The 288,358-nt window shown below is 43.1% G+C and overlaps 3 protein-coding genes, 1 non-coding gene and 2 pseudogenes across 6 annotated transcripts in view; 1 reads left to right on the plus strand and 5 right to left on the minus strand.

Annotated features, from left to right (window-relative positions):
- Positions 1 to 4,185: 4,185 nt before the first annotated feature.
- On the minus strand, positions 4,186 to 225,898 carry VPS53 (VPS53 subunit of GARP complex). Its single transcript, XM_077482250.1, has 22 exons — positions 225,740 to 225,898; positions 223,431 to 223,511; positions 205,532 to 205,581; positions 201,302 to 201,368; positions 176,845 to 176,931; positions 174,593 to 174,708; positions 169,521 to 169,640; positions 151,445 to 151,523; positions 149,424 to 149,567; positions 145,878 to 146,020; positions 139,414 to 139,555; positions 125,775 to 125,876; positions 111,670 to 111,764; positions 95,817 to 96,059; positions 89,264 to 89,411; positions 86,672 to 86,754; positions 80,757 to 80,835; positions 61,582 to 61,730; positions 52,517 to 52,586; positions 41,048 to 41,185; positions 25,054 to 25,158; positions 4,186 to 9,273 (listed from the first exon to the last, which is right to left on the minus strand). The coding sequence occupies exons 1-22, from the start codon at positions 225,821 to 225,823 to the stop codon at positions 9,106 to 9,108; spliced, it is 2,493 nt and encodes an 830-aa protein (XP_077338376.1). The 5' UTR covers positions 225,824 to 225,898; the 3' UTR covers positions 4,186 to 9,105.
- A 2,532-nt stretch (positions 225,899 to 228,430) lies between these two features.
- LOC143986418 (small nucleolar RNA U3) lies at positions 228,431 to 228,647 on the minus strand. The gene has a single exon (XR_013276513.1). It is a non-coding gene; the product is annotated as a small nucleolar RNA U3 (small nucleolar RNA).
- Positions 228,648 to 229,537: 890 nt separating this feature from the next.
- On the plus strand, positions 229,538 to 241,075 carry LOC143984163 (dol-P-Glc:Glc(2)Man(9)GlcNAc(2)-PP-Dol alpha-1,2-glucosyltransferase pseudogene; annotated as a pseudogene).
- A 23,780-nt stretch (positions 241,076 to 264,855) lies between these two features.
- The window catches only part of LOC143983028 (multidrug and toxin extrusion protein 2-like), a 76,200-nt gene continuing 52,697 nt past the window's right edge, over positions 264,856 to 288,358 (minus strand). For all 3 annotated transcript variants that reach the window (XM_077482256.1, XM_077482255.1, XM_077482254.1), the window contains 6 exons: positions 288,005 to 288,080; positions 287,178 to 287,247; positions 285,266 to 285,398; positions 284,552 to 284,646; positions 268,945 to 268,990; positions 264,856 to 265,113 (listed from right to left, as the gene is read on the minus strand). In XM_077482256.1, the coding sequence (XP_077338382.1) occupies positions 264,905 to 265,113; positions 268,945 to 268,990; positions 284,552 to 284,646; positions 285,266 to 285,398; positions 287,178 to 287,247; positions 288,005 to 288,080 (629 nt within the window). In that variant the 3' untranslated portion in view covers positions 264,856 to 264,904. The remainder of the gene's footprint in view (positions 265,114 to 268,944; positions 268,991 to 284,551; positions 284,647 to 285,265; positions 285,399 to 287,177; positions 287,248 to 288,004; positions 288,081 to 288,358) is intronic.
- Positions 275,252 to 276,698, minus strand: LOC143981476 (uncharacterized). Its single transcript, XM_077479352.1, is given in 2 exon segments — positions 275,252 to 276,107; positions 276,109 to 276,698. Coding segments are annotated over 2 exon segments (1,446 nt in total).
- Positions 276,919 to 277,070, minus strand: LOC143986403 (U2 spliceosomal RNA; annotated as a pseudogene).

The following is a 288,358-nucleotide window of genomic DNA, read 5'->3' on the forward strand; positions in this document are numbered from 1 at the left end:
ACTGGCAGTTTATGTTCTCCACGCTGGAGCACATTGGACTGGGGGACAGGATGATGCGCTGGATTTCGGCGGTGTATTCCAATCCGACGGCCAGGGTGAGAGCCAACGGTGTTCTCTCGGACATCTTTGAGATTACCAATGGGACAAGGCAGGGGTGTCTGCTCTCCCCCCTGCTGTTTGCCCTGACCCTGGAGCCTTTCCTTTGTCATATTAGGAGAAACCCAGATATTGTAGGGATCGGGGTCGCGAATACACAATACAAAGTCTCGGCTTACGCCGATGACTTACTGTTTACTCTGGCTGATCCGTCCTTATCACTACCTACCCTACTTAGTGAATTTGAAACTTATGGCAAACTCTCCAACTTCCGTATAAATTTTAGTAAATCGGAGGCCATGGGAGTAGGCATGTCTGCTCCCCAGCTGACTAATCTACAAACTCGTTTTAACCTGAAATGGACGACAGTAGCCTTGAAATATCTGGGCACACTTATACCCCCGAAACTATCTCAACTTTTTCAGCTCAACTTTCCACCCTTGCTTCATAAAGTGCGAGCTTTGTTATGCAAATGGAACAGCGGCCTCTATTCTTGGTTTGGCCGCTGTAACATCCTGAAAATGATGATTCTTCCCAAATTTCTCTACCTCCTTCAAGCCCTCCCAATCCACATCCCTCTATCCTACTTCGCACAAATCCGGTCAGTATTTCTGAACTTTCTGTGGGCGGGGAAAAGGTCTAGGTTACAGGGGAGGATTTTGTCCCTACCCAAATGATCTGGGGGTCTGGCGATGCCGGACGTGCACACGTACTACAAAGCAGCACAGCTGGTTAGACTAATTGACTGGTGTCGTCATGGGAAGGTGAAGCTGTGGACGCAGGTGGAACAAGCCCAGAGCGGAATACTCCTGAATGTCATTCCATGGTGCTACAATGATGTGCCGCTGGCCCTCAAGCGCCACCCGCTCATAGGCAATACTGTGGTAGTCTGCACGCGTCTGGCCTCCCGGGTCCCCCTGTCTTCCGATAACTCACCCCTCCGCCCGATTTTAGACGACCCACGTTTCCCCCCCGGGCACATCTGATGCAGCATTCCGAACCCTGGGGGATTCGGGGTGTTACCTAGCCTCACATTTTAGTGTAGCGGGACGTTGGAGAACGACTGCAGAACTGACAGACCCGACTGGCTCTTACCGCCTGGACTTTGAGAACAGCAACTGCGACACTTTTTAGACACCCTAACGCCGCATAGGGCCGCGTCTTCTTCTCCCACACCAGAGAAGATCTATGCTCTGGAACGGGGTTGGTGGCTCACACTCTGTCCTTAACATATACAATACTTAATGTTCCGCCGGAAGGCTATCAGCTCCCAAGTCTCATTAAATGGGAAAGGGAACTGAATTGCACATTCACAGATCTACAGAAGCAGAAAATTGTGCTGTTTACGCACAAATCGTCAATCTGCACTAAGGTGCAGGAGACGAATTACAAACTCCTCACGAGATGGTATAGGACGCCGGTAGTTTTGCGTAAATTTTTCCCGGCGGTGTCGGATGAATGCTGGCGCTGCCGGGAGGGGACGGGGACTCTGTTGCATATTTTTTGGTCCTGCCCTAGACTTAGATGTTTTTGGGAGGGGGTCCGTCGGATCGTGCAGGGATTCACTGATTATGTGATCCCGGATGATCCGGCGTTCTTCCTGCTTCATGTTAACGACATACCCACACGCTTGTATAAGAAGTCTTTGATCAGACATTTTGTAGATGCGGCAAAGGCATGCATTCCCCTTGCCTGGAAATCCCCGCTCCCGCCTACTCTGAATACTTGGGTCAGGAAAGTCGAAGACGTTAATAAGATGGAAGACCTTGTCCTGACGAGTCAACACAGACAGGAGTTATATACTAAGACATGGCAGCTTTGGAATATATTTAAATTCTCACAAGAGGGGCAGGCCCTACGGATGCCCCTAGATCACCCACCATGAAGTGGATGATATCGTGACCATTCGTTCGAATGTTTACCTAATCTGAGTATTCTGGACACCCATGCTCGTGAGTACCCCCCCTCCCATGCCCCGCCCCCCAATCTCCTTCCTCCTCTGTTGGAGTTCCTGGGCTTTCTTACATCCTTCTACAACTAACGGGAAAAAAGAAAAAGGGGGGGGGAGACCTGGCCGGACCTAAACGGCATGATGTTACATGTTACTATCAGGAGATACCTGTGTTGCAGTTGTACTATGTCATGTATTCAGAATGTCGCTACTTTATATTGCACTGTGAATGTTTGGATTTTGTACATGTTGTGGCCGGTTTGGTCCTTCCGCCCAAATACAAATAAAAAAAAAAAAAAAAAAAAAAGCATTGCAATTTGTTAGCAAGGTGCATTGGGGTGCCATTAAGAATTAATGGCACTGTCATGTGGTTGCAAAAGGGAGGCACTGTTTTGTGCGCATGTTCCCACAATGCACAAAAGTGAAACTAGCTTTAAAAAGAGGCAATTTCATTCCCAAATTTTTGTTTAATGAACATCTTTTCAATTTTCTAACTGATAGTGGTGTCAAATCGTCATGTTTGGGAACGTGTTTTTGCTCCAAAACAAAAAATATTTTTGAGACACTTTCAAACGACCTTCAATATGTCATTGAATGTACTGATTAGAATTTTTATAGGAATGTTTGTACAAACGTTTGTTTGAAAATCTACTTGTATATGGCCAGCTTAATCATATCTTATTTGCTGGAAAGCTTATAAATCCATAAAACGTTGTAATATAGTGTATCTATTCTTGCATTCCATGGATAATCTGCTGCTGTAGCCTTGCTGCAATGTGATTTGGAGCTTATCCTATACTGAGCACTTATATTATAAGGACTGTACAGGGCTGGTTTTGATAAACTGCTAATACTGACTGAAATACCCATAGCAAGAGGTTTTGTGGTTTAGGGTGTGTTCACACAAGGTGCGTGTTGTTGCGTTTATCAATGCAACCTCAATGCAAGGACACAGAGAAAAAACAGTTTTCTATGTGACTTATTCACACGATGCAGGTGTGCTGGTGTTTGTTAAAGTGTTACTAAACCCACAACAGTAAAATTAGTCTATATATGCAGTAAAGCATGCTTGTTATACTCTGTGGAACCTAAGGGGTTAATACTCTGCATTGTGTAAAAAGGCAGTTTGATTCTGTCTTCTCTGATCCTGCCCTTCTTCCGCTGTCCCCAATCCATCTGCTGATAGTACAGAGCATTGGGGGCACTCTGCACATGCTCAGTTTGGGGTTTACTGCTAGAGAGGTTTTTATTTTATTTTTTGGGGGAGGGTGCATGTGATCAGCACAGGGCCAAATCAGCACTGCCCAGACAGAGGGTCAGGGGTCATGCAGCCTCATGGGTCAATCAGAGGAGAGTGAAAACTCCTCCTACAAGTTTTAACCAGTGCTCGGACAGACAGTTTGAGAAAACGCAAGTCTTCTGACATTAAACTCAATGATGATTTCCCCCAAAGTGCCTAAGGCTGGGTTCACACTATTGCGAATTGGATGCAGTTCTCCACATTCAATTCGCAATAGCCGGAAATTTTGACCGGCTCTCTATGGCGCCGGCTCACATATCTCCTCTGGGGCCTCATCCCTTTAAACGCAAACACATATTAATTACACAGATAAGTTTAAGGTGGTAATTAAACTCACTTGGTGCATTATCTGCATTAAACTAGCCTCAGAACCTGTGTAATTCATAGGTGTTCGGGTTTAAAGGGATGAGGTGACAACTCTAGCTGGGGCTCCGGAGTGAATTTGCTCAGAAGCCCTGTACGTCTTTTGGTCCATTTCTGGTCCAAAATTTAGCCACAAATTCGGGCTGAAATCGGACCTGAAACAATGAAGAGGGACACACCGGACCCCTACTGTGAGCCGCATCTGAAGACAGCGTGAACCCAGCCTAAAGCTGTAGAGGTCAGTGAGGGTTTGGATTAAAGTTCATTTATTTATTTTTGTTAGGAATATGCAAATACCTGAATATTCAAAGCCTTGGCACGGGTTTTACTTTAACAAGCACCTTCAGAGCAAAGCCGCCCCAATGCATTTGAAAATGCCAGTGGAAACCCATATAAAAGACCCTATGAAAGCTGCACAACTATGAGTATGATTCAGGCAGCACATCATCAAAAAAAAGTAATCACCACTCTGGAATAAAATTCAATAGATTTTATTAGGCAAATAACTGAACATTGTCTGCAATTCTACATTAATCCTTCCAATAGCTCTGCCAAATAAAATGTACATCTAAGGCATCCATTTACAGGTTTGCAGCAGCTAGAGAACATGGTGTACCATTGTAGTGCTTGTGGGGCAGTGGCACACTTATGTACAAAGAAATTAATATAGTACACAGCCAAGAGAGTTTACATTATTCAATAAAACAGACAGAGCCAAACCTAAAACAATTCATTAAATAGAGGCATTTAATTACTTTTTAATAGAAGAAAAGTGAACTGATAATAGTTGCATGCCTCACACACCAGATTTAAGACCATAACCACGCGTAAAAAGGGCATCTTTAGATTTTTCACAGACTTCTAAAACTGGACCTATTAGTCTGCATGAATAAACCACTGACCAATATGCTGAAACATTTTCAATTTCAAAACCATACTTTTTATTGTTATAAAGTAGTTTTGGAGCTCCGGTCTACTGAATGAGCCCTGGGTCTGACTCCCAGATTCTGCCTGGGAGAGGCCATCCTGGAGCATAAATCTACTTCAGTTTACAGATTTCTCCGTTATGTCCTGTTTTGCTTTCTCTTTACCAACACCAAAAAAAAAAAAAAAAAGTCTACATCTTGGTAGCAGCACAGATATAAATAATCCTTCTCAGATTATCACTGAATGTCCTCTAAACAAAAACGGAAAGACCTTTTTAGTCCACCTGAGGATGGTATTTTACTTATGAATGGAATCTGGAAGGCAAAGTCATTCTTTTGCCGCGTACACACGATCAAATTAGTCCGCTGGACCGCATTTCACCGGACAATCCGATCGTGTGTGGGCTTTAGCGGACTTTTTCAGCGTAAAGTCCGGCGGATTTAGAAAGTAGTTTTGCAGCCCAATCTTTCCGCCGTTTCAGCGGACAATACGTTCGTGAGTATGCTAGTCTGCCGGACTAAGAATGACGCATGCTCAGAAGCAAGTACGAAAAGGAAGCTATTGGCTACTGGCTATTGAACTTCCTTTTTCTAGTCCCGTCGTACGTGCTGTACGTCATCGCGCTAGCAATCGACTTTCCGTGTGTGGCCAAGTCCGTTCGGTAGAAAGTCCGCCGGATTTGGCTTCAGCAAAGCAGGCTCTATCTGAAGTCCTGGCTTTACCGCCCCTACTCTGGATTGATAACCTCCCCCAGAGTGAGGAGTTCTTATTCTTCTTGTTGTATTCCCAATATTATAGGCCTGTGAACTTTCTTAAGAATCCTTGGGCAAATGAACTCTGGAGCATCTACTGAAAACTGAAATATCAATTTTCACCGACCCAATTGCTTTGAACATGAAAACACACCTTTATGATGTGCAGTTTATGAGCAAAATCTAGAAGGATTAGTTTCATCTATGATAATAAATGGGATTATTGTGCAAAAATGTATCCCACATTCCTGCATAATAATCCCTAAATAAATACAGCCCCATTTTATATTCCTCTTAAATAAAAGAATTCCTAGTTACCCAAAAAGATAATACAAAAGTATGCACCCTATTTTACCCATGTAGGAAAACCATCTATTCAGGAGTTTATGATTAATTACCTGCAACAAACAGGCAAACTATCTAGTGTAAAGAGTAATGATTATCTAGTGTAACGCCCAACACCCGGATTTCAGGTTACAGAATACTGTACTGTACACACTAAGCTCAGCCCCAGTGGGCTGAACAAGGAGAACAAACTGACAGATCGTTGTACTAACACAAGCCACATTAGTACAGTGATCTCCCCGCTATAGTGTTCTGACAGGACTGCCCCCCTGCCAGGACAAGAGCGCTGATTGGATGCCATTTGGCTGCTGGTTTTCCAGCATATCCATTCGCCAGAAGCCGGACGTTAGGCTGAGATCTGTCAGACAGGGTACTGTACACAATGGCTAAATTTCGGCTGGTTTCTGTTGAACCGGTCAATACCATTCGATATTCAGCCCGCGTGTACCAAGCTTTAGATTAATAGATGATTTTCTATAAATTGAACAGCAAATCTTTAGTGAATTTTTTATAATATTCTGTTACAATACTACTACTGCTTGGTGGTGTGCCAGTTAAAATAGAACTGTAAAACTAACAAGTCAAGCAACATTGGTAATAACACATAAAAAGGATATATAGCAATGTATGATGGAACTGTGTATTGCATATGCTACTAGCAAAGGAGAAGACAAAGCTAGGTTTGAAAAAGTGGCATTTTAAAACTTTAATTTGGAGTGTCACATACTTCATAATCTGCTTGTTGGCCATGCATGCTTTTTATCAAGATGTCAACATATTTGGGAACGGCTTGGAATAATATGGTTGTGCACGATTTAGTGATAATAGAGTTAATGTATGTTTGGAAACACTAATTGGTAACATTTGTCATACTGAAAAATGTATAGTGCATGTTACTTTTTTTTTTAAAACAGCAAAAAGAAATACATTAAAATTGTACAATTTGATTTGTGGCTGCAGCAGCTGATCAATCATTGTGCAGCACAGTGGTGTAGTGGTTAGCACTCTCACCTAGCAGTAAGAAGGGTCGCTGGTTTGAATCCCAACCACAACACCACCTGCCTGGAATTTGCATGTTCTCCCTGTGCCTGTGTGGGTTTCCTCCGGGTACTCCGGTTTCCTCCCACAATCCAAAGACATGCAGGTAGGTTAATTGGCTTCTGTCCAAAATTGGCCCTAGTATATGAATGGGGACCTTGGATTGTGGGCTCCTTGAAGGTAGGGACCGACATGAGTGTGCAATGTACAGGGATAGGAACAACTGTAGACACTCACTCAGGTTGAACTGGATGGACTGGTGTCTTTATTCAACCTAACTAACTATGAAACTATTGTGATGAGAACAGGTAATTCAGAGATGTTAAAATTAACAGGTTGATGCTCTGCCTGGTCATTGTGAACTTTTATCTGGTCATGGACGGTTCTTTTCTATATGATCATAAGCAATCGCTCAATCATCAAAAATGTACATATACTATTCAGAGTATTCCATGCAGTGACGATCCTTGAACAGTATATGTTCATGTGGTATAGCAGCATAGTGTTGCACCAAATTGGCTCCCCTGAATTAACTGAGATTAGTACCCATAAAATCTCCATAGGTTATGCACTGTTAAAGTAGAAGTATAGCCAAAGCTTGTTTGACTGTACTTCCCCTGTGGATCACAGGAGTTCAGTTCGCTCTGCACTCCTGTGACCCATTTTCAGCAGACAACAGGTTGAAGCCCTCTGTTGACTGAGATCACAGAGCCGGTCCAGGCTTGGGCAAGATCGGGACAATAAAGCCAGGATCCGCCCACAACCCTCTACACCCAGTCAGCCGCTCCCGACCCCTCCACAGCCTAGTGCTCCAGTATGTGAGGGGGGCAGTGTAGAGAGCGGTAACCAACATTCGCCAGCTCTCTCCTCACGAAGCTCTGAGAACCAAGCGATCAGCGGTCTTTGATCGTTAAGTTCTTAGTCTTAGAGCCGACGGGGAACTGATGCTGCATCCACCTAGGTAAGTGTGATTTTGAAGAAAAAAAAACAAACCCAAATGTCACTTTTAATCATATCCCAGAGATGGAGAGATTGTTGTATAATTACACTGGAACAGTCTCATCTTGTGTATAGCTACTTTTATAATGCCTCAACATACATGCGAAGAATATCGAACGAATGGCCGTCCGTTTTTTTTCTTTTGCATGCTAGTCCCATATTGAAAACAAATTAATAGAGTGAAGAAAATTCTCGTACGACAGAATACAACCCCGGAAGTGATGTAATGTATTTTATATTCTTTTATTTCCGAGCATGTGTAGTCTTGGTCACACAATTTTTTTCATACAAATACCACACTTATTACACAAAATGTGTTGGTTCTATTATCATATTGGAAAATGTGTTTATGTTAGGCCCTTCAGGTATTTTCGAATGAACGGTGGTGATCGGTTCTTGAAAGCCGTGCACTAATGCACAGATGATCGGAGGATCGCTCTGAAAGTGGTATTTTTCCTATGATTTTCTTATCATGTGTACTAGGCATAACAAAGCACCATAATCTCACAAATCTAACACTATCATTTGTCTCAGGAGTTTGTACTACAATATAAAACAAGGAAGGGGATGGGGGAGGATGTATAGTGCCAGTACACACACAATGTCTGTGTCTAATCTTAAAGTTTCATGGCTGCAAAGAGACAAAATATGATTATGCATGTTAAGTATCTAGCTTTCATCTAACTTCATCAATTAACTAAGAGCTATTTAAGTTTAAACAGGCAGGCCAAGATTCTTTCTGAACAATTCACCCAATGTATTGGTCTAAGCAAAGCTCCATTATTTGTGCAGCATAAAACTGTTAACACTTAATGAAACTTGCTGGCATTGAGCAGAATCAGGTGTCAAGGCTGTCACATTGTTTTCATGTAACAGCTGGATGTAGAACGGAAAGCAATACCACTTTAACATAAGCTGCTAGAACCTGCTATGTTTGCAATGTGTTTCAGTGGTTAGACACAGCGGGAACAGAAGTGTCTCCCTAAATAGACTGGATGCAAAGCTATGTACTTGCATACAAGCCTTGGGCAAAACCAAACCGAAAAAGCAGTAGGAACAATCCTGCATGACCGCATACTCCCTCGCAGTGTTTTTACCATGCTTGAGGGAAAGACTGATCTAGATATGTTCTGTCTAGACAGAGACAAAGTCATACTGTTTAGTCAGTTCCAATCGGCATACTCTGGCTAAAATCCTACTCCAGTGACACTTAAAATGATCAATTAGAAGGGATGTGACAGCATAATAGGGTGGCTGTCAGAGTGTTTACAGCAGATTTGCTAGCAATACAGCTAAACCGGCCACTGTGGAGTCCACAGGTCACGGCTCTTGGTTTAAAGCCGCTTCTTGATGAGTTTTTCCAGTTTTCGGATGCGTGACGACTCTTGCTCAGGTGTCGGAGTCTGCAGACCGACAGAACTGTTTTCAGAACCAGAAGGAGGTGTTGGAAGTCGCTGTCGAAACAGCTCAAGCATTGCACTCTGTTCACTTCTTTTCAGGCCCTAAACAAGAAATGAAAAAAAAAGTGTTATCAAACAAATGTAAAAAACAGAACAGCATGTAACATGTATTAATCTGTTTTACATGCTTTAGTATGTCAGAAATTGTGGCCTGCAAAATATTAATTTTGAAACCATCTGTAATTTCTAAGTATAATTCAATAGTTTTCAGGATTATTAATATTATTTTTACACAGAGTTTATATAGCGCCGACAGTTTGCGCAGTGCTTTACAACATGAGGGCAGACAGTACAGTTACAATACAATACAGGAGGAATCAGAGGGCCCTGCTCGTTAGAGGTTACAATCTAGAAGGGAGGGTCAAGTGAAACAAAAGGGAATAACTGTGGGGGATGAGCTGATGGAGAAAATGAAAATACAGTTGTTAGGTGTGGGCAGGGTAGGCTGCTCTGAAGAGGAGAGTTTTCAGGGATCGTCTAAAAGCTAATAGAGTAGGAGATAATCGGACAGATTGGGGTAAGGAGTTCCATAGGATTGGAAAGGCTCTAAAAAAGTCCTGAAGGCGAGCATGGGAGGAGGTGACGAGGGAGCTAGAGAGCAGGAGATCTTCAGAGAAACGAAGAGAATGATCAGGTTGGTATTTTGAGACTAGGCTAGTGATGTAGCTGGGGGCTAAATTGTGGATGGCTTTGTACATTGTTAGTATTTTGAATTTAATTTGTTGGGTAAGCGGAAGCCAGTGAAGGGATTGACAAAGAGGAGTAGCAGGCACAGAGCGATTGGTAAGGTAGACAAGTCTGGCAGCAGCATTTATGATGGATTGAAGGGAGGGATAGACTGTGTAGAGGATGTCAAATAATTTAGTAACCTAAGCAAAATGTGTCACTAATAAAGCAATCTCCCATTGTTGCAGAATTGTCCTGAGAGGCTTGATGTGTTAAAGTGTAAACCTTATCTGCTGCTTTTTGGTCTGGTAAATAAAACATTGAGGTCCCATTCACACTTCCATGTTCCCTTACAGTACGTTAATGCAAATGTGTCAACAAGCATTCTGGCATGCATTAACATGTATTGCGTTAAGGCAGTCCATTTATTATAAATGTGCTGCCAATGCACCACAACCAATAAAAAATGGGTGTTGTATGCTTTCTGGTGCACTGTGGGCATTGGGCTCTACTGTACAGTATGTTGGGGTGCCATTCACAATGAACTGTGGTACCGTGTTTTAAAGCATGGGTTGCCACAACTTTTAATTATGAATGAGATGCAGCTGCTGATCAGTGTATTCTGACAGCTGCAGGTGCCACTGTCAGAATACAATGTACCAGTGGGGGGGAGGGGATTTCTTCCTTCCACACAAAGGAGGTGGATGAAGGATCTGTTACGATGGCCATAGATGGTTCAAAATTGCACTGGTTCAGAAGGCGCCAGTCAAATCCCAATTCACATGTGCCCTAGGGTTGCCACCTCATCCCTTTAAACCTGAACACATAAATTACACATGTCCTGAGGCTAATTTAATGCAGATAAGGCACCAAGTGAGTTTAATTACCACCTTAATCAGCCACAGAACTTGTGTAATTAATATGTGTTCTGTTTTAAAGGGATGAGGTGGCAACCCTAGTGTGCCCATGTCTTTTTGACAGCTGTCAATTGAACAGGCTTGTTGGGGAATATTTCTCAATCAGCCAGCTGGAGGCAATGATCAGTATATTCTGACAGCGGAGAGTCCCACTATAAGGTATATATGTCCTGGCCAAGCCGATTCCTCTCCTCAGCCCAATGACTAATTGAAAAAAAAAACAAAAAAAAAAACATCCATGACCAGCTTTAGGATTTTTTTTCTATGGTTCCACCAATACCATTTTTTTTTTTTACTGGTGAGTATGCGTACCAAAACTTTCTGTAAAGTACTCGCCGATACTGAGTACTAATACCTTTGCATGCAATTTGAGCCCATACAAAATGAATGGGCTGAAATCACACTGCAAAGAAACGCATGTGATTAGAACAGGAATGCGATGTGATTCTTTTCCAAATTGCATTCGGTTTTTCACACGAGTGGTTCGGGAAACTACAAGCGATTCGGACAGGAATTTCATTGCATTCCTGTTCAAATCACATGTTTTTTTGCAGCGTGATTTGAGCCCATTCATTTGGTATGGGCTCAATTGCGCCACAAAAGGTATTGGTTTTCGGGTATCAGAGCAATTTTACGAGTACTTGTGAAAATACTCAGCATCGGCACAACCCTCTTTTAGTCTTGCTATTTCAGTTCTTAAAAAAGCATGTGGTGTCATAATATTGCACTACATCATTAGTCTGGACATTGACACACATTGAAGAAATAATTCTAAAGACCCGTACACATAATCAGGCTTTTTGACAACAAACATGCAAATTAGCTGTTTTAAGGCAACATCCGTTCGTGTGTACGCTCCATCGGACAAACTTTTTCGGTTTTCATCGGACAAATGTTGGCTATGCAAACAGACAAACTTTTCGAAAACATAAGTCCGATGGAGCAAAGTCCGATCGTGTGTACAGAAAACCATCGGACTTTTGTACAAAGTACAAACACGCATGCTCAGAACCAATGCAAAAGATCAGACAATACAGAAGTTGACCAAAGGTGGCGGTAAAGAGCAGAAAAACCATGTGATTTGGTGAAAGTTGGCTGAAAAAGTCAGATCATGTGTATGCTTAATAAGTTCCCAGGCAACACCCTTTGTACAAACTTTCCCGTGGATTTCTGTACAAAGTCCGATCGTGTGTATGAGGTTTAAGGCTGGATTCACACTGCCCATGGATGCGGCTCACAGCATGGGTCCGGTGAGTCCCTGTTCTGTTTCGTGGGCAAATTTATGCCTGATATCGGCCCTGTAACAGAGCGAAAGACACTAGCCACTCCGCAGCCGTCACAAAGATATGTGGACCATCTCCATAGAGAGCCGGTCATAACCTCCTGTCATGTGATTTGCATGCAGGGAAACCCATATCCAATTCACACGAGTGTGAACCCAGCCTAACTGGTACATTTTTGCATGTCCCAATACTAATGAAAACCATTCCACGTAAACAGTAAATGTTGCTAAGCTGACCATGAATATACACGAGTGAACAGAGATGTAAAAAAAATAAAAAAAAATAAATAGACAGACTAGATAAATTAAGCAGACAGATATACTTTTATATTACTTTGTAGTTTGCTTAATTAAAGCAAAAGTTTTTCTATTTTACGGTGTATGTATAAAATAGAAAATGTTGCAATCAAAGGATTGCTTCCTTTTTTAGCTTACATAATTTCCTAAAGCTCTTCATTGTAAAGTCTTCTGATTAAATGTAAAATCTACACAGGATGCTTTATGAAAGCAAGCTGTACTTCATGCACACATGTAAAAAGCGATCAATGTATGCACTCTTTATGGCCTCGTAACATGTTTAAAGTAATTCTACATTTGACTTTGAAGCCCAGTGCTGACCAGCAGAAAATGTACACTATATAAAGCAATGTAGAAATTCTGAGAAACCAACAGAGAAGCAAGCAGATGTTCGAAAAAGCAGGTTTCCTACAACAGTGCCGAGAGCCCATCAGGGAAACATCTGAAAGCAGACTTCCACTAATTACTTGCAGTCTATGGAGGAGATTCTTTCCTGTGGTCATTTCCATCATGGCACTGATCATGAACATGAATGCTATTAGCATATTTGCTTTAATAGCAGCAGTAGCATTAAATGGTGATCAGCAGTTCTCTCTGGTATGACCAAAATCTGGACATACCACTCACTCTAATAGCCCATTGTTTTATGATCTCATTTTGAAAAATATGAGAGTTGTGTATAGTACCCATTAGACATAATTGTGTATCTGCCAAAAATGCTGCTAATGTACAGATGCATGATCAATGCTAACAGTGCTGAATGTAGAGCCATGGGCATCCAGTAAAGTGCACCATTTACTTTGAGCTCTGGGGTGCTGTATTACAGAAAAAATATGGTAACTGTGTAATCTTTTCTGTCCTCCTCACCTCCCCATTGGCCAATAAGGATGCCCATCACACTCGCTCATACTCTGTGGGAGACTTCACAAGGTGGCTATACCATCAACCCCATATTTATCTAAAGCCAGAATGGTCACAGATGCACTTTATATAAAACCTGTATGGATTACCACTAATTTATTAGATTGTAAGCTCTTCTGAGCAGGGCCCTCTTAATCCTTTATTGTATTGTAACTGTATTGTCTCCTTTTTATATTGTAAAGCGCTGCTTAAAACGTTGGCACTATATAAATCATGTAAAATAATAATAACTATATTTGCAGAATTCTATTTGCCGGACTGTCATGCAAATTAAAATGCTTCAATTCTTTCTAGAAATGGCAGCCTGCATGCTTCACAGGTGAAATCATTTTCTTCCCACAAACAGAGCTTTTATTTGGTGGTATTTGATCACCACTGGGGTTTTTAATTTTTTGCTTAACAAACTAAAAAAGACTGACAAGTTTTTCTTTGTTTCTGTTATAAAAGTTATTCACTGATGGACACTGATTAGGCCGCACTGATGGGCACTGATGAGGAGACACTAATATGTGGAATTGATGGGCCACCGGTATGCAGCACTGATGGGCACCTATGGGCGGCACGGATATGCATCACTGACAGGCATTATTGATGGGCACTGACAGGCGTTACTGATGGGCACTTTGATGGTCCCTGACTGGCAGCGATTGGCACCTCTGATGGGGGCTGAGCTGATAATCAATACATTGATTATTAGTGCACCCCCCCCCCCCCCCGACAGGAGAGCCGCTGATTGACTTTCCTCTCAGCATGAACCGGGGGGGGGGGGGGGAAAGCAGGTGTCCCAATACTTTTGACAATATAGTGTATGTGGGGCTGTGGGACTCACAAGCTAAAGAAGCATTATTAAAATCAATGAAGAGTGTTAAAAGTATGGACAAACCCAGAGGTTTTAAACAAAGAGCAAATAGTAATATACACTCTCCATTATAAATAAAGAAAACATGTGCTGCCTTAACCACATCCATACCAGTGAGTGTGTGTGAGAGTGTGTGTGAGAGTGTGTGTGAGAGTGTGTGTGAGTGTGTGTGTGAGTGTGTGAGAGTGTGTGAGAGTGTGTGAGAGTGTGTGAGAGTGTGTGAGAGTGTGTGAGAGTGTGTGAGAGTGTGTGAGAGTGTGTGAGAGTGTGTGAGAGTGTGTGAGAGTGTGTGAGAGTGTGTGAGAGTGTGTGAGAGTGTGTGAGAGTGTGTGAGAGTGTGTGAGAGTGTGTGAGAGTGTGTGAGAGTGTGTGAGAGTGTGTGAGAGTGTGTGAGAGTGTGTGTGTGTGTGTGGCCTGGTATTGAGGCGGTTATACTGGGATCATGGTTGAGGCTACAAATGTGATCCCGGTATAATTTTTTACATTGACCAATTACCTACACCATAAAAGTAATCCTAGTGGCTATACAGCTGCTGGACCACTTTCATAGGCAGCACAAGAGGGTCCCACCACCACCATTAAGGACTCGGGACCTCAGTTGAGGATGCAACCAGCAGCATCAGCTCCCCAGGAAACAATAAGAACCAATGTTGTTCCTCTCAATATTCGATGCCAAAACCCAGGAGAGACAAGAATTTCATCACTTCCATTTTCAATTTGTTTGTGAAGCAGGAGATCAAAGCGATCTTGGTTTGATCTGCTACTTTGGTGGTCAAAGAAAAGCCCCAGATCTCTCCATAAAGAGGACCTGTCACTATCTATGCTATCGCAACATCCCTTGTGAAAGCTATAAAGGTGAACAAAAAAATAAATAAATTAAAAGGTACACTGTAAAAATAAGAAAGTGCCCTGTCCCCCCCCCCCCCACCATACTTATGCGCAAGGGTGAACGTACAGGTCCCTGCCACACGAAAATGTAAACAGAGATCGCACCACATATGTGAGGTATCACCGTAAATGTCCAAGTGAGAGCTATGGTCTAACACCAGATCTCTTGTGTAACTCTAAACGGGTAACCTGTAAAGGCTTTAAAAGCTTTGCCTATGGATAATTTGAAGTAGTTTGTCACCGTTTCACGGGCATGCACAATTTTAAAGCCTGAAATGTTTGGTATCTATTTCCTCAGTGTAACATCATCTTTTATATTGGACCAAAATATTGGGTATTGTATTGTGTTTGTTTTCAATACAATTCGTTAAAATGTATTTTTCCAAAAAGTTTGCGCTTGAAAAACCACACCGCAACTACTGTGTGACATATAAAATTGCAACACCCACCATTTTATTCTCTATGACTTCTGCTTAAAAAAATATATATATAATGTTTGGGGGCTCCAAGTAATTCTCTAGCAAAAAAATAAAAAATACAGATTTTTATATGTATAACAGAATAGTCAGAATTGGCTTGGGAAGCTAGTGGTTAAACATCACAGTAGGAATGTTTTCTTTATCTATAGTAAATTTAATCATTTACCCAGGAAATTATTGTCTTTAAGCCTACACAAGTATAGTAACAAGATCGCACTTTCATAACATGCCAACATTGGTGCGGATCACTGCTGCTAACTGGATATTATTTTGCCAACAGTGACAGAAAAATATTTTAAGAAGACCAGCAGAACAGTAAATCTAAAATAAACCTATTTTCCAGTCATGTCTAACAGAATGATTTCTCCAAAGAATACTCAAATTCTTTAGAAATATTTTACTGGAAATCCGAGAAAAGTGTAGACGCTTTTTCACTTGCTAGCCATACATACAAATAAAGTGTATTAATAGGCCAAAGGGGATTATTATTATTTCTGTGCCCTTACTGGGAAGATTGAAATTCTTCATTTGTGCTGGTGACCAATGTCCCCAAGACAGAAAGTGATGGGAAATCTAATTTTTTACAGTTATCAGAAGTGAAGGTAAATCCTCCAAATGGGATACCTGTACTAGGGACAACTGTCAGAGTGAATTCTCCTAACGTCCTCTAAATTCCCATTGTGCCTTTGGGACAGGAATGAAAGGACATCTCTCTGGCTGGACAGATCATGAGAAATAAACAGATGGCACAAACCGAAACAGTTCCCTACATTACCATAATTATCACATGCCAATTATTGAAAAATTTGAGTTGCATGAATTCTGGGTTTAAAATAAAAGTGCTATTTTTAAAGGCAAAAATCAAGGAAAATATTGACATTTAATGTAGATATTAGAGACATCTTTTTAAAACTATTCTTATTATAGCGATTTCCTAGTCTCAAAGTGAAAATAAGGCTAACAATAAGAAAAAAACAAAACAAAACAAAAAATAAAATAAACGCTCCCTACCCCCTTTTCCTACCTAGCCTGCATAACCTGTAAGCTCAGTGTACTTACCTATTTTTAAATTAGAACCCGTGTCAGTGAGGGGTGGCTGCTGCCGGAGAAAGGAGGGAATGCAGACAGCAGAGGGGCAATGGAAGCCTACAGGTGATCTAATGGCTCCAGGAACTCAAAGCCGTTGTCAAGAGCTGATAGGTACACCATAGGGGAACATGTAGCCTTTCCTTGTGATATCTCTCTAATACAGCTTGGGGTATGAGGATGGTTTTAGAACAATTTTAGACGAGCATGATTGGGATCTTATAGCTCCAATTTCTCTGTAAGCCCTTGTACACACAGTCGGAGATTCCGACAACCAAATCCGTCGGAGATTCCGACAACCAAATCAGTCGGATTTTGTCTGAAACTGTTGCATACACACGGTCGGACAAAGTTGTTGGAAAATCCAACGTGATGACGTTATTTCGTTACAACAAGACTACGTTCACACTAGTAGCCAATAGCTTTGGTGTAGGAATTTGATCTGAGAATGCGTGGCACTTTGTCCGATCGGAATTCTCTACATATGATCGGAGTATGTCCGATCGGAGCATTTTGTCGGAAAATGTTACCAACAAGTTGGAAAACTTGGTCCGTCGGATACACCGACGGAAACAGTCCGATGTAGACCACACACAGTCGGAATATCCAACAAATCGGTCCGATCGGACACATTCCGTCTGAATCTCAGACCGTGTGTACAAGGGCTAAGACTTTCCTTGAGGTGGTGCTATGTACAATGGTGTCAGTTTAGGATTATTGATACATGGCTTTGATAGCACCCCTAGAATATTGAAATTACAGATAATTCATCTTCTGTGGTCCTACTATTTTATACCTTCTTTGGTTCCCCCTAAATATGGTGTCCTTGGATGCCATACACTGCTCTGCTGCAAAAAAGGAAGCTTCTTTTTCTATAGGCCTACTTTGTAACACAAATATTACCATCATCTATATTCTCCTGATGAATGCATGCATCTTTTGCCCTGTACACACAAGCGGATTTTCCGTCTGAAAAAACTTGGATGGTTTTTCCGACGGAATTCCGCTCAAGCTTGGCTTGCATACACACGGTCACACAAAAGTTCTCTGAACTTTCGACTGTCAAAAACGCGAAGACATACAACACTACAAGGAGACGAGAAAATGAAGTTCAATACTTCTGAGCATGCGTCGGAATTTTGCGTGTCGGAATTTGTACAGATGATTTTGCTGCACCGCACCTTCAGTGTCACTTACAACTCTACTTCCTTCCTCCTCTCCAACACATCTTACCGTTGGGGTCCCCCAAGGTTCTGTCCTTGGACCTTTACTATTCTCGATCTACACATCCTCCCTGGGTCAGCTGATAGCCTCCCATGGCTTCCACTACCATTTATATGTCCACACCCAATCCCTGTCCAAATCATGCCACCTTCGCCTCCGCAATAGAATATGCTCCGCATAGAATATGCCCCTTTTTAACCAGACACCACCAAGCTTCTAATTCACTCCCTGGTTATCTGTCACCTCGACTACTGCAACTCACTCCTCATTGGATTACATTTACATACACTATCCCCCCTTCAGTCCATAATGAATACAGCTGCAAGACTCATCCAGCTTACCAACCATTCAGTGTCCTCCACCCTTCTCTGCCAATCCCTGCATTGGCTTCCACTCACCCAACAAATAAAATTCAAAGTACTAACAATAATGTACATAGCCATCCACAACTCTGCCCCCAACTAAATCACTAACCTAGTCTCAAAACACCAACCAAGCCGCTCTCCTCTTTGGCCCTCCCAAGACCTCCTGCTCTCTAGCTCCCTTGTCACCTCCTCCCATGCTCACCTACAGGATTTCTCCAGAGCTTCTCCCATCCTTTGGAACTCTCTATACCAATCTGTCCAACTGTCCCCTGATCTATCCATCTTTAGATGATCCCTGAAAACCCTTCTCTTTAAAGAAGCTTATCCTGCTTCTAATACGCTTTACTTTCTCCATTAGCTCATCCCCCACAGCTATTACCTTTTGTATCAATTGACCCTCCCTCCTAGATTGTAAGCTTTAGTGAGCAAGGTCCTCAGATTCCTCTTGTACCAAATTGTAATGTAACTGTAATGTCTGCCTTAATTTTGTTAAGCGCTGCGCAAACTGTTGCCACTATATAATATAACTATATAACTAACCAATATAACTATGTGGGATGTCCCATAGCAATGGAAACAGGAGGCCAGATGACTCATACTGCAGCCTGCTGTGTATGCTGTGCCCAAAGGAAATATCCTCATGACCTTTAATATCAATTTGATAAAATCGGATAAACGTCTGCACCAAAAGCCAAGTTGCGGTCTTACAGATCTGAGCCATAGAGGCCTGATGATGCACCACCCAAGAGGCACTAATTGCCCTGGATGAGTGTGCTCTAAATACGAGAAGGAAGAATTTTCTTCTTTATGCTGAAGCTTGATCAAATCACTTGACAAACCCATTTGGAAAATAGTGGATCTCGACTGCCTGTCCATATCTTGGACCCTCTGGCAGTACAAACAAAACCTGTGTTTTGCGAACCTGAGCGGTCGCCTTTAAATAGATTCTGATCGCTCTTACTACATCAAGAGACCGTAGTGATTTCTCTTCCCCAGATTAAGGCTTCTGGGGTGAAAGAAGGAAGAATGATATCTTGGTTTAAATGAAAACATGTTACCACTTTTGGTAAGAATTCAGGCTGAGGACATCAAACCACCTCATCCTTATGCATGATGAAATATGGCTCTTACAAGACAGAACCGTTAGTTCCGATACTATTCAAGCAGAAGAAATGGCAAGCAAGAAAGATTATCTTTTATCTATTATAAGAACCAAGAGAATTTCTCGTAAGGTTTAAACGGCTGATTCAGCAAAGCCAAAAAGACTCATTTTAAATCCTAAGGATTTAAAGGTGCCTTGATAGGGGGATAAACCGTGTTACCCCCTGAATAAGCTATGCACCAAGAGTGGGATGCAAGATGCCATAGGAAAAGACATTGACGCAACCTGGATCTGGCTCTTGATAAAAGTCAAGGCCAGCTTCATTTCAGATCCTATATGCAGGAATCCTGCCTATTGACATACTTCCTGGGGTGCCAACCCCTGGATCCATACCAAGAAACCTATGCCTTCCAGATTCTATAGTAAGTGATTCTGGAAGCCGGCTTCCTGGCATTAGTCAAAGTAGACACTACTGAAGGAGATCACCCACAATCTTTTATAGAGTGGGATTCAACAGTCAAACCTGTTAACTCCTTGTCCGTAAAGTAGGATGAAATACCAGACCTTATGCAAGAAGGTCTGGCTATAATGGCAGAGTCCAAAGGACTTCTACTGCCCTCTCTATGAGCTTGATAAATTAAGATCTTCTGGGACCCGGCCACCAGAATTACCTCCTTCTGTTCCTGCTTAATCCTGCGGAGAAGGCGCGGAGGTAGCAGAGCTGGAGGAAATGCATAAATCAGTGAGAACTGATCCCCTGGGAAGACTAATGCGTCTGTTCTGCCTGCTAGTGGACCCCTTGTTTGACATAAAGTTGTCAACCTTATTAATGAATCTGGACGCGAATAGGTCCATGTCCGGAATACCCCATCTGACATATTGCTAGGAAGATGTCAGGGTGAAGAGATCATTCTCCCAGAAATAATTGTTGGCATCTCAAGTAGTACGCCTGAAATATTAAAATTTCTGATAGGCAAGGAGTGTTGTGTTCTGCTAAAGCTAGAACATTATTTACCTCTTTTTGGGCTGCACGACTTCTCATGTCTCCCCTGGTGATTGATGTAAGCCACCACTGTGGCTCCGTCAGACTAAATCCTGTCAGGACAGTCCCGTAATCTGACCGCCAAGATTCTATGGCCAGATGTACTGCCTGAAACTTCCAAAAAAGCTGATAGGCAATTGTCAATCTCCCCTGGACAGAATCTTCTTTCAGGGCTGCTCCCCAGCCTAGAAGGCTGGCATCTGTTGTTAACACCTTGCTGCTGGATAACCACCAACTTAGGCTCTGACCTATGTTGGGAGCCAAGCGTATTGGAAACAAACAAGGCCTGAATCCTCTTTATTCCTGACCGACAAGATGGTGTCTTGAAGCAGTCTTTGAATAAAACTGCGTGAAGGAGGCTACCATTTCCCCTAAAAATATCCTGCAACCGAATGAAGGAATTTTCCTTTAGCCTGATAAGTTGAATCAGTCCTACAATGTAACGGATTCATGTCTGGGGTAAGAAAACCTTCTTCTGTATGGTATCTATAACCAGCCCCCAAGTAACCTCCTTGATGGTTTTAAGGAGAATCTTGCTGGGCTGAGAATCCAACCTAGAGATTTCAGATGTCTACAGCTGAGATCAGACTCTGTTTTTTAGACCTGAGACTGAATGATCTATTAAAAGTAGATCCTTTTAATAGGCTAGGACCGTTATGCCTTGAGCCCTTAACCTGGCTAAAGGAGGTGCCAGAATGCTGTGGCTAAGCCAGATGGCCACGATTGAATTTTTTTTTATATTTCAAACTGCAGAAATTTCTGGTAAGCAGGAAACTTTGGCACATGGAGATATGCAACTCCCCTCCTTGCAGGATGGACACAGCCGATCGAATTATGAAAGGATCAGATGTTCAAGTGCCGATTCAGATCTCCGAGATCTAGAATGGGTCTTACCTCTCTGTTTGGCTCTGAGACCTTAAAAAGGTTTGCGTCAAAATAAAAAAACCCTGTCCCACTAAGGGAATCTCTGATATCACCGACTGGGATAACAGCTGATCCAGAGGCCAGAAAGAGAGACTTCTCTTCTTTCCTTTTCTGTCTTTTTTTTTTCTGAAACCTTAGGAGCATTCTTTCAGGAGACGGACACTCTTGCATAAAGACTGCCGTGTCAGCAGCCCCAAGGACCCCACAGGCAGCACCCAAATAGGACCCGAACTAAATAGGACCCGAATTGAAAGCCGACTGGGCCATCTGGGCTCTTGAAACTCTAGATGTAACCTAGAGAAGAAAATCGCATTGTTCCTGCCAGACTTTGAAAATCGCAGGACCTTTCCCCTAACCCGAACGAGTGGGGGTGCTCCTTCCTGAGAAGGCCTTAGCATTCTGCTTTATGGGCTTTCTGACCCAAGATCCTGGTGCTGCTTCTGGAACTAAGGCATAGGAGAGGCTGCACGATTAAAGGAGAACTGTTTGAACCTCTGTTTACTAGTAAAGAGAGCTTTACCTCTTTTGGATGTACTTATCCACTCTAAATAGTCGGAACCCAGGAAGGGACGCAGACTGGCTAAGGGTTTTCACCTGGTGCTACGGCTAATCAATATTTCAGCCACGGACCTCTGCAAAAATGCACTAGTCCAAGTATAAGCCATAGGGCTTAAATGATCGAGTCCTTCATAGCATCTGTGAGACACAGTGCGTCAAATACACCAGCCCCTTGCCGGGCCTGCTGATCAGGCAGAACTTTCAGGTACCTCACACCTGTTCCTTAACCCCTTAAGAGTCCATATTCCAATGCATTGGCGTGAATCAAAATGTGCTCCACCAAAATAGTGGAGCAGACGTTAACGGGTTAATGAACTGAGCTACTCCAATTGCAGCCAGAACTGCAAAAGACATCTTGTCTTTAAAAGGAAAATCCAACCTTAACTTGCTGGATCCTTTAACAGAGACTCTGCTCACTAAGGTGATTGCGGCATTAATAGCTGGAACCCCCCATTTCTTTCATAGAAATGTACCCATTCAGAATACATAGCTTTGCATGAATAGGAAACACATCCCCAGGTGGGGGAGGTTTAAATGAACCCTATTAGGGGTAGATACCTCAAGATCCTGTGATGCAGGCAACAAAAGGGTTAAGTAAGGGAGTAGACAAACACCTGACTTGTGCGGCTACTCCCTCCCTGTTAGGATCCTTCAAAGAGGAAAGATAAGTATCTTCCAATATTTGGGAAGATCTACCTGATACCCAGCCTCCTGGACCTCAACAAAAGGGCCCAGAGGACTAGATGGGAATCTGCTATGTTTAGTCCTACTATGGAGAGACATCATAGCAATAATCTTTTAAATGGTAGAAGAAAAAACCTGTTTGTATGAAATACACAGGGACAGAAGTGTTCTACCCTTGACGGCTCATCTGACTGGCCGTATTTTTCTTTTTACCTCTCAGGGAAGGATGACATTCTTTTGCAAGGGTTTTTAGTTTGTTGTATACCATTAACCCCTTAGAACCCTTAGAGGATTCCCTGATCCCTTTGTCACTCATAGCTTAAGGTACAAAGCAGAGGCAGTACCAGCAAAAGAATGTTATACTTGCTAGGCTATAGTCCAGTACAAAAGTTGCTATTAGTCCTAGCTATACAGTACAATGTTTTCAACAAAAGGCCAATGTCTGTGTCACCAAATCTGACCAGCAACCACTCGGCTCTGTTCCTCCACCGCCAGACTGCAGCTTTTCCTGTATAGCTTAAATTTCTTCCTCCACGTGTGTCCGTTGTCTGACGCGTTTGGCCACACCCCCTCCTCTTTCAACAGGTATGTGTGTGAGCGCTGTTGTCCTGTCAAATACTCTCCCCCGTCGGATAGTGTCCGCTGTGTACTGTGCATGCTCAGTACACATGACAAGCAGATTCCAAAAATATCCGAGATGAACGGCTGCGCCGTGAGTCCAGGTTCAAGCCCCACCATCCAAGTGGACGTAGAGTTAGAATAAAAAGAGTCGAGCGAAGCGAGCCCGCAAGGGGTCCTCTATGTGCAGCCCACTTGGATGTTGGGGCTTGCACCAGGACTCACAGCGCAGGCGCCGTTCATCTTCGGTGATTTTCCAAATCTCCTTGTGCTCCGTACTGCACATGTACCGAGCGGACAGTATTCGATAGGCGGACATTTTTGGACAGAACACCGGCATCATGGCAGGCGACGGTGGGGGGTGGGGGGGTGGGGGGGGTGGGACGGGGGGGGGGTTAATCCTTCACCTGATGAGCCGCCGTGACCTGCCAAAAAAAGTTTTTCTTTTTTTTTTAAGAAAAAGAGGCACCTGGCTGGCATTAAAAGGATCAAAAAATGCCAATCTGGGGGCCCAGGAAGTGATCATAACTCCCCTTCATACCTGAGGGTCTGAGCTGGCTTGAACGGAGAGGAGAGTGGAGCTTCTGCCGTTTCCAGCATCAGAATTATGAGTGCTCAATACAGCCTCCAGTGGTGACACATAGACATGACAACACAATACATGGAAGGAAAGATTCCTGAGAAAATCTCCCCTACATTTCATCGCAGCAGGGTTTATCAGAGATAAAAAAACCAAACTTCGCCCTTCACGGTAGGCTCCAAAACCTTGAAAGGAAACCTTCAGGAACAGGGGTACACTTAGGTAATCCCACAATCCTGGACATGCGAGAAGACCCTGCCAGTAAACTTTGATTGGCTTTACTACCAAAAAGTACTGGATCCCAGGGCCCAGCTTTAAAAGCATTCGCAAGCAAAACCTTGTGTCTTCAGGTGACGAGGCCCGGGTACCATTCATTTAGTCCATTACGGAGACATCAGAATGGATTCGGTCAGGATGGTTGGCTCTCATCAAAGGATTACTGCCCGTGGAGCTCAATACAACACATCCTTACACGTGCCCAACACCTTAGACACTGGCGAAAAAACTGAGGACTCCCAGTAATGGGAGGGGTTATATGGGGGAAGTTCACGCCTTAAGGTGTATGCCAGTGTCCAGCACCTGATACGCTGATATAACCCACATAGTTATTACTATGGCTCTGTGTCCCCTGATGTAATAAAAGAAAAAAAACGTTTTGCATTAGTTATACTTTAAGGCCCAACACTAACCAAATGGATTAAAAAAAAAAAACTCATAACTTTTTAATTACTGTTGGTGTTCCACTGGGCAGATCTACCAAAACATTCTTTTCCAGTGACCATAACAAAAGCAAGTCTTTAATATAGTGTGGAGGGGTACAACATCTGTCAGACGTGACAACTCCAACAACATCTAATTTCTTGTTCTAATGTGACCAGGCCTGGAAGCGAGGGTAAACTACTCCACTAGGGGCACAGACAAAAACAAAACCTGGAAAAATGTTCTGACAATGTGTTTAGGAAAATTACAAAACATTTAGTCTGTAGTAATTATTTTTTAGCAGGTAATACCCTTCAAAGAAAAATATTTTGCATATGTTTTGTTCATATTTGTGCATTCTTATAACTATAGGATTTGTGGTGGCAATACTACATCTGAAGCTATGTATTTATCTTGTATGTATAGACCCTTCAATAAGGAGGAATAGATTTCTATAAGAGGATGTAAGGATGTTTTCAGTAACAAGTACAAGTCAAGTCAGTGGCAGAGATCTAGTCTTGTTATTCTCAGATGAAAATTATGTGTTATGAAATGGTATACTGTTCTCTGACACATGACAAGAGGAAGCTCTGCTACCAAACAGTGTAATTCTACCTTGTGCTCTCCTTACCTTCATTTCCAATATCTTCTGGAATGTTTCCGTGCTGCAGTCAGCAAGCAGTTTGATATAATTATCCACAAATACAACAGAGGGTTCATGTGGCGCCATCACAACCTAAGGAATCAGGAAAGAAACAGGGGTATGGTTACATGTGTTCATGTACATGTGTTTGCATTCCAACTATCAAATACAAGACAGGATGAGATTAACCAAGGCATTAACACCGATTATCACATTTCTGAAATACTCTAATGTGACTCTTCGTTTGAATGCTGTTCTCAGGACTCCGTGTCATCAAGCCTGCGTTTATGGTCAGCGTGGTACAATGGTAAAGCACACTGACCTTTCAGAAGATTACATCACATTTCATTGTACAACTACAGGTGGGGAAATTCTCACTCCTGTAAACTCTATAGAAACTCAACTAGGGGGAAATGTTCCCAACTAGTCAAGCTGCCTACAAATGCAGCTGCCCATTTACCCACTGTTCTGTACATGTTTCTCACCATAGTACCCCAATCACTTTAGAATCACTTTCTTTGATGTTACTAGAATCACTTGACCCAATCCCTTACCACAGCCCTAAAACAGTTAAATGTGAAAAGTGAGAATGGATGACTTTACAGCAGTCAACCTTTTTGAGACCAGGGCCGGGTAAATTCTTCAAAAACCTTTCATGCCCCAACAGTAAAAAATAAAGTTGATGGCTTTTAAAGTTCACTGCTTGCTAGGGGCCCTAAAAATAGCAGGCCACAGCCTAGTGGTTGAGAATCATTGGTTTACAGGGTTCCCACTACTGGGATACTCTTCTACTTCCATGACTGATCTCCTATTCTCTGAACACTGGCTACATGGAAAGCATGTCCAATCCGGCTGCTGACATTTTTTCCACCAACTGGGAATTGAAAATCAGCTGCATATTGGTTGGGTGCCATCATGCTGAAGCACTGCCTGCAAAAAATAGATTTTTAGGGGATTTATAAAGCGCCAAAAGTTTGCACAATGATTTACAATATAAAGGGTGACAATTCCGCAACAATTGTATTCAATACAAGAGGGTTAGGAGGGCCCTGCTCCTGGGAACTTACAATCTTATTTGGAGGGGCTGGTGGAAAAAAAAAGGTAATAATTGTGAGGGATGAACTGATGGGAAAAATTAAAGATTTGGTTATTAGCTGAAGGCAGTATAGGTTTCCCTGGAGGAAAGCCTAAAAGCGAACAGAGTAGGAAATAGCCGGACAGACTGCGGTAGGGGATTGTCCTGGTGACTGGAGAAGTCCTGGAGACAATCATATGAGGAAGAGACAAGGGAACTTGACAGCAGGAGGTCTTGGGAGTATCGGAGAGGATACTTTGGGTGATATTTGGATACAAGATTGGTGGTGAAGCTTGAGGGCAGAGTTGTGAATGGCTTTGTATGTTGTTAATGTTTTGACTTTTAATTAGTTGAGTAATGGGAAGAACGTGAAGGGATTGGCAGAGAGGAGTGGCGGACACTGAGCGGTTGGTAAGGTGGATGAATCTGGCAGTAGCATTCATTAAAGACTGAAGAGGGGATAGCCTGCAAAGAGGTAGGCAAATGATGAGGGGAGATACAATAGTCAAGGCAAGAGATAACTAGGGAGTGAATAGGTTGCTTAGTGGTTTCAACGGTTAAAAAGGGGCATATTTTGGAGATATTACGGAGGTGAAGTCTACAAGATTTGGACAGTGATTGGATTTGGGCCTGAAAGGACAGGTCAGTCTCCAGTATTTCATCTAGTACCTTGCCATGAGAATGTAGAATGTATTATTGATCTTGATGGCGAAGCTAGAAGAGGGGGCATAAGTATGGGGGAATATTATGAGTTCAGTTTTAGAAAGATTGAGATTGAGGAAATGGTGCGACATCCATGATGATATGTCAGTTAGTAATGCAGGAGGAGACTGAAGGAGTGAAATGAGCAGTAGAGAGATAGATTTGTGTGCTATCAGCATAGAGATGGTATTGGCTGGCATGTTTATTTTTAAGTGACCAAGGGAGGAGGTGTTGATGGAGAAGAGGAGGGACCCCTACAGAAAGAGGAAGTCGAGAGGAGTAATAAAGACCAGTGTCTGCTACTCTCTCTCCTGGTAAAAGTTACTGGTTTTGCATCCCACATTACCATTCTGTTTTCTGTGGACAGTCTGTAGTGGATAGACCTGCTGGGTCCCTCCCACAGTTCTGCTCTCTGCATAGGCTATGTACAGCATACTGATGATGTCACTAAGATTTTACATAGTAAAAGCTAGGTTTGGAAAAGGTGTTTGGTGTTGAAAAAATTTACTTGTATCCTTTAAGGCCATTGATGAATATTTTTGTATACATATCTTGTGCCCCGGGTTCAGCTTTAGGAATGCTGTAATAGAGCATAATATTTTATAATCTGTTTAGGGGATGACTTTATCTACTATGTGCAGTGTGCCACTTTAAATGTGGTTGTCTGGATGATCAGAATGCTTAGAACCAACTTCACGTCTGGGCTTAGGGCCCAACCTAAACTTGGAATGTACAGTGGAGCGGCTGCCAGCAGACTGAAAACTTCCAAAACCCAAAGCGCATTCCACTTCCCCAGGGATATCTTGTGGTCTCTGGAAGGACACAAAAACACTACACAGCATTTTCTGTGCCCTCACAATATGCTTAATATGAACTGCAGTAACATAGCAAACACTTCATAAGTAAAAACAGAATTCTACTGATTGGAAACAAATACTGACCAACACATTATAACCACAGCAAGAGCTATTGTAAGCATTTTATCAGGCATGTTACATGGATGGAATGGTAACATCTTGTTGTGATGCAATTAGTCCGTTTGGTCTAAGACATGGCTCTATATTATATTTTTTCACTAGGAGTAATATATGTATGTATACTCTAAGCCCCTGTACACACGGTCGGAGATTTCAACCACCAAATCCGTCGGATTTTGCCCGTCGGATTTTGTCCGAAACTGTTGCATACACACGGTCGGACAAAGTTGTCGAAAAATCCGATCTTACAGAATGTGATGACGTAATTTCGTTACGATGGGACTACGTTCAGGCTAGTAGCCAATAGCTTTGATGTAGGAATTTGATCTGAGCATGCCTGGCACTTGGTCCGATCAAAATTCTCTACACATGATCGGAGTATGTCCGATCGGCCCAGTTGGTCGGGTTATATTTCCAACAAGTTGGAAAATTGGGTCCGACGGATATTCAGACGGAATCAGTCCGATGCATACCACACACAGTCGGATTATCCGACAACACGGTCCGATAGGACACATTCTGACGGATTCTCCGACCGTGTGTACAAGGGCTAAGGCAGAGGTAGTCAATCCTTTGAGCACAGTGTGCCTAAAAATGTTTTAGAAGAAATTGAGAGTGGCAGTTATATTAAAAATTTTTTTTCACATTTGAGTGTGTGAATTGACTTATTTTTACACAATAAACGCTGTAAATTATTTGAATAATAGTAAGAAATGAACACTGAGTCTTCAAAGATGGTAAATGGTAACTTATCATTGTTTCAGAATGCATGTGCTGCGACATTAGTACAGTAAAGTTAAAGGAATGTGTCAGCCGAGGACTTCTACGAAATATACATGTGTAAGTAAAGTGTGAGACGATTGTGGTCACCCTAACAAAGCTCACTCAGATCATAGCCAATACGTGCAACTTAAGACCATAAATCAGCTACAATTCCTACACCTTCGCTGCTCAGATCAGCCCAATGCCTGTACTTTAATATCTCAGATCAACCCAGATTCCTGCACCTTCACCTGTCAGATCATCACAATGTTGGTACTTTCACACCCCAGATCACTTTAAGGCCACTTTCACACTGAGGCGCTTCTAAACTGCAAGTAAAAACACTGAGCGCTTTTGAAGAGCTTTTCAGTCGCTTTTGAAGAGCTTTCCATTCATTTCAATGGAGAGGGGAGTTTTGCACCGCCCTGCCAGCACACTGTCCCAGTGTGAAAGCATTAATTGATTTTAATGGAAATACGTTTTCGTGAGCTTTTTAGGTGCTGTTTTTAGCGTGAAAAGCGCCTCAGCGTGAAAGTGGTCTAATACCTGCACTTTCACATACCAGATCAGCCCCAATTCCTGTTCCTTCAAGCCTTAGATCAGCCTAAATGCTTAAACCCCCAGACTTTAGATCACATTTCCTGCACCTTCACACTTCAGATCAGCCCCAATTCCTGCACCTTCACACCTCAGGTCACCCCAGGTTACTGCACATTCATGCCTCAGATCATCCAAATTCCTGCATATCCAGGCCTTGGATCACCCCCAATCCCTGCCCCTTCACACCTCAAATCACCTTAATTTCTGCACCTTCACACTTCAGCTTACTCCAATTTCTACACTTTCAAACCTCAGATCAGCCCAAATGCATGTACCTTCCTACCTCAGATCAGCCCAAATACATGTACCTTCATACCTCAGATCAGCCCAAATGCATGTACCTTCATACCTCAGATCAGCCCAAATGCAAGCACCTTCATACCTCAGATCAGTTCTATTTCCTACACCGTCATACCTCAGATCAGTTCTATTTCCTACACCGTCATACCTCAGATCAGTTCTATTTCCTACACCGTCATACCTCAGATCAGTCCCATTTCCTACACCGTCATACCTCAGATCAGTCCCATTTCCTACACCGTCAAACCTGAGATCAGTCAATTCCTGCACCTTCACATTTTAGCCTAATTCACGCACCATCTGGCATAAATCGACCAGACTGGCATAAATGGACCACGCTGTTTCAACATAGATACTCCAGAAATTAACCCTAGCCAATGCCCCATCCACGACAGTGCTGTCTGCATCATGCAGTAAAAATGGAGAACAATGGAGTCCCAAAATCCTGCATTTCTAAATTCCTTTGATAAGTTGGTAGTTACCAATAGCTGTTCTGAAGTTGTAGTTCCAATCAGAAGTTCTAAATTAGTAGATACCAAACCTTGTTTTAATATAGTAGTTCATTTTACTGGGAACTCCTACTTTAGAACAGGGTTTGGTAACTACTACTTTATAACAAGGTTTGTAACACCCACTTTATAACTTTTAAAGGGAGCTACTACTTTAGAACAGGGTTGTGGTAACTACTACTTTAGAACTTCTGTTTGTTCTAAATTACTAGTTATCAAAACTCTTTTCTAAAGTACCGTAGTAGCTCCCAAACTCTGTTCTAAGGCTACATTTGCATGGATGTTTAGCAACGGTGTGCATGGCAGCGGCAAGACTCAGCTGATTCTTGCCGTTTTTGATACCATTGAGCAGGCCTCACTTCATCCCCAGTAGCGCCAATTCCTGCACCTTCACACTCCACATTAGCGCCAATTCCTGCACCTTCACACTCCACATTAGCGCCAATTCCTGCACCTTCACACTCCACATTAGCGCCAATTCCTGCACCTTCACACTCCACATTAGCGCCAATTCCTGCACCTTCACACTCCACATTAGCGCCAATTCCTGCACCTTCACACTCCACATCAGCTCCAATTCCTGCATCTTCACACTCCACATTAGCTCCACCTTCACTTTTCAGATTAGCCCCAATCCCTGTTTTTTCAGGCCTCAGATCCATTTCAATGCCCCAACCCCCCCACCCCCTCCCTCCCAATTCCTGCTCCTTCACACTCTAGATTAGTTACAAATCAAGCACCTAGATTATCTACAATTCCTGCACCTTCACACGCTAGATTAGCTCCAGTTCCTGTACCTTCACATTTCAGATTAGCTCCAATTCCTGTACCTTCACATTTTAGATCAGCCCCAATCCCTGTTTTTTCAGGCCTCAGATCCGTTTCAATGCCCCAAACCCTCCCCCCCCCCAACCCCCCCCCCCAATCCTGCTACATTTGCATAGATGTTGGGCCACGTTGTGAATGGCAGTGGCAAGATTCGGATTCCTGCTGCTGTTTTTGACACCAGTGTAGCTGTGGCTACTGAGCCTGAACAGTACACTTTTCATGACAAGTTGCCGACGGCCGTAGCTATTCATGGTTGTTCACACAACCAGCAATTACCTGTGGCGATTGCTGCTGGACTGTGCATCCAGCAACCATCTCTGCTGGTAATCACTGGCTGTGCAGACAATCAAGAACAGCTGCAGCCCCTAGCAACATGTCATTATAGTGTACTATACAGGCTCGGTGGCTGCAGCTAGTTGCTCGCTGGTGTCAAAAACAGCAGCAGGAATCAGTCATGCCATAGCCATTCACACCATGGCTAAACATCCATGCAAATGTAGCCTAAATGAATACTTGTCATTAGCCGTTATGTCAAAAAAGCCTTTAAAACCCTCCTCTCTCCACATTAAATCCTCCATTACAAAGAGGTACTCAAAAAGATAGTTTTGAAAGAGGTTAAAAGCCATTTGTATGCTCTCCAAGTTGTGCCAGGCACATGGCTGCTGAGGGACGAAAATGTTCAGAGGGAGGGCAGGCACACTGATAGTAAAAGCCTGGCCATGAGCCAGCTCAGGCTAAATGAGGATAAAAAAACACTGTATATAATTAGTTCTCTGAAGTGAGAACAAGCAGCCTGGGAAATGTCACCGATCCGGTCTAGTCCGTTCTTTGGTGTGGAAAGAAGGCAGGAACCGGCCCTTGCGGGGAAAAGAGGAGGGTGGGAATAGAGATTGGTGGGCACAAGCCGCAGTGGCTCAGGAACAGACACTTGTGGGAAAAGAGGTGGGTGAGAATAGAGATGGGCGGTCACAAGCTGCTCTTAACCCAGTTGCACTGCATCCTATATATGCAGCTGTGGCTGATGTCGGCTGGTTACAATGAGTGGGAAGTGGGTCTCCTAGGATTCGCCTTGCATGCCACCTGTGGCACGCGTGGCGGAGGTTGCTCACACTTGCTCAAAATACAGATGCTTATCAAACATGCCTATAGTGTTAATATTGGTGTTTGATAAGCGTTTTAACCACTTAAGGACCAGAAGGATTTACCCCCTTAATGAAAAGGCCATTTTTTTGTGTAGCTTAAACTGACAATTGCACGGTCGTGCGACACTGTACCCAAACAAAATTGACGTCTTTTTTTGCCACAAATTGAGCATTCTTTTGGTGGTATTTTAGCACCTCTGCGGTTTTTATTTTTTTTGTTATAAACAAAGAGCAACAATTAAAAAAAATATAGTATTTAATTTTGGTTATGTATTATAGCAAAAAATAAATAAAAATAATATTTTATATATATATATAATACATAACCTAAATAAAAATTTATTCATCAGTTGATATATAGGTTGATATATATTCTTCTACATATTTTTGGTAAAAAATAAAAACTGCAATAGGCGTATATTGATTGCTTTTGCGCAAAAGCAATTGCGTCTACAAACTAGGGCATAGATTTATGGACTTTTACTTTTTTTTTATTTTATTGTTTTTACTAGTAATGGTGGCGATCTGCAATTTTTTGCGGACTCCGACATTGCGGCATACAAATCTGACCCCAAATGACACTTTTTGGGGACCAGTTACATTAGTACATTGGTCAGTCCTATAAAAATGCACTGATCAAAGTAAAAATGACACCGGCAGTTAAGGTGTTAACACTAGGGTGCGATCAAGGGGTTAAGTGTGTTCCCTAGGTGTGTTCTAACTGTAGGATGGGCTACCTGGGATATGACAAAGATCACTGTTGCTGATCACTGGGAACAGAAGAGCTCTGTCACGTCTCCTGTCAGAACGGGGATCCGCTTGCTTACACTGGCAGATCCCCATTCTGTCTCTGTACTAGGCGATCTCGGGTCTGCCCAACCCAGCAGGCATGCCCCCGCCTGCAACTGCGCCTGCGTGAGCTGCCGTACAGCTATGGCGATTCACGCAGGAGAGCCGACCTGCCACCGTATAACGTCGGCGGCTGGTCGGCAATTGGTTATTGAGCGTTAAACACACTCTACCAAACGCATGTTTGTGGCGCTGTTGACATGTATTTTTTGGCATGTTAAAACCACACCACAAACAGCTGTTAACTGTAATGAACGAACATGCCGCAAGCACATGTCGACTCGTTACTATAGGCTTGAATTGAAGGAGTTGAGATACTTCAGCTCCTTTCAAACTCAACATGAAGCTGAGCGACACTAATTTTGAAGCAAAGTGATGCTAATGCTTCAAGTTTTGATAACGTGAACAGCACTGTGCGCTGTCCATATTATTAACTGCATAGGCGTTTGAGCAGCATTTGCCCCTCAATTCCCTACTTCCAATGTCAGTGTAAACTAGGCCTTAGGGTCAGTAAATTATAACATACACATAACAAAGGTATCAATGTTTAAGGTGGTATTAAACCCAAAAGCAATTATTTATTATATTGCAGCTTACCAACCCTTAGATGTGATGGCTGCAATCATTTTATTTTTAAGGCTTTCTTCCTTCTATTTTCCTCTGGTGATCCAGATAGTAAGTCTGTTGTCAAAAGAACACACTTCACAGTAGAATGTACCAGTTACAGCGATGATACCAACCATTTAACACCAGCAGGGTTGCTTACAATGTTTGGCTTTTATTTATTGATGTAAAACCTTTATCCCAAAAGGAAAAATAAAATAAAAAATATTCCCTGCATATAAAGTAACTGCATATAAAGTACTAGCTGGAGTTTGGTTTCAATCTGTTAGTGTATTTAAATCTGCAAGTACTTCTATCAGACTGAAAATGCTGCTCTCCAAAGGGGCTCTGTGCTCCTTCATCCGGAGTGCAGGCAATCTATTACAAGAGGTGTGTCACTCGCCAGATCACCAGGTTAAAACAGAGGGGAAAAAAGGCTAAAAAAGAAAGTTGATGCAGCCACCGGATCTAATTATTGGTAAACTGCAATACATTAAATTTTGGTTCTAGGTTTAATACCACTTTAATACTGCCACTCAGAAAATAAATCATATAAAAAAAACATATTAATTCACTGAAATCCAGGCACAGGAAAATGATGCTGTAACACAACATGAGAAGTCTGACTTTGTACAGTAAGTGGATATATATATATATATATATATATATATATATATATATATATATATATATATATATATATATATATATATATATATATATATATATACACACACACACACACACACATATACACACACATACATATCTATCATCTGCACACACTATATATACATATATACACATACACACACAATATGCATGTTTTTTTTTTAAAGTCTGCCATAAGACTCGGTTCACACTGAGGCAGCACGACTTGCAGTGCGACTGCCTCAGACGACCTGCATCCGACTTCAGCTACAGCTTGTAAAAGGACTTCTGTATACAAGTCAATGTAAGTCGCCTGAAGTCGCCCCAAAAGTAGTAAGGAACCTTTTTCTAAGTCGGAGCGACTTGTGTCACTCCTATTAGAATGATTCCATTGTACAGAATGGAGCGCGACTTGTCAGGCGCCTGACAAGTTGCCCCTGTGTGAACCGCGTCTTAGACCTATATTTTATTTAAACTTTAGAAGCAGGTTTAAATGTAGCCCTTTTTGGTCTAGCAGGGAGGAAACTGGCAACGTATGTCCTTTCTGTGAACTGCTCCTCCTGCGTGCACAGCCCTAGGTACTAAGAAGCTACATATTTTTGTATTTTCTCAAAAAGCAACAATCTAGTAGTATAATGTATTTCCAAAGTGTGAAAGAGCAGGCCACCCCCAAGAAAAGCAACACACACATGGACCAGCTCCTCATACAGTTACTGCATGGACTGAAACGAGTGTCCAAACCGTGGCACATAAGACATCAAAAATGATAAAAGGCCTAAAGGAAAGGTATTATGATCAATCCATGGGGAGGAGGTGCCATTACTGATCTTCTGGTTTCAGTGTTTCTCAGGCAGACCATAGATAGTGATTTCTTTCCACGGGTTGCAGGAAAGAAAATCACTTGATTCTCTCCCGCAGAGCTATTGTGTTCTCCCGGTGGGGGTGCTCGAGGAGCCGTTCCTACCAGGAGAACACTGTGATTACTGCTAGCTGCTAAAGCCATTGGCAATCACATGCTATAAAGCTACCCAAGTCAATCAATGGATCAAACTTGGGTACAACAAAGCCTGCCCAAAGATCGATCAAATCTCAGCCAGGCCCTGCTGAACTATGGCCTGCTGATCTATGGCCAGCTTAAGTCACTGATTTACATATTAGTTCAAGTGCTACATACTTGTTCGGGGTCATTGACTCAAAATACTAGCTAGAGGTGAAGAAAAGAACACTCTCAGACAGAAGTTAGTTGCCCATGCATTTTCTATGTAAAGGACCAGTGTCTGAGCCAGGGTACTAGTAGAAATGGCAGCCTACACATTTCACTCAGTACAGGTTTTCTACACTGTACTTCCTGTCTAGGCATAAAGGCAGTATGCTTATTCTGATGGCTTTTTCTTCAACACAAAATAATAGACAGCAAACAACAAATTCTCACCAAACAAGCAAGGATGCTACCTGCACGTCTACCTTTGATTGGCTAAAAAACATTTATATAGAATACCATAGCTACTGATCAATTTAAAATGACAAGCTTGAAAAATGGTGAAAACGATGTCAAAGGTTTTCTAGCAATTATTGCAACAGCACAAAATAATAAAAATACACAACAGCTTCCATTTAAAGAAGCATTTATAAGTCTGCAAAAAGGTTTCTAAATGCCTTTTCCTGATTAAGCTAGGTAAACATTTTGTTATTGTCCCTTTACTAACAGGAGGATGCATTTTTTCTGTCCGTGTCACCAGTCATGGTCACGGTTGGAAGTAATGGGGAATGTCACAGAAGGGGTATGACCAATTCTGAAACAGGCAATCATTTTGGATACCTTATAAGTGTTGAGTCAGAAAGAGGTAATGATTCATTATGCTGCTATGTCTCTCCTGCAGAAGAACCCCCCCATCCTCTCCAACCATAAATAGCCCCAGCAATGATTTACACAGCAAACAACATACTTACACCTTCAAAATATATTTCAGATAACTGCTACTTTTCAGTGGTATACTACTAATAAGGTTGCGACAAAAGACAAGAGAGTCATACAGAAAAAAAAAAGAAAAAACGACAAGTAAATTGGGCTCAGATCCTGGAAGCTTTGGAAATTAACTCCTTCAAGCAGCTGGTTTACGGATCAGGGACAAGACAGTAAGATTTATTTACGTGCCTACACTCCATACAACCCGTTTAATATATTTTTTGAAGCGGCTTATGCCGCGTACACACGATCGGAATTCTCATCAGAAAAAGCTCTGATGGTTTTCCCGACGGAATCCGGCTCAAGCTGTCTTGCCTACACACTGTCACATCAACTTCCGATCGTTTATAATGCGGTGACGTACAACACGTATGACGGGACTAGAAAAAGGAAGTTCAATAGCCAATAGCTTCTGTCTCGTAGTTGAATCTGAGCATGCGTGATTTTTGGCGTGTCGGAATTGCATACACACGATCGGAATTACCGAACATGCTATCAATTTTTGGCTGGCGGAAATTCGGACAGCTAAATTCCGATGGAGCATACACACGGTCGCATTTTCCGATGAAAAGCTCTCATCTGTCTTTTTTTGTCCGGAATTCCGATCGTGTGTACACTGCATTATTGTTCTACAAGTCCCAGAGACACTGCAAGTGGAATCACCAATGGATCCATGGGGAAATAGCAATAAGTCACAAGAAGGTGAGTGGTGTTCAAATTAGGCAAAGGTTTCCTGAGGTGGGAAAGCTGCATGCTCTACAATCTTAGTGGTTAACTGCTACTATGGACCTTTTCAACAGTTCGTTAAGCAATCTGTCCCAAGTAAAGTGCAGATCAGAGTGAACCTGCTTTGTACATACACAGGATATGCTCTGTGTTTTGCAGTGCTAAACAACCTTGCTACACCTTCCCACTATGCATGCCTATGAGTCTGCCAACTCACTGGAAACAATGCACTCTTTCTGGGAGGTTCATATCCTCTAACACAGTGTTTCTCAACTCCAGTCCTCAAGGCACCCCAACAGGTCATGTTTTCAGGCTTTCCATTATTTTTCACAGGTGATTTGATCCGTTTCACTGCCTTAGTAATTACCCCAGCTGTTTTTATCTGAGGGAAATCTTGAAAACATGACCTGTTGGGGTGCCTTGAGGCCTGGAGCTGAGAAACCCTGCTCTATCATTTACTAGGGCAACCACACTAAGCCATTGAGAGTTCCCTCTATTGGTCATCTATCATCTCGACTACTGCAACTCCCTCCTCATTGGATTACCTTTACATAGGCTATCCCCCTTCAGTCCATCATGAATGCTGCTGCCAAGCTTATCCAGCTCACCAACTGCTCAGCGTCTGCTACTGCTCTGTCCATCTCTCCACTGGCTTCCACTCACCCAACAAATTAAATTCAAAATACTAACTTACAAAGCCAACCGCCACAACTCAGCCCCCAGCTTCATCACTAGCCTAGTCTCAAAATTCCAACCTAATAGTTCTCTTCATTCTTCCCAAGGCCTCCTGCTCTCTAGCTCACCTGTCACCTCCTCCCATGCTGGCCTCCAGCGCATTTTCTGAGTTTCTACCATCCTACGGAACTCACTTCCCCAATCAGTCCAATTAACGCCTACTTTGTTTGCTTTTAGACGATCCCTGAAAACCCTATTCTGCCCCCACCTAACTGTACTTTTATTTTCTCTATCAGCTCATTCCTCACAGCAATTAAAGCGTTTGAAAACCGCTGAAGGTTTTTTTGGTTCTTAGGATCCATCGCATACTAGCACATTATATGAAACGTACATGAAAACAAAGCAGTGATGCAATGCCATTGCTGAAGCCTGCTTCCATCTTCACCTGCCTTGCTTCCAGGTTCGTGGACTCCAGATCTGGGATTGGTCGAGCCGTGATGTCGTCACTCCTGCGCATGCCTGCGGAAGCCGCTGTTCACGGCACAGGGCTCTGAAGGAATGGCACAGGTGGCCGTTACTTCAGAGTGCATGCACAGTGATGTCAATGACTGCATGTACAGTAAATATCTCCTAAACGGTGCACATTTAGGAGATATTTAACCTACCTATAGGTAAGCCTTATTATAGGCTTACCTATTAGGTAAAATTTAGTTTACTTCCACTTTAACCCCCCTAGCGGTAATCCCGAGTCTGGCTCGGGTTGGGATTTTACTGACAGGAGCAGTAACCCCGAGCCAGACTGGGAATCGCATCGCTGGATACAGGGAGGACACAGGGAGAGTTACTTACCTTGTCCCCTGGATCCAGCGATGTCCTCCGCGCTGTGTGAGCGAGCTGTCCTCTGCTCGATTCACACAGTGCTGAATGCCGCCGAGCTCCGTTCCCTGCGACGTTACAGCGCACGGGATCGGAGAACGGCGGCAAATTCAAAAAAGTAAAAACACACAAAACACACACAGCACTGTAATCTTACAGATTACAGTACTGTATAAAAAAAAATACACACCCCCTTTGTCCCTAGTGGTCTGTGCAGCGCCCAGCATTCACTTTTATATTATAAATACTGTTTTTTCTGCCTGAAATTTGGAGATTGTCCATAGCAACCAAAAAGTGTCCCTTTTTCAGTGTTTTAGGATTTGATTACATTATTGAATAATTTTTATTATTCTTTATTATATTATATATATTATAAACTTTATCATACCCGGGATGTCTGCTAGACTCTGGTTTGAACAGATTTAAGAGAGTTATTCCTAAGAATTACAGGACTACAATATAAAACGCCAAATTTCCATGCAAAATAATTGTACCAATTTCAGCACCTAAAACCAGAATGAATCATACCGCCAGGGAGGTTAACTCTTGTATCACTTGACATTCCCTCTTAGATTGTAAACTCTAATGAACAGGGCCCTCCTGTACAATTCCTCCTGTATTAAATCTGTACTATCTGCCCTCATGTTGTAAAGCGCTGTGCAAACTGTTGCCGATTATATATATATATATATATATATATATATATATATATATATATATATATATAAATATAATAATCATAAAAAAAATTATGATTTCAGTTATAATGTATTTATGATAAATAAGTAAATGGGATGACAAAATAAAACAGAAGCTGGGAAATGAAACATTCTCTAGCACATATTATATAGAGCAGCTTGCTAGGTATTACAAAATGTATTTAAAAAAAACAGTTCTTTCTATAAATGTCCAAATACTTGCGTTGGTAAATGGGGAAAGAACGATGAATCAATCCCATATGTCCTCTTCTGCCTAATTGTAGCGTAAGCTGAAAATTCTGTTTTTTCTTCCACTGCAATATAGTTGTCAAAGTGTTGTCCCATGGACAGTATATTTAAGCTGGTTTGAAGCATAAAACTGTCTTGGATTGTGTTTATTTTTCTAAACTTGGCAATGGTAGGATAAACTACTTAATTTTCTATGGTAATTTCAACATAGAATCCATGAAACAAAAAGATTTAAGAAGATTTTATCAGCTGAGTCAGCACCAAAAAGTATTTTTTTACACCTCCCCAAACCATATCTCAAAAGCTTCCCCCCAAACCAAATATACTCATTTATTTAGGAAGGGGTGGACTAAATGTTCCACTGCAAGGTTTTCAAGAAAGAGTCGCTGCTTTTTAGAAGCCAGGAAGATCGTTTAGGTTTGGTTTACACATGTTTCAGTCTGTACATGCAAGAACATACAAATATAATTGCTGGTGGTTGCTTTAGAGCAGCCATTCTCAACCTTTTCAACACAGAGGAACCCTTGAAATAGTTCTCCAGTCTCGAGGAACCCCTGCTAAAAATTAGAACTCTACAACTCTTGATACATTAGTGTGATGGTCAGTGAGAAGAATGGTCCTTACACTTGTGGTCACTGGGAAGAATTACCTCTTTACAGACAGCTAAAATGATCAATGGTGTCGATGGGAACTTATCTGAGAGGCAGAAATTGTCCAATGCTGAAGGAACCCCTAGTAACCTCTGGAGGAACCCTAGGGTTCAAGGGAACCCTGGTTGAGAATTACTGCTTTAGAGTTTTAAAGGATACATTCACCTTTAGGCCCCTTTTACACATGCAGACTGCCCATTTCATCAGTTCAGTCACGTCAAAACAAATGAAGTATTCATCAGTTTTTCCTTAGCTGCTCATCAGTTTCTCATCAGTTTTGTTTTACATCCACTACTAATGCAAAAACAGATGAAAAATGGATAGTTTGTCAGTTTACATCAGTTTTTTCATCGGAAACAATGGGATGCATGGTTTGTCCGTTTTCACCCATCAACAGATGGATGAAAAATGGGCAAAAGGTTTGCATGTTTGAAAGGGGCCTTAGTTACATGTTACACCCATATTTAGGGTGTAACATGTTACTGAGCAGCAACCCCCACCCCTAAATCATGGTACCCGCTCTCACAGTTAAGTGAATGGGAGAACCATAGTGGCTGACGTGTAGCTTTCAATGAACTACCAGTTCATTTATGCTTCCCGTCATTCAGTAACTACCTTCCCCTATGAGGTACGGGAAGACAGCTAGACTGAAATTCTGCAGAAGCCTGAGTTTGCACTTGTGTTCAAGCTCTCATGTAATGCAGATGCCCGCTAAGTATAAAGTGCAGCCAGAGGCCCTTCTGGTATGGCAGAACCTGAGAAAAAGTGTCAAAGCTTGCCCCTACTTTCTGCCCCTACAAGTTCCTAATGACCCATCATTGTGATGGGCTACCTCATTGGCCAGCAGTAATTAGCAGGAGGCAAGGCAGGGGCAGCAATCTTCATTGCTATTAGGAAATGCTAAAGCTTTGCCAGTGAAACGAGCCTGGTTTTGCAGGATGGCGGCACCTTGGTCAAGTACCTGGCCCCAATTACAGTGGATTAAGTAACAGCAAAGTGAACCTTCTCACAAGCACAAAAGACCTTTAAAATGTTTAACCAAATGTTTAGTCTACTTCTTTTTTTTTGGCACAAATCTGGACACAACACATAGACTGAGTAAATTGCCCATCTTACAGAGAAATAATGCTGAACGATAGCTCACCTTTAGGATCATCTCAGCCCGGGTCATGCCTTTCACTACAATCTTTGTGTAACTGGCTGGAGCTTTCCTTATTACTTGAGAACCAATGGATGGCAGATCCAGAAGAACAGTTTTCAATGAATGAGTATCAAGTAGAAGCTGTAAACAACACAGATAAACATTAGCTTATACCTGTAAATAGATAATTTCTATAATGGTTGGGAATACTGCATGCAGTTACCGTTGGATCAATAGTAATGGTAAAACACTGCCAACATTAAAACATATAGTTACAATATAATCTGACAAAAAGTTCCACTTGTTTTTTTCGGTTAAATATTTTTCACATACAAAGCAATTACAATGTACTCATATTAATGTTTAAAAAAAAAACAGTATCGTCTTATAGAAATGATCTATAAAAAAACAAGAACAAAAACAAACAAGATAAAATGTATTATCCCAAATCCATATCAATCTTCCAGGGATCCCATGAGAAGGTCCAGTGGGGACCTACAGGAAGAAGATGGAAGATGGATTTCTCCTACTAACACCAAGGATTAGACGCAATTCTCCTCCATGGAAACCAAGGGTGAGGCACCTTTTCTCCCACTGACATCAAGGATGGCGCACTATTCCTGCCACCGTCACCAAGGATGGCACGCTATTTCTTCCAGTGACATTGAGGATGGGGAACTATTCCACTGACCCTGGGGCATTTTGACTTTTGGTAACCTTTTGCCACAGTCTGGGCTCCAAACAGTCTGAATGACAATGAACTGGTCCTTCATTTAAAAAGTTTGTAGATCCCTGTACTAGACAAAGCAAAAACCTCCAGTAACTAAAAGCTTGCCAAGTATACCTCACAGCACACTACATTAAGGGTCACTTTTCTTCTGCTGGACAACCTAGAATTCATATAACTAGATTATTTTTTTTTTTTAAGTAAACCATATTTCTACTCTTATACCACAGTCCCTTTGTATTTAGACACTGCAGGCGCTGCTCTGTCTTGGTCACTATTTTTTTCAGCAGAATACTGTACCGATTAAATGAAAATTGTTAGTTTTGGTATCATATAAGAATATTTTTCATCCCTTCGGATAATTTCACATGAACTGTAGTGATCAGCTCCCAAAAGCTGTATACCAACGATCAGATTATCGTACGATCGCTTTTGATTTTCTCATTGTGCGACTAGGCATTAGGACAACACTTAAAAAGACCTAACACAAGAGAAGGTTCTCTGTGAATAACAATTACCTGAAAAAAAAAATGTGCGCAAAAAACAAAGGTAAAGGTACTGTCAACGCAATACCCATTTAATAAATTTAGGAAATCTTTGGTAAAAAAAAGAAAAAAAAGAAAAAAAAGGGGGGCCTCTTTACTCTAAAATTTTAATTTCTTCCTCGGTAATTACAAGACATTACTTCAGCAATTCTTTCACTTTTTTTTACCATTCTAAATTACTGGATTTATTGTCATATAACATGCACTTTTAGCCTCTTAAAATCAGGGGAAAATCGTGGGTGCGTGTTATACACCGATCCCTGCTGTCTGAGGGAAGAGGAGCGAGCGCCGCTGAATTACACAGAGCCATGATCTCCTGTGTACCTGGAACTCTGTCACTCACAGCCAAGCCTCCTGACCCTGTATTGGACCACTGTTCGCTCTATCATATTGCAGGGCCATGAGGCGAGGCTGTGAGTGACGGAGCGCCGGGTACACAGGAAATCGCGGCTCTGTGTAATTCAGTGATGCTCGCTCCTCCTCTTCCCTCGGAGACAGCAGGGATAATCCAACACTGGCAAGGCTGCAATGATGGGAAATGTGAGGCAGCAGATGGACACTGAACAGGCTGCATTGTTGGTCAAAATTATAGGCTGCAGATGGGCACTGAGCAGGGTGCATTGTTGGGCAACTTAATGGCTGAAGATGGGCACTGAGCACGGTGCATTGATAGGCAATTTAGAGGCTGCAGATGGGCACTGAGCAGGGTGCATTGATAGGCAATTTAGAGGTTGCAGATGGGCACTGAGCAGGGTGCATTGATGAGCTGTGACCCTAATTTTGCTTCATTTAAAATGTACGTTTTTTCTCCTTAAACTTCCCTCCTAAAACTGGGGTGCGTGTTATATGCTGATAAATACAGTACTTATTAAGGAGCGCTCAGTTTCAGTAAACCATAAAATAAAAAAAAAAGACTACAGAGAAAATACACATCAATGGATTTACAGCGTCCACCAACTCCGACATCCTTTATGATCATAATATAAGTCTTGTAAGGCAACTTTGTACAGCGAAGGTCATAGTTTTCTGACTTGGTGCCTGCTTTCATTATTTTACTTCAGTTTCTGATAAATGTTATAAAGCGTTTGTGTTTGCTTGGCTCAGTCACCAAGTACAAAAATGAAGTATAAATAGAACTGCCGGTCAGGAAGCATGGATTAAAATACATGGCGTGTTCCAAACCTCCTGAATGACATGTATTTGGCTGCTTCTACAAGAAAGCAACAGACAAACAGAGTGAGTTTAGGAAGGCAGAATGATTGATGGCAAATAGAGATGGTAATGTGGTTTTGCTTATATAGCCTGATTTGCAATATACTAAATACTTCCTAATGCACTCTAAAGTAAACAGTCAAGACAATAAAGTTCATTATTGAATTGTTTTCCTTTATTCACTTGAACATCTGCTTTTCTCTAATATATTTATATCTATATATATATATATATATATATATATGTGTGTGTGTGTGTTGTAAAGCGCTGAGCAAACTGTTGGTGCTATATAAAACCTGAATAATAATTATATATATATACACACACACACACACTATATTATATATATATATATATATATATATATATATATATACACACCTTCTCACACAAAAGGGAGTACATCCCTCACATTTTTGTAAATGGGTTTACTTCCTCTTTATCTTTCTGCAAAGGTAAAGCATAATGGGCTACTATGCATCGCGATGTCACCGCTGTCCCCTGTAGTCCGGAGCATCCATCTTCTTCCCGGTATCGCTGCTCCGGCCGCTCACAGCGCCGGAGCAGCGATGACGTCACTCCCGCGCATGCGCACGGGAGCCGCCACCAACGGCATATCACAGTTAGCAGCGGCATGCTGCTAACGGCGATAATGCGCCTGCGTGCCGTTGTCTGTGGTGCAATGCGCCGTAGACAGCTGTCACTGTCTTTTAGTAAATATCTCCTAAACCATGTAGGTTTAGGAGATATTTCTTGGACCTACAGGTAAGCCTTAATCTAGGCTTACCTGTAGGTCAAAGTGGTTTGTAAGGGTTTACAACCACTTTAAGAAATTACACTTTGCTACAATGTAAAGTAACGAGTGCACAGCTTGTATAACAGTGCAAATTTGCCGCCCCCCCCCCAAAAAATAACTCAAACAGCCATTAATGTCTAAACCACTGGCAACAAAAGTAAGTACACCCCATAAGTGAAAATGTCCAAATTGGGCCCAATTAGCCATTTTCCCTGCCCGGTGTCATGCGACTCGTTAGTTTTACAAGGTTTCAGGCGTGAATGGGGGGCAGGTATGTTAAATTTGGTGTTATCACGCTCTCTCTCTCATACTGGTCACTGGAAGTTTAACATGGCACCTCATGGCAAAGAGTTCTGAGGATCTGAAAAAAAGAATTGTTGCTCTACATAAAGATGGCCTAGGCTATACGATTGCCAAGAGCCTGAAACTGAGCTGCAACATGGTGGCCAAGACCATACAGTGGTTTAACAGGACAGGTTCCACTTAGAACAAGCCTCGCCATGGTCGACCAAAGTAGTTGAGTACATGTGCTCAGCGTCATATCCAGAGGTTGTCTTTGGGAAATGGATGTATGAGTGCTGCCAGCATTGCTGCAGAGGTTGAAGGGGTCAGCCTGTCAGTGCTCAGACCATACGCCACACGCTGCATCAAATTGGTCTGCATGGCTGCCATCCCAGAAAGAAGCCTCTTCTAAGGATGATGCACAAGAAAGCACGCAAATAGTTTGCTGAAGACAAGCAGACTAAGGACATGGATTACAGGAAACCTTGTCCTGTGGTCTGATGAGACCAAGATAACCTTATTTGGTTCAGAGGGTGTCAAGCGTATGGGTTGGCAACCAGGTTAGGAGTACAAAGACAAGTGTGTCTTGCATATAATCAAGCATGGTGGTGGGAGTGTCATGGTCTGGGGCTGCATGAGTACGGTCGGCACTGGGGAGCTACAGTTGATTGAGGGAACCATGAATGCCAACATGCACTGTGACATACTGAAACAAGGCATGATCCCCTCCCTTCAGAGACAGGGCCGCAGGGCAGTATTACAACATGATAATGACCCCAAATACACCTCAAAGATGACCACTGCCTTGCTAAAGAAGCTGTGGGTAAAGGTGATTGACTGGCCAAACACGTCTCCAGACCTAAAACCTATTGAGCATCTGTGGGGCATCCTCAAACAGAAGGTGGAGGAGCGCAAAGGCTCTAACATCCACCAGCTCTGTAATATTGTCATGGAGGAGTGGAAGAGGAATCCAGGGGAAACCTGTGAAGCTCTGGTGAACTCCATGCCCAAGTGGGTTAAGGCGTTGCTGGGAAATAAATGTGGCCACACAAAATATTGACACTTTGGGCCCAATTGACATTTTCACTTAGGGGTGTACTCACTTTTGTTGCCAGTGGTTTAGACCTTAATGGCTGCGTTTTGAGTATATTTTTAGGGGACAGCAAATTGACACTGCTCTACAAGCAGTAATTTCTTCAGTGTTGTCACAAGAAAAGTATAATAAAATATTTACAAAAATATGAGATACTGTATTTTATATATATACCGTATATACTCGAGTATAGGCCGACCCGAATATAAGCCGAGGCCCCCAATTTACCCCCAAAAAAACTGGCAAACTTATTGACTCGTGTATAAGCCGAGGGTGAGACATGCCTGTCCATCCCTGTGTGTGTGTCCGTCCATCCCTGTGTGTCCGTCCATCCCTGTGTGTCCGTCCATCCCTGTGTGTCCGTCCATCCCTGTGTGTGTGTCCGTCCATCCCTGTGTGTCCGTCCATCCCTGTGTGTCCGTCCATCCATCCCTGTGTGTGTGTCCATCCATCCATCCATCCCTGTGTGTGTGTGTGTCCATCCATCCATCCATCCCTGTGTGTGTGTGTGTCCATCCATCCATCCATCCCTGTGTGTGTGTGTCTTCATCCATCCATCCCTGTGTGTGTGTGTCTCCATCCATCCATCCCTGTGTGTGTGTGTCTCCATCCATCCATCCATCCCTGTGTGTGTGTGTATCCATCCATCCCTGTGTGTGTGTGTGTGTGTGTGTGTGTGTGTGTGTGTGTGTGTGTGTGTGTGTGTGTGTGTGTGTGTGTGTGTGTGTGTGTGTCCAGCCTACCTGTGTCCCGAGCCTGTGTCCCGTGCCTTGCCTCCTTGCCTCCGTCCCGTGCCTTGCCTCCTTGCCTCTGTCCCGTGCCGTGCCTTGCCTCCGTCCCGTGTCGTGTCGTGCCTTGCCTCCGTCCCGTGTCGTGCCTCCGTCCCGTGCCGTGCCTTGCCTTGCCTCCGTCCCGTGCCTTGCCAGGATCGCCGCTCTTCGTCGGCGCCTCGGCGGACATTCTACCATTCAAACGCCGCGCCTCCGCCTTCGCCTGTGATAGGCGGAACACTGAATTTCCCAGCAGCCTGTGTTCCGCCTATCACGGACATCGTCTCATCCTCGTCCGTAGTACGAGGATGAGACGATGTCCGTGATAGGCGGAACACAGGCTGCTGGGAAATTCAGTGTTCCGCCTATCACAGGCGAAGGCGGAGGCGCGGCGTTTGAATGGTAGAATGTCCGCTGTCTGTCTGCTCGACACGCTGATCGAGCAGGCAGACAGCGATGACTCGAGTATAAGCCGAGGGGGGCACTTTCAGCCTCAAAAAAGAGGCTGAAAATCTCGGCTTATACTCGAGTATATACGGTATATATATATATATATATATATATATATATATATATATATATATATATATATATATATATATATATATATATATATATATATAATTCACCTAGGGCAGTGATGGCGAACCTTGGCACCCCAGATGTTTTGGAACTACAATTCCCATGATGCTTAACTGCACTGCAGAGTGCATGAGCATCATGGGAAATGTATTTCCAAAACATCTGGGGTGCCAAGGGGCGCCATCACTGACCTAGGGAAAAATAATCCACTGAGAGAGTACAACATTGTGGGTACAGTGTTAGCCAGTACTATAGAAGAAAAAAAAGATTTGGGGGTACTTATTTCAGATAATTGCAAAATGAGCAAACAGTGTGACCAGGCAGTGGGGAAAGTGAATATAATTCTAGGATGCATTACTAGAGGGATCGCCAGCAGCAGGAAGGAGGTCCAGATTCCCCTATATAGATGTTTAGTAAGACTTCATTTTGAATATTGTGTCCAGTTCTGGAGACCTCACTTACAGAAAGATATTGATAAAATATGAGTCTAGAGATGGGTAACAAAAAGGGTGAAAGGTTTGGTGGATAAAACATATCAAGAGTGACTTCAGAAACTTAATATGTACAGTCTGGAGGAAAGAAGGGAAAGGGGAGACCTGACTGAAACCTTTAAAAACATCAATGGGATGAATAAGGTTCAGGAGGGCAGTTTTTTCAATATGAAACCAAAATCAAGAACACGGGGACATGACCTCAAACTAACAGGAGGAAAGTTCAAAACTAATCTTAGAAAGTATTATTTTACTGAAAGTGTAGTTGATGCTTGGAATAAACTACCAGCAGAAGTAATGCAACAGTCAACAGTAAATGGCTTCAAACATGCTTGAGACAAATGCAGATAGCTAGTCAGACAATAAAATCAACGAAACCCCCCACTCCAAAAAATAAAATAAAAAAATTGGCAGACTCAATGGACTACTCTGTCTTTTTCTGCTGTTACTTTTCTATGTGTATATACATACATATACACACACACACACACACACACACTTGTGCTCATAAGTTTACATACCCTGGCTGAATTTATGATTTCTTGGCCATTTTTCAGAGAATATGAATGATAACACAAAAGCATTTCTTTCACTCATGGTTAGTGTTTGGCTGAAGCCATTTATTATCATTCAACTGTGTTTACTCTATTTAAATCATAATGGACATTATGTCCATTAATCGCTCACGATATCATTAATACTCTTGGCTAAACGTAGGAAAGAGATAACCACGAAATTAGACAGGGTAAGAGTATATCATAGCCCAGAAGTAAATTATGTAGGTAAGAAAAGGGAAAACAGAGCCATAGAATCACGACACTAGGGAGAACGAGAAAGATGTATAAAAGAAGGGAAGGAAACAAGCAGGAGAGAAAGAAGAAAACAGGGTGGAGGGGTGCATGGAGAGAGATAAAATGTGAGGTTGCGGTCCAAGCATACTGTACATTGTTCGGATTGTGAATTTGGTATCTCCGCAATAGCAAATATATTCAGAATCATAATAGGGTAAGTTTAGTCAACAGAATTATTGTTAAAAGGGAGATTTTTTTCTTTTTCTTTTTATGGCAGGTCAAGCCCATGCCACTGGTTAAAATGGCAGTTTGGGCAGATTTTGCAGGAAACAGGCACATTAATGATGCAGGTGTATGTTACAGACAGAGTTAGAGGTCAGTGGCCCCACCCACCCACCAAGGTCAGTGTGTGAAGGGAGCTGTGAGGTGCACATTGCGCTGTACTGTCCAGGTCAGGACAAAGGCCCGAGCCTGAGGATGTAGCAGCTGGGAGCTGCAGGAGTAAAAAATAAAGCTGAAAGAGGCACAGCGGTTTGTGTATAAGCACTGGGACTGTGTGTTTGAGGGTCTGGAGGATCAAGGCATGAGACCTGAGCAGTGAAGTTGCATAAAGAGAGAAATGTGGCTGAATTTTATATTTTGATGCATTGATGGTGAGAACTCCCTGCGTGGGAAAAGATTCAATAGTGAACATTTTGCTTTGTTTTAAATGCAAGTAAGTGGGCAGAAAGTCCTGAAACTTACTTCTGGCGTGGTGTAAACTCACTGTTTGGCGCTGTTTTGTCTCTCACACACACACACACACACACACACACACACACACACACACACACACACACACACACACACACACACACACACACACATAAAATCTTTACAACTTGAATTAAATTGCAGATGCTGAAATAGCAGTAAAAGAAGCATTAGAAATGGTTTATTAACCAGAGACAGCTTTGACATAAGGACTCCAGCCATATTTTATGATAAGCCTTCAGAAGTTCACTTATATCTATTGCAGGTTATAAACCTGAAACATGAGTCCAAATATTAAAAAAATACTTTTCCTGTCTAAAGGCACTTCCATTTTATGCTACATTAAAGGGCTGAATCAGTAATAAAAAATAAAAAAAACAAACAAAAAAAAAAGCTGGTGGCCGTGACTCAAAGAACACACATTCACATAAATATACTGATCAGCCAGAACATTAAGATCACTGACAGGTAAAGTGAATAACATTGATTATCTCGTTACAATGGCATCTGATAGTTGATGGGATATATTAGGCAGCAAGTAAAAATGTTAGAAACATAGAAAACAGATGGCAGAAGAAAGACCAAGTGGTCCATCAAGTCTGCCCATTTTTTTTAAATGTATACATGTTTTTGTATTTTTGTTTTAGTTGGCTATGAAGGTGATGTTTTGAAAGCCGTAAAAATGGGCATCACAGCTAGTTGTATATGAGGCTGCATAGTCAGGGTGCCCATGCTGACTGCTGTCCACAGCCAAAAGCACCAACAATGGGCACATTTGCATCAGAACTGGACCACAGGGCAATGGAAGAAGATGGCTTGGTCTGATGACTCATGTTTTCTTTTACATCATTAAAAAGAAGGATTTTAGAACTTTATATGAAGCAGTGACCTGGTAAGGTCGTATGCCTCTATCCCTGTCTATATGAAATAGGAAAAAGGGGGGTGGGAATTTGAATGAAGCACACAGTTGAATAAAAAGGGTCAAATGTATTGTATGTTTGAATGTAAAATGATAATACATAGTAATAATGATAATAATGATACTAATGGTCAATACCAATACAATTCATAAAACGGTATTGTATGTTATTTGCCATTTTGCAAGCACAGTTTTGAACCTAGAGATATACGATACTTCTAAACTCAACACAGTCTCCCCTTTTTTTTTATTTTATGCAAAATTTAAAAACCATGTCAATAACAAAACATAGCTGGCATAAAAATGTGTTTAAGTTCATTCTCTCTGCGACTTCACACTTTGAACTTTTCTTTTATGCACTCAAAGATATTTATATGTACTTCAAAACATTTCTAGGCTAGGATGTTACCGCTTTAACATATGTACGGCTCATCTTTATATTCAATTATTTTTTTAACTCATGACACATTCATACTAGGTAAATCAGACCTAACAACGTTTGACAGACTGAAAGTAGTAGAGGCACAGATACCAGACTCTTGTGTCACAGCACATCAAAACTGAAACAGAGCCTTCTTCAGTCTGGTGGATAAAGCAGAATTGCAAGCTCTTAATCAAAATTGACTACATTTAATCCTTGTGCTGCTAGCATTAGTTAATAGATTGGAAAGTATATTATATTTACTTGCTTTAATCTTCCGCTACTTCCCGTTTTCCAGGTCTAGGCAAATGATGTTGTACATCCCAGTAGCCTAGAGGAGGGGAGGAGGCGGTCTCTCAGCTAAACATACCCTCCTGTCTGCAGGCCTGAGCTAAGGGCAGATGCATTTTGGGAAAAAAAAAGCTGCATATATCATCTGCCCTTATTCAAGATAGATGCAGCCAGAAATGCTAGGGGGTGTTTTTCAAAGTGATTTCTTAACAACATAAAGCATGGAGACATGGATAGATGGGAGAGTTTGCTTTGAATATTAGAAATGAATTAAATGGCGTTTTTGGTTTGTGGTGCTCAGATGTAGTTTTACTTTAAGATTTCCATATGTGCGCCTTTAGGCCATACTGTACATTGAAAGCAAGAAAATACAACTATTACGGGATTCTCTGTGAATGAACAAACATGAACATGTAAATAAGTGAAATAAACAGACTTTTGGAGCATTTCTCTTTGATAAACACTGATAAAATATGATGGCTTGTGTTAAAGGTGCTTTTTTCATTTTTTTTTGAAGGGTTAGACCCCATGTCAAATTTATATTGTAGTCTGCCTCTCCAATGGTGAGATTCTCCCCTCCAATGGTGGGATACTAATTCCTGTGACAGCTCTCCAAGACAGGAATTGTTTTCACTGGGGAAGATTTCCTCTAATTTACAGTTTTGTCTCCAGGGCAGGAAGTGAAGGGAAATCTTCAACCAGATACAACAAAAAATGTATCAGTAGCTTTACCCTTCCATACTCCATCCCAGTGATGGCAAACCTTGGCACCTCAGATGTTTTGGAACTACATGATGCTTAACTAAACTGCAGAGTGCATGAGTATCATGGGAATTGTAGTTCCAAAACATCTGGGGTGCCAAGGTTCACCATCACTGCTCTATTCAAAACAAAACAAAAAAAAGTTTCGGCTTTTTTCACACATTTTGTATTTAAGGGGTAACAATTGAAAAGGAATGACATCTGAGTCAAAGATCTGTAATATTTAGGTAGATCTAGGTAACCTTCGACTAAACTTTCCATTGCATTTCCAGTACATTTATAAGAACCCTGTAGTTCCTTGATCCAGGTAGTATCTGAGGGTCTTAGAGGATAAAGAACAAATGTCCCTTTGTGAGCAAAATAGGATAAGTTATGAATAAAGGTTTTTAATTCACAATCCTCTTTTGGTAGAACTTGAGATGAACATGCCCTGACCTGTAAGAGGACCCTCTTTAAATTCACAAATTCAAAATCTACACACAATTCGTTAAATCAGATATGATGAAGCTAGTAACAATTATACAATGTATATCTGAACATGGAAGAAAATGCTGAATGGTTTAGTGTTAAACACAACTAGGGTATCATATACATGAGCCAGAGTGGATGAATTTCACCACCTGTGTGACTTGGCTATTTATGGTAAACAATATTTAGACTCTATGGAACGTCCATTGCAATAATGTGCGTTACCAGATCATGACATGGTACAAAAAATAATAATGCATTCAGACTTTATCTGAAGGAATGGCAGCTACATGATCATAAATATTTTGACATTCTCTTGGCCTCTCTTCAGACCTCCTAATTGGTTTAGGTAATTTCTGTCATCACCTTCTTCAAGCACCAGAAAAGGTGGCTGCATTAGCAGTCTGGAACTCTGCTTTACCATCAAGTGAATAACATCAGTCATTCTTTTTTATGAGCTAGAGCCAACACGTTGGTAATCTCACTCCCTTATATTTTGTATTCCAATCCCAAAGCATGGGTGTCTTTAAAGAAGTAATATATTTCAGTAATTTATTAGGCCTGCTTACCTGTTCAGCTCCCAGCATACTGATGGGTTTACATTTAAAAAGGTGGTTGATGAATTTTGGTATGAAAGAGCTGAAAGAAAAAGAGAATTCTATTTAAGAGAGTAAAACAAGACAATAATGTACCAAATGTGTAGACAGCTAAAAGAAAAATGTAATAAAATTAACATCTAAAAGAAGAAGAAAGCCCATGTCAAACTTTGCAAATAAATACCACATTAACATCTGCAGAATATTTACAGTTACAGAAGTTACAGATGAGAACCATACAAGTGAGGCTTTGAAAGTCTTGATGGGTGTCTATGACATCTAAGCTGAATAAACACCGTAACAGTAGTGTATCTGTAAATTGTAGTCCATTAGCTGATATAGCTACATATAAAAGTAAACAATCATTTTATTCTTTTAGAAGAGAATCTTGCATTTTTCTTATGCATATAAACATATTTTAAGATAAATATTTGCTGCTGAACAAGCAGATTTAAAAACACCAGCTTGTAATCTAGTTATTCCTACAGTTAGTATCTGACTCCGAAGGCAAGTTCTCCTTCTCAGGAAGAATTTCACTTTTCATAATAAACAGAAGTTTTTTCTAATGTCTATTAAAGTCGATTTGTTTGATGTGTGTTTTTTTTTACTTATAGGAAGCTGGAAACAGAGATACCTCAATTTACCATTGAACTCTATCTCCTCTTAGTGGCTCTGTCTGTACTGTACTGCAGTCAACTGACTGACTGTACTGCAGTCAACAACTAAAGGAAGTACAAAAAGGAAGCCTAGAGGTTCTAATTAACTGATAGAAATAACCCTATTCTATTCTCCTAAATTCTATTACTTCCATTCTTCCTGGTCTTAAAAAAAAACATCCTGGCTGCAATAATTGACATGCCATTTGGTGGTTACAGCACTTTTCATTTTGAGCACTTATTTTATTTTGTACCCCCCCCAGTCCTTTCTTAAATTTAAACAAGTAGGGGATTTTGCTTTTTGGTGGTGAATTTGGGTGCACAATCACATTTAGATATGGTATTTTGGTTGGTGGGGAGGGAATTTATATCACTTAATTATCAGTGACCAAGAGTCAGTATTTTATTGCAGTCAGGACGCTTTTTAAGTCCAGGAAGAATGGAAGTAATGGACTGAATTTAGGAGCATAGAGTAGGGCGATTTCTATCAGTTGATTAGAACACCCATGCTTCCTTTTTGTACTTCCTTTAGTTATTTACTGCAGTATAAACAGAGGCACTAAGAGGAGATAGAGTTTAATGGTAAATTGAGGTAGAGAGGTTTCTCTCAGAACACACAAACAAATCTACTTTAATAAAGTACTAATCATTTTTAGGCGTCGTTCTTAGGTTACTTGGTGTGTGGGCAGGCGCCCCTGAGAATGAATTGATTAATATCATTAGGAGGGACTTTTTTCTATGTCATAAGAGGCCACTGTTATTTAAAACTTTTCTAATGTCTGTTTTGCCTATTCCCATTTTCATTGTACATATCTCTCACTGACCTAGTCCATGGCAGCCTTCAATCTGCACCCTCTCTTTTCAAAATTTTAAAAGATGCATTCTGAGTCCTGACTTCCTGTAACATCATGTGACCAGCCAGGAAACTTTATATCCCATCATGCGGACCTTTCTGCATCACAGAATAGGGTATGTCTTAACTCTCTGGACTTCACCTCCCTCATTATTGGTTTTAGAAACCACTGTAGCTAGACTGAAATAAGGTAGTGAAGAAGTGGAAGGAAGCAATCTCCTGGAGGAGGGGGGCAAGAGCAGAGTGTATTTTAATGAGGTCAGCAGCTGAAGAACTACCTCATGCCACTAAAGGCCCTGCTGTCCTTTAGGACAGATACCAGGAAGTAATGGAGGCGTTTTTATAGAAGAAAGCAGAGGCTGAGGTGAGGCCTGCTCCAGAACACTGGGACAGCTTTTTCCTTTCTGCAACAGAGGTACATTAATGGTATTTTGGTGCATTGGAAGCTGTACTTTATAAAAGAAAAAAAAAAGTGAACTTAGCCTTTAATACCCTGTATAACAAGAACTGTGAACTGATCTGGCTCTACTGAACTGCACTGTCACACTGAGAACTTGTTGACAAAAGAGGAAGCTTTGGCAATTGTCTCATTGTGGTAAAACGTCATCACTGTCCAAACAGCAGGTTGGAGTCAGCTCAGTGACCAAGCTGTATTGCTTGGTTACTGACCCAGTTGTGCTTTCTGACCGTTGTTGCCTGGATTACAAAAGTGGCTAGTAATGATTCCAAATTCTTTGCAAGGTAAAACCATTCACATATATGTAGCCATTTGCTTGGTGGTTCAGATTTGAGGTCTGGTTTATGCCAAAAGAATAAAGTGTCAAAACCAGTGCAGTGGTAAAACTATATGTGCTGCAGTTTTGTTGCACTGCTCATGAGAAATAATAAAAAGAAAGCAGTTATTGGGACAGTTGAAAATCATACAAAGGCTTAATCTTAGGGATGTAATCATAAGTATAAAAAAAAGTAGACCTTTTTTTTTTTTTGTGGCATGGACATGTATACCCCTTCCTCAGAGCTAGGCTAGTCTGGTATATCATGGACAATAGCTTTTATAGGGAATGGTCTAATTGAAAATTGTGTGTCAAAAAGAGCCATGCACTCAAAGGGGTGGGAAATCAAAAAAAAATCTAAAATAAATTGTTGATAAGAAATTATTTATAAAAAACCATGTCAAAAACCTATAATCAAAACAAAAAAAAACTCCATCATAAGTACACAAATAAATTAATAACGATGATTCATTCAAATCCACAATAAACTGCACATTCATTTATATTTAGGCAGATGAATACAGGTGTAGAAACACATACGGGGGAAAAACCCAACAGGTGTAGAAACACATACGGGGGGAAAAACCCAACAGACGGCATCCCCGATCACCTGACCCCAGGGAACTAGCGCAGTGCCAGGGGCAATCCACTTCCTGGAAACACAGGAAAACACCTGATGACAACAAGCGACAACAAGTGACATTTCTGGGGTGGGAGCAGTACAACGGTGTCCCCATGGACATGAATGAGCAAAGATAGATGGAAGAAAAAAAAAAATGTCCAAGAATTTTTTTCTAAAATTATATAAAAAAATTCAAAAGATAACAAAAAAAAACAATCTGACAAAACTGGACCACAAAAAATAATAAATTGAAAAAAATCTATATATTTCGGAAATAAAAATAAAAATATTGAAACTTTTATTGCGATTAATTTTGCACAGCGATAATAACGATTCCCCAATGTGTAGCAATTAATGAAAAGAGCCCCAGAGAACGTGAAAGCCAACCCTTGAAAAAAATCTATAAACTATAAAAGTTTGTTGCTATAGTAATTGGTAATTAATAGCAACTAGTCATTAAGAACAATGGTAATAATAATATATAATATAAGTATGAATATGAAAATAAAATGAAAAATAAATATAAAAACGTACACAAATACTTTTAGAAGAAGAAAAAAAAAAGAAGAAAAAAAGAAACCAAAGAGACAGGACATGTTGGTATAATGAGCTCCTGACGGGACACCCACATGAAGCTAAAAACACAAAACAGAAGGGGGACGGTCACATAAGAGTCTGAACATCCAACCCCACATTAAGGCCCCTAGGTGATGAGGCTCCTAAACTACGTAGCCAAAAGGTTTCTCTTCTACAAAGTCTCTGAAAGTGCTTGCCAGTATTGGCATCCTCACCCATAACTTCCAAGCCAAGTAGCCCAAGACCTGGTAGTGAATGGTTATCAACACTTGAGTATATTCCTTTTATGCTCCCAAAACTGTGTGAGTAAAGCCTGGATGGTGCGGCCCACGTAAAGAAGGCCACAGGGGCATATCAGGCAATATACTACAAATTGTGAACCACAATTGATGAATGGCATGGGTTTGGCCATAACTACCTGTAACCTCTTTCTTCCTATGCAACATGTATTGGCATACTCTACAGTTGGGAACACCACACTTAAAGCTACTCTTTTGGTCAAATAAACTGCTCCAACATTGGTTGGCCACAGTATTGGGTCTATAGACTCTACTTGGAGCAATATGTTCCCTTGAGTTCTTGGGTCCATGGAAATGACATTCGGGCATTCTGGAATAACATTGGTCAAACAAGGATCTCGGTCGAGAATACTCCAATATTTTTCTATGATCCGCTTAATAGGGAAGGCCTTGTTTGTGTACTAAGTGTTAAAGATTACATCAGAATGGCTGCAAGTACCAGTATTTTTCTTGACTGAGCCATTCCCATCATATTTGGTACGCCCCACCTAATGCTGGGAATTCCCCTTCCCGGCAAACTCTGGGTATATTTGGTGATGTTCTATGGACTAATGAATCAAAGACAGAGTTGTTTGGCCAGAGCAAATGCAGAAATGGAACAAACCAAAGACAGCATTTCAAGAGAAGAACCTCATACCAACTGCAAAGCATGGTGCTTGAAATATTATAGTTTTAGGCTTCTTTCTGATCCTGGGCAGCTTGCAGTCAACTATGAATTCTGCATCATATCTAACTGTGCTTGATGAGAATGAGGGGTTATCTTCCAGAAAATAAGGCTGAACAAGAAATGATAAATCAGATGCATATTAGCAAGTCCATGAAGGAATGGCTCAAAAGAGAAAGAAAAAGTGGTGGATTATGACTGGCCTAGTCAAATCCCCTTATCTTATTTTAAACCCACTGAAATGTTGCGGGGAGATTTAAAATGGGGATTTTCTCCAAGGAAACCAACAAACATCTTGTAGCTGAAGGAATTTTGCACGGAAGAGTTGTCCGTAACAGACTGGTAGGCAGCTATGCACAACTGACAAGAAATTTCTGCTAAAGAAGCAACGTCAACTTCTGAGGCCAAAGGTGTATATAAATGAATCTACAATACACTACACGTATAGATATTTTTGTTGAATAAATTGTGTAAAATAGATTTTTCCTGATGTGTTTGATGTGTTTTTTTATTGGTCTATAAAGTATATCACCGTTGCATCTTACTGTTTGAATGAAGATCTAATGTCTGCCTGTTCATTTATGTTTTTAAAAAGTTATCAATTTTCATACTTATTTTTTCACAGTACTGTATAAGTTGAAGTGGACCTGTGCCCATACAATGCATATTTATGTATTCTAAGCAACTATTTAAAGCATTTTCACCTATTTAGCTATAGGAATTGTAGATAAATTTATCTTTCAAAATTACAACAGACTGAAATCACACCTTCTTTCCCCTTACTTTATGGAAGGTGTTTCTACGCAATTGTAAACAGTTTCTGTTATGATCTCTGAGGATGAATTACTTCATGAATCCTGCAGCTAGAGTGGTCATTGAGGGCTTGCTTTCTGCTTATTGGGAATATGTAAAATGTTAATGTCCATTGACTAGGTGCAGTGCAAATAAAAAAACAAACACCTTTTATCGTGGGTCTTGAAAAAGTTCTAAAAGAACTTAAATACAGCCTGCCACTGTATGTTAGAACATCCTGTAATCCATGATAGTTTAGACCCACCATGGCACAATAAAAAATAAGGGGTTAAAAAGGCTCTTAAGTGACTTTTAATAGTTCTGTTTTTGAAGTAACTTTTCCTGGAGAGCGATGTAAACCACTTCAAACTGCATCAAAAGTAGACTGCCAGGAAACTAAAGTTGTAACAACATATATAAACATAATAACGGAGAGAAACAAAAATCTCTCATTTCTATTATAACAGCTTCCAAAAGAGTAACTATCTACATATATTTAAAATACCAAAGGTTTTTTTGGCATTACACTTGAACCACTTATGTTATTCATTGATGCTGTGTACAAAAGCAATTCATGGGAACACTTAAGTCTACATGCCAGCACTCTATGTTTACTAAAGATTTTTTTCTACCGTAAAAAAATGCTACAGACCACGGAGAAATCACTTTAAGTGAATTTGCTAGAGGGCAAAAATAAAATTACTTGGTTGTTTATTCCATGAAACCCACAAAATTGTAAGTAACGGACACAACAAAGTTTGGAGCAAGCACAATTCTTCCTTTGAGCGCACTGTTAATATACATTTTTTCACCTATTTTTAAGAGTATTTGAGTGATTTTCCATTATATGTTTGCAGAGTCTACCCGTATCAATTTCAAGTGGCAAATGCTCTGCAAATTTTGAGTCAACTGTACATAAACACATCTCTACCAACGATATCTCAATATGACTATAAGCCATTTGACCACACACTTGAGCACAACGGCACTTTCCCTTACTTTAAGTGCATAAAAAGTTGTGAAGCGTTTTTATCATTTTGCCTTTACTTTGTAAAGACAGATGTACCTGGAAGGACAGTGACTGTTCGTATTGCCGATAGGACATGAAGAAAGGGTCTGCTCACACTAAAATAGTGTGAAAGTCCATAACTACTGTACCATATACACGTTAGTGTATTGTGGTGTTGTCCATTTTGAATGGCACCCTACGCACCTCTAGGATGCAGCTGCATTGCAGCGCACAGCTGAGCACCACAACTTGAGGTGTGCTAAAGCCCATTCATTTATAATGAGCTGTTTAGACAAATCACTTCAATGTACAAAAACATGTGTGCTGTACTTCTGAGCTCTTATGCAGCTCTGAATTCATTAATAAAGTATTAAGTTTATTTTATAAAATGCAAGCAGTGCAAGTACCTGACATGGGCCTGCTATCAGCTTCTTGAAGATAGGTAAATTCAGCACAAGAAGCCAATCATTTATGCTGCAGTGCATGTTAAAACAGAACATACTGATAGAAGAAGAGATCAGAGTGACAGAGAAGGAAGCTTATTGGTGTCTTGTTTCTACTTTTACTATCCAGTCATATGCCGGGGGAGACTCAAGACCTGTGTTTTATAACTACAGCAAAGAAAAATCCTGCTAGAGAGCTGCTGTGCAACAGAGCTGTGTAAACTTCAGGAATGGACAGGAATATAAACCCATAGACAGAATAAATAGCTCCCATATACACTATATATTGTCAAAAGTATTAGGACGCCTGCCTTTACACATACATGAACTTTGATGGCATCCCAGTCTTAGCACGCAGGGTTCAATATTCAGTTTGCCCACCCATTGCAGCTATAACAGCTGCAACTCTTCTGGGAGGGCTGTCCACAAGGTTTAGGAGTGTCTATGGGAATGTTCGACCATTCTTCCATGTTTTTATGAACCTTGCTTTGTGTACTGGTCCAAATCATTTGGTGGAGGGGGGATAATGGTGCGGGGTTGGGCTTGGCCCCTTAGTTTCAGAAAAGGGAACTCTTAAGGCGTCAACATACCAAGACATTTTGGAAAAGTTTATGCTTCCAACTTTGTGGAAACAATTTGGGGATGGCTCCTTCCTGTTCCAACATGACCAATGCATAAATAAGTTCCATGAAGACATGGATGAGTGAGTGTGGGGTGGTGGAACTTGACTGGCCTGCGCAGAGTCCTGGCCTCAACACCGTTGGGATGAATTAGAGCAGAGATTGCAATCCAGGCCTTCGCGTCCACATCAGTACTTGACCTAACAAATGCGCTTCTGGAAGAATGGTCAAACATTCCCATGGACACACTCCTTAACCTTGTAGACAGTCTTCCCAGAAGGGTTGAAGCTGTTATAGCTGCAAAGGGTGGGCCAACTCAATATTGACCCCTACGGACTAAGACTTGGATGCTATTAAAGTTCATGTAAAGGCCGGCATCTCAATACTTTTGACAATATAGCGTATGTATTTCTCTGGTTATCTAGTAGCTGGCTTGGAGTTCATCTTTAATTATACTAGACGTCTCATCTCAGACACTGACTAAAGAGCTGTACACATTTTTTCCTAGCAGCCAGTTAGTTTTTCTGTTTCCTTTTGCTAGGACTGGTAAATGTGAAAAAAGTCAAAAGTAATGGAGAAGGAGAAAGGCTGTGTAAGTGGTGGCGTTCTTTAGTCAGTTACTTCATACATGAGACAGTCCCCAGGTTACAAACAAGACAGGGTCTGTAGGCTTGTTCTTAAGTTGAATCGGTTTGTAAGTCGGAACAGGAACATTTTTTTACATGTAGCTCCAGCCAAAAAAAGATTTTTAAGATTTTTGGGTAGCATAGGGAAGAGTTAACACCCCTGTAATATTTGTTTTGCTGTCTGTGCCCCTGTTCAGAAGATTTCACCTCATTTTCTGTCCCAATGTCAATTGGATTTTGAAAATGTTGGGTTGTTGTGGAAACAAGCTTTGGTGACAAAGCATCAGTGGAGGTACCTTTTTCCCATAATAACTCTTAAGCCCTTGTACACACGGTCGGACATTCCAACAACAAAATCTGTTGGATTCTGTCCGACGGATTTTGTTCGAAACTGATGTTGCATACACACGGTTGGACAAAGTTGTAGGAAAATCCGATCGTTCAGAACGTGATGACGTTATTTCCTTACGATGGGACTACATTCAGGCTAGTAGCCAATAGCTTTGGTCTTGTAATTTGATCTGAGCATGCGTGGAACTTTGTCCGATCGGAATTCTCTACTAACGATCGGACAAAGTCCGATCGGACCATGTTGCCGGAAAATTTTATAGCCCAGCTCTAAAACTTTGCCGGTCGGATATTCTGATGGAAACAGTCCGATGGAGCCCACACGCGGTTGGATTATCCGACAACACGGTCCGATCGGACATTTTCCGTCGGAATGTCCGACCGTGTGTACAAGGGCTTACAGAAGTGAATTTCCCTTCCTAGGGGTAGCTTTCCTCTCAGTTTCTGCTGTCTCCCTCCGTTTGTAAGTAGGAGTCTTATGTAAGTCGGATGTTTGTAAATAGGGGATCGCCTGTATATGAAGGAATGACTCTTGTCTGTCTTTAAAATATGAGGCATTATGGGATCTCATGCAGTGATCTACTATATCAGGTCACTTTTTCAAATAAGCAACACAGCATGGGCTATGAAACTATTAAAAAATGTTTATCTTTGTAAATGACAAAAAATATGCCAATTAAGGGGCATGAAGAGGAAAAGGATGTAAAATAGGGTTAAAATAATGGGATTTCCTTTAAGTAAAAGTGTGGATACTTACTTAGCAAACTTGATACAGAACTGTGTGAAGTACTTTCTTGTAGATGCCAGGTTATCTCGAATAATGGGAACATTCTGCTTGATGTGTAGAATGATCGATGTAACATATGGGCTTTGATCCCCAACATGTTCCACGTTCTGCCACTGCATCTACAAATGGATCCCAACAAAAGATTACCAGTAAATTGAATGCAAGAGCCAACAATTAAAGGATGTACCGTAGTTAAACATGAAAACCGGACAAAGCATTAAATAGAATCAGTAGTGGGAAAAACGTTAAATGACTTGCCACAAAAGAGGTTCAGTAAAGCATATTATTCTTGTCAACACATTTCTGAAATGGTTTTCATTATGAACAAAAACAAATCAACAGAGTAGGGAAAGTAGGGATAAGAAGTGATAAGAAAGGCGAAAAGGCAATGAAAATGCTAGGAGGCTAAAGGGATCCTATAACTAAATGAAATGATGCTAAAAGCACAGAAAAGCCTAAGATTGTAACCACGAACGTGCAGCATATTTTTTTCCCATAAATTTAAAAAAAAATTTGTTGACGTACAATATGCCTCTGACTGAACTTGCTTAGGAACGGACACTTCAGAAAGTAGACTCTCTCTTTTTTTTTTACCAAAAATATGTAGAAGAATACGCATCAGCCTAAACTGAGGGAAACATTTTTTTAATATATTTTTTGGGGATATTTATTATAGCAAAAAGTAAAAAATAATGCTTTTTTTTTTCAAAATTGTCGCTATTCTTTTTGTTTATAGCGCAAAAAATAAAAACTGCAGAGTTGATCAAATACCACCAAAAGAAAGCTCTATTTGTGGGGAAAAAAAAGGACGTCAATTTTGTTTGGGAGCCACGTCGCACGACTGCACAATTGTCAGTTAAAACGACGCAGTGCTGAATCGCAAAAAGTGGTCTGGTCTAGTGGGCAGCCAAATGGTCCGGGGTTTAAGTGGTTAAAGATGGTGGCACCCAGCAGCAGTCTGGGTTTTTGGATCTCTACACAAGGATTTTTTTTTTACAGAAAAGTAGCACGCCTAAAATATGTTAAATGCACATAATCTTTTGAGATTTTTTTTGCAATCAATGGCCTGGTTACAGGGATTTGTTAAGTGTATGCCCAACCTTTTCTTCTGTGTTTTAGAGAGAGTAGGGAAGGATTAAATTCCCTGTCAAGTTTTCACTTTCAAGGGTTGTCTATTTTAGGCCTGACAATTGCTTAAACCCCCCCAAACAATTATATATTTTCTGAAAACAGAGAATAAAATTGGGGTAGATGCAATTTTTGTTTTTATGCCATACAATAATTGCACTACTGTTTATCAAATCCATGATTTTCAGCAAAAAAAAAACAAAAAAACCCTCAAATGAATGTTAGAGCAACAAACTACATGAAATACCCATTTTTTTTTGTTAAAAAGATGATGCTGCATTGAGTAAATAGATATCAAATATGTCAAGCCTCATAATTTCATGTGATCATGACAAAATTATTCATAAGCAAAATCTTAAAGCTCAACAATTTAGAGTTAAAGGAGAAGTCCAGCCTGGCTGGACGTTTCCCATGAGTCACAGAAGTGCAATTCGTCTTTCACTCCTGTGACCTGTTTTCAGCAGAGAGTGGACTGAAGTGCGCTCTTTGCTGTCGTCACCAATTTCAGTCCAGGCACCGCATGATCCCGACCACGGAGTCTGGATCTGCCAGGTGCCTGGACTGACACCCATCTCAGCCTCTCAGTGAGCCTCTGAGATGGCCGCTCCGCCCCCTCCACAGATCAGAGCTCCAGTGAGAGTCGAGGAACAGAGAGGTGTTCGATCGCTTGGTTCTCAGTGCAGAGACGCCAGGGGACAGATGCAGCATCGGACCCATGCTGCATCCACCTAGGTAAGTATAAAAGGGAGAAAAACAAAACAAAAAACATACTTCTCTTTTAAAGTGTATCTGTGGTCGAAATGTAAAATCATATATTCATTTCAGCATTGTATTTCAATTATTTCTAGCCTGCTCGTATTACTCTGAAGAATCTGACAGGGGAAGGAGGCGTGTCTTGCCTCTGAAACGTGTTCTGACTGGCTCTTTCCTTCCGAGGTTTGACAGCTTGCTCCCAAACATCCTCTGACATTTTTCCACACCTGTGAGTGTAACTTTTTATGTGCTTTGTTTGCTTACAAATAAACTGTGCTACCACAAGTGGTTGCTTGGCGCCTCTCTCCCACTTCCCCTTCCCTCTTATTACTCTGAACAATCTTGAAGTTTGTAAACTTTATGAAGATTCCTCCCCCCTGACGTGTATTCATTGTGCCCTGTGGGTAGGCACTGCTATGTCACACACTTCACAGGGCCTGCCTTCTGAACTACAAAGGTGCCTAAGAACACGGCCATGAATAAAAAATGTTACAAAAGCATCCTCCAAGAGCCACTTCTCCCAAGCATCCAAGAACAGTTTGGTGATGAACAATGCCTTTTCCAGCACGATGGAGGACTTTGCCATAAGGCAAAGGTGATAACCAAGTGGCACGGGAAACAAAACCTAGAAATTTTGAGTCTCTGGCCAGGAAACTCCCCAGACCTTAATCCCATAGAGAACTTGTGGTCAATCCACAAGAAGTGGGTGAACAAAAACAAAACAACAAATTCTGACAAACTCCAAGCACTGATTATGCAAGAATGAGCTGCCATCGGTCAGGATGTTGCCCAGAAGTTGATTGACAGCATGCCAGGGCGAATTGCAGAGGTTGTTAAAAGTAAGGGTCCACACTACAAATATTGACTCTTTGCATAAACTTATTGTAATTGTCAATAAAAGCCTTAGACACTTATGAAATGTTTGTAATACTTCAGTATACCATAGTAATATCTGACAAAAAGATCTAAAACACTGAAGCAACAGACTTTGTGAAAAATAATATTTGTGCTATTCTGAAAACTTTTGGCCACAGCTATATACAGAACTACCACTGGAAAATATGTTTACTTTAGTGATAGTTTCTAGGTACTAAAGGGAACATGTTATTTTCACACAGACCACAGGGGCTCATCTCTCTTAAAGAGACGTTGACTATGTGGACAAATGGCAGTAGGGTACTGTTAAATTGGTACTAATCCCATAGATTTAGCGTTCTAAAAAACAGTTACATTCTCGGCATGTTGGGATGCTGTCAGATTTGCTTGGGCTCTTAACTAAACTATCAAACCATCAAATGGCTGGAGTCATAACTGATCACTTGTGCAACACGTGACAGTTGCAGATCAAAGAGGGGCTAAGATGTTGCTTTTGGTTGAAAGGATATGAGCCATTAGTTTTGCGTTAAATCTGGACTAAACCCATCAGTTTAAGGGCACTTTCACACGGGGGGGGGGGATGGTGTGTCGGTGGTAAATCGCTAATTTTAGTGGCGCTTTGCCGTAGTTTTAGTGATTTTAACCCCCGATAGTGGCCAAAAAACGGTTAAAAGTGCCCGCAAAGCACCACTGCCAATTGGCAGCGCTGGACATTGATTTCAATGGCATGGGCATTTTAGGAGCAGTGTATTCACGCCTCCAGCAACGCCCCAAAGATTCTGCTTGCAGGACTTTTTTTCTCGTCCTGAAAGCGCACCGATCCAATGTGAAAGCACTCGGGCTCTCACCCTGGTGCTGAAGGGGGGTTGGGGCATTTTTCAGGCGATATTTTTTATCCCAAAAGCGCCTGAAAAATGCCCCAGTGTGAAAGTGGCCTAATAGTTTAAAAAAAAACAGTTACATTCCTGGCATGCTGGGAATGAGAGCTTGTGCGCTTGACCAAACTGTCAAACCATGAGATGGCTGGTGTCATAACTGATCACATGTGCAGCACAATGGCAGTTGCAGATCAGAGGCTAAAATGGCAGTTTCCTCAGCTGAAAAGGATAGGAGGGTTCAGCTCTGCTATAAGTCTGTGAGGCTGGTAATTGATCAAGATTTAAATAAACACTGCATTACGAGAAAACAGAGTGCTTCCTGTCCAACCAAAGAGGCAATTGTCCCCATTATACGTGTAAAAATAACAAATCTAAATTTAAATGTTCATCAAACAGTCACTTACTTAAAAGAAGCGATGAAGCAAGATAACATTAACAGTAAATAATTTCAGGCCTCTGCAGCACAGAGGGATTATTTACAGTGTCAGTACAGTGTCAGTAATTACAATACCACAATTTATGTCACTTTCCTTTCCAGTTTTCTTAATACCAAATGCTTTTTTTTTTTTTTAACTGAACAAAGCGGTTGGAAAATAGCGGTGTAGCTAACATCCAGTTTATCATCATTTTCTACTGCTTACAGAAGAAGCAGCATGAAAATCCATTAAGGGAAAGCAGAACTTTTCTGTGGCTGTTTTGTCCGTGTCAGAATACATTCTCTCATCAGACCTCAAACGATCTCCCCCTTGTGTTTTGCTTGGGTGCATTCCAGATAGTTTTCAAATGGATAGAACTAACATGTATAACAAGAAGTCAGCAACTGCAATTGCTACCTGCTGATTGCAATTTGTCTCTACAAATGTAGCTTCCTGCCTTAGCAGAGACTATCAGATAGGGTGACTTTATCCAAGGAGTGGAAAGTGCAGTGGTTCCATGTTCCACAAGTACCAGGAGGCCAACTAGGGCACTTCTGTGATGTTGCTATCCTTTCCAAATATACCATTAATAAAGTAAAGTGATAGGCAGATAAATGAAAGGAGTGATCAGGTTATGAGTAGAGTAAGAGACGCAAGATCCTGTTTGCACACTCTTTATCTTGTTCCTTCCTTTCATGAACTTTAAAACTGGCAGGCAGAAGTCAGACTCAACTTGGTGTATTTGCAGATGATCTGTACCACCCCTCGCAAACGAAGGCAGCCTTTCTCAACCTTTTCAACACAGAGGAACCGTTGAAATAGTTCTCCAGTCTTGGGGAACCCCTGCTGAAAATTAGAAACCTACAAATCATGATAAATTAGTGTGATGGTCAGTGGGAAGAATGGTCCTTACACTAGAGGTCATTGGGAAGAATTACCTCCTTACAGATAACTAAAAAGATCAATGGTGTCGGTGGGAACTTATTCAAGAGGCAGAAATGGCCCAATGCTGAAGGAACCCCTAGCAACCTCTGGAGGAACCTTAGGGTTCCACGGAACCCTGGCTGAGAATTGCTGTACTAAGGTGTAAGATCATTTGTTCACAGTTGGAAAGCGGAAAAGAAAGTAGGTGCTAAAAATGACTGTAGCACTGAGAAAGTAATAACCATGTAATCTTTAACTGGCAGAAAGAATATTAGAAGCCAAGCCCAACCCCTGAAAAACACCACCACACCATAACCCCCCTCCACGAAATGATTTGGACCAGTGCACAAATCAAGGTTCATAAAGACACGGATGAGCGCTGAGTCCTGACCTCAAACCGATCAAACGCCTTTGGGATGAATTAGAGTGGAGACTGCAAGCCAGGCCTTCTTGTCCAACATCAGTGCCTAACCTCACAAATGTGCTTCTGGAAGATTGGACAAACATTCCCATAGAAACACTCCTAAACCTTGTGGACAGCCTTGCCAGAAGAGTTGAAGCTGTTTTAGCTGCAAAGGGTTGGCCAACTCAATATTGAAATATTGTTCATGTGTGTATAAAGGCAGGTGTCCCAATATTTTTGGTTGATGCCCCTGGAAGCTGGAATTTACAGAGGTAGACACTGCTACCCCAGTGACCTCCACTTGCTTCCAAGTCCTGTGCGAGTGGGCAGCCTGATGCATTGTGAACGGTTTATGGTCGTCCTCAACCTTTTCTCAAGTACAGCTTCTGCTTGAGAAAGAATCAAAAATGGAACAAAAACACTCTATGGAAACAGGGTGCACATTGTTTAGGATTGTGATTGCGTGGCTGACAGGCTATCTGTGCTAAGACTTCAGAAACAGAGTTTATATACTTGATCTGAGGCGGAACTAAAGTGCTGAATTTTGCACATCTATACGAGACTTTGCTAGGTAATGTCAAACACAACATGATCTTAATGCAGGGTCAATGCATAGTAGCAGTTTTTCTTTTTTTCCCCCCCTAACATTTTCTAGCTCTTCATAACCTGTCAACAGGCACAAATTTAACAACAACAAAAAAAAGAAGAAGTGGTGGTATATATCTTAATATGGGCTGTTACTGTATTTATGCACTCCCTAATATTTGAATTATGCACATCCATTTAGGCAGAAAGACTTCTTTACAATAGTGTAATTCTCAGGAAAGGGAAGTAGCACTATGCAGAATGACAAAACCATGTAGTCCCAGTGAATCACAATCTCAAATGCCTGCCTGCAAGGGATCATGGGCAAAATCTATCAAAATAAAATTAAAGGTAGTTATAATGTGTTCTTGATAACAGGTTGCAATGAAGTACTTGTTGCGCGATTCTCTCTTCCTGCATTCACAGGTGTTACTGAGAGCAGCAGGAGCTGTAGGCAAATTCTTTGAGTCTATGGATGCACACAGCCCGTCTTTGAAACGCAACCACACGAGTTCGCCATTCAGCAGTTGGCTTGTCGAGGGGGCACTCTGAAAACAGGAGGAGCCAAGACTGCCAGTGGGGAGCTCCAGAAAAGGATGTAAGGGACCGATCTTTGCATTACCATCACACAGAACAGGTAACCATAACAGGTTTATTATTTTAAAGTAAATTTTTATTTTATATTTCAAAGAGTTTTATTTTCATAAAATAAGAAAAAGGGTATTACACATACAGTGCGCATACATATTGCGCATGGAATCAATAACAAGTACAGAAAGGCTTATGAAATCTGAGAACACTGCATAGGTAGAGCCTCAATAGTCAGCATAACCGCAAGTTGGTATATACACGACATTCAGCAATTCCTCTGAGGGCTGAGACAGGGACAGAATGAGATATGCCTAACCCGGCACCCCAAATGGGAGCAAGCTGTGCCGGGCCAACATACCCCACCCTACACCAGAAAAACCATCTCCCCCCAGGGAAAATCTTACTAGTGCAACTGATCTGAATCCACTTTAGTGGCATAGTACCAAACGTAAAACAGACCTAAACGGCTTTACTTAAACATATAACCATAAACCTCTAGGTTAGAGGAGCCTCGAAGGCAAAAGGAAAGAGAGAGAGAAAGAAAAGAAAAGAAAAGAAAGGAAAGTTCAGAGAGAGAGAGGAAAAAGAAGGGAGAGGAGAGCAACACCTAATGTTCTATAGGTAAATTAACCTGGCCTTGAGAGAGGCCCCGAGGTAAGACCCATCAGATGGGCCCAGGGTTCCCAGATCTTGTCGAACTTATCGGATGTGTTTAAAAGTATGCTTGAGAGTTTTTCCTGTGCCATTATCCATGATATTTTCCTTTTGGCCGCAGAGAAGGACACCGTCTGTTGTTTCCAAGCTCTGGCTATAGTGAGCTTGGCTCCTAGAAGGATGAAGTGGATTAATCTCCTGAGGGGTTTGGTCACCAAAGGGATTTGATCATTCAAAAGGGCCACCATAGGAGTTCTGGGAATCTGACCTTCCACCAGCTTGTCAATTAAATTAAAAATAAGTTTCCAGAAGGAACAGATTCTTGGGCATTCCCACCAGATGTGGACCATCGTTCCTACGTGTTTACAGCCCCTAAAACAGAGGGGGTCAGCCTTTGGGTAGATTACGGCAAGTCTGGAGGGGGTGTAGTACCACCTTGAGATTACCTTCAAGCTGGCTTCAGTTAGAGTAGTATTCAGAATACCACTGAAAGATTTGAAGGAGGCTGACTGCCACTTATCTAGGTCCCACTGGAATTGAAGGTCAGATTCCCATGCGCACATATATGCCTCTTTGGAGGACGCTGAGGTCAGGGACGAATAGATCACAGAAATGCCCCCCCCGCTGGACCATGGCTTGTCCACACCATAACTCATATTCAGTGAATTTCGCGGGGAGGGTTGTATCCCTCCCAAGGGATTTAAGGAAGTGGGTAATTTGCTGAAACTGGAATAGCTCCGAGTCTGGCATGTCTAGTTTTTTGATACAATACTGAAGAGTGAGGGGACCAGCTGCAGTAAAGAAGTGTCCAATTCGGTACAGTCCCTTCTCCAGCCACCATTTAAAAGCTGATATCTCCAACCCATGGTAAAATTTCGGGTTGTGAAAGAGGTGGGATAAGGGTCTACATTCCGAGACCAACTCCAGAGAGGAGCGTAGTTTATCCCATAGAGCGAAAGAGTGGGAAAGGGTAGGTGCTAAAATCGAGGGCCGCTCTTTCTGAGGGGTCCATAATAGGAAATCTAGTGTATGTTTTGGGGTGGCTAATTTTTCTATGTATACCCAGTCAGGTTTTTCATACTTGGAGTATATAATGGATAATTGTGCCAACCTGGTAGTATTTGTAGAGGTGGGGAAGCCCCAGGCCTCCTCGTCTCCTATGGAGGTATAGCATTCTTTGTGGTATTCTGTAGCCTGCGTTCCCCCAAGTAAATTTCAGCACCCTACTTTGAAATGATTTCAAATGGTCGTACCGTACTGAGGTGGGTAAAGCCCTGAAGAGATAAGAGCCTAGGGAGCAAGGCCATTTTTATTGAGTTAACCCTCCCCAACCAAGATAAATTGTTCTTAGACCATGAGGTCATGTCGTAAATTTTTATTTTATTTCCAATTCACAACAAAATGCAAAACACACAGAACATTCCCACCAACCAACCCCAAACAACAGCAGCAACAAAAAAAAAAAAAAAAAAAAAGTATATATATATATATATATATACATACATATATACACACACACACACACACACACACACACACACACACACACACACATATATATATATATATATACACACACCGTATCTCACAAAAGTGAGTACACCTCTCACATTTTTGTAACTATTTTAGTATATATCTTTTCATGTGACAACACTGAAGAAATTAAATTTTGATACAATGTAAAGTAGTGAGTGTACAGCTTGTATAACAGTATGAATTTGCTGTCCCCTCAAAATAACTCAACACACAGCCATATCTAAACTGCTGGCAACAAAAGTGAGTACACCCCCCTAAGTGAAAATGTCCAGACTGGGCCCAATTAGTAATTTTCCCTCCCCGGTGTCATGTGACTCGTTAGTGTTACAAGGTCTCAGGTGTGAATAGGGAGCAGGCATGCTAAACTTGGTGTTTTTCGCTCTCAATCGCTCATACTGGTCACTGGAACATTGCACCTCATGGCAAAGAACTCTCTGAGGATCTAAAAAAAGAATTGTCGCTCTACATCAGGTGTGCCCAACCTTTTGAAGAGCGAGGGCCACTTAAACGACTTTGTAAACAGTTGTGGGCCACAATGAGTAGAGTGGGCAGATGACAGCTCCGCGTCCACTCTGCCTATGCAAAGCGGACACAGACACAGCCCAGGGCTTTAAGGCAGGGCAAAAGGGGCCCTGTCATTGTTGTGGGGCCCAAAGCAGCTGCCTCATACTTGCCAACTATCCCAGTTTGCATTCCCTTGTCCCTTGAAGTTTGAGTCCTGTGCTGTGTCCTGATATCTCAGTGTGAAGTGCTGCTGCTACTAATGCTGCCCAGCTCTGCCCTATTGTTGTGTACAGATGACTCACCTGCAGACCCTGTGTTTACATGTAAATAAGCGACATTCATATGTAAATAGCAGTGACATGCATATGTAAATAGCTGAGGCCAATGGAATTGATATGTAAATAAAGGCAGTATTCATATGTATATCATGCCCCGCTGCAGTGAGGAGATTATGTGCTGTAGCCTATAGCAACCAGTGAGCAGTATTACTGTACAGTAATCTCTAGCAGCCAATCAAAAAGCAGAAATCATGTGCTGTAAGCTTTAGCAACTAATCAGTGAGCCTTAAGGAGTGCTGTAACCTCTAGCCACTAGTTAGTGAGCGGTAATGATATGCTGTAACCTCTGGCAACCAATCACAATCGCTGCCTGATCTGATAAGGTAAACTGGTTTTAAGTCTGGCTGCTATTTATTTTATGTCTCAGAGAAGGTGGAGAGTGAAATTGCATGGGGAGAGGGGGCCCTAAGAAAATTTTTGCCCAGGGCCCAAGCAATATTAAAGATGGCCCTGACACAGCCCACTCTTCTCTATGGGCCCACTGATCTGATCAAATAGAAGGGAACGGATCCACTGCTGTTTTTTTAGCAGATCTGATTAGAGGTAGGCGGGTATGAATGGACACAAGTCTGTTTACATCTGCCGCTCCAGAGAGGTGAATGGAGGGTCCGATTAGGTCAGACACTGATGGTCGGCGGTCTACCCCCACCATGGGTGTAACGCAGTGCACCTGTGTCTTTCCTGCGGGTTAGCTGTACTTTGCCATAGAATTCTATATTATTTCCTGCAGGTGCGGTGCACTTTCTGAAAGTGCACCAAACCCACAGGTAAAACCAGAAGTCTATGGCTCAGTGCAGGTAAGCCACAGGTGCTCTGCACTACACTCGCAGATCAGTTTGAAAGCAGGCCAGTAACCACTGCAGAACAGATATGTCCCTATATACACTGTGATCTTAGTAATAAACTTGCTGTCCCAGGCAGAGTGCATTTGGTATCACTCCGCCTATGACAGTAGCCGGTGCTATACAGTAAGCATTGGCTTATGCAGCTCTGTTCTGCAGCTGCTTGCTTTCTCTACCGCTGGTTTCATTCACAACACTGATGCTCTGGCATGGCGGGTAGGCAACCTGCAATCTGGGCTTGCGAACCCGCCATCCTAGAGCAGGAGGTCGTGGGCCACATCAGGAGGCTCCACAGGCCACATGTGGCCCCCGGGCCACTGGTTGGGCACCCCTGCTCTACATAAAGATGGCCTAGGCTATAAGAAGATTGCCAAGACCCTGAAACTGAGCTGCAGCGCAGTGGTCAAGACCATACAGCTGTTTACCAGGACAGGTTCCACTGAGAATAGGCCTCTCCATGGCCGACCAAAGAAGTTGAGTGCACGTGCTCGGCATTACAGCATCATATCCAGAGGTTGTCTTTGGGAAATAGATATATGAGTGCAGCCAGCATTGCTGCAGAGGTTGAAGGGGTGGGGGGTCAGCCTGTCAGTGCTTAGACCATACGCCGTACACTGCGTCAAATTGGTCATCATGGAGGAGTTGGAAGAGGACTCTAGTGGCAACCTGTGAAGCTCTGGTGAACTCCATGCCCAAGAGGGTTAAGACAGTGCTGGAAAATCATGGTGGCCACACAAAATATTGACACTTTGGTCCCAATTTGGACATTTTCACTTAGGGGTGTACTCACTTTTGTTGCCAGCGGTTTAGACATTAATGGCTGTGTGTCGAGTTATTTTGAGTGGACAGCACATTTACTGTTATACAAAGTGTACTCTCACTACTTTACATTGTAGCAAACTATCATTTCTTCAGGGTTGTTACATGAAAAGATATAATAAAAATAGTTCCAAAAATGTGAGGGGTGTACTCACTTTTGTAAGATACTGTATAACAGGATTTTTTCGTCATACTTACCTGTAAAAGCCTTTTATTTGAGTACATCATGGGACACAGGGTTAGGCAAATATTCATTACCTACTGGGATGTCCCAGAGCAATAACCTTGAGGGGAGGGAGACACCCTGCCAAACAATAGCCATCGGAACTTGCAAGGCAGCATGCAGTACACTGCGGCCGAAAGCTGAATCCTCAGCTGCTCGAACATCCACTTGATAACATTTTGTGAACATATGCACTGAAGACCAGGTAGCAGCCTTACAAATCTGAGCCACAGATACCTGATGGCGAAGAGCCCAGGAGTTTCCTATACCCCTGGTAAAATGAGCACTCACCCTAAAAGGGAGGAGCTTTAAGTTTCAGACCATAGGCCTGAATGACCAATTGACGGACCCAATTGGCAATGGAAGCCATGGAAGCCTTGGAAGCTGCCTGCCCCTCCTTGGGTCCTTTTGGTAAAGGAGTCTGATCCCCGGATCTCCGCAGATCTAGACAAAAACCTTGCCTGCCAGGACAATGTCCAAGGAATGGTGTCGTGTCTCTTCTGCTGAACGAGGCTGAGAGAAAAAAAAGAAGGCAAAATAATGTCCTGATTTAAATAAAAGGCTGACATCACTTTTGACAAACAGGATGGAACAGGTCATAACACGACCCTGTCTTGCTGAAGGATCAAGTATGGTTCCCTGCATGAAAGGGCCGCCAACTCTAACACCCTTCTAGCCGAGGTGATGACAGTAAGTCTAATGAAATTTCATTGATCGGTTCAAATGGTTGTTTCTGTAACACAGACAGCACCAAGTTCCAGTCCCAAGGACACACAGGTGACCTAATGGGGGAAACAAGCGAGTTGGCCCTTGCATAAAGGTTTGGACCAGCGAATGGGAGGCTAAAGGCCTTTGGAAGAATACTGACAGGGCTGAAATCTGACCTCTGATTCTACTCAAAGCCAATCTGATTTCCACACCTGACTGTAGAAAAGGAGAGAATTCTCCCAATCACGTATTTCCGAGGATGCCATTTTGTGGCTTCACACCAAGCAATAAATGACACTTCAAGGATTACAGTGTTGCCAGCTCTTCTTACTACACTCCTAAGACCATTGTTACAGACCCATTTGGAAGGTTTGTGGTGGTGGTCCTCCTTATTGATTTGCCATATGCCTTTGTGACAGTATACATTCATCCACCATTTACCCTGGCGGTGTGGGAGGCTGTGTTGACGAGGGTACTGCAGGTGACAGAAGGCCCAATTAATCTGGCCGGTGATCTGAACACTGTGCTTTCTCCTGAAAAAGATAGACTGAATGCCAAATCCAGCTTCAGCTCTCCACTAGTGGCCTGTATGTCAGAAAATAGCATGGTGGAGGCCTGGAGATGGAAAAATCCAAATCCATATGTCGCCTTGGGTGTCACCTGGGCTGCACTTAAAGCTACCCTTAGGGGCTCTACTTCTGGTGTCATTAAGAAAATTAGAATGGATAGGGAATGGAAATGTAAGGAATTTGAACAAACAGCCATGGATATTGAGGTTGAATATGTTAGAAATCCATCCTCCTCTAACTTCAGGGTGTGGCAGGATTTTGCTCAACAATTAGAGCTGGTATTGGTGGAAAAAAAACTCAGAAAAAAATGCTTTAGCAATCTCAGCTAATTTTTAAATTCGGAGACAAGAATAGTAAATTGCAAGCTTATTTAGCTTATTTGCAACATGCACCTGCTTCTATTCCTCAAATTTATGACGAACACCAACTTTTAGGTACCTCCCCGGAGGATATAGCTAGTGCATTCCTCCAATTCTACTCTACTCATCCTCCGTGTGTTATGATATGCCAGAGGTGCAGAGTTTTTTTTAGATCAGATTCTGCATATTCAGAAAAAATATTCCTGCGCCAGAATGGGAAAGGATATTATATTATTGGGCTAGGGTACTGCTGCACTCACTGAGGGGAAATGTCTGAACCTACTAAGAGATATGTAGATTCACAATAGTGGTGTACCTTAACAAAGTTAAAAAAATTAAAAATTAAATTACAGCAAAAGTGGCCAAGAAAAATTGAATATATAGTCAAAGTGTGTGTGAAGGTAAGTAGATATCAGCTACTAACACATCTATATATACCAACTATATAACAAAGTAAAATGTATCGTGATAATTATCATAGGGTCTCATATATCAATAAAGTAAAAACCAACATAAAACAAACCAAATGAATGATAAAAGTAATAGTAAAAAATTGGTGATAATTTGTGGTGATAAATATACGTGCAAAATAAAACGGTAGTATCAAGTGAAAGAATATGGGATTATTTAAAAAGTAGAAAAAGTGCTATGAGCCGAGTCCAAGTAAAAATAACAATTTCATATATCTATACAATCATCTAAGCAGACGGATAAATATCAATTTCAAATGTCCATATAAAGGTACAATAAGTGCAATAGGGTGGTGATTATACAAAATCGCATAAGGTGCTGAGAAACCGTGTAGCGATTATGTCTAAGAATCGCATAACATCCAGTATATGCTGTAACCTTACAGCAGTAAGGTAAGGGGACACCCATAAAAAGACCATCTAGGACCACACAGGAAAGTAACGCCACTCCATTGAACTTCGTTGGATCACCCAAATTATCACCTATTATTCTGATAACACCAGCACTTTACTTAAACCTAGAGTTTACTCAGATTATATGCGATTCCTAGATATAATCGCATCTAGAGTCTACTCAAATTTTATGCGATTCTTGGACATATTCGCTACACGGTTTCTCAGCACCTTATGTGATTTTACTTGGACTCGGCTCATAGCACTATTGCACTTTTTCTACTTTTACCCACTTGATACTACCGTTTTATTTTGCACGTATATTTATCACCACAAATTATCACCAATTTTTTACTATTATTTTTATCATTCATTTGTTTTGTTGTTTATGTTGGTTTTTACTTTATTGATATATGAGACCATATGATAATTATCGCAATACATTTTACTTTGTTATATAGTTGGTATATATAGATGTGTTAGTAGCTGATATCTACTTACCTTCACACACACTTTGACTATATATTCCATTTTTCTTGGCCACTTTTGCTGGCTTTGCTGTAATTTTTTTTTTTTTTTTTTTTACTTTGTTAAGGTACACCACTATTGTGAATCTACATATATGTCTTAGTATAGCGCACCACTATTCTTGTACCAGATTCTGCATATTGCTCTAGCTTCAGAGGCAGCGGTGGAGCTGGATCTCCCCATCTCTGTCCCGGAGATAGGGGAGGCGATGCGCGCTCTCCATCCTAACAAAACACCGGGTTTGGACGGAAAACTGTTTAAGTGGTACTGTACGTTAGTATTTCTTCGCACAAAAATGACTGGAGGTGTACAATGATGCCTTTGAGAAAGGTATACTTCCAGACTCACTCAGAGAGGCTTTAATTGTCCTTTTACTCAAGCCACACAAAGATCATAATTTATGCGAGTCATATCGCCCTAGCTCATTAATAAATGTTAAAGTGGATGTAAACCCACTCTCATCAATTCTAAACTACTGTCATAGTGGTGATCTATAAGGATATACATGCCACCTGCATGTATGCTTACCTGTCAAATGTCCCCGCTTTAGCTGTTTGAAACCCCCAAAAAAGTCCAGATTCAGTGGGCGGGTCTGTTGTTTGGCACTCGGTGGGCGGAGTCATGTCAGCAGACTCCCCGCCCACCTCTACACTCCCCTTGGCCAGAGCGTGCAAGAGAGGAAGAGCACGCTCACGGCCCCCTCTCATTTCAGTAAACATACATGACAGTGGGCAATGATCGGTGCGATGGGACAACTGTGAGCACCGACCCCCCCCCCCCCCCTTCATGCTTTTTATCATCTGCTTCTCCTCCTCCCTCCTGCGGCTTTCACCTGAAAAGCCATGCGGGGGGGGATCAGTGCTCACAGCTGTCCCCATCGCACCGACCATCCCCCACTGTCTTTCTGCTCCTCCTTCACCCTGTTTTCCTCCTCCCCGATGTCATTACCCCCTGCTGTGTCTTCATCCTCTGCCCCCCCTCCCTCGCCATGTATTCATCCTCTGCCCCCCCTCGTCCCCCTCCCGCTGTGTCTTTATCCTCTGCCTCCCGCTCATTCCCCCCACCGCGTATTCATCCTCTGCCCCCCGCCGTGTATTCATCATTTGCTCCCTCCTCGTTCCCTGCAGCTGTGTCTTCATCCTCTGCCCCCCCTCTTTCCCCTGCAGCCATGTTACTCTGCTCAGTGTATGAATGGAGAGGAGCCGCTGTCTCCCCTCCATTCAACTTCTGTGTAGAGAAAGGACTGGGGAATCTGTATCCTCTGTTCTTTCTCTGTCTCAAATGGGAGATGTCAGGGGACTCTGTTTGGACCGCTAACATGTCACCAAAGGCCCCAACAGGGCTGATAAAAAAAAAATAAAAATTCCAAAATAAAATTGTAAAAAATAAATAAAACATTTAATTGAAAAATAAAAAACAACTGACACCACAACCGCCCCCCATACTGACACGGTCCAGAGCCCCAGGACCACTGACACGACCACTCCTTTTCACCCTCATTCCCCGCAGCCGTGTTACTCTGATCAGTGTATGAATGGAGAGGAGCCGCTGTCTCCCCTCCATTCACCTTCTGTGTAGAGAAAGGACTGGGGAATCTGTATCCTCTGTCCTTTCCGTCTCAAATGGGAGATGTCAGGGGCCTCTGTTTGGACCCCTGACATGTCACCAAAGGCCCCAATAGGCAGAGGCACACGGCAGGGGTGCCCTTTGTCACCCCTGTTATTTGCCATAGCGATAGAGCCACTGGCGACCATGATTAGAGCAGATAGCACGGTTAAGGGTTGTCGGCTGAAGGACCTGGAAGAACAAAAATGCCCTTGTAAGCGGATGACAAGCTGCTGTACCTGGCAAATGCTCAGGGTTCTCTCTCTCTCTCAAGCGCTGCATATAATATCTAGTTTTGGTACATATTCTGGGTTTAAGGTCAATTGGAGTAAATACATTGTCTTCCCGGTGGAGCCCCTCTTTATCCCCACTATACCCCAGGATGCTCCTTTGCAGGTGGTGACTAAGTTTCTTTACCTGGGAGTGGAGGTAAAAACGTATATCCCAATAATCTTATCCCCCTTACACAGCACCAGAAAACTAATTTGCAGACTTGGTCCAAATTGCCTCTCAATTTATTATAATAAATAAATATCTTTAAAATGATCTACCTACCTAGATTTCTTTATATATTATGGCATGCCCTGATCTATATCCCCAAAAAATTATTTATTGAAATCAATGGGACAATCACCTTGTTCTTGTGGGGCTTGAGACAGCCCTGGGTATCTCTGGAAACCTTACACTTACCTATCTGGGAAGGGGGCTTAGCCTTGCCAAGTCTTCAATGCCATTACTTAGCGGCTCAACTGACATATCCACTGGTGTTTTTTTTTCGGACCTTGACATTGCCTCGGTAGCCGCTCAAGCTGTCTTTTTTCACTCCTATGAGGCGTTGAGAAATGTAACATATAGAAATGGCCCACATCCCATTGCTGGAGCAGGTATCCCTATATTTTCGCACAAAATCTTTCACCTATGTAACAAGAAGATCGGGGCTCATCTTTGAATATATTGCCCAATGCCTCTCTCTGGCTTAATCCCCAATTAACCAAAGTATACAAAATACCTGATGGAATACGACAGACTAATTATGGCATTAAATATATACATCAACTGTTCTCTGAAGGGGTCTTTAAAATGTTTTAGGACCTTCAGTTAGGGTCCGAAACGTTTCGCAAGTTTCTCCACTTGCGGAGAAAGTCTGCTAGCATTTTAAATGGGAGCTGTGGCATTGGACACCCCCTGTCCCTCTTTCTGCCAAGTCTCAAAAAACAAAAACAAAAATAGATTTCCTCTCCATTTCCTCCTCCTCTCCTATCCACTTTCCTTTATTTTTGTTTTCCTTCCTTCCTCCCCTCTTCCTTTTAAAAGTTTTCTTTTTTTAGAATTTTTATGTTTTATGGTTTTATTTCCATTTCTTTCTTTTGTTTCCCTTTTCCTTTTGTAATTACCTCTTATTTAAAATAGTATTCATTTAATGCTACACAGTTCTGCTTCTTTACAGTTTTGTTCTCCCCAGCTCTCAAACTGCTGATTATTGCTGACTATAGTCACCAGTCGGCCACAACTTCCGACAGCTCCCGGCAACTGCGAGTCACAGAGAGAGCGCCAGCATCATGCCTCGAGTCTCGCCGACCTCTCCCGAGGTTCACCTGAATGTTCCCGATTCCAGCCAGCGTCAGCCAAGCTCCAGCCGAGGATTGTCAACACTCCTAAATCCATAGCCCTGGGCACAATCAGCAGACAGACGGGGGACAGAAAGCATCCAGCCACAGTGTCCGTCAAAGCCTCGCCGGGCTACCACCCGGAGAGAACAGTAAGCAGCGATGGATAGAGGGAGGCAGGGGAAGGTGGCGGGGGGGGGGGGGGAGTAGATAATATGCAGATGGTATGCATCCGCATACAACGGGCGTAGTTCTTGGAAGTCATTCAGATCAATCATGATAATCAGCAAAGTGGAAGAGCCAGAGCTTGCCCAACACACGTCCACTCACATCACTGGCTCACTAAGATTTTAGTTTATTATTTTAATGTAAAAAAGGAAGCTTTAAAGCCACTTTAAAGAATTGTTTCCAATGCATTGCAAAGAAATAAAAACCAAAATAAAAGAATGTATGGTTTAGTTTTAATTTATACGAATGTATTGCAAACAGTTAAAATGCAGGGCAAATATTATGATTATCTTAAATAATAATTATAATATTGTTTATCATGGATATCTACAACCGTTATCAAAAGCCTAAATGCTTGAAATGTGCCCCCAACTGTCTTACGATATAAATCAGTGATCTTCAAGCTGCAGACCGAGAGCCAGATGTGGCCCTTTGCTTGCCTTTGTCCGGCCCTTGAGGCACTATTCCTTCTATTGATAAACCATGAGGACCACTCCTTTCACTGACACCAACAGTGGGGCATTATCCCCCCCCCCCCACCAACAATGGGGCACTGTTCCTTCCACAGACACTAGGGCATAATTCCTCCCACTGACACAAAGGTTGGGGAATCATTGCTCTGACACCAAAGATGGTGCACTGTTCCTACCACTGATACCAATGATGGGACATTATTCCTCCTCCTACTGACCACATTTTTTAAGTCCCACTGACAACCAAGCCTGACTCCCATTGATGCTGGGGCATTTTCTACTCTGACTAGCCCCAGTTTGACCCCTCTAAAATCTGAAAAACAGTAAAGTGGCCCTTTGTTTAGGAAGTATGGAGACCCCTGATATAAATAAAATAATCTATAGGATTGACCCCCTTCATAATTAATGACAAGCATTACTGGGGTGGCTACCACGTAGTTAGACAAAGAAAATAAATCTGCATAATTGGCTTAAACAAAGGTAAGGAGAATGCGCTCCAGATAGGCAAAACAAGTTAAGGTCAGTGCAAAGGTGTGACCAAGGCTGAAAAAAAAGGGGAGAATCTCTCAGTGGGGACAGACACCTTGATTGGCTAGGTAATCCACCCACTTTCTAGCCAGAATGAAATAAAAAAATTTATTCTTCAGGACACCAAGCATACCTTTGTCACTTCTAAATATAACTAAGCTTATTGAACCTAAGCAGCAAGGGTAAATGAGCCATACTTGTACATACCTTGCTCATTGCAGTAAGTGCAGGATCACAAGCAGAATCTAAATCTTGCACAAGCAACTGAATACTATTTGAAATTACACTGGAAAAGAAAGAAAGACAGTACATTTTATTTTTTCACCAATAAATCTTACATAATACTGAAAACACAAATAAAAAATAGCTCGTTAGTTGCCACATTATGTATACATTTTAAACTCATGCAGACCTATGTTTAAATGAGGTCTGTAAGGATACATCGACATATCTTTCATGATCAACTTATTGCACGTAAACCACAAAGGCTAAAAAAATAATGATCCCATCCTGTTTGAAACCATATGATCCATGAGTACCTTCACTATTCATTAAACATGACATTAGTTATTCTGAGAAAATGAGTCATGCAAAACTAGAGTTGATTATAATGCACCTCAAAAACAGTGTAAAATAGAAAGCTGGTGTTTGGCTATGTTAGGTGGATTTGCATTTTAACAATTCTGACAAACAAACTAATTTTCGGCAATATAATAGAATTGGAAATACAAAGAATGGACACTTTACATTGTACCCTAAATTACACATTCAACAATGCTTTTGTACGCATGGCAATGATCTGTTGATCAATTGTGTCCATTCAAGAAATAAACAATGATTTAGGGCCATAGCTGTTTTCCTACTAATATAATGATATGTGAAGAAGGGTTTTTATATATTTATACACTTCCAGAAAGTAAGATATACAGAACAAAAACATTTTGGTACCTATTGTTGCAAGCTCACCTCTTTCCATGTAGGAACTACATCTAGAACCCATGCTGGATGTGTTACAAGCATCAACATACCAGATGAACAAAAATGTACCAACAGCTGTTAGATTTGTAAGAATGCTATATAAGGCCCATCAATTATTAATACCTGACCTATGCAATCATGATGGAAAGATGATACCATCTTTGATGGAACTCCTCATGATCTATTCAGGTATAGTTCAGATCTTTAAGGTTTTATTCTTAAAGTGGTAATAAAGTTGTTATTTAAGTCTCTTCTGCCATAGACTGTTCTCCTTGTGTGTCAGCACTTCTGTTTTGTAAGTGTACACCGACCCCTTCATGCTCAGTGTACAATCATCGTATAACTCTGTCCAATGGTAAATTAACTCCTGTGCACATGTTTGGTAGTTGCATTATCCAGACCAGGCTAATTTAGCAGCTCGAAAAGTCAGAACTGGGAAGAAAATGATCAGAAGAAAATGGACGTGCTGGTGACAGAGGGGATCGCTGACACTTCAGCACTGGGGGGGATCGCTTTGATAGGTAATTTTGCCATAAGGTGCATTAGGTCTGCAACTGATTAATTTCATAATCGATTAGTTGGCCGATTATTCGGATATTATGCTACAAAATAATATGGTGTATAATTTAGCTAATATGTGAAGTGAAAAAGGCAATTTATCCTTAAATATCTTTATGCAGTGGTAAATATAAAAAAAACAACTATATGGTTAGGGAAAAAAATCTCTAATCCACTCTGAGAATAACACTGCTGTCACTTACGCTGATAATACAAAAATAATGTCTTCCTTCAAAAAATATTTAATTCTAAGAACATTCGTTCGATTTTCCAATCGTTAGTGAGGTCAAATGGACATTAGTTTTTGACCACAGTGATGGGAAAATTCAAAGGGGCAGAATGGAAAACTTATTGGTCAAAGAAATTTTCAGACAATTAGGAATGAGCCGAACACCCCCTGGTTCGGTTCACAGCAGAACATGCAAACAGGCAAAAAATGTATTCGAACATGCGAACACCATTGAAGTCTATGGGACACAAACGTGAAAAATCAAAAGTGCTCATTTTAAAGGTTAACATACAAGGTATTGTCATAAAAAGTGTTTGGGGACCTGGGTCCTGCCCCAGGGGACATGTATCAATGCAAAAAAAAAAAAGTTATAAAAAAACAACCGTTTTTTCGGGAGCAGTGACTTTAATAATACTTAAAGTTGTTTCACTTAAAAGTGAAATATTCCTTTAAATTTCATACCTGGGGGTGTCTATAGTATGCCTGTAAAGTGGCGCATTTTTCCTGTGTTTAGAAAAGTGCCACAAAATGACATTTCTGAAGGAAAAAAAAAGTAATTTAAAACTACTCGCAGATATAATGAATTGTCTGGTCGTGGCAATACAGATAAAAGTCATTGAAAAAAAGAGCATGAGATCCCCCCAGTCCCATTACCAGGCCTTTTGGGTCTGGTATGAATATTAAAGGGAACCTCGAACCAAAATTTAAAAAAATAATTGTGCGGGGGTCCCCCAAAATTCCATACCAGGCCCTTCAGGTCTGGTATGGATATTAAGGGGAACCCTGTGCCAAATTGTTTTAAAAAAAATAGCATAAGGGCTCCCCTCAAAAGCCATACCGAAGGCTGAAAAAATGGCTTGGGGGTCCCCCAAAAATCCATACCAGACTCTTATCCGAGCACGCAACCTGGCAGGCCACAGGAAAATAGGGGGGAACAAGAGACCGACCCCCTCCTGAACTGTACCAGGCCACATGCCCTCAACATGGGGAGGGTGCTTTAATCCCGCCCCCCTGACACATGGGGACTTCCCAATTGATTCACTGTGGCGTCAGAGGGGGGGTCAGGAGTAGTTTTAAGTGACTTTTTCCTTTAGAAATGTAATTTTGTGCCAGGACTGTTCTAAACACGGCAAAATTGCACCACTTTATAGGCATACTATAGACACCCCTCAGGCACAAAACTTAAAAGGAATATTTCACTTTTATTGTTTCACTTTAAGCATTATTAAAATCACTGTTCCTGAAAAAACATCCATTTTTAAAACTTTTTTTTGTATTGATACATGTCCCCTGGGTCCCCAAACACTTTTTATGACAATAACATGCATATAACCCTTTAAAATTAGAACTTTTGATTTCTCCCACAGACTTTTAAAGGGTGTTCTGCGGCTTTTGAATTTGCCGCGAACACCTCAAATTGTTCGCTATTCAGCAGACAAACACCCGATGTTCGAATCAAACTTGCGTTCCACTTGAACATCGGGCTCATCCCTACAGACAATGTATACTGTTTTTGTTCAGACATTACATTCATTTTAAAACTGAATGTTAAAAAGCATGTGAAATTTTCAAACGACATTATTTCATTCAGCGAATGTACAAAGATTTTCCGTAATGAATATTCTCATCTGAAAATCATTACATGTATGGCCAGCATAAGGCTTGGTTCACATCTATGCAGTTTGCTTTTGATCCGTTTCTGCAGTGCTTTTTGCTGTGTGCAATTTTGCTGCAATTTGCGTTTTTTATGCTTTTTATGGACAGATTTAAAAATCTAAATCATGTCTTTCTGCAGCTTCTCCATTAAAGTCTATTGAACCAAACAAGCAAAAAAAGCACCATTTTGTGTTGAAAAAAGTCCCAGTTTCCAAATACGCAACGGCTGATAAAAAAAAAAAAAAAAAAAAAAAAAAGCATAGATGTGAACGTGTCCCATAGGAAAACATGTTAAATTAACTGCAGTGCGTTTCTGCAAAAAGCACCAAAAACCGCATAGGTGTAAACCAGGCCTAAGACATTGAGTAGCAGTGGCATGCTTTTTTTTTTGTATCACCTGTCGTCATGGGGTTAAAAAAAACTCAAATGAGTTCTTTATAGTACAAAAAGAGCAGATAATCGCTACTATAAGGTGTTCATTTATACTGTGAAACAGTGAAAGTAATATTATATATTACTTATATATATAATAATAAATACACCCAGAAGTAGCATATATGGGCATTTTAACTAGGAGTCAGACATGAATCTTTATAAAGGGTAGAAGGGAGACATAAATCCTTTATATTAAAGTACCGTAGTACTAAAACAGACTTTTTCATGGATATAATTATTTTAAATAGAATGCACTATACTGGTAAAAGTTTACTTTAAATGTAATTGTAATGCCTTCTATTACCTCCAGTCTATCAGCAGCCACCTTCTCTGGGTTCAGATGCTGATCTTCCCTGCACAGAGTCTTTAAAGAGGAAGTAAACCCTAATATGGATTTACTTCCTCTTTCATTCCCTGCAAAGGCAAAGCATAATGGACTACTATGCATCGCATAGTAGTCCATTATGTGTCACTTACCTGACACAGGAGCCAGCGAAGTCACTGCTGTCCCCTGTAGTCCGGCGCATCCATCTTCTCGGTGGGGTCTTGCAGCTCCGCCACTGTCATTCGGCGAAGCCGCGATGACGTCACTCCCGCGCATGCGCATGGGAGCCGACACGACATCTCGGTTGTTGAAGTTGCAGCGGTGCCGGTCTTCGGGCAAATATCTCCTAAACCGTATAGGTTTAGGAGATATTTCTTGGACCTACAGGTAAGCCTTAATCTAGGCTTACCTGTAGGTCAAAGTGTGTTGTAAGGGTTTACAACCACTTTAAAGTGATTTTTTTTTTTTTTAAACAACATGTTATACTTACCAGTTCTGTGCAATGGTTTTGCACAGAACTGCCCTGATTCTCCTCTTCTAGGGACCCCCAGTGATGCTTCTGGCTCCTCCTGCCTTCAGAATGCCCCAATAGGAAGCTGCAAAGTATAGTATAGAGTGCCCCTAGGACTACAAGTCCCATGAGGCATTGCTCCTCCCACGTTCACAAGTTCTCAGGCACTTACTGACATGTATGGACGGTGTACTGAGCTGTATGTGTGCTGCACTATATTTCCGGGTATGTAAACAAATAATGTATTCTCATAGCTCCCAACTGTCCCTGATTTCGAGGAACTGTCCCTGATTTGGAGCAATGTCCCTCTGTCCCCCATTTTGGTCTGATCTATATAGATGTTTTTAAAATGCACTTTTTATCTATCAAAAAGTGTTTTCCAGCACTAAAACTTTTATCTGATTTCTAAATTGCTGCATTTGTAAATTCCAAAAGCTAATATCAAGGAATAGTAGTGGTAAAAAAAAAAGCATTTTTGGGTTTAACCAATCTTGTTTTTTTTGGTACAATTCTCCTTTAAGGGGGCGTGGCAAGGGGTGTGTCCTATGCCTGCATGCTTTTGATGATAGGTGTCCCTCATTCCCATCTCAAAAAGTTGGGAGGTATGTGTATTCTGTATGCAGGTCAACTAATCGGCTGACCGATTAATCGATCATGAAAATGGACAACTATTTTCACGATCAAGTAAGCAATTGTTTCAGCCCTACTATGCTACAGTGCTCTGCACATGTCACACTGCTCCTTTCTGAATACTGTGTATTATATTATCTTAGTGGTACAAATTTCTATGTTATATTAGCGAGTCTTTCGAATTTCAAACAGTTTCTGTGTATAGTTTGTAAAACAGTACAGTATGTACACTGAGGCAGCCATTGTTATGTACATACTGCATGTAGGCAGTATTGGACTGCCGTGTGCCATCCCTTTGTTGACCAGGAAAAAGCATGCAAATGAGTGTGTATTGTGTAGCACAACTATAAAATGAATCATTGATTTATTACAAGGACTTATATAGCACCATCAATTTATGCAGCGCTTTACATTTATATTGTACATTCACATCAGTCCCTGCCCTCAAGGAGCTTAGAATCTACAGTACCTAACTCACATTCATACAAATACTAGAGCCAATTTTGATTTAACCTACCAGCATGCCCTTTGAGTGTGGGTGGAATCTATAGTACCTGGAGAAAAACCATGCAGGCATAGCGATTTTCCAATATTTTGGCAGCCTCAGTAAAATATAACTAACACTTCAGCCAGGTAGTGCCATGGTTGGGATTCGAACTGATGACCCTAGTGCTGCTAGGTGGAGGTACTAACCACTTAGCCACTGTGCTGCCCACACACTGCTCATCATATAGTGATTTCCAATAATTTGGAAGCCTCAGTAAAAATAGAACTAACAAACAGAATATGTGCAAGCTTACGTGCTGAAAGTATCCATCTCTGCGGTCAGGTTTATCCTGTCTGTCAGTGTAACATCTACTTTTTCTTTTAGCTTCTCTTCCAGCTGTCAAAAAAAGGGAAGTATAATGGTTTTAAACCAAATATGTAAATAAATATAAACTGATTTTATATCACATTTGATAATCTTCTATAGAGCATTAAATGAAATAGTCATTATACATATAAACAATAAAAAAAGTGGTGCATCCACAACATCTAGTTTACAAACCCTGCCGGGCTTTCTAGTAAAGAAAGCCCAGTATTGCCAGTAAACTTGGAAGAACTGTGAGCGATGAGATTAATAAATTGGTAAGGATGAGTAAAGCAGACAAAAAGCTTCAATAAATACAAAATTGAATGCATCATTATCATTTATCTTTACACTTTTACCTACACAAAAATGTGCAACTTTGTGATCTTAAAGCTGGCTATACACAAGTAAAACGTTTGTTCAATATTCTATTAGTTAGAGGAGTCAGCGACAATCGTTCCAACCGCTGTGACAAGAAATGTACAGTATAAGAGCAGGATGAAAAATTAGATTTAATTCATTCCAAAATCAAATGTTAAAAGCAAACCAAATCAAGTACCGTATTTATTGGTGTATAATACGCACCCCTGTGCCAGTCCGCCGCACTTTTGTCCCTAGCCGCCGGAAGGCATCGGATTGTTGATCGGACCTCCCGGTAGAACGTGAGGCCCGATAAGAGCGGCGGGAGGCGGTATATCAGCCAAGCGGCTTTTAGCTGCATCAGTTGTTATCACTGGAAAGCCGATCGCCGGCTCTAAAAAACAGTACCGGGATGATCTCTGCAGTCACGGGCAGCATCCCGGTATAATCCCCAAAAGCCAAGTATGCACATCTGCGTAAGCTCGGCGGCAAGGGGTTAAAAGGGAAGTTTCAGGAAAAAAAATGCTTTTTTTTAAATGAACCACTTTAAGAGCAAATTAATGGTTGGTGAGCATCAATGCAGCCTGATTAGTGCACATCTGCAGCTTCAGTGTGGGCCCGATCTGCGCCCATCTGCAGCTTCAGTGTGGGCCCGATCTGCGCCTATCTGCAGCTTCAGTGTGGGCCCGATCTGCGCCCATCTGCAGCTTCAGTGTGGGCCCGATCTGCGCCCATCTGCAGCTTCAGTGTGGGCCCGATCTGCGCCCATCTGCAGCTTCAGTGTGGGCCCGATCTGCGCCCATCTGCAGCTTCAGTGTGGGCCCGATCTGCGCCCATCTGCAGCTTCAGTGCGGGCCCGATCTGCGCCCATCTGCAGCTTCAGTGCGGGCCCGATCTGCGCCCATCTGCAGCTTCAGTGCGGGCCCGATCTGCGCCCATCTGCAGCTTCAGTGCGGGCCGATCTGCGCCCATCTGCTGCTTCAGTGCGGGCCGATCTGCGCCCATCTGCAGCTTCAGTGCGGGCCGACCTGCGCCCGTCTGCAGCTTCAGTGCGGGCCGATCTGCGCCCATCTGCAGCTTCAGTGCGGGCCGATCTGCGCCCATCTGCAGCTTCAGTGCGGGCCGATCTGCGCCCATCTGCAGCTTCAGTGCGGGCCGATCTGCGCCCATCTGCAGCTTCAGTGCGGGCCGCTCTGCGCCCATCTGCAGCTTCAGTGCGGGCCGATCTGCGCCCATCTGCAGCTTCAGTGCAGCCTGATCTGTGCCCACCCGCAGCTTCAGTAAAGCCTATTCTGTGCCCACCTGCAGCTTCAGTAAAGCCTATTCTGTGCCCATCTGCAGCTTCAGTGCAGCCTGATCTGTGTCCATCTGCAGCCTGATCAGTGCCCATCTGCAGCCTGATCTGTGCCCATCTGCAGCCTGATCTGTGCCCATCTGCAGCCTGATCTGTGCCCATCTGCAGCCTGATCTGTACCGCCTGATCTGTGCACATCTGCAGCCTGATCTGTGCCCATCTACCCCATCAATGCAGCTCACCATCTCTCTCACGAAATCACAGATTTTGGCTCTCAGTCGGCAGTCACATACACAGTCCCACCTCCGCCATTGGCATTGGACCAGCTCCTGTGATAGACAGAACACTGGTCCAATGCCGGTGGCAGAGGTGGCATTGTGTGTGTGATGTACGAGCCGAGTGAGATCCGAGTGGAGCGGAGATGATGGCTCTGAATTCCTGTGGCACTTGTCCCCATCCTTCCCCTGAAAGGTACGCTGTCAGTGTATAACACGCGCCCGCGATTTTCCCCTTATTTTCAGGGGAAAAAAAGTGCTCGATATACACCGATAAATACGTTACTTTCAAATAACATTCATCAAGTATCTACCAAACACTGGAATATCAATTTTGTGTGAAATTACAATTTACCAGCAGCCTGGAGAAGTCTGCTGTTCTAGTTTAGATTTTTTCACCTACTGCAAGTGGTAAATACAAAATATATGTATAATTTTGAATTTAGCAGATTAAAAATATATACTTTCTTAGAAATAAACAGTATATGTAGAGAGAAAACATTTTACAAAGTGATCCCTCCCTTTGAGATAAATACAAAACGAAAGAAATGATCTCAAGAAGGTGAAAGGCTAGACCAACTTGATAAGAAGTCAATTAAAGTCTGCCACTCACTTGCTGTGTTGTAGCCAGGCAGTACTCTGCTGTACTTAGTATACTGCATATCAGGCACAGCTCTTCGGTTGTGAATTTGGCAACTTCTGAGCCTTCTTTTTCCTTCAGAAGACTGGTGATAGTAAGGCCTGTGCTGCTGCTACTTGTTCTGAACAAATGCACAAAAATAAAATACAACATAAATAAATCATAAACAGAAAAAAAGGTGTTATACAAGAACAATATAGGCAAAAGGAAAACAAAACAGTGTACTAGTAATACATTCCAGCACACTGCAGAATGTCCACTCAATTTATCCTAATCAGAGTTCTTGGTAATCAACTGAAGCCAAGGCACACAGACCTCACAGCGTCAGGAGGGCACTTCCTCCATGTAACAACCGCCACCACCAAGCACATGCAGACTTTGAAGGCAGAACTGAATGTGACTGGTGACATTACAAGTAGGCACCTGATTACTCATTTAAAGGTCTGAGCTGGACTGATGCTTTATAGCAATATCTGGATGGAAAGATGCAAGGTACATAGCAATGAATAAGAGTGAATGTATCCACTGACGTGGCTCAAAAGATCACAATTGGCTTTGTAGCATGGTTGTTTCTATCTCACTGGATCAGGGGCAGGTGAGGTGGCAGAGGGTAGTAGAGGCACAACAAGCTACAAAACAAGTGTGATTTCATAAAATGTGTACTCATATTTTAAAGCATGACTCCAATTTCAATTTTCTGCATTTCAGACCATTTCATATTAGGATAAAGATAACTTAAAGTCGTCCAGCCTTAGCTCGTTTGGCTGGGCTTCTCCTATTGATCACAGGCGTGCAATCCCTTTTCCACTCCTGTGACCCGTTTTCAGCAGAGAGTGGACTGAAGTCTGCTCTCTGCTGACACAGGGTTGGCACCTCATCCCTTTAAACCCGAACACATATTAATCACACAGGTTCTGTGGCTGATTAAGGTGGTAACAAAAAAACAATTGGTGCCATATCTGCATTAAATTAGTACAATTGTGCAAGTTCTCCCACTTAAGATGAGAGAGAGAGGCCTGTAATTGTCATCATAGGTATACCTCAACTATGAGAGGCAAAATGTGGAAACAAATCCAGACAATCACATTGTCTGATTTTTGAAAGAATTTCCAAATTATGGTGAAAAATAAGTATTTTGTCAATATCAAAAGTTAATCTCAATACTTTGTTATATATTCTTTGTTGACAATGACAGAGGTCAAACGTTTTCTGTAAGTCTTCACAAGGTTGTCACACACTGTTCCTGGTATGTTTCCCCATTCCGCCATGCAGATCTCCTCTAGAGCAGTAATGTTTTGGGGCTGTCGCTGGGCAACACGGACTTTCAACTCCCTCCAAAGGTTTTCTATGGGGTTGAGATCTGGAGAATGGCTAGGCCACTCCAGGACCTTGAAATGCTTCTTACAAAGCCACTCCATTGCCTGGGTGGTATGTTTGGGATCATTGTCATGCTCAAAGACCCAGCCATATTTCATCTTCAATGCCCTTGCTGATGGGAGCAGGTTTGCACACAAAATCACACGGTCGTCCTGTTCCCTTTGCAGAGAAACAGCCCCAAAGAATGTTGTTGCCCCCCCATGTTTCCCAGTAGGTAAGGTGTTCTTTGGTTGCAACTCAGCATTCTCTCTCCTCCAAACACGGTGAGTTGTGTTTCTACCAAACAGTTCTACTTTGGTGTCATCTGACCATATGACATTCTCCCAATCGTCTTCTGGATCACCCAAATGCTCTCTAGCAAACCTCAGATGGGCCCGGACATGTACTGGCTTAAGCAGGAGGACATGTCTGGCACTGCAGGATCTGACTCCCTGGCGGCGTTGTGTGTTACTGTTGGTAGCCTTTTTTATGTTGGTCCCAGCTCTCTGCAGGTGATTCACTAGGTCCCCCCGTGTGGTTCTGGGATTTTTGCTCACCGTTCTTGTGATCATTTTGACCCCATGGGGTGAGATCTTGTGTGGAGCCCCAGATGGAGGGAGATCATCAGTGGTCTTGCATGTCTTTCATTTTTTAATTATTGCTCCCACAGTTGATTTCTTCACAGCAAGCTGCTTGCCTATTGCAGATTCAGTCTTCCCAGCCTGGTGTAGGTCTACAATTTTGTTTCTGGTGTCCTTCAACAGCTCTTTGGTCTTCACCATAGTGGAGTTTGGAGTGTGACTGTTTGAGGTTGTGGACAGGTGTCTTTTATACTGATAACAAGTTCAAACAGGTGCCATTAATACAGGTAATGAGTGGAGGATAGAGGAGCCTCTTAAAAGAAGTAGATACAGGTCTGTGAAAGCCAGAAATCTTGCTCATTTGTAGGTGACCAAATACTTATTTTCCACCATAATTTGCAAATAAATTCTATGTGATTGTCTGGATTTGTTTCCACATATTGTCTCCCATAGTTGAGGTATACCTATGATGACAATTACAGGCCTCTCTCATCTTTTTAAGTGGGAGAACTTGCACAATTGGTGGCTGACTAAATACTTTTTTGCCTCACTGTATATTTTATAAGGTAAAGATCAAGAAACCAAGTTCAATATAGCAGAGCAACCAATAGGATATAAACTTTCAGCAATCTTAATACACGCTCATCATTAAATATAAATTACAGTAAAACTGACAATCTGATAAACAAAAGTACATAACCTAAGGAGACAAGTTAACCTTCCACTTTCCTGTTGTGCATACTTGCACCAGGCCAGTGAGAAAGTATTAAAGCCCAAGAGTCAACATTACGTGCAAAAATGGGGAGTACAAACCAGAGAGGACAATCACTAAGCTGGAGCATGGTCATGTGAAGGGTTCCCGGATGTCATCCCGTCTAAGTTACTACAACAGCAGACAACAACCAACACTGGAGCCATAGTGGGCAGACATCAGGGGAGTGAGGGCTAATTAGCCCTCGCCCCTTTGAGTATTTTTGCACATACTCCATGCAATACATGGCTTGTTTTTGCTTGGATTAGGGTATTGACACATCCCTCTGGAACTCTAGTATACCATTCTGAGCCATCTTTCTATTCACATTGGATAGATTTGTGGGTGCCTTCAATTTTTGATCCTTACTAAAGCCGGCCACAGATGGGCAGGTTGATTGTACTCAAGTCGATTCATTAAACAATTTGTGTACAACCAGCTTGCCAAATTTTTACATGAGTGTATTGCCAGTGGCTGTAGCCATTAGCGATAATCACTGTGTTCACCTGGCAGGGACTGCTCTCTGAAAATTGCATCCTCTGTTGCCAGCTTTAGAAAGGGCTTTAGCAGTCTCTATGTATATTTGTCCCAAATTCTGCAAAGAACACTAAGAATATATTGCCTTATGAAACTCCAAGACTACATAAAATAAAAAAAATGTAGACCTGTAGTTTAAGATGGACAAGTGCAAGGCATTTTTTTTTTACATTTGTAGATCAACCTACAGGTCTCCAGAGTGCACATAGCAGCTTTGTCCAGCTCTGAGATCTCTGACAGTCCCATAGACATGCATAGGGAAATAACCAACTCAGAGCTTTCAGAGCAAGAAGCTGCAGGAGAAAAAAAAAAAGTATTAAATGCGAGTTTGAATATGTTAATCTATGAAATGGCGCAACTTTGTAGGATTGTCAGAATTATAAACATAGTGTACAAAGCACAAGCCATAGATGGGAGAAATGAAACAGAAAAAAAAAACTTTTAGCAAGTAAAATTAGGTCAGTGGATGTCACTGTATGCCAGAAGAACACCACGAAACCTGTTTTGGAAGATGGTTTACATTTTAGGAAAGCGATCCCATCTATTCATTTCCTCAAACTTGTAAACAAGTGAACCTTATTTTTAGAGAAGAAAGAGTATCTTTCCTTCTTTGTGTCCAGCACATTTGTTTTGGAAGCAGCTGCCGTTATTAAAAGACTAAAGAAAGCATAGGCCAGGTATGCCTTTCTCAGTGTGCAAGAAGGAAAATTGGTTTCAGGACTTTCTCAGCAGAAAGGAATCCAATGGTGTCTTGTTGCAGGCAGAAAAGAAATATACACCTTTCCAAGCGGCACAATAATCCTTACATTCCCTCCTCCTCCCCGACAGGAATAAAGATTTATTGGGCTGCAGGGCTACTGCTACTACTACATTTAGCAACATACACCATGTGTGCACATGAAAACAGCAATTCATATGTAGGAAACCCAGCTGAAAAGATGACTTCCTTAATGGGCTGTACACATGTGGGGAATTTACAAGCCAGCTGAGCAATGAGACATTAATAAAGTGGCACGCAGCTAAGACTTTGCTAGTCAAGAAATTCACACACCACTGCTAATCTACTGCTTAGTTTCCACTCTCGGACCCTTCCATGTAGACGTTCCAAGTCTGAAACCAACCGACTATTGCAATGATTGTTTATGCAGGCACCAACCTGGATAGGCAAGATGACAGGTTTTAATGTACAGAAGGTAGTTCTCCCCTCTTTCACCAAAAAGTGAACCCTTGCTTCCATCTCCCACTGAACCCTTTTGCTGTTGATCAACATGTTGCCAGCAATGTTGTGTGGTTTCATTTGCTATATCTACAATTGCTATTGTTGTGTGCTGTATTAAAAAGGAGTACAGCAGTGCAGGACGACAGATCTGTGTGTTGTTCCAGGCAGCCCATCCCCCCACACAGAAACACACTGAGGGAACACATTATCCCTTTGATCGCCCCTGATGTTAACCCCTTCCCTGCCAGTGTCATTAGTACAATGTCAGTGCATATTTTTAGTACTGATCACTCTAATAATGTCACTGGTTCCCAAAAAGTGTCAAAAATGTCAGTTGGGTGTCCGATCTGTCCGCTGCAATGTCGCAGTCCAGATAAAAAAAAAACACTGATCACCGCCATTACTAGTAAAAAAAAAAAAAATAGAAAAAAATTCCATAAATCTTTCCTCTATTTTGCAGATGCTGTAACTTTTACGCAAACCAATCAATATATTCTTATTGTTTGTTTTTTACCAAAAATATGTAGCAGAATACATACTGGCCCAAATTTATGAAGAAATTAGATTTTTTTAAAATTTTATTGGGTATGTTTAATAGCAGAAAGTAAAAAAATTTTTTTTTGTTTTTTTTAATTGTCGTTCTATTTTTGTTTATAGCAAAAAAAAAAAAATGCAGAGGTGATCAAATGCCACCAAAAGAAAGTTCTATTTGTGGGGAAAAAAAAGGACATCAATTTTATCTGGATACAGCATCGCACGGCCACGCAATTGTCAGTTAAAGTGACGTAGTGCCGTATAGCAAAAAATGGCCTGGTCAGGAAGGGGGTAAATCCTTCCGGGGCTGAAGTGGTGAAGTAGTTTAACCCTGGTGTTCCCTTATATACACTTTTTAAGAAACCTTTATCAAGTAGGTACATAGAAGAATACATTGCATCAGTGTTGTACTATTCCATAATCCTTAACACTGAACAAAAGACGTCCATCTTCCTAGGACGCTAGCAAAAAAACAGAGGCAGACTGATAGTAGGAAAGGATTATGTTGGGTTGGTCCACATATTTTTATTGCCAGTAAACATTACTCCTGTACAGGGTGGTATAACCCAAAGGTAAGGCTTCCTGTGTCCTTCAAAAAATGAGGAAGGAAATATATTTCCCTCAGGAAATAATTGCATTTTTGTAGACAAGCTTCAGTCTAGAAAGCTATTCCGACAAAAGCAGGGCAGGTCTTTGTTCAGGTCTATGAAGAGATTTACATTCTTACAAGTCTTACTTGTTCAATTTTTAAATGTCTATCAGTCAACCATTGCAGCAGCAGCTCCTACACTGTCACTCCTTTGGTTACAAACATGGATCCTGCTAAGACCATTTACATCTATTAGGAGTCCAACCTTTAGTGTCCTCTAAGGAAGAAAATGTGTAGCCTATTTCAGACCTTTTATTAAAGCATTTACTGTACTGATTCAAGTCCCATGAATGGTCCATTTCCTTACCTATAACCGAGCATGATCATCTCATCACAAGCACTGGAGGAGATGAAGTTGAAAATGGATCAGATGAACAAACTAGAAGGTTTATTAAAATCAGCCCCCTGAAATTTAATTGAATGAAACCTATGAAATACTATATGCCAAACGCTATATGAAAGATGACCCCAGGCAAATAATAAAATATGCTTTACTTTGCTGATTTATTCCTATCAATGTAAAGAAATAACGACACACTGACCATGAAATTACCTGTAATATATCTTTACACTGACTTGAGATATTCAACATGAAAGTTGATATAATGCTTGCAGTGGATGTGGCATCCAGTAAGATGATAGGCAAAAAAAAAAAAGGGGGGGGGGGGGCATTGTTATTTTAGTACTTAATTTTTTATTTTTTGTTGGAGCTAGTGCAAGAGCAAACAATATTGCCCAACTGTACTCGTCCAATACAGACTGGTGTTACAATAAAATGGTCATATTTGTAGGTAAAACTGCCAGTTGCTTTTTAAAGCTCAAATCTTTGAAGATTTTTGTTCTCTGAACCAAACAGACAATACTACACTAAATTAAGAATAGTAAAATTCGACACTTACTTGGGGAGATTACCAGAAAGAATTTTCAGGGCATATTCCCGCAGGTACTTCTGGAAAATAGTGGAAAGGGCAATCATTGGCTCCCCCGTGCTAAGCTGGGAACACTGCACCATACACTTTTTGTAGTACACAAACAAGTCTGCACAGCTTGGTAACACAGCTCCAGCATCCTCGGATGTAGATTTTGGTGGACCTTGGGCCTTGAAATCCCCAGCAAACCGGTCAATTAACTCACCGAGATTCCTAGAGTAAAAAACAAGTGCCACAATTTAGCTGATGGGAAACATAATACAACCAATATAAAATACAAGCTTGGTTATTGTGTCAATATAGCTTTTATCTCAGGGTCCCCACGCTAAAAAATTGGCTCCAAAAGCCTAGTACTCACAGGCAGAATGTTGGGGCGGCATCAGCCCATTCAATAGAAACTGGGCAGCTTCTGTCGAAAGGGCTGATCAAAGCAGGACTGCTGGTTGTCATCCGATCAGTGCTCTCAGCCAATGGCCGGCCCCTTTCAGCGGGGGTGATTGTTGTACTAACATTGCATAGTTAGTACAGCAGCTCCTCCCACGTGCCTCAGTTTTTTTTTGTTTAGCCCGCTGGGTTGAACGAAAAAAGAAGAAAAAAAAAAGTGTGTACCAGGCTTTAGGATACAGGAAATCCAATCAGCAGAGGAAAGGCGGTATCAACGTGAAGATAAATACTCTCAGGTTTACTTGATTTGTGCATTGTGGCTTGATTTTACCACCTTTGACAGATGCAAGCAGCTGATGGTGTAAGTTTCTTGAATATGAATATGGATATGCACACTTTATTTTCTAAGGTAGATTCTCATGATACTTCACTAGGGACAATCTGAAATGTTTTAACCGCTTCCTACCCGCCCTATAGCCGAATGCCGGCCTTAGGGCGGGCGGCTTCCCGTGCCTGGCCGTCCCTGGACGGCCTGGTGTTTACTTCCGCAATGCGCGCCGCCGCGGGCGCGCATCGCGGAAGTTCTGTGTTTGCCGTGTCCCCCGGGGACAGGCAAACACAGATCGCTGTAAACGGCCAATCACAGCGGCCATTTACAGCGTGATCGGCGTGTCCAATGGGAGATGATCTCATATGTAAACATATGAGATCATCTCTCAGCGCCGCTCTCCCTCCTCACACAGACAGCGTGTGAGAGGGGAGAGAAGAACGGCTGCAGCAGCCGTCAGTGTAAAAAAGAAAAAAAAAAAAAAAAAAAGTAAAAAAAAAGTTTAATAAAAAGTGCCATCCTCCCCCAGAGCCATCCTCCCCCAGTGCCACCCCCCCCCAGTGCCATGCCCCCCCCCCCAGTGCCATCCTGCCCCAGTGCCATCCTGCCCCAGTGCCATCCGCCCCAGTGCCATCCGCCCCAGTGCCATCCTGCCCCAGTGCCATCCGCCCCAGTGCCATCCGCCCCAGTGCCATCCACCCCAGTGCAATCCACCCCACCCCAGTGCCACCTGCCCGCAGTGCTATCTGTCCCCAGTGCCACCTGTTGTCAGTGCCATTTGTCCCCAGTGCCATCTGTCATCAGTGCCACGTATAAGTGGCATCTGTCATCAGTGCCACGTGTTATTAGTGCCATCTGTCATCAGTGCCACGTATTAGTGCCATCTGTCATCAGTGCCACGTATCAGTGCCATTTGTCATCAGTGCCACCTGTCAGTGTCACGTGCCATCTGTTGTCAGTGTCACCAATGCCACTTATCAGTGCCATCTGTCATCAGTGTCACGTGTCATTGGTGCCACGTATTAGTGCCATCTGTCACCGGTGGCACGTATTAGTGCCACATGTCATCAGTGCCACGTATTAGTGCCACGTGTCATCAGTGCCACATATTAGTGCCACGTGTCATCAGTGCCACGTATTAGTGCCACGTGTCATCAGTGCCACATATTAGTGTCATCTGTCATCAGTGCCACGTGTCATCAGTGCCACGTATAAGTGTCATCATTGCCACGTATCAGTGCCATCTGTCATCAGTGTCACGTGTCATTGTCCTGGTATTTCAAAAGTGTAATAAGTAGTCAACAAGTTAGATGTGTAATTTATGCTCCTAGAACACGTGATGGCGCTCCCTGCATGTTGGGCCTCTCTATGTGGCCAGGCTGCGAAAAAGTCCCACACATGTGGTATTGTAATACTCAGGAGGAGTAGCAGAATTTTTTGGGGGGTGTCATTTGTGGTATACACATGCCACGTGAGAGAAATAACCTATTACAATGACAATTTTGTGGAGAAAAATAAAGAAAATGAAAAATCTTCATTTTGCAAAGAATTGTGGGAAAAAAATGACAACATCAAAAAGCTCACCATGCCTCTTACTAAATACCTTGGAATGTCTACTTTCCAAAAAGGGGTCATTTGGGGGGTATTTGTACTTTCCTGACTTGTTTGGGTCACAAGAAGCGAGATAGGCCACCAGTACATCAGATGTGATCAATTTTGTGCGATTCGCACCACAGCTTGTAGACTCTCTAACTTTCACAAAGACCAAATAATATCCACTAATTTGGGTTATTTTTACCAAAGATATGTAGCAGTATAAATTGTGGCCAAAATTTATGAAGAAAAATTAATAATTTGCATAATTCTGTCACAGAAACAAAGAAATATGCGTTTTTTTTCAAAATTTTCGGTCTTTTTTCATTTATAGCGCAAAAAATAAAAACCCCAGAGGTGATCAAATACCACCAAAAGAAAGCTCTATTTGTGGGAAAAAAAGGACACAAAATTCATTTGGGTACAGTGTTGCATGACTGAGTAATTGTCATTCAAAGTGTGAGAGCACCGAAAGCTGAAAATTGGTCTGGGCAGGAAGGGTGTTTAAGTGCCCAGTAAGCAAGTGGTTAAATGTATTATTTGCTGCGCTGAAATACCTAGGCGGTAGGAGGGACTTTCTATGTTCTTTCCTTCTTTGTTCCACTTCATGCACAGATATTTGAGATTATTGCTCTATGATCTTACTTGCATTTGTTTATCATTTTGTTGCATTTTTTGACTGTGTGTTTTTGTGTTTCCAGATATTTTGGGCTTTGTGGCAATTTCCTATGGGTATTTCCTATTGTTGTCATAATTTTAACTACATAGTGGGATTTTTTAGGATGAGGGTGTCATGTAAATAGGACTTATTATTATGTATTGTGTGTTTCAATAAACTTTGGATATTTTTGCATTTATCCCTGATTAACAATGCTTGTATTTTTTACTGTTTATTTGGTTTAGGATACTTGCATTTACACACATGAACAAATTACACTTTGCATACATATTGGTAGGAATTCAGTAAAGCTGCTGTGCCACTTTTCTGGTGTTAATGTTGTTGATGTATTGTGCCAAATTAATGACATTGAAGCCCTCATCGGCTGCTTGGAGGAGACTTACTGCCTGGAACTGCAGAAAGTAAAAAAGGACATGCAGGCCCTATCGGACTGGCTCACAGCGGGGGGATGACCTTAGAGAAATGGGCAACTACCCTGAAGTCTTTACAGAATTCCCATGTGGACGCTGCGGTGACGTTACAATTGCACATGGAAGATATGGAGGTCCAGAGCCGGCGTAATAATTTGTGGCTTCGGGGGCTACCACAGGCAACTGGAACGGAGGATCTCTCAGAAACAGCGACTGCCATCTTCCGCAACATCTTGTGCGACTCCCTCCTGGCGCACTTGGAATTCAACCGGATTCACAGGGTTTTGGGCCCCTGCTCTAACGACCCCAACTGACCACAAGACGTGGTTTTAGGGTGCATCACTGTATCCACAAGGAGACTATTCTGCGCAAGGCATGGGAAGCTGGAAAACTTTTATGGGGCATCAGTTCGGATTCTCCCGGATCTACCCAGGACTACACTACAGTGCAAGCCCTGCTTTGCCTGGTCTTGGATCTAGCCCATCAGCTGGGCATTAGTTACAGATAAGGCTTTCCTCTTTCTGCCACATTCCACAGGGACCAGAGGTCATTCACTCTCCGCACGCCCGAGGACCTCTCGGCTCTCTTTGCATTCATGGAATCCAATCTTGTGCCCATCCAGAATTGGTTGCTTTGTCTCTCATGGGTGGCAAGCCGCCTGGGCTCCTTGGGATCCTAGAGAATCCCCCCGCCTAGACCACAGAGGACCCAGCGACATTCCCTGGTGTCTTCCCATGAGGGATCATGTCAGTATTGACCAGCTTTGAAGGAAAAAAGCACATGCTTTCTTCAATGTTCACACATTCCATGATATATCAATCTAAACTGTCTCCTCACCCTATTGTAGCTCTATGGCAGTATCCCATCTGGACTACTTCTTCTACCCCTTCATTTACCTGTACCGAATGTCCCTGAAGTTGAAGTGTATGCACAAGCCTCCTACCTTAAAAGGGCTTTGCTCCTTAATGTTTTTCTCTTCCTGTACAAATGACTAGCTTCATCACCACCAGAGGGATCTCTTCTCTGGCAGGTTCTCATATAAGCTACTTCTGCTCCCCTTTCATTTGTCTGCATCGAATGGCTATAGAGTTTTAGTAAACTCAAACTCACCCCCACTCTGAAGAACTTTGCTCCTTGAAGTTTGTTTTCTCCCTGCAAAGATAGCTGGCATACCCATCTGCTTTTATGCGAGGAGATCTGTATTCTAGCTACCCCATATACTGCCTGGATACCGATCCTCTGTTCCTGCCTATTATGGATTGAAAGTCTTAGCCCTTGTACACACGGTCGGACATTCCGACAACCAAATCCATCTGATGTTATTTCGTTACGACGGGACTACGTTCAGGCTAGTAGCCAATAGCTTTGGTCTAGGAATTTGATCTGAGCATGCGTGGCACTTTGTCTGATCGGAATTCTCCACACATGATCGGACAAAGTCCGATCGGATCATGTTGTCGGAAAATTTTATAGACAAGTTGGAAAAGTTGGTCTGTGCTGCATTACCGTAATGCTTACAAGTATTCCTATACTGGATGGTAAAAGGAGAAGCAGCACACCAGTGAGATCTGTCACACTGCTCTATCCTCCTATCAACATGCTTCTAGCACAAATGATTGGCTATTTATGTTGCATCTTTCTACATAGTCTAAGCTCTGATGTATAAGGAACGTAATAGACTAATAACAAACCAAACTGCGGCCCTTGCACTGCCAGCAATTAAAAAAAACAAAAAAAAAAAACACAAAACACACATTTAAGGATGTAATAGTGAATACAGATCAGCATTAATCATTAATCACATCATTAATGTATGTTATATTTGCCTGTAGTTCAGCTTTAACTTCAGAGAAAAAAAGTCAGGTAACCGAATTGGGTCTCTGGCAGGGTTTGGTAAATCTCAGTAATGGATAGACAAGAATATTAAACCTTAGGCAGAGAAAATAGTAGCTATCCAATTGCATATAACAATTAGCCATTTGCCTGCAGCTGAACTTTAGGGCTATATTAATTATCATATTGCTATTGATATATTCACAGCAAATACTCAAAGTACTTGAGTGATCTGAAACCACTGTGAACAATAATCCTTTTTTGTAGGCATAGCTGTAGCAAATAGGCTGATCGTAATTTATTCTAGATTGTTTTTATCAGGTGTAAACACTGAAGACTGTTAAAATTATCGATAATTTCATATACATTTTTAAACCCTTTTTCAATAAAGGTGGTACCTAGTAATCTGTCCCAGTAGGAATAAAAGTGTTGCAAATGAAACGTATAAATAATCACTTTGATTTTCTTTTTAAAACTTACTAGACTTCCCTGCTGCCATAAAAAAGAAAGACTCAATAATAATGGGGCCAGTCATTTTCCACATCGCAGAGCAAGCATGAACTTAACGCATTCATTTTCCATAGATGTCAAAAAACAACTTTGTGGAAAAGAATCAGTCTTCCCATCTGTGATTAAAAAACATGCCTAGATTAAGGTTTACATTTAGATTTTCTATTCAAAGATTCTGAATTGTGAGGAAAATATTTGGCTGCTGCCTATCACACATCTCAAATTTGAGAAAAAATAGAATTTTGTACTCCTCATAAAAAGCCATCTCTGAGTCCACTGGAGCACTTTAACCTTCAGGTTATATTGCCACCTACAGTGTAGTTTGACACTGGCAAACAAAAAAAAACTATTGGCTAGCACAAGATAACTCCTCCCTGTTACCATGCCTCAGTTTCATAACAAAGCAGTGCTGAGAGCATGATCATGAACAAGAGGAGTGTACTCCGCAATAGACTTCAAGAAAAGGATTTTACAAAGAGTACAATAATTCTATTTTATTTCTCATCCACTGAGGGACATCAGAAGTTTTTCATATTTTGGACCTCCAAAAGTAGTCCAGCGGAGGGGTGAGCAACACAACAAACAGAAGCTGGAACCAGATGGGGCTTAACATCCACCTGGTAGAACTTAGAGAAACCTTGAGTAGAAGACCAAGTGACAGCTTTGCAGATATGGGGAATAGTTTCTCGATTCCAAAAAGCCCAAGAAACGCTCACAGGTCTGGTAGAATGTGCCTTAATGGCAAAGAGTGGAACCTGATCATGAGTCCAAAAGCTTGAAAGATGGTCTGTCTGAGCCACCTAGAGATGGTGGAACATGAAGCATGTGCACCCTTTTTAGGGTCCATCTGAAATGATAAAAAGTAAATAAAAGTGTATTTCTGAAAGAAGCAGTGGCTAAGATAGATTTGCACAGCTCCAACCACAAAAAAAAGTTTAGGGAAATGTCCTTGAGGTGAACTGAAGTCTTACAGAAGAGAGTTCTATTTCAATGGTCTCAAACTATGACCTGGGGATGGGATGTGGCCCTTTGATTGCCTTCATCCAGCCCTTGGGGCACTATTTTTCCCACCTACAGTAGCTCACAAAAGTGAGTACACCCCTCGAATATTTGTAAATAATTTTATTATATCTTTTCATGTGACAATACTGAAGAAATTACACGTTGCTACAATGTAAAATAGTGAGTGTACAGCTTGTATAACAGTGTAAATGTTTGCTGTCCCCTCAAAATAACTCCACACACAAACATTAATGTCTAAACCGCCGGCAACAAAAGTGAGTACACCCCTAAGTAAAAATGTCCAAATTGGACCCAATTAGCCATTTTCCCTCCCTCCTGTTTACATAAATTAATTGGTGGGATCTTGCCCCCAATAATAGGTGGTCAAAACACACAATAAATTAACAGTGAGAATTTCTAAGTAACTTCTGCTGATATAAAATTCAGAATTGCAACTACTTTATGGAGACTTGAAAAATATAAAAACCTGAAAATGAAAAGTACTAGTGTGCCTGTTAGCCTTGTTACAATTTCAGCCTTATTACCTTGTTAAAATGTCAACTGCAAACTACCTAATATACAGTATATAGCAGGTTAACAGTATATAACAGGTTAACTTTCTGGGAAACTGCATACTTTCTCGTCTTGAAACCTATCTCAAATTCCTTTCAGATTTAAGGTGCCTGCAAGGGAAACATTTTAATGGAAAACATTTCTGATTGAGTGGAAAAAAGTAAAAGTAAAAATGAATTTCAATGTAAAGTCAGGACAGGGTGTGTCTGGGTTACTTAGAGCTGGGATTACACGGGCTATAGAGGTACAAAGACAGACCCTCAATGCTTCTGGCTGCACTTATTAACTTATTGTGAAAAATATATTTGCGATCACCAAGCCTAGAGAGGAATAATAGAAGCAATGGACCAATACAGGTGGAATCTTCAGTAGCAGTATATTTAGTCTCTTTAGTTAGTATATGCTCCTGTTTGATAAAGCAAATCATGTTGAAGGCATCCAGATATGTTCAGGATGTTAAGTTACAGGCCACGCAGAAGATGTAGAAGAAGCACGATTTAAATAACAATAATAATAAAGTAATAAGTTAAATTGGTGCTGCCAGACGTGGTAATTATCCAATGTGCAGCATCTTAAAACTTTTTGGGAATTTTTTTTACACATTATAGTTGGTAGAGTTTACTAAGATGTCATATGAACTGGGCTGTCAACGCACCTCAGCACAAAAAAACGGATTTTTGCACTTATCAAAAAATCCTTTTCTTGGCGCTCAAGGGAACACAAGATGAGTATTAATTCTGAAACAAGTGGGTTATGCTGCTGCTTACAGGTAATTGGTTACAAGCAAACAAAGTGGTTAGTCAACCAGATAAATTCTCCCACATTAATCATGCTCTAGTTTTGAGTTAAAGCAGAAGTAGAAGTGAATCATGAAGATAGTGGTGAGTAGGAGTGTGTTTTTCCCATCTGTGTCCTATTGGGAAGATTTACCTTTATGTCCTATCCCATAGCCACCCACAGGAAGTAAAAATTAATCCCGCTAAAGTGATTGAATTTCTTGGTAGTCACCAAAACTTGTGTCCTCATTGGAAGTTATTCCTATTCTGATGACCAAGCAAAATGTGGAATTCTATATCTTTTGGTAATAATGATCCCCGGGATAAAGAGAGAGGGTAAAAAAGGGTAGCTTGCAGCTTAGGGACTGCTTGAAGGACCTTATGTCTGAAGCTGGCACCAGAAGAGGTCTGCACATTCACCTGGAGACCAGGTGGCAGCCTGATAAATCTGAGAAACATAAGCCAGATGCTGAAGCCCAAGAGGCACTCACTGATCTAGTGGAGTGCACCTAGACAGGAAAAAGGAGTAACTTTGTCCTAAGTCGGTAAGTTTGAATGATGAGATGGATGCCTAAGGCAGGCTATAGATGATGAGGTTTTCTTTCCTGCAACTACAGGTTGCAGGAATGAGAAAAATGGGGGTAATCTGTCAGAAAGAAATTGCAACGGAGAGAAACTTGAAAAGCTCGCACCACATTAAAAAAATGGAGGAATATCTCCATGGGATGTATCAGCACAGGGCAGAGAAATTTAAACAAGATTTCCTAGTTAAGGTGAAAGGGAGAACAACCTTATGGAGAAAGGAGACTTTGGAGGAGCCCATAGAAGCGTCAAAGCTAAATGCTTAGAATGAGTAAACATTTCAGGGTTAGGCCAGTCACCATACAAAATAGATTTCAGTCATGAGTGTACAAGGAAATTTTTAACAGGCTGGGGACCTTTTCAGGCTGTTCAGACTGGTGACCATAAATAATTCAAATGTAGTTTGAAACCTTAAGTCTAAAAGCAAGAGACTGAGACTCTTCAGCCACAAACTTGTTCAAAAGAGATGGGTTACACTCTTGTTGAATGCACAGAGATAGCTCCAGCAACAGGCAAAACAAAGAGAGACTCTGGAGGAGTATGTGAAGGATGTGTATGCTCCTCTGCTTTCTAAGTGGACTATCATGGAAATTATTTTAGCCATGAAATGACATGGCTGCCAAAAATCAATCTCTAATTAACGCAGAAGGGGTGTCATGGTTGGGGGCATCAGGGAAGTCTCCAGGGAGCTTGATGACTTTAGCAGGGGAAAACTCTGCAGGCTAATGGTGTTAGGCCCATGGGCAGGGGCGCTTCAAGTTGTCCCTGTTAGTGGATCGCATACCAGAAGGACCCGCAGGACTGCTTCCTCTGTCCACAACTTTATCCCAGAGATCTTTTGACAGTTTGCCTCCCATAGTTGACTGTTTGTTTCAGCTGCACTACCAGAGACTGAAATGCTCCAGGAAAGCTCTTTTCATGCTGAGCTAATCAAAATTACCACAGCTGATCACAGTTGAAAGTCAAATGGCTTTGTGTGCCATTGATAAGGTGATCATAGTTACATAGTAGGCGAGGATAGATAGATTCCATAGATTGGAGGATCCTTGCTGTGGTATTTGGGAGGAATCCCCTGTTGGATGCAGTTTTTAATTATTGCTTTGCATTGGTAAGGTTTTTTTTTTTTACATTTACATATATGTGGACATGGGGGGGAACGTTCCTTTCTCCCCATGTCGACAAAGATTTCATGATTTATTGCCCCCTTTTTTTTTTATGTGTTTTATATATACCTTAGGGGGGCCTCTTCTCTATCTATTGCCTTGGGCATTTTTGGGACTACTTTTTCGTAGCAGATCCCCGATTGGGTCAAAATATCTGCATCGGGACAAACCTACATATTAGTCTCTGCTCCAGCTGAAAGAATTGTGTAATTTTTTACTTTTTTTTTTTTCTTTTTAGTCTTATTGCCTGCTCCCCTTATTGGATCTGAGATCCTTGGATTCCTTTGTATGCTTGGAGGGCTATAATAGATTTATGGGTTGGCTTTTGACATCAACAGAGCTGTATTGTGCTTGTCCACATTCTTTGACATGTAAATTTTTTAGTTTTTTTGATATATATTGTATATGTAATATTAATATATCTTCTTTCTACGTATATATTGTTTGTGTTGTAATCCATGTTCATAGGTTGATGATACTCATTTCTGTATTCTTCATTTTTTAAAAGTGGCAAAATTATCCCTGATGAAGATTATTGTTGTTCATAAATTATCGAAACGCGTTGAATATTCACTCATGGATGTTCTTCATTTATGTAGTGAAAAATTATTTTACCACATCTGTTTTTGTATGGATATACAATTTATGTTCCTTTCAATTATTTATCTGTGTATGAATAAATTGAATTTTTATTTTATTTTACTACTCTTTTTCTATATTTTTGTTATCAATTGCCTTAAAAATCCCATTTTCAAGGTTTACTCTTTTAAACATAGTAGGTGAGGTTGAAAAAGAGACACAAAGTTCATCAAGTCCAACCTATGTGTGTGATTAAATGTCAGTATTACATTGTATATCCCTGTATGTTGTGGTCATTCAGGTGCTTATCTAATAGTTTCTTGAAACTATCAATGCCCCCCACTGAGACCACCGGCTGTGGAAGGGAATTCCACATCCTTACCACTCTTACAGTAAAGAACCCTCTACACAGTTTAAGGTTAAACCTCTTTTCTAATTTTAATGAGTGGCCACTAGTCTTGTTAAACTCCCTTTTGCAAAAAAAAGTTTTATCCCTATTGTGGGGTCACCAATTTGGTATTTGTATATTGAAATCATATCTCCTCTCAAGCGTCTCAGATACGCCTGATTAAGTGTATAAATAATTTTAAGAAGGGGGTGATCCTTTTTCCAACTCAGTGATTTGGTTTTTGAATTCGTTTTATTTTTTTCTGACGTATTGGTGTTATATCTTTCACTTGGATGTTATAAGCTGAACTGAGTAAATGCAGCTGGATGAAACAAAAACTGTCTGTCTTCATTTCAGGCTGTAAAGCATGATTCTTTCCTATACGCACTGTATAACCACTAAAGTGACTAACTTCTGGTCATACGCAAAGATGAAACAAATCCTTCTACATAAGTTGTACTGTTTATCTGCAGCTCTCTCCTTCACAACCCTTTAACCACTTCCCGACCAGCGCACGACGATGTACGTCGACAAAATGGCACAGGCAGGCATATTGGGGTACAGGTACGTCCAATATTCAATGCCGCCCTGCCATTGGGAGCGCGCCGCCGGCGGCGCGCTCCCGCGCTGGTCGGGACCCCCGTGAGTCCGGTTGCGGGACCCCCGGACTCGATCGCCGCGGGCATCCCCGCGATCGTCTCACGGAGCGGCCGAATGGAGGAAATGCTGTGTAAACAACATTTCTCCATTCTGCCTAGCAACTAGTGACGCTGATCTCTGCTCCATGTGATTGGAGCAGCGATCAGTGTTCACTAAATGAAAGCCCAACCCCCCCACAGTTAGTAACACACCCCTAGGAACACTTAACCCCTACACTGCCACCCACTGGTTAACCCTTTCACTGCCAGTGTCATTTACACAGGAATCACTGCATTTATATAGCAGTGATTACTGTATAAATGACAATGGTCCCAAAAATGTCCGATGGGTCCCCCACAATGTCGCAGTCACAATAAAAATCGCTGATCGCCGCCATTACTAGTAAAAAAAAAATAATAATAAAAAATGATTAATAAAAATGCTATAAAACTATCCCTATTTTGTAAACGCTATAACTTTTGCGCAAACCAATCAATAATCGCTTATTGCGATTTTTTTTACCAAAAATATGTAGACGAATACGTATCGGTCTAAACTGAGGGAAAAAAATGTTTTTTTATATATTTTTGGGGGATATTTATTATAACAAAAAGTAAAAAATAATGCGTTTTTTTCAAAATTGTCGCTCTATTTTTGGTTATAGCGCAAAAAATAAAAACCGCAGGGGCGATCAAATATCACCAAAAGAAAGCTCTATTTATGGGAAAAAAAGGACGTCAATTTTGTTTGGGAGCCACGTCGCACGACCGCGCAATTGTCAGTTAAAGCGACGCAGTGCCGAATCGCAAAAAGGGGTCTGGTCTTTGACCAGCAAATTGGTCCGGTCTGCAAGTGGTTAAAATACACAGATCAAAGGCTTTTTCTCAGCTCCAAAAGGCAGAATGGCAGGGATCGGACATTACACAGTGCACAACAGTAAGGCTCGGTGTAACCCGAGACCTGAATGGAGGGAATGGGAACACCCCTTCTACACATACACACTCACAGGAAAACCTGCAAAGCTGAGGCTGCCAATCACCAGTTGATACTGCCAATCACCTGGGGTGGGAGGGGGTTGTCTCCTGGGATTGCTTGGTGTCAAGTTAGACTGTTAGAAGTGCTTCGTGCAAATAGCAGAGGGAGGATAGATCAGATAGGAACCACACTAGGTGTTTTGGATTGAGGCTAGTACACACTACCGAAGGATATACTTTATTTTTATTTCAGGGGTTTACAGCCACTTTAAAGAACACAGCACCTGCACTGTTTTTGGCAACTTAGTGCACCACAACCCAACAAATATTCACATTTGTGCACTGTGGTGCGATGAGTACATTTTTTAATTGTATATCTGCTATTCACAAGTATATACCCCTGTGTTAAAGTGAAAAGAATCCCTCTATCTGATGAGGACAGTGCCATCTTAGCCTCTATTTAGATCTGCAGTTGCCATGCTGCCTACCCTGAACACTACACTAATGTACTCTACACATGGAAGGGTGTGCATGAAAACACTGCAGAAAACAGTGTTGGACAGTGTTCAACAACAGCGTGGAATGTTGGTGCGCTCCTCAGGTTGTCTGTTCAAAAGGGCTTCGCAGGGGGTTTTGTGAAACAATGGCATTTTAAACTGGTTTGTAGAACAGGGTAACCCTATTATGTACACATTGACAATACATGAAAGCTACAGCAAGTATGGCATCACAGGAAAAAAAAAAAAAAAACACAGCCTATTCCTTGTCATGGAAAATAAAATAAAATAAAGTCTAGGAACAAAGGGGGGTGGGGGGTAGAACATAAGAGAACAAATTGTAGTTCTTGGTCTTCCTCCACCCTGGGTCCCACTCATGGCCTAAATAGAATGGAGGCTAGAAAGTTGAACAAGGAAAGGGAAGGTAGAGGGGAAAAAAGAAGGAAAAAAAAAAAAAACTAACTTAAGTTGGGTGTTAGTGTACTTCTCAGGTCGTCTGTTCAATATGGCTGTGTAGGGGTTTTTCTGAAACAATCTGCCCTTAAGCATTTTTATCATTTGACAAATCCTGATCCAGAACCATTTCACTTTCAGACAGTCCCAACAAATATGCCCAAAAGAGCCATCTGTTTGGCAAACCTAGAAACACGTGAATGGGTGAATCACACGAAAAATCCTCAAAAGGGACCAAGTACCATTGAAGTAGAACCTTATAGTTTGACTCTACAGTCAGCACTTAAGTGGAGCTCCTGGCAGTATTGGTCCACATTCGAGTCCAGTCATCCTCCATCGTGAGATCTTCCAAATAATTATCCTATTTAACAGCATAAGAGTGAAGGGTGTCTGTAGTTTATGTAGACAAGAGGGAGTATATAAGTATAAGACCTAAGCCCCCTGGTTTATTGAGGAAGGTTCCCTCAAAGGCCTTGGTTGAAGAGATGTTTTTTTTTTCGAGAGTTCAAAGCTGTAAGAAATGTTTAGTTTGCAAGAACTGGAAAATGTCACTGGGGTCAGGTGTGCATTTGTCCTTAAAAGTTTCAAACAGGATAATAGTTGGTCAAAAAGTGAGTAGTCCAGTATAGGCCCCATGAGATCCAAGTGTTCAAAGTTTGCTGAGCAGCCAAGCCTGGAGGAGATTTAGGATTACCCAATACTGAGAGCAGAGGAGTATGTGATGAGATCAGATTATGTGCATATTTTAGACAGTCCCAAAGCCATAGAGAGTGCTTGGTAATAAGGTGTGCAGGGGACCGCCTTCTTTACAGACATCCACAAAATATTTTTTTATTGAGAGAGGGCCACAGGGATATGCTTCTTAGGAGACCCACAAGAAAACTCTTTTGGGTGATTGTTATTACACCAGCTGGGCTCCTTGATAACATGACTTTGATTAAAAAATGTATTGAACATTCCTGACTTGAGATTTCTTTCCGAAAATAATGAAATTGATGGGTTTAGTTCTGCTTTAATGTGCATTCCACAGTAAAATGAAATCTACAGTAGTTTGACAGCAACCTAAGGATGCTTTATTGAATTCATGCCAAGAAATCAGACTGCAATGAAGGCAAATGTAAAAACGATATTTCCCAACAGACTAGAATGTTAATCTGCCACGAATAACAACATCGTAAAACTTTAAAGTATGTGTATTCCCAGCTGGTTGGTGTGACTTTAAATAAGAATATCTTCATGTGAAATGCATTATGAATTTTTATTTCATGACCAACTAGATACTCTTGTTCAATCTTAAATTAATATCCTAGAACCTGGCATTCCTTTGAGTTGGTCATGATCATCGTTGAACATGTAAGTTTGCAGGCATTGATCTAGCACTGGGGTCCAGCACATGGTGGCCTGCTTCTTGTTTAGCAGTAAAGATTTAATACGATGGATTAAAGTATATATATTTTTTTAAATTAAACAATAAAATGAGTTACCATTCTACGAAGGCAGTATACACATAGTAGAGTATATCCTAGGTTTCTCTAGGTTTAGGCAGAGAGGTTGTTTTGATGTGTAAATATGGCTGTCATCAAACCGCCACTGCACATTTGTTTTTTTGTGGCTCAGATCGCTACGGCAAAACCAGGTACACTCTCTTTCTCCCAAAAAGTGCCAAATGTGGCAATGGAAGGGGGGGGTGCAAACAAGAGGGGCTTCCCCTTTTGGGTGGAGCTCTGCTTTAACACTGCCACAAGCCACCAATAGGGAGGGTAGATTGAAAGAAGAATTCCATCTTGAACTAGCCTTAAAACTGCCCCCGCCCCCTTAACCCTAACACCTATGCGGATTCACCTATTTTCAGACTGTTCCAATCTGGACATGTTATTGCACTCGTGTGATCCAACAGCATATGCAGGAGAGAGGAGGGAGAACCAATAACAATTGTGACATGGGAACCTATGGGTGACATCACCTCATCAGGCTTTAGAAGGCTGAGCTAAGTGCTTTCTCCCCTGCAGCCGCTGTTGACTGACACAGGTAAGATCACACAACCTTAAAATTATGCCTTCAAACCCCTTTGTGTCAACTTGTGTGCATGTTATTAAGCCAAAATCACCAGGGTATGTAAACTTTTGATCAGGGTCATTTGGGTAGTTTATGTTGTGATTATGATTTAAAAAGATTCAGCCAAACACTAACCATGAGTGAAAGAAATGTTTGTGTTATCATTCATATTCTCTGAAAAATGGGCAAGAAATCAAATTCTGCCAGGGTATGTAAACTTATGTTTTATATATATATATATATATATATATATATATATATATATATATATATATATATATATATATATATATATATATATATATATATATATATATATATATATATATATATAGACACATACACTCAACTAAGTAGAATGGAGAGAAATACATAGCAGCAAAACTGGAAAATAAGACCACTCACCTGTCTTGTGACTCGATATACACATATAGATGGGGCTCAAAACACTTAGAAATTATGCCATGAAAGGGATTCTCTGGTACTTTCGGCTTCTTTGGCTGCAAAGAATACATAGTGGCTTCAAACAAAAACTTCAGTCACTGACTCTATAAATATATTTCTTTAGTGCACGGACTGTAATTCTTCCATTCCCCTGACCTGCTTGTGACCATGTTGGATTCACTACTAAATAAGTACTCCTAATATTTAGAGCTTTGGGGCTAGGTTCACACTGCCACACAGAGGGTCTCCTAAAAGATTTCTATTCAACTTTGCACATCATAGATGGCGTATCTGTATATTCTGTGTATGAACATGCTTTAAACAGTATCCTTGGTGAGCCTGGTATGCTGGTCTATGCCCCAATATATCACACACATATATACACACACATATCACACACATATATTCATACCCCCAAAATTTTTCACATTTTGTCATGTTACAACCAAAAAACGTATGTTGTTGGCATATTATGTGATAGACTAACACAAAGTGTCAGATAATTGTGAAGTGAAGGGAAAACGGTTTTCAATTTTTTTTTACAAATAAATATCTGAAAAGTGTGGCATACATTTGTATTCAGCCCCCTTTACTCTGATACCCCTAACTGAAATCCAGTGGAACCAATTGCCTTCAGAAGTTACCATAATAGTAAATAGTGTCCACCTGCATGCAATTTAATCTTAGTATTAATACAGCTGTTCTGTGAAGCCTTCAGAGGTTTGTTAGAAAACCTTAGTGAACAAACAGCATCACAAAGGCCAAGGAACACACCAGACAAGTAATGCCGCGTACACACGTAGCAGACTATCCGGCGGACTTAGTCTGGCGGACTTTCCGAACGAGCTACCTGCCCACACACAGTACTTTTGCGGCGGACTAATACTATGTACTAAGTCCGCCGGACTATACGCTGTACTTTTGAAATTAACGGACTAGCCCACACACGCGGAGGAAAGTCCGCTTATTTTGAGTGCGTCTCCAGGTAGCCGGGGCCAGCGAAGGAGGCGTTGATGGCCCCGTCACCTGGTATGGACTTAAAGGGGAATCCCTACGCCGAAAAATCGGCTTGGCGGTCCCCCCCTAGGTCCATATCAGACCCTTATCCGAGCACGCTACCCGGCTGGCCAGGAAAGGGGGTGGGGACGAGCGAGCGCCCCCCCTCTCCTGAGCCGTACCAGGCCACGTGCCCTCAACATGGGGGGTGCCTTGGGGAAGGGGGGGCCGCGCCCCACCCCAAAGCACCTTGTCCCCATGTTGATGAGGACAAGGGCCTCTTCCCGACAACCCTGGCCGTTGGTTGTCGGGGTCTGCGGGCAGGGGGCTTATCAGAATCCGTGAGCCCCCTTTAATAAGCGGAGGAGCCCCCACTAGCGGAGGAGCCTGGCTTTCTTCTTCGCCGCTGCCGCCCTCTTCTTCTGACTTCGGGGGTCTTGTCCCCCTCTTCGGTTCTTCTTGCCGGGCCACCGCTCCTTCTTCTAGCTCTTTTACAAGCGGTGGCCCGGTCTTCTGTCACCGCCGCCGTCTTCTGTTCTTCCCCCTTCCCCAAGGCACCCCCCCATGTTGAGTGCACACGGCCTGGTACGGCTCAGGAGGGGGGGGGGCGCTCGCTCATCCCCACCCCCTTTCCTGGCCGGCCGGGTAGCGTGCTCGGATAAGGGTCTGATATGGACCTGGGGGGGACCGCCAAGCCGATTTTTCGGCGTAGGGATTCCCCTTTAAGTCCATAGCAGGTGACGGGGCCAGCAACGCCTCCTTCACTGGCCCCGGCTACCTGGAGACGCGCTCAAAATGAGCGGACTTTTCTCCGGGCGGGAAAAGTCCGTTCATTTCAAAAGTATGGCGGACTGGCACACACACGGCCATACTGTCCGCCGGACTCGCATTTCGGCGGACAGTATGGCCGTGTGTGTGCCAGTCCGCCGTACTTTTGAAATGAAAGACTTTTCCCGCCCGGAGAAAAGTCCGCTCATTTTGAGCGCGTCTCCAGGTAGCCGGGGCCAGCGAAGGAGGCGTCGCTGGCCCCGTCACCTGGTATGGACTTAAAGGGGAATCCTTACGCAGAAAAATCGGCGTGGGGGTTCCGGCTACCTGGAGATGCGCTCAAAATGAGTGGACTTTTCTCCGGAGGGAAAAGTCCGTTCATTTCAAAAGTATGGCGGACTGGTACACACACGGCCATACTGTCCGCCGAATGCGAGTCCGGCCGACAGATTGGAGTGCAAAATTACTTTGAGTCCGCCGGAAGACTTTTCCACCGGATTGTTTGATCGTGTGTATGAGGCATTAGGGATAAAGTTGTGGAGAAGTTTAAAGCCTAACTCCACTTTTGTTGAGAAAACTGAGGAAATCTGCTGGACCTGCATTGTATTGAAAGTAGCTCTCAAAAAATGAAATTTTTGTTGCAAGGGATGCCTGAAATCTGATTTGTATCTTAGGCAGACTTCTAGGAAAATTGGTGAGCCAATCATAGAAGCAGGAAATTATGTTTTTGGGGAGTGGTCAGTACACACTCTGTGTATAGAACAGCTCCAGGTAGCCATATTGCAATGTATTCTCAGAAAATTACATTGACTGCAGATTGAAAAGGAAAGGTCATTTTTAATAAAATTCAATTACAATATGATCAGTCAGTGTCGCATTTAGACCCCTTTCACACTGAGCCGCCCCGGGTGTCAGCGGTAAAGCTGCGCTATTTTTAGCGCTGCTTTACCAGCGTTTTAGTGGCACTATTCGGCTGCTAGTGGGGTGGGTTTAACCCCTTTTCGGCCACTATCGGGGGGGGGGGGGGTTAAATCCGCCGGCAAAACGCAGCTGCCTATCCCAAGCTTTGAACATCTCACAGAGCACTGTTCAATCCATCATCCACAAATGGAAAGAGTATGGTACAACTGCACCCCTACCAAGAGGCCCATGGCAACTCTAGAGGAGCTGCAGAGATCTACAGCTCAGGGGGGAGAATCTGTTAACAGGAAAACTATTAGTTGTGCACTCCACAAATCTGGCCTTTATGGAAGAGTGGCAAGAAGAAAGCCATAAGAAGTCCCGTTTGCAGTTTGCGAAAAAACATGTGGGGGACACTGCAAACATGTGGAAGAAGGTGCTCTGGTCAGATGAGACCAAAATTGAACTTTTTTGCCTAAAAGCAAAACGCTATGGGTGGTGGAAAACAAACACTGCACATCACCCTGAACACACGAGAGTATCACCTCAATCGGTAGAGTGAGAGCAATAATTCTAGCCCTAGACCTCCTCTGCAACTCAAAAATTGCAACCTGTGGATTTTTTTTTTTTAACGTCGCCTATGAAGCTTTTTAAGGGTAAAAGTTTGTTGCCATTCCACGAGCGGGAGCAATTTTTAAGTGTGACATGTTGGGCATTAATTTACTCGATGTAACACTATCTTTCACAATATATAAAAAAAAAAATGGGGTTACTTACCGGTAAATTGCTTTTCCAGGCGTCTTTCAGGACAGCCACCATAAAGAGACCCCGGCTCCTCCCCTTCTAGGAAGCACCACCGTTCCGACACAGATTTAAGCCTCAACCTCCCCTCAGTTCTTTGCGAGTACCTCTGGCCTACAGGGGAGACACAAGAACACGTCAAAACAAACATCAAGTCTTACCTGACGGTCCCATGCGATGAGTTCAACAAAAAAGCTCCCATCTGGGTGGGTATCGGTGCTGTCCTGAAAGATTCCTGGAAAAGGATGTTACCGGTAAGTAACTCAATTTTTCCCAAGGCCGTCTTTCAGGACAGCCACCATAGAGAGGATAAGCGAGTACCTTACCTCAGGGTGGGAAAACTGCCTGCAGCACCTTACGACCAAAAGCTTGGTCCTTAGCAGACAGCAGATCCAATCTGCAGTGCTTCGCAAATGTAGAGAAGCTGGACCACGTTGCAGCCCTAGAAATCTGCTCTGGCAAAGCACCAGCCCACTCAGCCTGCAAAGTTGCCACAGACCTAGTTGATTGTGCCTTAATACCCACTGGAGGTTCCACCCCCCTTATCACATATACCTGACTAATTGCCATCCTCAGCCATCTGGCAATTGTCCGCCTGGATGCTCTGGATCCTTTCTTGGACCCTGAGAATAAAACAAAAAAGGAGTCAGACTTCCTGAACTGACTTGTACAGTCTATATATTGTAGGACGCAACTCCTAACGTCCAAACTATGAAAAATAAGTTCCTGTTCCCTCATAGGATTTGAGCAAAAGGTGGGTAACACAATCTCCTGAACCCTGTGAAATTCAGAGGCTACCTTTGTCAAAAACGCCGGATCAGTTTTAAAAACTACACGGTATAGGAAAACATTAAAAAAAAGGAGCTCTCACTGAGAGAGCTTCGAGTTCACTCACTCTCCGTAGTGATCGCTACCAAAAACACAGTTTTGAGGGTGATCCATTTCAACGTGCAGGCTTCCAACGGCTCAAAGGGCTCCCCTGTGAGTGCCTGCAAAACTAAAGAAAGATCCCACACCAGGAACGGAGAGACTCTGACAGGCCTTTGTCTACTCAAAGCCTTGAAAAACCAACTTATCCATGGATCAAACGGCAGTTGTTTTTCTAGGAAGACGCTTAAAGCGGACACCTGCCCTTTCAGGGTACTAAGGGCTAAGCCTTTATCTGCTCCTGAATGCGGAAATTCTAAGGCCGCGTACACACGGGCGGACTGTTCGCCCAACTTTGTACGCTGAACAGTGTTTCAGCGGACAGTCCGCTCGTGTGTGGGCTTCAGCGGACAGTTTCAGTGGACAGTCTGACGAACAAAGTTTTTCGGAATTCCCGTAAGACAGTCCGCTGAAACTTGGTTTGAGCGGACAGTCCGCTCGTGTGTAGGCTTGTTCGTCAAACTAAGTTCCGCGCATGCTCAGAAAGGATTTACACGCCGAAGGTTGCATTGCAGTGTATAGGACGTCGTTTTTCTAGTTCCCGTCGTACGTGCCGTTCATGTCATCGCGCACGCTTTCAGCGGACTGTTCGTTCATCGTGTGTGGTCAAGTCCGCTCATGCAAATTTTGAGCGGACTGTTTGTCGGATTGTTTGACAAACTAAGTTGGGCGAACAGTCCGCCCGTGTGTACGCGGCCTGACACTGCTATGGAGCTGCGTACATCAAAGGAGCGCTCCAAGCACCAACTATTAAAACGCTTCCACACCTTCCGGTAAATGGCCTGCATTTCCTTCTTTCTACAGTTTAAAAGGGGGGCCACCAAGCGATCCGAGAACCCTTTTCCCTTTAGTAACTCTTCCTCAGAAGCCAGGCTGCGGGGTTCCACCGTTCTACCTGAGGACAGACGACTGGTCCCTGGAACAGGAGATCCTCCAGGACCGGGAGAATCCAGGGAGGTTCTACGGCCAAGCCCTTCAGAACGGAGAACCATGGCCTCCTGGGCCAGTGCGGGGCAATCAGGATGAGAACCGTGTTCTCCACCTGAAATTTTCTCAACACTGCCGGATTTAACACCGGAGGGGGGAAGGCATAACACCTGGAAAACTCCCAATTCTGAGCCAAGGCATGTACTATACTACTAACGCCCCGTCCCACCTGCTTAGGGAAAAGAAAAGACACGCTTTTGTGTTTTCCCTTGAGGCAAACAGATCTATTGATGGGACCCCCCACCTTCTGGTGACCATCTCGAAGACCTCCTACTTCAATACCCAGTTGCCCTCCCTCAGTCTTTCTGCTGAGGAAGTCCGCTATTTCATTCTGTTCTCCCTACAAATGAATTGCCGAAAGAGACAGATCATTGGCCTTGGCCCATTTGAGGATTGATTCTGACAGAACCCAAACTGTTCCGCTCCTGGTGTCCCCGTTTGTTGACATAGGCCACCACCGAGGATTTGTCTGAACATACCCTCATGTGTTGTCCCCGAAGTTCTTCCTGAAAGGCATTGAGAGCCAGATCCACCGCTCTCAACTCCCTCCAGTTCGAGGACCGCACTACCTCCATTTTCTCCCAGGAACCCTGCACCACCCGGGTGCCCAGATGAGCTCCCCAACCTGAACCGCTCGCATATGTTATGTTCCTGGATACCGGGAGGACCCACTCCAGACCCTGTTACCTCCTTTCTCCACCACCAGAGGGACCCCTTGACCTGAGGAGGAACTGAAACCAATGAATCCCACGACCCCTGGCTGTGGTCCCAGATCCTCAAAATGAACAGTTGCAGAGGACGAAAATGTAGCCCCGCCCACTGCACTGCTGGAAGTGTGGATGACAGTAAGCCTAGGGCCGACATTATCCCCCTTACCGAAACCTGAGAACTGCCCTGGAGGAATAACATTGCATTGTCTATCTTCTGAATCTTTTCCAAGGGCAGAAAGACCCTTTGCTCTGTCGAATCCAACACATAGCCCAGAAAGGTGACCCTTTGGGCCGGGATTAAATTGGATTTCTCCAGGTTTACGAGCCAACCCAAGTTCTCTAAGATGTCTTTTGTAACCTGCAGATCTCGAACCAGTTGCTTTGGGGACAGTGCAAACAAAAGAAGATCGTTTAGATAAGCAATTATCGAGATGCCTCTGAGCCTTAAGAATGCCAGTACCTCCACCATCACCTTGGTGAAGATACGGGGGGAAGAGGACAGACCAAAAGGAAGGGCCCTGAATTGGAGACTAAGAACCCCTTTCACTGTTCTTACTGCCAGCCTGAGAAATTTTTGATGGCTTTCTGCGATGGGAATGTGCAGATATGCATCTTTCAAATCTATTGATGCCATTAAACAGTTTGGTAGAAGCAGTGCCTTCACCGAATACACCAAATCCATCTGCAATCTCCTGTATGTGACAGAGATTCAGAGGCTTTAAATTCAGAATCAGCCTGAAATTTCCCGAAGGCTTGCGGACCACAAAGATGTGGGAATAAAAGCCTCTGCCTCTCTCGCCCACTGGCACCCTTGCTACCACCTCCTGCTGTTCTAGCTCCTGTAGTGAGGACAGCAGGGCACATGACATTTTCACACACTTTAGCAACTCGGTGGCCAGAAGCCTGAGTGGGGGGGGGATTCGAGAACTCCAATCGATATTATCGACTTATAATCCCCAGCATGAACTGATTGGAGGTGATCCTTTCCCACTGTGGGAGGAAAGCCCCCAACCTTCCTCCCACCATGATCCTGTCATTGCCTCTTTTTGGGCTGTTCAGGAGGGCGAAAAATTGCTCCCCCAACTTTTGGAGCCTCCACCTTCTTTTGAAGTTGAGCCTTTCTTTTAGCCTGAACCCCATATTTCCTCTTAATGGGGAAGGGTTTCTTCTTATCGGCTGCCTGATCTAGCACAGCCTCCAGCACTGGTCCAAATAATAGATCACCCATGAGAGGTATTCCACAAAGTTTAATTTTGGACACACTATCCCCACCATGTTTTCAGCCATAAGGCTCTCCTGGCTGAATTAGTCAGGGCCGTGGATCTTGCAGACATGCGGACAGATTATGCCGAAGCATCTGCAATATAAGCCGCTCCCTTGAGTAACATGGAGAAGGAAGAGAGAATAGTCTCCTTTGCTGTTACTGCTTCTATATGGGCTTTGATCTGAGTAAGCCAGTATTCCATATTCCTGGCTACCACAGTGGCCGCCATGGCTGGTTTCAGGTTCCCCTGACCAGAGTCCCAAGCATTCTTTAAAAGCAAATTCATCCTTCGATCCATGGGATCTGACAGAACCCCCATGTCCTCAAAGTCCAGATCTGTATGCCTGGACACTTGAGAAAATGCCGCATCTAACCTAGGGGACTTGTTCCATACCAGAGACTCCTCCTCTGCAAATGGAAACCTTCATTTCAAGGCTCTTGAGAAAAAAGGTTTCCTCTCTCTGGATCCTGCCATTCTTTCTTGATGGCATTCACCAGGACCTCGTGAACTGGGAACACCCTCTTCTTCTCTTCCCCCAAGCCCCTGTACATTTGATCATGCAGGGGCAAGGTCTTCCTTTACTCTTGAATGCCTAAATTGGTGAGAATGGCTCCTAAGAGATTCTCCACTTCTTCAAGAGAAAGTTTATAACAGGAGGGCCTTTTGGATTCCCCATCCAGAGTATCCTCATCTGACTCCCCCTGGGAGTCAGAGACGGCACTATCCACGTAGTCGCCATCACTGGAGCCCTCTGGCTTATCCCCCACTGGGACCATAACCTCAGGGATAGGTGGACCACTCTGCTGTGCTGGTGGAAGGTTACTCTGGGTCTGAGGTAACTGAAAACTGGAGAATAAATGACCTAAAGGTGCTAGAGAGTTCCCTTACTGATACCGCAAGGTCCACACCCTGCTCCGCTGTCTGCTCCCTCACCAGCCCCTCTATACACTCCCTACAAAGTGCTTTAGACCAAGACTCCCCCATAGAAGCCCTACACAAAGGACACTTCTTAGACCCATGGGGCGATTTGCTGGTGGCTTTCTGAAACATAAAAGCAGACAAAAGGAGTAATAAGCACCACCAATCACCAGCACTGACCAGAGGAACACCAGGAGTGCCCCCCCCAGGACCAACCACCACCAGGGTACCAGATGCTCCCCCTCTTCCCCCCCCCCCGACCACCAGGGAGGGGAGGGAATACACCGGTGGAGCTACCGATACAATAGGAAGGGAACACCACCCCAGGGTTCACATTACCTTAGAGTGGCTGGTGCTGCTGTCTCCTGGGCCAGTTCTTGAAGCCTCTGCTTCTGACATGCCAGACACTAGTGGTCATAGTCCTGTCTCCCAGCCGCTGTCTGTACAGGGTGAAAAGGAAGACCTCATCAGCCAGAAAGCGCCATCCGTTTGAATTTACCGCGTCTGGAACCAGAAGACGCGTGTGCAGAAACAAGGAAGCCCGCCCCCACCGGAAATGACGTCGCCCGTCATCCGGCCCGGCACACTGCTCCAGTGCCGCCTGCACAAGGGGATACGTAGCCTCCTCCTGTCGCGCCACACTATGCGCCATCAAACGGCCCTCCCCAGATCTCCACCTTCCCCAAGGGTGGCTGGAGCGCACAACGGTGAAAACCGCAATGGTCACCAGGGAGCCGTTCGGCCATCCTGACCTCCAACGGCCGCCCAGGACCACCATAGAGAGACCCGTCTCCCCCAGGTAAAAGCCTCCCCAGCTGACTAGCTTCGGCTCCCATGGGGTGTCTCCCCTCTGGAGGAAACACCATAACTGAGGAGCTGAGGGGAGGTTGAGGCTTAAATCTGTGTTGAAGGCGGTGTTTTCTAGAAGGGGAGGAGCCAGGGTCTCCCTATGGTGGCTGTCCTGAAATACGGTCTTGGGAAAAATTGGACTAACTTTACTGTGGTCTTATTTTTTAATTCAAAATTCCCCAAAAAAACTGCGCTTGCAATGACCGCCATTTTATTCTCCAAGGTGTTTTTATAACGTCTTGTCTGTAAAATCCTTTTCTTAGAGTACATCATGGGACACAGAGCACCATAGTAATCACTATGTGGGTATATAGGCATCTTGAGGTGATGGACACTGGTATAACCAATAGAGGAAGTTTACTCCCTAAATAACCCCTTCTCCTACCAGGAGTACCTCAGTTTTTGTAGCAAAGCAATATACTTAAACCCCAGAAAGAGAGGCAGGACTTCTATATCCCCTGATGTACTCCAAGAAACGGATTTTACAGGTAAGCTGTTATAAAAATCCTATTTTCTTTATCGTACATCATGGGACACAGAGCACCATGGTAATCACTATGTGGGATGTCCCATAGCAATGCTATTTGAGGGGAGGGAGATACAACCAGTAGGGCACCCCCAGACTTGAGGACCTATACTGCTGCCTGCACCACACTGCGCCTAAAGGCGATATCCTCATGCCTTCTTACATCCACCTGACAGAACTTGGTGAATGTATGCACTGAAGACCAAATTGCGGCCTTACAGATCTGAACCATGGAGGCCTGGTGATGCACTGCCCAAGAAGCACTAACTGCCCTGGTAGAGTGTGCTTTGACTTGAAAAGAATCTTACCCCTTAAATCATAAGTCTGAATTATAACTTGCGTATCCACTTAGCGACAGTGGTTTTTGATGCTGCCTGTCCTTTCTTCTTAGGACCTTCTGGCAGTACAAATAAGACATCAGTCTTCCGGATCTGAGCAGTCTTTTACCACTTCCTGACAGCCTCACACAGATATACTGCGGCAGAAGAGCGCATACAGGCAGAATCACGTACCTGTACGTTGCCCTTTAAGAGGAGGGTTGTGGGTGCGCGTGCGCATGATCTCGGGTCCCGCATACTATGTCCGCGGGGATACCCGCAATCGTCTCACGTAGAGGAAGAACGGGGAAATGCTAATGTAAACAAGCATTTCCCCGTTCTGCCTAGTGACACTGTCACTGATCACAGCTCCCTGTAATTGGGAGCGGTGATCAGTGTTGTGTCACACACAGCCCCTCCCCCCCCCCCACAGTTAGAATCACTCCCTAGGACACACTTAACTCTTTCACTGCCAGTCACATTTACACAGTAATCAATGCATTTTTAAATGCACTGATCGCTGTATAAATGTGAATGGTCCCAAAATCGCAAGAAAAGTGTCCAATTTGTCCGCCATAATGTATCAGTCACAAAAAAAAAAAAAAAAAAAAAAAAAAAAAAAAAGACGCTGATCGCCATTACTAATAAAAAAAATATATAAATAAAAATGCCATAAAACTATCCCCTATTTTGTAAACGCTATAACTTTTGCGCAAACCAATCAATCGGATTAGATACTGACAGGACAATCCCGTAGCCTGAAAGTCCAAGCCTTCAAAACCAGACGCACTGCCTGAATCTCTAGGATTTTGATGGCAAGGCTCTTTGGTTCTTGACCACTGTCCTTGGACAGTTGTCTTCTCTAGTACTGCTCCCCAGCCTGAAAGGCTGCCATCTGTTACCACTTTCCAGATAACTGGTCTGAAGGATTTTCCTTTCAGCAGATTCTGTGTTAGTAACCACCAACTGAGGCTTTGGGAAACCCTTGGGGACAGCCGCATTGGCAAGTCTAAAGCTTGAATCCTTTTGTTCCAAGCAGACAGGTTACTGTTTTGCAACAGTCTCAAGTGGAACTGGGCTTAGGGAACCGCTTCGAATGAAGCCACCATCTTTCCTAACAACCTCATGCAAGGGCGAATGGAGGGATCTCCTTTTGACCTGACCATCCGCACCAGCTCTCTTATAGAGTTGATCTTTGCCTGAGGCAAGAACGCCTTTTTCTGGGCTGTGTATGATCAGACCCAAGTACTCCAGCCTTTTAGCGTCTTGAAAGGAAAACTTCTCTAGGTAACTTCCCAGGTAACTGGTTGTAATGCGCACGCTTTGCTCCAAACGAGCCACGACTGGTCTATTAGCAATAGATCATCTAGGTACGCCAAGACTGTTATGCCCTGTGCCCTTAACCTGGCTAGAGGTGGGGCCAGCACTTAAACACCCGGGGTGCTGTAGCTAGCCTGAAGGGCAAGGCTACAAACTGAAAATGCTGCTGTTTTACCTCAAACCACAGAAAATATATATATATATATATATATATAAATAAATATAGGGACATGCAGATATGCATGCCTGATGTCGATAGACGCCAGAAGTTCTCCACCTTGTAGGTTAGAAAACCAATGACCTGATCGACACCATGTGAAAGGAGCGGATTTTCAGGAACTGATTTAGAATCTTTAGATCTAGAATAGGTTTGGCATCACCATTCGGTTTTGGTACCATAAAGAGGTTTGAATAAAACTCCAAACCTTGCTCTTCTGTGGGAATTTGTATGATCACCCCCTGAGCAAGTAATCGGTCTAGTGCCCGAAACAAAGATTGCCTTTTCCCTGGATCTTTGGGAATGTTTGACCTCAGAAAAAGATGGTGGAAACTCCTGAAATTCTAGTTTGTGTCCTAGAGACACCGTGGAGATGACCCATCTGTACTGAATTTCCTCTTGCCAGACTTCTGAGTATTGCAGAAGTCTTCCTCTCACTCTGGCGGGGGGGGAACCCCTCATAATGAGGCTTTAGAATTCTACTTTGCAGGTTTCTGGCCCCAGGACTTCCTTTTTGTGCCTGACCTTGAGGCTTTCCTCTATAGTCTGACAGTGGAGGCTGTTGCCACTGCCTAAAGGCGGATGCCCCTGGCGCAGGAGAAGGAGTCTGCTTAAATGAAGGGTGTTTATACTTTCCCCACTAGAAATCATTTGGATATATGTGTCCAAATCATCCCCAAATAGCCGATCCCCATGAAAACGACAACCAGTCAGGAGCCTCTTGCATGGTGCTTCGGTTGACCAATTTTTTAACCACAGGATCCTACGCATGTGTACTAGCGCAAAGCACAAGGCAGGACACCTGGTGAATAGAATCTTTCATGGGGTCTATGGCAAAACATAATGCTTTTGGTAGTTTGGCCAAATCCTGGGCTTGTTGTGCAGGAATCTCCTTAAGGGTCTGTCTAAACTGGTCCTTTAGGGACTGACAGATGCCTACTGAAGTGACTGCAGGCTGAGTAACAGCTCCTGTCAAGGAAAAAGAGGATTTTAACAGAAATTCCAACCTTTTATCTGTTGGATCCTTAAGCATCTGAGCATTGTCTACTGGACAATTTAGACTTTTATTCACACTTGAAATCGCAGCGTCAACTGCTGGTACATTCCATTTTTTGGTGAATTTCTCCTCCATGGAATAGAGTGCTGTGAAACCATTCAGCATAAATAAGCTGTTCTAGTAATGCATGGACAGGAAATGCATGCAAAGGCTGTGAAGGTTTAAAGTAACCTAAAGAAGAAACAGAACTTTCAGCTGACTCCATTAGGGGTAGCTTGAAAGTGTAACGAACCATCTCTATAAGATTGCGAGGCTGAAAAAGGTTCATCCAACGTTGTCTCCTCCACAGAGGAGTAATTGGTTTGCCTTTGCTCCTGATTGCCTGAGGGTAACACCTCATCCTGTACCCACTGTTCCCTTGGTAATGGGTCTGAGGTAGGGGAGGGGGATCTAACACGCTTCCTATCCTTTTGGATGGAGGATACAATTAAAGGCACTAATCTTTCTTCTAGGCCCTGCAGGGCAGAGGAAAATGCATCTTCAGTCATGTATACAGGGGCTGACATGTGAGAAGCAGCTGCACCACCAATTGGATCCACTTTGGCTGTATACGTCTATGGAGGCTGTTTAAATCCAGCAAGGATCCCTCCAGTGGAGCTCTTCAGAGCACATCTTCACTCGTGACCAACACCTTAGACACTGGCAAAAAAAATGGAGGTACTCCTGGTAGGAGGAGGGGTTATTTAGGGAGTGAACTTCCTGTATTGAGTATACCAGTGTCTATCACCTGAAGGTGCCTATATACCCACATAGTGATTACTAAGGTGCCCTGTGTCCCGTGATGTACGATAAAGAAAAAATGTTTTTAACTTGTAAACACCAAATCTCAGAAAGAGGCTCAGTCCTTAAGTGAATAAAACTGGGGCGAAGGTTCACCTTCCAGCAAGACATTGACCCTAAACATACAGCCAGAGCTACGATTTAGATCAAACATATGCATGTGTTAGAATGGCCCAGTCAAAGTCCAGACCTAAATACAATTGAGAATCTGTGGCAAGACTTGAAAATTTCTGTTCACAGACACTCTCCATCCAATATGACAGAGCTTGAGCTATTTTGCAAAGAAGAATTGGCAAAAAACGTACTCTAGATGTGCAAAGCTGGTAGAGACATACCCAAAAAGACTTGCAGCTGTAATTGCAGTGAAAGGTGGTTCTACAACGTATTGAATCAGGGGGGCTGAATACAAATGCACCCCACACTTTTCACATATTTATTTGTAATAAAAAGTTGAAAGCATTTATAAAATTTTCATTCCACTTCACAATTATGTGCCACTTTGTGTTGGTCTATCACATAAAATCCCAATATAATACATTTACATTTTTGGTTGTAACATGACAAAATCTGATATGCTGAACATCATGATGAACATCTAGTTTGGAAGAACACAAGAAGTGATTGTTTTACATATGCTGATTTAAGAAACAGAACAGAAGCTGGAGTATGTCAAATTTTGAAGCGATGCCTCCTCTAACTTAAACAGTGAACAAAGCCACAGAACTCACCTTATCAAGGTCACCATCTCTTTCCAGAGTTGACTCATCTCCTATGTTGTCGTCATCTAGGAAGGGATTGGTAGAAACTGGAGCTTGAGGCTCTGGCTTTTTCTGAAAAGCAAAAAATAAATAAAAATATATCTATATCTAATTATATATATATATAATTATTATTATACAAGATTTATATAGTGCCAACAGTTTACGCAGCGCTTTACAATGTATGGGGGGGGACAACACAATAAAGGTACAGGAGGCCACTGCTTGCAGAGCTTACATTCTAAAGGGAGGGGGTGGTGGTACAAAAGGTAATAGCTGCAGAGAATGATCTGATCGGGGTGGCTCGGGGTCAGTTGTTAGGTGGGTGTGGGATAGGCTTCCCTGAATAAATGAGTTTTCAGGGATCTCCTAAAGGTGGACAGGATAGGGGCTGCTCGGACAGACTGGGGCAGGGAGTTCCAGAGGATGGGAGAGGCTCTGGAGAAGTCTTGAAGGCAAGCATGAGAGAAGGTAACAAGGGAGCTAGAAAGCAGGAGCGGAGGGGACAATTTGGGTGATATCTGCAGATGAGGATGGTGATGTAGATGGGGGTGATGTTGTGGATGGCTTTGTATGTTATGGTTAGCATTTTGAATTTTACACGATGGGGTAGGGGAAGCCAGTGAAGGGATTGGCAGAGAGGGGCGGAATTCATGGATCGATCAGTGAGGTGTATTAGTCCAGCAGCAGAATTCATAATAGACTGAAGGGGAATAGCCTGCTTAAGGGTAGGCCATTAAGGACAGAGTTGCAGTAGTCAAGGCGGGAAATAATCAAGGAGTTGCTATGAAGTGTCATTAATCAGGAAGGATCGAATTCTGGAGATATTGCAGAAGTGAAGACGGCAGGATTTAGCCAGTGATTGGATATGAGGGCTGAAGGAGAGCTCAGAGTCAAGGATTACACCCAGGACCCTAGCATGTGTGGAGGGACCAATGGTTGTGTTGTTGATATTAATGGTGATGTCACTTGGGGGCAATGGGGGTAGTGAAGGAGGAAATAGAACAAGCTCAGTTTTAGAAAGATTGAGTTTGAGGAAGTGGTGTGACATCCATACTGATATGTCATTCAGTAAGTTTGAGATCTGTGAGGAGATCGAGGGGGTGAGCTGAGGAGTGGAGAGATAGACCTGGGTGTCGTCGGCATAGAGGTGGTATTGGAAACCATGGGAGGTTATCAAATGGCCCAGGAAGGGGTATAGAGCGAGAATAGGAGGGGCCCAAGGACAGAACCTTGGGGTACCCCAACAGAAAGAGGAAGGGTGGAGCAGAGGAGATGGAGTTGTAAGTGACACTGAAAGTGCGCTGAAATAGGTAGGAGGAAAACCAGGATAAAGCAGAATTGCGGAGGCCAAGGGAGTGTAATTTGCTGAGGAGTAGGTGGTTAACTGTGTCAAAGGCAGCAGAGAGGTCTAAAAGTATGAGTATGGAGTAGTGCCCATTGGTTTTACCAGTTAGTAGGTCATTGGTGAGTTTAAGTAGGGCAGTTTGAGTAGAATGTTGTGGGCGGAAGCCAGACTATAGGGTGGTCGAGAAGGTTGTTGTCCATGAGGTAGCGACTCAGATCTGTCCAAAGCCTTCTTTCAATCTAATCAATTCAATATGCAATGTTTGGGAATAAGGCAGAAATACTGTATCTGGACACAATAATCAAGTATATTGTGGTGCTACACTTACACATAGGCATTGCTGTTTTTCCTCTTCTGGGCTTATACGCAATTTTATAATGACCCTAAACAGACACCTCATACACATGCTGGCTAAGATTATCCTGCATTCTTCCCAGGTGCTTCAGCAGATTGGGGCCTGTTTTGGTGGTTACTTTAAGTGTACATAAGGGAAAATGTGCATTTTTGCCCTTCGCCATTCAGTAGCAGTTTCCTATAACCATTCCCATCTATTTTTTATCGAAATAATGTAAAACAATTTTTTTTACCAGGACACATCTAGAATCATCTAGCCATTGGTCTGCCTTCTATTTGGGAGGATATAGTAGCTTAGCTTGGCTCACATTCCCACCACTGCCGATTTTTCTCAGATTGCAGCTAAATTGTCTCTATACCATGAGGGTTGTTACTGTAAAGCATAACCTGTATTAATGTTGCTCCTATAATACCTCTAAAATGTACACAATGTAATGTTTCCTAATATTCGATTATACATATTTTAAAATAAAAAATGCATACAAAGTGAGGCAAAAACCATCATTTCAGCTGTCACTATAGCAGGAGGTGAAGGGAAATCTTCCAATGGGGACACCTATCTTGGTAACAACCGTGTTAGTGGAGTTTTTCCTCTTACTCCCTGTCATGTCTCTGGAGTACAGTAGTTCATGGTTTAGTTTATTTCCTGTGTTTTTTCTCACTTTTTTCCTTTCCTGCTGATCTGTTTTCTGTATTTTTTATTTTCCCTCTGGTCCTTTAAAATGAATCTTAATAAGGAAAACATCAAATGTGGCAGTCATTTTTAAGAGGGCTTTAGAGAGCACAAAAGTGAAGGCATTCATTTGTAAATGGGCTTTAATAGCAGTGATCACTAGCAGACTCATGTAATGTGTCTCCAAACTTTATCTGTCTCCTGAATCATGTCCTCCACGTCTCCCAAGAAATGCTATGGCATGTGTGCAGTCTCTGACCATCTCCTGTTGTACAGCATGTCTTTAGTCTTTAAAAGCTTTGTGTAGCATTACATTCACTGATTATTATGTGATTCTTTGATGATATCAAGGGTCACACTCTAAGGCCCTCTCTTTCAAGTAGGTTTACTACCACTCGTACATTAGAAATAAAAAAAAAAAAAAATACCAAATTTTTATACCGAATATTTATACTTGTTATACAGTATTATTAAAGTGTCACTAAACCCACATCATCAAAAAAAAAAAACTATCAATAAATGGTGTTGCTCATACTATGAGATTCATTTTCTGTATTCTGCAAAAAACCTGATTGATCCTGCCGTTCTCTATCTGTTCTCTATCTCCCCCTTCTGTCCATGTCCCCAATTCAGCTAGGTATTTTGCAGAGCAGTGTTAGCAGCTCTGTCCATGCTCAGTTTTCAGTGAGTTTCTATGCTGACCACTTCCTCCCTATCACATTTGAGCACTGCGTGTGACTATAGAGTGTATAGTAGGTGAGTACACAGTGGTAAATGACAGCCAACTCCCTCCCTCCCTCCTTTATGCCCACTAACCAGCTAAACCCGATGGCGGATATTACATGTAGATTAATGGTGGCTTCACCTCCCTGTTATTCTAAGACACAGGCTGGAGGGGTGTGACACAGCCTGTGACTGGCAGAAATGCGTCCACACTATGTCATTGCCGAAAAAAAAATAGATTTGATTTCAAATACATACTTGTATGCCAATATAAAACGTTTATTGATATTATTTATTTTTACTCTGTATTCCAAAGGCTGTCTTTTTTTTTTAACATGTGAACAACAGCAGAGGACTAGAAGCTCCTCCTGCCTATGTATCACTGCAGACAGGCTGGGAAAGATCTGGGTCATGTGACAGGTGTATATCGATTAGGAAAAAGGTACTCAGTTGTATTCTTTGAAATTAAAATAATCACAGTGCCATCATCCACATAAATAGTATGTCAATTAAACTGTGTGTTTAGTATCACTTTAAGAAAAAGTTTATTAGTCTTCGTAGATTCATGTTTTTACACTTGTGTATGATGTTGGCTTCAGAGAAGTGTTCACTGTCCTACTTTGCTCTTGCTCGGGTACTGACAAAATGTCCTTGTATGCACTGTGAACTTCTAGTCTGCTCTTTACTAACATATTTCATTTTGAGCATAGTTTTTTGGGAAAGAAAATACTAGGGAGGCAGGATTATACAGCTGTTGTTTCTCATTTAGGAGATGTATGAAATCCACACAACTCTGCAAGTCAGCTTTTACTGATGCTTTATTACAGTTTTCAGCATTGAATGTTCTACAAAAGTGTTATAATACATTAGTAGTGATAAAATGAAAATATTTTAACACAATGCCATAGATTTAATAAACGACATAAGTTCCCATGAAGCAAGATACTCCAAAGCTGAGCAGTGAATAACATGCTGGTTAAGCAACACTGGAGAGCTCTCAAGTGACTGGTTGTTGCATATTGCTTTATGGCATGATTAATTGCTACTGCCATCACATTCTTCAACGCAACTGCAGTCCACAAAGCGCAGTCATGCACACATTAAAGTATAGTTATATTTTCTCTATAAAATCCCTCAGTCCACTACCCCCCCCCCCCCCCCCAGCCCCTTCAGCTAAATTAACCTAGCACCTCCATGCACTGCATACTTACCTGTTGAATGGCAAGCGGGAGAACCCCACGCTATTTACATCTTGGATGTGGAAATCTTGTCTGGTGCTAGGCAAATCTGTGCAAAAATTTCATACACATAAACAGAGGTGTATTTCTACAGTAGAGAGGCTAGGAGTAGGGCACCATTCGTGTTCATAGGGGATGAACATGCAGGAATGGCTGGGTACAGTGAAGATTTCTGCAATCAGGATGTGAACGTCACAAGATGCCATCACTCAAGAGATGTAGATACACTGGGGTGAAGATTATAAGATATATTAGCTTAGGGGGGCCTTTAAAGAGAATGTGAAGCTGTCCTTGAACATTGTAGGTACATTAACATAATTGAGAAGAAAATATTAAAAAGGCCGCTCCAAGGTTCTCAAATTGGCTGCTGCCCCCTACACATCCACAGTCCCCCAAAGAGGAGATCGTGGATAGACCGGAATTTTGAAAGGGTATAACTGTAGGGTCTACGGCTCTGCCACCAAGAATGATTTGTTATTACTCACGCCCAATCGGTAATGGACGAGATTCCCAAAAGCCTCTCTATTCTCCAGAAAGCAAGGAAGACAGTTTGATATATTATATATCGTGGAGCTTCCTGTTGAAATATAAACTCCAATGGAAACTCCCATTGGAGTTTATATTTCAACAGGAAGCTCCACGATATATAATATATCAAACTGTCTTCCTTGCTTTCTGGAGAATAGAGAGGCTTTTGGGAATCTCGTCCATTACCGATTGGGCGTGAGTAATAACAAATCATTCTAGGTGGCAGCGCCGTAGACCCTACAGTTATACCCTTTCAACATTAACATAATTGTTGCGAACACTGGAATTAAAGGAAACCTGTGCTGAGATAATGATGTTTGCCTGATTGTTACATAGTTGGATAGGTTGAATAAAGACATTAGTCCATCCAGTTCAACTTGTGTTGAGGTGTGTGAGCATGTAGAAAATCATTTCCCATATCCCCGTATATTGTTTTTCACTAAGATACACATTCAAGAGTCTTTTAAAACTATCCATACTTCCTGCCGACACCACCGATTGTGGAAGAGAGTTCCACATCCTTACCACTCTGACAGTGAAAAACCTCCAATGCAGCTTAAGGTTAAACGGTTTCTCTTGCAGTCTCATCATATGGCCCAGTGTCCTCTTACACTCCCTGGGACTGAAAAGTTTCATACTTACGCTGGGATCACCATTGAGATTCTCGTACATTGCTATCATACCTCCTCTCAAGAGTCTCTTCTCCACTGAGAAAAAATTGAGCGCTTGTAGTCCTTCCTCATATTTGAGGTCCTCATATTAATTTAGGTGCCCTTCTGTGGACTCTCCCCAGCTCCAGCACATCCTTTCTGAGGATAGGTGACCAGAACTGGATGCAGTACTCCAGATGCGGCCAAACCAGAATTTTATAAAATGTCAGGATTATCGTTTTATCCCTGGAGTAAATTCCCTTTTAATGCATACTAATATTCTGCCAACTTTGGTAGCTGCAGCTTGACACTGCCTGCTATTGTTCAGTCTGTCTTATACTAGAACACCTAGATCCTTCATCCTGGAATCCCCTAGAGCAGGGGTGGCCAACCAGACAAAGACCAAGAGCCACATTTTTTACCAAGTTACCGCAAAGAGCCACATCATACGCATGGGCACACATGAACATCACCCCATCCCTTCCTCATACACACATACGTTTGCTCAGCTGGATTTATTGTAAATGTCACACACTGTTTTAACACTACAAAGACCACAGGCCAGTCATTTTCAACAATGAACACTGTGTGCACTCTCACACAGACAAACTCTGTTTAACCAAATCCATAACAAGAATAATAGAACAATTTACAAAACATTTTTCCTTTTATTATGCGCATTATATGTGTTATTTAGTGGGACTTCTGGCAATCCTTGTCTTGAACAATCCTGTTCAAATCTGGCTTGTACTCCGTTGTTGTAACTCGAAGCAATTCTTTCACATGGGTGTCGGTCAGAACAGACCGATGCTTCGATTTCACGTGTTTCAGGGTGGAAAACACAGACTCGCAGACATATGTTGACCCAAACATTGACAGTATCTTAAGTGCAGCTCGTTTGACATTGGGGTATTTTTCCATAGGCACAAGTTTCCAAAACTCAATGGTCCCTTCCTTTAAAGCAGGTTTCAGTTTGTCCTCTTCACGAAGATCAATCATCTCCATCTCAGCTGCACCCTCATCTATGACTAGCGGGGCTTTCAAACAGTCCGTCTCAGCGTTAAATGGGTCGACAAGGAACGTAATCTGTGGCCTTTTCAGTTGTAGATCACGGAACCGGGCCACAAAACTTTCGTGCAGCTTTTCAACCAGTGTTGCATATCTGGCTCTTTGCTTGTTCAGGACGGCGCTGGTGACCTGCCCACTGGCTTTTAGTAGAGTGGGAAAATGTGTTAAATCTCCCTTTTGAATATGCGCCTTGAACAAATTCAGTTTGTTGACAAATGCAAACACACTTTGCACCAGATCAGGCAGCATTTTTAACTTACCCTGCAAGGTCAGGTTCAGTTTGTCCAAGTGACACAGCATGTCAACCAAAAAGGCCAGATCCATAACCCACTCGAGGTCCGAGAGCTGTGGATAGTCCTTGTTCTTCTCTTCCATGAACAGTTTCACAGCATCCAAAAGCTGGAAGAAGCGAGAGAGTACCTGGCCTTTTTTGACAGCCACCTTACAGTGCAGTGTTGCGGCAGGTCACCTGGAAGCCCTTGGTCCAGCTCAGCGATGAGATTCTTGAATTGCCGGTGGTGAAGCGCATGTCTATGGATGTAGTTGACGATTGCCATCACAGGCTTCATGACACTGTCCAAATTCAATGTTTTAGACACAAGTTGCTCGCTGTGTATGATGCAGTGGAAATTCCAAAACTCTGGAAATGTTTGGTCAGCTTTGCACAGCCCCACAAGCCCATTCACAGTTCCAATCATGGCTGGCGCTCCATCTGTGGCTATTGCAGTTAGTTTCCCTATGGGCAGATTTGCTTTCACAAATGCATCCATCATTGTATCTTTCACATCTATGCCACGGTTCTGTCTTTTAAAGGCATAATATCGAGGAGTTCCTCTTTGATCAAACAATCGTTTGACACAGACCGTACAAATATTGCCAATTGAGCCTTGTCTTGTATGTCACAACTCTCATCTAATGCGACACTAAAATACTCACAAGCTTGAAGATCAGAGTGCAACTTTGACTGAATAGACGTGTTAATGTCTGATATTCTGTGCTCAACAGTGTGGCGGGACAGTTGGCGGTCTGATACCATTCGTTTTAGTTTGTCTTTTCAGGAGACAAGATTTCAACAATGTCAGAGGCATTTTTTAATGAACTCCCCTTCATTGTATGGCTTTTTGGCCCGTGCAATGTTCCAAGCCAGTTGATACGATGCAAGCGTTACAGTCTCTGTGTGCTTTGTACGTTTTTTGAAAAACTTTGCTTGCTTTTCTGTCTGACTTTTCAAAGTAACCAACTTGTGCTTGCGAAGTTCAGTCCCTTTTGGAAATTCCTGGTCGATGTTAGCATGGAGTGAGCTGAAGTGGCGCTGAAGGTTTGAAGCTTTGAAATGCGACAAGGACACCTGACATAAGGCAGAATGGCTTTCCATTACGTTCAACAAAAAAATATAAACTCTCCCACTTTGTTAAAAACGTCCTGTGTTCTTCTTCATATTTTCGTTTTGCTGTGCATTTTTTCCCTGCCATTTTGCTCTTACTGAAAAACTGCCCACGTGTGCATTTGACGTAAATACAGAGCAAGGGGGTGGGGTAGTGAGAGTGAGGGGTGAGCGGAGGTGTGTATGAGAGCGGATGGCGAACGGCAGAGTTCTGGCCGAAAAATTTGAAGCATGTTTTGCAATTCTGACGGACTTTCCGAATGAGCGGACTTGGCCACACAATCACACCAAACTCCGACGGATTCGAACGTGATGACGTACGACTCGACTCGAATAAGGAAGTTCATAGCCAGGAGTAGCCAATAGCTGCACTAACGTCGGTTTTAGTCCGTCGGAATAGCACACACATGAGCGAATTTCTCGGTAGGAACTGGGTCCGGCAGAGTTCTGGCCGAAAAATTTGACGGATTCGAACATGATGACGTACGACTCGACTCGAATAAGGAAGTTCATAGCCAGTAGCGTAAGTAACGTAAGAGCCGCACGGAACCAGGCAAAGAGCCGCATGCGGCTCGGGAGCCGCGGGTTGGCCACCCCTGCCCTAAAGGTTCTCCCCCCAATGAGTAACTTGTGTTTATATTTTTAACCCCCAAGTGTATTACCTTACATTTACCAATGTTAAAAACTTAAATTTGCCATCTAGTAGCCCATTCCAATCATTTATTCAGGTCCTCCTGTAAAGTTTCTATATCCTTCTGTGATGTTATTGCACTACATATTTTTGTGTCGTCAGCAAACAAAGATTGAGCTATTTATCCCATCCTCTACATCATTTATAAATAAGTTAAACAGGATTGGTCCCAGGACAGAGCCTTGGGGTACCCCATTAACAACTCTAGACCATTCCGAGTACACGTTATTAACACCACCCTTTGGACTTGCCCCCGCAGCCAGTTTTCTATCCAAGAACAAACCCTATAGTCTATACTAACCAACCTAAGTTTGTAGATTAAGAGTTTGTGGGGCACTATATCAAATGCTTAGACACATAGATACGATGTATGGCACTTTCGTAAGCTTTATTTCTGAACTCTCACACAAGCTTTATATTTTAGCACTTTGAACGGATGTAGAGAAGACTGCAGACGATAGATACAAATTATGTAGGACTGGTTTCCTCTCGGTTTCACCTGAGGCCTATCACTTCAATGGGTATATGTGAGGGTTTACAACCACTTTAAGTGTCTTGTAGTTGCCTGTAGAGCAGTACAAAGACTGGTAGAGAGATGGGTAGTATATAGGGCTAATCGGGTGTCCTGATTTTACATGTGAGGTGAGAGAGCAAAGAGAACACCTCAACAGCCTGTTGCTGCTCTTTCACTGTCCAATCACAAGCTGGGAACAAGAAGGTAACCCTTGTTGCGTTGCTTAACTGCTAAAGAGTAATGTCAGGTCACCAGGCTGGTTGTGCTGTTTGACACATGAGTAAATCTCAAGACTGAATGGACATACATAAAGCACCATTGACAGGTGAGGCAGCTCTGATATAGGTATTTATTGGTTTCCCTTGAATTTATAATATGCCATTGGATCAGTACAACAGCCGAGGAACTCAAATTTTTATAAGGAAAAGAGACCAATGACAATCTTCTTATGTTCTATACAAAGGTTTGTTTTAAACAATAATTATGATTTGGTAAAATATTTATTGTGCAAATAATGTTATATCTAACAGAAAGGGGACTACAACATAAGATAATATAATAAAAATACTATATTGTATATCTATCTATCTCTATAGCTGTGCTCATAAGTTTACATACAGTGCCTTGAGGCGATTCAGACCGCACAGCATTATAATTATGTATGTAAATTGTTTTACGATGTGTTAGCAATTGTAGATATATTTTTTCTGATTTTGCTATGTTTTTTTCAGCAAGTTCGTCTCTATGAAGCTCCTGAAGAAGCGCAAGTCGCGTAACATGTAGAGCTCCACCAGTCGTAATATTCAGTTGCAAGTGTATACCTTAATTTAATGGCTTGATGAATTACCGTACTGTTACAATTGGTGTGGTCAACACTGTATTTGTCATAAATATTATATGGTTTACTTATTTTTAGGCCTTGCATACTGTTGTATATAATTCTGTGTTTTTAATATTGTTCTATGTATAATAAATTGATCTTTAGTAGAATATAATGTCTCTGTACCTATGAAGTCTAAGCCCTCCTTTTGTTTTTGTTTTCTTTATCCCTGACCTGTCCAGTGTGTTCCTTGGCCTTCACGATGCCGTTTGTTCACAAAGGTTCTCTCACAAACCTCTGAGGGCTTCAAAGAACAGCCGTACTTATACTGAGATTAAAATTACACACAGGTGGACTCCATTTGCTAATTAGGTGACTTCTGAAGGCAATTGGTTCCTCTAGATTTTAGTTGGGGATATTTGTAAAAAAAAATTGAAAACCATTTATCATTTTCCTTCCACTTCCCGATTATGTGCCATTTTGTGTTTGTCTATCACATAAAATCCCAATAAAATACATTTACGTTTTTGGTTGTAATATAACACAATGTGGAAAATGTTAAGGGGTATGAATACTTTTTCAAGGCAATAAATATATAAGTAGAATAAAAAATAGGCCTGGAACTCCACCACACACCATATAAAATGTATATTAAGGAGAGCTTGATGACATTTTGGTTAAATATGACTGAATAGGTCTTGTTATTAAATAGGCGTTCCATTAATAAAAATTAATAGTCTGCCTTTTTTTGTAGAAGAATTATGTCGGCTGTGTTTTGACCCTTTTTAATGTCCTTGGGTGAACCAGCATTCTCTGCACTGAGATAATGAAAAGCACACGTGAATATATTGCATTCTGTAAATTAGAAGCGTATTTGTATGCTGAATAAAATACAACAATGATAATATGTAAACTGATGTCTTGCCAAAAGACATTAACTCAGTGTAGTTATGGGTTACTTAGTTGTACTAGTTTATTAACGAAGCCAGCTTGTTAGAACAAAATAATGTTTAAGAACACAGAAACAAAGGTTCTCCACAATCCTATTTAGGTATTGTTGAACACTCTGGCCCATGCAGTAGGCCACTTTACACAGAAGTCTGCAAGGTCCACCCTCTGAGGCTACTAGGAAAGGACATCTCTACTTTCTGACACACTGGTACCCAAGCAGCTTTTGCAGGTTCTTTGACCCGCTTCAACACTAGCACAGTAGAATAAGGCTATCAAAGTAGAAGTGCCATTTACCACTATTATTCTGAATCTGAACAATTCTATATGGCACTACAACTGCCAGCCTGATACAGAATTTCATCTAGTGCAAAGTGATCATAGTAATTCAAAATGAAGAAGGGTTTCAGATAACTATATTAAATAGTTCAATTACTTGTATAATTGCATTGCATTCATACAGGCAAAATTTAAGTCTTACCCCTGCTGCTTGGAGTTACGGCAGGCATATACAATAATATTAATCCCTATCTGAACTAAATGAATTTATGAGTTGGATACCCTAACCTCAAAGGGCCTTAATGCTGAAATCAATATCAACTGTTTTATTAGTGATTTTTAGGTTTTTGCAGTTCCTGGTTTTATTTATTTCTAACTTTAAAAATAAAAATAATATTTGTTTGATAATTTTTAAACCGTATTTTAATTTGTATTTATTTTATCATTATGTGGATTTTATGTATTATGGATTTTTGGGTAGTTTATATCACTTAAGATATTTTATGGAATGAAATCTGATACTTATTTATGTAAAAGACGTCTGAATTAATGATGCAATAATTAAGTCTAAATAAATTCAATTTCTTATAGATTTGGGAATGCACATATGATTTTTCTATGATGGTGCATTGTAACGTGTATAGTGATTGAATCGCCTAGTTTTACATATGTTGTACTTATGTACAACATATGTAGTTGGTGGTGGAATACTTCAAGCTTTTTGAATTAGGTTTAAGCTTTATGAAATTGATGTACATTATATAGTAATTTGTTTTTAGTGGGGTATCAGTCCCTGTTATTTAAATACATTTTAGGTGGTACCAAATTGATGTATTGTGGGACTGGGGTTATGGTCTGGAAAGAGTTAATACAGTCAGCTAATGCATGTAAAAAGTTGGTTAGTCTTCACCACTGTCCTATCCTCTTTTCGAATGTCTGTATGACAGAACGTGTCAAAAGGTGCAGCTAGCAGTGATCAAGTCTGTAAATCAGTCTGTCCTATGTGCCAATTAAAAGGCTGGGCTGTGTAGCAGCTTGTGTGAGCGGCCATGCTTCAGCATGGCCCCTCATTCATTCATACTGTAGCTGAAAACTTTCAAGCTCTGTCACTTAGTAAAATGACTGCAAGGAAATTTTTCTTGCAGACAACACATTCTGCGTAAGTCATCCCATGACCTCCAAAAATGAACCAACTATCAGTAGAATTTGCATCAGGGGGAATTGGGTAGTATATAAAATGCCTTTAGCAAAAAAAAATAAAAGAAACCAATAAGAAAAAGGAACATTCCTAAGAGCCTGAGCTAAAGGTGGTTTTATCTTATCTGTACTCTGAGAACGCATATTTTGTTCACAAACCTTAGGAGAGACATAACCAATTTCCTACGTCAACCCAATCAAACAACACAGAAGTAACAATCGCATCATAAGAGTCATTGATCCATAACTTTGATGTTCCAGTGTTTATGCATGTAGGTTTGTCTGGTCTTAGGAAAATTAGGCAGTTTATGAATCTAGCCATGTGATTTGTGATTAATAAATTGTGTAATTCTATGCAGATTGGATACATATGTGAATATATTATTCTATATATTATATATAATATACTATATTATAGAAAAAAAAAAAAAAAAAAGAAGTGCAATGCCCGATTAACTCCTCTCCTACAGTGGCCGTTCTGCTTTCATGGGTTCACACTATTTTGCAGAGCGGCTCACAGCAGAGGGATCCAGTGCGTCTCTTGTTCACCGTTTCAGGGGCAAATCAGGTCCAAATTTTTGCCTGAATTCAGACCTGAAACTGAGCCAAAGACACACAGTACCCTTCTGCAGTGCGCTCCACAGCCGCCCCCACATCCAATTTGCATAATTGTACACCCAGCCTCAAACACCGTTTTGTTCAAACTTTTCACAACAGATGAAATAGACATTTTCCAGCATCCAGAGAGCTGCAGTAATGCAAACTACCAAACCCAAAGTCCCCTTTCACACTGGCAGAGTCCACCAATTGATCCGCCTGCATAGCACGGGATATCTCCACTGAGCAAGCGGATGACAGGTCATTGTCCATTCTGCATCAGCGTTGATGCAGAGCAGACATGGACACAGCCCGCTGTCCTATTTGGGCTGTCGGATGGAAATGGACCACCTGTCCATTTCCAGCCAACTGCCATCCGATCACCAGACGGATGGGGATAGGATTCCAATCCATCTGTTTTTAGCAGAGCAATGTTGCTCCATTTCATAGAGAGCAATGGATAGTCCGATCAAGTCCGCCTAAAAAAAACTGACAGTTGGACCCAATCAGTCCATCCCTGTGAAAAGGGCCTTAGAGTATATTACTGGCAATGCGCACACATACTACTTTTGACTACTAAATCATTTCTCATCTTACCACAACAGTGTCCGTCAAGGTACAGCCTGAAAACTTTTTTGCTAGGAGACCCTCAAAGTTAGTGGTTCTCTGAATAGCAAAGAGCAGAAGCTTCACCTCAATTTCCTTTGCTCTCGTCCTCATGACTTTTGCAAGATCATTTCTGCAGAAAATAGCAACATGAATTAAACATTAAAAAATGAACGCTATAAAACTAAATTCATTCTTCCACCACTATACTGAAGCAGTACTTTATATTTAAAATACATAAAAGTGAACTATGTCACCTGCCAAAGTATTTTTTTAAGCCTGTTAAGCCAGTCTTGTGTTCCACACAACCCTATCACTATAACCGCCTGGTTCAGCTTAATAGCCCAATGATGAAAACGCTATTTATATTTATTAAAAATGCTTAAGTCTCACACTACCACTTTCATTCTTTATTACTTCAGATACTCTCTGCACTACTGAAAACTCCTGGTACAGGGGGAGCGGCACTTCCCGCATTCCACTTCATCAGAATGAAGTCTATGAACAAAACTATTTACAGTGATTTGCCTCCATTCCCCCCATTCTGCTGTGTGATTCACAAAACACAGCACAAATGTTACTGTAGTGCTGTGCTTTGTCAATGGCACAGCAAAGTGAGGAAGACAGAGGCAGAACACCAGAAAATGCTCATAGACACCGTCCAATGCAGAGGGGAGCTGGAAGTGCAGCACCCCCTGTACATATCAGGAGCTCTCAGTGGAGATAAGTATAATAAGAAAATAAAAGACTTCAAAAGTGTCTGGAGTTCTCCTTTAAAACTGCTCATTGAACAGCGAATTATCACTGTGACCTTGCTAATCAACCATCCAATAAGGGAACTGGACAGTTACACCAGGATGTAGGAGTGTTATCTGCCTGGCAGTACTATATTTTGGGAGGTGGGAACAAGGCTGCCCAATACACAATTATAAAAAATTTAAAAAATAATTAAAAATTCACGATAAAATGCATAATTAATACTGCTTAATAATGGTGAACAAGGAAAAAAACACCTGTTGATTCTGCCAAAAATTCAGTGCTATCCTGTGTACTCTGCAGTCATATAAAATAGTGTTATCAGCTTTGCTCCAGACCACCTCTTTACATTACAGAACACCCCATGTCCCCCATGTTATGGTGATAGAGGTTGAGGCATTCTGTAGCTCGGACACGTTTTTGGTCCTAAAGTCAAAACGATGCTGCTAAATAGATACAATACAGAGAGAGTGATATTTGTCACCTTAGGACAGGAAGTCCTGAGGTGACAACTCTCACTATCAGAATCGCCAGGCAAAAACAGGTGAAAAAACCCCTGAACTAAACAATAATGCAGACACCACATCTATGGACTGGTGTGCTGCAATGTATTACATGTTGTACTTGGTCTTTCAGTGGTTGTAAACTTCACACATGAAATATAAGCAACGCTTATCCCTCTATAATGTGTACTCGTTTCAACTAGGAGCACAAAGTGTAATTTCTATCTACTGCTTTTTTCCTCTGCTATCAGCATGAATCATTTGCAACAAGTTTTCCTGATACCAAGAGAAAAATGGGGACAGGGGACGCACCTCCAGCTGATTGGACAGCCTCAGTTCTGTCCCTGCGTGCTGTGTGAAGGGGCGTGTGCCCCTTTCTCCAACCAGCTCTCAGAGCTCTCCCCACTGAACTCTGCAGAGTGTAGCTTCACTTTGATTGGCTGTAGAGAAGAGAAGACTGCAGATAGACAGACACAATGTATGTAGGAGGATTAGTCTCTGCGTATCACCTGAGGCCAGTCACTTCACCGGGTATATATATGTAAAGGTTTACAACTTCTTTGAATACTGTTTATTTAATCAAGACTAACAACAACTTTTTATGGCACGCAAAAAGGTATATTTATTATTAAACTTTTTGAAACCAATTATAAAATGTTTGTCAAAACATGAGGATAAAATGTAGTGGCAAGTTATATGTGGTTTCATAAAGTGCAGGTAAATGAAATGTAGAGCGCTTTTTTTTTTGACATATGATCAGACTAAAAAAGCCATGGGCCATTCCGAACAGAAATGACCCCAGTGACTTTTCCACATACTGTACGTTTCAGGCTTGTTCTTTTTTTGTTAGGACTGGGCAAGAAACATATTTGTGGAAAGGTGAGGAGTTCAGGGTACAACTCATAAGGGGTTTAAGCCAGCATGTGTAGTAGAAGAACAAAGCTTTGGCAGCAGATGCAGTTCTCATTAGAGAGAGAACAATGACAGGTATAAAGGGTATTATAAAAGCTCTGGTACTATGGATACTTTTCATCTCCAGGGGATTTCTTTTTTTTTTTCCTGGAGTCTACTCAGTACAGACTGAACCACTAAACTATTGAATCAAGTACTTGGGCAGCTCAAGGTCTTACATTTTGTACAAATTTCACAGAAAGCTCTCATTACAGCATAAAGAAAATGAATGTTGCCCTTAAATAACGAGTAAGGTTTGTACCGCTTCATCCAAGCTAAAAGCCTTAAAGATAGATTTTATTTCTGAAAAGGTGAACTCTAGGTTCAATTGTTGGCACCTAGGAAAATAAATTATGTAGAAAGGCACTATGCACCAAAAGACACATTGGATTGCTGTGCCATTATGCGTTGCAAAATAGGTTTACATTTATGTATAGAGGTCTGGAATCATTACAGAAAATCATATACATTATAATATATATATATATATATATATATATATATATATATATATATATATATATATATATATATATATATCGCAAAGAGTTCACAGACCGAACTGGAGCAATGACCATTATTGATGATTAAAATTGGAACAGCAGTAAATGCGCAAATCTGAGGTTAATGTGATGGAGAAATGCAATCACTACTATACTGCTCTTCCGTTAGTATTTTGTGAAGTTCTTCCTCAGCATCTGAAAGTAATAAAACTGCCATGTAATGACAGGCACCTACAGTCTATGCATAAACAGTATATAAAATTGATGTCAAAGCCAATAGATCACATCATTTCAGACATGCTGGTGGGTGTAGTTTCTCTTTGCTTGCCTGGGTTTCTACAGGTACTCCAGTTTCCATCCATTCTTCAAGGAGGTGGTAGGCTAATTGGCCCATGTAAGTGTATACAAAGTATGTATGTGTGTTAGGAACCTTAGACTGTAAGCTCACTGAGACTAGAGACTGATGTAAATGTACAACATTAAATAAAGTTCTGCATAAAATGTCAGTGCTATATAAATACCTGTAATAAATAAATAACTGTAACAATTCATGCATGTCTGCATGTTGGAAGAAGCCTATGAATTGGAGAATCCAGGTAGGAAAAAGCAGCAGCTTCATATACAAGGGCCGGTGTATGTTTAATGTATCACTAGAAGTCAAAATGCCTTCCAGCTTAGTTTGCACTTGGTGTGCAGACAAATGCAGCCATTTAAAAACTCATGCAATTACTTCTACATTTTGAAGGATATGTTAATTGTACTTAAAGCGGGAGTCCACCGGGACTCCGCGTTTTTTTTTTTTTTTTTTTAAAAGCCAGCAGCTACAAATACTGCAGCTGCTGACTTTTAAAATAGTGACACTTACCTGTCCAGCGCGCCCGCGATGTCGGCACCCGAAGCCGATCTGTAGATCGTATTTCGGGTGCTGCCGCCGCCATCTTGGGTATGGGAATCAGGAAATGGAGCCTTTCGGCTTCATTTCCCGGTTCCCTACTGCGCATGCGCAAATCGCGCTGCGCAATAAGGACGGTCCCCGCTGCCTCTGGGATCTGTGTGTTTCCCAGCAGGCAGCGGGGCACTTGCGGAAAGGGGCGGGCACTTGCGGAAAGGGGCGTAATATACGCCCCTTTCCGCAGAGAGCTATCCCGGAAGTGGGTGCAGAATACCTGTACTGTACAGGTATCTGCACCCCCCTCTCCCCTGAAAGGTGCCAATTGTGGCGCCGGAGGGGGGGAGGGTTCCGATGAGCGGAGGTCCACTTTAGGGTGGACCTCCGCTTTAATTTGCAAAACCTGGGTCAAGAGAACAAATATGCTCCCTCCACTACTTTTCTGTATCTAGCATTGGAACCAGGTGCCTAGAATAAACAAAGCCAAAAGTAGAGGTCGACCGATATTTGGCGTCTTTTAATTAATCGGCATCGGCCGATTGAGCTGATAAAAACGGCAGATTTAAAACTTCAGCTGGACTTGCAAATGACTTCTGTAATAGAAGTCAATGCAAGTTGCCTGAAGTCTTCCCCTAGAGAAGTTACTCCTTTCTCCTCTCTGGGCAGCCTGCCAAGTCTGAGAAAAGAATCTAAAGAGATACAATGTTTATTCTTATCAATGTTCTCAGTTTAACCATTTGAAGACTAAATCTTTTCCGACACTTGTTGCTTACAAGTAAAAATCCTGTATTTTCTGCAAGAAAAGAGAACCCCCCAAGCATAATTTTATATTATATATATATATATATATATATATATATATATATATATATATATATATATATATTATTTATTTTATTGATTTTTTTAGCAGAGACCCTGTGGAATAAAATATCGGTTTTTGCAATATTTTATGTCACACGGCAATTGCGCAGCGGTCTTTCAAACACAGTTTTTTTGGAAAAAATACACTAATAAATAAAAAAAAAAAAAACAGTAGTTAGCCCATTTTTTTTCATCCAAAAGTTTTGATTACCTCTTTTTGTGTATTTAATATTTAAGATATAGTTTAACTAAATTATACAAGTGAACTGATTGGAGGATTGTTTTGTTTAAATGTAAGAAATTTTCTGTAACACTTATTACTTAAGGCTGCTTACACACTGAGGCGGGCAGGCATTGATGGTAAAACGCTGCTAGTTTTAGCGGCGCTTTACTGTAATTTTAGCGGCACTATTCGGCTACTAGCAGGACGCTTATAACCCAGCTAGCAGCCGATGAAGGGGTTAAATGCACCCGTGTAGTGGTGGAGGAGCGGTATACACCACTCCAAAGATGCTGCTTACAGGACTTTATTTTTATTTTTTTTACATCCTCAGTCGCATCGCACTTGGTCTTTCACACTGAGATTGCTGGGGAGCAGTTTTGCAGGCACTTTTCAGGTGCTCTTTTTCGCCCCAAAAGCACCTGAATTATCTAAATATTGGCATCGGCCAGAGAAAAACCCATATTGGTCATCCTCTAGTCAAAAGTGTTCTGGTTTTTGTTTAATGAACTTCTCTTCGTGAAGTCAAGTGTAAAGGAATCCCTAAAGACCAGATCCATGCAAAAGTGATATTTTATATGTGGTTGCTGGCAATCTGAATTACTTTAATCTCTCAAGGGATGCACAGCAATTAGACACCAACTCGTGGAAATTCTTGGTTCTTCCCGACTGACAAAGCCACTGCAAAGGCAAACAGTGTCATACTTCCTACAATACATTCTCCATAATGAACATAGCAAATAATTGCAGGGTGAGACTCTCATTAAGACATTGCAAGAGGAAACGGAATCATAAATCAGTGTTGGGAATCCTAATACCAACGATCGCTTCTCAGCCTTTTGTCTAAGATCAAGTGTAGCAACTGCTATCAGTGTCCAGTATGGGGCGCTCCACAGCTCATTCTGGCCCTATGGTTGGGATGGCTGTTTGTATAGTGCTCCTGCTGGTATGATGGGGGGTCCCGAGGGATATTCCTGATAGGCAAGGAAACCGAATATAGCGTGCACCACGTAAGGTATGAAGGGGCCCAGTGCCTCCTGATATGAGCAGTGATGACTTGTTTGGTTTTTTTTCTCCACGTGTGTCACCTGCACTTACGTTTGTGTTCCCTTTCACTCAGGATGGAGAGTGTGAATCCTTGGGCCTACCCTGAATTCTATGAGGAACATACGTGGTTCCTTCCACCTCTGCCTTTACCTAGTACTTGGAGGTTGGCTTTAGCTGTCCATGAGAAGAAGGGTCTGCCAGGCCTTTTGGCTAGGTTAATTTGAGTCTTAAACCACCCCCATCAGGAGCCTTGCTCCCCATGGGATCAGGAAGGTGTCCTAATTCTTCAGGAGATGGACCAGTGACACACCCTATTTGCCCTTTGTTGGCTCACCTACTGGTGTTTAGCTTTTGTGCACCCACTGCAGATAAAAAAATAAAATACAGAAGATCCCTGAGTAATAAAAAGCTATGACATAATTCAGTTGATCAGTGCCAATGAACTAACTTGTTTTTCTAAAAGAACAAAGTGTTTTATTTTTGATATGGCATACATTAGATTTGTTGCACAAAGCAATTAAAGGCTTTTGGCTGATGGGCAAAAGCAGCTTGCTTTTAGGTGCATACTGTTTGCATTTGCGATCATTTTGAGACACTTCTGAGACCATTTATAGTTTATAAATAGGTGCTTTTGTCCTGCTATTGACCCACTAAACAGCATCAACCTGCTGCAAAACGAGTTTGCATTGCAATTTCAATGCATGGAAAGAAAAATATTTTACCTGGTTATATGGCAAAACTCAACAGCAATGCGCTCAGTCATGCACCAGTCCACAGGAAACATGCGCCCATACTTCTCTTCATAATCCACTAGTTGACGTTTAATCCAAGCATAACGTCTGTCAATTTTGTCAAGCCATGCCACCTGTCACATATAAAAAGGACAAACACCTAAACAGCATATAGACAGAAATATAGAAGATAAATACAAACTAAGCATTTAAAGTTTATGTAAAAGAAAACCATTAAGATGATTTCCCTTTGCTTCCTGTTCTGTAAAAACAACTAGAGCAAGTGTCCCAATTAGAAGGTTTCTCCTCTATTTCTTCTCTAGTTACAGCTTAAAAATAAAAAAAAAGTTGTATTTTCCTTTTCTTCCCAATGATGGTCACTAGGAAAGATTGAAAGGGTGAATTTCCCCAATGGGTACATAAATTCCCGTCCTCGCTCGGAAATAAAAATTAAAGACAATTTACATTTTAGATACATTTTAACAAATATTCTAGTAAATCAGATGATAAAATATTTATTAGAAAACACCTGGGGATGAAAAAAAATAGTATTGCATAGGGAGCTATACTGGAAACTAAGGATGAGCTGAACACTCCCCTGTTTGGTTCGCACCAGAACTTGCGAACAGACCTAAACTTCGTGTGAACTTTAGAACCCTATTAAAGTCCAGCGATGGCTGATCTGATCCAGCGCAGCGAATCAATCCATCTTCTGTCTCCACGGAGGAGACACTGCGGGGATCCCGACGGCCTGACATTTGTTATATGCAGAGGGCGGGGCCACTCGTCACCTGACCCCACCCCCTCTGACGCGACTGGGGAAGCCGGGTTTCCCCAATGATGTGTGGGTGACCCCGTCCCCCTCTGATGTAACGGAAACCTGCGTTACATCAGAGGGGGGCGAGGTCACCCATACGTCATTGGGGAAGCCCGGCTTTCCTCACTAGCATCAGAGGGGGGGCGGGGTCAGGTGACTGGGGGGGGTCAGGTGACTGGGCACGCCCTCCGCATATAACAAACGTCAGGCCGCCGGGATCCCCACAGTGTCTCCTCCGTGGAGACAGAAGATGGATGGATGCGCTGCGCTGGATCAGATCAGCCATCGCTGGACCCCGGAGAGATGATGGAAAGCAAAAATGGATTACCACCACTGGAATCTTTTTTTATATTTTTGTTATTTTTAATAAAGGAATTTTTCAAAAGTGTGTCTTATTTAACTATTTTTTACACTCTCTTTGTGAAATGGTAGGGGTACTTTTGTACCCCCTTACCATTTTAAACAGGGGGGCAGGGATCTGGGGGTCCCCTTGTTAAAGGGGGCTTCCAGATTCTGATAAGCACCCGCCCACAGACCCCCACAACCACCGGCCAGGGTTGTGGGGATGAGGCCCTTGTCACAGACCCCCAAAGCATCCTCCCAATGTTGAGGGCATGTGGCCTGGTACGGTTCGGGGGGGGGGCGCTCTCTCGTTCCCCCCTCTTTTCCTGTGGCCTGCCAGGTTGCGGGCTCGCATAAAGGGTCTGGTGTGGATTTTTAGGGGGACCCCCACGTCATTTTTTTGTTTTAAGTCGACGCGGGGCTTAATATCCATACCAGACCTGAAGGGCCTGGTAATTGAATTTGGGGGAACCCCACGCTTTATTTATTTTTATTTTTTTTAATCAATGACTTTCAATGAGTGTTCTCTTTATTACGGGAGCCAACAATTCATTATAGCCGCAAGTGATTTTACATGAATTTTTTTTCTGCAGAAATGACACTTTGTGCAGGGACAGTTCTAAGCACGGGAAACATGCGCCCCTTCACAGACATACTATAGACACCCCCCCCCCCCCTACGAAATTTAAAGGAATATTACACTTTTATTGTTTCACTTTAATCATTAATAAAATCACTGCTCCCGAAAAAACTGACGTTTTTAAAACTTTTTTTTGCATTGATCCGTGTCCCCTGGGGCAGGACCCAGGTCCCCAAACACTTTTTAGGACAGTAACTTGCATATTAGCCTTTAAAATTAGCATTTTAGATTTCTCCCATAGACTTGTACAGGGTGTTCCGCGGCTTTTCGAATTTGCTGTGAACACCCTAAATTGTTCACTGTTCCAGGAACAGGCAATGTTTGAGTTGAACACGAGTTCGACTCGAACTCAAAGCTCATCCCTACTGGAAACAGTTTGGGTCATTTTTAGGTCTACTACTACATAATGTTGATGTTGGAGCATTTTGTTGATCTGACACATCAATTCCATGGGTTGGCAATAAAATCTGTTGCACATTAAAGCAGGGTATACACATTCAGTTTTTTTCCCCCTCGTTTTTTCAACCGATTCAACAAGCGGGTTGAACAAACAAACTGGCAGATCCCCACATCAAACACAACCATGTGTGATGTGGGGATCACGGAGCATCCCCCCCCCCCCCATAGGGACTCCTCTTCCCCTGGCCAAAATACACTGAATACATCAAAATTCCTGCATGCTGCATCTTTGGTCCACTTTCAGAAAACACATCATAGATGCCTGATCTAATAGAAGAGAGACAGTGGTTCTTTAGGGGCACTATTCACACGGACAGCAAAAAACACTGTTTAGAGGTGCACCCTGCATAGTTTTGTGTGCGTCTAAATACAGCACTATAGCAATCAAGCCCATCCACATCTGCAGATTTTGTGCATAAACGTGTATGCTTGTAAATGTGTAGCCATTCATATGAATGAATAAAGAATTGTACAGGTCTAAACACTTTACGCATCTAAACACAAGTACTTTAAATGCATGTTTTCTGCAGGATCTTCTGCCAGAAAGAACCTGCACTCATGCAGAAAAACACACATATGCCTGTGTGAATGGACCCTAAAACTGCACTCTAGGCACACACCTATTAAGTCTTGTACACACAGTCAGATTTTCGGGCGACCGTTCATCCATTTTTTGTTGCATGCTAGTTTCATGTCGTTACTCACCATACGAAAATTCTCGTACGACAGAATACAACTTCAGACGTAATGTGTCGAATAGTTTTGTATGTGTGCTTTCGTTTCTGAGCATGCACTACACATTTCAATTTTTTTAACACATTTTTTGTCTGCACTTTTAGCTTTTGTCTGCCAAAAAAACGGAATCAGCTGTCGAAAAGAACCATGCCAATGATTCGAAAATCGTTAGATCGTTCGTGGGATGAAATTTTACTGTCGATTTTCATATAGTGTGTACGGGCCATTACACTGATGAAATAAAGAGTCATTTTGCCTGACAAAGGATTCCTATTTCTGTCCTTTCAAAGCTTTACATGGCTCTGCCACACAACACAGACCTGTCTGACAGGGCAGCAGACCCGTTTGTTTTATTGGCGGTGGTACATTAATTATAGGTCTGCTACACACCTCCATTTAGTTACTGGACATTGAACAGAAAAACAGTAGGCTGGTGGGCTCATCTCTCTGCTCTCTCTTACAACACAGCACAACTGACTGGCTCCATCTGCTGCTTCTCCCCAATAACAATCAAATTGAAGTAGTGATACTAAATTATTCTTACATCTTGGTTCTCTTGGAAAAGCACTGAGTACTCAGAGAGATGCTGCCTGATGAATTTCTTGATGATTTCTTGTTTAATCCGGACATCCAGGACATTCGCTACCAAGCAGGCATCACGCAGGACATTGCTGGGTCCTCCATGTCTCTGGTAAAAACATATGTGACCATTAGGATTTGCTTGCTTCCAGCAATCTATGAAAGTACATTCAGTAATACATGGAATACCAAGGCAGAGTGAACAAAGTGTGGTTGTGCCAAATCATCTTTCATGTTTAATAAATGGAATATATTTGTTAAACAAAATATTTCATTACAAGGATTAAAGAACGTAGAAGAAAGTATATAAATAAGATGACAGATGTAAAACAGTTTTAGTAAAAATTAATTAAATTGACAAACATGTCAAATTTCCTGGAACATATAATATATATTGACCTGGACTCCTGGTCAAATGTTAACTATGTTAGCAGCCTCACTGGGTTGGATAACTAGCACAGAAATGTTAACATTTTCTAGGGGAAAAAGCTGTGGCAGATTTTCCTAAAGTGATTGTAAAGTCTTGTTTAAACAAATAACAAACATGTTATACTTACCTGCTCTGTTGCAGTGGATTTGCACAGGGCAGCCTGGATTCTCCTCTTCTCAGGTCCCTCTTTGGCTCTCCTGGCCCCTCCCTCCTGTCGAGTGCCCCCAAAGCAAGCAGCTTCCTATGGGGGCACCTGAGTCGAGCTGCAGCTCTGTGTGTCCATTCAAACACGGAGCTGCCATTCGGCCCTGCCCCCTCTCTCTTCTGATTGGCTGACTTTGATTGACAGTCATGGGAGCCAATGGTGGCGCTCCTGTGTCTCAATCAGGAGGGAGAGTCGGGGATGGCCAAGGGACTTTGTGGACATCGCTGGACAGAGAGGAGGCTCAGATAAGAATTATGGGGACTGAGGAGGGCTGCTGCACACAGGAGGCTTTTTCTCTTAATGCATAGAATTCAAGATAAAAAACCTTCTGCCTTTACAACTCCTTTAAAGTTAACTGAGATCACTGGTGTCAAACACACGGGCCTTTCATGTGATCCTCACACCTTTCTGGCAGCTGCAGCACCCCCCTGGTCTCTGTTCCCACCTTGTCTAAGTAGTCAGCAGCAGAGAGGACGACAAAACTCCTCCACCAGATCCTGCACTTCTCTGTGCAGCTGCGTTGAGACTCGTCTCTACCCTCTCCATCTCAGAGGTGGCAGAAGAGGAGGAGAGAACCCCTCCTACAGATCCTGCACTTCTGTAGCACCCTCTCATCTCTGCCTTCCCTGGTCCCAGCATTCAGAAGACTTTGGCAGCGAACTCCAGCCCTTCTCTGGCCCTCCACCAGACCTTGCACTTTCTACTTCTCAGCTCCTCCACCAGCTTCTTCTCAGGAGCACCACAAGATGGTGGAGGGGGTGCACTGCGATGTAAAGGATGGTCAGGGACTCTTGACTTCTGATGGTAGGGAGGCTCTTGATATATGATATGGGGGGGGGGGGGGTGCCCTGGACATCTAGTTATATATATATCTGCTACTTTGAGGGCAACCATAATGCTGATGTGGCCAGTGATGAAATTTAGTTTAATGCCCTTGGCTAAAACAAACAAATAAAATTAAGCATTTGGTCACCATATAACTGCTAGTTATAAAATTATATTAAATAATATTACAGCTAGTGATTCGTCTTTGCAAATTCCATTTTACTACTGATGGAAGCCTACTGACTATTTCACGCATAAGTTCTACATTTTCTGACCACCATTGGCTAAACAATAATTACTGGATGTGTTAGCATGCATTGTGGCCAAGTAGTTGGCACATTTACTTTATGCGGTTAGGGTCTAGGTATAACCCTACCTGAATTTGTATGTTCTCCCCTTGTTTATAGGAGGAGTGCCAGTTTCCGCCCAAAGCCTCCTGTTAAAGTAACACTAAATATCCTTATCCACTAATAAATCAAGAAACATTCACTAAAAGAGGAAAAAAATAGGAGATAAATAAATTTACCTTTGTTCCCTGAGATGGAAATGCTTCCTCAAAGTCAGCTAGAATCTGCTGACCCAGTTCAGTCTGAGCAGCTTTAACTCTACAAAAGGACCAAAAAGGCAAATTTATATATAGTATATAATATCACAGGTCTATCTTTTAATAGTCACAAATATGTCTGGTGAGTTACGAACACAATCGCATTATACAACGTAACAGGTCTACAACGCATGTAAAGAGTATTTACAAAAACAATGATTGACAGAGATCAAGGACTGTTATTACCAGAATCTCTAAAGAATTTCTTAGTGTCATTTTTACAGTGTGTGTTTATACCTTTTTTGTTATTGTAATAAAAAGAAAATTAGCCTAGTTGCTTAAAGCTAAACGCTAGTTAGGAGTTTAGCCACTGCAACAGAGCTTAGGCTGGAAGAGGAAAAAGCAGCAAAAAGGAGACAGTAAGTTGTGCTCATGTGCAAACAAGGTACATGCTAATAGGAGGAGAGAGCAGAGTGATGGAGAGATGAGCTCATTAGTCTGCTGCTTCCCTTTCACTATCCAGTCACACTTTGGGGGAAGGACAAGACCCAGTTGTATTACTTTAAGCAAAAAAAGGGGAAGTTCCGCTTATTTGTACCACCCCCCCTCCACTGCGACATTTTTCACGGGGGGGGAGGGTACCTGGTTTTGACAGGTACCTACTCCCACTTCCGTTCAGATCACCACAGTTGTGTGAGGGCCGATTCACATAGGAACGGACTGCTGGGGCACTTTACCAGTCTGGCAGCTGTCTGTTACCAACTGTGGTGCACAATTCAGTGCACCACGCAGCTCTTTTTTTTTTTTTTTCTCGCTTAACTTTATTTGGCGTTTGCAAAAGTACACTTTTTTCATGCCACTGTACAGCAGCACGATGTACTGCGCTTCTGTACCACGATATGCCATCCTGTACAATATGCTGAGATAATATGCAGCATGTCCGCATTTTATCGCAGCTTTTTACTGCATTGCAGTGTGAATGGGACACACAGGAAACAATTGTTTTCTGTGTGTCCTGCAGTGACAGGCATTTTACAATGCAGTAAAATGCCTGTAACTACTTAAATGTGTAAAATTCACCCTAAATCTCAAAACTTTTTGGATGGAAATATAAATCAGCTTCCTTATATTTCACTTGCCTATACAGCTAATTGCCTGCAGTTTGGCTTTAACAGATGTTGAGATCAAATATCAGCCTTGCAGGGACTGCATGGTTTTCAATCAGTAAGCTGACTCAGACTTGCATTGTGAGAAAAAGCAGTAAAGTGCAATCACTGTGCAGAAAGGTAATAACCAAATAAGGTTGCTTCTGTATAAAATAACACACACACAAGCACACATACAGGTGACATGTACCTGAACACGATCATACATACAAGAATAAAAGTCCACAGACATTAAAGAGGAACTGCAGTCTGCTCACATCATTTGTAATAAAAACATCTTTGCCATTCAGAAGCTTCCCTCCAACCACTTTGCATATTATTTTACATATACTGTGATTCTGTACTTGCCAAATATGCTGCAGATATTTCCTGCCACAGAGCCTGGTTGCAACCATTTTAACTGTGGGCAGCTGAAGCTGCTGCCTGTTCACATCCTGGATTTACACACAGAGGCACACCTCCAGCTCTGCAGTTCTTATTGGCCCTCTTATGACTCACCCCCCGCCCTCCCTTCCTGGCAAACTCTCACAAGAGAGCTGTGCATGATGTCATAAGCCTAGGCTAATTACCAGACAAGAAAAAAACAGGAAGTGGGCTGTATAAGGTATTTACTGGAAGAAAAAAAAAAGTTTTACTATCCAAAGTTAAAACAACAAGAGCAGAGTACACATACATATATATATATATATATATATATATATACACACACATATATACACACACACACACACATTTACACTAATATGATTATATATGTTATATAAATAATAATATGATTATAGCGTTTCCTATAAAAATTATCACTGCCCTTATTATATATCACTTTGGGACAAATTGAATTAACATTATCATCCACTCTGCTAGAGGAATCCCTGAGCTTCCGCCCTGCCAATCAATTTTCCAAAGCAACAAATGTGTCTGTGTAGGGATCTAATAAAAGCACAAATACACATTTCCATCAGAACTTCTCATACTGTAATTGCAAGCAGAGTTTGGAACATTTTTCTCAGACTGACTGCAGAATGTTTTAATTTGAAAAGGGAAAAAGGCTTTACACTGCATGTGCATGAAGTCATGCCAGGTTCCTTTGGCACATTATTTAAGTGAACTCGGGCATCTCTCTGAAAAGGCTATAGCTCTTGGTGACAGATCTGCCAGTGGATGGTCACAATATGTTGCAAATGGGGCATCTGTCAACAGGAGATGTTTCAGCTGCTGCTAAGCATTCAAAAAAACATGCCATTATAGCTTAGTGCTCAAACCAATATGGTTTACATCAATGTCTGCTTTCTAGACAAGTCTTCAGAGATTAGCAGGTAGAGAGAATAGCCTGGATCTTACATTTTCTACTATGTTAAATTCAATAGAAGACCTTTAGTAACATTTGCAGCAACAAATATGTGCGTCAGTGGTGCTCAAATATAACGTGAAAGTTCAGTCAAAAACAAAATTATACTTAAAACTACTCCCACCCCCATTATACTGTATATGGCAGCTGGGAATTAAGTTCCATTCGCCCTGCTACTGCATATATCTGCCTTAAAGGGGTCAATCATACATACCAATGCTGTTTTCTGCAGTGTTTTTATTTACAATCTGCATGGTGTATACTAAAACTAGGGCAGGCTTCTGGTGGGAACTGTCACTGTTTGTCAGTTTGCTTATGTCAGCTCTCAACAAATCTTGCAAACCCACAAATGGTTGGTGGCATAGCAACTAATCATCTAAATAGAGCAGGGGTGCCCAACCTTTTGAAGAGTGAGGGCCACTTAAGCTACCTGGTAACCGGTCACGGGCCACAGCGAGTGGAGTGGTGTATGGCATGTCTGTGTCTACTCTGCATTTGCAGAGCGGACATGGACGCAGCCCATGATAATTTTTTGCGGATCGCATTGGAGGTAGAACACAAGTCGGTTTATATCTGCCACTACTTAGAGGTGAATGGATGGTCCAATTGGTCGGACTGTTGGACTGACCATGTGAAAGGAGTGCTTTCACACTGATGTGCTGCGGTTTACCCGAATCACATGTGCAACACAGTGTACCTTTGGCTTTCCTGCAGTTTGCAATCGTTTTCTATTATATTCTGCAGGTTTGATGCACTTTCAGAAAGCTCACCAAACTCGCAGGTAATAATAGAAGCCTACGGCTCAGTGCAGGTAACCCACAGGTAAACTGCTCTGCACCTGCGGATCAGTTTGAAAGCAGCCCATTAACCACTGCAGAAAAGATATGCCCATATATACACTGTGATTTTAGTAATAAACTGACTTTTAATAACAGTATTCTTTCTATTCTATCCCAGAGCAGGAGGTCGAGGGCCACATCAGAGGGCTCCGCGGGCCACATGTGGCCCCCTGGCCACTGGTTGGACACCCCTGAAATAGAGGCTAAGATGACACTGTCCTCAGCAAGGGAGGAGGCTATATTGGGAGACATGGGGCAGAAGTGAGAGCTAGTGGAGGGCAGGAGGATGAAAAACACAGGGGGGGGCACAGTACAGGGGGGTAGAGGTGTACAGTACATGAGGGCACAGTGCAGGGAGTTAGGAGGGCACAGTTCAGAAGGGGGTAGGAGAGCACAGTGCAGAGGGGGGTAGGAGGGCACAGTGCAGAGGAGGGTAGGAGGGCACAGTTCAGGGGGGTCACTGCTGGCATTTCCCATTCCGGCATTGTACACAGCCTGAACACAGGCAGAGCTCCTGCTCCACACACAGCACACACTGGAGCTGAAACCAGATTCCCTTACAGCTACAATGTGCACAGCGTATAGCTAGTTACTGGTTGCAGTTCCGACCTGTAAAAATTCCATGGTAGGAACAGAGTTGCAGTAGCTAGCTAGCTATGCACATCATAGCTGTAAGGGAATGGGATGGGGATGAGGAGCGGGGATGGGAGACTGCCACCAAGCATCAGGGGTGGTGAAGGGCTTGGAAGGGGTGAGCCCACCCCTCTCCAATACCCCCCTAGATCAGAGTATCTTACCTCTGCTACTTGTGCTGGAGTTGTACTGCTCTGATCCCCGCTGGCTCTCCTCTCCATGCCCTGTGATTGGAACACTACAGATCCCGCCCACACAGGCATGCCCAGGTTGGCTCATGCATTAAGATGGCCCTGGGCCAGAGGAGACAGCCAGTCAGAGGGTAGCAGGAAGTGTTCCATTCCGAAGCTGACATCACTTTGGGTATTTGAGCATTTTTTCAAAAATGCCTAGTATCGTCACTGATACCGATATTGGTGAAACCCTAGTTGAAACGCATCTATACGCAAGTTTTTTTTATTGGTTATTACGCAAGAATTTTTCTCTAGAAAACACATGTAAATAACATCAGTAAAATACAAGTGTGTTTTTTTTTTTATTACAATCTGCGAGCTTTACGTGCTTAGGGATTTAAACGCATGTATACTGGTTTTTAAGCACTTGAAAAGTCCTTTCTGTTCAGGTATAAAGTGATTCCAGACACCTTGATGGTTCTGTTGATGTACAACAAACAGAATTGTACAACCCTTATCTCCAACATTCAATGACCTGCTCTGCCTCTGCTTTGATCTTTGATTCTTAGCAAGTGCCAAACCTATTTTTCATCCTTGTTCTATGAATGAAGAAAGTCACTAGAGAGGGATTGTTCCAACAAGCTGACCTTATTCTTTTTTTGAGGCATTTATATTTATCTTAAGCCATTATTTTTTGTTGGCTCTGAACCATAGATCCCACTCTAAAAAAGGTTAGGACAAAACAAGCGACGCTCAGATAATAAAAATACAACAACATACCACCACATTTTACTTAGTTTAAAGTTCTTGTATGTCAGAGTCATAAGTTATCCATCACACACTGACAATATATTTTCCTCATTAATAAAGTATATTTATTTTCATGGTTCGCTAAGAAGTTCTGAATTTCAAAAAGATTTACCAGGATAGGTTTTTGTTTTCATGGTAAATCCTAGTTTTTGTCTTTATAGTATAACTAAGAGGCAATTTTTTTAATTTTTTTTGTTTGGATAAAGTGGAGACAGATTAGAACACCTGTAATTTTTTTATTACTGTCTATGGGGAGATTCCATCCGCAATTGCTCGTGACAGAGTGAGAACCGGGATCTGTGTGTGTAAACACTTGTCAGTATCTCATGGGTGCTGCCAATCAGTGTCACTAGTCAGTGCCATCTATCAGTGCCACCAGTCAGTGCCCATCAATTCTACATAACAGTGCCCGTCAGTGCCGCCCTTATCAGCACCCATCGGTGAAGGAGGAAACAACATTTTATGACAGAAACAAAGAAAAAAAATTTTCCCCCAAAATGTCGGTCTTTTTTAGTTTGTTTAGCAAAAAATAAAAACCCCAGAGGTGATCAAATACCACCAAAAGAAAGCTCCATTTGTGGGAAGAAAATGCTAAAAATGTAGTTTGGATACAGTATTGCACGACAGTGCAATTATCATTCAAGGTGCGAAAACGCTGAAAGCTGAAAACTGTCCTGGGCAGGAAGTGGTGAAAGTACCTGGTATTGAAGTGGTTAAATATTGATATTTGCACTGTTTAACACAAAAATTGCCATTTTAGGTACTTTTTTGCTGTGGCAGTAAAAAATTGGTGGCATCCTTCCAGTAAATATCATTTCGGGGGGGGGGGTGGCAACACCGCAAGAAGTAAAGATTAAATCTTAAGTTTTACGTTTACCAATTCACCAACCTTTATGAAACCTTCAGATGAAAATTAACCTAAAGTTGTCTAGGGAGAAGTCCGAAACAACTATTAATCAACGTATTAGCCAAAAATGTGCCAATTTGGCATCCAATGTTGAAATCAAGAAAGGGCTTATGTTCTTTTCTTTTGTTTCACATTTCCCTTCATTTTCAAATAGCTGTACAGCTTAGAAAAACCACAAACACTTTTTGCTTAGCCTACCAGAAATTTAAGACCAGGACTGGCAACGTGCAGCTTAAAAAGGGGCTGAGACAGCTGGTCTTTTTTGACTTGTGGTACAGTTGTTATATCTCAGTTAAAATATTTTCCAGTTCATTTTAAATATTTTAAATGTCCATTTAACCTTTTTAGGTTCCAGAAACAGCGCCAAAGTAATGAGGTATAGTTTCGTTAAAGAAGAAATAGAAGTATTTTCTAACTAGCAGGGCTAAGCTGGAGCACAGGCAATATCTGTTCCTGCAGCCTTACTCTGGTATCCAGTCCTGCTATACACATAAAAAGATTTGTAGGGTCCCGTTCACAACTGTGTATTTTATGTGCGTTTAATCCTGGTGCGTTGCCATCAAAATGCATGTTCTATAGAGTTTGATAGTAATGGACCTAAAACACAATGCATCAAAAATTGCTCTTCTCAGGCTAAATTTTGTTTACACTGTCAGCAATGACAAGAGGTAAATTATGTTGTAGAATTGCCAAAGGGATTTTTATGTTGAGCACAGGGCAGAGATGCATTCTATGCAAGACATAGAGGGTGAGAATTTCTTTCCTGCAACCACGGGTTGTAGGAAAGAAAACACAGGTTTTCTCCAGCCGGGAGAAGACAGTGATTAACGCTAGCGGCTATAGCAGCTGCTTGCTATTGGTTGTACCCAAGTTGATCGATCGATTAACATGGTACATTTAGCCTGCCTATTAATGGTTTGCATTTCGTCCCTTTTCTGCTGAACCAGCAGAGATTTGAACTGTGTATGGCTGGCTTTAGGTGTAGTGACAAAAACAAAAAGGAAAGTAGAGCTCACAATGCAGGCAGAAAATACTGTTCCCTTTTATTCTGTGCCATCTGTCCCACACCTAGGACCAACTTTCATCATTGCACTTGTGGACTAAACTACTGGAAATCAATCACCTATTACCACCTTTATGTGTTTCTTTGTATCCTATCATCAGCTTAATCTGTAAACCTAAGTCACTATTTTGTTAGCAGTCTACTGTATAGCATGTGTATTTAAAGTTTCCTATACACTATCTGAATGAACAACTATTCTCCTCTAGACCTGTTGCATTTCTGATGTTTATTAATGCTAGTGTCATGGCAATATAAAAAGCAAACCCGTCGCTGAAAAAACATTTGTTAAAAAATCTCCCTGACAAAAAAAGAAGAATCTTAATACTTACATCGGAGGGTGGCAAGTGTTGGATGCCTGTGTCACCCTCTATGCATTATGTTACCAACCAGAAGGAAGAACAACACACAACCAGCATGGGATCAGTCATCCAACACCCCCAAGACTCCTTTGCCATCAAAGCCCTTAAAGCGATACTAAAGTCTCATTTTCTTTCCTATAAAAATAACAAACATGTCATACTTACCTGCTCTGTGCAGTGGTTTTGCACAAAGCAGCCTGGATCGTCCTCTTCTCGAGTCCCTCGCTAGCGATCCTGGCCCCTCCCTCTTATCGAGTGCCTTCACAGCAAACAGTGTGCCCCCATGCCAAGGCTCTGTGTTTCCATTCAGACACAAAGCCACGATTCAGCCCCACCATGCCCTCCCCCCCTCCTAAATGGCTAACTAACTTTGATTGGCAGCAGCAGGAGCCAATGGCGCCGATGCAGTGTCTCAGCCAATCAGGAGGGAGGGTCCCGGATGGCCAAGGCACTCGTGCACATTGCTGGATAGAGATGGGGTTTAGTTAAGTATTAGGGGGGCTGATGCACACAGGTTTTTTTTTATCATAATGCATGGAATGCATTACGATAAAGAAACTGCCTTTACAGCCCCTTTAACCACTTGCTACATGTAGGACATCATATGACATCCAGCGTTAATTTCATTATCAAAAACTTGGCAGAATTTGTCAGTGGCATTTTTACGGTGACAAAAACGAAACTAAAAGTACAGCACATTTTCGTCCTCTGACCAAAACTATGATGAAAATCAATTCCGTTTTCGTTAACGAACGAAAACGAAATAGAAATGTGAGGCAGGGATGTTTACCCTCAGAACTTCTGGTTTCCACAAAGCTCCTACTTCCTCTGGATGGAGCTCGGCATTTGTAGATAGGAGGCTGTCCGCAGAAAGGTTAGACTATCAAGTCTCATGCACATGCATGTTTTTGGCTTCAGAGGTTTTTTTCTACAGTCAATAAACTCCCCATCATGTTATCCTATGTGTCCATGCACACATAGGCTGTAATCAGCAGTTTTTGGCTGGGGCGTTTTTTGGCATTAAAAAAATAAATTAAAATAAAACTAGTGGGTTCTGAGAGGAGTTTTTCAGCTGTTTTAATGAACGTTTGACGTTTTTGATCCATTGAAAAAATAAAATAAAATAAAATAAAAGAAGAAGAAACCGCTAATGTGGGAAAAACGCTAAAAAACTATTGAAAAAAAAACTCACTGCAAAGCTACTGCCATTTTTATAATGTTTTTTTAACGTCCAGTGTGCATGAGGCCTCAATGTCTACTATCTGCAGCCTGAAGAGGAGGATGTTCGATTAGGCTGGCATGGGTTTGGCTGTGTTAGTTAACCCTCTTACACGCTACCACACACTCACACTTCATACTGATATACAGAGGCCCCTTGAAGGAGACCCGCTCCATGTCAATAGGCTTCACACCTTGTCCACTACGGGAGAGCAGCACATTGATTTGTGCAGAATGAACCCTTTTGCTGCCAGAGCCATTTTTGCACCGATATATAAACAACCCCCCCCAAAAAATTATATATTTTCCTCAAGCAGACAAGTTCATGTAAATGTGCATATAGGCATCTTTTTTTTTTTTTTTTTTTTTAAGGGCTAGCGATTCTGATGTAAAAGCCAACAAAGCTGCTAAATACTTGCTGGATTGCTTTTACAGGTGGCAGGAGGGTGTTTGCCCCCGCCTCTCTGGGCTGTACCTGGGGAAGCCCGGCACTGAAGTCAGCAGTTTCCTCGGCTTAACATGGGGGGGGGGGGGGAATCAGGGACCAGAACTTCACTGATGATCTCCATTAGGGTTGCACCGATACTAGTATAGAGCATTTGCCCGATGCTTAATCCGATACCTGGCTGTCCCCCATATCCCATATCCTCCTCCAGTCCCCCTCAGTGCTCTTCAGTTACCCTGTGTCCTCAATCTGTCAGGATGGAGAGCGGAGGAAGGAGCTGGTTAATAGGTCATTTACTGGCTCCTTCCTTTTCCGAATGAACAGAGTCAGTGATCTGTTCATTCATAACTGTCACTAAGCATCATAAACTGTGCTTCAGTTTATGAATGGAGAGAAGCCGCTGTCTCCTCTCCATTCATCTTCAGTGCAGCTGAGGCTGCAGAGAAGGGGACTGGGAAGTCTCTGTCCTCAGCCCCTTTCCCTAAAGAAAGATGGCAGGGGTCTGTTAGGAACTGTTAGGAAAAATTGTAATATTGAAAAGGTTAAATTGTAAAAATAATAAAGATATAAACCAAAAAAATACACACCGACACTGTTCACTCTAAAAATTGTAAAAAATGATAAAAAAAAGAATTGTAAAAAAATTAAAATAATTAACTAATGACAGAGTCCACGTGTCATCAGTGTTGCATATTAGTGCCACTGTCACATGACATTTAAAAAAAAAAAAAAAAAAAGATCAGTAATAGATATCGGTGAGTACTTGGAAAAGAAAGGTATAGGTACTTGTATTCAACTTAAAAAAGTGGCATCATTGTCAAACCTAATCTCCATGGTATTAGAAACCGGAAGAAACAAGTATTTAGTCAGTTAGTAGTTAGCTGGTCAGTACAAGCATCGAATCAGACTGATCTTGGTCTGATTTGATGTTAAGGGCAGAGGAGACATCTGGGGTGTAATAGAAAAAAATATATAACCCCCAAAATAGGGGGGGGGGAATTGTGTTTTTTTTTTTTTTTATAACTATACTCAAATATTTTGCCTTTCATTTCTATTTTCAACGTAATGGGTTGTTTTACAAGGTGATGGTTTTCATACACTTTAATCAAACAAGTTTTAAATGCGATACAACAAGATAAAAAAATAAATAAAAAATGCATACCATATCACTTAGGCCCCTCCCTATGGGGCAGGCTCCGCTGGAGTCTACCTGCTCAGTGGTGAATCTGTCCACTGAACTCCGCTGAGCAGGGAGTTGGCTGATCCATGTCAGCTCCACTTATGAACAGCAGGCACAGACACAACCTGCTCTCCTCTATGGGCAGTCGGATGTAAACAGACCACCTGTCCGTTTACACATCACTGGCATCTGATCCGCCAGACAGATGGGGAAATGGATCCATCGGATATGATCGGATGCTGGTGGGTCTAAACTGGACGCATGTCTGTTTACACCCGCCGCTCTATAGAGGAGACTGGAGGGTCCTATCAGGTCCGTCTAAAAAAATAAAAAATAAATAAAACCTGACAGGCAGACCTAATCGGTCTGCTAGTATGAAAGGGACTTACTGTACTGTTAAAACATTAAGAAATGTTAATCTAAGAAATAAATCTGACATGCGTGGCAGGTTGGACCCTTGCTACCATTTAAAATGGTGGTCTGGGCCAGGTTTTCTGGGAAGCAGGCACACTAACGATGCAGGTGTATGCTGCATTCATGTTAGAGCCAGAGTTAGAAGTCAGTGGACCCACCCTCCTGAAGGGAGCTGTGAGGTGCACAGTGCACCATACTGTCCAGGTCAGGACAGACAATGGCCAGAGCCTGTGAGGATGTAGCAGCTGGAAGCTGCAGGAGAAACAGTCAAGCTGACAATAGTGCAACGTTTTGTGTATGAGCAATGGGACTTAACAGTATGTTTTACACTGTTTGACAGTTTAGAGGACCAAGGCATGAGGCCTAAGCAGTGAAGCTGCAAAGAGAGCCACAAGGCTGAATATCTATGTTTTGTTGTATCGATGGTGAGAACCCCTGCGTGGGAAGACTACCATGTGAACTTTTGTGTTACTTTTAACCCCTTCACACCGACGTAATGCAAAAATGCTCCCTTTGGCTTGAAGGGGTTGTATTGGGGTGATGCCGGCTGCCGGTACCGCTTCTTTTAGAGCCAGCAGTAATCTTTCTTGTGATCATAACCAATGTTACCGGCTGTTATTCTAAGCAGCATGAGGGGACACCCCTACCCCCCCCCCCCCCCCACGCCGCTACCTGTCACTGCCTAGGTTTACATTCCTTGTGACAGCAATAGAAGTATCAGAATTTTTTTTTAAAGGGATAGTGTAAAAAATAAATAGATAAAATAAATAAGAAAAAAAAAAGAAAAAATTTAAAAAAGCACCCCATCCCTTCATGGGGTAAGTTGAGACTGCAAATGTAAACAGTGTTCAAACCACACAAACCAAACTGCGATCCTTAGAGGGAGAGCAATAAATTCTAGCACAATACCTCCTCTAACTCTTAACTGCAACCCTGTGGAAATTTTTGAAGCGTCGCCTATGGAGATTTTGAAGTACCGTCGTTTGTTAACATTCCACGAGTGTGCGCAATTTAAACCACTTTCCGCCCCCCATATTGCAGAATGACGACCCAAATTGGTCTGAGAAGGGGGTGGCTTAGAGGGTGGGGAAGTGCCCAGTATTAAAGTGGTTAAAGCATGACATGTTAGGTATCTATTTACCCAACGTAACATCATCTTTCACATTATACAAAAAAAACTTTACTTGGTTTTTTGTTTGTTTTGTTTTTATTCAAAAAAGTGTATTTCTTCCAAAAATTTGCATCTGAAAGCCCGCTGCGCAAATACAATGTGACGTAAAATATTGCAACAATCGCCATTTTATTCTCTAGGGTCTCTGTTCAAAAATATATACATAATATTTGGGGGTTCTAAGTAATTTTCTAGCAAAAAATACGGATTTTAACTTGTAAGCCACAAGTGTCAGAAAAAGGCTGCTGCTTGAAGGGGTTAAATAAAAGTGGCCAGGTAAAGCCCTAAAAACGTACTTGTGGCATAAACACGCTGTTTGGCGATACCAATGAACAACAAATTCCCCAACTTGGTTTAGTGACTGATTTTAAAGTGGAACTTCACTCAATCAAGATGAACTATTTTTAATCCTTATGCTGCCAACATTAGTAAGTAGGAAAGTATACTGTATTTTTACATTTCTTCAGTTACTTCCTGGTTTTCATGCCTAGGCAAATTATGTCATACAGCCCAGGAGTCTTCAGGAGGGTAGAAGGGGAGGAGAGGTTTTCTCCGCCAAACACACCCTCCTGAATGCTGCCTAAGCTAACAGCAGATGAATTTCGGGAAGTAACTACTACATGAATCATCTTCCATTACTTAACCGATTGCCGACCGCCTCACGCCGATACGTGTCAGCAGAAGGGCTCGTGCAGGCAAACTAACGTACTTGTATGTTGCCCTTTAAGAGGAGGCCAGCAGGCGCTCGTTCCCGCGAGTCAGGTTGCGGGTCTGGTGGATAGGAGAGATAGGAAACTGGGAGATGCTAATGTAAACAAGCATCTCCCCGTTCTGCCTAGTGACAGTGTCACTGATCTCTGCTCCCTGTGATCGGGAGCAGAGACGCCCCCCCCCCCCCCCCCCAGTTATAAACACTCCCAAGGACACACTTAACCCCTACACTGCCAGTGTAATTTACACAAGAACCAGTGCATTTGTATAGCTCTGATTGCTGTATAAATGACAATGGTCCCAAAGATGTGTCAAAAATGTCCGATGTGTCCACCATAATGTCGCAGTCACAATAAAAATTGCTGATCGCCGCCATTACTAGTAAAAAAAAAATTCATAAAAATGCCATAAAACTATCCCCTATTTTGTAAACGCTATAACTTTTGTGGAAACCAATCAAACGCTTATTGTGATTTTTTTTTACCAAAAATATGTAGAAGAATACATATCGGCCTAAACTGAGGGAAACATTTATATATATATATATATATATATATATATATATATATATATATATATATATATATATATATATATATATATTTTTTTTTTTTGGGGGGGGATATTTATTATAGTAAAATGTAAAAAAATGTGTTTTTTTCAAAATTGTCCCTTTTTTTGTTTACAACGCAAAAAATAAACTGCAGGGGGGATCAAATGCCACCAAAAGAAAGCTTTATTTTTGGGGAAAAAAAGGACGTCAATTTTGTTTGGGAGCCACGTCGCATGACCGTGCAATTATCAGTTAAAGCGACACAGTGCAGAATCGCAAAAAGTGCTCTGGTCAGGAAGGGGGTAAATTCTTCAGGGGCTAAAGTGGTTAAGATGAGAAATTCTAAGGGGGGGGGGGGGGGGGGGTTCTAAGTGATTTCTCAGCAAAATAAAGCATGGATACATGGATGGATGGGTGAGTTTTCTTTAAATATTAAAAACGAATAAATAGCGTTTTCAGTTTGTGGCGCTCAGATGTAGTGTAGTTCCACTTTAGATATCACTCAGAAAACTTACTAAGGAATGATCCTGTGGTGCCTAAATATAGAAGGTTGCATTATCTCCATGACACAAAATATAGACTGTATACAGTACAGCATTTTAAGTCTCGGCACCATCGTCATGCTAAAGTGTAGGCCCAATGGGATTGCAGCTAGATAATGAAGTGTTAAACACATGTGACATTTAATGGGAGTGCATTAATAAACCGGACAATAATCAATTTTAGTTGTTGTCAGTGAGGGAAATGAGAAGCAACAGCCCAAAAGTCTATTTATTCTGGCTTTAACAAGATGTATTTCCTTATTGTGAATACTGGAGATGTAAGCAATGTGCAGGGTGTGCCTTTCATTTCCGTGCAAATCATGATTCTTATCACAACCAGATGGAGCGGTTATCAAAACATAAACATCAGGAAAAAGGCTTCACAAAGACACAACTAAAAATATCAGAGTTAAACAATCCATCATGGTCTCCATTGGCATTTGAAATAAGATGCCATCTGCATTCCCATCAATCCTCCATTGATCAGTGCCTGCTCCACTGTGCTGCGTCCCCAAATGTTTCCACAGATTACATGGTGACGCATAATGGAAATGTTCTATAAATGGACGATGAAAAATAATGGTGTTCGAGCAAAATTAAATCCAGCAAAGAGTCATTTTTTTCGAGAAATTAAACAGATGTAACCTAGAGAGAGAATGTACTTGCAAACTAAGCTAATTAAAAAGCGTTAGCATATCCAATGATTGTCACCGCATTGGAGGACGCAGCAATGTACACAGAGGGACATTTAAAAGTGATTGGATTACGAATAAATCCTTATAGATCCCTGCATAGCCATGTGTGTCTCTATCCTACAACTGTGCAGGTTTACATAATGATGCCATATTATTCTGAAATTACAGGCTATTGATTAAATCTACTAATATAGCATGTGGGCTCCAAAAGAACTCTGTGGGATATGACCAATAATCACACAGTCCTGTGGAAATCACCAGAGTATTTTTTTTTTTTATCAGATTGTTTTTGTGTTTGTTATCAATAAATAAAAACGAAAACAACCTATGCGACATGAAGCAGCAGCTTTACAAGTAGAGATACAGATCATAGCTTATTATGGTGAGGACATATGGGTATCGACATTACCTGACCTTATGGTCTCATATGCTATACCCAACAGTAATAAGCAGAGCAAAGTGTTTAAGCACAAATGTATTATCAAGCGGTAAGACTACTGTAATTGTAATCAATTGTATTCAACACTAACATTTTGTGTCCTCTATGTATCTGATTCTTTTCTACCCTTTCCTGTGTTACCTAGCAGAGAAGGGCAGCACTCTCCCCTAGCATTGGGAAGCAGTGTGTGCCATCTTTGTCTCCTAACCGTTGGGTAAAACAAACTATATGCAGATCAACCTCTGCAGGACTAGACGTTTGTATTTTAGTAGTAGTATTCCCCTTTACAGATCCTTATGGAGGTGGAGTGGTGTGGTACCTTTCCTCTCCTTTACCCATATCTAGTAATATCTTATTTTTATCATAGTTGCCCGTTGCAAGAATGGTGTAGCTGTTGTAGTGGTTCTGCCACCCAGGATTCTATTGTGAACCAGTCGTAATGGGGCCAGTCCAGGTGTGTCCAGCCAGGGATCCCATAGGGTATCAAATTTGTTCGGATTACCACCACGGTGCTTATCTGTGAGTTGTTCTCTAATAAGAGAATCATTCACAGATCCAATCCAATCTATTAATGTGGGCGCCGCCGTTGACAGACATTTTCTAGCTATATATGTTTCCTAGCTAGGAATAATACTCGTAGGATGGCGATGTATGTATAGGGTGTGTATTGTTCGTCATCTAACCATCCGAGTAAACATAGTTTAGGTTCAGTTTTAAGTTGTAGGTTCCAAATGCTGTTGATAGTGTTTACCACTGCTGCCCAATGTCTTTGTAGTTTAGGGCACCTCCACAGCATGTGTACCAGTGTTAACAAGGCAACGGGGACAGAGTGGATTGTCTCTCCTGTGCCATCTATGTAGTTTCTCCGGTGTGCAGTATGTGCCATGGATAATAAACAATTGGGTAAGTTTTTGAGGAGGAGGAGGAGGAGGATAGTGACACTTTAGGAACATTGTCCAGAATAGTGTTTCATTCCTCATCTTTAATGTGCCCTATGTCTTCTCCCCAATCCTCTCTGCAGTTCAGAGTCATTGCCTTAGATACTTGACTAAATAGTGAATTATATATAGAGGAAAGTGAGCACCCCGGTCCTGGTTAGCTCCCAATCATTTGTCACAGCTTGTGCAGCTAGTGCATGCCTAAGTTGTAGGAACTGGTAGAATGCAGTATTTGGCAGGTTGAATTCTATGGGTAGTGATTGGAAGTCCCAGAGTACACCCCCACAATATAATTGTGGGATATAGTTTACTCCGTTCCTTGACCAATTGGAAAATGTCTGTAATTTATACAATTACGGGTAGTTACGGTTATTCCATATACGTGACCAATTTGTGTACCCTGTATATTGTAGGTGTTGCTTGGTCTTATTCCATATTTTATCTATTGGTATTAGAGTAGGGTATTGATTCCAGGTTCCCAGCTCGCCTGCCTCTATGCAGTCCACAAGTCCCCCACCAGACACCTGTGCTTGCACAATGTTCCGAATTGGATCGTTGAACTCAGGGCAGAGCCAGCCCGTTAAGTGTTGCAGCTGGGCCGCCATAAAATAATAGCATGGGTTTGGCACCGCTAGTCCACCCAAATCTTTTGCTTCTTGTAACATTTCTAGTTTAATTCTTGGAACTTGTTTCCTCCAAATTAGTGTTTGATATATGGTATTACACTTTTTGAACACATGGATGGGAATCCATAAAGGGGCATTGTGGAGGGCATATAATAATTGTGGGTTCCAGACCATCTTTATCAAGTTGGATCGGCCAACAACCGAGAGCGGCAACCTAATCCAGCTGGTCGTTTTCCTGAAATTTTTTGAAAGTTGGATCTATATTTAGCTTTATATATTGGTTCAAGTTGGGGTTTATAACTATGCCTAGATATTTGAATTCATCCACCACTTTAAATTTGCTCGACTGTCCGAGGCAGGGGTCCAATCAGTGGATCTAGGGGTAGTAGTGTAGATTTATCCCAATTGATTGTAAATCCAGAAAAAGTTCCAAATGTGTGAATCAATACCATTAATTTAACCAATGAAGCGTGTCACCTAGAAATAGAAGTGCGTCATTGGCATATAATGCCAATTTGTCCTCTGTTTCATCCCTCCTAAATCCGACTATGTCTAGGCTCCCTCTTATAGCAGCTGCCAGGGGTTCTATGGCCAGGGCAAAAAGTAAAGGGGACAGGGGGTATCCCTGTCTAGTTCCCCTGTACAGAGCAAAGGAGAGAGACAAGGTGTTTATTCTAATGCAGGCTTTGGGTTCCTTGTACAGTAGTTTGATCCAAGAGATGATGTTTTCTCCCAGATTAAGTTTTTCCAGTACTCTCCATAAATATTCCCACTCAACGCTATCAAACGCCTTAGCGGCATCTAGCAAGAGGATGGCTCTTTGTACCAACAGAGTATTTAAATTAACTTTTAAATCAGTTAAATATATATATGTCAAGTACCAGGTTAAAAAAAAAAAAGATCCTGTTCCCTTATAGCAGGCTTGTACTGTCTAATCTGTCCCTCTCTATGCTGTAAAAAAAACCTGGTTGATCCTGTCCCTCTTAGTGTGCGGACCACATTAATTATAACTGCTGATCCACGTGGTGAGGTTATGTGCCTCCATCATACCGCTGCTTTCCTCTCTCCACTTCTCCCCCTCCCTGTCAGCTCCCATGTGTGCAAGCTGTCTCCTCTAGCCCCTTCCCTCCTGCCACTATTAGTAGCTGGCAGTAAAGTTAAATAAAGATTACTGCCAGCTCCTCTACTAAGCCATCATACACCATGTACATGTTCGTATAAAATTGTGCCTGTAAATACCTTATTTCAGATTGCTTCTAGCCAGTCACATGACCTCCAGCCACTTTCCTTCCAATTTAAGGGCTACAGTGGGAGGAGCTGAGCGGACAGCACAGAGTTCACGTGACCTCCCGGCTGATGTCAGAGGGGGATCTCTGCCCCTCCAGCTGTTGCCCTTAGATCGGGAGAGGAGATCGGCCGGAAGTCACGTGACAGGCCAGAAACGCTCTGAAAAAACGTATTTACAGGTACAATTTTATACAAAACTATAGACTAACCATTTGACCTGCAGTAAGGTTTTACTCCCTTCATGACCAGACCAAATTTTGCTATTCAGCACTGTGCTACTTTAACTGGCAATTGCGCTGTCATGCAACACTGTACACAAATAAAATTGATATTTTTTTCACACAAATAAAGTTTTCTTTTAATGCTATTGCTCATCACTGGGTTTTTGCTATATAAACAAAAAAAAAACTGTATTTTCTGTAATAAAACACTTTTTTTTATAAATTTAGGCCAAAATGTATTCCGCTGCATGTATTTGTTAAAAAAAAAAAAAAAAAAAAAAAAGAGTACATTTGAAGTGAGACACCAAGACCTTTCTCACCTTTCTGATAGCTGGCGAATCTGAGGAATACCCATATATTTCTGAAAGTGCTCCAAGACATTCACCACCCCTTGCAAGAGGTTGGCAACTTCCCCATACTGCCTTTTTCTTGTCATTGCTCTGCAAAACAATACAATAGGGTTTATTTTATTTTTATCATTACCTTTTTTATGCATTCAAAAATAAAAACATCACCCAAAGGCGGGATAAGTTATAACCAAATATGAGCATAACAAGAAGAAAAAAATAAGTACAGAAGAATGCAGCACGTTGGGACCGACTGATAAGGCAAGAGTAGAAAAAAAAAAAAGGTTCAAAGACTCAATCTTGTTTTGCCCACTGAGCCCATGGTTTCCATCCATTCTCAAAAACTGAGTATTTGTCTAGTCTAAGAGCCAACTATTTTTTTATTTTTTTGTATAAGAAACAGGTTCTTACGAGCTTAACCGCATCTGAAGGATTAGGTGCAAGGTTCCGTTTCCAATGCCTAGTAATCATAATCTTAGCCTGGATTAGGATATGGGTGACAACTGTACAAAACTGAAATGGAAAGTTTTCTATGCCTAGGTTTAGAATCCCAAGAACTGCCGATTGAAGGACTATACTGGTGACCTCAGAAATCTTTTGGAATATTTTCCTCCAGAAACTGCTGATGTAGTGACAATTCCACAAAATAGGCATCGGTGTTCCTATGAAATCACTACCTCACCAGCATAAAGAGGACTACGAGACATAAAATTTGGCTAGTCTATATGAGGTTAAGTACCCCCATTGGGTAATAATTTGTGTCAGTTTCCAATAGTCAATACAGTTGGTTGACTTATAAATGAAGTTGAATGCAAATGTCCATTGCGAATCGGTAAAGGAGGCAGAAAGATCTAGCTTCCATTGGTGAAAAGCAGTAGTCTTGGTGAAGCATGTGTTATTGTGAAGTGTATTATAAAAAAAAAAAAGTGCTGCTCTGATTGGTGCAATAAATAGTATCGCCAAGTTTTGGTGGGTATAAATACAGTTTTGAACCAGGAGTGACCATAAGAAATGTGTGATTTGTATATATTTGAAATGCTCAATGGATGGCAAGCCAAATTCTCTCGCAACTTTCCAAAAGCTTTTGAGGATGCCTTCTGAGTACAGATCCAGGTTTGTGAATTTTCAAGATTTAGTGGAGAAACAATATATGAGGACATCCAGAACACTTAGTGGAATAGAGATGGGACTAACTTGGGGGTAAGTCCTAGAGCAGGGGGTAGGCAAACTCGGCCCTCCAGCTGTGATGAAACTGCAAGTCCCATGAGACATTGTAAGACCCTGACATTTACAGGCAGAAGCATGATGGGATTTTTAATTTCACCACAGCTGGAGTGTAGAGGTTGCCTACCCCTGTCCTAGAGGTTGACTATAGGGATCTCCATACAATAAGGCATGACTGCACAGAGAGGGATAATAACTTGAGAGCTAGAGGTCACCAATAGGGTTTACTTTTAAAATCTAGGTAGCAATTCTGAATGCATATACAAAATTCAGCTGATTTTGTTTTTCATCCGTCTTCAAGTAGAAAATAGAACAAAGGTCTACAGGAAAACTACACTTCTATTTTATGTATTGACATTTTACAATGGGAAAGGAAAATCTATTAAGAGGAAGAATAATCATTTTGGCTGGAGTTATACTTTAACTAAAAAGTAGCTCTATGTTCCCTTTACCATGAGTTTAGCAATGCCGGTATTGACTTTTTAGTGAAGTTATCACCATTAAAAACGTTTGCGTTTTCACTCAGTTAAAATAATTTGTAGGTCAGATGTTAATTTATCTGTTTTATGCCAAACAAGGTAGTCCAAAGCAATAGCAGTGAAACCAATTAAAGCGACTGTTAGAATAGCCTTTAAAAAAAAAAAAACATACAACCCCTGCAAAGAAGACTTTCAATGCTTACCTCTTCCTTGACTGCACTGCTGATTCTAGCTAAACTGAAGCAATATGGCTACCTGAAGAATCTGACACTTCCAGAACTGTAAGATGCCTGGTCATCTACTATTTCACTAATAAAAATATTTTTTTTTTAAAAAGGCTGACCAGGCATGTGACACTCCGGGAAGTGTCAGATACTGAACAATTTCCAGAGTGTTGTCTCTCCAGTATAGCAAAGACTGGTAAGAGGTTAAAGTATGTCTTGGATAATGTGGAGGGAAATCACAAAGGTTTTTATTACTGTCTGTCCCTGCTAAGTAAATTTATTCTGTTCTGGTGACCACTCTCACTGGGAATATAAGTGAGGGAAAATGTAAAAATTTGAGTTGTCACCAAACCAGGAATAGATGGGAATTTTTTCAATGGAGACACCTGCTCCATGGACAACTAAGGCCGCGTACACACGCGGGGACTGTTCGCTGAAACTGTCCGCTGAAACCAAGTTTCAGCGGACAGTCCGCTCGTGTGTGGGCTTTCAGCGGACAGTTTCAGCGAACAGTCCGCTGAACAAGGTTTTTCGGAAATTCCGAAAAACTGTCCGCTGAAACCTTGTTTCAGCGGACAGTCCCCGCGTGTGTAGGCTTGTTCGTCAAACAAAGTTGCGCGCATGCTCAGAAAGGATTTTCACGCCGAAAGTTATAATGCAGTGTATAGGACGTCGTATTTTTCGTCCCGTCGTACGTGCCGTTCACGTCATCGCGCACGGTTTCAGCAAACTGTTCGTCCGTCGTGTGTGGCCATGTCCGTCCATGCTAATTTTGAGCGGACTGTTTGGCGAAACTGTTTGACGGACAAAGTTGGGCGAACAGTCCCCGCGTGTGTACGCGGCCTAAGAGGAGATTTACCTACTTTGGAAAGATTTGCCCACACTTCTTCTCGTGTTTACAGGAAAAGAAGTGAAGGGCTTTCCCTTAAAAGCACATAGATGAAAAACAAAACCTGACAGTCCATTCAAAATCAGAAAACATATTTGACTTTAGCTATATGTTAAATGCCTTTTTTGCATGGAGGTACTGTTTGAATTTGCCCGTTTTACACTACCTTGTATGCAACGTATCTGATGAATCTCAAAGAGGCTCCAGCAGTGCACCGCACAAGTCAGAAGTGTAATTTTGAGTTATTCTGTATGTCACGTGTGATGCTGCTATGTTTCCCTTTTTTTAACTAAAAGATTACAACCTGAGTCACAGAATAAGTCACAAATTCCTCATTACACTGCTTAAATGTAACGCGGTGACAATAGAACATCTGCCCCTGACCACCTAATAGTTGTGCTCATTTAGATGCTCAGTATTGCAGGCACAAATATTTTGTGAGGCAGCACGATTTGAAAAGGAAATACAGCTAATTTTGTTGCTAAATGTGGTATATAAACTGCTGTAGAGCCTATAGGTTTAAGCCCCACTGCATGGGTCTCTGGCATTTAGGTGTAGGTCATCCAGTTCCACTGCAGGCAGCCTGTCATACTCTATGAGAAGCTGACAGCTGCTGCAGCTGGATGGTGCACCAAGCGGTACTTACATTTAGTGCAGTTATATCCAAGCTTTCTGGTCATTTGTCTCTGGGTGCATACTGCTGTAAATGAAGCCATGTTGCACAGTGTCCTTGTTTTACAAAAATTATGACGTGTAATACTTTATTTCACAGTGCCTCTGTGCGGTCACGTGATATCCTGTTGCTCTCCTTCCTCAATCTGAGAACTACAGTGGGAGGGGCTGAGATTCCCCTTTCATCAGCTGGGAAGAGAGGAAGAGAGCGGCAGGAGGTCATGTAACTGCTCAGCAGCACTCGAAAATAAGGTATTGAGCTGCATAATTTTTATAAAACAAAGACACTGTGCAGCATAGCTTCAAATAACAGAGTATTTTAGTTACTAGGCACAGTTGCTTTACACCAGGGATATGCAATTAGCGGACCTCCAGCTGTTGCCAAACTACAATTCCCATGAGGCATAGCAAGACTCTGACAGCCACAAGCATGACACCCAGAGGCATGATGGGACTTGTAGTTTTGCAACAGCTGGAGGTCTGCTAATTGCATATCCCTGCTTTACACATAATAGCAGCAGGAGGCGTGGGGCAGGGAGCAGATCGACACTGATTCAATAACTGACGGGGAGAGGGAGAGCCTGTGGCCTGACGGAGGCACGTAAACTGACCACAGTATCATAGATCAGCAGCCATGATTACAGTGGTCAGCACACACACACAGGGGGACACAGGAACGGGCAGGATCAATCAGGTATTTTACTGCACAGAGAGGGATAAATTACACTGCTCAAGCACTATGTTGTATATTGTGCTTTAAAGGAACAGGATATATATATTTTTTTTTTCAGGTTTACAACTGCTTTAAAGCCTTCAACCCAAGCACATTAGGCCAACCTACATTGCAGATTGCACTTCCTCATCATGTCAAAACAAATTTCAAAAGTAGTGACCAGGAAATATAACAATGGCGTTTATCTTTGTTTAAACGAATCCTCATGACCTGCTGTGAAAATGTATTCTTCTAAAAAGTCAAACAAGGCACATTTTTATTCAACAAGTCAAATGGAAACAACTAAATACGTGAAACCGTATACCGGTACTTTCCAAATTGAAAATTAATATAGGAAAGCTTCCTATAGGTTTTAAAGGTTTAAATCTGCAGATGTGTATATATTTTGGTGGCCACACACAATCCTATAAAGCAATCAATGTGATGGAAAAAATACCTGCTTGCAACAGTAAGATTATTTAGGAGTTCACTAAAAAATAATAAATGTGGAAAGAAAACAACCATTATTGCAAAGCCTTCCTAACATGTTTTTATTCCCAGAAAAATTCTCTCCCTGTATATGTTTTGCATAGTAACAAAGACTGATGCTGTCTGTCTAATCTTGATAAGAGGTCAGGACATCCATGCTGCCTTTTAAAATTAAACAAAAAAATAATTTGCAGAATTCCATGACTAACCACAGGCTGCTAATTGTGAATGCACTTTTTTTTGGGTAAACGTGGCACCTTTTGGGGGGGTTCTTGCTGGCAATACAGACGACAATAAACTACATAATTTGTACTACCACCAATTATTAATGATGTTTTGAGAAGTGCCAGACTTACTCCAGAGAGTCAACTCCTCCAGCCAGCATGTGTAGATGGTTAAGGGTTGTAATTGATGTGGTCAGATGGCGCTTGGCATGGTCCAGCTGTTTAATATCCCGTGTGATTTCTTTCACCTTGATAGAATCATATAAGGAAGGTTAGTGATGGAATGTTTCAGGCAAAAGGATTTGAAAATCAATTTTTATTTCAATATGTCAAAGCAATCACCAATCATGGTATGCTGTATAAAATGGTGATAATGCTCCAGGGAAATATACACGTTCTTAAGGGGACATGACATACTACATTCCAAGCTGCACCTCAACTTTACATAATTGCTTCCATGCATATACGCCTTGGCAGACCATTATATCTGAAATAGGAAATAGAGTCATGGCAGTTCCTTTATGCTCCATAAAGCCAAGAATCCTATTGAAAAAAACCATTGGCAGACATTTCAAGCCCTCTTTTCGGGCTTTTTCTTTCTCACTTCTCCTCCATAGGTACAGAGTACAGCGAGTACAGTTGAGTGTCATCCTAGGACAGAAAGTGTGATACTGGCTGCATCGTCAGGTGAAGAAAAAGGGGGAAAAAAAGCCTAAAAAATAAAACAAATACAGCCTGGCAGGAGCTATGTAAACCAATATATACTTTATGTAAGCAAACTTTTAGCAGGGGGAGTTGTCCAGGGACAAGATTACTTGTGAGGATATGCTTAACCGCATTGCAAATCACTATTCAATCACTATTTAAATAACAAGCAATATAGGAGCCCTAACCCCAAGGGCTTTCACACTGGAGTGGTGCACTGGCAGGATGCTAAAAAAATCCTGCTAGCATCACCTTTGGAGCAGTGAAGATGCGGTGTATACACCTCTCGTTTACCGCTCCTGCCCATTGAAATCAATGGGGCAGCACGGCTATACCCCCGGCATAGCTCTGCTGCAGCAACGCCTTGTGGTGGTTTTAACCCTTTCTGGGCCACTAGCGGGGGGTAAAATCGCCCCGCTAGCGGCCGAATAGCTTCGCAAAATTGGCGGTAAAGTATCGCTAAAAATAGCGGCGATTTACTGCCAACACGCCCACCGCCCCAGTGTGAAAGGGGCCTGACATATAGAATCAGTCCAGCATGATCTACACCTATACTTCTTAATCAGGAGAGTCCCAGATAGCTAGGACACCCATGGACATTGCTGGAGAGAGATGGGGCTCAGGTAAGTAATTAGGGGGGTACTGGGGAGGCGGCTACATACAGGTTTTTTTTTATCTTAATGGATAGAATGAAACAAACCTTCTGCCTTTGCAGCTCCTTTAACTTATCAGTGTCTAACTTTATGAATTCTTTAACTTCAAGGCTGTATTTGGCTCGAGTCCTGTTTTAAAGAAGTTCATCTTTGGAACATGTTACACATTCCAACCATTTTTAGGGTGGAACATGTTCCAGCATTTGCAGCCTCCCCCACCCCACTGTGACAGTGGGCAGGGGATCTTCTCCTCACACCCACTGTCACAATTTTCAAAATAGTGTGGCTGTGCAGGGCTCCGCCCAAAAAGCCATGTCATTCATTCACAGTTTCCTGTGAATAAATGCCTACAAGCACAGTCAACCATTGCAGCTGACAGCTTGTAGTTCTCAATGAACTAAGAGGGTGCTGGTGAGCGCTCCTGAAGTCCATTGATCTTCCAGGTAATTGCAGACAGCTATCTGGAGAGTCTGCAGGAGCCTGAGCTTGCACCCGTGCTCTGACGATCGCGGGTGCAATGCTTTGCAGGCTCCTTAGAAAAAAATAACAAATGCACATTTTTTTTTTCCGCTGCAAATGTGCATTTATTATTCTCTTTTTCAAAAGGTGAACCTATCCTTTAAGCAGTCCATGGGATACATTAGATAACAGTCAGATGTAAAGTAATAAAGCAATTGCCTAAAGATCTTCATTTAAAAAAAAATTTACCAACTTAAACTAAACAAACATAAATTCTTCCAAGAGCATTGCATTTATGGTAACGTACAACAATCATTTGTATCTCACATACTGTAGGTGGCCTATTATTGTGGTCACACAACTGCCATCAGAATTTGTCAAAACCACAAGTATAGGCCATTCGACACCTTTATAGGTACCTAAACATTATTCAGGGTGCTGGACATGGAATAATTCCAAATCTGAAGACCTTCTGAATGAAATTCACTTTACAGTGATGGATAGACACATCAGAACTAGAAACTTTATTTGCCGTGAAGGCCACAGTGCAATGTGAAGTTTAGTTACCATTTGCTCAGACTTCTCAGCTTTGTCTTTGATGTCTTTGATCTTGCCAAAGAGTTGCTGTATGGCTTTCTGAGCCTCTTCCAAAGCCTGGGAGTAGGAAAGAACAGGGAAGACCGGCAATCCATCAATGCAATGTAAAGATGACAGTATTTATTATTTAACATGCAAATTCTGAGCAATGCATTCGCTCTAATCTGAACACACTTAAATCACGTTACTCATATTAATGTAAATAAATGCTATGTGTATATAACATTTCACATAAACACCGCAGATATACAATATTGTTTGATTCTAAACACTTTAATCTACAATGTATAATAATAAACAATTTAAAAAGCAGTACAGTGTGTCTTGCCAAATAATTTCCCTGACTCCTTTAAATACCATCTATATAAATACGTGCAATTTTGGCTTCTTGTGTTCAAACAAACAAAATAATCTTTCAAAGGATGAGCACTTTGTATTTTAATTAGGATATTTTATGTCTTTATATTTGGTTAAACATACATTTAACATGCTAGCAAAACCATTGCTGCATAATGTTTTACAGGGGATCAAAGCCTTAAAAGTGAGCGTGGCACCAAAAAAAATTTAGCCTCATACTGTATGACCAGAAAAAGATCAAGATTAACATCAACGTTTTTTTTTTTTTTTTTTATTCTGACCTCTAAACATTTATAGAAATGTTTGATTAAAGCGGAATTCTAGGAAGCTGCACAAACTGCATGCACTAGATAAATCCTGTATTATAATAATAATAATAATAATAATAATAATAACTAGTATAAATATTTGAATCTAAACATGGTAGAAAAGCAGAAATGTACCCTTAACAACTTAATAAAAATAAAGTTTTTTAGCAAGGAACAGTTTTCACATTAAAGTGGAACTTTAGTCAGAAAATGAAGTCCTGCTAGATCACTTCAGGCTGACCCCTTTTGCAGCTATAGCTGCTAAGAAACCCCCCCGGTCGGTCAGTCGGTGGTAACCCCCCCGCGCTTCCTGACTGACGGAGAGGCGATTCAGTTTTAGAATAGAGAATATACTTTTTCTATTCTAACACACCTGGGTGGGCTCCAAGAACAATGCCCACCTGGAGCCCACCCTATTTTAAAGCCTATTAGAGCTTCTGGCTCTAATCAGGTGCTTTAAAAAAAAAAAAGCCCCGCCACTGTAATTCATGAACCCGGGGTCCTGAAAGGGGCCAGACGCATGAATATGGGGTGGCAGCGGCGATGGAAAGGGGAGGCGGCGCCCGGGCACCTGGTAGCAACATCAACCTAACTGTGCTGTATGAGGGGCTGTGTAAATCTTAAAAATGGATGGACAGAACTACAATTATATTTGTAGGTAAAAGAGCTCTCATATGTCTTTCATCTGCGTATTTATGTTTGTCTGGAAGTTAGCATTAATAACATTTACTGGATTTCCGTCTGAGGAGATTGTTTAGCATCCTTTTACCTTTAAAAGGCCGACCCTTCTACAACTCTACAATTTCATTAAAAGAATGAATTTGAGTGGTATTGTTTCTATTTTAGAATGCAAGAGGTAAGATTGATGAACCACTCACATATGTAGTATCAAGTAATCCCCTTAACATACAAGCACTTTATCATAGGTACCCAGTTCTATGCAAAGACACACTATGGTATGCACAACAAAAGCTAAAATTCCACACTTCTCACTGTTCAGTAATTTTTACCAGTATTGTAAAATCAATCTAAATATGCAGACAGATAAAACATCATGGTACCAATGACCGATCAGTATTCCTTGGCAAGTGTATTTAAGATGGTGGAAGGATTGAAGGTTTGAGGGATCCACATTTGTGTATTCTACATCTTTACTTTACCAGTTTCATAAAGCTACAGGTTACCAAGTCACTAAGTACTATTCAAAAAGCTGGATTGTGTTATGACACAGATGGAGCAGGTCATTAATAAAAATCAGGAGAACAATAAAAAAGAAAAAAAGAAAAAAAGAAAAAGGCAGAAACTGACCAAAACTGAAAATGACTGTTTTTAAAACATATCTTTATATAAAAAAATATTTTTATATTTTAAATAAAACGTACACATTTTTATATAACACATTGCTAATAGTATTAGCAAAATTTCCATGCGGTGCACCTCTAGCAGATAAGATACAGGAGATGGTCAGAATGCAGACATAGTACAGGAGATGGTCAGAGACTGTAGATATAATACAGGAGATGGTCAGAGACTGTAGATATAATACAGGAGATGATCAGAGACTGCAGACGTGGTACAGGAGATGGTCAGAGACTGCAGACGTGGTACAGGAGATGGTCAGAGACTGCAGACGTGGTACAGGAGATGGTCAGAGACTGCAGACGTGGTACAGGATATCAATGCAGCTTCACCAGTGGCCATCAAATGCAGCCTGCCAGTGCTCAGCAGCTTACCAGTGCCCATGGTGCAGCCTGCCTGTACGTCACCAGTGCCCAGCAGCTTACCAGTGCCCATCATGCAGCCTGCCTGTGTCTCACCAGTGCCCAGCAGCTTACCAATGCCCATCATGCAGCCTGCCTGTGCCTCACCAGTGCCCATCATGCAGCCTGCCTGTGCCTCACCAGTGCCCATCATGCAGCCTGCCTTAGTATGTCAGACAGGATCAGGACAGGGCAGTGTTAGCAAGGCAACACCAAGTTCTCCATCTATGGAGGAAAGCTGTCAGCACACTGTGTTAAGGTGCGGCTTGTCGGTATGATCAGTGGGAGGAACATTATCCGTGTGCAGCGCGGGGTTAAGAGTGCAGGACTTGTTTGACATGCTGTTAGAAACAGTGAGCCCGCTTGGTGACGCTTACGTTACCTTGCCAATGCTCAAAAGTACATATTATCACTAATTAGAGAATTTCTATATGACTCAATTTTTACATTTTTGGCCTTCATCAGGCCTTGAATGGCCACAAGAAAATCTTAATAGGCTGCTACTAAAAGTAGACCTGTTCTAAAATTTCATAACACAAAAGAGAGCAGAAGGCCGCCCTAGTGCAAGTCTAGTCTTTAATATGGCAATGTTAAAAACACTACAATGGTCAAATTCGCATTGGGTGAAGATAAATACAGCAGAAGGATTCCACTGTAGCTGCACTCCTGAAACTACCTCAAGATCCTGACAGGGGAAGGGGGAGTCGTGGATGTTCAACCTAGCTGCCCGGATCCTGGCAGCACATCCGAGGCTATCCACCACCACTCTCGACATGCAGATCCTAATGCGCATGCGCCCGGTCCAGCCGAAGCTGCTCTCCGAGGACACATGAACCCACATGAGCAGGATACAGGGGGAAGAGAGTGAGGACGTCACACAGTTGCCCTGACGATGCAAACTTCAAGGCACTTCGCAGTATATTAGCTACAGGTACAGAGATATAAATTCTATTAAAAATCATTACAAGAGCTAATGCACGAAACTGTCACAACATACCATCATACAATTTCACTAGTTCTGCCAAATACAACAAACATTGTACTGAGCCCAGTCAAAGGGAAGACCTTTGCCCAGTTTAAGCCAATCATCAGCCCCATCCATCTTTTTAGCACATAATTCCAAGAGCTTGCCCAAACCTGTTTCATTAACTTGCAGGCTCATGTAATACAGGAGAGATTTCAATAATAAGACTAGTCAGCTATTCTGTTCCAGCAAGGCAGATAGTGATTTGCACTGGATTATTCTGGCAGATACTGGTGCAAATGTCAGCACAGGAGCATATTAAATTACCCATTTGTTTTCTATAGATTTCTTGGAGCATTTGCCAGTGGAATTATGCAGACTGTACAGCTAAGCCATCTATAAAGACCGCAGGGATCAGTGGACCCACTAAGAGACATCTGTTTAGTTCTTTTGTACTTGGCCATACAAAAAAATCTCTATATGCATAGCTGAGGCTAATGTAGTAAATCATAATGCTGCATATAACAGTCCACACTCCTGCCTTTATCCCTCATGACAAGTGTCTTTTCTAAAAGGACTATAGATCATAATCCTCCCACAGCAGCATTAAAGGAAACATATAGTCGTTTCAAAGATTTTGAAAATATACTGTATAAGTAAAAGATCAGCTTCAAATAAATAGTCCTAAAGCAGAACTAAAAGTTACATTTATACATTGTGAATTTTGTCTCGTTCCTGATAAACTGGCAGAAATTCATTTAATGGATGGCCTGATTGACCCCTTCTCAACCGAAATTCTTCCATTAAAGAACTGAAGGAGTGGGGCCGAAAATTAACAGCTATAGGCCCCTTTCACACATGCATGCCTTTTATTTCATCAGTTCACTCACGATAAAACAGAAGAAGTATTCACTAGTTTTTCCATTAGCTGGTCATCAGTTTTTCATCAACTGCTCTTCAGTTTTTTTTTTTTACATCCACTACCAATGCAAAAATGTCAGTTTACATCCATTTTTCCATAGAGATGCATTGATGTCCATTTTATTATCCATCAATGGATAAGTGGAAAAACAAGACAAACGGACCGCATGTGTGCAAATGGCCAAACAGTGGCTGCTTCCAATCAGGTGCAGCTGTTAGAGTAAAATATGCAGATTGGCTTCTTTCTCAAAGTGGCGGTATTTCTATAAGTGGAAGCACTTCTGACTCTGCACTCATAATCTGAATGTCTCATCTGAAAATATCATCTTTGTCCTCCCCACAATTCTAGTATGCTGCAACTCCAGCTAGAAACGCAATACTGAAAACTGCTTCCTATGTCCATTTTAACTCTGGAACCATCCAATCTCAACAACCTACGCCCCATCTCCTTGCTCCCTTTTTATCCAAACTCCTTGAACGTTTAGTCTACAACCGACTGAGCGTCCACCTTGCTGATAATAGCTTTCTTGGTCCTTCAATCTGGATTTCGTCCTCAACATTCCACAGAAACTGCTCTCCTAAAAACGAACAACTGATCTACTAATGGCCAAATCTAAAGCCCCGTACACACGAGAGGACTTATGTCAGACAGACTTCCGAAGGAGTTCTGTCAGAGTTCTGCCGGAGTTCCGACAGAGTTCTGACGGACTTTTCGGCTGAGCGGACTTGGCCACACACAATCACACTAAACTCCGACGGATTCGAACGTGATGACATGCGACTGGATTCGAATAAGGAAGTTCATAGCCAGTAGCCAATAGCTGCCCTAGCGTCGGTTTTAGTCCGTCGGAATAGCATACACACGAGCAAATTTTTCGAAGGGACCGGGTCCGGCGGAGTTCCTTCGGAAAAATTTGAAGCATGTTCCATATTCTAAAGTCCTTCAGACTTTGGCGAGTCAAAATTCCGTTGCAGCCCACACACGATCGAATAGTCTGACGGAATCAGTCCGTCGGACTTTGGATGTTGAAAAGTCCGCTCGTGTGTACGGGGCTTAAGGGACACCATTCTGTACTCCTACTCCCCGACCTCTCTGCTGCCTTCGATAAGGTTGACCACCCCCTCCTCCTCAAAAAACTCCATGCCTTTGGTCTCCGTGATTGTATCTTTGCTGGTTCTCTGCCTACTTATCCAACTGCACCTTTAGTGTTACTTACAATTCTACTACCTCCTCACCTCTTCCTTTCTCTGTTGGGGTCCCCCAAGTTTCTTGGACCTCTCCTATTTTCAATCTACACCTACTCCCTGGCTCAGCTGATAGCCTTCCATGGCTTCCAATACCATCTCTATGCTAACGACACTCAAATCTATTTCTCTACCCCTCAACTCACTCCTTCATTACTTATCATTTTACCTCCCCCATGTGCCTCTTCTGATCTCTGTCAAAAATCAATGGAAGCCCATCCCCACATGTCAAGGTCCTAAGAGTAGTCCGGGACTCTGAACTCTCCTTTAAAGCCCCATGCCCAATCACTGTCCAAATCTTGCCGCCTCAACCTCTGCAACATCCCAAAATACACCCCTTTCTAACCAATGACACAACAAAGCTCCTTATTCACTCCCTGGTCATCTCTAGCCTTGATTACTGCAACTCCCTCCTCATTGGCTTACGTCTGCATACTCTATCCCTCCCTCAGTCCATCATGAATGTTGCTGCCAGACTCATCCACTTTACCAACAGCTTTGTCTCTGCTACTCCTCTCTGTCAATCCCTCCACTGGTTTCCACTCACCCAACAAATTAAATTCAAAATACTAATAACTACCTACAAAGCCATCCACAACTCTGCCCCCAGCTACATAACTGACCTAGTCTCAAAATACCAACCTAATCGTTCTCTTTATTCTGCTCAAAACCTCCTGCGCACATCTGTCCGTCCATCTCCTACTCTATTGGTTTTTAGATGATCCCTGAAAACTCTCCTCTTCAGAGAAGCCTATCCTACCCACATGCAACAACTGTATTTTCATTTTGTCCATCTGATCATCCCCCACAGCTAATATACAAAAATGAAAATAAAAACAAAAAAAAGGACCCACTAACCAATAGTAATATGCAAATAGTTATCTCAACAAAGGACTTGTCAATTAGACAGGACCCCTTTACAACGACAGAGTAATTGCAAAAACAAGGACCTGAGACAAAAAGGGATGTCTCCCAAAAGATACAGTGCCTTGCGAAAGTATTCGGCCCCCTTGAACTTTTCAACCTTTTGCCACATTTCAGGCTTTTTTAACTAATAAAAAAATGAAAAGTGGGGCGTGCAAAATTATTCGGCCCCCTTGCGTTAATACTTTGTAGAGCCAACTTTTGCTGCGATTACAGCTGCAAGTCGCTTGGGGTATGTATCCATCAGTTTTGCACATCGAGAGACTGAAATTCTTGCCCATTCTTCCTTGCAAAACAGCTCGAGCTCAGTGAGGTTGGATGGAGAGCATTTGTGAACAGCAGTTTTCAGCTCTTTCCACAGATTCTCGATTGGATTCAGGTCTGGACTTTGACTTGGCCATTCTAACACCTGGATACATTTATTTGTGAACCATTCCTTTGTAGATTTTGCTGTATGTTTGGGATCATTGTCTTGTTGGAAGATAAACCTCCGTCCCAGTTTCAGGTCTTTTGCTCCAACAGGTTTTCATCCAGAATGGTCCTGTATTTGGCTGCATCCATCTTCCCCTCAATTTTAACCATCTTCCCTGCCCCTGCTGAAGAAAAGCAGGCCCAAACCATGATGCTGCCACCACCATGTTTGACAGTGGGGATGGTGTGTTGAGGGTGATGAGCTGTGTTGCTTTTACGCCAAACATATCATTTTGCATTGTGGGCAAAAAGTTTGATTTTGGTTTCATCTGACCAGAGCACCTTCTGCCACATGTTTGGTGTGTCTCCCATGTGGCTTGTGGCAAACTTTAGACAAGACTTTTTATGGATATCTTTGAGAAATGGCTTTCTTCTTGCCACTCTTCCATAAAGGCCAGATTTGTGCAGTGTACGACTGATTGTTGTCCTATGGACAGACTCTCCCACCTCAGCTGTAGTCCTCTGCAGTTCATCCAGAGTGATCATGGGCCTCTTAGATGCATCTCTGATCAGTCTTCTCCTTGTCTGAGCTGAAAGTTTAAAGGGACGGCCAGGTCTTGGTAGATTTGCAGTGGTCTGATACTCCTTCCATTTCAAAATGATCACTTGCACAGTGCTCCTTGGGATGTTTAAAGCTTGGGAAATCTTTTTGTATCCAAATCCGGCTTTAAACTTCTCCACAACAGTATTATGGACCTGCCTGGTGTGTTCCTTGGTCTTCATGATGCTCTCTGCACTTTCAACAGAACCCTAAGACTATCACAGAGCAGGTGCATTTATACAGAGACTTGATTACACACAGGTGGATTCTATTTATCACCATCAGTCATTTAGGACAACATTGGATCATTCAGAGATCCTCGCTGAACTTCTGGAGTGAGTTTGCTGCACTGAAAGTAAAGGGGCCGAATAATTTTGCACGCACCACTTTAGTTTTTTATTTGCTAAAAAAGTTTAAAATATCCAATAGATTTCGTTCCACTTCACAATTGTGTCCCACTTGTTGGTGATTCTTAACAAAAAATTAAAATTTGATATCTATGTTTGAAGCCTGAAATGTGGCAAAAGGTTGAAAAGTTCAAGGGGGCCGAATACTTTCGCAAGGCACTGTATAAGTAATATATAATATTAGGTTCACCGTTTCACAGTATAAATGAACACCTTATAGTAGCGATTATCTGCTCTTTTTGTACTATAAAGAACTCATTTGAGGTTTTTTTAACCCCATGACGACAGGCGATACAAAAAAAAGCATGCCACTGCTACTCAATGTCTTAGGCCTGTCTTAACCAACTGGAGATGATTGGAGTGATTTAAACAATAGGAGTAGTCCACACAAAGCATGTCCACCTCAGGACTCTTGCAGTAATTGTGTAGGGAAATTCAAATGAAAAGCTGTTTTAATCACTCAGTATAACATGGTACTGTTTTTGGGAACCTTGGACATAGACTACATAAATCAGCGCTTAGCTAAAAAGCGGAGGTAATATATATATATATATATATATATATATATATATTTTATACACACACACACATACATACACACACAAAGAACCATGCAATGACCGGAAAGATAAGTCCCTCAATATGTGGGGATAACACAATGTGATCATGTATAAACAGTGGAAGTCAATACAGCACAGCTACTACCCTTTGTTCCACTTAACCCTCCCTTCTAGATTGTAAGCTGTAATGAGTAGGGCCTCCCCAATTCCTCCTGTATTGACTTGTATTGTAATTGTACTTTCTTCCCAGATTTTGTAAAGCACTGCACAAACTGTTGGTGCTATATAAATCCTGTATAATAATAGCCAAGCAGGAGAATTCATCCATCCACACTATTTAGCATGGCTGAAGGAATCTATTTTTTTTTTTAGCTCACAGGCAAAAAAGAAAAAAAAAAAAGAAATCTAATAGTGTATAGCTAGCTTTACACAATAAAAATTGTTGGCGTGTAGAAATTTATAGCAAAATACATTTTACACTGAGTTAGACGCATGGAAGTGCAGTGTACAATACCAAAAATAGGAGGTAGGTGCAGAGAGGATATAATTTCCGTACGCACAGGAGCAAGTGATCTGTGGCAGACCAATGGTGAAAGGCAAAAGACTACAGAGTCTGAAGAAGATAGAGGCTGTGATGAGGGAAAGCACAGACTTTGCATCACAGAAGGGCACACGAGAAGCTAAGTGTGGCATAATGCTGTGCACATTTGTACATTATGGCAAAAGCTTGCGGGGTCCACAGCACATACAATCCCACTTTAAATCAACCTTGTCAAGATTATAAAAAGACTCCAAGAGGCACCCTGTAAATGAATAGGCTACTTGTCCAGCAGACAATGAGTTAAACTTTTATTCTCAGGCAAACCACTGCCATACGATGTACATGGTGTGTCAGATAGCATGTCTGCTGCTACATGGTTCCACCAACTGCCTACTACATCACTACAGCATACAGTAACATACTAGCCTGGAAGCATCAGATAATAGTGGCACTTGTAGCTCTGCAAGAGAGAAAATACTTTTTTTTTCAGTCTTTATTTTTTTTTAGCCTAGTGACAGGGTCGCTTTAATGCTAACCACAAGTGTAACAATTTTTAAAAGGAGAAGTATAACCAAAGATTTTTTTGGCCTTACTTCTATTGATCATGGGTTGCAATTTGTTCTGCACTCCTGTGACCCATTTTCAGCCAACAGCGGGGTAAAGCCCAATTTCAGCGGATACCACTCAGCTGGTTCAGGCTGGGGAAAGAGCCCAGCCTTTACTGTCCGGATACACCCACTTTCCTGGATCGGCACCTGGCTCAGCTTGTCAGCTCTGCCACTGGTAAACTGAGCCAGCCACTCCCTCCCCTCCCCAGCCCAGCGCTTCAGTAAGTGCTGGAGGGGCAGAGCCGAGAGCTGTTGACTGACAGCCCTGGCTCTCTGCTCAGAGCGGAGAGGAGAACTGAGTGATCAGCGGTGTTTGATCGGATTGATGCTGCATGCACCTAGGGTATAAGGTTTGTTTTTTTAAGAATCCCATACTGGTCTTTTAAAAAGTTTTTTTACTTGTGTGTTACAATATTTACTTTAAGAGAAATACTGTTGCTTCCTGTTTGATCCAAAACCCCAATCATAAAGATGACCAAAATTATGATATGTTTTTCTGAAAACTCAATTTATTAATTTGCAAGCTCTAAAAAGTCTAAAATGATAAGAAAATGTTCAATTATACCATACAATAAAACCTGACCAAAACTCAACCAAAAATGTCGAGCTTCTCCAATCAATTTTTTTCTCAATTTGTCCTTAAAAAGTGATCATTGTTTTCATATATTTTGTGGAGCTATCAAAATAGTCTGAGAAATGCATCTAAGTGCCTTTAGTGTTGCTCAAAGAACAAAACAGAATAAGATTTATATATATTTTTTTACATGCACCATTGTCACTTCAGCCCATGCTCTTCTCCAGGACCTCTCCCACTCTCTGGAATTCCTTATCCCAATCTTTCTAACTATCTACCACTCTATCCACCTTTAGGAGACCCCTGAAACCCATCTCTTAAGAGAGGCCCATCCAGTCTCTAACTAGTAAACAAAGTGTTTACTAAACCCATGACCCTGCATTCACCATATCTGATCTACCACAGTACACAGAATATGGAAATGCAATAGTTTTAGTAAATATAAACTGCTAAATACAATTTTTTCATCAGCAGTTAGAGCAGACTTGTTACTTCTATCAGTGTCCAGTTAAAGCTTGTAGTAGAAGCTTTCATTCTATTCTGACTGTCCTTATAAGGCTGCAGGACCCTGACCCTCTGTCTGGACAGTGCTGACTGTCCTTGTGCTGGTCACATCCAGTAAAAAAAAAAAAAAAAAACCCCTCTAGAAATACACACCAGACTAAGCATGTGCAGCTTTTGTCCCCTAGCCTGTGTCCTATCAGGAGGTGATTTGGTGACTGTGGAAGAAGGGGGGGGGGAACACAGAAGACAGGATCAAACAGTATTTTTACATAATGCAGAGGATTAACCCCTTAGGATCCACCGTGAGTAAAACAAGCATGCTTTATTGCATTTACAGACTGATTTTACTGTTGTGGGTTTAGTAACACTTGAACTACTTTCTCAGCTCATCCAACACAGTTGTGACCTACGGTACCAACTGACCCTGCCTTTTAGATTGTTCACTCTAACGAGCGGGGCCCTCGGATTTCTCTTAAATTGTATTGCAACTGTACTGTCTGCCTACATTTTGTAAAAATCTAACTGTTGGCATTACATAAATCCTATATAATAATACTAATATTGTTTCGCGCAGCAAGAAATGTACCCATACATTAGGGGAACGCACCGATTTGTAAAGGTGTTTGGGGGCTTCACTCAATAAATTGAGTAACACAATTCACTTCACTTATCTAGTTACGTGAAGAGAAAAATTCTTGTTTTTATTTCAACTGTACATGATTCAAAGTGAACCCAGCTACAATACATTGAGTAGGGATTTTCCAAACTCTTTGTAAATGAGCTTTATACTGTGATTTTTACTAGTCAATGATTTTATCAAAACAGACCATACTTGTATATCTCAAATTAAGTTTCTATTTGTCAAACTGATTTATATGCGCAAAATGATGGTTCTAAGTAAAACGCTTTTAAATCTACCAAGCAAGATGTCAAAGAGCTATTGCTTTCACAGTCTTCAATAAAGAGATCTTGCTTTTGGGTATTTAAACGGTCCCATGGAATGCTGACAGCTGTTGCCATCTGGCATTGGCATTTAACAGCCTTACAAGGTTAAGGACCTCCTTGAAAGTGAGGCTTAGACAATTCGGAACTACATCTCCTTTGAAGAGTTTTTCAACATGCGACCTCCAGCCGACACATTTAAAAGGTGGCATTTCAGTCATTATATAAAAACTTTCATTATAAAATAGCACTGTAACCCAAAGTAAAAACAATGGTAAGTTACAGGGAGACAGAAGCCACCTTGGCTAATTAGAGAAGGTTATTAAAGCTGTTTTAATTGAGCAGAATACCTTAGGCCCATTTTGTGTTCATATATAAATCGGTCAAATGTTATGCATGTTTTGCATGCATGTATGTATATATGTATGTAATAACCCACCAGGGCAATGCCATGGAAGACCACCACAGTTGCTGTAAAATTCCCTTTAGAACTGTTGAGAAAACAGACTAATCTCCAGAGACTTGTTGATTTGTTTCATTGATGTTTTACAAGAGAACATTTTAAACTAGTTAAATCTTCAAATGGGACAAAAATAAGCACTCCCTAAAATAAATACTAGAATGCGGAATGCGAAATTCAACAGTATGCTTAGAAAAAAATTTTATTTATTTATTTTTTTATTTTTTATTTTTTTAGATAGAATAGGGACGGCTTAGATCTCATCAGGTCACTAAGACCAAGAGGTCTAGACCAGACCAGAACAAAGATGAAATCTTCCAATGAGGACATTGGTTTTCATGACAACTGTCTAAAAGGGAATTGCATCACTTTGTAGAAATGTCTTCTCCCTTCCTGTTACATCTCAAAGATAGGGAATGAAGGCAAATCACTGAAATGGGGAAAAAAAAAAAAAAAAAACACAGGGATTTAAAATTTTCCCTATTGTATCCAAAAATAAAGTTAATAGTTTGGGCTATACTATATAATCCCCTCCAGATTTTCTACGTTTTCCCACTTATAAAGAAATGAAGGGTCTATAATGTTTTTTTTATCATAGATATATTTTAAATGATAGAGACAGAATATCCACCAAAAATCCAGAAAAAAAAAAACACATGATACAAATGTTATAAACTGAGTTGCAGTTCAGTAAGTAAAATAAGTATTTGCTCCACAAGCAAAACATGACTTAGTGGAGAAACCCCTGTTGGCAAGCACAGAGGTAAGACATTTCTTGTAGTTGGTCAGCTTCCTCCATCATTTTTCTATAGGATTAAGGTCTGGAAACTGACTAGGCCTATCCATGACCTTAATGTGCTTCTTCTTGAGCCACTCTTTTGCTGCCTCGGTGGTATGTTGTGGGTCATTGTCATGCTGGAAGACCCAACCACAACCCATGTTCAGTGTTCTGGCTGAGGGAAGAAGGGTCTCATCCAAGATTTTACAATATATGGCCCTGTCCATTGGCCCCTCAATGCAGTCTGTACTTTTAGCAGAGAAACAGCCCCAAAGCATGTTTCCACCTCCATGCTTGACTGTAGGGATGGTGTTCTTCAGGTCACAGTAAGCATTTTTCTTCTTCCAAACATGGAGAGTCAAGCTAATGCCATTAGCACTATTGCAATATATCATGATGTGTGTTTTGCACTAGACATTTTAGAACTATTACTGTTGGTGTCTATTAGTGTTTTGGCACAGTAATTTATACTACCGTAAGGTTTTGATACGGTCGAGTTTGATTACCTAGTGATTTTTTCTTCTTGACGGTCTTGTTTGTTGCACTGTAGTTTATTCGTTTGCACTAGTAGCACATTGCACTTTATCACAGGGTGGTTGATTGATCATAGTGCAGCACTATCACCTACTTTACATATTATCTCTGGCTACTGACCAAATTTTAAGTGTTGCAGCTGTTTTCATTTAAATTGTTTCACGTAGATTCCATTTTTTGCGATTTAGTAATTTTTGTCATATTTTCAATCCTAATGCCAAAATTTCACGATTTCTGCCAGGGTATAACATTTTGAACACAACTGTATATTTAAAACAGTATATGTAGCAGCCAAAACTTAGAGATATACATGTGCAAATAGTGAAAATAAATCCTACCCAATACATACCCACATATGGAGAAAGCAGACAGAACACAATGTTCTGCAAGCAATTTTTATGTCTACCTTAGACCGCTTTATATTCGAGACATGTTTATTTTTACATACAAATGTAAGTGTTGCAACCAGTCAGCTGGGGAAAGTAAAATATATCCTCTGAATTCACAGCACTGACAGAGAAAAATAACCAAACCTTTAGAATTAAGCTCCTTGAAGACGGGTTTCGGGATTTTGGCTGCAAATATATGTGTGCATTACCATAAAATAAAAAATACCCCAAATAAAATGTAGTGAGCGAAGGCAAAATAAACATGAACATTATCTGAATGAAATGGCGAGTCTGCTTCCTAGATTCTAATAAAGCTGGAAAAAGTTATATGGCTTGACTAGAATTCATGCCAGTGTTTCAGCGGTTATATGGCCATTCCACCGCTCTACAGTCACACATGAGAAATTAGCAGGGAAATACAGTCTTAAGCAGTTTAAACAAACATGGGTTTAAGAACCATTTTTCATTTCAGCTTATATAGTTACACTTTAACACAGACTGTAAAAAGGTTTAGCCACATCATTGTAGAATGATTTAACTCTACATTATAACCACAGAAAAAAAAAATGATAGATTAGCATATTGTAATTATAAATGATATAAAACGCACAGAACAGGCTTATTAAAAAAAAAAAACATAGTAAACTGTTTGCATTGATCAAAAAGGGAACTATGGCACTGGCACCACAATAATCAGTCAGCAAAGAAGCTGTTTTCCTCCAGTTTTTGGTGTTCAGCTCCTTATCACCAAGTGCAAGTATCCACTGACATGTACAGTAGGTACCCACACATACTAAAGCTGACCATGCACAGGTTGGGTGCTGTTGGAAAAAAAAAAAAACGGGACCTTTTGGCTCCGTTCACACTGATGTGATGTGTGAAAAAACACAGGAATCGCTGCGTTTCCCACATCACACTGCATAGCACAGCAATCGCACTGCATTCATGTGATCTGCTGCAGGTGCCAATTAACACGCCAAAAGCAGGTGGCAGAATGCAGTGCATCTGGAGAATCAGATTGCATAGGTATGAATACCCATGAGATCCGATTCCAGTGCTGCCTGCACCTTTTTCGTGCAGATGTGGTATGATTTCAGCCATACAAAGTGATGGGCTAAAATTGCAATGCACAGAATCGCATGTGATTTGCACAGAAATGCAGTGTGATCCCTGTGCAAATCACATGCGATGTGACTAATCGCATCAGTGTGAACCCAGTCTGAGTTTGAATTTCAAACAGTTAAAATTATTGTAAAGTCAAATTTTTTGTTCAATAAAATTACCAAACATGTTACACTTACCTGCTCTGTTGCAGTGGATTTGTACAGAGTGGCTCAGATCCTCCTCTTCTCGGGTCCCTGCCCCCCCCCCACCCTCCAGCCCTCCAGCTGAGTGTCCCCACAGCTCCATTCAGACACGGAGCCCCAAACCTGGCCCTGCCCCCTCTCTCACTTGATTTTATTTTTTTCTATTGAAAAAAGCCCATGGCGTGCAAAACACACCCAAAAACTTTCACCCGGTGCCCAAAAAAGTGGGCACACATCAAGAGTGACACACAAAAACGTGCAACGGGTGTCTCCTGTCCTCCACAAGGAAGGACCTTACCCTGATCCCCCGGGGCATTAGGCTCCAGACGGGGACTGAGGTACCAAATACATGGCCCATCCAGCCGAAGCCGGATGACCGCCTTTCTCCGAAAGGTCTGCCGAAACAGACCCACCCAGGTACTAGGGTAGGGGCTCCCCCGAAGGGAGACCCCCCAAAGAGAGGGCGAACCAAGCCAGAAGGCCTATGTCCACCCTCCCACAAGACGTTCAGGGTTGGCCCGAGGACAGACACCCTACTAGCCAAACGTGCAGGAGACAAACATAAAACGTGACACACAACACAAATAAAATAAATAAAAAGTGGGGAAAGGGATAGTGAAGAGGAGAGTGAAAAGGTGGCCATTGTGCAATACAATGGCCAGGCCTCTCTCCCTTTTTTTTTTTTTTAAAAGCCCAGGGTGTGCAAAACACACCCAAAAAACTTCCACCCGGTGCATAAAAAAAGTGCACACACATAAAGAGTGAAGCACTAAAAAGTGCAGACGGGTGTCTGATGTCCTCCACAAGGAAAGACCATACCCTGATCCCCCGGGGCGTTAGGCTCCAGACAGGGACTGAGGTACCAGACTCATCAGTGGCCGTCTAGCCGAAGCCAGACGACCTCCTTTCCCCGGGAGGACTGCCGAAACAGAACATCCTAGGTACTTGATACTATGGGGCTTCCCCAAAGGTAGGCCCCCCAATGGAGGTTGGACCAAGCCAGAAGGCCTATGTCCTCCCTCCCAAAGACTTTCAGGATAGGTCCGAGGACCGACACCCTACTCATCACACGTGCAGTGACAAAACGTGACAAACACACACAAATAAAAAGTGAGGAAGGGATAGTGGAGAGGAGAGTGAAAAAGGTGGCCATTGTGCAATAAAATGACCAGGCCCTCCGGCCAGGAATCAAAAATTCCTCTGGTCCTAGCCAAAAGGCCGGGCCCTAGAGGCAGGTGTGAAAATGCGTGTTAATAGTGACGTGACCTAGGTGCCGAACATCAAAGTGCATAGCACAGTGAATATAAGGCACCCCTGGACTGCCACTCCAGGGCCACATCACCATGGGCTTTCCAATAGAAGCATCCCCGACCCCCAACCCAGACCACGACAGCCCCCACCCCAGCCAGAAAGGCATGAAGATCCAGGAGCTTGGTGAGACCCTTTGCCATCAGGTCACACCCTCACTCCCATCACTCCTACCTAATTACATTCGGAAGGTACAGGCCGCCCCCCTGCTGGAACAGGAGAACAAACGTTCCCTCCCGAAAAACTGACTGGAGCTAAAGCTGCCACAATCCAAGCCAGAAAGCCAGGGTCCCCTCCCCTGGCGCCGACCAGTGGTTCTCCATCCCCATCAGAAGGCTTCCCTTTTGGCTACGAACCGCTACGGGTCACCTTTACACCAACAGGCTTTGCATAGCAACCGCCACCCCTGCTCCACCTCACCGTAGAACAGGGACGGAAGCAAGCGCCACCTACTGGTAACTGATGAGAACAGATACTACACTTGATCTTAGCCAAAAGGCCGAGGCCTCTCTCCCTTGATTTTCTTTCTTGTTGCCTGTAGCGTGCAAAACACACTCCAAAAAACTTCACCCGGTGCATAAAAAATGTGCACACACATAAAGAGTGACACAAAAAAGTGCAGACGGGTACACAAGTCCTCTAAAATCAGAGGACCTTGTCCTGAATCCCCCGGGGCGTTAGGTTCCTGACAGGGACAAGGACACTTAAAACTTGGTCTTCCTGGCTGAAACCAGTCAGACACCGTTCTTTGGAAGGTCTGCCGAAACAGACCCACCCAAATACTAGGTGAGGCTCCCCCGAAGGAAGACCCCAACCCTAAGGAAGAGGGCGAACTAAGCCAAAAGGCCATGTCCACCCCCTCACCAGACTTTCAGGACAGGCCCTCTCTCTCCCTTGATTTTTTTTTTTATTGAAAAAGCCCATGGCGTGCAAACACACCCAAAAAACTTCCACCCGGTGCATAAAAAAAGTGCACACACATAAAGAGTGACACACTAAAAAGTGCAGACGGGTGTCTGATGTCCTCCAAAAGAAGGACCATACCCTGATCCCCCGGGGCGTTAGGTTCCAGACAGGGACTGAGGTACCAGACTCAACACAGTGGTCCCCGGACGAAACCGAAAGACCTCCTTTCCCCGGGAGGACTGCCGAAACAGAACCTCCTAGGTACTTGGTACTATGGGGGCTTCCCCGAAGGTAGGCCCCCCTCATGGAGATTGGACCAAGCCAGAAGGCCTATGTCCGCTCTCCCAGAGACTTTCAGGATTGGTCCGAGGACCGACACCCTACTCATCAAACGTGCAGTGACAGACTGTGACAAAACACACACAAATAAAATAAAATAAATAAAAAGTGAGGAAGGGATAGTGAAGAGGAGAGTGAAAAGTGACCATTGTGCAATACAATGGCCAGCCCTCCGGCCAGGAATCAAAAATTCCTCTGGTCCTAGCCAAAAGGCCGGGCCCTAGAGGCAGGTGTAAAAAAGCCTCTCTCTCCCTTGATTGGCTAGCTGACTTTGATTGACAGCCATTGGCACCTCTCCTGTGTCTCAGACAAAAACAGGAGGGAGGGTCTCACACGGCCCGAAGCACTCGTGGAGATCGCTGTACAGAGATGGGGCTCACATAAGTGTTAGGGGGTCTGAGTGCAGCTGCTGCACACAGAAGGCTTTTTATTTTAATGTATACAAAAATATATAAAAAACCTTCTGACTTTACAACTCCTTTAATGGGATAAAACTGACAATCATTTTCAGACATATGAAAGCTGAAATGTTGTTAGCATTGGGCCCCGTACACACAGGGTATATTACAGCATATGCCCATGGGAGGGCCTTGTTTACCCACATGGGATGCAGAAGTGTTCTGTGCATCCCCCTGCAGTCAGTCCCATTGACATCACTTGGAATGCAGCTTTTGCATGGACATAGCGGCTTCTCCCAATTTGACATCTGTATGTGTGCACAGCCCCAAGCACACAACTGTCTGTGAGGCCTTAACAGTTCATCAGTAAAGATTTCACTGCCTAAGAATACCTAGCAATCATTTATTTCAAAATATTGGCATTGTAAGAATGAGGAATTATTTAAAAATGGTTAACGGTTTAGGTGAGCATCAGTTTAAAGCAAACATCCCAATGTACACTAACTAGAGTCTACATCTATAAATACACCACTATTCTGCAGAACAGTCAAGGAGGATCTGTCCAATCACTAGGTATTTTAAGCTATGTTTTATGGGGGGAAACACATCTGCCCAACTTATTAACATTGCAATGTTTTCTCCAGCTAGGGAAGTACACATCTTCAGGAAGCAGCTGCAAAAAGTGCCAAGTACAGTCTCGGTTTTACTACATTCTTATTCGGATAGCATGCCGACACTGATTAATGCAATGATGAAGTTATAAGAATGAATGAATGCAAGGTCTTTAGTCAGCAGATCAGAGTGCTGTGCTATAGAGCCAAGGCATGCAAAAGACCATGCTGTGTAGTGTCATCTTCTCTAAAGTGCATTTGTTTATCCTTTTACACATTCTGACGCTAAAGTATCACAATTCTCTGCCCCTCGTAGCCTATCAGGGTACAACAAATAACGGTGCTTCTAATTTGCATACCAGCAGCTCTCCCAGCAAAATTAGTTGACACATGGCTGTATTAAAAATCTGTGGGCTCATTTACACTTGTGGTTGGGGAGTAATAAAAACAGGCAGTTAAGTGGCATTTTTACCTAACCCCAACCACCCTCTTAATCTGTAGAGGCAGACAGGGAAAGGTGGGGTGTACAAACGCCACAGCTGCAAAGCTTTGCAGGCATGGCAAAAATTATATTCATGTAGCGTTTGGCGGGCAGTATCACCTCTAAAACATACTAATTCAACTAAATTGGGCCACGACGCAACTGTCCTGCAACCACGTACAATGTGTGTGGTTGCAGCGCAGTGGTACTAACCTTCCAGAGGTAAAACAGGCAATGAAGAGGATTCCTCGCTGACTGTCAAATGCAACAAGGTTTCCTTTAGTGCAAATTCACACTGCAACGTGCAGCGGTGCTGTGTTGCTGGCTGCGCTAGGGGGCAGTGTGATGTGCGACTCAGCGCATCACAAAGCTCTTTTTTTTTTTTTTTTTTAAACAACGTTTATGTGAAGTGTACAAGACATACACTTCATTCACTGCAATGTCGAGGCATTGCGAGGCCCAACTTTGCAGTGCGGTTCAACCTGTGCACTGTGATAAAATGCAGGCAAGATGCATTTTACCGCATCATGCTGCAGCGCTAGGCTGAGCTCCAGTGTAAAAGGAACACATAGGTTTCCTGTGTGTCCCTGTGGTGACAAACATTTTACAATGCAGTAAAAGGTCCGCTTCCAGCAGCTTTATGCAGACAGTAGTACAAGTGACTTTCTTTCTACTGCTGGATATAATTATTATTTAAGGTACTCTTATAGCGCCGTGAATTTATACAGCGCTTTACATATACATTGTACATTCACATTAGTCTCAACCTTCAAGGAGCTTACAGTCTAAGGACCCTAACTCACATTCATATACTAGGGCCAATTTAGGCAGAAGCCAATTAACCTACCAGCATGTCTTTGGAGTGTGGGAGGAAACCAGAGTGCCTGGAGGAAACCCACGCAGGCACAGGGAGAACATGCAAACTCCAGGCAGGTAGTGCCGTGGTTGGGATTCGAACCAGAAACCAGCAAGAGTGCTACCCACTACACCACTGTGCCGCCTGGATATAAAGAGTTGGCTGTACCGCAACGTCACCATTCAGGAGAAGCCTTTTTTTTTTTCTAATACAAGGCTCCCTCTGATTGGCCAAGGTAGAGATAGAGGCTATCCACTCACCTTGCCAACTCAGCCAGCCAGTAGAAGCCTTGTATTAATTCAGAAAAGTGCAAGGCATTCTGTGAGCGGTGTCAGTGCCAAGTAGGCGACTCCTTGTGTTGACTATGCAGCAGGACTTCATAATAAAAGGTAGGATTCTCTTAAATGAAGGGCCAGTATAATCAAGACTCTATATCTAGTAGTAGAAGGGAAAATTCCCGCAGTTCTGCTGGGATACAACACCATTTTCTATACCTAGCCCAAACTACTACAGTATATTGCAGCCAGTCCTTTCTGGCACGCAAATAATTTGTTTGCTTAAAACTGGGGCAAATGAATGATTGAAATGATTGAAAATTCTTTTTTAAAGCTGTAGCTAAAATAAATGTTTAAACTAAAATCCTCCCTTCCATAAATGTATTTACATTTTATCTCTTGCACTGCCAAACTCTCCTTTAATGAAGAAAAAACTTCAGAAATTCACACTTCCATGTCAGACGCCTGGTCCCCTGCTGTGCTTGGTGGTTCGATATGCTGACCCCCACATCAGTACTTTGTCCGATGCCACAAAGAATGCTGGGAGACCAGAAATCTGCAACTTGCTAAAGTGTCAAATTTTCAAGTTGCTCTTTGTTACTACAGCAAGGCAGCATGAAAGCGGAGTGTTAACTATCCTCTTTGCTGAGAACACTCTTGCTTCTCAGCACCTCCTACGTTTAGCAGACCTGAATGTAGAAAAAGGAAAACGTTCTATTATAGGCCTCTTGTATATGGGCAACGACAATGCTACGTTTGTAGCTTTAATGGACCTGAACACAGGTGCATTGTTTTGGGACAATGCACACAGAAGAATAAAGATCTGTAATGCAGCAATGCAATCAGAGCCACAAAAAAACAATTATTTTATTTTATGAGCGCATCAATTTACACATTGTTGTTTGTGTATTACAATTGTGTACTGTATCTGCAAGTATATAAGAGCATATATACAAAAATTGCAACACCGGCTGCTAGAATTGGATGAAGAAGAATTTTACCCAGCTGTACATGTGTATACTCAAGGTACTTAAGGTCTTTGCAGAACTTATATTTTTGTATTTTTAACTCAGGATCTTTCTGCCAGCAAGATCCTGCATATATACATAATCATTAAAATTTGTAGTCCATGTGCATCCAATAGCGCTTTCTTTAAGGTGCTTCATTTTGCAAAGGTGAGGCCAGAAACCAATAAAACATGGCTACCCTTGACTTCCAACAAGGCACACATGTACAACTGTATGTAAAAAAAAATAAAAAACTATTACATCTCTGCAATGTATTTGAATGTTTTAACTCCTCAAATCTCCTTAGTGCCACATTATATATAACATATAAAATGTCTTGCATGTTAAAATGCACATGCCTGAACCTTACCTAAAACCCCCAAAAAAAGGTAAATATTTTCTGAAGGCAGAGAATATAAAGAATAAAAAGATGGTAGCTGCTAATTTTTATGCTGCATCATATTTGCGCAGCTGCTTTTCAAACCCATATTTTAGGTGTATGGTTTTACAGTATGTTTGCTTCCTCTTCTTCATCTTCTGGGTTTTCCTTCCCCTGAGACAAGCATCGGCAACAAGAATTCAAGCATATAAGGAATATTGATAAGTGCAATAAACCTGCTTAATGAATAGAGTTCATTACCATCTGGTGAGTTTGTTTAAACACAGTGAGAAGGAAGGTCCAGATTGAAGCACTGACTGGAAGCTGTGTGATGTCTGAAGCAGAACACTTGGATCAAATTCAAGAGTTTTTGTTTTGTTTTTTGTTTTTTTAATAGTCATGTGATAGATGAACTGTGAATTAATTACTCCTTTATATTATGGACTATAACTTTACAATATGGACTGAATATATAAAAAAAAAACATTACACACTGTAGAACCTTAATAGAATATATATATATATATATATATAAAATATACATATACACACACACACACACACACATACAGAGAGAGAGAGAGAGAGAGAATATACACACACACACACACATATTATATATATAAAAATAAATCAAGCACAGAAAATACTTCATTTGTTTAGAATCCTCGATGCAGCAACAGAACACCTCTAGCTTCACAAAACAATTGGAGGATCCTGCAGATCCAACATCCTTGGCATTAGGCTCGGTACATAAGCATCCGGGTTAATGCTAAGGGTGTTAAAGACACTGCAAGGAAGAAAAAACATTCGATTTAAAAAGCATTTAGCTCCTTGGTCTTGTTGTTGGCCGACAACACACAGGAATTTTGTGTACCAAGTGGTATCAGCCCCGCCCTGTTCTCTTTTGCTAAACTACTCAATCCCCTTCCTCCGCCCAATCTTATTATAAAGACTGAGCATTCTGTAGTCCCAAGAGAACAGCCAAGAAGGTTATTTTACTGCTCTGCACTCATCGCTGTATTACTGATCTTTACTCAGCTGTGTGCATGGATCCATAGACACCAATGCATTTCAAATCTATAAAAAATGCATTATTTTTAATCCCATATGCAAGAGACCTAAAGGATAAGTTCGCCTTTGGAACATGTTACATGTTCCAGCTAATGCACTTTCTCCCCTCCCTGTGATAGTGGGCAGGGGATCTTCTTCCTACACCCGATGTCACAATTTAAAAACAGCGCAGCCATGTACAATAGACTACAAGTCCTGAAAGTACTACAAGGCTGGTGAGAGCTCTGGTAGTTCATTGATCTTCCTGCTCTTAAGTAACTGCCTGCCCATATAGGAGGTATAAGCAGCCAGCTATGGTGAGAGTCTGCAGGAGCCAGATATTGCACCCACGATCTGCTGAACATGGGTGCAATCCTCCGCAGGCTCCTTAATAAAAAATTGTGCATTTATTTTTTTCATTTATTTATTTTTTTCAAAAGGCGACTACAGCCTTTAATTTAACAGGTATATACACCTAAATACGTTCATATGCAACAGATGGAGTATCTTTGATCTACTTTATCATAGGACACAGAACTGAAAAAGTCTAAAACAAAACATTTAATCTGGCATGGCCAAAAAAAATAAAGAACAAAGAAAGGCAAGGTTCTTGGGAAATTACATTTCCGGTGTATGTGAAAGAACTACAGTACAGAAGCTTTTAAAGGAAACTTGTTACACCCTGTAGAGGAATTTTCACACTCAGCCCCTGCAATTTCCATGTATGAAAAGAGGTCATTATCAGGGTGTCTTATGGCAGCTAGATTCCAACCTTTAGGCTTTAATTAAAAATCGACATGACAGAAATATACCAATATCACCACTGGTGTGTATACAAATAATTTATATACAGTATAGATCTAGACACACACACACACATATATATATATATATATATATATATATATATATTGTTTACTGGTCAACAAAGACTATAGAAGGTAGTGACTTGTGCAATCACAGACCCAAATGACCTCAGGCATATCCGTCTTCTGACAGCTCTATAAAAATGCACGGTGGGATCACAGCATGCAGGTTTATGTTATGCAGTGCTGCTACTAAACACTCCCAAGTACATAACAATAAGTGATTATTTCAACAGGAAATGGGTGTATGATACCACCTTTAAGCCAGGTACACACGGGCCGAGTATCGTCAAGTATCTGTGTATTTCATTTGGCCCGTGCATACACCAGCCTGCCCAAACAGCTGGCTTCTGTTGAACGGGCATGCTGGGAAACCAGCATCCTATCAGAATCCAATCAGCACTGGCACCCAATGGCTGTGAGCACTGACCGGTGTGTTCTGGTGGTGGGTGGGGAAGCCCCCTTTCAGGACAAAATAGCGCATAACGGAGACTGCTGTACTACCATTGGATAGTTAGTAGAGCGAGCTCCTCCCAAGCTCCTCAGTATTTTTTTGTTCTAGTGTGTACTAATCTTTAGACAGGGGAAACCTGCCTGATCTGGCTGTTTCGTTTCTTAACCTTAACCTTCCTTAACGTTGAATGAGCCACTTATGGGTGGATGAAAATTTCAAGCAAGAGATTTGTCATATTAAATCCAGCCACAGACCCACCGAAATTTGCCAGGTTCAGCAGTATCAACTACAGTACAACCAGCCTTTCGGCTTTTTTTTTTTTTGGGCGATCACTGTCGTTGGCTATAGCCACCAACAGTGAAAAAAAAAGAAACTTGGTGTGGAAACATTTGTTTATACCTGTCTGCCATCTTGCCCGACATTCGTCTGGCCTCGTACGACACCTCGAATGCTGTCATCTAAACGCCTGGGGTGGGGAAAAAAAAGAAAATATATAAAAACAAAGTAATATGATGACCCACAGAAATGGTTTTCTATGTTTATACATCTAATCTATCCAATATACGAATCTACAGTATCTCACAAAAGTGAGTACACCCCTCACATTTTTATTTTATTATACCTTTTCATGTGACAACACTGAAGAAATTACACTTTGCTACAATGTAAAGTAGTGAGCGTACAGCTTGTATAACAGTGTAAATTTGCAAGTTGCCTCAAAATAACAACACACAGCCATTAACGTCTTAACCGCTGGCAGGGCCGCTGATAGAAATCATGGGGCCCCCTACAGCCTACCTGACGGGGCCCCCCTTTAGCTCCACCCTTGGTCCCTCCTTTAGCCCCATCCCTGGCCCTTCCCCAGATGCCATATTGTGCTGCAGACAGTGGCACCAATGCCATGCTGCCCATCAATGCCATATTGTGCTTCAGACAATGCCACCCATGCCGCCGATGGCAAAGTGCCATTGGCAGCATGGGTGGCACTGTCTGCAGCACAATATGGCTTTGGCGGCATGGGTGACACTGTCTGCTACACATTGCGGCATTTGCGGCATGGGTGGCACTGTCTACAACACAATATGGCATGCGCAGCATGGGTGGCACTGTCTGCAGCACAATATGGCATTGGCGGCATGGGTGACACTGTCTGCAGCACATTACGGCATTGGCGGCATGGGTGGCACGGTCTCTGCAGGCAGCACATGATACCTGCAGACAGTGCCACCCATGCCACTAATGCCATAATGTGCTGCAGACAGTGCCACCCATGCCATATTGTGCTGTAGACAGTGCCACTCATGCTGCCAATGGCATAATGGCATGGGTGGCACTGTCTCTGCAGGCAGCACATGCGTTATGGCATTAGCGTCATGGGTGGCACTGTCTGCAGCAGATTATGGCATTGGCGGCATGGGCGGCACTGTCTCTGCAGGCAGCACATGTGTTATGGCCCATAATGCATGTGCTGCCTGCAGAGACCGTGCCACCCATGACGCCAATGCCATATTCTGCTGTAACGGTGCCACCCATGCCGCATGCGTTATTGCCCATAACGCATGTGCTACCTGCAGACAGTGCCACCCATGTTGCCAATGGCATAATGTAAAGATGCTGCTGCAGTAGTAGTAGATCTTGAATCCACCCCCCCAAGCAAGCACACACCTGTGTTCTGTGTTAGCTGGGCCCCAGGAGTCACTTCCTCCTTCATCCTGTTGCTGGTTGCTGTCTGGACTGGAGTGCGAGTCAGATGCCAGATCAAGCCCTTTCTTTTTTTTCTTCCGCCACCGCTGCTCGTCTCTCTGCTTTTTCTCTGTCCGAGTGAAGAACAGAGCAGAAGGGGAGGAATCACTCCGCGCCAGGGAAGGCAATATAGAGGACGCGCTGGCCGGAACTTGAGCCAGCATGAGGAGCGGGTGCGGAGAGGACATTCTTCCGTGTCCGAAATAGAAAAAATAGTCCCTCCCCCTGCATATTGAGCTATCGGCATAAAAAAAAAAATGTAAAAAGAACGGCTAGTGTTCAGTTGGTTTGGTGTATGCAGACAGATAGTGTTCAGTCAAGGTGGCTGGGGGATTATTATTTTTTTTAACATTAATTAGGTCTCTGTTCAGGTTGCCCGGGCCCCCCTGCTGGCCGGGGCCCAGTACAACAGGGCCAGTCGTACTGGCCTATCAGCGGCCCTGACCGCTGGCAACAAACGTGAATACACCCCTAAGTAAAAATTTCCAAATTGGGCCCAAAGGGTCAACATTTTGTGTGGCCACCATTATTTTCCAGCACTGCCTTAACCCTCTTGGGCATGGAGTTCACCAGAGCTTCACAGGTTGCCACTGGAGTCCTCTTCCATTCCTCCATGACAACATCACGGAGCTGGTGGATGTTAGAGACCTTGCACTTCTCCACCTTCCATTTGAGGATGTCCAACAGATGCACAATAGGGTTTAGGTCTGGAGACATGCTTGGCCAGTCCATCACCTTTACCCTCAGCTTCTTTAGCAAGGCAGGGGTTATCTTGGAGGTGTGTTTTGGGGTTGTTAACACGTTCGAATACTGCCCTACGGCCCTGTCTCCGAAGGGAGGGGATTATGCTCTGCTTCAGTATGTCAGAGTACATGTTGGCATTCATGGTTCCCCTAATGAACTGTAGCTCCCCAGTTTTGGCAGCACTCATGGAGCCCCATGACACTCCCACCACCATGCTTGACTGTTGGCAAGACACACTTGTCTTTGTACTCCTCACCTGGATGCCACCACACACGCTTGACACCATCTGAACCAAATAAGTTTATCTTGGTCTTATCAGACCACAGGACATGGTTCCGGTAATCCATGTCCTTAGTCTGCTTGTCTTCAGCAAACTGTTTGTGCGCTTTCTTGTGCATCATGTTTATAAGACGCTTCCTTCTTTGATGACAGCCATGCAGACCAATTTGATGCAGTGTGCATCGTATGGTCTGAGCACTGACAGGCTGACCCCCCCACCTCTTCAAGCTCTGCAGCACTCATATGTCTATTTCCCAAAGACAAACTCTGGATACGACACTGAGCACATGCACTCAACTTCTTTGGTCGACCATGGCAAGGCCCTTTCTGAGTGGAACCTGTTCTGTTAAACCACTGTATCATCTTGGCCACCGTGCTGCAGCTCAGTTTCAGGGTCTTGGTAATCTTCTTAAAGCCTAGGCCATCTTTTTGTAGAGCAACAATTATTTTTTTCAGAGAGTTCTTTGCCATGAGGTGCCATGTTGAACTTCCAGTGACCAGTAAGGTCCGGTTCACATTGAGGCAGCACGACTTACAGCGTGACTGCCTCAGGTGACCTGGACGCGACCACTGCGGCGACTTGCAAAACGACTTCTGTATAGAAGTCAATGCAAGTCACCTCAAGTCGCCCCAAAAGTCGTACAGGAACCTTTTTCTAAGTCGGAGCGACTTGAGTCGGTCCGATTAGAATGGTTCCATTGCACAGAGCGCAACGCGACTTGTTAGGTGGCTAAGTCGCCCCTGTGTGAACCGGCTCTAAGAGAGTGAGAGCAATAACACCAAAATTTAACACCTGTTCCCCATTCACACCTGAGATCTTGTAACACTAACGAGTCACATGACACCGGGGAGGGAAAATGGCTATTTGGGCCCAAATTGGACATTTTCACTTAGTGGGCATACTCACTTTTGTGGCCAGCGGGTTTAGACACAATGGCTGTGTGTTGAGTTATTTCAAGGGAACAGCAAATTTGCACTGTTATACAAGCTTTACACTCACTACTTTACATCATAGCAAAGTGTAATTTCTTCAGTGTTGTCACATGAAAAGATATAATAAAATATTTACAAAAATGTGAGGGGTGTACTCACTTTTGTGAGATACTGTAGTATGGTACTGAATGCCATGTACCTTTCTATACAGCTATCAATGTAACAGAAGAGGTTTTTTTGTGGACTAGCATTATCAGTCCTGCCCAGTTTTCTCTTGCCAAACTACTCAAAGCCACCTATACAGCAATCCAACAGAATGACTAACCATTGTGTGCTCTTAAGGTAAGGCAGAGAAGTAGGTTGTTTTTTTGCACTTATCAAACAGATATAACAAAGTTTCCAATGATATATTCAACTAGCAATTGACAAACGTTCATTGTTAGGGTAGAATATTTAAAAGGAACCAACAAATAAAATTAAAATAAAAAAACACCACAAGAAAGGTCCCACGGGAGACTTGATTTTAGAGGTGCAGGCTTCAGGGCTGTCATCCAGATCCTAGATGTAATACCCGGTAAATCGCTGACCTAAAAAAAGGCATACAGGATGGGGCTTCTTATTAAGACCCTACTGGCTGAATATATGTTCCAAGTCAGCAGTAGCACTTTCCATATTTCCATTATCATTGGCTCACTTGAATGCCTTAGGCCTCGTGCACAATGGTCATTTAAAAAAAAAAAAAATGCAGCTTTTAAAGGGTGTTTGACTTTATTTTCTGCCTCTATACTCCCTCCATGTTAGCCTATGTGTCTATGCACACATAGGCGTTTACACCATCAGTGTAAAATGGGCCTCATAATTTAAAAAAAGGTGACATTTTAATGAGAAGCAGACATGTCATACAGATAAATTGAAACACTGATTACATACCTTATTTTCAACCGGATTTTGCTTACAACATCATCAATGTTTGACAAAGACTGAATAAAAAAGAAAAAAAAGAAAGGTTATAACTTATTTAAAATTATGGATGCTAACCTGATCAACAATTTAAACTTCATTCACCACATCTTATTAAAATGATCAGAGGTCAAGACACAACACATACAGTATGCTCTTTGAATATATATATATTTTTTTTAATAAAAGCCTAGTAGAATCTTCCCAAACTCCATGGCTAAACTAAGCTCAAATAACATATATATACATATAGACAGAGCCAATAGCCATTGAGGGTTGTCAGATGATAAAAAATTATTTTTGAACCAAAATAAATGTCTGAACAATATCCTTATTCTCCAAAACGAATCTATAGGCATCCACTACTTAATGGTCCTGTAATCGATACACACACACACACACATACAGATTTTATTCCACTGCCAATAGTACAAAGTACATGGACATCATTGACAAACCACTGCAGATTAAAGCGATAGTAAACCACAGACTTGAAAAAAAGATCCCCTGCAAGGCAATGGTATAATGTGCTAGTATACATTGCATACTAGCACATTATGAAATACTTACCTTAGGACAAAGCCCTCTAGCGGCACGCTGTCACCACTGACAGGGCATCCAACTTCACCCAGTCTTCCTTCCAGGTTGGTGGGCTCCAGCTGTGTGAATGTCTGGGTCCGCCTTGCCGTCACGCCCGCACATGGTATGCACAGTATGCCAGACCTTCAAAAGGTGGCTGCATGCAGTGTGAATATCTCCTAAACACTGCAAGTTTAGGAGATATTCACTGTACCTACAGGTAAGCCTTCTTTACAAATCTTTTGGTAGGTAAGCCTTGGTTCACACTGCTGTGACCACACTGTGGTGTGATTTCCAGTGTGACTTTGCAGTGCAACTTCCAGACGAGATTAGAGTCTATGGGACTCTAAGTAACATCGGGGTCGCAGGACTGGAGTACTGCAGGACTTGAGTTGCATTGATTGGAACGACCACCATTGAAATAAATGTGTTTTTACTTGTCTTGCAACTTTGTTTGTTGCAAGTCACAGCATTTCGAACCAGGGCTTAAGTTCACACTTGTGCGTCTCTGCAAGCCAGGTTTTGCGCAGGCATGGCAGCCCATTCATTTAAATGGGCTGCCATGCCTCCTGAAAATGCAGGGGAAAGTCCCTGCTCAATTTTTTTAAATTACAGCCTTGCAAGTGCAGTGCAGTTCTCAGTGCAGGAAGCGGCTGCTGAGATTTCCAGTGCAGTGAATGACACCCATTAGGATTAATGACACCCATACGTATCTCCTGTGTTTCTTTGTGTAGGTGGTTGTGGCCGCAGGAACGGGTGCAGACCCACAGCAGGAACCCCCCACACAAATGTGAATCAAGCCCAATGTTGGCCATACACGCACAGAATTTCAGGCAAAACTGGTCGTTTTTGGAAATATCGTTCGACAATTGGGTCATTAGTGGACCCAACTTTACTGGAGATTTCGACCATGGGCCCCGGCTAATGTCGATGGATCTGAAGTGAAAACTTTTACCGTTTCAATTATAATGTATACGTGTATGTTGTAATCAAATTGAAAATAATATTCTGTCTTGTATGATTTATATATGTTTTGAAAGAGTGTTTCAACCTTACATGTAGCTTTTTGACTAAGAAAGAACTTAAATGTTTGGATCATTATTAAAAAGGTTCCTACCTCAAGCAACTTTATACAAGCAAATAACAAGTGCACATGTATTGATCAAGCCAAGGAACTAAAGATTTACTGGGGTTTTTAAGCGCTTAGTAGACAATGGAAATTTTTATTTAGATGTCACATAAGGTTTCCTTTCCTTCAAATACTATAATAAAAATTTGTCATTCAAATAAAATTGATTTAAAGCCAAATTCTTCCAAGGGTAAAAGCTGCCATTTAGTGCAATAACCTATGTCAACCAAGATCTTTTTATATCAGTTTTACTAAACTACATCCGGACTGGCTGCCATTTGCTATACATCTTCATTCCCCCTTTTTTTTTTCTACATAGATAATAGATTATATTTTGATAGATGATAGACTAATGTTTTTTTTTGCTCATTATAAAACAGTAGGTGAGCTGGGATGCAATGGTGTCCTTGTAATGCTCAGCAAAAGAAGCATGAACAACTAAAGGATAAACAGTGACCCCTAGTGGATGTAACTAGGTCAGCTTTTCCTACTTTTTCAAACAACATGCAAAGATTTCTTACCACTTCTTTATGAAAGAATAGAAAAACGTACAATTGACTAAATTTTTATTTTGCATTATGAACTGCCAGCTAACTTTTTCAATTAAAAAATGTAAAAAGGAGCAAAGAGTTCAGTGCAAAGTACAGTTCCTATAGCAACCAATAAGAATTCATCTCGTGCTTTTAGAACGTAAAGCTGAATTCCAGGTATGGATATTTTTGCATAGTTACGCTGATCCAGCTTGGACCATGGCTTTGGTTGTCAGCTATCCCTCCTCTACACTAAAGCTGGTGCCCTCAGCATAGGTAAGTATACAGATCTTTCCTTTACAGGTATATTCCCCTGGTCCTAAACTGGGGCGATCGTGGCAATTTAGTTTTTGGTTGGGCTGTAGGCAGCTCAGACTGATTGTACAGTTTATCTGGTCTTTCCCTAACCTCAATTAGGTAGTGCATTCCTCACTGTGATAGTACAACTAGGTTGAGGTATGAATATTTTTTCTTCTTACAGCCAGCCCAGTAGAAAGTTCTTGGCCACTGGTGCATTTTGGGAGAGGATATTTACTTGGGCTGGGCCATGCGCTCGCTCTCGTCTCAGGCTCTCCTGGCCTGAGGACATGCTGCTGTAGGGAGCTCTGCAAGTAGGCCCAGAAGCCTGCCTGGGGCCTACTAATGATGAGGTGGTCCTTAGGCTGTCTTGCCTGGTGTAGAAGTCAAGCCGAATAGAGAAGATCCAGGGGAGGATCTTTGCAGGAGAGAGCCAGGGTGAAGGCTGGTCTCTAAGGGGGGCCTGGTGACTTGTTTGGAGGATACACCTACATCTAAAAACGTTCCTAGTGTTGCCAGGTCACCTTAATGGTTCTGACACTGCAAAGCTGGATCTTGTTCTACATCTAAAAACCAGTGGAGGCTGGTGCTCCATTTTTTTAGGGGGCGCAGATAAAACCCCAAACAACACCCTACCCCCCCCCCCCCCACGCCACTCGCCGCGATGGGGCCGATAGATAGATATGCAGATAGATAGATAGATAGATAGATAGATAGATAGATAGATATAGATACAACCTGGAATAAAAAACTCTGGTGCAACCAATTACCTTCAGAAGTCACAAAATTAGTGAAATGATGTCCACCTGTGTGTAATCTAAGTGTCACATGATCTGTCATTACATATACACACCTTTTTGAAAGGCCCCAGAGGGCCTGCAACATAAGCTAGAGGCACCACTAACCAAACACTGCCATGAAGACCAAGGACCTCTCCAAACAAGTAAGGGACAATGTTGTTGAGAAGTCAGGGATAGGTTATAAAAAAATATCCAAATCTTTGATGATCCCTAGGAGCACCATCAAATCTATCATAACCAAATGGAAAGAACATGGCTCAACAGCAAACCTGTCAAGAGACGGCCGCACAACAAAACTCACAGACCGGGCAAGGAGGGCATCAGGAGGCAGCACAGAGACCTAAGGTAAACCTAGAGGAGCTGCAGAGTTCCATAGCAGAGACTGGAGTATCTGTACATAGGATAACAATAAGTAGTACGCTCCATAGAGTTAGGTTTTATGGCAGAGTGGCCAGAAGAAAGCCATTACTTTCAGCAAAAAACAAAATGTCACATCTTGAGTTTGCAAAAAGGCATGTGGGAGACTCCCAAAATGTATGGGAGGAAGGTGCTCTGGTCTAATGAGACTAAAATTTAACTTTTTGGTCATCAGAGAGCTAGGTCCAGCGCAAACCCAACACATCACATCACCCAAAGAACACCATCCCCACAGTGAAACATGGTGGTGGCAGCATCATGCTGTGGGGAGATTTTTCAGCAGTTGGGACTGATAAAACTGGTTGAGTTGAGGGAAAGATGGGTGGTGCTAAATACAGGGATATTTTTGAGCAAAACCTTTACCACTCTGTGTGTGATTTGAGGCTAGGACCGAGGTTCACCTTCCAGCAGGACAATGACCCCAAGCACACTGCTAAAGCAACACTTTAGTGGTTTAAGGGGAACTTGTAAATGTGTTGGAATGGTCTAATCAAAGCCCAGACCTCAATCCAATAGAAAATATGTGGTCAGCCTTAAAGATCTGTTCACAAGCGCAAACCAACCAACTTGAAGGAGCTGGAGCAGTTTTGCAAGGAGGAATGGGAAAAAATCCCAGTGGTAAGATGTGGCAAGCTCATAGAGACTTTTCCAAAGCAACTTGGAGCTGTGATAGCCGCAAAAGGTGGCTCTACAAAGTATTGACTTGGGGGGGGGGTGAATAGTTATGCACATTGGCTTTTTTTGTTATTTTCTCCTATTTGTTGTTTGCTTCACAATAAATAAAAAAATCTTCAAAGTTGTGGGCATGTTCTGTAAATTAAATGATGTAAATCCTCAAACAATCCATGTTAATTCCAGGTTGTGAGGCAACAAAACACGAAAAAAGCCAAGGGGGTGAATACTTTTGCAAGGCACTGTAAATACTGAAACGTTCTGTTCACACTTCAGTAGATCAGAATTGTGGGCAGAATCGCACAATTCTGCCCATTATTTCAGATTGTGCTAAAATCCCCACAAAGCATGTGATGTATTAAGATTTATTGGCACCCCAAACACAGTTAGTAGGTGTGCGATGAAAAGACACGCTTTTTTCCACACACAGGAAGGTTCTGGATCTTCTTTGTCATGTTTGTCACGTATACAGAAGCTGATGCAAGTAAATGGTCTGCCCTATGCGCTACACGTGAAAAACATGCAAGCGGGTTCCCGCTATGTGAAGTGTGAGTGGGGTCTAAAGAATATGTTCCAATAACCTATTAGCCTATTAGGATAAAGTATGTCTAAAGCCAAAACTTTTTTTTTTAACATTTTGGATAGAGAAGGGGAGGGTTACAAACGCTGTCATTTTTACCTGTAGACTCAACAAGAATATCTTTCCAATGTGAGGGATATTCCCTCTTCCCCCTATATTTCTGTTCTGGAGACAACTCAAAATTTGGGGTTTACTTTCACTCAGGATAATTAACTGCTTCCCAGCTGCCGTATTGCAGAATGACAGTTGGACGGCACCGCACTTGTGCTGGGAGGACATCATATGACATCCTCCCATTCTTGGTGCATTGGCAAGCAGTGCTGCGATCAGTGATGCACTGTGTCCCTCAGACACAGCTGGTAATGTAGGCTCTTTACCATGTGATCAGCTATGTCCATTCACAGCAGATCACATGTAAACAAATGCCGATTATTGTCATTTGCTTTCCTCAGCGCTGTCAGTGTCTGAGGAAAGGAAAGCCAATAACTGGCTTTCCTGTGGCGGCAGGGGCATTTACACTGATAATCAGTGCAGCATATCAGTGCCGGTTAAAGAAAGTGAATCTTCCTAACAGGTACACAGACAGCAAAAAAAACTGACAGAAGTTCTAAGCCCTTACCATATAAATTGAAATAAATGCCTTGCTGGTTCACACCAGATGCTTTCCAGTGCATTTGCAAACTGCAACCAGAACGTATTCCCAGTGTTTACCATTCCAATGGCCCCAATTTACACCCATGTTCCAGTGCTTTCAACAAAAGTACAACCTGCTGCATTTTCTTTGTCCCAAATGCATCAAAATGCGCACACACACACACACACACACACACACACACACACACACACGTGTACTTGAAGGCAGAGCTCGATAAATTCCAGGTGCTAGGTCACCATGGCGACTAGAAATTATGTCCGGCTGGGGCTTTTTTCAACCCATTCAGTTGGCACCAGGCGTTTCTGCATTTCCGGGTAGAGGGCACGCACCCACCCACCTGGCTGCGGTCCCACTGGCACCCTTACATGTCAATCACCACTGGCCTTCAGAGCAAGTGATAGGAGAGGGATCTGTGTTGTAAACACAGATCTCTTTACTGACAATGGGAATGTGTGCAAAGCTGGGAGACAAAAACCAGCACATTCCGTAAAACAGTACAGAGTGCAGTTACATTACACTACCCAGACATACAATTAACTCTTTGATTGCCCCAGATGTTAAACCCTTCCTGCCCAGTGTCATTAGTACAGTGACAGTGCATTTTATTAGTATTGATTAGAGCTGCGCGATTAATCGTTATAAAATTGCGATCTCGATTCTCTCCTCTGACGATCTCTCCCACTGAGAATAGGCGATTCTTTCATATAAACAAGTGGAGAGATTATCTGCTCACTCAGCTGTCAAAATAAAGCATCCCTGGCAATCTGCCAAGTTTAGAACTTGCATGAAACATTGTAACTAACTTCTTAGATCAAAGGCATAGAACTTCTTGTGTAAACAAATAAGCTGGGCAGTCTGCCAAGCTTTCAACCACATGTAAATGCAGGAAGTTTAACCACTTAAAAAGTTTAAATCTTTTTCTGACACTTCTTTAAAGTGGTGTTGCCACCAAAAAATTAAAAGCTGCTTAAAATTCGTAAAAAAAATAAAAATAAAAATAATTGGCAAAAATAAAAAAAAAATTTTACTCACCTCTAAATACCGGTTGCTAGGGGGTCCCTCGTAATCTGCCTTCTTCATTGCCCGGGCTGGTGACATCACTTCCCCTCGCGCCGCACATTCACCTGGGACCTGTCATGTGTCCCAGGTGACTGTAGGGCGTATCACAGCGCCCTGAGCCGCTCGCGCATGCGCAGTGGGTGCCCGGCTGTGAAGCCACAACTGGGTGCCCACAGTATGCATGACGGCGCCGCGAGCGGAGCGGGGAGCTTCGTTCCCCCGCATCGCTGGACCCCGGGGCAGGTAAGTGTCCGATTATTAAAAGCCAGCAGCTGCAGTATTTGTAGCTGCCGACTTTTATTTTTATTTTTTTTTAGGGGGTACCCCACTTTAAGTTAAAATCAATATTTTTTGCTAGAAAATTACTTGGAAAACCCAAACATCAATAAATAAAAAATTATATATATATATATATATATATATATATATATATATATATATATATATATATATATATATATATATATAATTTTAGCAGAGACCCTGGGGAATAAAATGGCAATTGCTGCAATATTTTATGTCACACTGTGTTTGCCCAGCAGTCTTTCAAATGCAATTGTTTGGGAAAAAATACACTTCAATAATAAAAAAAAAAAAAAAAACACAGTAAAAGTTAGCTAATTTTTTTTTGTTTTATTGTGAAAGATGATGTTACGCCGAGAGAATCGTGATCTATCTTCTAAGCAAAGAATTGTGATTCTCATTTTAGCCAGAATCGTGCAGCTCTAGTATTGATCACTGTTAGTATCAGTTAACCAATGTCAGAATGCCTGTAGTACCATCACAGTCCCGCTATAATTCCAGCATCAAAAGTGATTTGTGATGGAACGATTATCAGAGGGCATTTGAGTGGCAGTGAAGAGGCGATATGTCTCCTTCAACTGCTTGTTTTAACCCTCTGCATTTGGGTCACCTTTGGCAGCAGTACCGCTTATCAAAAGTGGTATGCCATCAAATTTTTGCTGCAATGTGAAGTGAAGCATCACTGCTGTGGCATGTGTACAGCCCTGGTTGACTGCATGCTCCACCTTGGGTGGATAGTCAGTGGGGGGGGGGGCAGTAAAACCATGGCTCATTTAACTGCTTTTAAAGCCGTATGTGGGAATGAGCCCCCCCAAACAAGGGCATGCAACCACTCAGAGCTGTTGACATACTGCAGCTGTAATGCGTTGGTTTGTGGCCATGGTAAAATGTAAATGGCATGTTGCATATGGCATGTAGTACTGAAACTGAAGGCACTAAATAGCGCTGTGCTGTAGGCAATTGTGCAGCAGTGGGTTCACATTTTGAGGGTTACAGCAGGCGGTGATGTGACAACATATTGCCACCTGACTACCTGTCAAAAAGCCCTCTGAAAAGCAATCCACTGCTGATCATTTTTTTTCAGAGGGGTGGCAGTACTAGCCTCATGTGTGAACTAGTCTTAACAAAAGAGTTAAAGATCATCTCTGTTAGCATAGGTGTTGGAAAATACTTGTATGCTCACAACAGAATTGTATTATTGGCTCTTTACCATTGTATAACCTTAAAACAAAAAACAAAAAATATTGCTAAAACAAAAGATGAATCCAGTAAAAAAGGGCACTGTCATTTTTGAGGAGTAATGTTACCCAGTTGAAAATAAGTTTTATCAAGTCAGTCCTGTAGCTTTTTTCCCATGCATGCTATTTGTGGGTTAGCCTAAATGCTTTTCACTATTTATCCACTAGATGGCCCCAAAGGAGTGTTTTTTTAGCCAGATTGCAGAACCACACATTTCTTGTCCCAAGGGTAAGGGCCAATTCACACTGCAATCACAGAGCACCCAGAACCAGTCAGGGCCCCGACCACTCTGCGTTGCCAGCTGGCTAGGCTGCAGTGTGATGCATTATTCAGCGCACCGCACCACCATGATTTTTGTAAAGAGAAAGAAAAAAAAAAATCTGAATTTTTTTTTTTTTATCAAATGTATTTTAATAAAATGCTTTTGGAGTAAAAATCTAAGGATAGTTTTCTATTTAAAGAGGAACTGCAGTCTACTCACATAATTTGTAATAAAAACATCTTTGCCATTCTGAAGCTTCCCTCCAACCACTTTGCACATTTTATATATACTGTGATTCTGTACTTGCCAAATATGCTGCAGAAATCTCCCTCCACTGAGTCTGGCTGCATCTATTTTAACTGTGGGCAGCTAAAGCTGCTGCCTGTTCAGTTCCTGGATTTACAGAGGCACACCTGCAACTCTCATTGGCCCTCTTATGACTCACATCCCAAACCCCCGCAAACTCACATAAGAGTGGGAGAGAGAAAGCTGTGCATGATGTCATAAGCCTAGGCTTTTTACCAGACAAGAAACAGGAAGTGGGCTGTATAAGGTATTTAAAGGCAGAAAAAAAAAATGTTTTACTATCCAAAATTAAAACAAGGGCAGGAGATTTAATAGATGGAAAGTGCAAGCTGAGATAACATGCACTGCATTGATGCAGTCACACAATGTCACAGTAACCATGAGATAAAAACAAAGTTCAGGAATATTCCTTTATCTCATTGTTTTGAAAATCTATGTACACTACAAACTGTATGATTGAATCGGTTCTGATATTGCTGTTTTACTAACCTGATATCTTATTATTCTAGATAGAATCTTTAATATTTGCTAAGCAAAATGAAGGTTTAATAACTTCCAGAAAGAATGAGTCCTTACATTTAAAGAGCACCTGTTATTTCAGATCCATCATGGCAGCGCCTGTTAGTGGGCATCCACTCACCTGCTGTCACCACGTCCCTCACCTTGTTGTGTCACTGTCACATCACCAACCATCCCATTAAAGTGAATGGGACTGTCAGGGAGTCAACAGCGGGTCAGAGAAGGCGCCGCAGCAGGACAGAGATGACGGCTCTTTAAAAATTATTATTTACTGTAAATCAAGCCTTTTTACTAGGGATTTACATCAAATCCACCCTGCATCACTCTCTACAATGTCGGGCGGTGCAATGCTCTGCCTGACACTGCAGTGCGATTTGGGCCGTTGCGCTGCAATAAAATGCAGCATGTCCACATTTTAGCACAGCGCTAGTCTGCACTGCAGTGTGAATGAGGCACACAGGAAACAAATTGTGGTGACAGGCCTTTTACCATGCTGACATAGTGTAAATTGGCTCTAAAGAAAAAAAGCAATAACTGTACATTTCCCCATTATCAGTTTAACAGTCCCTTGTGCAAGTACAGAAACATGCCTGTTGATCTGCCAGAAATGCTAATTGTTTTCATTGTTAGCATTTACATACACTAAGTGGAATTAAATGGTTTTGGTTGAATGTTTTCTTCTTGCCAGTTTTGTCATTACTGTGTGATTGCTTGTTTGTAGCCCATTATTTCTAATAATCTCTCATGCGTTGCCCATGTATTGTCGACATTGCCATTTGCTTGCCTGCATTTTACCAGCACTTTGTTCCATAGGGCTCTAATTGAATCCTCTGCAGGCCTATCACTATTAAACTACCCAGGTTTCTGTGTGGTGCTGCTATACACACACACACACACACACCACTGCTCTCCCCTTAGGGCCCTTTCACATTCATACATTTCTCCTGCGTTTTTATCTTGCAAGCAAAACGTTTCCCTTCACACCATTGCATTACAGTGTGTTTTGAAAAGGCCTGCATGCTGCATCTCCAAAAACACAGCTTCGATGGAGAGCGCAGTAAAACCCTGGTAAAAACGCAACTGCAATTTGCGTTTCACTCACATGTCCATTTTCCACAGGTACAGGCAACTCAAATGTGCGCAGGACACACATATCTAAAACAGCAAAATCCCAGTAAAATTCGGTCTGGTATGGATTTTAAGGGGAACCCCCATGGCAAAAAAACAATTGGCCTGGGCCCCCCCCCCCCCAAAATCCATACCAGTCCTTATCCGAGCATGCAGCCCAGCAGGTCAGGAAACAAGCGAGCGCATGCCCCCCCCCCCCCCCGAATCATACCAGGCTACATGCCCTCAACATGTGTGGGTGGGTGCTTTGGGGCGGGGGCCTCTTTCCATCTTTCGACAACCCTGGCCAGTGGTTGTCTGTGTCTTCGGGTGGGGGACTTATGGGAATCTGGAAGCCCCCTTTAACAAGGGGGCCCCCAGATCCCAGCCCCCCAACCTATGTGAATGAGTACGGGGTACATTGTACCCCTACCCATTCACCTAAAAAAATTATAATAAAAAAGTCGAAAATAAGAACAGCACACAGGTTTTTGAAAAAGTAATTTATTAAAGCAGCTCCAGCATCTCTTCTCCTTCTGATGTCTTCATCCTCCGGTTCTTCTCCCTCTGCCGGTTCTCCTCTCTCCGCTTTCTTCTCTCTGCTGGGTCTCCTCTCTCCACTGTCTTCTTTTCTGTTCTTGCTCCAATGTTCTCTCAACTCTCTCTCCCTCTGTAATGCTGGGTCCGCCATGTGCCATTACTTACATAGGCATGGAGCGTGGCCAACCGATGAAGGCATCCAGAGGCTCTGCCCCCTTGGGATGTCACCTGATGAGGAGACCCGGCAGAGGGAGAAGAGGGAGAGGGAGAAGAGAGCAGAGAGAGGAGACCCGGCAGAGGGTTTAGACAGCGAAGAGAGGAGACCCGGCAGAGGGTTTAGACAGCGAAGAGAGGAGACCCGGCAGAGGGTTTAGACAGCGAAGAGAGGAGACCCGGCAGAGGGTTTAGACAGCGAAGAGAGGAGACCCGGCAGAGGGTTTAGACAGCGAAGAGAGGAGACCCGGCAGAGGGTTTAGACAGCGAAGAGAGGAGACCCGGCAGAGGGTTTAGACAGCGAAGAGAGGAGACCCGGCAGAGGGTTTAGACAGCGAAGAGAGGAGACCCGGCAGAGGGTTTAGACAGCGAAGAGAGGAGACCCGGCAGAGGGTTTAGACAGCGAAGAGAGGAGACCCGGCAGAGGGTTTAGACAGCGAAGAGAGGAGACCCGGCAGAGGGTTAGACAGCGAAGAGAGGAGACCCGGCAGAGGGTTTAGACAGCGAAGAGAGGAGACCCGGCAGAGGGTTTAGACAGCGAAGAGAGGAGACCCGGCAGAGGGTTTAGACAGCGAAGAGAGGAGACCCGGCAGAGGGCTTAGACAGCGAAGAGAGGAGACCCGGCAGAGGGATTAGACAGCGAAGAGAGGAGACCCGGTAGATATCAGCGGAGGAAAAAAAAAAAGAAAGAAAGGGGGATGAAGACATCACTAGAGGTAGAAAAACCAGAGGATGAAGACATCACCGGAGGGAGAAGAAAATTGGAAGGAGAAGAGACATTGGAGCTGCTTTAATAAATTACTTTGTCAAAAACGTGTGGTTTTTATTTTTGACTTTTTTTTTTTTTTTTTTAAGGTGAATGGGTAGGGGTACAATGTAACCGACATAGCTGTTGGGCTGAGTGCTCAGATAGGGGTTTGGTATGGATTTTGGGAGGAACCTACACTATTTTTTTGGGATGGGGGTTGGCTTAAAATCCATACCTTGGATCTTAGAGGGGGGAACTCTATGACATTTTTTTTTTATTTGGCGTGGAGTTCCTCTTCAAGATTCTCAGAGCACAAGTCACATGCTAAAGTCAGATCAGTTAAGACGATGATCCTACTTCAATGATATTCAATGGGCTAAAGTAAGATCAAAGTCGGACCAAAGTAGTGCAAGAACCTATTTCAAAGTTGGACTGACTTTTGTGGAACCAGTTAAGATGGATTTCATAGGGAACCATTGATTTATACACGTCATGCGACATGTGCTCCCAATGTTGGAGCTTTAGTCATACCAATGTGAACCCAGCCTTAGCCAAAAGAATTAAAATGCCCCTATAGTCAATGAAAACATACAACCAATAAAAACCAAATGGGACTATAGAGCAGTGGTGGCTGGTGGTAACAATGCACCCACAATCACCCCAACCCCTCCCCAATACGTATTTATCCAAAATATAGTATTAAAGTTCTTGGTATAAAATCACACACATCATTACCTTGTCAGTGAAGTCCATTATAGGATAAAAGAAAAAATAGATTTTCCATCTAATAAATATAGGCATTGTGTTTCTGGGATCAATGTATACATCTTCAGACACAGTGACCAATAAATGTCCTTAAAATGTTAAGTACTACAAAAAATGCATCTCTTTCCCTCCTTGTAGGCCCAATGCAGATCTATGCAACTTTCCAAGGGAAGAAGGCCAGGAAGGAGAACAACCCCCCCACCAGGCAGGTGGTCCATAGATGGTCACAGAGAGGGTGACAGGCTTATAACGATAAAATATACAAACACTTTATTTTAAGAGTCCAGCAATAGATCATGCCATGTAATAACCTTTAACTACTTCAGCCCCGGACCAATTGTCAGCCTAAGGACCAGAGGTCTTTTTACAATTTGGCACTGCACTGCTTTAACTGGTAATTGCGCGGTCATGCAATGTTGTACCCAAGCAAAATTTGCGTCCTTTTCTTCACACAAATAGAGCTTTCTTTTGATGGTATTTGATTGCCTCTGCGATTTTTATTTTTTACGATATAAAAGGAAAAAGACTGAAATTTTTTTTAAAAAATATATATTTTCTACTTTTAGGGCAAAATGTATTCAGCCACATGTCTTTAGTAAAAAAAAAACAATGTCAATAAGCGTATATTTTTTGGTTTGCGCAAAAGTTATAGCGTCTACAAACTAGAGTACATTTTCTGGAATTTACACAGCTTTTAATTTATGACTGCCTATCTCATTTCTTGAGGTGCTAAAATGGCAGGGCAGTACAAACCCCCCAAGTGACCCCATTTTGGAAAGTAGACACCCAAGGAAATTGCTGAGGAGCATGTTGAGCCCATTGAATATTTTTTTTTGTCCCAAGTGATTGAATAATGACAAAAAAAAAAAAAAAAAAGTTTACAAAAAGTTGTCACTAAATGATATATTGCTCACACATGCCATAGTTATAAGTGGAATTGCACCCCAAAATATATTCTGCTGCTTCTCCTGAGTATGGGGATACCACATATGTGGGACTTTTTGGGAGTCTAGCCGCATACGGAACCCCGAAAACCAATCACTGCCTTCAGGATTTGTAAGGGTGCAAATTTTTGATTTCACTCCTCACTACCTATCACAGTTTCGAAGGCCATAAAATGCCAAAATAACACAACCCCCCCCCCCCCCCCCCCCAAATGACCCCATTTTGGAAAGTAGACACCCCAAGGAAATTGCTGAGGGGCATGTTGAGCCCATTGAATATTTTTTTTTGTCCCAAGTGATTGAATAATGACACAAAAAATAAAAAATAAAGTTTACAAAAAGTTGTCACTAAAAAGCAACCTACATTTTTTTTCCATTTTGAATAGAGCACTGTTTTTCAACCTTTTTCCAGTCAAAGCACCCTTTAAAAGTATGGATAATCTTGAGGCACCCCATTCTAAAATGTAAAAAAACATAACTAAAAGTTTCACATAACACAGCAATATCCACACACGTAGGATACCCAACGTTAGAAGAGATTTTTCCTTCCAAAGCAAATACATCTTTGCACACTGGTACTGACTAGTATTCCAATGTTTCTCTTCTCCTTCAGCTTCCCCTCCTCACTCTGCTAATGTGACCCCACTGCTAATGGAGAGAGTAAACAAGGATTCTGTGCAGGTGCCTGACATCCTCCATATCAATCAATGATGTCATTGGTTGTTATGATACCAGTGGTTGGGAAATTATATTGGTACACAATGAAAACCTGAGGCTTTGTGTAACTAAAAGGGCAGGCTTATATCACATGCTTGTATACAATTTTGGGGCAATTTTGAAGGATTTTTCCAAGACACCCCTGAAGATACTTGAAGGCACCCTGGTTGAAAAAGGCTGAAATAGAGCAAGGGAGGCTTATAACCCGTCTGTTTTTTTGTTGCCATTGGAGAAATCTTCCTTAATTTCCTGTCCCATAGTTAAAACGGGAACTGAGGGGAATATTTCCCCTCCATTACGGTTTTGGGGTCAACCCAAAATTTCTGATTTACTTTTAATGGTAATGGTAAACAGGACAGATAGAATCTCTGCAACAGGGGCACAGACCGCAATAAAAACCTCACAGGTGTTCAAATCCAACTCCTTTTTATCCTAAAAAAAAAAAAAAAAAAGTTTTGCTGTCAGTTACACTTAAAGTGGTTGTAAACCCTTGCAAACCACTTTGACCTACAGGTAAGCCTAGATTAAGGGTAACCTGTAGGTCCAAGAAATATCTCCTAAACCTATATGGTTTAGGAGATATTTACCTGAAGACAGCCACCGCTGTGGGTAAGCCGCAGATCGCGGCGATATGCCGCGAGTGTCGGCTCCCGTGCGCTGTGATTCGCCGGAGCAGCGAGACCCACCAAGAAAATGGACGCTTGGAACTACAGGGGACAGCGGTGACTTCACTGGCTCCTGTGTCAGGTAAGTGACACATAATGGACTACTATGCGATGCATAGTAGTCCATTATGCTTTACCTTTGCAGGGAATCAAAGAGGAAGTAAACCCATCAGGGTTTACTTCCTCTTTAATCAAAGAAGTCCCTATAGTCTTATTTGGAATGATTAGTTCTTGTGGCACATCACAGAGCTCAAAAAGAAACACGGAAAGGCTTTCTCAAAGGCAGAGCTTAGCCATTTTAACCCAAACAGCATCATATGGAGAAATCAGTCTAATTTTGGAGACATTCCTCTCACCCCTAATTCTGTACACGGTAGTCTTCTTTTGGGAAAGCTAAAAGTGGAAAAAAAACATTATAGCTCCATCTGCTGGCTGATTAGAAGACTGCATAAAGCTAGTATAGTATATTCCATATTAAAGCGGTAGTAAACCCGCATTTTTTTTTTTTTTTTTTTTTAAAACCTGCAAAGCAAAAGGCATAATGAGCTAGTATGCACCGCATACTAGCTCATTATGAAATACTTACCTTAGAACGAGGCCCCGACATCTCGCCCGATCCACGCCGAGGAAGCCGACATGCTCCCTCGGCGTCTCTTCCGGGTATCGCGGCTCCGGCGCTGTGAGTGGCCGGAGCCGCGATATCGTCACTCCCGCGCATGCGCGCGGGAGATTTAAATCCGGCCGGACGAGCGCTGCCGGATTTTCGCGGAGAGAACCCCCTTGTGCGCATGCGCCGCTGCAGTCAGCGGCGCATACCGAGGGGAATATCTCCTAAACCGTACAGGTTTAGGAGATATTTTTTTTACCTACAGGTAAGCCTTATTATAGGCTTTCCTGTAGGTAAAAGTTAAAAAAGTGGGTTTATTCCACTTTAACTTGACAAAAAAAAGAAAAGAAAAAAATGTATCATTTTAGTCCTGACCATACTAAAGAAATGTGGGCTGTGGAGGTGTGGGGGCAGATCTGTGCTGAGATGGGGGGAGAGCAGTCGGTGCAGACTCAGAGGTCAAAAAACAGAAGGAGGGGTGGAAATGTTGCACACTGTGCATACTGCACTCCTGAACCCTGCACTGAGTAGAGAGTGCAGGGTTCAGAGGTGCAGTATGTACAGTGTGCAACATCTCATTTCCACCCCCCATCCGGGTTTTTGACCCAGCGCCCCGCACACAGCCCAGCACTGAACCCCGCAACACAGCCCAGCGCTGAACCCCGCACCCTGCACACAGCCCAGCCCTGAACCCCGTACACAGCCCATCACTGAACCCCGCACACAGCCCTGCACTCCGCACACAGCCCAGCGCTGAGCCCTGCGCCCCGCACACAGCCCAGCGCTGAGCCCTGCGCCCCGCACACAGCCCAGCGCTGAGCCCTGCGCCCCGCACACAGCCCAGCGCTGAGCCCTGCGCCCCGCACACAGCCCAGCGCTGAGCCCTGCGCCCCGCACACAGCCCAGCGCTGAGCCCTGCGCCCCGCAAACCCTGAACCCTACACTCTCTATGTAGCACACTCTTGAACTCTCCATTCGGTACATAGTGCAGCTCCCAAACCCTGCCTATTGTACACAGCACATGCCTGTACTCTGAGCTAGTTATTACTTACATTTAAAACCAGTAAGAATTAAATGCAGAGGCAATTATTTAATATGATAAAAAGTAGATAGTTTTAGATATACAACTGGCTCCTGTGCTTAGAGCACAACCCCGAATACGGCACCCTGTGCGTAAAGCGCAAACCCCAAACACTGCACTTTATACACAGCACATCCCTGAACCCTGCACTCTCTAGTGCACTCTTGAACTCTGCATTCAGTATGTAGCGCAGCTCCCAACCCCTGCCTTCTGTACACAGCACACCCCTGAACTCTGAGCTAGTTATTAATGAGTTTAAAACCAGTAAGAATTAAATGCAAAGGCAATTATTTAATATGATAAAGAGTAGATACATAGTTTTAGATATACCACTGGCCCCTTGTGGACAACCATATTTATGATACAGCCCCTGATCTAAGGTCTCTGCTAATAAAATTTAATTAACGTTTGGGGGTTCTAAGTAATTTGCTAGCAAAAGAAAAAAAAATTAGATTTTTACTTGTAGAAGAGAAGTGTCAGAATTGACCCGGTTGACAAGGTGTTAAAAGCAGGGGTCTTCAAACTATGGCCCTCTAGTTGTTCAGGAACTACAATTCCCATCATGCCTAGTCATGTCTGTGAATGTCAGAGTTTTACAATGCCTCATGGGATGTGTATTTCTACAACAGCTGGAGGGCCGTAGTTTGAGGATCCCTGGGTTTAAGGAATTGTGAGAGGCGAATACCAAGGCATATTTAAGTATTTACACTGCTTGCTTTAATAAATATACCCAAGGGTGTATATGAATACAGAGGTACATTAACTTGTGTCTTTTATATCTTCCGGTAGTTCACCTTTAAAATGTGAGAGGGAGTTGATCTCTCACTTCCCGTTGCACCTTCAGGGGAAAAAAAAAAAAATGTACAGAGACAGTTCAGTATGACATGCATTTTCTGATGCTTCAAGAAAGCTTTTATTTGGGATGGATTTGGTATGGACTTGCAGTAGCACAGCCCCTTCCAGTTACTTCCTACGTGTAAGTGTAAACTGTTGGCAAAATATAACTCCTGTATAGTAAAAATAAGAGGGTACTGAGCCTGCCTGCCCCCTCTGCTCTTGTCCTGTGCATGGAATTGAATAAAGTTAAAGCTGAAATTCGCATTCACTCTCTAGACATTTGACCATTATCACTCACCTGTTCAGTTGGAAACAGAGTGTTAATATATTCAACAGCATTAAAGTCTGCACGATCCAAGGGGTCCAGACCTGGGAAAACCTGTAAATGAGGAACACAAACACTGTAAAACCTTTGCAATCAATGCTTTACTTATCTAATAAATCTTGATATTATTCCCCCTGATGTCATCCTCTGTCCAAACAATGCCGTATTCTGCTACATATTTTAAAAAAAAAATCCCAAGAAGTGTATTTTGATTGGTTTGCACAAGTTATTGTGTCTACAAACTATGAGATTTATGGCATTTTTATTTATTGATTGTTTTTACTAGTAATGGCAGCGACTGTGACATTGCTGCGGACAAATCGGACACCTGACACTTTTTTGGGAACCAGTGACATTATTACAGTGATAAAAACACTGTTACTGTTCTAATGACACTGGCAAGGAGGGGCTTAACGTCAGGGTGATCAAAGGGTTAAGTGTGTCCCTAGGAGGTGCTTACTAATTGTGTAGGGGGTGGTCTGACTGGGTGAAGACAGAGATTGGTGTTCCTGCTAAGCAGTAACACAAGATCTCCATCTTATTGCCTCTCAGAACGGCAATCTGCCTTGTTTACATAGGCAGATCGACATTTTGCCTCTCTGGGGAACGATCGTGGGTGACTGGCAGATTGGCTCCCCCATTGTCTAAACAATGCACCCCCAGTGACTGTTGCAGAAAATTACGTACAAGTACATAATTTCACGCAATAGAGCTGACCTGCCACAGTATATCTGCAGTAGGCGGTTGGCAAGTGGTTAAAGAGAAGTATTGGATTTTTTTATTTTATTTTAGAATCATACTTACCTAGATGGATGCTACATATGTCCCTTGCTGGCTCTAATAAAGAGAACCGAGCGATCAAACACCGCTGACTACTCGGTTCCCAGAGCTCCCCGAGCAGAGAGCTGCTGACTGTCAGTCAGAGCTCTCTGCTCTGCCTCCTCCTGCTGAGCTGTGGAAGGGGTAGAAGCAGCCAGCTCAGGCTCTCAGCAGATCACTGGAAGGCGGAGCCAGGTGCTGGTCCAGTCATGTGGGCGGATCCAGACTTCATTGTCATGGTTTTGCCTGAGCCTGGACTGGCTTTGTGATGTCAAACAATTTTCTTTAGCTGAAAATGGATTACCAGAGTGCAGAACGAACTTCACTTCTATGATCCACAGAAGTACAGCCATACAAGCTTTGGTTGTACTTCTCTAACTACTTCTCGCCCCGGCCTATAGCAGATTGATGGCTGGGAAGCGGTTTTGTTATCCTGAATGGAGGTATGATGCCTTTCAGGATAAAATGCGGGCGCGCAGTATGGCGTGTCAGTCTGACACACCGCATCTTTGATCGTGGTAAGGAGCCTCTGACCAATCACAGCTGATTACAGGGTGAACCAGGAAGTGCCGGTAAACAGCTTTCTGCTGTTCACGCTGACAGGGAGAGCTGATTGGTGGCTCTCCCTGTCAGGGGCGGGGGGTCTGTGCTGATAATCAGCACATTGATTATCAGCACAGCCCCATCAGATGTGCCACCAACTATACCAATCAGTGACCCATCAGAAATGCCTGTCAGTGTACATCAAAGTGTCAACCAGTGCCCACCACAGTGTCAATCAGTAACGCCTGTCAATACATCATACAATCAGTGCTGCCCATCAGTGCCATCTATTAGTGTTCATCCGTGCCGCCTATCAGTGCCCATCAACGAAGGAGAAAACAACATTTTAGAACAGAAAAAAAGAAACACTTTTTTTTCTTCACAAATTTCGGTCTTTTTTTAGCAAAAAATAAAAACCGCAGAGGTGATAAAATACCACCAAAAGAAAGGAAAATGTAGTATGAGTACAGTGTTGTATGACCGCACAATTGTGTGACAGCTCTGAAAGCTGAAAAGTGTCTTGGGCAGGAGGGGGATTGCGGTTGAATAACACTAGAAGATGAGGGTGCAATGTGCATCCAGCCTGATTTCCTTCCCCCATTATCCGGTCATAGACACCCATGGGACCCCTGTAGACACTGTGAATGGAATTTACTAAGACTGCAGTGGGCAGACTCTGGAGCAGCTTTGCATGGCAACCAACCGGCTTCCAGCTTTCATTTTCAAAGCTTACTTGAAGCAGCTGAAGGTGGAAGCTGACTGGTTGCCATAGTTTTAGGGGTCTGCCATGCCTCTAGTCTGTGTGAGATGACAGGTGAGCTCGTACATCTCAGCAATGAAGACTGTACATGGTGCGTTGGGTGTAGGAAGGTTGGTGCTCAATATACAGATCATCCCCCGGGTACAACATCCGCCCTCACCTGCTCTATGGCTTGCTGCACCTCTGGGGACAGATGAAGCACAGCCTCCAGCTCCTCCACCACTTCCAGCTCTTCTTCCTCCATCCTGCTCAGCTGCTTCCCTTACTCACACAGCTCGAACCTCTTCCTGGAGCGCGGGGCACCCTGGGAGGAAGTGTTCTACCCCCTCACACACCGGGCGCCATCTTTGATGTGGGTTTGCCAATATTCCTGAACCTGAACACGTGAAAAGCTCCTGTTTGTGAATAAGAGCGTCTCCTCTGTCCGTGTCTGGCGTGGAGGCAGGCTATGTTATTATTCAATTTAAGAAAGGTCTATTGGCATTTTAGGGTTTGAGGAAAAGGTGCTTTACAACGAATGTTTACATTTTATTAATTAAAAAAAAGCCAGACCTGAACACTACTATCCCGGTGTAGTGTCACAGTTTGATGCCTATCACAGGATGGTGCGGAAGTGACGTTGTTGCGTACTGCGCATGCGCGATGCGCTCCAAACGCTCGCGCCGTGCGTTCCAACATAGTTTCGGCAATACAGTTCAGCGAAACCATCACATAATGTTACGGAAGTGATGTTACACACAACACAAACACGGGCCACGTTGTTGCGTACTGCGCATGCGCGATGCGTTCCAAACACTTGCGCCGTGCGTTCCAACATAGTTTCGGCAATACAGTTCAGCGAAACCATCACATAATGTTACGGAAGTGAAGTTACACACAACACAAACACTGGGCCGTTCGTTACAACACTAATACTTCCCTTGTTACCTAGTAGGTTTTGCATTGCTGGGACTTGTAGTGCCTATCCTGAGCTACATGCTTCAATGTTCAGTGTCCTCATCCCTATCCCCATGCTTCAATGTTCAGTGTCCATCCTTATCCCCGTGCTTCAATGTTCAGTGTCCTCATCCTTATCCCCGAGCTTCAATGTTCAGTGTCCATCCTTATCCCCGTGCTTCAATGTTCAGTGTCCTCATCCCTATCCGCGAGCTTCAATGTTCAGTGTCCTCATCCTTATCCCTGTGCTTCAATGTTCAGTGTCCTCATCCCTATCCCCATGCTTCAATGTTCAGTGTCCTCATCCCTATCCGCGAGCTTCAATGTTCAGTGTCCTCATCCTTATCCCTGTGCTTCAATGTTCAGTGTCCTCATCCCTATCCCCATGCTTCAATGTTCAGTGTCCTCATCCCTATCCGCGAGCTTCAATGTTCAGTGTCCTCATCCTTATCCCTGTGCTTCAATGTTCAGTGTCCTCATCCCTATCCCCATGCTTCAATGTTCAGTGTCCTCATCCCGATCCGCAAGCTTCAATGTTCAGTGTCCTCATCCTTATCCCTGTGCTTCAATGTTCAGTGTCCTCATCCCTATCCGCAAGCTTTAAATGTTCAGTGTCCTCATCCCTATCCGCAAGCTTCAATGTTCAGTGTCCTCATCCTTATCCCCATGCTTCGATGTTCAGTGTCCTCATCGAAGCAGGGGGATAAGGATGAGGACACTGAACATTGAAGCTCGCGGATAGGGATGAGGACACTGAACATTGAAGCAGGGGGATAGGGATGAGGACACTGAACATTGAAGCTCGGGGATAAGGATGAGGACACTGAACATTGAAGCTCGCGGATAGGGATGAGGACACTGAACATTGAAGCTCGCGGATAGGGATGAGGACACTGAACATTGAAGCAGGGGGATAGGGATGAGGACACTGAACATTGAAGCTCGGGGATAAGGATGAGGACCCTGAACATTGAAGCAGGGGGATAAGGATGAGGACACTGAACATTGAAGCTCGCGGATAGGGATGAGGACACTGAACATTGAAGCAGGGGGATAGGGATGAGGACACTGAACATTGAAGCATGTAGCTCAGGATAGGCACTACAAGTCCCAGCAATGCAAAACCTACTAGGTAACAAGGGAAGTATTAGTGTTGTAACGAACGGCCCAGTGTTTGTGTTGTGTGTAACTTCACTTCCGTAACATTATGTGATGGTTTCGCTGAACTGTATTGCCGAAACTATGTTGGAACGCACGGCGCAAGTGTTTGGAACGCATCGCGCATGCGCAGTACGCAACAACGTGGCCCGTGTTTGTGTTGTGTGTAACATCACTTCCGTAACATTATGTGATGGTTTCGCTGAACTGTATTGCCGAAACTATGTTGGAACGCACGGCGCGAGCGTTTGGAGCGCATCGCGCATGCGCAGTACGCAACAACGTCACTTCCGCACCATCCTGTGATAGGCATCAAACTGTGACACTACACCGGGATATCCCTAATGCACCCGGCGTCGTCCAGTACCATCTAAAACCAATAGATGGCGCTAATAGGCAGTATATTAGCGCCATCTATTGGTTTCAGGTGGTACCGGGCGACCATAAAGCTCGCTACTTAGTAACCTTCCTCATCGCTGGCGCTGCATAGAAGTATAGAGATTAGCAGTCTACACTATAAACTGTCCTGTAAGATGCGATATTCGATAAGCGTGCTTCTCTAATATTCAACACTGCACAAGCAGCCGTAATGCATAAATAGAATATGCTACGCAATCCAAAAGGTGGCGCTATTGACTAACTAGAACTTATAATCAAGCCAAGCATTCAATTACTTTATAATCACACGTTACATATACACAGATGTAAACCAAATTTCATCATTTTATATCTTTTTTTGACCAAGATTAAAAATGCAATCACTCAGCTCGTGGTCATTCCCTCCTTCTTCTCTGCAAGAGAGAAGAGGAACGGTCATCAACAGCTGGAAGCACTACAATAAAGCAGCGCCTCCAACTCACTTCGCGCTCAGGAACAACCACATTGCCTCTTCATCGTGATTGGTGAGTTTGTACACTTTAGAGCACATTTCGACAGTCAAGCACTATAGAAATGATCCCTGAAAGTATAGTCTTAACCTGTCTTCTGTTCAGCAACCCATCCAGCCATTACATGATCTCTTATCACCTTAGGGCGAGGTTGGATATGCTAATTATTTTGACTTAATATTATAAATCAAACGAAGTTACTGTTAAATATGTGCTCAGATGTGATTACAGGAGATAATAATATAAATACAAATTAGAAACTTTAACGCTTTGCTACAAACCACCTTCATTTGCATATCTGCTCCCAGCAAACCAATCACACAAGAGTGTACTCAGTGTTGCCACCTAGTGACCGAATTACAATCTAGAAGAGAACGAAGAGAAATGTTTATTTCTACAGTTTATCAAGGTGGAAAAAAAGATGAAACGTGTAATACATAAAATAGAGAGGTTAACCACTTCAGCGCTGGAAGGTGTTACCTCCCCATTAATGAAAAGGCCATTTTTTTTTTTTTTTGCGATGTGGCACTGCGTTACTTTAACCGTTTCAGCCCTGGAAGATTTTACCCCCTTCCTGACAAGAGCACTTTTTGTGAGTCTGCACTGCCTCACTTTAATTGACAATTGCGTGGCCGTGCGACGTTACCCCAAAACAAAATTTACATCCTTTATTTCCCACAAACAGCGCTTTCTTTTGGTGGTATTTGATCACCTCTGCAGGGTTTTTTTGTTGCGCTATAAATAAAAAAGAGCGACAATTTTGAAAAAAAAACAATATTTTTTACTTTCTGCTATAAAACCTATCCAATAAAATAAAAAAAAAAAAAATCTAATTCCTTCATCAATTTAGGCCAATATGTATTTTGCTATATATTTTTGGAAGAAAAAAATCCCCAAATAATCCCAATAAGCGGATGTATGGTTGGATATATTTATGGATTTTTTATTTATTTTATTTTTTATTTTTTTTACTAGCAATGGTGGCGAGCAGCAATAAATGTTCGGAGGGCAGTCTGGAAATGGTTAAAGTGGTTATAAACTCTGTACTACCATATGATATAATAAGGCTTACCTGGAGGTACTGTGAATATCTCCTAAACTAGCACAGTTTAGGAGATATTCAGAGTGCATCCAGCCGATGACATTTTTATTATACAGGATTTATATAGCGCCAACAGTTTACGCAGCACTTTACAATATAAAAGGGAGACAATACAGTTACAATACAATAAAATACAAGAGGGTTAAGAGTGCCCTGCTCAGAAGAACTTACCACCTAAAAGACATCATTGGCGCATGCGCTCTGAAGGTCCCGCTTACAGTGCCGGACCTTCAGAGCCCATGCCGTAAACAGCGCAATTGCGCAAGAGTGATGTCATAACAGCAGCTGTGTGCATAAGGCCTTAGAGCTCATGCACACAAGCATAAAAAAAAGTTGCTTTGAGGGACAGTTCACACCACATGCAGTCCTGTGCATTTTTTTTACCGCATCAGAAATTGGAACGTAGGCTATATGGTTTCCAATTGCATAGTTCACACCAGTGCGGTCAATTGCGGTGCATTACAGTCCCAGTAAAAAAAAGTAACACATGCTGCAATTTTTCCTGCACTGAACTATATTGGAACACAGTAAAACGCATCAAAAAATGCACCAGAATGCACATGTCCCCATTGAGGGCCAGTTCACACCACATGCAGTCCAGTGCGGGTTTTTTTTCTGCATCAAAAACGCATGGAAAGTAGGTTATATGCTTTTCAATTGTTCACACCAGTGTCAGTTCCAGAAAAAAAATAGCTTTTTTTTTTTTACCACTACTATTTCTTTATATTTTTACATTTATAAGTGCATCAATTTAGAAATTGGATAAAAGGTTTAGCTCCAGGAAACATTTTTTGAAAGATAAAAAGTGCATTTTATATACAACTATATAGATCAGACCAAAATAAGGAACAAGTGAAGAGGAAAGAGGGACAGAGGGACTTTGTTCCAAATCAGGGACAGTCCCTCAAAATAAGGGACAATTGGGAGCTATGCATGTATGTCTGATCATATATACCCCCTCTGGGGGTAACCGCTGCAACTGAGGAATACGATCTCTAATATATTCTCTTATTAACCACTTCAATACAGGGCACTTATACCCCCTTCCTGCCCAGATCAATTTTCAACTTTCAGTGCTTTCTCACCTTGAATGCCAATTACTCAGTCATGCTTTTGTCACACAAATAGAGCTTTTTTCTTTTGGTGGTATTTAAACACCACTGGGTTTTTTTTTTTTTTTTTGCGATATAAGGGAAAAAAGAGTGAAAATTTTGAAAAAAAAAAACGACTTTTCTTTTAGTTTCTATTATAAAATTTAGCAAATAAGTAGCTTTTGTTTTTAAATTTGGGCCAAAATGTATGCTACTACATATCTTTGGAAAAAATAACCCAAAATAGTGGATATTATTTAGTCTGTGTGAAAGTTATAGGATCTACAAGCTATGGTGCCAATCATTGAAAATGTATCTAATTTCTTGAGGCCCTGAAATGTCAGAACAATACAAATACCCCTCAAATGACCCCTTTTCAAAAAGTATCCAGTCCAAGGTATTCAGTAAGAGGCATGGAGAGTTTTTTGAAGTTGTATTTTTTTCCCATAATTCTTGTGAAAATGAAGAATTTTTTTTTTCTCCAAATTATCATAGTAACAAGTTAATTTCTCACACACGGTATATGCATACTTCCAATTACATCCCGAAACACATTCTGCTACTCCTCCTGAGTATGGTAATACCACATGTGTGAGACTTTTTCACAGCCTGGGCACATAGAGAGGCCCAACATGTAGGGAGAACCATCAGGCGTTCTAGGAGCACAAATTACACATTTAGTTTCCTGGTGACCTATCACACTTTTGAAGGTCCTGTAGCACAGTCCTCCTTGGACTGCGGATTATGAACTGAGGAGGCCTGTAATGGCACACACACAATGCCTTGGATGGTCGCCTGTCTGAGGAGGTCTGTAATAATGCCGCATACAGTGTTACTGTAAACGCTGCACAGTTTTTTTTTAAATCAAATTTATTGTACAAAAACAAATGCAAATACAGTCAGGTGCAGAACCATTGCAGCAATATAATCAGGTACAGTAGTCATTCTAACTACCGTATTATTATTATCCTTATAATACAACTTCTAGGTGTAAACAGTTCTATGAAATCAACTCACTGTACAAATATATTATTATTGATTTCAGTGGTGCTGCATAAATTTACAACATTTACCATTGAACTTAGACTGTGTCTCTTATTTTATGGGAACTATTAGAAAGTACTGAACATGTAACCATACATAGGTAAGAGTAGTAACATATTGGGGAGTCCCTGAATCCCCACTTGTTCAGTATAGTCTGTGTTCTATATACCTATATACCTATATACCCTATATACCCTATGCAATAAAAATAGGTGCGACAGCTTATGTGACGCAGATACTGACACCAGTGGGATGGATGTTAATACATACCTCCCATTGTTCACCATTAACAGGGCCGAGGTCTTTTTCCCACCCCTTCCTACGTGCCAGCTTGGAAGCATCATGTGTAGAGAGAAGCAGTCTAGAGTATATTCTCGAGATCATGCGAGGGTATTCTGTTTTCACTTTGAATGGCATGCCTGAGTTTCAGATACTTAAAAAAACTGTGTTCTGGGTATCGTGAATTAATCTTGCATGTCTGTGAAAGATTTAAATATATTTCCATTGAACAGCTGGGAAATATATTGCACACCCTTTGTTTCCCATGAACGAAAGTCTTTTAGTTTAAGAAGTTATTTATAGTATTTATTCCTCACTGATAGGGATGAGCCGAACACCCCCCGGTTCGGTTCGCACCAGAACTTTCGAACGGACCCCAAATTCGTACGAACTTTGGATCCCCATTGAAGTCTATGGGACTCGAACGTTCTAAATTAAAAGTGCTAATTGTAACGGATAATATGCAAGATACTGTCCTAAAAATGGTTTGGGGACCTGGCTCCTGCCCCAGGGGACATGGGTCAATGCCTAAAATGTTTTTAAAAATGGCCGTTTTGGCGGGAGCACTGATTTTAATGACGATTAAAGTGAAAAAAAAGTGAAATATTCCTTTAAATATGGTGCCTGGGGGGTGTCTGTAGTATGCCTGTGAAGTGCCACGTGTTTCCCGTGTTTAGAACAGTCCCTGCACAAAATGACATTAAACGGAAATAACATCATTTAAAACTGCTTGCGGTTTTAATGTTATATCTGGTTCCTGCAATATGGTTGAAAATCATTGAGAAAAATGGCATCGGTAGCCCTCCCTGCCCATTACCAGCCCCTTTGGGTCTTGTACGCATATTAAGGGGAACCCCGTACCCATATTAAAAAAAGGAAATGCGTGTGGCCCCCAGGCCCTATATACTCAGAACAGCAGTATACAGGCGGTGCAAACAAGACAGGGACTGTGTAGGTTTGTTGTGTTAAGTTGAATCTGTTTGTAATTTTCAACTGGTACGTTTTTAAAGTGTAGCTCCAGTCAAAAAAACTATTTTTAAGCTTTTTGGAAAACATAGGGAAGGGTTATCACCCCTGTATAATTTGTTTTGTCGTCCATCTTTTTTCATCTCACTTGCTGTTGTCTCCTTCCATTTGCAAGTAGGAGATGTTTGTAAGTTGGATGTTTGAAAGTAGGGGCCTGCCCTATATGCTCTGCAGAAATGGCGGAACAAGGTGTTGGTTTTGCCACAACATTGTAAGCCCTCAAAGTGACTCTTGGTGGGCGCTGGAGCGCCCTGCTGTGAACGATTATATCAAGAATTGTAATTACATGCCATTGTTGAACAGTGGTAGAAAAATTGACCTTTGGTGATTGTGGTGCTGGTGCCACAACACTATAAGTCCTCACAGTTACTCTGGGTGGGCACAGGAACGGGCCCTCCTGTGAAATATTATATCAAGAATTGTAATTACATGTCCCTGTTAAACAGGGGCAGAAAAATTGGGCCTTAGGCACTGGTGCTGGTGCCACGACACTGCAACCTCTCCCATATACTCTAGTTTTATTGCAGAAATTAGCCCTGCTGCAAAGCATTGCATCAAAAATTGTAATTAAACGCCCCTGTTAAACAGGGGCATTAAAATTGGGCCTTGGGCACTGGTGCTGGTGCCACGACACTGCAACCTCTCCCATATACTCTAGTTTTATTGCAGGAATTAGCCCTGCTGCAAAGCATTGCATCAAAAATTGTAATTAAACGCCCCTGTTAAACAGGGGCAGAAAAATTGGGCTGATGGCATCACCCAGAACCAGAAATGTTCTTCCAACATATCAGCGGAGGAGGAAGAGGATAGACAATCAACATAACAGCACAGTCACTCAGCATCAGCATAGGCAGTCTTGAAGGGATGTGATATTTAAAAAAAAATTATTCGGTTACATCAGCTTCAGGTGCTTGGTAGCTGTGGGTGATCCAAGACTGATTCATCTTGATGAAGGTCAGTCGATCAACTGATTCGGTGGACAGGCGCACCCTGTGATCGGTAACAAAGCCACCAGCAGCACTGAAGGTGTGTTCCGAAAGAACGCTGGATGCAGGACAGGCCAGTAGCTCAATTGCATACTGTGCAAGCTCTGGCCAGTGATCCATCCTCAAGACCCAGTAAGCCAGAGGATTTTCGGTGGGAAAGGTGTCCAAGTCTGACCTTGCCCCTAGGTATTCCTGCACCATGTAAATCAGACGCTGGCGATGGTTGCTGGAACCGATCATACCTTGGGGCTGCAGACTATAAAATTGTCTGAAAGCATCAGTCAGACGGCCACCTTCTCCACCGCTCCTTCTGACCGATGCCTCAGCAACACGTTGTCCAGGACCAGAAGTTTGTAACCTCCCAGTTTCTGGGAACGCGTTGCACAGACCTTTCTGCAAGGCCTCCCGGAGATGTCTCATCCTCTGCTCCCTCTGCGATGGCAAGATAAGGTCAGCAACCTTACCCTTGTACCGTGGATCAAGGAGAGTGGCCAGACAGTAATGGTCCCTCTTCTTGATCCGAAGAATACGAGGATCCTTCCGCAGGCTTTGCAGGATCAGGGAGGCCATGCAGCGTAGGTTAGCTGAGGCATTCGGTCCGGAATCCTCTGGGTCACTAAGGACAACATGATCCGCAGCTACCTCCTCCCAGCCACGTACAAGTCCACGGGTTTCTTGGGACTGTAAATCATCCCTACAAGACTGCTGCTGCTGCTGCTGATGCTGAGGGCCAGCCTCCACCTCCATGCTGACACAATCATCCTCCTCCTCCTCTTCCTCCTCCTCATCCTCTTCCTGTGTGATGGGTGGCACAGCAGGAACACTGTCTGGATAAAGGGGGCCTTGAGAGGCAAGGAAGTCCTCCTCTTCCTGCCTCTGTTCTGCCTCAAGTGCCCTGTCCATTATTCCACGCAGCGTATGCTCCAAGAGGTGGACAAGAGGTACAGTGTCACTGATGCATGCACTGTCACTGCTCACCATCCTTGTGGCCTCCTCAAACCGTGACAGGACAGTGCATGCATCCCTGATCATGCCCCACTGGCGTGGTGAGAAAAAACCGAGCTCCTCTGACCCTGCCCTGGTGCCGTAGTCACACAGGTACTCACTGATGGCCCTCTGCTGCGTGTGCAGCCGCTGCAGCATGGCCAACGTTGAGTTCCACCTGGTGGGCATGTCACATATAAGGCGGTTCTTGGGCAGGTTCAACTCCTTTTGGCGCTCAGCCAGCCGAGCACAGGCATTAAATGATCGGCGGAAATGCACACAGACTTTCCTGGCCTGCTTCAGGACATCCTGTAAGCCCGGGTACCTGCCCAAGAACCGCTGCACCACCAGGTTAAGGACGTGAGCTACACAGGACACATGGGTCAGTTGTCCCTGCCGGAGGGCGGAGAGGAGGTTGGTGCCATTGTCGCAAACCACCATTCCTGGCTTAAGCTGGCGTGGCGTCAACCACCTCTCGGCCTGCCCCTGCAGAGCTGACAAAACATCCGCCCCAGTGTGGCTCCTGTCCCCCAAACAAACCAGCGCAAGCACAGCATGGCATCGTTTTGCCTGCGTACTTGCGTAGCCCCTGGAACGCCTACGGAGCACCGCTGGTTCTGAGGACAGAGCACTGGAAGAGCCCATGGAGGAAGAAGAAGAGGAGGGGGTGGAGGAGAGAGGTGTGTCACAACCGATAGTAGCATTTTGGAGGCGTGGTGGCGTAACAACCTCCAACACTACTGCACCTTGTCCTGCATCCTTCCCAGCTGCCAGAAGAGTGACCCAATGGGCCATGAAAGACAGGTAACGTCCCTGTCCATGCCTGCTGGACCATGAGTCAGCGGTAATATGCACCTTACCACTGACCGCCCTGTCCAGCGAGGCAAGGACATTGCCTTCAACATGCCGGTAGAGAGCCGGAATCGGAAAGTGGCGTTTGGGGACCTGCCACTGAGTAACCGCACATTGTACAAACTCACGGAAGGGGGCCGAGTCTACCAACTGAAAAGGCAGCAGTTGAAGTGCTAGCAATTTAGCCAAGCTAGCATTCAACTGCTGGGCATGTGGATGGCTGGGAGGGAACTTCTTTCGCCGGTCCAGCAGCGGGGCAGGGACATTTGCCTGCTATAATCGGACGTGGGTGTACTGCTAGCAGAGTGCCCGGAAGCACTTGGCTGTGACACACCTAATTCTACACCTTCATTCCTCTCAGAAAGGTTTCAGAGAGGACTGAAGGTCTAGTGGGGTTGGAGATGCCAGCTGATGAGGAGCAAGGAGAGGTCCGCTTTGTTCTTTGGTGTGGGTCTTTGAGGTACGCTTGCCAACGAGCTACATGGCAGGTCAACATATGTCTGGTCAAGCATGTGGTGCCCAAGCAGCTGATGTTTTGGCCACGCGAGACACGCTTGAGACATATGTTGCAAATAGCAGCGGTGCGATCTGATGCGCTCGTCTCAAAAAGGCCCACACCAAAGAACTTTTAGAATAACGCGCAGAGGCAGCGCCCTGCACAGGCGGAGCTCTGCGTTGTGATTCAGTCGGTGTGCTGCCCCTAAGCTGGCCCCCGGAGGGCATCCTGCCTAGTTGGACATGTGCCTCCTCCTCCTCCTCTCTCCTACCAGGCACCCACGTGGAGTCAGTGCCCTCATCATCCCCTCCCTCTTCATCGCTGTAGCAAACCTGGCAGTATGCTGCAGCTTGTGGAACATGACTGCCAGATTGCTGTCCTTCTTGAGCATCCCCTCTCTCTGCATTCACGCTACTGCCTTCCTCTAGCTGAGTGTCATCATCAGAGCCTACAAAACACTGGGAATCCTCCTGGAGCATGTACCCAACACTGTGCTCAAAGAGTTCAGGAGACTCCTCAGGAGGACGTGGTGGGTCTAGGGAAGGAGTCACTGATGATGACATTGAGACAAGGGAAGACGATGCGTTGGCAGCTGCTTTGCTAGTACCCTGAGACTGGGTGAGCGAGGATGAGGAGGATGAAGAGGGCTTGGTCATCCACTCTACCAAGTCGTTGGCATGTTGCGGCTCAACATGTCCAGCTGCCGAAAAGAAGGACAAGCGTGTCCCATGGCCACGTGCTGATGATAATGCACCGCGTCCACGACCAGCACTGTTGTCTCTAGACACAGAGCCTGCTTGCCCTCTTTTATCGGCTCGCGCCTGTCTGCCTCTCCTTGCTGGCCTTCCAGACATGGTAATGGCCTGAAGGGAGTTGGGTAAAACAGCAGTTGGGTAGTGTATATTGTGCTGGAGGCACACAACACCCACTAACTCCTGCAGATGCCTTTATTATAGAACACCAGCAATAAAGGGTAGATAAAGGGGTATACTGTACTGGAGGCACACAACACCCACTAAGCCCTGCAGATGGCTCTATTAGAGAACAGCAATAAAGGGTAGATACAGGTGTATATTGTGCTGGAGGCACAAAACACCCACTAACTCCTGCAGATGCCTTTATTATAGAACACCAGCAATAAAGGGTAAATACAGATGTATACTGTGCTGTGCTGGAGGCACACACAACTTCCAATAACTCCTGCAGATGGCAGATGGCTCAAATAGAGAAGAGCTATGTAGGTGGATATAGCGGTGTGTACTGGGTACAGAGCACGCAGACAGCACGCACAAGCTCCTAACACTGACTGCAAGCTCTATTATAAAAGATAGATATATCGCTAGCTATATAGGTGAATATAGCGGTGTATACTGCGGTCAGGGCACGCAGACAACATCCACTACAGAAGAGCAAGATCGAAAAATCGGCCGATAACGATCGGTGTATACTGTGTTGAAGGTACACAGAACACCCACTAACTGCTTCAGACGCCAACACACTACACAAGTCCGCCGCGCTGGCGGCCTTATATAGTGTGGGGCGTGTACTACACAGCCTGAGCTATGATTGGCCACAGGCATCCTGCCTGTGGCCAATCATGGCTCTCCTCGCTGCCGGCGCTGTGATTGGCCAAGCATGCGGGGTCACAGTGCATGCTTGGCCAATCATGAGCCAGCAATGCACTGCGCCATCGCAGTGCATTGTGGGCCGTGAGCGCCACACGAATTTGGCGCGAACGGCCCATAATGTTCGGAATTCGCCGAACGGGCGAACAGCCGATGTTCGAGTCGAACGTATGTTCGACTAGAACACGAAGCTCATCCCTACTCACTGACATCGAAACCCCCCCGGTTACCCATATGTTGGAGCTGGGCATGCTGAACAGCCAAGCCCCCTTGATCTTTAGTTAGCTGTAGAGTATGTAATCTGATCCATGCTGACTTGTTACCCCATATTAAATCTCTGAATTGGGCATCTATTTGGGTAAACCATTTGTGTGGTATCCATATAGGGGCATTATGGAATATATATAACAGTTGTGGGGCCCACACAATTTTAATGAAATTTGCCCTGCTTGTGACTGAGAGAGGTAATTTTGTCCATGCAGCACACTTCATTAAAAATTTACGGAGTAGGGGTACTAAGTTCAGTGCAATATACTGGTTTGGGTTCGGAGTTACCTGTATACTGAGGTAGCAGAACTCAGTATAATAATGTCCCCTACATAGTCAGGCAAAGGCTGTGGCAGGGGATCCAATGGCATAAGCACTGATTTATTCCAGTTAATACTGAATCCTGCTCGCCAAAGTCAGCAATTAAACGTATTACATTCTTCAGGGAGCTGTCGGTATCTCCTAAATAAATCAATGTGTCATCTGCGTATAGAGAAATTACATCATGGTTAAGGCCTCGACAGAAAACTATAATGTTTTGTGATGCTCTGACATGTATGGCTAGAGGTTCAAGAGCTAGGGTGAACAACAGGGGTGACAGAGGACACACCTGTCACATGCCCCTGAAAAGTCTAAAGGGTTCCGATATATCTCCACTGATACGCATTCTTGTCGTTTGATTATTATATAAAAACTGGACCCATTTCAGAAAATAGGGGCCTACCCCAAATTCTTTCATTTTTTCCCAATGATGGGGCCATTCAACGCTGTCAAATGCTTTGGCCACTTCTAAAGAGAAGATGGCCCTATTACCCGGGTTGTCTATAGGCAGTTGTAGATTGAGAAATAGTCTGCATAAGTTTTGAGATGTAGATCTAAAAGTACTAAAAAAAAAGTATCGGTACTTGTACTCATTGTAAAAAAAAAAAATGGTATTGGTGCATCCCTACTTGTAGGCTATTACTTTTCTGCCCTGTTCAGTGGCTGTTTCTTCTATCCAGCCTACTGTTCACAAAAATCACACAAGAACAGAGAGAACCATACATGGATGAGTTTTTCCACTTCCCCTAAGCTCAGCACTACTGCCAGGGACACTTTAATCAGTGGGATCCCATTATCACAATCGTGCCTGGCCTGTATCTGACTTCTGTGGGTATTGTGAAATCTGCTGCCTGGAGCAGGAATGTTGCCTTCTCCTCTGGAATGCTGCAATTTATTAACCTTCTGTACATGTTCTATTTAATCCTTAACAAGTTACACTCAAGGGTTTCTGTAACAAAGAGAATATTATTCAAATGTATATTTTCCACTTTATATCTTTTCACATTTCTCTACTACATGGATGCAGGATCTACATTTTTTGTCCTTTTCACTTATTTAATGTGCTTCTATGGTAATCATAAAACCGCAGCTTCTAGGGCTTTGTGCATTTTGTTTTTAACAGACAAACTTCATCTGGATTATTTTTCTGTGCTGGACATACAGTATTATAGCTGAAAAGGTGACAGAGGCTTGGAGAACATATCTGAAGACCGATGAAAAAGTCTCCTCTAATGTGCTCTTTCAGAAGCGGCAGCAGCTGTAAAATTCTACATCCAATACTCTCTGTATCTGAGGAACATACTGACACTCTTGAGGTTAACCTGGCCATATATCATTTTAGTTCTAGGTTTCCTGTTTTTTATTGTAATCAGTGGTGGCATAGTGATAGGCGAAAGAAGCAATCATGACGCCTGTTTGAATTTCTCCCAGCTCTTTTCTTTTTTGTCTTTTACATAATGGCTTTCTCAAGCCTGTTTGGAAACAGCCTTTTCTATACACATTAGTAGTTTGCTTGTCCCTGTTTTTAATATGGAAGTTCACTTATGTTCACAAATACTTAATTGCTGATAATCAACATTAAACTTTTTACGTTTGGAAAAAAGTATTTCAGAGACATGAATCAGTCAGATATTTGTTGGTTCCTAGATATCTTTTTGCAGCTTGGAGCTTTGTAGATGCTTTAAAGAGGAAGTAAACCCTGATGGGTTTACTTCCTCTTTTTTCCCCTGCAAAGGTAAAGCATAATGGACTACTATGCATCGCATAGTAGCTCATTCTGTGTCACTTACCTGACACAGGAGCCAGCGAAGTCGCCGCTGATCCCTGTAGTCCGCCGCATCCATCTTGCTGGTGGCGTCTCGCAGCTCCGACCAATGACAGCGGCGAAGCCGCGATGACGTCACTCCCGCGCATTCGCACAGGAGTCGCGTCTCGCAGCTCCTCCGCTGCCATTCGGCGAAGCCGCGATGACGTCACTCCCGCGCATGCGCGCGGGAGTCGACAAATTAGGCAAATCCATTCTTGGACTTGCCGCATTTAGTGCGCCTGCGCGCCGCTGTCTACGGCGCATGCGCCGTAGACAGCGGTGCCCATTTTCGGGCAAATATCTCCTAAACCATATAGGTTTAGGAGATATTGCTTGGACCTACAGGTAAGCCTTAATCTAGGCTTACCTGTAGGTCAAAGTGGTTTGAAGGGGTTTACTTCCTCTTTAACATCCAAGTCCATACTGTGGCTCTCGATGTTCTTTGGGTGTATATTAGGTACTACTATTCCTCAGAAGCTAATGGAGTTCCGTTATTTTATTCTGTCATACCTAATCTTTAAAGTAAATCACCAATTCCATCTGCGGGCAAGCTACTTCTAGAGTTGTTACTCAAAGGCCCCTTTCACACGGACAATCCGTTCAGGTCCGCCTGTCAGTTTTTTAGGCGGACCTGAACGGACACTCCATAGAGGTCTATGGAGGGATGGATGTCAACGGTGACATGTCCGCTGACATCTGACCCTCTCCGATCCAAAAAAATGTGACGGGGGGAAAAACCTATTTTTTCATCCATCTGCGGATCGGATCGGGTGACGATGGACTCTACTGTCCGTCGTCATCCGAACCCCCATATAGTGTGCAGAGACAGACCTGTCATCTTCCTGCTCAGCGGGGATCAACCTGCTGAGCAGAGCGGGCTCTGTATACCGACATGTCCATGTGAAGGAGCTCTAAGTTCCTGTCAATGTATTTACATTCCACTTGTTTTTGAATAAAACTTTTAATTGGCCTGATAGTGAAGACACTCAAAGATTCATGTGGTGAATGCTGTCTGGTAAACCACATTGAACTGCATTATCTCACACAGCTTTTGATTGCAGTTATTAATACTTGTTCTGATTAAGGATTTAAAAAGAGCTAGAATTGATTTATACTTAAAAATAAATAAATAAATAAATAATAATAATAATAGAGATAGTGAACCTCAATAAAAAAGATTGCCTCCACCTGATTGAGACATTTCAGCCATGCCAGTTTAGAGGTGCAATAAAATAAAAAAAAAATAGAAACCCAGGTGGGTTTGTTCTTCAAAAAAAATTCAGGCACTGAGCTCTGGCAACTGGCCTGACAGAGGGGCACTAGTGTGGGCATCCAGGACATCTGCCGCCTGGGGTCCCACATGCAGGACCGCCTTTCTGTGGCAGCCAAAACCTCTCTCCCCACTAACAGACACATACTGCTCACTGAGGATCCCCCTTCTCAGCTCCAAAGCTCTCATGTACACAGCTAGGAGGAGTAGGAGGCACGGGGGAAGGACATGGGTGCACTGCAAAAGCCGTGCTGCTGTTCTGAGGTCTGTGCATTGTTTACAGTGGAGGGGGGCACAGTAACTGGGAAGGAGGGGGGCAGGTAACACAGATGCACACATGGTGGAATGATGGGAGTGGGGTAGACGATATGTGCGGGGGGGTGTTTTGGGAGGGAAATCCAACCCCCCTCCCCACTAGCACAAGTTCTCTCCACTCCCAAAACACCCCCAGCACATATCCCCTTACCTCTCCTCCCCCCAAATCAAAGGATGCCACGTCCTTCTCGGTCCTCCTCCCACAGCATCCATCTGTCCTCCTCCCACGGCGTCCCCCTGTCCCCCCACGAAGATGGCAGATGCGGGTCTTAAACCGAAAGGGTGTGTGGCCTTGATAGGAAGGGGTGGGTCATATTTAAATGGTGGGGGGGGGGTGAGTTTAGTCAGGCCTAGGGCAGCAAAAAATCTAAAATCACTTTTGACATAAAGGGATAGTTTTTGGTTAAAAGAAGCAAAAAACACTGCGCTATCGAAACAAAAAGAAAAAATGAAAAATCAGCTAACACACTAAATTGGATCGTTTTAGTTAAAATAATGCATATGTAAAAAGTGTAGCGCTAAAAAACTATTTCAGTGTATGAATGTGCTAAAAGTGACTAAATCTCTTACCTATTCAAATTTTGAAAAACACTAAACACGTGAAGCGATACCTAATACAAAGTCGCTGTAAATAAATATATATAAACAGAAACAAGTCCTTTTCTAAAAAATCAAAAGTGTGCTCGCCCCTGGTGTAGACATGGAGAGATGGAAATATTCATTCAGTCCATAGAATGCTTGTTCAAAAACACCCTGGTGCTGACACCGCCACACACAGAAGAAGGATGTAAGCTTACCAACTCCAAATGACCCCGGCGAGCATACGCTCCAAGGGTCAAATACGCTTTTCTGTCATACAGGTGAGAGATCCTCTGGTCATAGAAGATGGACACTCAATGAAGAAGGTCACTCCACACTTGTTCAGACCGAGTTGGACACGGAACCAGTATATACAGAAAAGGTCACACTCCCCTCAAGGAACCATGCAGAATGGAAAAATTGGGCCAAATAGCGTAATTCCGTAAAATAAACAAATTTATTAAAAATTAAATCACACTTACATTTATGCAGTGAATTAAACGCTTATCAAATAAAAAGGCAGCAGTAGAGTCTCCGGGAGATATTTATTTACAGCGACTTTGTATTAGGTATCTCTTCACGTGTTTAGTGTTTTTCAATATTTGAATGGGTAAGAGATTTAGTCACTTTTAGCACATTCATACACTGAAATTGTTTTTTAGCGCTACACTTTCTACATATGCATAGTTTTTGGTTGCTATAGACAATCTCCAAGTTCCAGGCAGAAAAAAACAGTATTTATAATATAAAAGTGCATGCAGGGCACTGGACAGACCACTAGGGACAAAGGGGTTGTGTATTTTTTTTTATACAGTACTGTAATCTGTAAGATTACAGTTCTGTATGTATATTGTGTGTTTTTACTTTTTTGAATTTGGCGCCGATCTCTGCTCCCGTGCGTCGTAACGTCGCCGGGAACAGAGCTCAGCGGCACTCGGGCACTGTGTGAATCGAGTGGAGGACAGCTCGCTCACACAGCGTGGAGGACATCATTGGATCCAGGGGACAAGGTAAGTAACCTCTCCCTGTATCCTCCCTGTATCCAGTGATGCGATCCCGAGTCTGGCTTGGGGTTACGGCTTGTAGTACTGAAATCCCAGCCCGAGCCAGACTCAGGATCATCGCTAGGGAGGTTAATATCCATGCCAGACCTGAAGGGCCTGGTATGGATTTTTAGGGGGACCCCCATGCCATTTTTTTTGGCACAGGGTTCCCCTTAATATCCATACCAGACCTGAAGGGCCTGGTATGGAATTTCGGGGGACCCCCCACACATTTTTTTTTTCTTTATTTTTGTTTTCTTAATGCTAACATGACCTGTGTGCAAATAGCCTTAAAAAAACTCCATAGAAGTGAACCAGCACAAAAAAATAAGTCAAATTAAGAGGTGCGCCTGTTCCACTTATGCAAATGAACCTGCGTGACTTGACATTTACTAAGATTTTGCCGGCGCAGTGAACCAGAGCACCTGAAAGGGCGCAAATGCCGTTTGCGCATGCGCAGTGCATAAAATGATCTCACGCAGTTCCAGTGTATTTGCAGGCACAGCAGGCTTGCTCAGAGAAAGTTTATATTCCATCCTATTTTGGCCATATTTGTTACTTGGACAGTCATATCTATACTTCCTCACATCACCCCCATAATATTCGCACTTTCAGCTTCTTGTAATTCTGAGTTGAAGATGCCGTGCGCCAGCTCTATAGCGGCGCACAGATCGTGGCCGCCAATGCGCCGGCAACATGATAGTAAATGGGGAATTGTGCTGTGTTACAGGCGCAAATGCTTTGTGAACACAAAAACGGCCGTTGCGCGTCGGCGTGCGCCGCTACTCATGGCGCAAATGCTTTGTAAATCAGCCCCATAGTGTATTGATTTAGGAGCTACAAGTCACATGACAAATGACAGAGCTTTCTTTATTCACCTTAACTAGAGTAAAAAAGAAAAAAAATCATCAAGCTAATGGGCAATGGTATCCAAAGGAGTAAGAGACAGTTTTATTTTTATTTTTTTTCAGAATAAGTTTATTTAAAGGTAACAAGTACAGCATGCATAACATCACATATTTGCATACATTCTTGGTAAGGAAAAACATGAACGTTTTGTAACAATACATGTCACAGAAGCATATTCCTTAAGGCATAACCGTTTTTCAAAGATATTTAACAACAAACTGAGCCTTAAACATATACTCGATTGACCTAAGTGTAAATGGGCTATTGGCCCTTCAGAAGTGGGACCCAGAGAGTCCACGCGTATTTCTCAATTGTCTTATTTGGTATAATACACTCTGGTGGAAAGGAAATAGTATGCCCGTGCCTACCTGTTGACTGTATGATAGGTCTGATACGGGGATGCGGTCTCGGACCACAAGCATCCCTGATCGAGGATTATCTGTGAGGCGTAGGCTCACAGACAGTTTGGGGTTCGGAGGATAAAGGGTTGGGCGGGGGAATGTGTGAGGGGGAGAGTGGAGATGGGAGAAAGGCTATCATGTTTCTAGGGTTCATAGCATTCCTGGATCTAACAATGCATTATATAAAGGGTAAAGGAGTTTACACGACTGCCTGGGGTTGGGGGTAGACATTGCATCCTATATTGGGTGGTGAAAGAGGTAGGGTCAATTCATTTGAAAGTAAGCACTTATATTCATCTGATAATTGAAAGTGATGCCAACAAGACCAGACGTTCCTGTATTTCTTGGGTGTATCTTTGGATTGATGAATTAGTTCCTCCAATTCTGCCGTTTTAGATATACGTCTGAACCAGTCTGCAATTGTGGGTGGTTTAGAAGATTTCCAGAGAGTGGGGATGCATAATTTTGCCACGTTTATTAAGTGTAGCGCAAGGGAGTGGTGATTATGTTTAAAAGGAATAGTGGAGAAGCATTTGAGCAGGTGAGAATTCTATGTTGTAGGTGGTAACCTTGGAGGTAATGCGTTGGACTTCCTTCCAAAACGGCTGGAGCAGTGGGCAGGACCACCAAATATGCAGCATAGAGCCCTCACCATCAGAGCATCTCCAACATTTGGGGGAAATGTTGGGAAAAAGTTTGTGTAGCTTGGTCGGGGTTCTATACCATTTCGAGAAAATTTTGAAGCCATTTTCCTGTGCTGTCACGTTGGTTGATCCCTTGTGAATGAGTGTATAGATATTTTCCCATTCTTCTGGGGACAAGTCAATGGATAAATCCCTTTCCCAGCTTTGGTTTGCCGTATTGGATTTAGAGTCATGGTCAGAAAATAGCATGGCGTAGATATCTGAGATCATATGCCTTTGTGGTTCTGCTTTCGTGCATAGTGTCTCGAATGGCGTGAGCTGTCTGGCGTGGTCATTGCGCTTGTGGGGGTCATTGAGGAAGTGTCGAATTTGGAGGTATGTCCATTGCGGGCAGGGTTGGTCAGGCGTCAATTAAGGTATTTCGGGGCGTGTTAGAAAGGAGCCCCCAGAGAAGAAGTGTCTCACCTGAACGTCGTTATGGGGCCAAAAGTCTGCCAAAAATTTATCTGAATGGCCGACTGGGAAGTCTGGGTTGTGTCGGAGGGGCGTTAGAGGACCCTGTATGGAAGAAATGCAATGCGATCGGCATAGTTTCTGGAATATTTGTAAAGTGCTTCCAATTAGTGGGTGTTGCTTGCAGGTTTGGGGTGTATTGTTCGGGGTAAGCCAAGGTAGTTGGCAGATTGGGGTCGGGGGAAAATAAATTTTCAATTTGTGCCCAGGCTTTCGAATGAAAGTGTATGCTCCAGTCTACAATTCTTGTTAATTGGGAAGCCCAGTGATATCTAGTTATGTCTGGAAGACCTATACCCCCTTTTAGCTTGGGCATCGACAGTCTCGCATAGCTAAGTCTAGGGCGATCTTTGCCCCATATGAATTCACTACATGCCTTCCTATATGAGTTGAAGAAGGCCTGGGGTAATCTTATGGGCACCGTTTGTAGGACGTATAGTATCCTCGGAAGGATATTCATTTTGAGTATTGCTGCCCTCCCAAACCATGAAAAGATTCCGGTCGACCAAGTCTTTAGGTCTTTCTGAATACGTTGAAGTATGGGCATATAATTTTTAGTGTATAGGTTAGATAAATGGGAGGGGAGATTGATACCTAGGTGTCAGGAATCCGCCCGTTCCGTGCGATCGGCTCTCCGTGCGCGCACACGCGCTCGTACCGCGGGTCGTCGTGGGCACGAGCGTCTTCCGACGCGCGCGGGTGCACGTCGTTCGTATGTGCGCGCGGTACACGCACGCACGGGCGAGCGTTAGCACGATTGGCGCCAGTGGCCCTTTTTAAAGGCACAGCTGCAGGGGTTCTGTGCTGTCTCGTCTGCAGCTTGTACCCGAGTTATCTGCTATTCTGTTTAACCTTATCTGATACCTGACCCGGCTCCGTCTGACCTTGCTGATCTCCCCTGCTCTGACCCCGGCTTGTTTGACCCTTCTTGGACTGATTCTTGTTGCCGAACCTCTGCTTGTACCCGATTCCTCTGCTGGCTCCTGCTCGTGTCTGCTACTTTCTCATCCTGAGATCCAGCCATCCTGATCCCACAGTCCGTGGTCTTCTCCCAGCTGCCTTCTTGCTACAGAGAGCTCCGCTCCAAGAGGATCCTCATCTACCTGGCATCTGCTGCTGCACCTGGCTGGACTCTCCTACCCCGCTGTGCTCCGGTCTCCCTGTTCCCATTCCAGTGAGACCAGAACCAGAGCCGTAAGAGAGGTCCCCTTCCACTAAGTCAGACTCTCCACCTGAAGATCCTAACAGTACGAGACAGCCATGTCTGAGTCTGCGGAAGGGGCCTCTGCTTTGAAGGAGATCTGCTCCCACCTTGCGGCCCTCACCCAGGCCGTGAAGTCTCTGCAGGATGGCTACACCAGGTTGGAGGAGCCTGTCCAGCATCTCTCTACCCCGGGTTCACCAGACGCCACACCTCAGCCTCCTCCTGTCCAGCCAGCCGCCCATTCGGCAATAGTGATGCATCCACCTGAGCCTAGGGTTCCCATTCCGGAAAGGTTTTCGGGGGACCGCTCCAAGTTCCGGGCTTTTCGCAATGCCTGCCAGCTATACTTTGCCCTCCAACCCAGGACTTTCTCTCTGGAGGCAACTAAGGTGGGGTTTGTTGTCTCTCTCATGCAAGAGGAACCTCAATCCTGGGCCCACCACCTTCTGGAGAATGACAGTCCCCTTATCCAGACCCTCTCCACCTTCTTCGAAGGGATGGCATAGCTCTACGACGACCCGCAGCGGGCTGCCACCGCCGAATACGCATTAACTGCGCTCCAGCAGGGCCGTAGGACGGCCGAGGACTATGTCTCGGACTTTAGACGCTGGAGCGCAGATACTCAGTGGAACGAGTCGGCCCTAAGACACCAATTTCGGATGGGTCTGTCTGAGGCCCTCAAGGACGAGTTGGCCCGTGTTGGAACCCCTGACGCCTTAGAGGACTTAATTGTTCTGGCCATTCAAATCGACCGAAGGCTTCGCGAGCGCAGGGCCGAACGCTCTTCCCAACTTTTGAGACCTGCCTGGATGACCGCCAGAACCCCGTCTTCCACGCCTTTCTTCTCTCCTCCCCCCCAAAGGGGGTCTGCCAGCGTTTCTTCAGCTCCTGAGGAACCTATGCAGCTTGGATTACTCCGACCTACCCTGTCTCCGGAGGAGCGAGCCCGCCGCCGACAGATGAACTTGTGTCTATACTGTGGCGGCTCCGGACATTATGTGGCCAACTGTCCCGTTAAGTCACGTAAGTGCCTCTCTTCCGTGTCTCGCAGTTCCTTAAACCTGCCTTCCAACTCTCTCCATGTTGCCCTTCTGCTCTCGTTTCAGCTTCCGGAAAGAACGATCCACGTCAACGCCATCCTTGACTCCGGAGCCTGCGGTTGCTTCATTGACGCTGCTTTCACCAACCAACATTCCATCCCACTCCAGAAAAAGTCTCATGGACTTTCTATCTTTTTGGCCGATGGTTCCCAGATTAAGTCCGGTCGAGTCACCCAGGAGACCCTTCCACTACCCACCTCCACCTCCTGCCGACATACGGAACTGTTAATTCTTGATGTCATTTCATCCCCACTCTTTCCTGTGATTCTGGGCATCCCATGGCTGCAGGCCCACAATCCCTCCATTGACTGGACCTCTGGGGAGGTGAGGTTCCTCTCCCCTTACTGCCAGGACCACAGCCTTCCTGGGCCTTCTGTACAATCCGGAACACTTCTCTGCCTAGACCCAGACCTGGACTTATGTCAATCAGTCCCCGAGCCTTACCATGAGTTTCTGGATGTTTTCAGTAAACGGGGGGCTGATTCCCTACCCCCGCATCGCCCCTACGACTGTCCCATTGAGCTCCTTCCTGGGGCAGAGATCCCGTTTGGACGTGTCTACCCTCTATCCGAGAAGGAACAAGAGGCTCTGAAGGCATACATCTCCGAGAACCTCAAGAAGGGGTTCATCCGTCACTCCACGTCTCCTGCCGGGGCTGGAATATTTTTCGTCACTAAAAAAGACCAGACCCTTCGACCTTGTGTGGACTATCGGGAGCTGAACAGAGTCACAATTAAAAACCGCTATCCCCTACTCCTGATTCCAGAACTCTTCCAAAGACTGAGGTCAGCTACTATTTTTACTAAGTTAGATTTGAGAGGAGAGTACAACTTGGTCCGCATACGAGCAGGTGACGAGTGGAAAACTGCGTTCCGGACTCGCTTTGGGCACTACGAGTACCTGGTGATGCCTTTCGGGTTGTGTAACGCCCCAGCCACCTTCCAGCACTTAATTAATGATGTCTTCCGGGACTTCCTGGACATCTTCGTCATCGTATACCTCGATGACATCCTGATCTTCTCCAGGTCCCTGGAACAGCACCGGGGACACGTCGGCAGAGTACTGCTTCGGCTCCGGCAACATGGACTCTACGCCAAAGCTGAGAAATGTAAATTCGAGCAACAGGAGATCCAATTCCTCGGCCTTGAAATCTCTCCAGCAGGCATCAGGATGGACCCGAAAAAGGTCGCCGCTGTCCTTGAATGGCCAGCCCCCACTGACAAAAAAGGCATTCAACGCTTTGTGGGCTTCGCTAACTTTTATAGAAAATTCATTAAAGGATTCTCTGCCATTATCTCCCCCATTACCCTGCTCACCAAGCAAAATACGCGCTTCCTTTGGGGTCCTGAAGCCCAGGCCGCCTTCAGGAGACTCAAGGACTTGTTCACCTCTGCTCCTATCCTCAGTCACCCGGATCCATCTAGACCTTACATTCTGGAGGTAGATGCCTCTGAGGTAGCAGTAGGGGCGGTGGTCTCCCAGCGCTTAGGTAAAGATGACCTGATGCACCCCGTGGGGTTCTTTTCCCGAAAACTCTCTCCGGCGGAGAGGAATTATGATGTAGGCGACCGGGAATTACTTGCCATTAAGTCGGCTTTGGAGAAGTGGAGATACTTACTCGAGGGGGCGGCACACCCCGTGCTGATCTACACGGACCACAAGAACCTCGAGTACCTCCGTACCGCTAAACGCCTAAAACCTCGGCAGGCTCGCTGGGCCCTCTTTTTCTCCCGGTTCTGTTTCCACATAACCTATCGCCCTGGATCAAGAAACGTTAAGCCAGATGCACTCTCCCGTATGTTTGACAGCCCCAAGGACACCGCACCCCCGGATACCATCCTCCCTGCTAACACCTTTCTCCTCATCCAACCAGACCTAGTGTCTCTGCTAAAGAGTGCTTCCTCCACTTCTTCCAGTCCCCCGGGAATCTCACTTGCATCCAGAGAAGGCCTGCTTTGGAAGGACAACCTGATCTTCGTCCCTGAAGATGTGAGAGTTAAGGTCTTGGGTCTCCTCCATGACCATCCGCTCGCGGGGCACTTTGGTGTCCACAAGACCTTGGAACTGGTACAGCGCTCCTTCTGGTGGCCAGGCATGAGGGAGTTCTGCAAGCAGTATGTAAATTCTTGCCCCGTATGTAGTCAGAATAAGGTCCCCAGAAATCGGGCTTGGGGGCTGCTTAAACCTCTTCCAGCACCCGACCGCCCTTGGCGGATGATTACTATGGATTTTATTGTGGAACTTCCCCCTTCTGAGAACTGCACTGCCATCTTTGTAGTTTGTGACCGTCTGTCTAAGATGGCCCACTTCCTACCCTTAAAGGGAACCCCTTCCGCGACCGAGACTGCCCATATTTTTATTAAAGAAATAATCAGGCTCCACGGGGTACTCACCAATATTGTATCCGATAGAGGGGTTCAGTTCACCTCCCGTTTCTGGCGAGCCCTATGTGAAGCTTTGAAAATAGAATTGGCCCTGTCCTCTGCCTATCACCCACAGACCAACGGGCAAACGGAATGCACCAACCAGACCCTCGAGCAATATATTAGGTGTTTCTCTTCCTTTGTCCAGGACGATTGGGTCTCCCTGCTACCACTGGCGGAATTCGCCTACAACAATGCCAGCCATGCTACCACTGGGCAGTCCCCGTTTTTTGCCAATTACGGTTTTAACCTGTCTTTTCTCCCCAATATCCTTACAGAGTCTCATGTTCCAGCAGTACAGGACACGGTTTCCTTTCTCCAGCAGAATAACCGGACCCTGCAGGAAGTCATAACCAAGGCTCAGGCAGACAGCAAGAGGAGCTTTGATCGAGGAAGAAGGGGAGAATTGATCCTTCAGGTCGGGGACCAGGTATGGCTGTCTTCTTCTAATTTAAAATTAGCATGTCCCTCCAGGAAGTTGGCACCCAAGTTCCTGGGCCCGTTTCCTGTTAAGAGGAAAATTAACGAAGTATCTTATGAATTGTCTCTACCCGATTCCATGAGAATACATCCAGTCTTTCATGTAGCTCTACTTAAGCCTGCTGTACCTGATCCCTTCCCTGGTAGGGAGACAAGGCCACCTGACCCTGTACTGATTGATGGCAGTGAGGAATTTGAAGTGGAGGCCATTCTGGATTTCAGAAGACGACGGGGACAAGGTCAGTTTCTAATTAAATGGAAGGGCTATGGCCCGGAGAATAATTCTTGGGAACCTGCTTCTAATGTACATGCTGATAGACTAATCCAGGCCTTCTTTGCTGCACACCCGGAGAAAAGAGCCACTAGGGGCACCCGGAGGTTGCCCCTTGTGGGGGGGCAATGTCAGGAATCCGCCCGTTCCGTGCGATCGGCTCTCCGTGCGCGCACACGCGCTCGTACCGCGGGTCGTCGTGGGCACGAGCGTCTTCCGACGCGCGCGGGTGCACGTCGTTCGTATGTGCGCGCAGTACACGCACGCACGGGCGAGCGTTAGCACGATTGGCACCAGTGGCCCTTTTTAAAGGCACAGCTGCAGGGGTTCTGTGCTGTCTCGTCTGCAGCTTGTACCCGAGTTATCTGCTATTCTGTTTAACCTTATCTGATACCTGACCCGGCTCCGTCTGACCTTGCTGATCTCCCCTGCTCTGACCCCGGCTTGTTTGACCCTTCTTGGACTGATTCTTGTTGCCGAACCTCTGCTTGTACCTGATTCCTCTGCTGGCTCCTGCTTGTTCCTGTGTCTGCTACTTTCTCATCCTGAGATCCAGCCATCCTGATCCCACAGTCCGTGGTCTTCTCCCAGCTGCCTTCTTGCTACAGAGAGCTCCGCTCCAAGAGGATCCTCATCTACCTGGCATCTGCTGCTGCACCTGGCTGGACTCTCCTACCCCGCTGTGCTCCGGTCTCCCTGTTCCCATTCCAGTGAGACCAGAACCAGAGCCGTAAGAGAGGTCCCCTTCCACTAAGTCAGACTCTCCACCTGAAGATCCTAACACTAGGTAAGTAATGGCGTCTCAATTCCATTTGAAGGGGAAGTTGGCTTGACACAATTCAAGTGTGTCCTGCTGCAGGGAAATGTTCAAGGCCTTAGATTTCGAGTAATTCATTTGGAGATTCGAGAGGGTTTTGAAAGTGGTCAAGTCCGCGAGTAGGTTGGGTAGCGTGGTATGAGGGTCTGTGAGGAAGAGAAGGATGTGGTCTGCGAAGGCAGAGAGTTTGTATGTAGCGTCTGCAATCGTCACTCCCTTGATACTTGGGATGGCTCGTATTCTTTGAAGAAGTGGTTCTGAGGTAAGAACAAATATTAAGGGGGAAAGGGGACATCCTTGGCGAGTTCCATTTGCACAGAGAAGGCATTCAACAGGTGACCATTAACCCGGACCTTCGCGGTGGGTGAAGAATATAGGGCCATGATAAATTGAAGAATGCGATCTCGTATGCCAATCATTTTGAGTACCTCTGACATGTAGTCCCAGGCCACTCTGTTGAATGCCTTCTCCGCATCGAGGGAAAGGAAGAATCCTTGTTGTTTAGTGGAGGACAGCCAATGGTGTATATTAATGGCTTTAGTAGTGTTGTCCCATGTCTCTCTTCCTGGTATGAAACCAACTTGGTCCAATGAAACTAGCAAAGGAAGGAGTGGCATGAGACGTTTATCCAGGATTTTTGCATACATTTTAAGATCTACATTTAGGAGGGAAATTGGTAGATAATTAGTCACCAGGGAGGTATCTTTGTTTGGTTTAGAAATTACGGCGATGTGGGCCGTCAATAAGTCGCGAGGCGGGGGGATTGTCCGAAGATAGAGAGTTAAAGGCGGTTACGAAATGGGGTTTCAGAATATTTATGAAAGTTTTATAGTACGCCGTCATCAGTCCATCCGGTCCCGGACTCTTGCTGGGTTTCAGTTGTTTAAGTAACATGTCCATTTCAAAGGGTGAAAGAGGTCGGTCGAATTCGATGGCGTCATTATCCGAAATATGGTTCGGCTATATTTGGCAAGGAAGTCTCTGTTTGTTTGCAATCTGAGGGTGTCATCTTTCTGGTTATCAGTCTGGTGTAGGTTATATAATTGGGTATAGTACTGAACAAATTGGTTCGCTATGTGGTCATTCGACACCAGCTTTTGTCCACGTGGGTCCGTTAGGGAGTGTATAGTCGTAGAGGCTTTTTTTGCTCTAAGTGCTCTTGCCAGTAGTTTGCCTGACTTGTTTCCGTATTCGTAGAAAACTTTTTGGGAGAGGATATCATTTCTTCTTATGCGCTTGTTTGGGAGTTCCAGGAGATTATTTCTGGCCTGAAGCAGTTCTGGGAGGGCTGCTGATGCCCGAGAGTGTTTGTGGGTGCGTTCTAACTCTTGTATCCGCGTTGTCAATTTTGTGATAAGTGCATTTCTATCTTTCTTCCGTTTGGCCGAGATTGTGATAAGTTCCCCTCGAATCGTGCTTTTGTGAGCTTCCCATAACACCATAGGTGAGATCTCTGGTGAATTATTTTCCTGAAAATATAGTGATAGACATTTCGTTATATCTGTCACTATGATGTCGTCTGTTAATAAGGAGGGGTCTAATCGTCAGATAGGTGCCCTATTAGTGACGTGTGTTATGTCTAGTGTCATTGAGACCGGGTGATGGTCTGAGAGATACATGGGGTGGATCGAAGCGGCGGTCAACGATGGTAGATCTGTCTGAGAGAGAAAGATGTAGTCCAATCTGCAATATCGACTGTGTGGGGTGGAGAAGTACGTGTAGTCCTTTACGTTCGGGTTTAGCATTCGCCACGAATCGTGTAGTGATAGGTCTTGTAGTCGTGTCTTAATGGTCTTAAGCGCTTTGTACGGCATAGTGGATGTACCAGTCGATGTGTCGTGCAGAGGGTTGAGGGGGACATTGAAGTCACCTTCAAGTATAAGCATACCTTCCTGGAAAGTGGATAATTGGTTCAGGGTGGCGACAAAGAAAGAGACTTGGCCAGTGTTGGGGGCATATATATTGGCGAGGGTGACTGGCTTGCCATAGAGAGAACCTTTGATGAACAGGAAACGTGCTTCTACATCTGCGTGAATGTCTTCGACTTGGAATGGGCAATGTCTTGCAAAGAGGATCGATACCCCTTTAGTTTTTGCAGCTTGATTAATTGGTTGCATGGAAGGCGGTTGGGAAACAGTGGTTGGAGAGTTTTGGGATGGAACCTGTTTTAAAATGGGTTTCTTGAAGGAAGGCAATGTCCGCTTTATCCCTTTATAATGAAAGAAGGACTCAAGAGTGTTTCTTTGGGATATTGAGTCCACGTGTGTTTAAGGAGATAATTGTAGTCTGTAGTTTGGCGGGAAGTCGGCGGGGGTTCGGCATAGCTGGAGGTTGTAGCTGCGTTTCGGTGTTGCACTATATTGGATTAGCTATAGGAAGTAGTCAAACGTGGGAGTCGTGTAGGGAGGGGGGTTGGGTATTGTTTGTAGTGGCGGAGAATCGCACTTGATAGCTAGATGATGAGGGGGTGATGAAGTTGAGTGGGAGTGAGTACGTGTATGGGGGGGTTTAGCCGAGGGTTGACTTATAGGTGATAAAAGCAAGGGGAAACGCGTTTGCGTTTGATGGGAGGGCCCTTTGAAGAAGAGGCTCTTATGTGTAGGTGTAAGAGGTCGGCGATTAGCAAGAACCTGCTTGCCAATCTAAGGGGGGAGGGTATTTATGTTTGGGAGTAGCCGAGTCGGTTCAGTGGACTGAAGTGGACACAACTTCTTTACGGGTATTGAAGATATGGGTACACTGAGTGGGGATTGGCTAAGTATGGTGGAGAGTGTTGAGATTTGCTCTGGAAAAAATGAGCCCGCCGAATGGAGAGATAATCCGTTGTCTTATACCTGGGGAGGTTGGTATATCAGGAGTGGAATGAACTGAAAGTGTAACCTGATCCTAGGCGGGTATGATTTTCTCTGTTCAAGAATACAGGGAGTTGGAGTTGCGGGTGAGTTAACAGAAAGTCCCGGGGGACGCTTGATAGAGGGAGTGGGGGGGGGGGGATAGGTGATGTGGCCTGGAATATATAAGTTGCGTATGGAGGGTAAAAGTGTAAGTTTGGCTTCTACCGGGGGTTAGAAGGAGGCTCGGTGCGTTTGCAACAACAGCTGTTGCAGGGTGCAATATACAAATTAGCCACCAGGTATTACTATAGGCTAAGGAAGATGTCATACCTACATAGTAATTTAGCTTGTGTATAATGTCAAATTATCAACATTGCAAGGTAGGTAAGTCAGGTCAAGCATTCAGATTACAAAAAACACATATAGAACATATTTAAACACAAACACATATGCATTTCAGCTTGCATCATACAAATGGGTAAGTTCACCCCTGTTATCTTGAGTATGTCTAGGTCATGCTTAGCTGAGATGGAGTATACGCAGGGCAAGGTGTCAGGGCTCGTGACAATAACTGTGATAACTTTAAGTGTGTGTGTGGCATCTAGGCCAATAAGGGAAAGGTCTTGGTGTAAACTCCCCCTCTTCACCGGCATCGGAAGGGCGCATAGGTCTGGAATTCTGTAGGCTTGTGCGCGTAAGCAAGCCGGGGAGTTGTGGTGCAGGTGACCTGAATCCAGCCGTACCTTTATAAAGGTATGGTCGGGTCATCTTTATATGAATGTGATTCCAAACAGATAGGGAGTGAGGTGACTCCTGTCACGAGCCCTGAACATTAAAGATTTCGCCTGCAGATAGCCCAATAGGGTTGTGTGAGTATCTACAGGACTGTCTTTTTGCCAAAAATTCAAGCCACCAACCAACGGGAGGTGAGAATTAGGCATGTGAGAGACAGTGTCAATTCTCTTTTCCAACTGAATCACAAAGATTTAAGTTCAAACATATAGCGGGGTGAGACAGCTTGACTACCTCTTAGGTAAATGGACCTGTCAGGGGAGGCATTGTCTATGGAGTGAGGTGAATATCTTAGCACCGAGGAGACAGGGCTTAAACCTGTGTCCCCTCGCTACACAGGACACAGGGAGAGAAAAAAAAAAACAGTATACCATATACCTTAGCTGAGCGTCCCCTGCGGTGTCCACAGGATTGATGTAAGGTATTTAATAGGGGGAAGGGGAAGAGTTCCATACCGCAGAGCGGGGTGGGGGTAGAGAAATGGCATTGTAGCTATCATTTGGGAGCATCTCTGTTCATGTTAGTGTCCAGCCATTAGAACTCCTCATAGCCCTTGCTCAAACAGTGTAGCAGGAGCCTGGATAGGGGTTCAGTGAATGTCCGAGGTTCCGTTCAGGTCGGAGCAAGAGGGAGGGGGAGATGATAAAAATAACATAAGGGACAAGGGAGACAAGCAGAATCCCAGCATACTACCGAGGACCTATTGCAGATCTAACAGTTCGTGAGAAGCGGATGTTCTTGGCAGAGAGGGTTCTAGCAACCGGTTTGGTAGGATTTAGCTGTATAGTGTAACCGTATAGTGTGTAAAGGGCCGGGAAGCCTAAGTGGGGTGTACTAGAGATATTGTGGGGACTTCTAGATCAGCATAACTTATCTGTGTCAGAAGGCAGGTTGATCGCTTCCATTCACTGATCCCGTCGTGCCCTCCTGGAGTGCACAGCCTTGGTTGGACTTGCGCCGTGGTGCTGGCTAGTCGCTGATCCCTGAGCTCATGGGTTGGATGGGGAGCGGCGTCTCCTGGAGCAGGAATCCTGAGTCTCCATGAAGTCGTCCTTCAGGGCAGCTCTTCTAGTGGTAGAGGTCCTGAACTCCGCATACCAGTCCGGGACTTCAGTATAGGGTATCTCCAAAGTTTCACAGAAGTGGTGCAGGTCTTCTGGTACCCTTAGAAGTGCATTGCGACCTAGGGCGGAAGCTGATAAGGCAAAGGGAAACTTCCATCTGTATGGTATCTCCCTAGCCTTTAGTACCTCAAGGAGGGGACGGAGTTCTCTGGGACGTTGCAAGGTGATATTTGGCAGAGTTGTAGGACTGCGTTGTTGTGAGTCAGAGGGTTAGTGGAGCGCGCTCTACGTAAGATTTCCTCCTTCAGCTGATAGTCCATCACATAGCATATCACATCCCTAGGGGGGTCTGTGTCTCTCCCCCTAGGGCGTAAGGCACGATGAATACGCTCCATGCCTATTGGGGTGGAAGGTGGTCTACCTAGTAGCGAGTTGAAGAGGCCGGTCACTACGGTTTGCAAGTGGTCCGCGTCTATCACTTCTGGCAATCCTCTTATGCGGAGGTTATGGCGCTTTCTGCGGTTGTCTAAATCCTCAATGTGACGATTCTGCTCCCTCATTTGCATGGTGTGAGTGTCCAGGACTTGGCATGAGCGGCAGAGTATCGATGTGTGGGTTGTAGTGACGTTCTCCACCTCCTGGAATCTCCCTGCGATCATTTGAATATCCACCCTGAGGTCTGATATCGCCGCTGTGAGGGCCGTCGTGAGGGTCTCCTTAACCCCCCTGGCGGTATTCCCGAGTCTGGCTCGGGGTGGAATTTTCATACCAAAAGCGGTATCCCCGAGCCAGACTCGGGACTGCATCGCTGGATCCAGGAGGACGTTTACTCACCTTCTCCCTCGGATCCAGCGTTGTCTCCCCGCTGTACGAGCGAGCCGTGTCTCGCTCGATGCATCACATCGCCGATCTCCGTGCCCTGCGAGCGTTGCGACGCACGGGGACAGAGATCGGCGCCAAATTCAAAAAGTGAAACAAACAGTAAACATACAGTATAATGTAATCTTACAGATTACATTGCTGTATGTAAATATTTCACATCCCCTTTGTCCCTAGTGGTCTGCCCAGTGTCCTGCATGCAGTTTTATGTAATAAAACTGTTCTTTATGCCTGGAAACTGGAGATTGTCCATAGCAACCAAAACTGTTCTTTTACATCAAAAATGGTTTTAGACCAGCTAGAAAACAGCGATAATAAATTAGAATCACTCGCAGAATTGAGGGATAGCGATTTGTGGGGAGATCCGTCATCAAATACTGAAAAGTAATGACAATGACAATTCTGCAACTGAGCAAATTTCAGTGTTTTTGATTTGATTACATTATTGAATAATTTTTATTATTGTTATATTATTATTTGGTACAATTATTTATAATTATTTATTATATTATAATTTATGATTTCATTTTTCAAACTTTATTATACCCGGGATGTCTGCTAGACTCTGGTTTGGACAGATTTAAGAGAGTTATTCCTAAGAATTGCAGGACTACAATATAAAACGCCAAATTTTCATGCAAAATAATGGTACCGCTTTTAGCACCTAAAATCCGAAATAATCGTACCGCCAGGGAGGTTAATATCCGCCGCTACCGATCTGAGATCGTGCAGGCTGGGTTGTTGGTGTGGCGTGAGTATTATCCCGGCAGTTTCCAGTGAGGTTCGCGGGTTAGGCCTGTTGCATGAGAGGAGCCCTGGATTGCCGCCATATTGCCGGCTTGTGTCCTGAACATTTCAGGGATATTCTGGCTAAGACGGCCGGTATTCTCCCTGGGGGATCTTGAGCGGGATCTTACAGTTCGATGGGCAATGTAAAACCTCAGTTGTAGGCAGTTGAATCTCTCCGTCGGCGGGAGCTCTCCAATTATGCTGCCATTCTCCCTCGAGGTCAGGCCACGCCCCACCAAAAAGTTACCTGTGAAAAATGTCCTCTATGTCCCTGTTCTTGAAAATAATCTTTTGTCAGTAAAGAAGTTCACGAAACAAGGCAATGTAGTGACCTTTCTGACAGTCGTGCCATTACAAAAGGGTCGGGACGTGCCGGTCGGTACCCCTGTAAGACTGCGGGTCCCGCGGACTCGATCGCTGCAGGGATGCCTGCGATCTCACAGGGAAGCTGAACGGGGAGATGCGAAAGTAAACAGCATCTCCCCATTCTGCCTAGCAACAAGTGACACTGATCTCTGCTAACTGTGATTGGAGCAGAGATCAGTGTTCACTAACAAACAGCCACGTACCCACAGTTAGTAGCACACCCCTAGGACACACTTAACCTCTACACTGCCACCCCTGGTTAACCCCTTCAGTGCCAGTGTGTCAGGGGTGGCTTAGCCCTTCCTCCTCTGGGCTGGCCGCTCAGCTGTCGGCTTATTGCCAGCTCTCTTCTCTTTCTACAGTTACCATCTGTTCCCGATGATGCTCGTCTGACCTGCCTATTTAAAGCCTTCCGGCTCATTTTTCCATTGCCTTCACGTTGGTCACATCACAAGGAACCATCTCCTGCTGTTTGTTTCAAGACTGGCTTGCTGACATCCCTCCTGGCTTCTTATCCTGCTTGCAGTTGATCTCCTTGGATCCCCGACTTCTGGCCTGGCTGATTATCCAATCTGGTTAATGAACTTTGGACTGGCTGACTACCTGATCTGGCTGCTGGACTCTGGCTATGCTTGACTACGCTTTTTTCTATTTACCTTTTTATTTTTATTAATAAACAAGTGTGATTTGATTGTACTTCTGTCTCAGTCTGTTTCATGGTTTCTGACACAGTGTCATTTACACAGGAATCAATGCATTTGTATAGCACTGATTACTGTATAAATGACAATGGTCCCAAAAATGTGTCAAAAGTGTCCAATGTGTCCGCCATAATGTCGCAATCACAATAAAAATCGCTGATCACCGCCATTACTAGTAAAAAGAAAAAAAATGCCATAAAACTATCCCCTATTTTGTAAACGCTATACATTTTGCGCAAACCAATCAATAATCGCTTATTGTGATTTTTTTTAACCAAAAATATGTAGAAGAATATGTATCGGCCTAAACTGAGGACATTTATATATATATATATATATATATATATATATATATATATATACTTTTTTTTGGGGGGGGATATTTATTATAGCAAAAAGTAAAAAATAATGTGTTTTTTTCAAAATTGACGCTTTTTTTTGTTTATAGCGCAAAAAATAAAAAACGCAGGGGTGATCAAATACCACCAAAAGAAAGCTCTATTTGTGGGAAAAAAAGGACATCAATTTTGTTTGGGAGCCTGATGACCGCGTAAATTGTTAGTTAACCACTTGCCGACCGCCGCACGACGATATACGTCGGCAGAATGGCACGGGCAGGCATATGGGCGTATATATAAGTCCCTGCCTGCCCGCGGGTGGGGGGCCCGATCGGGCCCCCCCCCGGTGCCTGCGGCGGTCGGCATTTCTTCGAGAGCGATCCGGGATGAGGGGGCGGCCATTCATTCATGGCCACCCCCTCGCGATCGCTCTCGACGAATGGAAATCCCCCGTGACATCACTTCCTCTCCTGTAATGTAAACACAGGAGAGGAAGTGATGTATTCTCTCCTCCGTGTCGGTATTTTCCGTTCCGACACGGAGGAGAGCGGATCGGTGAGTTGCACCAACACTCTACACACACAGTAGAACATGCCAGGCACACTCACACCCCCCCTTTACCCCCCGATCACCCCCCCAATTACCCCTGCCCCCCAGTCACAGTGACACCAATGTCATTTTTTTTTTTTTTTTTTTTTTTTTTGCATTGGTGTCATTTGTGACTGTAATAACTGTTAGGGCAGTTAGAGTTAGCCCCCTTTAGTTCTAATGTACCCCCCTAACCCCCCCAATAAAGGTTTAACCCCGTGATCACCCCCCGTCGCCAGTGTCACTAAGGCTGGGTTCACATTGCAGCGGTTTATGAGAACGAATGTGATTCGCACCGCACTGCAGTGCAAATCACATCCGATCTCTGTGCGATTCGAGTTCAGCCATTCGCCGCACCCGCCGCACCCGCCGCAAATTCGCACGGGACCCTTTTTTTGGCCCGCAGCAGAATCGGATCGCATGGGTGTTCACACCATGCGATCCGAGTTTGCAGATCGCACTGCGATATGCGAACTGATCTGGGGGTGTCAGTAACATTTCACTGACACTCCCAGCAGTTCGCATAGGGCAGTGTGAACTGCCGCCGGGAGGCATGCGATGCGGGAACCCGCCGCGGATTCGCGGCGTTTCCGCATCGCTCCAGTGTGAACCCAGCCTAATAAGCGATCATTTTTCTGATCGCCGTATTAGTGTCACAGGTGACGCTAGTTAGGCAGGTAGGTATTTAGGTTCGCCGCAGCTTTTTATAGCGCCAGGGACCCCCATATACTACCGCATAAAGCCCCCTGATTGCCCCCTAGTTAACCCTTTCACCAGTGATCACCATATAACTGTTACAGGTGACGCTGGTTGGTTAGTTATTTTTTTATAGTTTCAGGGCACCCGCCATTTATTACCTAATAAAGGTTTAACCCCCTGATCACCCGGCGGGTGTCATTTGTGACTAATAACTGTTAGGGCAGTTAGGGTTAGCCCCCTTTAGTTCTAAGGTACCCCCCTAACCCCCCCAATAAAGGTTTAACCCCGTGATCACCCCCCGTCGCCAGTGTCACTAAGGCTGGGTTCAGATTGCAGCGGTTTGAGAACGGATGTGATTCGCACCGCACTGCAGTGCAAATCACATCCGATCTCTGTGCGATTCGAGTTCAGCCATTCGCCGCACCCGCCGCACCCGCCGCACCCGCCGCAAATTCGCACGGGACCCTTTTTTTGGCCCGCAGCAGAATCGGATCGCATGGGTGTTCACACCATGCGATCCGAGTTTGCAGATCGCACTGCGATATGCGAACTGATCTGGGGGTGTCAGTAACATTTCACTGACACTCCCAGCAGTTCGCATAGGGCAGTGTGAACTGCCGCCGGGAGGCATGCGATGCGGGAACCCGCCGCGCATTCGTGGCGTTCCCGCATCGCTCCAGTGTGAACCCAGCCTAATAAGCGATCGTTTTTCTGATCGCTGTATTAGTGTCACAGGTGACGCTAGTTAGGCAGGTAGGTATTTAGGTTCGCCGCAGCTTTTTATAGCGCCAGGGACCCCCATATACTACCGCATAAAGCCCCCTGATTGCCCCCTAGTTAACCCTTTCACCAGTGATCACCATATAACTGTTACAGGTGACGCTGGTTGGTTAGTTATTTTTTTATAGTTTCAGGGCACCTGCCATTTATTACCTAGTCTCACTAGTGTACCCCTAAATTTAGGGGTGTCTACTTTCCAAAATGGGGTCATTTGGGGGGGGTTTGTGCCATCTTGGCATTTTATGGCCTTCAAAACTGTAACGCCCTTAGAAAGCCTGAAGGCGGTGCTTGGTTTTCGGGGCCCCGTACGCGGCTAGGCTCCCAAAAAGTCCCACATATGTGGTATCCCCGTACTCAGGAGAAGCAGCAGAATTTATTTTGGGGTGTCATTTCACATATGCCCATGGCATGCGTGAGCAATATATCATTTAGTGACAACTTTGTGAAAAAAAAAAAAAAAAAAAAAAAGTTTGTAATTTTCCCGCAACTTGTGGCAAAATATAAAATATTCCATGGACTCAACATGCCTCTCAGCAAATAGCTTGGGGTGTCTACTTTCTAAAATGGGGTCATTTGTGGGGGTTTTGTGCCATCTTGGCATTTTATGGCCTTCAAAATTGTAATAGGTAGTGAGGAGTGAAGTCAAATATTTACGCCCTTAGAAAGCCTGAAGGCGGTGCTTGGTTTTCGGGGCCCCGTACGCGGCTAGGCTCCCAAAAAGTCCCACATATGTGGTATCCCCGTACTCAGGAGAAGCAGCAGAATTTATTTTGGGGTGTCATTTCACATATGCCCATGGCATGTGTGAGCAATATATCATTTAGTGACAACTTTGTGAAAAAAAAAAAAAAAAAAAAAAAGTTTGTAATTTTCCCGCAACTTGTGGCAAAATATAAAATATTCCATGAACTCAACATGCCTCTCAGCAAATAGCTTGGGGTGTCTACTTTCTAAAATGGGGTCATTTGTGGGGGTTTTGTGCCATCTTGGCATTTTATGGCCTTCAAAACTGTAATAGGTAGTGAGAAGTGAACTCAAAAATTTACGCCCTTAGAAAGCCTGAAGGCGGTGCTTGGTTTTCGGGGCCCCGTACGCGGCTAGGCTCCCAAAAAGTCCCACATATGTGGTATCCCCGTACTCAGGAGAAGCAGCAGAATTTATTTTGGGGTGTCATTTCACATACGCCCATAGCATGTGTGAGCAATATATCATTTAGTGACAACTTTGTGTAAAAAAAAAAAAAAAATTTTTTTTTTGTCATTATTCAATCGCTTGAGGCAAAAAAATAAAATATTCAATGGGCTCAACATGCCTCTTATCAATTTCCTTAGGGGGTCTACTTTCCAAAATGGGGTCATTTGGGGGGGTTTTGTACTGTCCTGCCATTTTAGCACCTCAAGAAATGAGATAGGCAGTCGTAAACTAAAAGCTGCGTAAATTCCAGAAAACGTACCTTAGTTTGTAGATGTGACAACTTTTGCGCAAACCAATAAATATACAATTATTGACTTTTTTTTTACCAAAGACATGTGGCTGAATACATTTTGGCCTAAATGTATGACTAAAATTGAGTTTATTGGATTTTTCTAATAACAAAAAGTAGAAAATATCATTTTTTTTCAAAATTTGCGGTCTTTTTACGTTTATATCGCAAAAAATAAAAATCGCAGAGGCAATCAAATACCATCAAAAGAAAGCTCCATTTGTGGGAAGAAAAGGACGCAAATTTTGTTTGGGTACAACATTGCATGACCGCGCAATTACCAGTTAAAGCAGCGCAGTGCCAAAGTGTAAAAAGACCTCTGGTCATTTACCAGCAAAATGGTCCGGTCTGAAAGTGGTTAAAGCGATGCAGTGCCGAATCACAAAAAGTGGTCTTGTCATTGGCCTGCAAAATGGTCCGGTCTGAAAGTGGTTAAGAAAATCCACCAAATCCAATAAAAAACATCCCATCTGTCCTATGTTGCTTGCATAGCATTAAAACCAGGGCCAGATTAATGGGATGAGATACAAAAACTTCCAACCCAAGAGAAACAAAAGTGGATCAGAAGCTTTGACAAAACCGCCTACAAGAAAAGGATTTATAGAACTGAGATCCAATATGGGACTAATATAAGGAGTAGTTACTGAGTGGGGATGTTGGAATACAGAACTGTATTTTGTGCAACAACTAATGTACATCGGTATTTAAAAGAGATATATTCTTCAACCAGTAGGTGGCAGATGTCTTTTCTCTGAATAAAGTTTCCTGTTTCTTGTCTGCAGTTAAGCAGCAAAGTCAAAATTTCTAACATTAAGCTATCTCCCGAAGAACAGGTGCCCGGTGATCTTTGATTTCTCCTATGTTGTTCAGGCAGATCCCCACCTCTCTAATTTTGCCCACCCCTGACCTAATCCTATACTTACTATTTACTGCAAACAATGACTAAATATTGGGTTAATTTACCACTGACCAGTCTGATGTTTGCTTTTTGATACTGAACCTTCATTGCAGGGTATCTACAGTATATTTGTGCTCCCAGTATCAGCGCAATATCCATTTGCTTAACCTGGCAGGTCAGTGGGGCTCAGGTTGTTCTCAGAATCAAGGCAAAAGAATCCAGCCTACCAAGCGGCTCCTGCAAGGATGGCGCTATACCAGTTATTTATTTATTTTTTTGCACATTCATTTAACAGATATCCAGACTTTAATTATAATTCCAATTAAAAGCATGGCAATGGCCAGAGCTAGAGTGAGTCCACGCAGAACAATCACATCCCTCATTTGTAAGGAATCTTTGGAGGCATATTGTTCTTGTAAGGGCAGCTGCTTTGTTTCAGTCTGTTGAGTAGAGACGTCTGATAATACGATTATGTCTGATGTGTTCTTTGCTGCTGTAAACATGAAAGACCACAGTTATTAACTGTTAGATTTTAACAAATATTCATAATTATTTTTAAGAATAATTTCTTGTATTATGAGAATGCTGTTTTAGGCTCAATTCACATCTATGCATGTTGCTTTAGATCATTTCTGTAGTGCTTTTTTCTGTGTTTTCTGCAGTTTTTAAACCGTATTTTATTGCGAGTTTGCTGTGATTAGATTTTTGCTTTTTTTATTTTATATATATATTTTTTTAAAAAGGTGTTTATTTTGGTTTTACAACAGAAAAACAACAGGGATGGACTGCTGTTACAGGTGTGTAAGGTGCACATAGCAGAATCAATCACATAGTATGTAGAATAGATCAATATAGCAGTCCGTAAGAAACAGAAAAACCCCAACATAATACATTCACGCATTCAAACTTACACTCACTCAAGCCCGCAGCACATACGACCCCATAGCAACAGTAGATATCCAGGATCCCCCCAGGGATTGGAAGTTTCATATCAGGCAATCTCTGGTTATTTTGGCATCTTGCCGAATAGTGTTACTGGATTGCATTAGTGGGGGACTCACTGGGAGAGTTAAAGAAAGAACATCCCCCAGAAATCCTCCAAGACATCTAGCCATGGTTGCCAAATTTTGGTGAATTTCTTAGGGCATGCCCTACTCTTATATATCAATTTAAATTTGGGGAAGACCCCATGAACAGTGCAAAAGAAGACGTTGGGTGAAAGGGGGCCAACATCCTTCCAATGCAGTAAGATGGTTTTATGTGCATAGAATAACAGTATACCTAACAATGTCCTAGCGTGTGTACGAGGGACATGGTCATTTAGTATTCCTAAAAGTCCAACTTCCAGAGTGTGAGGTATCGGTAGGTGAAGTTTGTGGTCAAAAAAAGCAAATAAGTCCTTCAAGAAGAAGAAAACAAATTTGTAAGAAAAATACGGCATGGGGTCTTTCCCCAGGTCCATACCAGGCCAAAAATGTAAAAGAAAATGGCGTGGTGTCCCCTCCAAAATCTTTACCAGAGGAAGAAGAAGACCGAAGGAAGAAGAAGACCGGAGGAAGAAGAAGAAGAAGACGACCGGAGGAAGAAGTGGTGGAAGAAGAAGACCAGAGGAAAAAGCGGGGGAACAAGAAGACCGGAGGAAGAAGCAGGGGAAGTAGAAAACCGGAGGAAGAGGGGGCAGAAGACATTTTTAATAAAGGATTTGTAAAAAAACTGTCTCTTGTCTTGTCATACTACACTACATTTTTGGGTTAATGGGTAGGGATACAATGTACACCATACTCATTCACATAGGCGGGGCCGGGATCTGGGGCCCACCTGTTAAAGGGGGCTTCCGGATTCTGATAAGCTCCCCACCCACAGGCCCCAAGAGGCCCTTATCCCCATCAACATGGGGACAAGGTGCTTTGGGGCACCCACCCTTTTGTTGAGGGCATGCGGCCTGGTATGGTTCAAAAGGGGAATGCTCACTAGTCCCCTCCCTTTCCTGACTTGCTGGGCTGCATGCTCAGATAAGGGCCTAGTATGGTTTTGGGGGGGGGTCCCCGCCGTTTTCTTTCATTAATTTTTTCTGACAGCTGATGACTCATTGGTTGTTAAGGATGTGGCAGCCAGCTTGCCAGCCAGTCTATTACATACAAAATGCTGCATTTTGTGGGAAAAAATGTCCACAACCCTTTCCAAAAAACAAAGGCACAAAAATGCATTGATGTGAACGTGTTCCATATGAACCCATGTTAAGAAAATTAAATGCGTTTCTGAAAAAAGCATGAAAAAACACATTAATGTGAATGAAGCCTAAGCCCTTGTACACACGGTCGAACATTCCGACGGAAAATGTCCGATCGGACCATGTTGTCGGATAATCCGATTGTGTGTGGGCTCTATCAGGCTGTTTCCGTCGGAATATCCGACGGACAAAGTTTTAGAGCTGGGCTATAAAACTTTCCGACAACATGATCCGATTGGACTTTGTCTGATTGTGTGTAGAGAATTCCGATCAAACAAAGTGCCACGTATGCTCAGATCAAATTCCTAGACCAAAGCTATTGGCTACTAGCCTTAACATAGCCCCGTCGTAACAAAATAACGTTGTCACGTTACGTACGATCGGATTTTCCGATAACTTTGTCCGACCGCGTGTATGCAAGTTTCGGACAAAATCCGATGGATTTTGTTGTCGGAATGTCCGACCGTGTGTACAAGGGCTTAGACTTTTGGATTTGGTCTACCAATAATTATCCAGTGTTTGAGGTAAAAAAAAACTCCCATGGGATGACACAAGTAAGTCAATGTCACATATCTTCTATGGCAACAAGCAGAAAATTCAAATGATTACAGGCTTAAAGAAGAAGTAAACTCTCCCACTCTGATGCCTCTTTTCATTTAGTCCATTATAATAAGTAATTATCAGACTATAGCCACTGTAATCCAGCCCAAATCGCATATTACTTACTGTTTAAAGAAACTTTAAAAAACTTGTTTCCAGGGGTTAGGTAGCACCATCTTAAGTATTGTTTTCGGAGTCCACAGTGGAGTGTATTTCCGCCCTTACATTGAGCACTTCCTGTACTGTTAACCAAGCCTCCTTCTCAATCCAACGTTTCTATGGCAACCCTGCTTCCCTGTTCATAGCTTACTTGTTTATTTCATAGTATTTACTTGTGCCAATGTCTAATGTTTCCCTTTGTCAGACTTATCAGCTTCAGCTGATGAGACTGCAGTAATGGCCACGTTTAGACTGTATGTCATGTCACATGGTCACATGGTGTATAGGAGGAAGCTCTGAGTGATTAGCAGAGTTCAGTGTTGTGCCTAGGAAGTCCTGATAATAGATACTGTAGATAAGACATAGAGAGTATGCCTTAAATCAGGGGAGATCTGAGCATGCTCAGTGACTTCATTCTACAGAACAACAAGGATTACAACAATACTAAGCAAGTAAGGAGATATCTACAAGCAGTGTTCATTAGGGTTTTTTATGCTGATTTACATGGGACAAAGTTGTGGGGGAGGGTTTACAACCACTTTAAAGCGGAGGTCCATCCTAAAGTGGACCTTCCGCTCATTGGAACCCTCCCCCCCCCCCTCTGGCGCCACAATTGGCACCTTTCAGGGGGGAGGGGGGTGCAGGTACCTGTACAGTACAGGTATCTGCACCCACTTCCGGCGCAGATTCTGCAGAAGGTACGCCCCTTTCCGCAGAATCTACGCCCCTTTCCGAAGGTCCCCCGCTGCCTGCTGGGAAACACACGGATCCCAGAGACAGCGGGGACCATCCTTATTGCGCAGCGCGACTCGCGCATGCGCAGTAGGGAGCCGGGAAATGAAGCCGAAAGGCTCCACTTCCTGATTCCCATACCCAAGATGGCGGCAGCAGCACCCGAGAGATGATCGAGAGATCGGCTTCGGGTGCCGACATCCCGGGCACGCTGGGCGGGTAAGGTCATTATTTTAAAAGTCAGCAGCTGCAGTATTTGTAGCTGCTGGCTTTAAAAAAAAAAAAACGGCGGACTCCCGCTTTAAGTTATCACAACAATTTGCTGTACTTTTCACATTTGGCCATAACTATAAATGGCCATATGTGACAAAGTATATAATGGTACTTTTTCATTAAAAAAAAATTTAATTTTAGACAATTACCAATTTGCCAATACAATTACCTTTTGTCAACGTTCAGATATTGAGCAATAATCAGATTTAAATTAGAGCTTGACTTTCTTCATTTTATGTGTTAAAATTTACACATACCTCCATAACTTACTAGTAGCATTTGAAAAAGTATCCAGAGTTATTATTCCATCTCTCTAATATAAAAACATACCTGAAGGAGTTCTCTCATTACATGGCATTCCTGCTCGTGCCTGAGCCTAAAAAGAAAAACACGTACAGAGTGTTTTATTAATTATTATTAATTGCTAAGTACATTACCTTGCATATATCACCAAAACTTTTTATAATAGTTTTGGATAGAGTGAGAACTCTTTACCCTCTTTACTTGTCTTGGTGATCACAGTTATTAATGGGAAATCCAAAATTTATAGTCATCAGGACACTGAGTGAGAAGAAATCTTCTAGCAGGGACATCCATTTTGGTAACGACTGTCTAATAGGGAAAATTCAGCTTCTTTACAAAGATTTATATATCTTTATAAAGATCTTTTTCCTTTCTGTTGTGTCTCTGGCATAGGAAATGAAGTCAAATCTCCCCAATCGGACACAGACAGCAAAAAATAAACTGACAGCGGTATTGACCCTTCCTTTCGTTATCCAAAAGTTAAAAACAAAAAGAGCCGCCAGTGCATATCTTTACTTGAACCATTTTTCTTTTCTTTCATTAAAATATTATTTAAGAAGCATTAATCTGAATCTCTAATGCTGCGTACACACGATCAGTCTATCCGTCCGTGTGTGGGCTCCATCAGACTTTTTCTTTCCAAAAGTCCGGTGGACTTAGAAAGAAGTTTTGACTCAAAATTGTCCGCCGGACTGCTTTTGAAATGAACGGACTTGCCCACACACGGAGAAAAGTCTGTTCATTTTGAACATGGCTCCAGGTAGACGGGACTAGCAAAGGAGGTCAATGTCGCCACCTCCATTGGCAAGATTGACACCTCGCTGGCCCCATCACCTGGTATGGACTTAAAGGGGAAGCCCTATGCCAAACAAACGGAGCTGTCCAATAAATTATTTAAAAAACATGTGTTGTGTTTTTTTTTTTTACACTTTTTTCACCAGGTGAATGGGTAGGGGTACATGGTACCCTAATACTCATTCACATAGGGTGGGGGGCCGGTATCTGGGGGACCCCTTATTAAAGGGGGCTCCCGGATTCCGATAAGTCCCCCGCCTGCAGACCCGACAACCAATGGCCAGGGTTGTCGGGAAGAGGTCTTTGTCCTCATCAACATGGGGACAAGGCTCTTTGGGGTGGGGGGCCGCAGGGCCCCCCCTTCTCCAAAGCACCCCCCCATGTTGAGGGCACGTGGCCTGGTATGGCTCAGGAGGGGGGGTGCTCACTCGTCCCCACCCCCTTTCCTGACCGGCCGGCGTGCTCAGATAAGGGTCTGATATGGATCCTGGGGGGGACTCCCATGCTGTTTTTTTCAGCGTAGGGCTTCCCCTTTAAGTGCATACCAGGTGACGGGGCCAGCGAGGTGTCAATCTCGTCAATGGAGGCAGTGACATTGACCACCTTTGCTAGTTCCGTCTACCTGGAGCCGCGTTCAAAATGAACAGACTTTTCTCCGTGTGTGGGCAAGTCCGTTCATTTCAAAAGTCCGGCGGACTCCCGCCATAGTCCAGCGGTTTATCCGCCCGACCTACTCCGCCGGCAAAGTCCGGTCGTGTGTGGGCAGGTCCGGTCATTCAGAAAGTGAGGCGTACCTCCGCTGCAAAGTCCGGTGGTTTGTCAGCCGGGCTAAGTCCGCCATGTGTGTACGCGGCATAAATGCCCTCACCCAAAATTAAACCATTGATTGCCTCTTTGAAGAACACTACTATGTTTTCAAACCCTGTTACATTCCTGTCTGGGCATAATAGTGAGTGCCACATGCATTTCCTAAAGGTCATAATTGCTACAACAGATGCTATGAACAGTGCATGTTTCCATTAAATATGTAATAGCATCTACCATTTGTGTATGTAACGGGTTAAATGTTCAATTAACTCACTCCACCGCATCCAACCTCAGTCGGACAGAGCTTAGATTTTTGAACCACGAAAGGGGAAAGCACTGCACAAGGTGAGTCTGAGAGTGCAATACATAATATTTGAGTTTTATTGCACTGATATATGCTGTTAATTTGATTGGCTACCTTTTACTATATTTAAATAACTGAATAATCTTGCCCTGTACTGGTGTTTTTTGTTTTGTGAAAAAATGCACTCTTGCTTGGTTTCAGTACATGTCTAATCAATAATGCATTTAAAGTTATCCTTGGGGGCGTGGCCTGACTGGGCATGTGAGCAGCCGTGTTTTACGGAGCTCCCGCTGGTGATCCTTTATTGATCCTCTCCCCGCCGACAATACCGCCGAAATCCGGGTGGATCTGCCGCACACTAACGCCCAGACCCTCAGGGACCACACTGCTGCTCGCAGAATGGACGGGATGACCCGCAAAAACCGGGGAGAAACCGCAGCTGCGGCCTCCGCACACAGCCAAGATGGCGCCTGGCAGTCACAGCCACACAGCACGCCGCGCGGCCAGGACAAGAAAGCTTCACAGGGGGGTAAGTCGATTAAACCCCCACAGGCTAAAGACCAGCCTCGGGACATGTTGTATTATGCCCAGAAGCTTACAGGAACACAGGACATGTCCCCAGAAGCATCGCTGTGTTCAGCGTCCATTGGAGAATAGGCCTCCTCACTCCATGCTGATTTTTGATTGAAAATGTATACTTTATTTTGCAAGAAAATATACAAAAAACAAAATACTTTTAGCAGGATACATTCCACACTGTACTGCGATGCAGCGCATAAAATACACTACATAACAATACAGTTCCAAACATACAAATAAATTACATTCATCCTGCGGTATGATGCCTGATGTGTTGCGCAGAGTAATAATACCCCGAAACATCACATCATGCATGACGCCGCATTACCCTGAAAGCATTACCAAAAACCATTACTAAATACATATCACGTCATACAGTCTTAGTCAAAGTCAAAATCTAAATGGCATTTCAAAGAGCAACAGGTGTGATGGGGGGGGTTGGAGAAGGTGGGGAGGGGGGGCGGGAAAGAGTTCACAGGCCCGAAGCTTTATTGAACTGCCAAAAAGGGTACATAGTGGTGGGGGAGGGGGGGGGGAAGGGGAAATCTTCAGACCTCCTCTTCCTCCATGTTGTCCATCAGGTGATAGTCTCTGAGCAGACTGTGAATCAGTCTGCGGCAGTCCTGGATGGACATCCTCTCCCTCTGGTGGATGAGGCGCTTTCTGGCACACCAAACAGCGTCCTTAAAGCAACACAGCACCCGCCAGGCACTATCAATGTCCTCTTGTGAATGAGTTCCACAAAAGAGTCCGTTCAGCACACCAAAGTGTGTAATGGCAGTCTGTGGAACAAAGTCTTTGAGATCAGGTTCCAGAGCCCTCAACAGGCCCTGTGCAAAGGGACACTCCCAGAAAACATGCAGAGCAGTTTCCTCCTGGATGATGCAAAAGGGGCAGTGTCTGTATCTGCACAGGTTTCTGGCATGCATGAATGTCCTGAGTGGCAATCCACCCCGGACTGCCATCCATGCCAGATCTTTGTGCCTGTTGGTAAGTCTCTTTGAAGAAATGTTTCTCCAGACCACTTTGCAAGTGGCTGAAGGGAGGCCTGGAACAATGTCTGATGCTCTGATCAACTTGTGGATAGTTTTTGGCTTCCACAAGTCGGGCTTCACTCCATGTAGCCCCTGCTCCTTAATAAACTTGAAGGTGTCCACGTAATACCAAGGAGTGTCCCAGTTGTAAGGGATGGAGCTGTCCCATTTGTCCCATCCAAGAGACCTCCAGAGAGGCAGGAGGAAAAAACCCTTGAGGGGTTCCTTGAACATAACCGCCCGCTTTACTCTGTCCATTTTGGAGCTCCAGATGAAGTGAAACACTGCCCTGGTGATGGCCTTGCAGGTGTTAACCCCAGGGGGCCAGGCCTGGGCGAGGTACTGCAACACAGGGAGAATCTCGCTGCGGAGTACCAGTGTTTTACCTTCGATGGTGAGTTCTCGGAGGCTCCAAAGTCCAAACTTCTGTCGCATCTTTGCCAGTCGTTCTTCCCAGGACTTCAGGGCTGCGCCCTCTGCTCCAAACCAGACCCCAAGGATTTTGATGAAGTCTGCTTTGACGCTGAAGGGCATGGGTGCAGAAGAAGGCAGGAACCACTTTCCGAAGAGCATGACTTCCGACTTCCCGCAGTTGACTTTTGCCCCTGAAGCTTGGCCGAAGTCCTCACACGTCTGGGCGAGTGTGTCGATGGAGTGCCGGTCGGCACAGAACACCGTCACATCATCCATGTAGAGCGAGCACTTGACCTCCCGTCTGTCTGGTCCTGGTGCGGTGATCCCTCTGATCTCTGGGTTCCGTCTGATGCTTCGGGCGAAGAGCTCTATACAACAGACAAAAAGCAGAGGTGAGAGAGGGCAGCCTTGTCTGACCCCAGACAACACTGGAAAGGGGTCAGTTTTCCAACCGTTCACCAACACCACACTACAAATTTCATTGTACATTACATTTACATATGAACAGAACATTTCCCCAAGACCAAACCTGCGCAGAGCGCTGCACATAAACTCATGGGAGACACGGTCAAAGGCCTTCTCCTGGTCAAGACTGACCAGGGCCGCGTGCACACGGCGGCCATGAATGTACTGGACCGTGTCCCGGACAAGCGCGAGGCTGTCCGCAATCCTGCGACCAGGAATGCCACAAGTCTGATCCGGGTGGATGATCTGTCCGATGACAGATTTCAGCCTGTTGGCCAGAACCTTGGCGAGGATTTTGTAGTCCACGTTCAGAAGAGAGATCGGACGCCAGTTTTTCAGGTCCGATCTCTCCCCCTTGCGCTTATACAAAATCGTGATCATGCCCTCCCTTAGGGTCGGAGGCATTCTGCCCTCCACCACCATCTCCTCGTACAGCTCGAGCAGGTCCGGGCCTACGAGATCCCACAGCCTTACATAAAGTTCAACTGGGAGACCATCGCAGCCCGGGGTCCTGCCCCGCCTAAAGGATTTAGCGGCAGAGTGCAGCTCCTCCAACACCAAGGGGGCGTTGACGTCCGACGAACCTGCAGGATCAATTTGGTTAGAGATACCTGACAGGAACCTGTCGGCTGCCTGTGCATCTGTTGTTTTCGGGGAATAGAGGTTGGTGTAGTAGTCGCTGACCACTTGCATCACAGCCTCCTTTCCCTTCTGGAGTGTTCCGGACTCGTCACGCAGCTCAGACAAGGGTGTGTGTCCTGAGTGGAGTTTCCTGAAAAAGAAAGAATTACACTTCTCACCTTTCTCAAGGTTCTCCACCTTGGCACGGAAGACAATGTGCCTGGATTCTTCCTCAAAGTGCCCTTTCAGGCTCTTCTTGGTGTCCTCCAGGTCCTGCCTAACGTCCCAGCCACAGTGGTGAAGGTCCTGCAGGGACTGCAACTGACGTTGCAGTCTCCTGAGTTCCTTCTTCCTGGCACACACTTGCTGTCGTCCTCTTGCCTGAAAGAAGCTGCGCAGCTTGACCTTCACAAACTCCCACCAGTCACTTACCCTTCCGAAGAATCGCTTTTCCTCCTTCCAGGTGGCATAGGCCTCCCGGAGTTCCCCCATCAGTTCCTCATTTTCCAGCAGGGTACTATTCAGCTTCCAGGAGCCTGGTCCGCGGGCAAAGCCCTCGCCCAGGTCACCCCGAAAGTGAATAGCCCTGTGGTCAGAGAAAAAGCAGGGGATCATGGAGAAATCGCGATGCTTGACTGCTCTTGAAGTGAGCACGAAGTCGATCCTGGAACGCACTGATCCATCGGGACGGCACCATGAGTAGTTCACGGTACCTTTCCCTATGGATCCAACAGGGTCCTGCAGGGAAGCCTCCGAGATCATCTCCTTGAGCAGCCTGGATGTAGCATCGAGTTTTGCGTACATGCTGGAGCTGCGCCCATCCTCCTCTATCGGACAGTTAAAATCACCGCCGATTACTACTGCCCCGGTGGTGACGAGTTGGGTCCGCAGGGTCTGGAAAAGTTCCAGCCGCTCATTCTTATCTGGGGGGGGCGTACACGTTGATGAGCCTAATTGGCTCTCCCACCCACGAGCCGTCTATGACCAGAAGACGGCCACAGACTAGCTCATGGATGGAGTCAACCGCGAAGCGCCCACCCCTGACAAGAATGGCTACACCTGCAGACTTACAATCGCCACCCCCGGACCAGTAGGAGGGACCGAGGGTCCACTGGGAGGTCAGATGGGTGTACCTCCTCAGAGGAGGGAGTGCGCACTCCTGGAGCATGTAGACATCACTCTGCTGAGTGGCTAGGAATGTCAGTGCCGCTTGCCTTCTAGATGTATCCTTGATACTCCTCACATTAATGGAAAAGATTGAGATCTCTGCCATAATGAAAAAGGGGTATGAGGTCTAGTCGGCAAGGGACCGAACTTACCTCCCCGGAGGGGGGTCTTCCGCTGCCTCTTCTGCTTGTCCTGTGTTCTCGGACAGGCCGAGCTCCTCCAGGACAGCATCCATCATTGTCTTGGTGATGACGACGTGGAGGTCGGAGGGGAGGTCAGGCTCAGGGACGGCCTTGACCTCCACCTCCCCCCCCACATCCTCATCTTCCTCCCCCGCTGACTCGAGGTCCTCCACTATTGGCTCTGGTACCTCGCTTTCGCGCTGGTCGCCAGTGGGCCTTTTAGTGGAGGAAGCGGGTTCCTCTGCTGTTGGACTCCTAGGCTTCCGTTTCCGGCTTCCCGAGAGTCCACTGGTGGGGGTGGAGGGGAGGGTGGGGAAGTCCTCCAGGGAGGACAGGTCCGGGGTGGGTGAGGGGAGGGTAGGGGGGGTCTCCTCCAGCACAGAGGAGGGGGGTGGGGGTGTGCTGGAGGCAGGGGCTGGGGCAGGGGTCTGGGCTGGGGCCTGGATAGGGGTGGGGGTAGGGTTGGGGATGGACTTACCAGTCTTCGTCCGTGATTCTTTTTCCGGCTGCTTCTTCCCGGTGCTGGAGGATGGTGTGCCCTGGATCAGGATGCCAGCATAGGACCGGGACCGCTGGGGGCAGTGTTTAAACACGTGCTCAGCCGCTCCGCAGAGGTTGCAGGCTTTGGACCTCGGACAATCCTTGGTCTCGTGGCCTGCAACCCTACAGAACCTGCAAGCAGGTTCTTTGCAGTCCTTCCCCGTGTGTCCGGTGTTGCTACACCTGTTGCAGGTGAAGGGTATACCGGGGTAGAAAAGGATGCCTGCGGAGTTGCCCAGGGAGAAGCACGGCTGCAGGTGCAGGATGACCCCCGAACTTGCAGAGTACTGACCACTTACCTATCCAGAAGCCGTTGGCATCGAGGATTCGGACGGGGTCCTTCACCACGGTGCAGAACCTCTGGAGGTAAGTGGCTATATCCTTACCTGAGGTATGGGGGTTCCTCATGGCCACCGTCACCCACTTCTCGTCCCGTGTTATGGGGCAGTTCGCAGCGAACTTACGGAAGGGGGATTCAGGACCACTCGCCTTGACCACATCCCAGTATCTTCTGCAGGCCTGGAAAGACACAAAAGTTATAAAAAATATACCTCTTGTGAAGGCCTGCACCGAAAGCGTTTCCGCTTTGCTGAACCCCTGTTCCAGGATCATCTTCTTGCCGAAGATCTCCGGGGTCATGTCGGGGACTCTTCCGTCCACCTCCTTCAGTTGCAGCACGACCGTCTGCTTCATCCAGGACTCCAAGGTAGGGAGCCCGTCTGCAGGGGGGGAAGGCTTGGCTGGTCCCGGCTGGCTGGTGCTGGCCGGGGTAGAGGTGGGGGTTGAGGCAGCAACATCCTCGGGGACCTCGGTGGAAGTGGCTGGAGCGGGGTTCTTCTTGCTTCTGCTGGTCTTTCTCTCGCTCTTCCCCATCGTCTTGGAGAGAGAGAAGTCGCTTCAGGTGTTCTTTCGGCGGCTTCCTTCTGGATTCCTCGACGTCTTCGCTCTGAAGCCTTTATAAAGGCTCTTGCATCTACTGCCCGAAGGTAGTAATGCGGAGGGGGGGAGGAGGGAAGACCGCAATCTCGTTCCTTGTGGGGGCTAAGCCTCTGGCCCAATAGCAGCAAGTAGGTGAAGCTGAATTTAATCAACGATCCTACAAGGCCGAGCAGAGGGTACCCCACAAGGACCTAATGGCTTGGATAGATACAAGTGGTTCTCAACGTCCTAGCTGTGAAGCAGAGACACCCCTAAGGGCTATAGTCGATACTACACTTGATCTTAGCCAAAAGGCCGAGAAGCGATCCTCACTCCATGCTGATGGGGATGATACTGGTGCCCCTATGAATTCTATTCCTGACCCTATGCCTGGTATACTTGAGGAGCAGCCAGATGATACACCCCAGCCCACACTAAGTGAGATTCTGCATGCAGTACAGAGATGCACAGCATCTGTGGATGACCTTAAGGAGAAATTTGGGGGGCTGAAAGAGACTGTGTCATTGCTGCGCCAGGATATACAAAAAATCAGGGAAAGAACCACGGCAGTGGAAGGGAGGGTGAGTGATATGGAAGACCAACTGCCTCACCTAAACCGCGATGTGAGAATCGCAACGCAGCAAGCACACTTAGCATTTGACAGAACAGACGACATTGAGAATCGCTTAAGACGCAACAATGTCCAGATAGTGGGGTTACCGGAGAAGGTGGAAGGTAGGGACCCCACTGAGTTTATGGAAAACTGGCTGCAGGAAGTTTTTGGCAAGGAAGCTTTTTCCCCTTTATATGCAGTGGAGCGGGCGCACAGAGTCCCGCCGCGGCCCCATCCACCGGGCGGCCCCCCAAGAGCGATGCTGGTCAGACTCCTGAACTACAGGGACGGGGAAGTTGTGTTGCGATTGGCCAGAGAGAGGGGTTCGGTGCAATTTCAAGGCAGTAGAATATCCTTCTATCCGGACTACTCTGCTGAAGTGCAACGCAGACGCGCGAAGTTCGCCGACGTTAAAAAGCGCCTACAGAGGCTGCAACTGAAATACGCCATGCTGTTTCCGGCGAAGCTTCGTATCACCGCCATGGACCAGAACCATTTCTTTGAAAATGCGCAAGATGCTGCCCGATGGCTTGACCACAATGAGAACGTCATCCGTCACAGAGCAGAGGATTAATCCCATGCTGTCTTTTTATGGAGGGCTCGGGAGGAGTCGGCACGTATCTACCCGAGATGTTTTGCACAGTTACCGAGGGGACATTACTTAATGGTTGTTATCAGCGAACTTATCTCCGTCCACGGTTTGCCTTCGACGGTGACGAGTTTTATGTTCGGTTGGAATGTGGTTTACAGCTGCTCCCTACAACCTCAGTGGATGTCAAGCTGCGCTGGAGCCCACGTGTGCCCGGCTGCCAAGCTGGAGGCGCACTTGGGTCACCCCTTTGTTGTTAGGGTGCATGTTCATCCTGCCCGGTTGGCAGGAGCAGGAATACAAGTTGATCAGTACGTTTATTGTTGCTGCTCAGTCGGTACGACTCGGCAGCGGAATTTCGAGGTTTTTTACCGCTCAGCATTATATATCCAGTGCACAGGATACACTCTTTTTGCAGTTTTGGGCTACATCTTTTTTGCTACCATGGGCTTGACGCTCTTTGTACCAGTCCCTCCTGTATGTTTGAGGGGTGCAAGTCTGGCTCCAGCGGGAAAGATGTCTGGAGGACCTGGAACCCCCAGTAGGTACAGTAGATTCTACACAACAGGTTTATGTCCGCTACACCTATAGTGACTTGGAATGTCCGGGGGGTAAATGATCCTCTGAAAAGGACCATGATTTCTGCAGGTTTACGAAAATTCCACCCGGCCATTGTAGGCCTTCAAGAAACGCATTTACAGGGGGACACAGTGAAATTTCTCCAATATGCCTGGGTTGGGAAGGCCTATCACTCCACTCACACCTCGTTTTCTCGGGGGGTGAGTGTTCTGATACATCGGGCACTGGCATACCAGGAACTGGATTCACTTGTTGATGTGTCTGTGGCAGATTTGTTTTTCTGTATTGTAAAATCTATGCTTTTACTTTAATTCTTGCTTTTGTATACATACCCCCCCCCCCCCCCCCGTTTTCACGGGAGGTGCTTCAGCTGCTGATCTCCTATCTGGCCAATAAACAGGAGGTCCCGGTTTTAATTTTGGGGGACTTTAACTGCTATCTAGATCCCAAAATGGACAGACACCCCCCAATGGCGCCTCCTGGGGGCAACCGGGGTACTGCCCTTAGCAGATTAGATTAGCATGAGATACACCTAGTAAAGCAGAACTCCACGGCAATGCTGGAGCAGGCGGGAGACTTGGTAAAAAGATTGGAAATAGAGTATGTCACGGGGCCTACTGACTCAGCAAGGGAGGCATGGATGGCGGCACAGGATTCCCTGGATCGCCTGAGATCCTCCACTGCAGAGCGTAGACGATTCTTTACAAAATTGGCGTTTTATGAGGAGGGGGAACAGACGGGGCGCCTACTCGCCAGAATTGCGAAAGCGCAACAGATGTCCCCGGCCATAGGGGCCATTCGAGCCAAAAACGGCAAGGTGGTCAATTCCCAGGAGATCATTATATCCGAGCTGGCTGACTTCTACCAGGATCTTTACAGGTCGAGGGAAACCTACTCGGATGACGATCTACAATCATACTTGGCCGCAATAAATTTACCCAGGCTCTCGGAAGAGGCCGTGCGTCATCTCGACGCCCCGATCACCCTAGAGGAATTGATGGCGGCCGCCGGCTCTTTCCCCACCTGCAAGGCGCCTGGGACAGATGGTATTCCCATGGAGGTATATGTACAGTACGGGGAGGATATTCTGCCTGAATTGTTGAAGGTGTTTAATGTATGCTTGGAGGGTGGTGCCCTCCCCGAATCTATGTCAAAGGCTAATATTGTTTTATTGCTTAAACCGGGGAAGGATCCAGTGGATCCGGGGTCATATAGACCCATCTCTTTGCTGCAAAGCGATGTAAAGATCCTGGCCAAGGTCCTGGCACTCCGGGTAAACGGGATAGTGTCCACTATTATTCACCAAGATCAGGCTGGCTTTATGCCACATAAGTCCACAGCAACCAACCTTAGGAGATTATTTTTGAACATGCAGCTGCAGGCAGATAATGGGGAGAGTAGGGCCCTTCTGTCCCTTGACGCCAACAAGGCGTTTGATAGTATAGGCTGGAGGTACCTATGGGCGGTGTTAGGTAAGTTTGGCTTCGGACAGCGTTTTATTGCCTGGGTTAAACTACTGTACGCCTCCCCGAAGGCCAATATTAGGATGACAGACAAGATGTCTGCCGATTTTGCCTTGGCCAGGGGGACGCGGCAAGGGTGCCCGCTTTCCCCCTTGCTTTTCGCATTTGCGATAGAACCTCTTGCCCCCCTTATAAGAGACAGTGTAGGAATACAGGGATTTCAGTATGGGGCTGTTCACGAAAAGATCATGCTCTATGCGGATGATATGCTGCTTTTCATGAACGACCCCAGCCAGTCCCTGCCGCAGGTGATGGCCATAATAGAAAAGTTTGGACGGTTTCTCCGGTTTGACCATTAACTGGTCTAAGTCAGCCATGCTGAAATTAGATGGAGGAGAGGTGGCGGTTCCGGAGTCCTGCCCAGTGCCAGTAGTGACTAGTTTTAAATACTTGAGGGTACAAATAACGTCCAAAGTAGGGGACTACTGCTCAGTGAACATATGCCCTCTGCTGTCGAGATTCCGGGACAGGATAAACACATGGAACACCCTTAGGATGTCCCTGGCCGGGAAGGCCAATCTGATAAAAATTATTTTAATGCCCCAATTGCTCTATTTCCTCCACAACTCACCGGTAGTGATACATTTAAAAATTTTCAGAGTAGTGAATAAGCTTTTTCGGAAGTTGTTGTGGAACACAAAGCCCCCTAGGATCAAGTTGGAACAGCTGCAGCGCCCCAAGGACAGCGGAGGGTTGGTGGTACCCAACCCTTGGCTGTACTATGTTGCGGCCCAGTTGCAACATTTGGTGGGCTCCATGTCGCATGAACCGGCGGGCTCCTCAGCGAGGCTGCTGCTTCATGCGTCGGGGGCAGAGACCATCCCTATGGGACTGGAGGCTCAGATGTTTAAGGGCTCCAATAAACTAACCCCTATGCTGTCCATGATACAAAAAATATGGAACAAGAGTAGACAGTTGCAGGGGGTGCAGGGATTCACGGAATATAGTCCGATATGGGGTAATCATACGTATGTAGAGATCGCTAAAATACAGCCTGACCCTAGATGGAGTGCCCATAACATAAAAATGCTGTCCCATATATTTCAGGATGGAAAGCTTCTCTCCTTTGCAGCCATGCAGCGAAAATTTAACCTTACGGAGGCTATGATCTTTCCCTACTTGCAGCTAAGGCACGCGGTGGCCGCGCAGGGGGACTCGGGAGAATGGGTATTGTCGCCCACCCCGTTATACCATGCGTTGCACTCTGCGGACGGCACAAAGGGCATCATTTCACAATGCTATCAGATGTTGCTAGCACGGCACCTGCGTGACCACCCGTGCAAAGCACTGCCGCTTTGGGAACAGGATGTAGGTACACTCACGGGTGAGCAGTGGGAGGAGGCCATGCAGGCCATCACCTACTGTTCACTGAATGTGGCGCACAAAGTCTCCCAACTTTATATCGCACTGAGAGCGCACTACACACCGGTTAGGCTGTGTAGGATGGGTGGGACGGCTGACCCCCTGTGCGGTAGGTGCAGGCAACACAAGGGGGATCTTATCCACCTCCTGTGGCGTTGCCCGAAGCTCCACAGATATTGGAAGGAGGTAGTGGACACTGTCAATATGGTGTTTCACACGCAGATACCTTTGGATCCCATATGTTGTATTCTAGGGGTACTGGAGGATGTGGTGTCTTTGGAACCAATCAGGGTGGCAGTCTCCAGGGCGCTATTCCAGGCCAGGAAACTTATTTTGCTGGGCTGGAAATCTGCAGAACCCCCAGCAGTGGCGACCTGGATAACCCATATGGGCAGGACCCTTATCATGGAGAAATACATCTATCAGCACAGGGGATGCACGGGAAGGTTTGAGCGCCTGTGGTCACATTGGCTGGATACACCTGGGCTAAGTCCAAACGAATTAATATTGTCCAGATTATTGTAAGATGTGTGGCAAAGGGCGGGCAAGGGATGCTTAGCCCGGAAATGTTATACCTGCTGGGGAACTTTGTGCGATTATGGGGCGGAAGGAGGAAGTTCTGGGCTGATGTATTGCCTGTCTGTACATTGACAATTGTGTATCAAGCGGATGTAACTGTGCACTGGAAATTGCTGTATACCTGTAACTTCAATAAACACCTTTTTGATTTAAAAAAAAAAGTTATACTTGGACTCCAGCCAAAACTTGTTCAAGGATACGTTAACCTTCTGAACATGTTAGATGTTACACCCGTATTTAGGGTGTAAGGGTGGATTCACACCTATGCAGTTTCAGTGCTTTTTGCATTTTGCAGATTTGCACTACAGTCCATTAAACATGGTTTCCTATGGAATACGTTCTGTAGTGCAAATCTGCAAAATGCAAAAAGCACTAAAAATGCATAGGTGTGAATCCAACCTAGCATCTAATATGTTCAGCATACCCCCCCCCCCCTCCTCCTCCTCAATGACAGTGGGCAGGGGGTTCCTCTCCCTGCACTCACTGTCACATTTCAAACATGGTGTGGCTGAGCAAGACTCCACCTGCACAGCCACATCTCTTATTCTGAAGAATTTGTGAATAAGAGAACTACAAGTCCTATTTCCACTGCGAAAGACAGCCTGTATTTTTCAATGAACTACCAGAGTGCTGATCAGTGACCTGGTAGTTTAACGACAGTTCCTGAAACCGAGTAACTGTCTGCCTATTGAGATATGGGCAGAGAGCTCTCAGCAATGTCTGCAGGAGCCTGACATTGCACCCACAATCCACTGATCGCAATACTTTGCAGGCTGAAGTGTAAAAAAATAATAAATGTACATTTTTAACCTGCAATTCATCTGCATTTATTTATTTTTTCTCAAGTTGCAGTCTGTGTCCCCTTTGGAGAGATTTCCCCTTACTTTCTGTTCTAGTAACAACACAAACAGTGAGAGGATATTTCCTAAAGTGATGGGTAATATTATCTTGACATTGTCACTAGAACAGGTGAACAGGCAGGGTTCTCCTCTACTCCTTCCTGTTCCAGTGACAACTGTAACATTTTAGCTTTACCCTCACTTTTTTATCCCAATTACATTGGTTAGTGACAGTGGTCAGAAAGTATGGCTGTATTTCCCCAGTGGGAGAACACAGCGATAAAAACTGGCAGATGGTTCTAACCCTCCTTCGGTCTAATTAAAACTATTAAAAATGTTTTGTCTCACTTTGTATAATTTTAAAGCTGAATTCCAGAAATTCAGCTACTTTGATAAATGTGCTGGCATACAATGAGTTAAATCTATTGAGGTGCATACGACCTAGCTGACTTATTTCTTTATATACATCTGACCATTTTATGGAGCTCCAGAATGATAGCTACCACTATAGTTCTGGAGCTCCAATGCCAGACCCTTTGATCTCAACTCCTTTAGCTGCAGAGTTGCAGGCAGCTGCTGTGCCTGCTCTTCCCCTCTGCTGTCCAATCTCAGAAGACTTCCTTGATTCACAAAATATTCCAAAAATACAAAGGCTTCTGTGAATGGGCAACAGAGGGGAGGGGTGCACAGAAATAATGGTGTGCTTAAACAAAACACCTGTTAAGTGAACAAAAAAGTACATGTGAAAAAACACAAAGGGCATCTAAGGGTGTGTTACTGGTCCACCTCCCAAAGAAGTAGGACCCTTTCCTGACCCTTAAGGGGTGCAAGTCTCCTGACAGGGGCAAGGCACACAAGTGGTCCACCTAGCCAAAATGCCTGGTGGACCTCTCTTCTGGTGGTAAGCTGAAGCCAACCACTAAGTACTAAGAGAGGGGCTTTCTTGAAGAGAGACCCCTCTATTTCAGGGGAGGAAGGAACCTGATGGTCACAATACCACATCTTCCCCTCCAACCTTCAGGGTAGCCCCAAGGACACACACCCTCCACATGAGTGAAAAGAAACATAGACAAAAGTGCAAGTGACACACATGTGGAGAGAAAAAAATAAATGAAAAAGTGGCAATGCAAGCACATTGGCTAGGCCTTGCGGCCTGGTAACAAAAATTCCCCAGTCCTGAACAAAATGCCTAACAGAAGCGGTGCAGTACAGAAAGAACGTGGCCATGTGCTTGTTCTTCCATTGGGTTTCCCAGGCCCAAGTGATACCAAGAGCACAGGAGACACTGTGCCCCTTGGAACCCTCCATGCCAGGGAAGTATTACCAGCCCACACCTACTGTGGTACACACTCCGGATTCCTTAACCCTTAGGGAAGGTCCTTCAGGACCCCCATTATACCAGTAGAGATACCATACAGCCAGCCTTTCCTACCAAAAGGTCAGAATGGAGCACCCCTACTGGACACAGATACTACACTTGATCTTAGCCAAAAGGCCAAGAAGCCTCAGAGTGTAGGGATAGCTATCCTCTGAGGAGTGCCATAAAACTGCTGTCAGATATAAATTAAAGTGATAAGTCCAAGAGGTGGCATGCACCTCACTGGTTTTAACAAATAGTGTGCCTGTACATTTATCAAAGTGGTTGATTTCCTGAAGTTCAGTTTTAAAGACCAGTAGTTCCCAGTGATGACATTATAGAGATGTATGCAATCATGAACACTTACTTCAAGGGAGAGCTCCTGCCAGCTTACTTTTAGGAGATAGATAATGAAGAAAACAGATAGAAACACTCCACAGAGAATCATTCCAATCCAAAGACCTTTAAAGAATAAAATGTAGCAGTAAAAGCTCCATGGAAGTACACGAGACAATATCAAAAAGCCCCCAGCCACAGAAAAGGGCAGATAGGGTTGGGTTCATACTGACTTCTATTCGACAATGCGTTTTCATGAAAGCACATGAAAGACCTGCATGCTGCATCTTTAACGCCCTTTCAAAAAACGCATGGTCTAATAAAAGTCAATGGGAGCACACATGTAAAACACACAAATGATTGCTCTACAGCCAAACCACAGTGCACTGGCAAAGCAGGAAATTAGCAGCTGCAGAATATATGTACAGGCACCTTTAGGTGCCTTCTAATTATGGCTGTATTTTTTTGTATGTAACAGTGAGTCCATATAATTATAACATATGGGACAAGTGTAGTTAGTGCAGGTAACATCTGATTAGTATAACATTTGTTGAATTTTTAAACAGCTGCAACCCCCACCTATATAAATATAATCCAACACATGGCTGTGTAGATCTAACTGAACAGTAGCTACAAAGTTAACATATGTGTTAAAATGGTACTTTAATAGGCCACCAAATATAACATTGGGGTTTACTTATTAAACAGAAATGTAAAATACAATGTTAAAAATCCATAAACATACCTTTTATGCCCACCTTGGCTGCAAACATCAGAGCAGCACCCACTGGCAATCCAAGTACATAATAGCCAATGGCAAATATAACCGCTCCAATCTTCTGTCTTCCTATTCCTCTAAGTATACCGCTACATACACACTTTAGGTAGAAAACATTTAATTTAGTGTTAATTTGTGTTACGACTATCAAACCTCCAAAATGATCATAGCTATTCATTTCTATATTTAGTTATACACATTACTTTCAGTTTGCTGTATCCAAACTGCGAAAAAACTATTTCCAGTAAAGGGATGTGGTGAGAAAAAGCTGATTGTAGCTATTTTTTGTTTTAAGTTCCCACCACCTGAAAATCATTGTCTGATTCATTTCAAAAGTTGGCCACCCAACATGATCTTTGTGCTCACAAAACAATCAGTCTTGCTAATGGAAATCTTTTTATTATTATTATTATTATTATTAAGCTGTATATGCTTAGTAAAGCCAAAAAATAAGCTTTTCTTATTTGCTTATTTTCAGCCTGGTAAATATATCATTAAAACTGTTTTGTTATATTATAATATCTGCTTGATAGATGACAAAAAAACAGTTGATCCTACCAGAAACCTAGTGAGCTTATAAGTTTGCAGCATCGTTTCAGCTCTGCTTAAGTCAACCTGTACACTAAAGAGCATCTCCACCTTATGTTATGGATGAGGAAAAGAGGAGGTGTTCTGTCTTCCTGCACATTTCCTGTCTTAGGGTGATAATTTTGCTCCTCCATAAGTACAGTACAGTGACAATTCTTATCCTATGACAGGAAGTATACAGTATTATTTGCAAGGAGGTTGCCAAGTGAAAATAAAGGGAAAAAAATCTGAAAACTAACCCACCATATCTCAGCACTGGTAAGCCGCAATATATGACATTTTGTTTTTCAGTTTAGATGCAATCAATATATTGATAAATATATAAACCCTATCCAAAATCGCAATCAATGTTTTGCCATCTTCATTGTGACAGTTGACAAAGGCAGAAACTGATTGGCTACTATGAGAGAATCAAGGCAATTTTTTTTAAAACACTTAGAAAAATAAGGATACGGTCTTTCTGTGCTAAGGAATTTATTTTGCCTTCTGTATAAAATAGAAACTAAAGTATTTTTCTTTTCATAATATACACTTACTGAAAATAAACTATAGTCTCCGAATAAAGATAATGGCACAATTTACAGTCCGTATGATTCTCCAAAAAATGAATCAGTACAGTGGATGGAAATACAAAAATGAACTGAAGAATGAGCATTGAATAAAACTGAAAAACTTGTATACAACCAGTACAGTATATACAGCTGATGCTATTTTAAATGCAAAGGGAGGACACACCAAATTCTGTTTTGATTTAGGTTTAGGTTACTGGTTGTTAAAGCAGACCTTCATCTAACGAGGCAACTTATTTGAACCTGGCTCTCCCTCTTTTCCACTATTAAGTTTGAAAGATGTATTTTTTTGTGTGTTTCTGATACTTCTAGCCTGGGTGAACATGAGGTTACACTCCCAAGGCACTTTGATGGCACTTGTGTACCATTGGATTCTGCACAGGGCTTCAGGATCAGTTTGAGACCTGTGGCACATCTGTGTACACGTGGAGAGCTGCCCACACATGTACAAAGACAACACAGATGTGGGGTCCTTGGTATCACATGGTCTGCACATGTGTGTTTTGATATGTGCAGGTGCTTTCTGGGTCCAGATTTTTAAAGATGGCAGCGCTGGGGAAGGGGGACTGAAATTCAGCTTTAACTAATATACTAAAACTATTCCTTGCAATGATTTTTAAGCATCCCCATTTTACTGCTTTTTTTTTTATAGGTGCTTAGAATGTTTACACAGCGCTATATATAAAACTATGTCCTTTCAATGCAGATGCATACGTACTCACAGCAATGATTTCATACACGTGGAAGACAATGTATATAGGTATAACTTCAGAAACAAGAGTGGCTATCTCTCTGAAAGGAAATGATAAAAAAAAAACAGTTTGTATTTATGTACTCTTATAAACACTTATAAAGGTAATTAAATATGAACAAAAGGGTTGAAATAAGAAAACAAAGCCCAAACAAAATATTTTATATAGAACATCCTTTACCAGGTTTTCTTGCTGTGTAACAAGAGGGCATATAAAATAATGTGCATCAGTAAAATCAGAAAATTAACATTTTGTGTGCTACTCCTTTTAATGTCTTTCAATATAGTATTTATGCTATTTGAGAAAAAACCTGACAGGAGTCCTAACCCTTCTGAATCTTTTACAAAACTGAAATAAAGTTTCGGCTGTAATGGTACATTAATACTCTAGTATACTAGTATCACTACATGGAGATTTGCATTGATGCCAATTTAAATTCAAAGATCAGTACAAGTAAGAATTTATGAGATTTTATGTAAATACAATAGGAACAAAAGAGAAGAAAGAAAATCTATCACTTTCTCCATTACAAGTGCATGTACAGTTTGTGTAAGTTATATGAGGGTAGAATGAAGGCTAACAAACCATTATTACCTAACCTGACTGCTGTTGTTGGTATAGTCAGTATTCACCTTAAAGGGCATGTCTAGGAATTTTACCTTCAAACCACACATTGCTGTTCCAGCAATATTTATATTTAATTTCTTATTAATTACCCCCTGTAATGATACCACCAGACAGAATACATTTTTTAAAGTAACATAACTTATTTAATTAGTGTAAATGATCTAACATACCCATCATTAGTAAATATGTATGAGAACTCATTCTTCAGAGCTCCAAGCAGTATTGCATCCAAAATCATGAAAAAAGCTGGGGAACAGAAAATGTATTACCATCTAAGTATGTGAGCATGTTAAAACACAGAGAACGCTAGTAAGAAGCAATGACTTAATGTACCATATTTGATCTATTTTTCATAAAATACAGTGTTTCTTTTATTTCCCTATATTTTAAGAAAATTAAGCAAAAATTATCTGGTAAATATTGGGAGTTTGCATTAAAATGGTCATACAAAAGTCCTGCTATTAAAATACTTGAAAGAGTAAGGATATTTTATGCTAAAATAAATATAACAGTTTTTACAAGGG

Source organism: Lithobates pipiens, unplaced genomic scaffold (assembly GCF_037356315.1).
Source record: "Lithobates pipiens isolate NorthernLeopardFrog02 unplaced genomic scaffold, aLitPip1_a1.2 Scaffold_16, whole genome shotgun sequence".
Lineage (NCBI taxonomy): Eukaryota > Metazoa > Chordata > Amphibia > Anura > Ranidae > Lithobates > Lithobates pipiens.

Coding starts and splice junctions, on each gene's coding strand:
- VPS53 (XM_077482250.1), bottom strand. CDS start 225,823: ATGGAGGAAGAAGAGCTGGAAGTGGTGGAGGAGCTGGAGGCTGTGCTT. Junction 151,524..169,520: donor ATTCGCCAGCTATCAGAAAG/GTGAGAAAGGTC, acceptor GTCCTTTTGTAG/AGTTAAAGCTGCTCAGACTG. Junction 96,060..111,669: donor TATATCGAGTCACAAGACAG/GTGAGTGGTCTT, acceptor TTTTTACTCTAG/GAATCTCGGTGAGTTAATTG.